This window comes from Rhopalosiphum maidis, chromosome 4 (assembly GCF_003676215.2).
Source record: "Rhopalosiphum maidis isolate BTI-1 chromosome 4, ASM367621v3, whole genome shotgun sequence".
Taxonomy (NCBI): domain Eukaryota; kingdom Metazoa; phylum Arthropoda; class Insecta; order Hemiptera; family Aphididae; genus Rhopalosiphum; species Rhopalosiphum maidis.
Genome location: NC_040880.1, coordinates 15,214,806 through 15,502,189, shown reverse-complemented (window position 1 = coordinate 15,502,189; position 287,384 = coordinate 15,214,806). Strand labels below are relative to the sequence as shown.

At 26.9% G+C, this 287,384-nt stretch overlaps 8 protein-coding genes across 13 annotated transcripts; 5 read left to right on the top strand and 3 right to left on the bottom strand.

The window, feature by feature from the left end:
* Positions 1–8,406: 8,406 nt before the first annotated feature.
* On the top strand, positions 8,407–15,314 carry LOC113549725 (sestrin homolog). Its single transcript, XM_026951171.1, has 7 exons — positions 8,407–8,823; positions 9,566–9,745; positions 9,937–10,119; positions 11,586–11,766; positions 11,931–12,190; positions 13,079–13,414; positions 14,921–15,314. Exons 2-7 carry the CDS (start codon positions 9,638–9,640, stop codon positions 15,005–15,007), a joined length of 1,155 nt encoding a protein of 384 aa, XP_026806972.1. The 5' UTR covers positions 8,407–8,823; positions 9,566–9,637; the 3' UTR covers positions 15,008–15,314.
* A 645-nt stretch (positions 15,315–15,959) lies between these two features.
* LOC113547959 (methionine aminopeptidase 1D, mitochondrial) lies at positions 15,960–17,348 on the bottom strand. Its single transcript, XM_026948557.1, has one exon. It carries the CDS (start codon positions 17,182–17,184, stop codon positions 16,192–16,194), a length of 993 nt encoding a protein of 330 aa, XP_026804358.1. The 5' UTR covers positions 17,185–17,348; the 3' UTR covers positions 15,960–16,191.
* A 1,109-nt stretch (positions 17,349–18,457) lies between these two features.
* Positions 18,458–28,808, bottom strand: LOC113549150 (ras GTPase-activating protein-binding protein 1). 2 transcript variants are annotated; one of them, XM_026950325.1, is made up of 10 exons: positions 28,390–28,808; positions 25,174–25,335; positions 24,627–24,927; positions 24,326–24,553; positions 22,033–22,237; positions 21,358–21,509; positions 21,127–21,292; positions 20,521–20,660; positions 20,309–20,452; positions 18,458–19,418 (listed from the first exon to the last, which is right to left on the bottom strand). In XM_026950325.1, the coding sequence occupies exons 2-10, from the start codon at positions 25,269–25,271 to the stop codon at positions 19,209–19,211; spliced, it is 1,644 nt and encodes a 547-aa protein (XP_026806126.1). In that variant the 5' UTR covers positions 25,272–25,335; positions 28,390–28,808; the 3' UTR covers positions 18,458–19,208. The 2 variants fall into 2 exon arrangements, with proteins under 2 accessions (XP_026806126.1, XP_026806125.1); XM_026950324.1 differs by having other exon boundaries at positions 24,311–24,553; positions 28,390–28,806.
* A 5,615-nt stretch (positions 28,809–34,423) lies between these two features.
* On the top strand, positions 34,424–45,802 carry LOC113549866 (SPARC). The gene is made up of 8 exons (XM_026951351.1): positions 34,424–34,578; positions 39,801–39,900; positions 40,844–40,994; positions 44,369–44,484; positions 44,549–44,695; positions 44,797–44,999; positions 45,418–45,565; positions 45,638–45,802. Exons 2-8 carry the CDS (start codon positions 39,817–39,819, stop codon positions 45,683–45,685), a joined length of 897 nt encoding a protein of 298 aa, XP_026807152.1. The 5' UTR covers positions 34,424–34,578; positions 39,801–39,816; the 3' UTR covers positions 45,686–45,802.
* LOC113549865 (NAD kinase 2, mitochondrial) lies at positions 42,266–44,460 on the bottom strand. Its single transcript, XM_026951350.1, has 3 exons — positions 44,084–44,460; positions 43,724–43,988; positions 42,266–42,968 (listed from the first exon to the last, which is right to left on the bottom strand). Exons 1-3 carry the CDS (start codon positions 44,363–44,365, stop codon positions 42,373–42,375), a joined length of 1,143 nt encoding a protein of 380 aa, XP_026807151.1. The 5' UTR covers positions 44,366–44,460; the 3' UTR covers positions 42,266–42,372.
* Positions 45,803–47,730: 1,928 nt separating the features above from the next.
* Positions 47,731–65,977, top strand: LOC113549864 (glutamine--fructose-6-phosphate aminotransferase [isomerizing] 2-like). 2 transcript variants are annotated; one of them, XM_026951348.1, is made up of 15 exons: positions 47,732–47,973; positions 54,684–54,924; positions 57,799–57,906; positions 59,208–59,297; positions 59,363–59,676; positions 59,748–59,889; positions 60,004–60,036; positions 61,962–62,128; positions 62,202–62,441; positions 62,626–62,824; positions 62,898–63,142; positions 63,861–64,016; positions 64,079–64,207; positions 64,272–64,406; positions 65,593–65,977. In XM_026951348.1, the coding sequence occupies exons 2-15, from the start codon at positions 54,918–54,920 to the stop codon at positions 65,701–65,703; spliced, it is 2,076 nt and encodes a 691-aa protein (XP_026807149.1). In that variant the 5' UTR covers positions 47,732–47,973; positions 54,684–54,917; the 3' UTR covers positions 65,704–65,977. The 2 variants fall into 2 exon arrangements, with proteins under 2 accessions (XP_026807150.1, XP_026807149.1); XM_026951349.1 differs by lacking the exon at positions 60,004–60,036 and having other exon boundaries at positions 47,731–47,973.
* Positions 65,978–75,228: 9,251 nt separating this feature from the next.
* LOC113548195 (phospholipid-transporting ATPase ID) lies at positions 75,229–90,044 on the top strand. 3 transcript variants are annotated; one of them, XM_026948943.1, is made up of 22 exons: positions 75,229–75,361; positions 80,355–80,413; positions 80,644–80,784; positions 82,302–82,507; positions 83,531–83,677; positions 83,916–84,090; positions 84,212–84,423; positions 84,513–84,675; positions 85,101–85,193; positions 85,300–85,413; positions 85,493–85,670; positions 86,050–86,351; positions 86,420–86,591; positions 86,672–86,776; positions 87,103–87,289; positions 88,085–88,212; positions 88,295–88,647; positions 88,711–88,936; positions 89,005–89,108; positions 89,190–89,321; positions 89,433–89,575; positions 89,655–90,044. In XM_026948943.1, the coding sequence occupies exons 1-22, from the start codon at positions 75,343–75,345 to the stop codon at positions 89,848–89,850; spliced, it is 3,555 nt and encodes a 1,184-aa protein (XP_026804744.1). In that variant the 5' UTR covers positions 75,229–75,342; the 3' UTR covers positions 89,851–90,044. The 3 variants fall into 3 exon arrangements, with proteins under 3 accessions (XP_026804744.1, XP_026804743.1, XP_026804746.1); XM_026948942.1 differs by having other exon boundaries at positions 75,230–75,361; positions 80,572–80,784; positions 89,655–90,043; XM_026948945.1 differs by lacking the exon at positions 85,300–85,413 and having other exon boundaries at positions 75,230–75,361; positions 80,572–80,784; positions 89,655–90,043.
* Positions 90,045–113,582: 23,538 nt separating this feature from the next.
* Positions 113,583–285,255, top strand: LOC113548677 (neuropeptide Y receptor type 2-like). Of its 2 annotated transcripts, XM_026949682.1 has the most exons (8): positions 113,583–113,806; positions 137,454–137,639; positions 167,613–168,294; positions 193,209–193,495; positions 220,568–220,743; positions 236,573–236,990; positions 260,446–260,588; positions 285,034–285,255. In XM_026949682.1, exons 3-7 carry the CDS (start codon positions 167,922–167,924, stop codon positions 260,575–260,577), a joined length of 1,386 nt encoding a protein of 461 aa, XP_026805483.1. In that variant the 5' UTR covers positions 113,583–113,806; positions 137,454–137,639; positions 167,613–167,921; the 3' UTR covers positions 260,578–260,588; positions 285,034–285,255. The 2 variants fall into 2 exon arrangements, with proteins under 2 accessions (XP_026805483.1, XP_026805484.1); XM_026949683.1 differs by lacking the exon at positions 137,454–137,639.
* The last annotated feature ends 2,129 nt before the right edge of the window (positions 285,256–287,384 follow it).

Here is a 287,384-nt window from a genome sequence, read left to right as displayed (position 1 = left end):
ATTTGTAAAAATTAAAATGAAGTTACGAATGAATCATTAATTTCGTCGTACCTTCAGGAATACTCTTGATATTTTAGCGAGTAGAGATGTAATTCAGATAATTTGGAAAAATTGTACTTATAGATTTTTTTTAAAGTTATTTATATGTAATTTAAAAATGTGTATGTATGTGTATATATATACATATGTCTGTGTGTGTGCATATAATTTTATGTGTATGTATTACATATATATATATATATATATAATTATTATTATTATATTTTATTTTTTTTTTGGCAAAACGCTAGTCATTTTTGCCAGATTTATTAACGTACAGAACCCACTTATAAACATTATTGTTTCAAATTTCAAATGAGACTGAAGACAGTTAAGATAATTTGATTTCAGATTTAAATTTTAATGTATATGTTTTAATACATGTGTTTTTTTTAAATTTATGTGCCAAATTTTCATAATTTTATTTTTTCGCCATAAAGTATATGATTTGTAAATGTTTTAATAATACAAAAATATTATGCACATTCCAAAATTGTCTACCATATAGAAATATCGTTAAGTTTTTTTTATTTTAATTTACTGTGAATTTAAAAAACAAATTGGGACTGTTACTGTTGCTAATATTATTTTGTAATATTTAATAACTATCTAGGTACATAAAATATATATATATACATTGTAATAAGTTATAATGTCTATAAATTGTTTTTATACTTAATTTTATTTAAAATGAAAAAAATGTGCAATTTGTTTTATATAATTTTATTTGTTTTCATGTCTTGAGTTTTATCCCTCCAAAAATGTTCATTTCAACAATTTTGTACATCTTTTTTTGTTGTTTTACCGTCTATTTTACTATAAGTGTTTTAGTAACTTGAACAAAATATTCTGTTGATTCTAATTTCCTCTGTAATATATAGATAAAAACATTTTATGTATAAACATGCATGTATTTTTTTAAATATTATCATTCCTTGTCAAATTAATTTCAAATCCCTTCTGATTGATAAAGATTTAATTTTTTTTTTTTTAAGAGGACTAATATTTTATTAGATAGTGTGATCTGCATGCTACAGGAGCTCCCAGTAATACACACTCCGAAAAAATTAGCATAAATAATAAATATCAATATTCATTTTAAATTTTAATAGCCCACACATAATTTTTATAGGAAATTCCCATTTTAACAAGTATGAATTTAGTGAATTTTATAATACACAAAATCTATTTTAAAATGATATATAATATACTTTTATATGAAAATAATATATTTTCAGTTATTTTAATATCAAATTAGTATTTATATTTTATAGAAAAATTACTTAACCCGTTATATACCATAATTTTATATAATAATGTATGTTATAATTTTTTGCATCCAAAACCAGCGTTTGCAAGTTGCTGAACTAATTGGTATATATTTTTAGTTGCTGTTTTCTTTAAAACCTCATAATTTTATTTTATTTTCAGCAGTTATTGCATATTAATTGCATAATACTGTTAGCTACGATCATCTCCAATTGAATATTGTATTCCAAAAAAAAAAAAAAATTCAAATTGTATTATCATATCACACGTCTTATAGAAAAATAATAAATATACTCTAATTGAATGAAAATCACATAATTGTAAGATTGCATAAATCAATTTAAATTAATATGCTTTAAGATTTTGGCGATTTAATGTTACAAAAGCATTTTATACCTCTAGTCTCTAGATTCTAGATAATGAATATTATTCAATCAATTTTTTTTCATGTGGAGGGGTGACTAAACACCATCTGAATGCTAACTATGTAATTGTTTATAATGAATGGTACATTTTATATTCAATTATTTGTATAATTTATCTATTGTGTTAAGAATAATTCATTAGGTAGGTACCAAGGGAATTTGAAACCATTGACATAATATATAAATATTCCTACTTATTATTATTGAGCGTTTGAAACTGATAAAATTTATCATTATCTTGAAATATTGGTATTAGCCATTAGGCATAGTAATAACACTAGTAAAGTAGTAATTAATAATAATATTATATTTGGTTAGGTGTCTTTCGACCAACAAAGTTGCATCAATAGCCATTAGTCAGTACCTCCTACATCAGTACATCACTATGGATGAGAACAATGTAAGTATTAATAAATATTATCTAATTTGAAATTTTTTTATTGTTTTAATAATATTCTACAGTTTTTATTCATGGTTTATTATTATTGGTATCTATCAGCTTAGGTTATAAAATCAATAAATACGTACCTACATTAAATAAATTTAAAGTATTAGATTTACCTTGAACGGCTTAAGCCTTTATAGTTATTATAAAATATATAGTTTAGTGGAACACTGGTAAGTTATACGAGTTATCATAGGTTACCTATAAATAAGAAGAAAGCCATTCCTGGAAAATTACATTTGTTTTATTTTTATAATTATTATACAGTATAATTTATGCTTATAATTTATAAATTTTAATATGCTTTTAACAAATTATATAATAAAACATACATCGTCTATTGCATTGCGTTTAATTTCATAAAAATTGTTAAAATGTGATTATTACAGCGTGTGTCTTTAACTCTTAACACACCAAGAAAAAAAAATCTTAAACAAATGTTTTAAAAACATGTATAAATATTATCAATAATCATTATTTTCGTTTGTATATATTAATCGAGTGTATACAACTAAATAAGTGTGTCAGAATATAAGTAAATCAGTTAACTATATTATTCAAAAATAGTACCAGACCTATTTATTTATACATTATATATATATATATATTATATACCTACCTAGTATTGATAATTAGTAATTACAATAAATACCTATAATATGTCTATGTATATTATAATTGATTAGTTTTAAGTTTAACTATTTAAGCGATGTAATATAGGTGGTACCTACTAAAATATTATATAATTCAATAGATATGAAATATCTAGAGTAATTATTATGTTGTATGTAGTTTTTGTTGCGCCTGTATATGTATTAATTTGTATAGGTACCTATTGGTTAAATGGCTATTACTTAATACTTAACTGTTGATAAAATCAAAAAATAAATTGAACTTCAGAGTAGACAAGTACCAACAATAATATATTTCCTATAATCATGTAATAATATAATATGATCTTTAATAGTGGGCTTTAAAAAGAAATAATATATAAAAAATGTTAGAAACTATCAAACCAATACGATTTATTCAGAATGTAATATAAATAATACTTTTTCTTAATAATTTCTTTTCAAGTATTTCAATACCTACCAGATACAAAAACGATGCAACTGTCTATAGGTACCTAATTATACCAATTCCACTTATATTACGACTATTTTTATTTTTGTTAAAAACAATTTAATAAATATATGAGATCTCGCACCGGTATACACCTATATCTAACGTGATAAACACTCTTACCCATTAATATTAATTATTATAATATAATTTGCTCTTTGCACATGAAAATAATATAATGCTACCGTGTATCCTAGTCAGATTTCAAATCAATCAGTTATTGATCTGATCAAAGATGCGAATTGCAATAAATTATAAAGCCGGGTTCACACAGAGACAACAAAATTAAAACAATACAGTGTTTGTATTTTTAAATACAATTTAGATAACCCGTTATCTATTCCCGTCTATGATGGGAAAGTTGAATTTTTATTTACTTATATTTTACTAAAACATACTGTGGACCCTGCAGTATTATATCGTATTTAATTTTTATAGGTACTAGCATTAGTATTTATAATCAATGGTACTAGATAGGCCGTACCTGTCAACGATAAAAACAATTATTTCTGATTCAAATCAACCAAAAATTGTGAACATAATATTGAATTGCATTCAAAATATAGTTAACTTTAAAATTAAATTGTTCTTATGTAAAAATGCTTGTCTTAATAATATAATGACACTTTTAATAATGACGTAATACCTTAAAAATACATTTTCTAAATTATTAATAGGTATACCTACCTACCTATATAATTATATAAATAAATAAGCAACTGTCTAACAACACAACGATTCGACCTTTAACAATAAACATGTATTATTATAATTTATTGAGATGATGTCAGCGCACTATTTGTTTACTCTCTCTGGCCCACGCGCCCAACACCGCAAATTTACTTTCAGCAGAACCAATCTTGGTTGTTATAGCTTTAGAATTTAAGTGAATTGACCTATAATCAAACTTCACGATAAGAATTTTATCTGTGTTTGCGTGTTGACTTTTTTATGATAATTCAATTTTTCTACAATACATAAGCATTTATAAATTGTAATGCTTTATATACTCGTAATAACTTGTATTATTATACTACTCTTATTACAATCATTAATCGCGTTATGTAAAAAATTGACAATTTATTTAAAATGTATTGCTTAATTTTTTGTTAGCCCGATTCAAATTTAACGGAATTAAAAAAAAAAAAATAAGAAATTTTCAAACAATTAAAAAACAAATTTCTTCAATCATAATATTTTACAGCTAATCTATAAATCAACTTTACGAGATCTAATGGTGTATACAAGGACAACAGGGTATATAATCTAGGAGATAAGACCCCTTCTTAAAGCACAAATCGTATATAAATTATTTTGTATTTATAAGTATCCCTATTTATTTTTAATAATATATTTAATTATTCATTAATAGCTATGGCTCGGAATTTTATGTATTTGCATGTTTCTTAGAAAGCTGCATATTAAAAATTTGATTCGATACAAATTCGTTTCATAATACATAGGTATAATTTAAATACAAAAATTAATGTTGCATATTTAAAGATTTTAAGCATATTAATACATATTATATTAGTAAATCAGTTAGAGAATTTTAAAATAAAGAACCGCTACACAACGTCGCATAGTCTATATTATAAATTATACCTAATATACATTATTGGCTGCAATTTATTGACTCGGTAAACAGGTTTGTTTTAACCAAAAACTGTGCATACGACAAACGGTTACAGGACTGTGAATAATTGAAAAATGTTGCAAGATCTACAAACCGAATAAAATAAAAATATTGAGAGTTAGAGCAAATAGTTCTCTGAATTGCCGAAATTAAAAAGACCCAGTATTAGGAGAATTTTTCATCCGCATGTGTTGTCTCCATCTTACAACATAGTAAAAACACTAAAAACTATTTTACCCGGACAAGAAGTCAAGAACCACTATATAAAACTTTAATTCAAATTAGGCAACTCAATTTTCACACTATAAAAAGAAAAACATTGGCTGTGCAACATAGTTTTTAATTTTTCGATGTCAGTGATATCACTAATACGAAGAAAGTTTCAAAATCCATTATTTTGTGTTTGCCAAATCTGAATAACGTTTTTTGTAGTTTTGATATTGAAAACATAAAATCAATGTTGCACAGTCCAAAACATCATCTTTCTAGTGTGAAAATATGGTTATTTAACTTCAAACTTTGGTTATAGCCTGCAGATTTGTCCTTGTCCACTGCCTGCGTGAAATTGTTTTAAGTTTAACTATGTTGTACATTTTTGTAAGATGGTGACAACACACGCGGGTGAAGCATCTTATTAAAGGCGGCCATTTACGCCGCGTATGGAACCTTAAGCGATTTAACATTTAAACATAACTTATAAGAAAAACATTTAGGCTCGAACGAAGCTGGCAACACTGTCAGAAATCGTCATATTTTTTAGCGAGATTCAAGCGAGTGTGGTATAAGTTATTACCTTAATTCATGATACAACGAAATACTAACTATCAAGTACTAATTACTAAGTATAGCCATTAAGGCATTAAAGATTCTGTAAATTATAATATATTATACATTTATACTATTATTATAGGCATAATAAATATCGTATATAATATTATTATTTATTTACTGTAGTTTAGGAATTGTGGCCATAAACCTGTAACCAGATGTGTTCACGGTGTAAACTATAAAAGATAACTTTTAGAAAAACTAAAACTAAAATTTTAACTAAAACTTTTAGAAGTGCTACCGTGCCTACCTACCGTATTCGGTGTTCCTTAGAAGAACATCTAGATCAGAGATCTATATAATACACAAAGTGATTTACCAAGCATGCTCACCCCCATTAGATACTTATTAGATAATGCAATTATTCAAATTCTGATTTTTGAATTTAAAAATATAATTAGTCTTCAAAATTAAATTTTTGAGATTTTCATACTACTGTTAGGAACCCTTGCACACACACTTAGATTAATAAGCATATTATACAATAATATAGTAGTGTAAGCAATATGATTATTTTTTTTTGCAAGCGACTGCGTCGCCAAGACAAAAACGTAGAATAAGTAAGAGTTAGTCGTGAATAAGTAGCCGATTCGTATAATACTGTGTTGTTAAAATATTCTTAATAATAAAATAATTAATAAAGTATTTTCTTAAAGTTAAACAGATTTTGTGTAGTGTTTTGAATACAACCCGTAAGTGAACGGACTCTTTTACAACATATAAATATATACCTTTGGGCCTTAACCGAAAGAGTATATAACACTACCTATGTACTTTAGGGGTCAAATGTCTTGCGGAGTTACAAACTTCTGTTTTTCAAATGAGAACTCTTCTTTTCCATCGTAAATTATTTAGAGGTTTATTTTTCTGAAATCATCGATGTATCAGAATTAAATTTTCAACGAGTAGTTTTTTAATTATTTAATTTTCTGTCCTGTAAAAAGTAAGAATATCAATAGATCCACGTTAATGGGCTTGGAGGGTATATAAGGAGCTATGATGATATTAAAACTGTATTGAAAATGTGTATTAATAATTTGTAAAAAATGGACCACGTATAATAATTAATCTAATTATAGATCCAATATTACATCTATTTTATATTTTTCCAAAACCATTTTTAAAAACTTTTTTCCTTAATGTAAACATTTTAATAACTAAGAAATTACTCTAATACTCGTTTGAATTTTGAATTTGGTACAAAAAAATTTTCAAAAAACTTATCCGCTAAATAATTTACATAGTAAAAATGGTGGTTAGGGGATTTTTATTCGAAAAACACAAGTTGGTATCGGCATTACACTATACACTACTTACCTAAGTAATACAAAAATTTCAAACATTTAAAAATATGGTCTAAATACATTCAAAAATATTAAAACTATGAATTCGAATAAATTTATTATTAGTTATTATATAATAAAAAATGGGTTCGAACTTACTTTAGGATTCACTCTGTATATATACAACTGTGCGTCTGTGCTAAAATATAATAAGGTAATGATTGTTGTTTTACTAAAAGCTTATTACAACTTTACAATATCTATACCACTTTTATAGAGATTCATATAAGGATCATTAGTCGTTAATTATAAATTTGACAAGCAAAATATGTTCTTTTTGCATTCAAAAACACTGCAATGATAAGGTAGACTTATTTTTATTATTATTCTTATTTTATACCCATATAATATATTATATTATGACGTTGGTACACGTGACACAGCTCAGACTTGAGTGACTAGACTAGTCAATAATCGTTATAGCCGTTATAGGTATACATTATTGTAAAGATTCATTACCTGTACGTAACAACAGAACTATGTAAGAGACTATAGTGCAACATCGGAAATTGCAATTTTTTTCAAGCGTTATTCTTATTAACTACTCTAGAGAGTTTAATACATAGATTATAGACTATAATATATAGGTATTTTATGATGCTATCGCCTCATGCAAAAGTTTAAACGCGTAGGTGGCCCCAGTAATTTTTAATAGGTATTTATATAATTTACGAAAAATGTATAGGTACACATGTATTGAGAAAATAGCTCTTGCTGCCTCTAATCGAGAGAAAAACAACAACATTAACATATTTTTTATTATTGTTTTTATGTCTTATTGCGCATATTATATTTAATACATTATGTACATTGTAAACCGCGACCGGTCATGAAGCTCGGTGGTACGCGGAGTTAAAACTCGTGTACGTATTACATAATATTGTTATTGTTAATCTCGTTGTTTTTTTAATATTTTATTTATTTTTTTTTTTTACTAACAAGTGAGATAGTCAACAGTTTTTGTCGTAAACACAGTCATTGCACCGAATACTAAAATAATCTAATATAAATTATATAGTACATTATGAATGATTAATATTAATATTTCAATATTTATCATACAAATCATAATATATTATTATTTAAAATTATCAAGTCGGCGGCTTTGTTATCATCGTTACATCGTCGTCGTCGTCGCCGCCGCCGACGGATCGTCATCGGTGGATTAATTATTATCACGTTATGCGCGCGCGCGCGCACCCGCACGTGACAACAACAACAACACACTGCCGTAGCGCCGAGCGCCGATGTACAAGTGGCAAGTAGCCCAACCTCCAACGCCGACACACCGTAAACACTGAACGCCGTCAGTCGTCGTCCGTAATCCACAGACGGTTAGTGGCCAGGCCGCATCAGTCGTCGCCCGCGCACCTCTCAACTCGCGCCTGCTCCCCACCCCTCCGGCCGAGTTCGAAGCCTGTGCCGTCTACGCGATCGACGGGCACGATTTCGTCAGCTGTTATCGTTACCGCGATCCGCGTTTTCCGGTGTGTTCCGCCGTGTCGTACCCACCGCGAGTAGCGACGACCGCTCGCGTTCTCTCCGTTTTCCCACCGTGTCGGTTGTTCTCTCGTCGCGAAAACGGAGGTCCCAAACAACAACGATGTTGACGGCCACGGCGAGACGGCCAACGGAACGACGGCGTCGCTCACGGACGACGGTCCCGCGCTGCCGCAGGACGCGACTGAAACGCTACGAGACCCGTTGGCGGAGGCGGTAAGCATCGCTGTGTACAACTTGGGTGTCGTCGGTTTTTACGTCGATCCGACGTTTTTCTGCCGTCCCTCCTTCCAAATTCTGATGGAACGGCCCCGACAAAAACGTGATCTGAACGTGAATTTTTCCAAACCGCGAATTTCGTCTCTACGATCTGCCCGTGGACGTATATCGTTGGCCGATCCGTAGGCAACCGTGTAACGCACAAAATAGGGGGGAAAAAACCGTTTAATGTCATTGATTAATAATTAGTGGACTGAATGAGTACCTCTTACTAAAAGAGTTCACTTATAATGAAATGTTTGTTTCACAGACACTTTTCATTTCTGTCTACCCTACGACCGTGTAGCTTTTCTGTTTATTTGTTTTATTCTCTTCAACAGAACTTGCAACAGCATTAGGCACTGCAAGTTGGAAAATGCTGGCAACGATTTGTTACCTCTAGTATTTTCTTCCACACCATTATTATGTAACACTCAAACTATAGAATTGTGTTTTATTTACTTATCATGTACTCAATGTGACTTCAATATTTATATTAGATGGTACCTAATGGTTAATATTGCAGTTTAAAATTAATTTTAATTTAATCTTAAAACCTATTTCTGTGGACAGTAAATCGTTTGTTATTGAAGTATCTTTGTTACTTCTCAATATTAACACATTATAAAACAAATTAGTAAATTAATTGTAATTTATATTTTTGAAACTTATAGTTAATACTTATTTTTTACATTTTTAGGCAGAAATTGTAGTGGATCATGTAATATCAAACGCTAACAAAGTTTATGGTTTGGATCATGTGACAAATATTATGAAATTTCACAGCGCATACCTTGAGACTTTTCTCAATTTGCAAGAATTTATAATTTATAAAGAAGGTCCATTGCCTATTCAATATCGACATTACATCGCAATCATGGTAAATAAATTACAATTTTTGTATCTAAGCTGAAAAATCAAATTCTTAAATCTCAATAATGTAAATTAAAAAAAAATAATTTTCTATTGATAATGTTTAATATTTGTTTTCTTGATTGTTAAATTAAAATTTTTTTTTATCAATATATTTTCTATTCTAACAAGTAGGTATTATTGTTTAATTTTTTATAGGCAGCTGGTCGGCACAAGTGCACATATCTAATAAATTTTCATAAAAAACAATTTTTGGAACATAATGGCGATCCAAGTTGGTTGCTTGGTCTCACACATGTGCCACGTAAACTTCGTAATTTATATGAAATCAACAAGATTTTAGCACATCGACCTTGGCTAGTAACAAAAGAAGATATCAAAGTATGTATTTAAATTAAATATAGGAATAAATTAGTAACTATTTGTTTTTATTGCTTCAATTGATGAAATAATTTTACTTTAAATTTCCTATCTATGTATTACTTATTTATATATCTACCGATTGAGACAAATATGTTGATGCGATGAAATGTATTATTTGTTTTTTTTTTTAATATCATGTAGAGTAAATGTAATCAACAACAATTGAATTTATGATACTACTACACATAACTTATCTGCAACAGTATGACTTATCTTTAGGTGGTTATAAACATACATTTTAAAATGTATCAGCATATTTTTAACATAAAAAAAAATACATCAATATGTGTTTAATATCTATATCAAGTGTGCATAGTAATAATTATAATCTGTTCAATACATTGTGATATATTGAAGTGGATGAAGGGTACCTCAATGATACATTTTTTTGTTATCAAAGTTTAGTTTAAAATATGAGATATATCCATTATAATTTGACCACCGACATTTGTTGTTAAAAATCAATTTATTTTACCTATCAATAAATATAGGTAGTCAACTATAAAACAATGTCTTTTTTTAAATAATTAATTTTCCAAAATCAGTTTTTGCACTGATCTTTAAGAAATCAGCTAGGGGATTATGATATTAGCTTGTAATTATATGAATTCCTGTAACCTTAATTAAAATAGTGATCAGTGCTCAAAATCTTGTTTGATATCTCATACGTAAATATATATATTTAATATCAACATTTTAATAAATGTCCATTGTGTATTATATAATATGGATTATATCTTCACATAATAATTAATAATTAGAGATCATTTTTAAATTATACTAATTTAAAAGTTAAATAATATCTTTTGACCTGTTGATATTTTGTAATGACTGTTTTTATGTCTTACAGTGTATGTTGACATCATTTTTCGTGTAAAAAAAGAATGCTGATAGTGAATTAAATGATTAAAGTTTCTATTTAAGTTTATACATCTCAATTTTATAATGTTTAATACCAATAATAAAAAAAAAACCATGGTAATTAACAATTTTTATACAAAGAGTATTAATGATTTTTTAATCTATCCCTTTGGATGGATACCATAATTATTGCTTATATTATGCAGTTTAATATATTATTGTGATATAAAACCTGTTACTTATTAACATAATTAAAGTATGTATGTAATAAACATAGATATTTTTATTTTGTATAAATTATTAATATCACATTAAATGTTTATTTTTTGTATTAGTTCATTTTTTATTGTTTGATATAAAAATGTATAATTTATTTTATTTGTCACTATTTCATATACATATAAATATATATTAATATACGAGTATGTTATGCCAGTTGAATGATACATAATTAAGTCATTAAATTATTAGTTTTATATATTTCATAATAATTAATTGTAAAGTAATGCTAGTTTTAGCATATAAGGAAAATTTTAATGTATTTCATTTTTTTTTTCTGATAGAAAGTCGTCAAAGGTCCAAACTCGTGGTCAATGTCAGATTTAGGACATGCTATCATACTACTTGTTCATTTTCATAGTTTGTGTAGTTTTGTGTTTGCTTGCAACTTAAATGACGAAATACCACGAGCTGTAAAAGTGTCTGGTGTTTATTTTAGACGTAGAAGCAAACCATGCTTAAGAGGTATGTTAATATATCAAGAATTTATAATTAATACTTATAATATTTTCAATGTATCATGAAAAATGAATTTAATTAAAATTAATAGTATCACTTTATAAACCAAAATAAACCTTTTACAATATTATTTATTAAATAGCTAATATTATAAAAAAATTAAATTCTAGGCTATGCTGATGAAAGCGTTATATCTGACGATGAAGGTCTTGAACCGATAGTGGAACGAATGAAAAAATTAAGCGAGCCAGCCACAGAACAAGAACGTATACAGAGATATGAACTTGTTCAGAGTCAATTATGTGACAGTGATACTTCTGCTGATAATGGTTTGGATCCAGATGTTAAACCATTTGTTGAAGATTCTGGATATTCTTACTTAGATTGCTCACGTCGACAATTTGCTCAACAATCTTCATTTATTTTGCAGGTATTTATATTTTATAATAATATTGACAATTAAAAGTAGTTTTTGATAGTTATATAGTAACTATATATAATCAATGCTAATATCTTAATTACATTAATGTGTTATCAGAGTATTTTTTAATTTAAAATGTTAAGAACTGTTTATACAAAAAAATTACCTCGATTCAACTTATAAAGCGTTTCAAGAAATAAAAATAATATTCTAAGGTATAGTTATTTATCTTTATATGTGTAATTTATCTATGCATCTATCGTGAGTCGTGACCATATAACTTTTGGTCAACTTGACAATTTTGAATAAATTTATATCGATAAATTCCTTGAGACTATAAGAGACACTACAGTGGCTTACACTTGTATTTATCTTTGGCTAATGAAAATCAAATATATTTTTATCTTAATCTTATGAAAACAATTACAATGATTACATTTATGATTTGCAATCTTTATTTGCTTACTTAATTCTGAAAATATTTTTGATGTAAATACCTAAAGATGAATATAAATTTGGTCTTTCAATTGATATTGGATTTACATTAAAAATGTGTCTAAAATTAAGAAGTGAGAAATCATAAAATTATTTATTGTAATTACAGTGTATATTATATATTTCAAATGAAGCAAAATCGAAAATTATTAATTTTAACCAAGACTAAGTCGAATAATGTTGTTTACTATTAATTAGTTTTTTTAATAGAATTTAACACTATAAAAATGAAATAAATATATTCCATCTAGCAAGAGAACACTCGATTATATGCATCTCCACTCAACACTCTGCCATCGAGACTGATTCCATTATGGCATTTATGAATTTTTTCATCCCCCCCCAAATTTTTTTCCTGCGTTTGTGTCTGATAATGATAATTCTTATTGTTTCTATTTTTAGGAATTTTCTTGGGATCATCACGGTTATTCGTTAATTAACCGTTTATTTAATGACATTGGATTAATATTGGATAAAAAGTTCCAAACCGCTTATAACATGACATATTATACAATGGGTGGTCGCCCTCATATTGATACTTCAAGGTTCCGTAGAGCAATTTGGAATTATATTTATTGTATTTATGGAATGAGAAACGATGATTATGATTATGAAGATGTTACACAGTTGCTTCGATCTCAATTGAGAGTATTTGTCAAGACTGCTGCTTGTTACCCAGAACGTTTGAACAAAACAACTACTGATAATACACTAAAACATTTTGAATTAAGCGAAAAGGTAACATAAAGAAAACAATCTATAATAAATTTATTTTAAATTTAACATAAAACAATCTTAATTATCTACTTATTTAAATCATAACTATGTATAAAAACCAGAATACATTTATGGAATGCTTTTAAATTTCCTAACGAGCCATAAAAATTAGATTGATACAATTCTTTTAATCTATTTATTCTACACGCCGACTGAAAAGTTTGCTCTACTTACATCATTGATCATTTTAATTGAAAATTTTCAATATAAATAATGATTTTAGTTAGGTATATTTTTGTAATCAATAAATATCATTAGTCACAATTGAAATTTTTGTCATTATATTATATTATTATTTTTTTTTTATATATTCGTAAATTTACAAAATATTTTATTTTAATTATATTTCTAACATAATTTACCACTTAACAGTGGACATTTAAGTCCTCTATTTTTCATATTGTTAGTTAATATCAAGGCTTGGATTTTATAGCACTAAAATTAAATGAAATAAGCACTATAATATGCCCTAAAAACATGTAAAATAGCAAAAATAATAATGTATTCTGTTAATAATTAAAAAAAAATTATATTTATTAAATAAAGATTATTTATGAATTAATAAGTAAATTTATAATTACTAAAATTACTTGAATTAAGCATGGTAACCTTTTCAAAATTATCTGGAAATAAGAATAAATTAAAATAAATTATTATTTATTAATTAAAATGTTATATTATGCAAATTAGCAAAAAATAGCACTAATAACCTATTATACTTCAAATATGAAAAAAAAATAGCATTATTAAATCTCATATTTAGAGTCCCTGGTTCATAAAACAAATTTATAGCTCACTGCTATTTTTATCTGTATCCTATAATAATCTATAATAATTAGCAAATGCTATAAAATTTGAGTCCTGGTTAATACAATAAAAATATATTATAGACAATTTATTTATAAATTAACATTTCTAATTGTTGTCCAACACACTTTAATTCCAACTAGTTATTTCCTAGACATAGGCTGATCCCTGATTATCCCGATTTATGGCTGAATTATAAAAAATGTAATTTTATTACTTGCTTAGTAAAATAATAACATATCTTATCCTCGACAATTGTGCTCATAACCATGTTTATCTTTTTAAAATCCTTGGAATTTACTTTGTTCCTTCATTAGGATTTGTCCATCACATTTTTATTGATAAAGATATTAATGTGTATTGGGTTTCATATTTATTAAGTATTATACTCAAATGTTTAATTCTGTCAACTGTTTATTTGTGTTTTATTTATTTGGTTGGCCAAAGACCAGCTGTGAATTGAACACATCCAAAACATTTTCATGTTATGTTGTAATGTATCATCAAATTCAAATAACCTCATCCATTATAGTGCCAATGATGTACATTTAAACCTACTTAGCAAAGCAAACTTCCCTTGTTTTTTTTTTTATTTATAAAATTTACTATAATGAAGGTTTTACTTGTAATGTATTGTATATTTTGTTCCAAATGTTTCAGATTCATATAAATTTAATGATTATGGAAGCACGAATGCAGTCTGAACTTTTATTTGTATTGCGCGCTGTCATGAATTATATGTTATGATATGCAGTAACCATTTATATATATATTTTTTATAACATGTTATACAATTTTTTTTTTTTTGTTATAATTTATCAACATGTATACAATTTTGGTTATACGATTTATACTTGAAGGGAAACCATGATTTGTTCTCATATTTTACTTTGCTTAACTTTTGTATTAGCTTAATTTAATCTATTTATTTCAATCCACAATATTTGACCGACATTTTCTATATTATCATTGTTTTTACAAATTTGTATTTTATATTAACTGAATATTCAATAATTTATAGTTATATTTTAATGTGATACTTTAATTTTATACCGACATTATACCATTTACAAATATATATATATATATCAACTAGTATTGGTTACTAATATAATTCATATTTTTATACAAATACTAAACAATGTTTACAGTTATAATTATTGAACTCAACATTGTTTTACAATTTATGTTTTGTTTTCATTTATACATGTTTGTTTGTATATTTTATTTTTATTCTTGAATATATATATATATATATTTTTTTTTTGGAATTAGTACAAATTTTAGAGATGTTAATCAAACTAATTGTTATCTACCTACAATTTAAAAACAATTTATACATTTAATAAAGTCAAGAACAAAAAAAGAGTTTAAACATTTGATTAGTTTCATCATTATTGATAATCAATTAATTAAAAATATATATTTTTTTATGTGTTTATTAAAATAGAATAATAACAAGTTAAGAGTTATTCATTTATTACCCATTTCAGTAATATATTTATATTTTTGAAATAATTAATAGTAACCATAACATCTGTGTGTTTTGACAAACTTACACAAATTAAATCCGTGAATAAAATTGTAATAATACAACCAGCTCTCCATAAGCATTAACGTTGGTCGAATACAAGGGTTAGGTTTTGTATACATTTAAACAAAACTAGTGTAGTGATCGATAGAGTTACGATGTAAAAAATTCCAAATTAAATTACATTATAATTTATAGCTGATGCAACATAATATTAATACATATTAATTCTCAAATAAATCACTAACGTAATGTGGCATAGTGCACGCCTGCAATAGAAAATGACGTACATTCTACCCAAATGTGATCATCTAAAAACATTGTACGAAATTGTTGTACTTTATCGTTTTGGCGATTCCGAGGGAATTATGAAACTAGCTCTGGAACTCTTATTGCCGGATCAAACTGTTAGAATATCGTAACCACTATCGGTGATCAGTATCGTATGTTCGAATTGAGCGCCTCTAGAATCGTCAGCCGTCACTATGGTCCACCCGTCTTCCAAAACCTCTACATCGCCGTCGCCTTGGCAAATCACTGGCTCAATGGTAAACACCATACCCGGTTTCATTACTCCCGGATAACTGTACATGGTAGAGTGGAAGATGGTGGGAGGCCCGTGGAAATATGTACCGATCCCGTGGCCGGTGATGCTGGACGCGACACTGTAACCGTGTTGACGGGCGAACAGCTCGATGGCCCTACCGATGTCCGTGAAGCTCTTGCCCGGGCCGCAGGCTTCGATGCCCTTGTACGTGCACTGTTCGGCCACGGTGATTAGTTTTCTGCCGCAGTCGTCCACTCCGCCCACGCAGTAGGTCGCGGCGCAGTCACCGTGGAAACCGTTCAGGTAGACAGACACGTCGATGGATACGATGTCGCCGTCGACCAGCGGCCGGTCGTCCGGCACTCCGTGACACACGACGTTGTTGATCGACGTGCACAGGGACTTCCTAAACCACCTGTAGTTCAACGGCGACGGGTACGCGTTGTTGTCGATGATCAAGTCGTGCACGAAGCGGTCCACGTCGTCCGTGGTGGCGCCCACTGTCAGCCGGTCCTTGGCGCTGTCCAACACGAACTTGGCCAACTTACAGCTCTGCCGGAGCATCTCGATCTGGCCCCTGTTCTGGATTTCCGGCGGACAGTTGTGGTCGGGCTCGTCGACCACCGCGCCGGTCTTCGCGTATGACGGCAACGTGACGTATTCCGGCACCGTCCTGTGATCGCTGACCGTGCCCAATTCCACCACGTCGTACACCCCGAAATTGTTGGTTTGGAATTTCTTCGTCCACAGGGATTTGGACAGCCGCCGAGGTGGTAGTGACAGTGACGGTGTCCCGCTGGTGACGAACCACCGGCTGCAAGCAGCCGCGGTCTTACAGATGTTCATGGCGACTGGCGGAGGAAACGCTGAAACGCCGACAGTTGTAACTGTACGTAATTTACCAACGAACGAGGTGTGAAACGCGTTTTATAAACTCTCGACAAAGTTCGACGGATTTGGTTCAAACATTGTACTCTGGCACACTACTGTAGGCTGACGAATGTTTGTGGTATTCGGCGATACCGCGTCGAGTGATAACAGCGCGAGACGAGTGATAACGACCCTGGTCGCCGTGATTACATTTATTATTATTTCAGCTTGAACAAATTATCATTGTTTTATTATTATGGTACATCGACAACATTGTCATCTAATCCAAGTACAGAAAATAGACAATACACAACTGTCTGAACTCTATAGTCAAATTAGTCATTATAATAGATTATAATGTTCCACGGTGATATTTTTTGTGTACGACTTTATAAATTTTATAAAATACCAATTTTTTCTATAAATCTTATATAACATACTACAAAGTTCAATGATTTGTAGGTAATCTATTATAATATGGAGTTTAAGTAAAAAACATGTGTTCACAACTAAATTTTTAAATAAATTAACCAATCTTGACTAAAATATTGATAGAAACTGTACAGTTTATCTGAAGTGTTTCGCATTGAAAATAACTTATAAAATATAAAAGTTCAGCGCCTAATATCCTTATACAGCACAGTTCAAGTTATAATATATAAAATAAAAATGCAAGTTACACTGTGTATCCCATTATTATATTTATAATTTCAAAGATATGACTGCTTATTTAACATTTAAGCCAATAACATTTTTATTAGATTATTCTCTTTCAATGTATATATTTTATAATATACCTTCTATTATAAAAGCTTTAATATTTAAATGTTAAATATTTCATACCTACTTCAATTGTAATTGTAAATAAACATTTTGATCCTAAATCTGATGTTGACATAAGGTGTATTATCAACTATACCATTGTAATAAGGTTATAACCTTCAAGATTAAAGTTGTTTCACATATGTAATTTTAATTGTTTTTATAGCTTATAATAGTAAAATAATCATTTTTCTTTAAAAAACACATTTGATAAAAAAATTGTACAACAGCATAGAATAAGGTTTAGTTTATAGCAAAAGGAAAAAAATAAAGTTTTAGAAGTAAAAAATACTTGTTTTTTTTATTAAATTTGTTTTACGTTAAAATGAACATATTATTTTCACAAAAAAAAAAAAAAAAAAAATAAGAATAGGAATAATTAAAAAAAATGGAGGGCGGTGGTATAAATCATAATATATTATACTGATATCATAAAATCTTCACTGTAATTCCTATAGTCAAGGAAGCCCTACTAAAAATCTGATAGCCTATTTTTAGTCTTATCAAAATTACATAAATGGGCATTGTACTTAAGCATTGTTGCTTGAATTCAGCACTTATGTACATCATATAAATACAACTAAATTACAAGGTTTAGCATTATTTGAAAAAAAAAATAATAATAATAAATTAAGGAGTTTAAAATAGTTTAGATTAGGTAGAAAATAACCTAATCTATATATTTGTAAAACAGAATGATTAAAAAAAATTATTTAAATTTGTATAAAAAATGTTTTTTTTATTTTAATCATCCTGTTTTAAAATATATACTTTTATAAAACAAATATAATGATTTTAATTTAGGTGAAGAATAAATGACATATTTTAAATTAAAACAATACTATAAGTATTTGTGAACTGAAAAAAAATTAAAACAATGTTGAAAAAATTTACTTGACTAGGTTTGTGATTCAATACACGACATATGATTTATATATTATGAACAAAGTCAATACTTTGAGGTATAATATTATTAAAGTGGATAAATAAGTAATAGGTAAAACGATTTGTAAATGCAAAAGAAATAAAATTTGAAGCTATCTAGAAAAAAATAACAGTATAAAATTGTAGTCTTTCTTAAATTCTGAACAGCGTCTTTATTAGGGATTTTTCTGGTCATCTTGAGTATTATTGAAGTTCTTTTTTTTAATTAATCTTAAAATTTATTATTATCATTATTAATTTTGACGCCTAAAGTTGTTGTTTCTAGGTCCATCGTTCTGGTTTCTGTTGAAACCTCCACGATTATTGCTCGTACGCATACCACCACGACCTAAACCACCACCACCACCACTGCCACCATCAGAATTCACCATTGAACTTCTAGACTTATTTTTCTTTTCTTCAACATTCAACTTGATGCCATTTTCACCCGGAAGCATAATAGGCTAAACAAAAAAATAAAAAATATTTGAAACCATTTTTATATTAATAATAATAATTATCCTTTTTCTTTTCACAATTAATATTTAAAGGAATTAACTAAGTTCATTTTATACAATAATTAAATACTAAAGTACAACGTAAAACTAAAAACAAATATAGTAGACACTTGTTAATTCAACAGTACAATAATCGGGTACATCTAGTAATCCTATATTTAATTTTTATTATTTTTGCTTAAACGACTTTAAGTCTTAAGAGCATCATTTTAAATTAAAAAAAAGATAACTTTTTTTAAACCTTTCCAATTAACACAATAATATATTGAATTGTATTATGTAACATTTATATGTTCTAATAAAATGAATTAAGGTTTTTCAATAAATGAAAATGAGTTTTTATGCGAACTTCCATTAATCTAGTAGTTATCTAACCTGATATTTATAGGATTACTAAGAGTTTACTGTAAAATTATTATTAATTTATATGAGAAATCATAATTTTCCCCATGCTATATACTACAATATGATAAAATTATAATGCTTTTGTCTAATTTTAAATATGAATTAACAATTGATATTTGTATATAAATTTAGATTGATTCTTTTATTAAAGAACTTTTTATTACTAATATAGCAAATATAACAACAAAAAATATAAAATAATTTTCATATTTTTAAGTATAAAAATATTACAAAAAAAAAGTTTATTAATTTAAAATATGATATGTAATTTGTAATACCTTTAACAACAATTTGTTTTATCAATGTGCTTTGAATATTATGATTTTATGACTATAGCAAGATATTACAATAATTATACTATATCTATAAGTAATTTAGTAATTATATTAATAAATTGAATAATTTTTTTATTTAACAAAATTTTAACTTACTCGACTCTTTAGTACTTTATGTGCCGTATCTATACTTTCAAAAATGACAAAACCGAAATTGCCATTCATAGATGGATCACCAGTTTTGCTGCCTCCTTTCATTATTCGTACATCCAATAAATTACCAAATTTTTCAAATAAGTTCTAAAATTATCATTATCATTAAAATATGATATTATATTAATAAATTATAATTAAGTAGATATCCATACCCGTAAGTCACTTTCTTGCACCTCTGGAGGGATTTTTCCAATAAACAATTGTTGTTCATCAGACTGGAACATGCCATTGTACGACCCAGATTGGTTACCTCTGTTGACCCTAAGGTCGTTGCCAGGTCCACTGTTATATCCTATATAAAATTAATAAAAATACAAATTTTAAGAGGTCGCTAAATCAATATATCTTACACATTTTACTAACACTATATAACATAGTAAAATCGGGTTCAGAAGATAGTTTTGTTTTTAGTTTTTAAATGAAAATTAATTTGACTTATTAACAAACTTAATCGTAAAAATATGATTTAGGGCACATCTAAGGCTTTAATTTATATTATCGTTTTTGAGTGATTAATAAGTTATAGAAATGTAAAATATTTTAATATTTAAATATCAATAAGCTTATGTGATGCTCTCGATAATATTAACCTTAAATTTAGTTATAGGTAAGTTTACTTCAATATTTAAGCTAATAATACAATATTGGTGAACCATGAATACAAATGAGCTATATTGTAAGATTTAGATAACTAAAACACTGATTGGTACCTTTAAATGATACATTCTAAAAAAATAACAAAAAATTAAAATACAAACCATTTTCACGATTGTTAAATGAATTTCTACTTGGCCTATCATTTAAATTTCTTCCACCAACTCCACCTCTACCATTATAGTTGTTCCTCATATTTCTATTAACATTGCCTCTTTGTTCATACTGATTATTAGGAAAGGCATTGCTTGGATAATCATTATTTCGAACCTAAATAGAAAAATTACATATTTAATAGTGAAAAAATAAATAATAATATAATAACAAAATCATACTGGTGAAGTCGCTTTAGGTAAAGAAGGGGATGAGTAATTTTGTGTCGGTGCAGAAACTGGTTGAGGGGCTTCAGTATGAGACTCTGTTGATCGTGCACCAGATTTAAAGAGCTGTGCATATAACGGTTTTGGTTGATCTCCAGGTGAAACAGCTAAAAATTAACAAGTTTTATATTTCTATAATATTTAACATATGTTAATACTAATAACTAATACTTAGGTACATATTATTAATTTGGAACTAAAACTATGAAAAGATCAATAGTCTATCAGTTACTTATCAAAAACCAATAAATAAGTAAATCAAATAGATCACTTGTGGACACACATTTTTACTTATTTAATATTTTATCTATTTAACTTATTGAATACAGAAAAAAAACTCAATTAAGTTGAATTTACATGGTATTACATCACTTATATCCATATAAATTTATATTAGTTTTAAATAATAGCTTTAATTTTTTAAATCTCGTACAAGATAATTAAATAACGAAATAAAAATTAATATCCTAACACTGAAACATAAAATTATTACTCGTACAAATCATATTAAAACAAAATAATAGCCAAAATGTATTTTTTGCGCACATTTTAAACACAATTTAGACTTTATAAACTTAATATATGTATTAATTTATAACTTTAATTTAGGTTGAGAATAAAATATTATACCTTCAGTAATCGGTATTTCCTTTTTAATAGGTTCTTGATTTTCTTTTATATCCACATTATGATTAGTAGGTTCTTCTTGATGTTGAACTTTAGGTTGTTCTGCCAATACTTGGTTTTGGTTGTAAGTAGGTTGGGTTCTGGATACATTATTACTGGGAGGCAGTACAGCAGGAGCCGAATTTTGTACCGGAGCAGTAACAGTCGGCTAAAAAGTATTATATACTTAGATTATTTTAATATTTTTAAATATACTAAATAACTAAATAAAAACCTATGAATTATTATAATTGACAAGGGGAGGGAAGCAGTTAATACCTTAAGTGCAGAAGCTCAGCTATTTTAGATTTCTGTTGTAATACATTTGAAACTTTTGACATTTTCTTATTTTATATATATATATATATTATTGAAATTCAAAAAGTAAAATTAGTTTTGGAGGAGAATTATCTGAGGAGTTTCCGGTAACGAATGGTCTCAGACAAGGTGACGATTTATCACCTGCACTGTTCAACATCGCTCTAGAATCAGTTATGGGAGCAATAATATCCCAAGCAAAGGTCATAGATATATATCTAACATCTAACAGCAGTTGTTTACGCTGATGAAATAGTCTTATTAGCCGAAACAGATAACGACCTAAAAAACACAACAGATATATTGCTGAAGGAGGGGAAAAAAATTGGCTTGAAAATTAATGAGACAAAGACAAAATACATGATAGTATCTAGACAAAATCACAGATCAGATTCCTTGAAAGTAAATGAGTACACATTTGAAAGGGTAGGAAATTTTAAATACTTAGGTGCAGATATTAATGAAGATGCTAATAGTCACAAAGAAGTGAAAAGACGGCTCATCACAGCAAACAGATGTTACTATGGACTATTACCATTGTTCAAGTCATAACTATTATCAAGAAAATCCAAAGTAACTTTATATAAAGTTCTAGTCAGACCAGTAGCTTTGTATGCAAGCAGTACTAGGGCAACGACAAAGTCAGATGAAAAAAAGTTAGAAGTGTTTTAGAGAAAGATATTTGGCCCAAAGAAAAACAATGAAGGAGAATACGAACTACGTAGCAATAAAAAATTAGAAGAATTATATAACAAAACCAATATTGTTAGGATCTTGAAAAGCGCACGAATAGGCTGGGCTGGACATGTAAGGAGATCAAAAGGACTAATCGGACAAATAACTGCATGGAAACCAAACGCAAAGAGACCCCGAGGACAACCTAGATAGAGATGGACAGATAGAATAAAAGAAGACCTGAAGATATTGGGAATAAGGAATGATGAAGAAACGGCACAAGATAGAGAAGATTGGAGACAATATGCTGTTGCGGCAATTGGCCTTAAAGGCCTATAAAAAGCCAAAGAAGAAGATATTATTAAAATTAGAAGTTTTATATAGGGTTTGCAAAAATATTTGGCAGTGTCTTAAAATTCAATATAGTGGCTTAATTATAGTCATAGTTAACTCATATACAGTAGAATCTTGGTAATCCGACAGATATCAGACCACGCTACTGCCAGATTAACAAAAACGGCGAATTAATGAGGGTTCATACAAATATATATATATATTTATTCATTATTAAAAAATGAATAACCTTATTGTATTTTAATGTTAACTGAATAAAAATAAAATATCTAATAAGTTTATTCGGATTTAATCTATTATTATACTTATTAGTTTCACCTAACGTTTTATCGTTTACGATAGTAATTTTACATACAAATGTCAAATACATATTGGTACATATAGGTTAATATAGCCAGATTACTGGATTATCGAGATTCTACTGTACTCTGTAATTTTTTTAATAAGTATAAGATTCATTTTTTCAATTAATATTTTTAAAAATGAAGCTGTATTAATAATTATATATTTATTAATATTTAAAGTTGTATTTTAACTGAAAATATGATTAAATATTAGTTTAAAATTAACTGTATCATTATTTATAAATTTGCAAATCTTTAAATTTGAATTTTTTTTCAACTACCACTAACAGACTTGAAATAATAAATGCAAAAACTTTAAATATATTGAAATCCTAAACTACATGGTAGGAATACCAATTAAATGTTAGATCTCTACAATAATCATGTATATAAAGAATTTTCAAATATTTATGCAATTTTGTGTACTTGATATATGCTTGTAAAACCCTAAATTAATTTATAAATATGATACAGTGTTATATAATATTTTCAGTTTTTTAAACGCATTATTTTAATATTAATTTATACTATATTATTCATTTGATATTTACAATATGTTGTTGAACCTGAACAGGAATTTGCTCAGGCAGCAACTGCTGTACTGGGACCGAAGCAGGTATCACGTTCAGAGCAACCCCATTAATATTCTGTCCTTGAGTTGTAGCATTATAGTAATTTACTTGATGCTGAGGTTGTTGAGTAACAGGAGCTTGTTCAACTTCTCCATTTTCTTCACCATCAGATTGTCCAGAATCTGCTTCATCATTTACATCGTCTTCATTCAACATCACATCCTATATACATATATATATCACAATATTTTATTAAGAATCACAATATACAAGGCTTAGTTGTATAATAAAATACCTGATAACGAAAAATGTCATTATGAACATAGTACTTCTTAGGGGACTGAGCTGCCAATACAAATGTTTGAGCAAAACGACGCATTGGTTGCCCACAGTTAGATAATTCACCAGTGACATGAACTACCACACCATTTCCAAGAGTGTTCTGTGAATCAACTTGTAAGATCTTAGCATGACAGTCCCGAAAATTCAATTCTTGCACACGTTTATGAATTTCTTTTTGACCAATACTGGGAGTCATGTCCCTGCTATATGGTTCCAAACCTCCATGTACAAAATATGAATCACTACTATAGAATCTACATAAACAAATATTACATTATTATTATTGTCAAATCCTTAACAAAGAAGTATAAAGACTTCAAATGCATTTACATATTTTTATTATCAATGGTAAAATAATAAAAATATATTGAGTTTTAAAGTGTACCTACATTAAATAATAATTATATTATTTTTTAATGAGTAACTATATATAATACCATATACAAAAACCTTTACTAAACACTCAATGTATAATTGAGATATTTTTTTTTTAAAATTACCTATGCATGTAATGAGGCGATTGATTCAACATAGTATAATATTGACGAACAAATTCACGTCCCACACTCTGTGGGTTCGGACAACTATCAGCAACCATTTTTATCAATTGATGTTCAGGTACTCAAAGGTAGTAGTTGAGCATCAAAACTTGACCAAGAAACCTAAATACATAAAATATTAAATACTTACAATTTGTAGTAAAATCAACAACTATAAATTAAAACATTTCTATCAATTTTTTTTTCTAATTATACAAGAAAAATCGTTATTTCAGATTGATGAATATAAACTTAATCATTAAAAATAGACCTACCATAAAATTATACCTCACAACTTTTTCTTATTCTTTATACATTATAAACAGTTTAAATATTATAAGAAAACTATATTACATCTCTTCATTTACCAATAGACTGATTCTATGTACATTATATTTTTCACAATAAAATAAAATATATTACCTATACTAGGTATTACTAATAGGTATCAAACAATCCATATTAGTAAGTATATTATTTAATCTGTAACAAAATAACCATGGTTTATGGAGTTATTAATTTATTTATTTTATGTGTGTACAGTGTAAAATATAATGCACGGGGATTAATAAAACAGTGGAATAAGATACATAATGTAGTTAATTTAATACAATGTATAGTATAAACATTAAATAAAAAAAGGAGTGAGTATAATATTTTTACATACTTATAACAGGCAAATACTAAAATTTCAATGTAACATGTTTAAAAATTACTAATTTGTTATTTTACATAAATTCCATATACAATACACAAATACATTTTAATATTGTGGGATATTTATACAATAATATTATTCACTATTTCTATGAATGGTATTGTAATAGATATTAAGTTCTGTCGATGGAAAAAAAAATTGAATATCGTAATAGTTACCTAGTATAGAATAAAATATATAGATTAACATTAATGTAATATTTAAATAATAATAATAAAAAAAGATGAGTAATACCTATTCAAAAAGATTTTCATTAACTAAATTTATGATTGTCGGTTAATTGTACTAAAAATAAATCATGAAATGAAAAAAGCAATAAATAAAACATTAGGTATTGATAAATATATTTTGTTACTTTTAGTTTTAAATTTTAAAATAGATTTAGTTAATGGAGGTCAATTTAAACCATTTTAAAGCTATTAGCAATATTTTAACAGAATGTGTAATAAAAATAAAGACATTTTTTTCAAAAATCATTAGGAATTCTTTAGTTTTTTTCTTTATAATTATCAATCAACATTTAAGAACTATAATTTATTATCAGTTTTTTTATCATTTTTCCTAAAATAAAGGTCATAAACTATTTATCATTTCTGTGGCCTGCCAAAGTTCAATAGTAGTAGGTAATTGAATAAAAATTACCTAAATAATTAAGGTAGGTAGTATCTAGGTATTTATTTTGAAAGTTTATTAGTAATTAATGTTAATTGTAAGTATACCTACTTACTTTGCAAACTTCATAGTCATTATTTTGGGAGACCAAGAACACAAAACGCCAACTACACTCATGAACCTCATTTAAGTCACTAAGAGGCAAATTCGAAAGAGTGTGAAGCTAGCATATATACATACACACACACTACATACCATAGTTATCTGACTATTAAGATCTCTCAACAAGAGAAACCCAGTCACGTGTACTAATAACTAATAAGTAATCATATTCTCTCAAGTATTATCTATATACTGAATAATCTTGTCTCATATCATAAATATTTAAAAGAATATCAGTGCATTATTTATTTTCTATTTCTGACCCATGCAAAATATGGTAAATCTGTGATTCAATAAAACCAACATCATGTTGTTAGCTTTAGTATTAGGGCTAATTGACCTTTTATCAAACTTACAGTTAGGAATATCATTCTGTGTATTAACTTTGGCTTTTTAACATTATTTTTTTACTTTATGCTAGTAATGAGTACATAAAATGTTAAAATTTAAAAACATTCATATCCAAGATCAAAATTTAAATATTATAATAAAAAATTAAATATATCAACATATACAATATTATTAACTTTTAATTTGATTATTTGATATTAGATCAATTCACTCTAAAACTAAAGCGACTAAAGCTAACATAAGAATGGTCCTGTTGAACACAAATTTGTTATGTTGCGACTATTAAAATTATTTTATATAAAGCCAATCTAGGTACATAATATAATAACCCCAATAAAAATATTCAATGATTATTGTCACAACATGCACTAGTAAAAAAAACAATAGTTTTATTTTTATTGTTTAACATTATCTATGGATATTTATTGATAGCCACAGCCACGGTATAACAAATAGTTTGTGGTCACTGAAATATCCATCATCTTTTTTAAAGGCTAATTCAAAATGATTATTTTAAAAATAAAATATCATAACAATAGGTATTAGCTTTAATCAAATAAATAATAAAACTAAGTAATTAATAAAATGTAATTCATTTATTAAACGTTTGGATACCTACTATGTTATTTATTTTCATTTTAAATGATTTTGATATTAATTTATAGGATTAGTTATATTAATAATTTAATATATTTAATAGCATTTTAATTATGGTTTGCACTATCCATTATTAATGAGTAGTCATTAAAATTGATTATCAAAATTTATAAGTAAAATTCCAAAATTCAAGGTACCTACACCGTGAATACAATTTTGTATCAATGTATTCAAAATCAATAGCTAAAGACAAATATGATAAATAATGCAATCATTGCAGATTTCGTATTGGGTAAACAAGATTTTGAGCATGTCTAACTAAAATTCAAAGTGAAGATAAATGGCCGAGTACGTTTGATAAGGTTTGGATAGCGGCAGATCAACAATAACGATTCATGTATCAAACAACAAGAAAACGTTTCGAGCAGCAATATTGTACGCGCTGCGACATCATCCAGCCGGATTGGTTAAGACTTTGTAAACTCAAAAGGAAACGCTTCTTGAACGCGGGACGCAGTGAGAGGGGACGGCGGCAGTCATTGAAGAACGAAATATTGGAAAAGCGTTGTCGGTTGTCGGTATGGAGAGACTGTAAACAGCGGCAGCGGCAAACATGCGGTCGTCGACGGACGGCGGGGCGAGTACCGAAGGTTCGCAGCGCACATGTGCCCACCGGACGACGATGCCAAAAAAAGCAATAACAACAATAAAAATAACGACGGAAAATATATACTTACGGTTTTTTTTTAAACGGATCCGACGGCGGCTTGTGATCGTTAACGTGCGCCAAACAAATCGAAATACGGGGAAAACTGTTGAGACGCAGACTTAAAGAAACTAGGCTGTCTTACGTTCGTAGACCGATGACTATGCGTCTATGCGAGAATTAGTGGAAACTATGGATTAAATTATTTTAGAGAGCGGCGTTTTGTTGTGTCAACAGTGCGAACGTGAAATGTGAATGATGGTCGGACTTGACAACCAGCGAGCGAACACGGATAATCGTGCTTGCTTATGCGGCGGGCGCAAAAGAAGAAAACAATCTGTCGATGAAAAGATAGCGACGGCGTTACGAGCTGCTAAGATTGGATTGGTGGCTCTTTCCCGTACAGAAATCAACACAAAAAGAAAAATAATAATAATAAGAGAATAGGAATCCCTTCGCGACGGCGCCGTCGTAAGTGGTCGGCTCAGGTCGCCGACACCGCCACCCGGCCATCACACAACACAGCGCACAGTGTTTCCAACACACTGGGCGGTTTCTGGTTAGTACCAACTCATTAGTCGTCATCGCGCGTACTACGCGATTTTTAAATTTCGTAAAATAAAATAAAATAAAATAAAGGTAATAAGTACAGTATTACATATAGTATTATTTAAGCTTAGTTTTTCTAAACTAGTACAACCATTGCAACAACACCTACCATTTTGCTGACTAAACATTTTTAATTTTTATCACGCCAACCCGCATACCACACAGGGAAAGGTAATATACTTAGAAATAGCAGGTATCAAAAATATTATTATTATATATTTAAAATAAGATGCAATACAGTATACAAAGTAACAATAGCTATTAAATGTCTATACTTTTATGAGGTCAAAAATAAATAATAACATAATATCGACATTCGACTAATCGAAATAGTGGATAGGTCTTATGTGATGCGTGTAAACGTGTAATGTGTAATATGTAACGTCTTGTCAATATACTCGATAGTCTAAAAATGTAATAATTTGCACATTATGTATGATGTCTCGCGTTGACATCACGCACGTATTATGCCAAGGTGTCTCCGAAAGAGGCGAAGAGATAACATTTCAATAAATGTATGTAGTATAGTGTTGTCTCAATATGTGGTTAAAATTATCTATATTCATAAATCATAATTCATAAGGTATGAGTTTATGACATAAGTTATAAACTTATAACTTAAAACGCATTTTATAACGTCCGGACGTCGTATCACTTATATCCGAAAAATCGGTTATCGCGACAATCGAAACAGTATCCAGTCGTATTTTATTTCTACCTATGCGCTTTACGCTTTACGCTATGTGCTATATTATGCATTGTTGTAATGTTGTGTAGAAGAATTAATGACTTCTTTAAAATGGTGTCGAAGACAATTCAATATTTGTGGCGATACTACTGTGGATTGGAATAATTATATGCGGAAAATATGTGTTTAAGCCACGATTATAAAGAACGTTCTTTATAATCGTGGTTTAAGCCTGAAAACTCGTGACGTGAAAATTGGCGACCCTGGCAAAATATTAGAAATCATTACATAAAAATAATGCTGGTAGTGTTTTATCTCAACAATTGATTTTGGGGGGCATTTGTCGAGAAACGACCGAGTTAAAGATGTGGGATTGCGTCTACACTTATATAAGTAATAAAAGACAAAATGTACCAAGGGTATAAATGCAGTTTAGTTCCAACTCGATTTTTTCAATTTTTTTTCTTCCCAAAAGGTGTGTTTTAAAACACTAATTACAAAAGTCTAATTAAAAAATTCTCGCAAATCATTATTTTGGAAGTTCTTTTTTTCCAAAGTTTACGATTTTATGCGCGAAACGCTGTATACTTTGCTTTCCTACGTTTTCGTGTTAATAATAATGATTATTAAAACATATTTTAGTTTTTACCCTGTGACCTACATGAGGTGGTTTTACATAACAAGTCGAGGTATATTTTCTATTTGCGGAGCGGAGCGCCGATACACACGTAGTAGTCACTGCCTAGGGATGTCCGATATTGTGATATTGTGTTAATTTGTTTTATTATTATGAAGGATTTATTTACGAAAATAAAACATTATTATTTATCGGTTTTATAGCCTTTTGAAATTCGTTTAGTATAATAATCTAAGTATAATCTAAATTTTTCATCAAAACTACTTAAAATAATATTATTATAACAAGAAAAATAAAATAATTAATAAGAGCCAAGAGGCGACTATCCAATACGAAAACGTTTCGCGCATGCATGCGTAAATGCATAAATTCGTAAACTTTTGAAAGTTATAACTTCCAAAATAATGATTTGCGAAAATTTTTGAATTAGTCTTTTGTATTCAGTGCTTTAAAACATACATTTTGGGAAGAAAAAAAATCGAAAAAATCATGTGGGAACTAAACTGCATTTGTTCCACATAAATTATTAAATTTGATTCTTGGATACCTAATTAGCCGTTTCAAAACATATAATTATATAGAATGACGAGATTAAGCCTGGGGGGGGGGTATAACATTTGGAGTTTATAAATCTGGACCGTAGGGTTCTGGACGTACATATCTGGACCGTAAAATGTGGATCATACAAATTTAAACTGTAGGGTTCTGGACCGTACAAACCTGGACCATACATTTCTGGACCACAGAACTGTATGGTCCAGGTTTGTACGCTCCATATATGTACGTTCCTGATATGTACAGTCCGGGTTTATACGGTCCAGATTTATAAATTCCAGGTTTATATGTGGATCCAAAACTGGGACTTATAGCCGGTTTAGTGAATTGCGGCCTAGGTTTACGAGTTGTGGTATAATATAATATTACATATATAGATAGATATGTAGTTGTAGTATATAGTTTTATCTTATATACACATCACAATATTTATGTATATTGAAAAAAGTATTTAAATTTTAAACTAATTTACTAAATTAATTATTAATACTATGTATTTTTCAATTAATTCGAATTTTGTAAATCTTTACTAACTCCGTGACGAACTATATTCAAATATGTATAATTTATTAAATTTATATAAACCTATACGAATAAAGATTGATTTCGGACTGAATATTGACAATTTTAATTTTGTTATTTGACATTATTACCTTATTATTATTTGATTATTATCGTAGCTAATGCAAGTTGTACGACAGATAATACGATAAAGATATAATTATCCACGTGTGTCGAAAATGTTTATCGTTTATAGCTATAAATATATAGCCACTACTGCATCTGCCATGTACATAGGTGTACATAGTCATTACTAATGATAATAAATTACTCGGGTCGTAACTCACCCACAGCCTCTTTTGTTAGCCCTAATTTTTAATAAACTATATTACGAGGAGATTAATTGTTTAATAAGTTATTAATAATATATTGGGTTTCAAAAGCAGCGGTGTGTTTTTTAGTAGTGAATTAAGTAAATTATTGGCCGGAAAATCTTTCAAAAGTGGAGAGGCACAACGGATAACCAAGACACTATACCCACTGCCCAGGTTAAGTAAGTTTATAAGTAATACACAATCTGTACTTAATTAGTATAATATAAGTATCTGGTAAGAATAGGACAAATAAAACAAACGAAAAACATGACAGAAGAAGCCTCCTAGAGTCCTAGTAGTGACATTACTTAGTAAAAATTAAAAACATAGGTATATGGTTTTGGATCAAAACACCCTAATCAGTATTTTAACTTGACTTATATTAATACATTGTCATGTCTACAGTTTCTATTTGTCTAATAATTTCTAAAAACTAAATAATACATATACATACTATATAATATCATTATTATGTAAAATTATACGTGTTTAATGATTAAAAGTATTTTACGACATTGATTTTTGATAATTAATACATAGGTAAATCTAAAAACCAAAACATTAATATGTGACTTATAGTGTCTAATCAATTTAAAAATATGAATGATTTTATGAAAATGTTAAAAACGCTTTAATCAGTAGGTAACTGACATATTTTGGGTTGAAAATTATACAACCTAGTCAATAAATTGCTAATCGATTAATAAAATATCTTTTAAATTGCATGTGAGAAAAATGGTAGGCAAAAAAAATTACCACGGAAATAAAAGTCCATGCAAGTGCCATATAACTTCTAGTTTCGTTTCAAGAAACAAATAAAATATTGCTCATCATATTATATTGTTATAATTATGTTTTTGGTAAATTTTTTTTCCACGGTCTTTTTTCCGGGATTCAATAAAAATAAGTTAAGTCAGAGTTTAATAGAATAGGTAAAACTTGCTATCTTAAACGATCTAAAACAAAATAAAAAAAATAGATAAGCATTATATTATCAAAGATATCAGTTCTAGGGTCTAGATCTTAGATAAAAGAAAACTTATATAAATATAAATGTATATGATAGTTAAAATAAATTATAATGATCCTTTATATTATTATTATTATGATGGTAGAAGACAATGAAAAAATGAAAAAATATATCCATTAGTTTCCAAAAAAAAAAAAAATATATAAGTGAGTAATACCAAGTATCTCTTATGAAGTTACGAACGTTTATTTAGTGAAGTTGGTCAAATTATTACCTAAATAGGTAATATTTTATAAGATAAAATCGGTTATCACCTTTTTTCGTTGACTCCAAAAACCGCAAACTTTTGATAAAATACAGGACAAAACCTCACATTTTGGTAGGTTAGAACCACACACAATTAATAGGTTAAAAATGCACAAATTTAAACATTTTCGTATCCAAAAACCGTACAGTAATGATTTCGACCCCAAAAAGGTCGATAAACAAAAATGCATATGTACATGTATAATTAATTATTTATTCTCATTAATCTCATAATTCATCGAAAAAAAAATTATATATTCAAAATTTTTAAATACTAATTTAAAAAAATTTAAAACATTCAAAGTTTGATTGGCTATAACCGACTGCCGACGTTATTTAAAAACTTTATACGACCTCTATCACGTGAAAATTCTTCCCAAAATTGAAACAAATACTCCTAAGAATAAATAGGCAACTTTAATGGCAACCACGAATTAAAATATTTTAAATCGTGGTGGCAACTAAAGACTTGATTATTGTATAGTGCTTATCTTATAATCTTATCTTTTCACTATTTTCACCAAAAATAGTGTGTGGTTTTAAGCCACTCTAAATGTGCTGTAATTTGTTATAAAATGACCGATAAGCTGTGCAGTTCTTGTCTATGGGCCTTTTTAGGGTCAAAATCAAAATTGTGCGGTTTTTTGACGCAACCCTTTTTTTAAATTCATATTTTAAAAAATATAGAAGGATTAGATAACGTAATAGTAAAAATTCAAAATGTTAAGTATAAAATATTTTTACGAATATTTTTCAAGAAGTAGTTGTACAGAACTCAGTTAAAGTTATTTGATAACTGAAAATGTAATAATGTTAAAAAAAAGTATTGGTGTATATTATTAGATAGGCAACTAAATCTGCTGTTGTGACTTATTCAGGTATCTATTCAAGTATCGATGTACAATAATTTAATATATAATATAACATAACTAATTAAAATAAAATTTCATACTTGGAGTCTTTGGTGCTAGTGCATAAAACAAATTTAAAGCTCACTAGATATGCTATTTTTATCTTATTCTATAATAATTAGCATATGTTATAAAATCCAAACTTAACCTAATCTATACTCTTTATTAAAATGTTATTATTATACAATATTTTGAATATATTATTTCGATCAACACACGTTTGAAATTCATTTAAATAAATATAATCATTGTTATTTGTTCTTTCCGTGTTTAAAGCCGAGTTGAATAAACAATCATTAAACATTTAATGAATTAATAGCAAGATAATGGTCTCTTAAACATAATTTAGTGATCCATGGTTGGTCCAATAAATTTTATTAAACTGTTAAATTAATTAAAAATAATATAAGTTTATTAAATCATTTAAACCACCGCAGTTTGTAATTAATGCTCAATAGAGAGAGCTAAAGTGCAACAGTGTATATGTATTATTATATTTCATATAATGCATCAATGTTTATAATATGCAAACGGATGGAAGATGGAAATGGAACACATATCCGTTTCTGACTATAGTTCATTGTGAATAGTGAGTATGGTATGTATTTCTGCGCTCATTGAAATAATTTGTTTGGTTGGATTGCAGTAATCAAAGTATAATACAGAAAAGTAAGTTAATATTTTTTTCTTATAATGTAGGTAATAAAATAAGATTATAAATTATTGATTTATTTTATTATTTTTGTTATTCGTAAACCATAAGTCCATAAATCATTATTATATTATATAATATTTTAATAAATACTTTTTTTATAATATGGGTAATAAAATAAGATTATAAATTATTGGTTTATTTTATTATTTGTGTTATTCGTAAACCGTAAGTTCATAAAATCATAAATATATCTATCTACATTAGTATATAATATTGTATTTAAACAGTCATATACAAGCATTCACGTATTTTATATGATGATAACTAAGTATTTACTATTTACCTGTATTGGCTAATAATATTTTAATAATATTATTTTATTACAAATAACGTACCTATTAATAAAATACTTGTATAGTTGTATTATTCGACTCCACTTGGGATAAAATTAATTAATTTATATTTTGTTTTCCGGTTTGCTACACTTGAAATATATAATACAATACATATGAAAACCTCGACAAAATCGATTCATCTGTTTCAAAACCTTTTCCGGACCAATAAACAGATAGCTAAACATCTGTGCGTATTTCATGCAATAAGTACTACATTTAATCGTGTAGGTTTAAAAATTACCGCGTTTATTTTTAATTACTCAATTTGAGTATTGAGTACTTTAAATTTGTGATCTTATTAAATAAAAAAAAAAATAAAAAAATAAGTTCTTTATTATGTTGTGGGTTATTTGTATAACTTGATTTTATACCTAATTAATACACACCTAAATAATTTATGAATATGGTTAGTAGCTGTAGTGGTGACTGTACTATTTTTTGTACGTAATCAGTGTTTTTAATTTGTACTTATATATATATATATATATATGTTTATTGTATTCTTTAGAGACATACATTTATAAAACAGGAAAAATGGTTATTGTTATGGTATTTTCACCACACAAAAAAGTGTTGAAAATATGTCTATTTAAGATTTATTACAATGTATACAATATCAGAAAGTAATGAAGTATAAGATATTATTTACCTATAGTCTATACATATAGGTACATATATTATTATTTAATTATACAGAAACTTTATTTTGATATGCATAATATAGTAGCAGTTGGTTGAATATTATTATATTCAACTAACAATTATAATAATAAGCATATATTCGAAAAAAAATACTTCAGATAACTTTTTCCTGTATGTAGGGTCACCTAGATAAGCACTATTATCCGACAGTTTTAAGATAAATATATTATTTTCCGGCGAAAACAGTAATCACTAATCAGTAATAATAATGAATTAAAAAAAAACATTTTATGTCCGGCAGATATAATAATAGGTAATATAAAGGACGAAAGGAAGTCATTTAGTCAATGTTATAAAATTGTTGTTTTAATTTCAATAATTTCATAACAAAAATAAAATCGATTATTACAATGTTATTAAATAATGGCAGGTTATAATATTTAAATAATAACATTTAAGTGAAGTCAATTATAAATATAAAAAAACATGTTTAAACTTTAAAACCTAATATATATATATATATATTTAAAAACATTTTATCGATAGGCTATCCGGGTACCTATAGGTGTGTTATGTAAAATAACTAGTACAATGATAAACATTAATAACTGGGTTTATTAAGTGCATGAATTTTACATAATAACAATAATATAATGATATTAATATAAATACATAATAATAAATGTCTAAAATATAGGTACTTTAAATATTATAAATTTTAACTTTTGATTTTTAAAATTGTAATATTTTGTGTACATTACAAAATAATGTATACGTATACTAAGTACTTTTTTAGATATTTATATGATGAGAAAAAGATCGACAGCTGTAACCTTATGAGTATAAATATAATATTTGTAAGATTTTTTTATTGGTATAACTACTATTATAGTTTTAATTGTTATACGGTTTTGTTAAATTTAATTTAATCTTATAGTGTTGTTTCTTAATATTAATAAATGTATTTAATATAGTTATTAGTAATAACTTATTACGATTAACCTAACATTTATAATAATATATTTATTATTTTATTACCTATATTTATATATATCATTAGGATGGCCCTTAAAATTTTTTTTTTATATTTTATCGTGGCACTCCCTTTTTGTTTTGAAAATACCCAATATATTATAACTGTTAATTTTTAAATTATTTGTTCGATTTTAAGCCGCGCTCCTGGGCTCTTGAAGTTAAGTAGTTTTGTCATATTTTACGAAAAAATCTAAACATTGGGCTATAACTTTTTTTTTCAATCAAAATACATCAAACAACAAACATCTAGTGGAAAATGTATGAAGATTTCAGAAATGTTATTTTTGACACTATGACATCGTTTTATACCGACATAGTTACAATTTTATGTAAAAATATTATATCAGAAAAGTCGAAAATATTGATTAAGTTTTCATTTAGTTTTGTTTAAATATAAACGAATCAGTATTTATAATATCGGCATTTGCTTTTTAATATGTATGTAAAAGTATATATTTCTGCATATTGTTGATAAGCTATTTACATAATATTATATTCGAGTACAATTTGTTTTGTATCACCCACAAATTATTGCTCAATTTAATAATATTCGATAACTTTTCTAGATGATAAATGGTAACACATCATCATATGTTTGCTACATTATGAGTAATAAGTTTATAACGTTTTAATAATTCTGATGACTTGGATTTTAATTAGATAGCATTATTAGTTGATGTTATTATTTTCATAAGGAAAAAAAATTATTGCAATATTAATCAACCCAATTAAATTTGACCACCATCACATATTATCTACAAACTATAATACTACATATATGTTTAATGTCAATAATAATAAACGCAAATTACTTTATGTTATTTAATTACGTTATTATTACATTTAGGGTCTTAATTAAGGCAATTGTGTTCATTTACACAAAATATTATATATATTTTTATTAGGAGTGTTTAAAAATTAAATGGTATACATTAGCAATAAAATAAACAATAAAGATTACCCATTTACGACTATATTATTTTACATAGGTGTACATTTCGTTGACATTTTTGGGAGAGGGGTTATTATTATCTAAACTTTAGAATCTAAAGCATTGTGGCCAACACCCCAAATAATATTACACGGTTCATGGATGCATATATACTTTAATTTAGGGGTGGAAAGAGCTAAACTAAGTCATTTGAAATTCGGAAGCTTACGTCCGTCACACAATGGCTGCCTTAACGACGTTATGCCGTTACCCATAAATATTAACAAACTCAATTTGAAAAATAATAGTAAATAATAATAATCAATAAACATTTTTAAATCAGAATAAAAAATTGAGTATTATTATTTTTACACGAAAGTACCATTGTTCATTACATTTTCAAGCCAAAAATTTAGGGGTAGCATCTGCTACCCTACAATATTCTATATAATGTGCGCAACTGTATCTATAGGTGGACGGGTTGAGCGATTGTAAACTCCGCCAAATTACCGGTTAAATAAAAATGTCTAATGTAAACTCCGCCAGTTTTATTTATGCTGAAGCTCCTCTATCTTTTTTTTATAATGTTATCTTGAGTTTATGGATACCTGTTACTATTAAAATAGCTGCATACGAATTGCGTCCCAAAATACAAAAATATACATCGCGATATCCGAGTTGCGTCCGCGATTTTTTCGCGACATGTACGAGTTGCGTCTTGATTAATAATATACAAATTTTTCTTCCCAATTTTACAGACTGAGGACTGTCATTTGTATAAATGGTGTGGTTAAAAATTGTAATTATATATCATAAATTATTTATTATTTTAAATGTATAAGGTTGAATTCAAATGCACCGATTAAAATCTAAATCAAGATAAAACAATTTGCTGGTGCTAATTTTAAAATTGGGGGGATAAACACACCCAAGCCCTTCTCAAATTGCGCCTACGTGAAGTCAAAAAAACTGAAAAATTAATACAAGGCTCCTAATGAATCGCGGTAAAAAAGTCCGGAGTAAAAAAGTCCGCTGTAGAAAAGTCCGGTATATATTAAATATGTATGTATATATAACAATATTTTTTACTAGGACTTTTTTACCTCGGACTTTTTGGTAGTATATCGTTCCTAATATATTGTGACAATGGTAGTACGATTTTTAAAATTAGAATTTTGATTTTTGATTAAATACGTAAAAAAATATTTTGAGTTAAGAATATGAGTCACAAACAATAAAAATACTATGCAGTAGTAGTGAAATTATTTTTACGGATGGGACATTTAAATCAGCACCTCAATTATTTACCCGAATTTATACATTGCACAGCTATGTGCCTATGTCATAGGAATAATGATACCATTGGTAATTATGATTATAAAAATAAACTAATAGGATATTTTAGTACATGATTATTTATTATAGAAAATTGATTTTAAAGTTTATGCATTGCTACTCAACAATTTTTTTTACTCACATTATGTCTCATTTAACATAGTTAAATGCTTAAATTATTTCATTTATTTTTATGGTTTCACGATTTTATTTGAATAAAAAAATATTTAAATTAATATTTGAACAAAACAAAATTCTATTTTATTATGCTTCGGCGAGATGGGATTCGGCGAGAAATAGGTCTAAATCGCGTCCGGACCGGCCTTTGCACTGCAAAGGTTGAGATCCTAAATTTTGGGCACACGAGTACTACCGGTGTCCAAGTACTCAAGTTTGTATTGTATATTTGTATGTACCTATAAGTTATTACGTAAATTATATATTGCTGTGATTCAAACTATAGTTCCTTACACTTATGTCTGGGGTCCGTGGGGTTCTATCAAACGGTTTTCGCTAAGATACTACATAACATGAGATATTTTGTAAAGAAAAAAATAGGTACCGATTCGAAATAAAATTTGTAAAGGGAAAGGGGGACCGAAATTTATGTCTTTTTTATCAGAGATCAGTGTTCTACCAAAGTTTAAGAACCGCCGTTGATATATTGAGTGAGAAATAATTTGTTTTTAAGTACGTAGGCAGAAATTATGTGTTATAGATAGCCGATAGGTAGGTATAGGTAACTACGCAGTATGCACTAATAATAAATTAAAACTTTTGTAGTTTTACATACCTAGTATATTCAGTGGTGTAGTCGTAAATACTTTTTTGGGTATACACCTATATTGAGAAATATTTAATACGTAAACATTAATAAAATAAATGTTTATTTTTTTAGGTACTAAGCTATCAAAATGGTTCAGTTCAAGGATTTTGTTGGTATTGCGTTGGTATTGTTTGTTATTTTCGATTGTTCTATGTCGATTGAAGAAAAACCTGTAATTATTGTTTTATTCTTATTTAATTAAAAAATTAAAAATGCATGCTTAATATATTTTTACATTTACTGTTTCCTGAACATTATTCATGTGAAAAATTTGGTTTTTTTGGAAATTCAGGTATAATGACTGTGAATATCATCAAATTGTCTATAGTTTAAACTTAATTATGACAGCTTACCTAAGTTATTATTGACTAAAAATATTAATCAATGACTACCAATTATTTTGCTAATAAACTGAAAATATAAATTAACGTTATTATAAAAAATTATATACATAGATATTTTTTCAAACATAATAATTTTTCATAGTAATTTCTAGCTAAAAATTTTACCATGTGATATTTCCATAATTGAAGTATTCATCAAATACCTACCTAATTGGTGACAAAATCAAGTCTGTTTTTTTTACCTATCGAGAATTTGAAAAATAACTTTTAACAACAATTAGGTATTTTTTTTCAAAAACTCTTTATTATATTTTGTGGTAATCAATGTTTATTGTTTAAAAAATTATCTTGTACTGCTTCATTGTTTCAGTACAGTATTCTTCTAAATTCAGTAGCACTAATAAGAATAATTTTCAGTAACTAGACTCTAGAGAAGGATCTAGATCATAATTTTTTTTTTTTTAAATATTAATCAATTAAATAGCTACCTATATTCTAATTGTATTTTTTGAGGGTTTTGCTTGCACAAGTATTTGCCTATTTATGTCACTATCTAGTGTCTATGCTAATGTTAGTGGTCATGTGACAAAAATTTATTTAATTGAGTTATAATATTTTTTCATTCATTAGATTAGTGAGTACCTATAGGTTTATTCTTGATCTCTTGTCCAATGATAATAATGGTCCACTTTTATCAAATTAGGTTAAATATTTTTTTTAACTAAATGGGTTAGGTAATAATATTTTATTTTATTTTTTAATTGTTGATAGAGGAAAACTAAAAAATGGATGAGGAACAAAATTGACAGTTTACCAAAAAATATAATGGAAGATGTTTTGGTTAAGACTTTGGAAGGCGAAAAGAAAGCTGAAGGTCCTCAGGCAAACATACTTCAACTTTTGGAAATTACTGATCAACAAAGTAATTATTTAAATTTATAATGTATTTAAAAATGAAAAATTAGTGACATTTATCAAATTAATTTGTGAATTTACAATTGTCCTTTTTTTTTATTATAAGCTGCTTACAGGGAATGTTGGCTATATTTAGAAATTAATTTCTTATTTGTATTTAATACCTATATATTATTATTTGCATTAAAATCATTATTATAGTTAAAACTTAACATATATTTAATATTGAAATGAAAACTGCTTAGCAGTAATTGTTTTTATTAGTGCTGATACAAAAATAATATTATAATTCCTAATCTAATATAAACAATTATATAAATATCTAAAATTTCTCACAGATGTAATAATCACTTTTAAGTGTAACATAATTATATATCATTCAAATTTAATGCCTTACTTTTCCGCATTTTTTAAAGTTATTAATAGATATTAAATTTGAATATCAACTTTAAATTAATTTTTATTTTTATTTTATGTAAAAATTTAACTTGAAATACTCATAAAAAATTAATTTTGTTTTTTGGTAGAACTTTTTCGTGTATAGGCTTAAAAACTTAATAACCTTTTATTCAATTTTAAAATCTTGGGGTATAAGAAAATTTTTTTTTATGAATTTCTTACTAAAAATAATTTATTAATAATCTTGATTTTTTATGAAGTTTGTCAAAATTCTAATTTTAAACACCTAAAAGTAAAATTAAAGAAATATTATGTCTAAACATTTTTGATACTTTCTAATTAAAAAATTAACAACTTAATATAAGTTTTGTATTTAATTTTTAAGAATTCCTACTTATCAAATAATTTTTAAGATAATGATAAAAAAAAAAGAAAATTTCTTTTGTCTATAAATAGCCAAAAAATAGTCAAAATGTTTGTAAATTTTATCATAGTTAAAAAAAGGTTATCTAAAAATTTGGTGAAAATTTAAAGATTAGAAAAAGTATCAACTAGATGAATTTGATTTTTCCAAAGTATAAAATAGATATCTGAAACCGTTCCCATTTTCAAAATTAAAGCATTTTATCTACTATATATTGTGTATTCTACAAAAAAAAAAACAAAACAATTCTTTATAAATCAATGCATACATCGCTCTGCTCAGAATTCAAAATAAAATTAGTCCATATTAATTATCTAAATATTTTTTTTGTATAATTTATAACATCTTAAATAAACATTAATTACGATAGGTATAAAACTCTATAGATAATTCATTTTTAACTTTCTTGGCCCTGATATTCTACTTATATAAAATATTTAAAAAAATTGGTACAATATTAATTAAAAAATATCATTTTTTTGTCACAACTAAATATTAGTTTTTAAAATTAAAATTGTATTAAAATATCACAATTTCAAGAGTAGTTATAAATGTATAAAATTTAATTATTCTTTTGATCAACATTAATCATAACTGACTTAATTGAATCTTCGGGTCTTGAGGTTAAAATAGCTTGTGCACCTTTAGGAAAAACATAAATCAAAAATCCATCTAGTATTATACATCCTTCTTCACAATGGGTTTCTACTTCGGCCTGTTTTATTTTATCAGACTTAATTAATTCATCATTTGATTGCCAAAGAGATCTTCCTGTTGGTTCTCTTATAGTGTATTGTAAATATTCCAAATCTGGTTTATAAACTAGATTTTTATTATATTCATTAGCTATTTTTATACATTCTTGTTCTGATACTTGACAAAATTTGTAATTTAAAATCTTCCGAACTTCATTAACACTTATTTTATTCAATGCATAACTCCATGCACTTGATCCAGTTCCAGTACTTATACATAGTCCAGATGATTTTATTTTTATGGGATTATTACCATCAAATTTACACTCCATTTCAGAAGTACGTCCTGGCATTTTATCACCAATAAATACTTCATTAAGTGCTAACATGTCATGTGATGAATGAGAATCTGGTCTAATTTTTACAAAATCTTGATACATATTTATTGGTGGTTCCATTTTTTCTAAAAATAATACATGATATTATTATTATAAAAGTGAAGTTATTACATTTACATTGTTTTTATACACATTAATATCTATTGCTAAATAAGCTTAAAATGTTATTATTAAGTTGTTAAATTAAACTATTTATATAATATTAGGCTTTATACATAGATATAAACAAAAATTTTAAAAGCTTAACATAATTTAACGGAAATTCACTTAATATTTATTTATTTTAATTATGGTTTTATACCAGCAGATACCATAAGGCTGAAACCCAACATATTCCATTCATTAAAGTACAATATTTAGTCGAAATTAAAAAAAAAAAATCAAGCTAGAAAATGATTATTAATTGTAATATACCATAAATTAATTATTGTAAAAATAAACTATGTGTTTGTAACTATTATTTATATTTAAAAAAAAAAATGTAAAATTGAGAGATGCCAGAAAAATGTGAGCAGCAATGTTCTAATTTATTTCAAGTACAGTGAACGTAACACCAATTATATCCATCAACGTTGAAAGAAAGTTCTCTAGATATATTAAGTATATTATGTTGTGAGAAAATAATTATTGGAAATTTAAAAATTCTCTTGTTCAGTGCATGAATGTAAGCATTTAGATAATTATTTTTATTTGCATATTTTAATATATTAGAAGGAATAATGCAATCAATATAATGTATTTTTAATATAGTGTCAATGCCCTAAATACTATTAAACAATTTATCAAAAAAAAAAAAAAAGAAAAAGAAATAGATTCTTACTCTTAGTATTTTTCATTGAAACTCGAATTCTTCTTCTGTCGATAAAAAAAAATTTTTGTTTTTCTAAAGTATCAAACGTGTTCTGTATATTTCGGGAACAGATTTCTGGTAAACATAAATAACCGAGTGATGAACTTGGATTGGAATTGATACCAACAACAGGTGTTTGGTTATTTTGAACATAACTGGACATAACTAGAAATGTTCCATCACCACCAATAGCAATCAGAACATCAGCCCAAGATACTGCTGCAGTATTAATATCCTTAGAAAAAATAAAAAGATTGTATGCGTTATCTAAAACATTCTATTGGAATGGTATTTATTTAAAAATACAATGTTTCATTATTCTATAATTACCTTCAAATTAATTATTTTTGATTCGACATCCAAACGACTTATGGCAGCTGTCACCTCTTTTACAATATTGTAGTGTTCATTATGTGATTCCAAAATTGTTTTCAAGTTAGCACCTTGATTACTTAATTGGTTCAATAGTTGTTTTTCTGTTACGTTAGGGTGTTCGAGTCTTTCACGTTCAACTCTAGTATACTTTGCTACCAATAAAACTTTTTTGCCTTTCCATAATTGCATATATCTGCGCCCACTACAAATCTGTTTAAATGTCTTTTTGATAATCATTAGGTCCTTGTCAAAAAAAACACTGTGGTGCTGGACGTGTATGCAAGTTGACAGAAGATGGTGAAGCAGAATGTGTTTGTATTACAGAATGTCCTATTGAAACAGAGGAAAGAAGAAAGGTAAGATTAATATAATAAAATATTGATATAATTTTTTTTTAATTTTATAATTTTTTTTTTTTAGGTTTGTTCAAACTATAATCAAACATGGGGTTCTGATTGTGAAATTCATAGAATGCGTTGTAACTGTGAAGAAAAATCAGAAAAATGCAGTAACCCAGAATTTAGTCACCTACATATAGAATATTATGGTGCTTGTAAGCAACTGTCGGTAAGTTATCATAGAACTATAAATTGATTTTATCGGATCAGTGATCATAGTAGCTAATAGAAAATCGAATCATTTATAATTAATATGCTATAAATCTTTAGAAATGTTCTGACTCAGAAATGGCAGATTTCCCAAGGAGAATGAGAGAATGGCTTTTTCACATAATGCAAGATTTGGCAGATAGAGAAGAATTAAGTCCTCATTTTAAAAATAAGATGAATGAAGCAGAAACTAATATGACAAAACTTTGGAGTAACGCGGCTGTTTGGAAGTGGTGCGATTTGGATGGTTATCCACATGATAAGTAAGATAACAAAAAGTATTAAAAAATTATAATCAAATAAATAGAAAAAAATGAGTTAATGTTATTATTGTAATAACTAATTATGTAAATTGGGAGGTATCAAGTATAATATTTATATACAGTTATTTTGATTTTTTTTATTATTCTGTATAATCTATAGTGAAGTTTATATTTTTAATTGTTAATAAAATCTATAAATACTGAATAATATGATGAAATATACTTGATATTTTTTTGGTTACAAACAAAAAGAATTTACTTTTATTTAACATTGTATTTATTTTTTTTTAATTTATTACTAATTTTCTTTAAATATAATTTTTTTAGAAATAGAATTAGTAATTTGAGTATTATAATACATTGAATGAATATTTTGTTAATATGTAACACATATTTGTATTAAAATTTAATGTTTTAGAGCTGTATCGAGACATGAGTTGTTTCCAATTAGAGCACCATTAATGTATTTAGAACATTGTATTGCTCCATTTTTAAACAAATGTGACGCAAATTCAGATCACATGGTGACACTTGAAGAATGGGGAAACTGTTTGGAAATACCTAAAGTGAGAAATATTAAATTACGATAGATATCATATAATTTCAGATTTCTAATAGCATTTTAATTGTTATTGCAGGAAACACTGGAAGACGAGTGTGATGATTTACGCCAAGAATTAAATTAAAATAAACATTTATTTAAAATTATTTTGAAACATATATTTTCATTGTGAATTATATTATATTTTTTTATAATAGCATGCATATTATGTATCTAATCAAATTATATAATTAATGATTAATGTATTGCAATATTTTATATTACCTGTGTGCAAAGTAAAATGTTATATGAGTTTAATTAAGTAATCTTATACTATCATTAATAGATGATTTTAGTTAAATATTTAAAAGCTTTTTTGTAGAGTTGTATTCTGAATAAGTTACCTAATCTTAATCAAAATATATTACATAACTATAGCTATTTGATAGTGCTCACTAGGTGAATATCAAGCCTATATACATTTTAGCGGAATCTATTCAGTGTTGTATTTAGGCATTAATTAGAGACCACTTAGGAAGAATGATTTTTTATCAATCAATTAAATTGTTTCATATAGTAAAAATTGGTACTAAATTGTAATTAATAAGTAGGTACTTCATAATTAATACTATACTAACATTAATTAACTTAAAATTATACAATAGCTGTCAACTAGTAGTAATTGTATGAAGTTTTGAGATAATACAAGTCATAATTTTCCAAAATATACACATAGCTTAAATAAAATTAAAAGTAAAATAATTATTAATTAGTAACAAATGAACATTTTTGCAAAATAATATCAAAGTTTTGAAAATCCAAGTTTAGAAGTAGGTACTCTTTTATAAATTATTCTTGCAAAACTACAAGATGCTTGAATATATCTATCTCTGAAATTATCTTAAGGACAAATGTAAAAAGCTGAACTCAAGACTTCACATACTAAGGCTACTTATTCATTCTAACATTACTTGTTAAACTTATATTATGTAAAGCTCTCTTACATTTTTTATGGGTGTAGTATGAGGTTGTTATTTGAGACTGTCAAGAACTCTAATAAGAGAACTATCTAAGCTTTTAAAAATATTTGTTGTAGCTTAATCACAGAAGCTCCATTTTTTTATTACAAATGTTTCCAAGCAAAACTCCAATTTAATTTCAATTAGCTTATCAGACATTTAGCCTCATTAATATTACCCAGGAATTTAACCAACCAACTAATACAGAACTGGTACTGCGATTTATAAAATGTACATTATAACAGTAAACTAATTTAAACTCATGTAAGATTTCTTAGCATGTTATGATTGTTATGTCATTCCTCATATTAATAATTTTATTTTATATAAGTATGGATGGTAATTTTTTTCAAAACAATTAATATTTATGTTATTTTAGAGGAGTTTTTTAAAGACCTTCCAGATATTTTTTTTTCAATGGAACTAAAATTAAAAATATGTAAAACCTTAGAAAAATATTATGACTTTATCTACATGTTTAAGTTACTACAAACACAATACACAAACCTATCAAATTATTAACAATTTCTCGAGAATAAAAAAAAAAAACATAAAAATGATAATAGTATCATGTAACATAAATATTAATTAGGTACCTATTTATTAAATGTAAGCGTGAAATGTCGTTGTTGTACGTCGGTTTTAGTTAAATAATCAACATCGATGAGATCAGCAAACAACTAATCAAAGTTCAATACTTCAGTCTTCAATGCAAAATAATTTAAATGATAACACGAATCGTTATATTATTTTAATGTCGGGTATGATATACATACAGTATTAATATGTTGAAATGTAATAACTACTACAATGAAAATACCAAAAAGTAATTGCGAAATGTTCGTAGTTCCCGCGTTTATAGATTACATTTGAGCTACCACCTAGTGATTAGTGACTACTTCGAGTAGAATTCTTGATATTCCGAAGCAAAATGCGAAGAAGTTTAGGGGAAAAACTCGAAAGTTTAACACGCGTTTGAGAGTTGAGACGTTCGAGTAGTGCCGGTTGCCGGCGATGACAGGGAGACAAAAAGCACGTCAAACCAAGGAACGGCGAACAGAGGGAAAATCTAAGTTGTCCGGTTGGGTGACACTGTTTTCCACGTCAAACTCTCCGCGGCCTGCGGGGATAGAGTTGTACATCAGCCGGCGAGACTGTGAGAGAAGTTTACAACTATGGTTAATATTTGATATTTAATCACGTTCACGTATTCACGTAGCATGTGTCGTCCGGCGGATTCAAAAAACCAGAAACCCGACCGGAAACGACAGCGTTAATGAGTGTGCACGCACGGCGTTTGTCTATCAACGCGTAGTGGAAGTAGTGAGGAGGAGAGGAGGGAGGTCCGAAGTCTACCGGGGACAAGACCGATAAACTTATGCACGTCATCGTAAGCGATAAGCAACCGTAATTCGTAAGTACCGGCATACCCTTAAACCCTACATAATAGGTATAAATAATGTCTGTGCTCGAAACACGTCGTAAAATAATGTTTTCGAAAGTAACAACAAACTGCTATTAATTATTGTTGATTGTGACCGCGATCGTAACCTCGGTAAAGTTCGTTGGTCTTGGCTCTAGAAATAGCGCGTTAAGTCGGCTCAATTCTTAAGGGTTTAGGGGAGAGTAGAAGGACGGCATGTACATTGATAAATAATAGTCGTGTAGTAGTCTCCGGTGTTTATTACATTCTTACTTTGAACGTGCGTGGGGCTCTTGCGTCTAGACGACGATATTTTTATTTTATATCGAAAGTCGTCGACCAGCCGCTGTCGTCACTTGTCGTCAGCTGTTATGCCGTGGTCGTGTTTTCGGTCGAACACCACACTTGCTAAGTAACGTCAATGTCGATTGTAGATTACGATAATACAACTATGACGGTGGTTAGCAAAACACGATATTTAATAATAATGATAATATTACGCTGTGGCGCGGACGCGTCGAGCCGTCGACTATACAACTGTACGACGGCTAAACAAATATTGTGAATAGTGAAAGTTGCGCACGCACACGCACCGAATACGGAATATGTGGTCGAGGAAGCCGCCGGTTCGTTTCGTTTGTGTCGTCGTTTCACGCTTGTTAGTTGTTACTTGTTATTGTTGTTTTTAAAAATAATACATATTATGACATACTGTGTTATCACAGTGGTTTGTAGTTGATAACAACTGGATTATTATTGTTGTTACGGTGTTTGGGGGGTCCTGGAGTACGAAGTGACGGACCGGACCGCTCTGCCCGCAGAGTTCATGTTGTAGCATGATCAGCTGTTGCTCTTATGCTGCGATTGTTCTTACAATCGTGAATCGGTCCCGAAGGCCCAATCGCCGGCGGCTCGTATCAGTCGTATCACTCGTATCGTATGTCCATAATATAATATGTCATTATATTTTGATTCGTGGCTGTATTATAATTAATCACCATGTCGTGTTTTCATTCACAAACATTATTTTATAAATTTAATTTTAAACCTAATCATGTATATTAATTATGCCTAGTATGTTTAGGTGTCAAATGTGAAATGTTGAAGAGGAAAAATGAGGGACTTTTTTTACCTACCTACAGAGTTTAAGGGCAATATGCGCGATCTAAGTATTCCAAAAATCTGTTTTACTTAGGTATTTGGCGACTAATTTTTAGGATTTAATTACCGATGTCAACTATTTAGAAAATATGCCAACGTTGTTTTTGATTTGTTTTTGTCTAGCGACTGTTCTGATTATTTGATTTTACATCTTTTGGGGCAGTGATGAGTTCAAAAAGATTAATGCTGCATCTTTGCATTAGATTGCATAATCAATTATACTTTAATAAGAAGCATGTTTTATGAATAATTTTGAATATTTATCTATCTGTAAAACCCGTTCATAATGCAATTTCATGATTTGGAGGACTTTTATAGTCCATAGGTTATTGACATAGGTACTTATTAGCACTGTCAGCATATAAAATAAGTAGTATTCATAAGCATTAAGTGTAGTATGTTGAAAAACAAAGTCAAAAATATGCCCACAAAAATAAAAATACCATCGTTAATTTTATAGTATAATATCACTTTTTACATTTCTCATGGTTGCTCTTTCATTTTGATCATTTTACGAATTTATACTACCTATAATATAAATCAAATATCGATTATATATGATGACATTTTAAGTTTATATATTTAAGACATTGTTGATAAAATAGACGTCAACAAAATAAAATGAAAGTTTCTTATTGTACTTCAATATTTCATAACTATTAGTTATGATATAAATAACATTCAAATATGTATACTATTGTTGGAGAGGGTAGAGACAGGTCGGTTACACGCCTTTAAGTATACGTATTTTGTGTATCAAATAATATATATAGTATTATGTAATTTCATAAACACATATGATAATATAATGTATATATATATATATATATATATATAATAATTATATTTTTAAATATTATAATATATAGTTATGTATAAATTACATAATGCAATATGCTATGTATAAATAACCTATTTTGTTAAGACGTTAAATGAAAATTTATCATTAATATTAAAAAAAACTCACTGAGTACTTGTGCTGTCACTGTGTCTATGTAACATGTAAGTATATAATTCTGTGGCACTTAAATTATGATTTTATTTTCAAATTATTGTGTATCATTAGACAAATATAATATTTCAGCAAGATGATTATACAAAATAAATTAGATAATCCGATAATCATAATGTAATATTTGTATGATTTCTACGTTTTATTTTACATAACAAAAAATGCTATTGAAAATAAATTTCAATTAAAAGAAGCTTATCACTTGTATAAGTTGAGTGCATTTTAACCAAGTAATTTGATGTATATTCTAAGCTTACATTTAAAATTAATCAATAGTGAATGTAATATTCTTATAAATTTAACCAAGTAGTAAGTATATAAAGCTGTTATTGATATATCTACTTAGTTTTTATATATTATTTTCCAATGAAGTATGTGGTTTTTTGCGTATGTATACATACTATACATGGTATATAAAATGTAATAAAAAAAAAACAAAATGCTTCAATTTTTAATAGGAAAATTAATCTAGTTGGGCCTTCAGGAGGTAAAATTTCTTAAAATCAAAAATTCTTAGTACTTTACCTATAATAATTAGGAAAAACATTGTTTTTGACAAAAATTAATTCAATCTATTGTATTACTAATAGGAAAATAAACTATTTTAATAGCAACATCATAAAACATATTTTGTAATATATGTTAACAGATTGTCTGCATTCGAAGTTTTTCGTATGAAATGATTTCTTAGCATTGAATTCAAATTTAAAAAATATATTGCAGTGACTTCTCAATGGCGAGGTACCTAAAATATATAAAATAATTACAATTAAAAATTTCAATTAGATATTTTTAAACTTGTTGGAGTTTAATTTTAATTACTGAATGCTTAATTTTGATACATGTAAAGAACATTCTAGACTTAAAAAATTGTACTCTGTATTTCTCGAAACATAAAATATTTCTTAGATATTTCTTATTTTCTTATTTTTTAAGAATTTTAAATTTGTACCTATTTGACCTTTTATTTTCACTTTATAATCAATACCTACCGACATAATATATTGTTGCTGATAGAACAATTGCTTTCGACAGGTACAATTTCAGCGATTGATCGGTTATCTAATATTCTAATATATACCGTACTTGCCTTTATTTATAATAATTAATAATACATGGATTATTTATTCATTTTATCTTTATGGTTTTTACCTGTTTACAATATGTAAAGTAGACTATTATTATTTATTTTGGATTAATTATATAATTATGTGTAACACAATATGAAAAACGGAAAAATGAAAATACCAATGCCTTTATTATACAAGGTGTCCCGTGAGAATTTACCCATTGCAATATCTTCTGAAATAATGGAGATACCATCATTTTGGTTTTTTAATAAGATTCACAAGGACAAGAACTACAAATATTTCATATTTTAATTTATTTTAATGTTTTGGTAAAAAAGTTAAAAAATATTTTTTTTTATTTAATTATTTTCAAAAATAATGAAGATAATCATTTTGTAGAGTTTATTTTTCTGAAAATATTGACGTTTCAACATTTTAATTTCTTTAGTTTCCTGATTTTTAATATTTTTTGTAGTTTAAAAAAAAACTGAATTATTAATACGATAGTGATATCATTGTATCAAACATGTTGCCTGCGTGCTCGTACGGCTGGCGAACGCTTTCAGTTAGGTTTGCAATAAACATATTTTCTCGAAACTAGGAAAAATATAAAAACCAGGAGATTAATTAAATTAAAATATTAAAACTTTAATATTTTCAGAAAAATAAACTTTAAAAATCTTCAATATTTTTGAAAATAATTAAATAAAAAAATTTATTTTTTAACTTTTTTAACAAAACAATAAAATAAATTAAAATATGAAATATTTGTATTTCGTGTCTCTGTGAATCTTATTAAAAAACCAGAATTATGATAGCTTCATTATTTCAGGAGATATCGCATTGGTAAATCCTTACGGGACACTCTGTATAAATAAACACTATAGGCTATATATGTTAGTTATGGTAATTATATCTATACAAATGAAATTGTATTGTATATATTATAGGAAAAAGAAATATTGAATGATAAGAGTAAAGAGATTAATCTCTTGATTGTTAATGATTATTTTGACTGAGTGGTGTGCTTGCTATATACTATATTTTATTTATTAATTTCCCATTCCTAGCCTATAACATGTATTATTTTATTTGCAGGTACAACTACTGATAACTAGTATGTGATATTATAAAACCACAAACAATCTGCCTTCATATCTTGTCTAAATAATGAAAATAAAATATACGTATCGTGTATTATATTGTTGAAAGATAATTTAGTATTTAACAAATTCTGAATTCATGACTATTTTTGTGTAAACTGAGCATTGTTTAAAACTAATTTCTGAATTTTATCATTAACGCAATAATTTTAAGTTTAAAATCCTCAGCAGTCCGCCCCAAAGCCAATTTCTTCACACTTTTGTATTTTATATAACATTACAATAAATCTTAATGTATAGCTTATATATAAAATATAATATTATATAATTCTGTAATACTTAAATTAAATCTATAAAATTATAATTTTGCTCTACTAAATATACCTTATTATAAATTAACGTATTGCGATGAATTAATTGTATTAAAAATAAATTAATGTCTATATAAGTCATATTTTTCCAATGCATAATATATTATTATTAATATCAATTGATTATTTATTCAACTACGTAAAAGTATTATTTCTCGTGTATTATGTAGTCGTATTGGAAGCTAACAAAAGAGAAAGTATTAGGTTTGTGTGATAGGTAGGTTCTACTATTTCCATACATTACCAGGGTATTGAGTATTGACATCTGAGTTGTATTAATTTGAAACCTTTGTATTCATTAAAATTAAAATAAATTTGTTGATACTTTTAATTTTTTAGTTTTACATTTATTTAAATTCGTAGGTATCTTATAAAAAGTGGTCAGTTATGAGAATTATAGCTTATTTATAGAATACATAAGTAAATAATATTAATCGTAGTTATTGATTTTTAATTAAAACGATTATAGTTGCATTCTGGAGAATTATCGTTATCTCGTAATATAACTTAAAAAAAATATATATATTTTTAAATGTGATGTGTGTATTGATATTATTTTTTAATTTTTACTTATATAATAAGTAATAATAGTAGTTAAGCTATCTATTATTTATTTCTGTTAGATGGATCTTTACTCTTTAATTACTTAAACTTTTAATTTACGAAAAACCTATATGTAAGCAATTTATGTATTATATAATTTGGCGTTTGGGTAATTTCGTTAAATGATTTACATGATATATTATGTTATATTGATTTAATAGATTATAATGATAATTATTCTTAAACTGTAGATTATGATAAATGAAGAATGTGTAAAGATACAGAGAATTATTTATAATTTATGCATTTTATGAACATTTAAAAAAAAAGCTAACAAGAATACAACATAATATGCTAATACTTTAATTTTAAATGCAATTGTTTTAATTTAATGTGTTGATTTTTTTATTAATCTTTAGAATTTATAACATTAGGTTAGCGTTATAGTATAGTGTAAGCACATTAGTGTACAAGGTGACTGAAGGTATTTAATTTTATTCAATACTATTATAGTGTTGAAAGCAGATTAATAGGCTCTTTAAAATCCACTTATTTGAAATACGCTCAAAATATTACATAGTATAAGAAGTAAAATATGACAAATATGTAGTTGTAAGATATACATACAGACATACGGTAGATATACATATACAACTATAGTAGTATTGATTATTGTATATCCGTTATATATTTTAACCGGAACATAAAAGATAAAACAATGTAATATCTTGATTTGTTATTGGTGTATATGTTTTAAAATAACAAGTGTATTATATTTATACAATTAAAATGAATATTATTGAAGTTAACTTAAATGTTTTAAAATTATTTTTAAGGACATGGTATAATTATTTTTATTTATTTTAAATGGTTATACCTAGCTAATATTTATCTAAATATTTTAAGCTAAATTAATTCGCTTTTTAATTTTACTATATTTTAGTATATTATGAAATCATAAAATTATAAAACATGTATTATAAATATATTTTAAATATAACATTCTTAAATCATCCTAATCTATTTTATTATTCTTACATTTTAGACATTGGTATACTATATTTAATATTATACATTTATATTTTTACATATAAAATTATGTTGTCACTGTAGAACCTTATGTAATTCCACTATATTTTCTGTATAAACTTTCCTTACAAATTCTCCGGTATCTGTTATGAGATAACTACGTATACTGCGTATATTCTTGCAGCAGTTTTTGTGGAGATAAAATTCGTTCAATATAATATTATAAATTCCATTATAAAAATCATGATGATAATTTTCTCGATTTCCATCGACCACAATTTCACTCGTTTTCCCGGAAAATTAATTTCTCCAATGCATGTTCGTGTGCGAGCGTACCTATATACTATATACATTATAATGATGTACAACAATAATAAGATGTCTGATATATTTTATCATTGTGTTTATATAGTTTCACGTGTTAGTTCGCGATTTGACTGGCAGAGCGTATCGCTCGGGGCACTACACCTAGCCACGTTGTACCGTCTGCGTGTGTAGTCGTCACGTACATGGTGCGTACAGCAACACATGCCCTGGTTGTGGTAGGGGTTTTGCCGCCGTCCCGCCAACACACAGTTTAAATACATTCAGACCATCCCCAGTTCACGTCAATCCGTAATCAGTACGCTGGAACTACGCTTTCAACATGTGCGGTGAGTACTTATATACTTATTTATATTATATTATATTATCATGGTATGCTACAATATATGATCATCTTTTAAATTTTACATATTGAAGTATTTTTTTTATATATTTTTGTGTACTAACAAAAGTCCACTTGTAGTTTATTTTTTTGTTATAATTATTGTTAAATAGATTTTTTAAACACAGAATTATTCACGTTTACGTTTGTGTATTTGCTAAAAAAAATTTAATTTTTAATCGACTTGCTTAACTTTCCCAACCGAATTAGAAAAATAATAAGTTTATGCTTTTATAGCAATAAAAATATGTATTATAATTTTATAATAACACATTATTGGATTAAATTTAATTATGGTCTATCTATGTTTCTCAATTATACGACGAATCCATATTTTTAAACGAAAATTGGTATTGTACTGTAATGATAATTTAAAAACTAAAAAATGTTTTTTAATGATCCTATGATCATGTAGACATGTAATATAGAATGAATTACTAAGCATTTTTAATTGTTTTTTAATAGTTTTTTATTGTCAAAAGTATTAAAATTACTTTAATGAATTCTATTTTTTTTTCTAAACGTTTGAGGAAAATATATGTGTTAACTGTCTTACATGGAACCTAGACTTATGTATTCAACTAATTATAAGAATATGTTTTGAAAGAATAATTAAAATTTTCATGCTCCTATAGTATTTAATGAGGGTTAAAGTAATTCCTAATTTGTTTTTAAATGAAAGGCGTCTCTAATATATTATGCAATTGTGTTATGTATGTAAGTTACGTGTCTTTCTCTGTTAAACTTCAAATAAATTATTCTCTAGGTGCAATGTGGTGCATTTGCCTTAGGATATATTACATTTGTCTAAATAAAAAAGATAAAGACTAATGCTAGGTAGATGGATCATGTAGAAGTGGTGTATGAACCGGTTGTTTTGCCATTCACTTTCATTGGTTGTTACAACATAAGAGGTTATAATAAACTTCATACTTGGATCATATCCAAAATGGTAATTTGTTTTTGAACAACTTTTTGCATTTGAACGTCACTAAAAAATAAATTTGGTAGAAAATTATACATTTTAACTTAAAAATATGACTATTTATTATTTTGAAATGTTATCCTATTATTTTCAACAAAGTATTAATAAATAAAAACATGCATCTAAAAATATAGAAATATTGTCATAGTTTTACGTTTTTTGATTTAATGACTTTTATTATTATTTATTCAAACATTATAAGTTTGTGTACCTATAACTGTAATATAGTTTAACAAATATAAATAATTATTTTTTGTAAAACAATTACGAGTTACGTTAAAATATTATCATGTAAATATTGCAGATATTAACATAAATATGAAAAACGTAATAAATGTAAATACAAGATGTGAAACGAATTGGCTGTCAAAATTATTTATTTTTCCGATTTGTAATTTGAAATGAATATTATATTGTTTTATAGACTACCAATGAGGTTCTATTTATTATAATTTTATTGTATAGGGTGGTATTGTTTAATAATTGTACAAAATCTTCATAATGTTGAAAGTCGTGGAATTTAGGTAAAAAAATATATTTTTATTTATTTGATAATTATTATAGTAATACAATCGGGAAATTGATATTTAGTATTTATAGATAAATATAATGATAAATTTATAACAGACTAATCTATTATAATTATGAATTTCAAATTATAACCACCCCGGGCTTAGATTCGGAGAAGGCTTAAAATTATATATACATATGTATATATTTAGATTTAATACATTTGAAAGTTGTTTAATAAACAGGAATATTAATATTAATATATGCATTATGCATAATAAGCCAACGTTTGAAAGCCGTTTCAGAAACGCCCTTTTAATTTTCTATACAGGAATTCATATTAAACATTTTCCGTAATTATGTTAACACTTTTATATCGTATTGTATGATGCAAAGGCGTTTTGCCTAGGTTAAATTTAAAAAAGAAAATTGTTTTAAGAAATTGTATAAAATAATGATTTTTATTATATAAGCTTAAATTTTGTTAATACAAAAAATATTTTAAACATATCACTGATATCATTAAGCTGGGTTCATACGATATTACTATGATAGAAGAACGCGACATTCTATCATTGCTCAATTTATGTTATAGCAATAGACGAATAGTTGGAAAAAATTAATAATTGAGTATTCAATTAACTTAATTATTTTATTATACGATTTCAAAATATAGTAAATTATAAATGTTTACATTTTATTAAAATTAGTTTAATTTACAAAGTACCTATTTATTTATTTATTTTTATTTTTTAATAGATGTACACAATCTGTTAATATTAAGTCTGTAGTCTTACATAAAGCGAATGTGTTAGCAGTTGATATAGATTTGACGTTAAATTGAGTTAAAAAAAATCTTTTAGCTGTGATACTTTTTCTGTAATTTATATGATAATTGATAATATATAATTTCATAAACGTGGGTGTAACTAGGTCTTTTAATTTGAGGAAGTACAGGGCTTAAGTTTCAATTATAATTAGTTTTTCATACACAAATGCCAGTGTTTTGGGTTTTTAAAATATATAAAAAACCTACTTTAAACTACCTCACAAAAATTATGTGTATGCCACTGATTATATGTGCGTATAGTAGTATTATAGTTGTATAGTTAAAATATAGTAATATATGTATTGTAATCGATTTTATATTAATATCTTAACTACGTAATTATTGCTTAATGTTATAGTATTTATTGTTTATTTTTTATTATATTGAATATTTATATTAAATAGATATTATTGTATAGATATTTGATATAATTTTAATAATTTTATATCATTGTTTTAATTATGTATTGAATAGCATATATTTTGTTTTATTTTTAGGAATTTTTGCTTATCTCAATCACTTAACACCTAAATCAAGGGAAGAGATTATAGTCCTTCTTGTAAATGGTCTAAAGAGATTAGAATACAGAGGTTATGATTCAGCTGGTAAGTAAAATGTTTTTATAATATTGTTTTATATAAGTGATACAGATATACCTAGTTATTAAATGTATTTTCTATAGTTATTTTAATATTTATTGTTACCATTTAAGTATACAATTACATAAAAATATAGTCGTATGGTAACCATTGCAATTTCATAACAGATTTAGGTATATCCTGTTTTTTTTTTTTGAACATAATGAATTATATGTTGTAATTACAGTATAATAATCAATATCTCAAAAAGAACAAACTTACGTAAAATTTCATTTAGTTTTAACTTTTAAGCGATGTAAATGTGTAATATACATATGCCAATTTAGATAGATGCTAATGACACGAAAAGTAAACATTAAAGTACCAATAAAACAATTTACAATAATGCCTAATTAAATAATTTGATATTATAGGACTTTTGTTTAATGATATAATAAACGGTTAATTTTGGATATTTATATATTATAAAATACAGCAGTTCCCAACATTTTTAGTCGGTAGTGCCCTTTTGTTGAATCAAATCTAACCACTTTAACCTTTGTGAATACGTATATTTTTCAGATTTATTATGCTTGCATTGAGATTAAACTTTATAGTTTCACAGAAGTATTAAAATAATACAATTTTAAATGTTTTTTTAAATTTTTTTAATAAAACATTTTGTTTTTACTAAAACCGATTAAATTTATAAGTTTACGATATCATAATATTATTGTGTGTCTATTATCTACTTATTTACATTGAATACTTTATTTTTTGGTATATATAACTAAAAATCAATATACTTATATATATATATATTCTATGAGAGGAAGACTATCCACTACCCTAAATAAATTATTAAATTACCCTTATAAGTATTTATTGCTGTGTTATTATTACTATTAAGTATTTTACTATAAGTACTCTACTACTTACATATATCAATTGTTTTAAAGATACATTTTTATCGTATTAATTAATATACACACTGTGATCTAAAATATAGTCTTATTTTTTTTACATAGAAAAAAAATGTAATGTGTAGGACGTAGGTAAAATATAGTTTTTAGTATTACAGTCGCTGTTATCTGTAATTACTAATCATTATGTAATAAACATGTGGAAAGATAGTTTATTATCTTTAGAATTTAAAACGAATAAAAGTTTTTCCTATAGTAATAAAGGTTTCAGACAATAATTATAGGTACATAGAAATTGTTTTTATTGAAAAGAATACTTATTAACATAATAAGTATTCTATATAAAACAATAAAATTAAAAAATGATTAACTTCTTTGTAAGATGTATGTATATGTTTTAAAAAGGTATTGCGTTCGACGGTCCCGACGGTAAGGATATAACTATTGTGAAGAAAGAGGGAAAAGTAGTTGCCCTTGAAGATGAATTACTTTCTTGTAAGTTTATTTTACTTGTGAATTGTTTTAGATTACCAATTGTCTTAAATTAATAATGTTTATAGTAAAAGATCGGCTTGATTTTGAAGAAATCCAAAATAGTCACGTTGGTATAGCACATACACGTTGGGCTACTCATGGTGTTCCAAGTTCTGTAAATTCGCATCCGCAACGTTCGGACAAAGATCAAGTTTTTTGTGTGGTGCATAATGGTATTGTAACAAACTATAAAGAAGTCAAAGCATTTTTGGAACGCAAAGGATATTTTTTTGAATCTGATACTGATACTGAAGCAATTGTGAAGTTAGTGCATCATATTTACACACAACATCCAAATTTATTATTCAGAGAACTCGTCGAACAAGCTGTACAACAATTAGTATGTTGATAATATACCTATGGTGTTGGGTTATATGCATCAAAGTAATGAATAATGATTAATTTCTACAGGAAGGCGCCTTTGCTTTGTGTTTTAAAAGCAAAGTGTTTCCCGACGAATGCGTAGCAACTCGAAGGGGAAGTCCACTTCTTGTTGGAATTAAGTCGGATACAAGGCTAGCCACCGATCACATTCCAATTCTTTACAGCAAAGGTATTAAAAAAGTTACAATATTTTTTATTTAATCTATTAGGATAAGTTTTTTTAGTCATATTGGCACATTGGTTGTATTTTTGTTTTTGTTCCGTTTGTGTGTGACCCGTGAAGATTCGATAGACGGAGAGTCTCTTTCATTAACAGGTACAAACCATTAGACAAATCCGTATATCTATAAAGATCGGAAGTTAATTAATGGGCTTAAGCGTTCAAATTTCAAAACAACCTAGATATTTCTAGAGTTGGCTTATTTGGTGGTGGTACTAATCATGATATCTAATATCTAAGTGTAATGCATCACTCCTGAAAATATTTGCAGTACTAAGTAAAATATCCATTTTAGAAATAAGTATGGATGAATTTTGAACATTTATGTTTGTTTTAAATAAATATAATTTAATATCTACCTATATACTCCCTCAAGTAACATATTGATAATAGTTTAAATTATTTTATTCATTTATTTTAAATACATGTATATGTACTTACTTCGTACATTACACATTTGCACATTTGTTTACGATCGCGAGTCATAAATAGTTGCAATTATAGACCTATTATACATTAAAGGTACATTTTATTAACTTTTCGTAAATATTTATATTAATAATTTAATACAAGTAAGATAAAAACTTCGGTTTAGTGAATAAAAATTGATTTGGAAACAATTGTTCGATAATAATTGTATTTTTAATTTTGATTATTATTGTCAATATACCAGAATTCAGTTTTACATAAAGCTGATGACGCGAAGTAGTATATACTACTAGTATAGTAGTATAGTAGGTAATAAATTTAGAATAATATAACAATGGTACTGTATTTTCAGGCAGTATAGTTAACTATAAAAAAAAACAAGTAAATTATAGAGTTCTACAAGTATATACATATGTATATATATATAGGTACTGGATAATATGTTTTTAGTAGGTTTATTTAGTGTGAACTGATTACAATTAGAGTAAACAGTAAACACAAAAGTTAACATTCAAACACTATAGTACATTCGTAATTTGTATTTAATTTTGAATCAATGATTTATCGGAGTGTATAAATTATATATTCCTATTTTATTGTAAAAACTGAATAAAAATAAATATTGGTTAACATGAATAGATGTCGTGTTTAATTGACTATGATCAATAATCACTGCAAATAATACTTTCGTATTATTTTTTTAGTGTCAAGTATTATGAAGCTTTGATAAGATGTATATACTTTATCTAGTCACATAATTCATAGGAAATAGCATAATTAATAATTATAGGCTTGTTTGTATAGAAAATACTATATATATTAAAAATAAATCAATAAATGTAATATGTTGCATTATCTTTAAAGTAAATAAGAAAACGTATTACTTTTATGATAGTATATGCATTATTTTAAATCTAAGTTAATAATTATTAAAGTACACGAATTCATTTTATAAATAGCTAACGAATTTCTTACTAAATTTCTCAGTGGAATAATACATAATACATTGGTTTATGGGAATTTTTACATCACAGGGGCCATAATTAGTTTTAATTTGTCTCGTTGGTTATCTTAGTTATTTATCTAACTATTATAATTTTAACAATAATCTCTGATTGTCGATTTAAATTAATTTAACCCTATTAGTTTTTTATTAGTGTAATAAGTAATAATATTATTATAATGGTTTTAAGAGAACGTCATATTTGTATTCATAAAATCCAATGATGTTTTGATATATTTATAGTATAATATAGCATTATAGCAACGAAAAAATATTTGTTAATTTATTTCTTATTTATATAATTTTATAATTACGATTCGGCGTATTAAAGTTTTATTAATATCAGTAAAGTTAATGTGGCGTTCTCTTAATATATTTTGTCTTGTTAATAATAAATTGAGAAAATTATTTTCATTATATATTTTGTATAAACATTTTAATATGTAAATATATTTTTATATATATAGTAGACTTATAAAAGGCTTTAACGCCTTTCTTATCAATCTAATATGCTACGAGGTTAGGGTGCATGTAGTCTGCGTTTGTTTCGAAAATTTATTGATTTAATACAAATTTGTGAAATATTTAGAACACCGTTATATCCGTGGTGATAAAATGTCCATTCCCATTCCATTGCCTCGCCAAGAAAGCACGTCAGAATTTCATGCACTAGGAGACAAAGAAGAAGTCGAGTACTTTTTTGCATCTGATGCTAGTGCTATAATTGAGCATACAAACCAAGTTATATATTTGGAGGTTTGTATTTAATTGTTCTAACCGTTTATGAAAGTGGTGGTTGGCGGGTTAATAATTTTGCGTATTGTATTAGGACGATGATGTTGCTGCAGTAAGAGAGGGACGATTGACCATTCACAGGATGCGCATGTCTACGGCTGATCCTCATGCCAGAGAAATCACTACGCTCAAGATGGAAATACAGCAGATTATGAAGGGCAATTTTAGTTCGTTCATGCAGAAAGAAATTTTCGAACAGCCGGAATCCGTGGTAACAACGATGAGAGGCAGAGTAAATTTTGAAAACCAGACAGTCGTACTCGGCGGTATTAAAGTAATTAAAGTACTATATTAGTAATCTATAATATTATATTAAACAGGTATTCACTATACAATACTATACAGGTGTTGGTAATTGATTTTATTTCATGGCGTATCACGTAGTTTTAATTTTGAAACCTGAGAAACAACAATAATAAGATTTATTTTTTATTAACCGTAATGTTCTATATTTTTAGGACTACATTCCAGAAATAAAACGATGCCGTCGACTAATGATGATAGGCTGTGGTACAAGTTTTCACAGTGCTTTGGCAACACGTCAGCTGATGGAAGAGCTCACTGAATTACCAGTTATGGTTGAATTGGCTTCAGATTTTTTGGATCGTAATACTCCAGTGTTTAGAGATGACGTATGTTTTTTCTTGTCACAATCTGGTATGTCTTTAAAATGTTTTTATTTTATGTATGTCTTGTGTATACCAGCGTTTAATATTCTTATTTATTTCAGGGGAGACTGCTGACTCTCTTTTGGCATTGAGATATTGTAAACAGCGAGGAGCTTTAATTGTCGGTGTCACAAACACCGTGGGTAGCTCTATTAGTCGTGAATCACATTGTGGTATTCATATAAACGCTGGACCAGAAATCGGTGTTGCCTCCACTAAAGCTTATACGTCACAATTTATTTCACTTGTAATGTTTGGCTTGATCATGTCCGAAGATAGAATATCATTGCAAGCCAGAAGAACTGAGGTAATGTTAAAAAAAAAATCTATTAAAATACTTTTATTGGTAAATCGAATATTTTTACCATCATGTGTCCATTGGCATTTACCCAAGAGTTTTTTTAACAATAAAAAAAAACAAAACAAAAAAATGTTTTATTATCATTAAATACTGTAATTATTGTTTTTGGTTGGTAATTAAATCAAGTTGTTTGGTGATAACCTTGGCTTTAAATAAAATAGTTGTAATATTGTGTTATTTTTTAATATTCGAAAAAAATGTAAATCGTTTGCTTGAAAAATTAATTTCAATTTAATTTCCTTATAGCTTTTGCTTCAAGTTGTCAATATTATTATGTTTTGGGACAAATTGCCGAGTATATAATTTAAATTTTTTTCCCATTAATATGTGATAAAATATTAATATTGGGTTGTATAAATAATCATTAAACCTTTAATAAATCAAAAGTGTGTAATAGTCCATTAAATTTTAGTGAAATATTAAATTAATAAATTTTTTATGTAACTTGGTAAAAGAAAATGGTAAAATTAATCATTTACAACCACTAAGCCTAAAAATATGCAAAATATTTTACTATTAGAATGGTAATAGCTTAAATCAAACTTGTATCTCACTTAATAAGAATTAAAAGTGATATTCATCAATATATAAAATAATTAATTTAACAGCTTTACATATATTTATATCTAAACAACTAAATCTATATGTTGATATTTTATTACAGATCATCAGGGGTTTGGAAAATATAACAGAACAAATTCGTGAAGTACTGGCCGCAGACAAAAAAGTGATGAAGTTGGCCGAATCTTTATATCAAAAGAAATCATTGTTGGTTATGGGAAGAGGCTACAACTATGCAACATGTTTGGAAGGAGCATTAGTTAGTTTTTAATTACATCATGGTCTAATGTTTAAATAATAAATATATAATTTTTTTTATAGAAAATCAAAGAGCTTACATACCTTCATAGTGAAGGCATTTTAGCTGGTGAATTAAAACATGGACCATTAGCTTTAATTGACAAACAGATGCCAATAATTATGATACTAACTAAAGATCCAGTTTATAAAGTATAATTCTATATACATTTATAGTATTAATTATTAAATTTTACTTAATATATTTTTGTTATAGAAATGTATCAATGCTTTGCAACAAGTTACTGCTCGTGAAGGCCGTCCAATCGTGATATGTGAAAAAGACGATGTAGAAACTAAAAGCTTGGCTTGGCAAACTATTGATGTACCACACACTGTTGATTGTTTACAGGTATTGAATTTTAATATTTTTTTTCACGTATTATCAGGTGTTAATATTTCCATAATACATCCATTTATAATGCTTATATAATTGATTGCAATGATAAAAATGTATTATTTAAAATTATTTTCATATTAAACTTACTATTTTAAACTAGATGATATTATAAAAAATTATAATATAGTCTAATCTCTTTAAGGGACCCCGCTACACCACTATTTGTTTTCTCTGTCTATCTCTCACATAATATAGGAACAAAGATACCCCGTATTTCCACGATTACGACTCTCTGGTTCAGTTTAAGGCAAAAGCACCCATTATATATTTTATAAAGGAGAGTATTTCCTGTGCATTGACCAGATAGATTTTTAATATTTACAATTTTAATTAAATTATTGATGGTTAAAAATAATCTAAATTATTTTAAATTAAAACATGCTTATATTTATAAAAAATGTAAATATTAAAAATCTATCTGGTCAATGCACAGAAAATCTTCTTTATAAAATATATAATAGGTGCTTTTGCCCTAAACTGAGCCAGAGATTCGTAATCGTGGAAATACAGAGTATCTTTGTTCCTATATTATGTGGGAGATGGGCAGAGAAAACAATTGCTGGTAGTGGCCCCTTAATCCAGCTATGCAATTATTTGGTACTTAAGTTATTTGGGTCTTTTTACATGGGCATTTTATTAAATTGTTGATACCAGTAATGAATCACATTGGTAATAACTACATAATACAACAAAATAAAAAAAGTATTCTTTGCTAAAAAAAAGTATAAATAACAACATTAATCAAATGATTAGGATTAAAGTTTTTAAATTTATAATTAATAAAAGTAATTTATAATTATGTAATACTTATGTATTTATATATAATTATTATTATGATATTAATAATCTTATATAAATAAATATTTCCAGTAGCCTGGATTTTTTAATAATCTGACACTGCTTTGTTCCATGTATATCAAATTAATGAGATTGTACTGTATTTAATTTGTTACAATAATTTTTATTTTTTGATATGCATATTATGTTGATTTATTCAAATAATATTTAAAATTTTCAATAATAATCAAACAGGTAATAAAAGGTAATAATTCAATAATGTTTTGATGTTAAATTCGTTGTTCCTACAAGTTAAATATTTTTTGTGAGAATTTGATTTTATGAATAAATATGATTTTAGGGATTGCTGACTGTAATACCGATGCAACTGCTATCTTATCATATAGCGGTAATGCGTGGCTGTAATGTTGATTGCCCAAGAAATTTGGCCAAATCTGTGACTGTTGAATAAAATAAATTTATTCCAATTTATGTTTACCATATTGATAAATATATCATTCACCTCAACATCAACAAATCCTACTTTTAATTTTAATTTGTAGGTCTAAAAAATGTATTAAAAAAAAGTTTAAAATTTCTTGAAACTATGACGATAGTGTCATACACAAAATTTAATATGTTAATAATTTTTTAAGCTCTGAAAAGGCTATAATATTAATAATTCCTTAAGAAATAAATATTTTACTACGTGCTATCAGTTTTTTTTTTTTTATCGAGCTTTTAAGTATTACTTTATTATGTGATGAATTTTGTTTAGATTTCAATTTCTCATTTAAGTTTTCTTTTTTAAATCCATTATTGTTTGTTATATTGTTTCATTCCTTTCAATTTATACATTTTTATATTATATAGATTCTTATATGAATGTATTTTATAATATTTTTTTTATTGATTTCAATTACATTTTTAATATTTTAATATTATCATGATTATTTTTGTCAATCCTTTTTTTAGTAGGTATAAAAAATAAAAATAAAATACCTACATTTAAATATTTAATGTATTCTTGTTTTATGTTTTAAACCTGTTCTTTTAATTTTATCCTATGATAAATGCATAAGTATTGGATAATATATTTATTTGGAATAACTGTTAGGTTGCATTATACCATTTATAAATAAATGAAAGTTCAATTTTATAAAAGATAAAATTAATAAAATAAAATCATATATTTTATATTATGTAAATTATTTGTCTTCAGTTTACGGATAATTTCTTTGACAATATTGTAAACCTCATTTATTGAGTATACATGATTAGGATAATTTTATTGAGAGCAATTATTACAATTTTAGAATCTGTGCAGGGATCTGATTTCTTTTACTATTTATTTATTTTTTTGAGATTTCAATCTTTATTGACAAACCTCCAATTGTTTGTCAATCTGATAGCAAAAATAACAACATCAACTGAAATTTCTCTTAAAAACAAAATAAATTGGCATAGAAGTTTGAAATAATGACACTTTATACTATGTCACTTAATCAATGGTAGACATTAATAAATAATTCTGAAAAGGAGCTTAATCTATCCATAAGAGTATTTTCAGTTCTTGTTAAAAACCTGTAAATTTCTTAAAAGCTTGTGTTTTAAGTGTAACTTTCAATAATTATTAGATTATTATTTACTTAAATTGTATTAGAATAAAATAAAATAATAAAGTCGCATATTTGTAGTGACGTAATATTCTTTAAATAATCTTCATCTATTTGTCAATTTAATAGGTTTAATTTGTTAATTTTGGGTCATATTATAAATAATAGGTATACATAATCTTGAAAAAAAAATTTAGTTGAACACTAATGTATTACATCTTCATGGCTTCGTTCCTGTCTATATAAATATTAAATTGGTACTTTCGATATAGAAAATTATATTTAAATATGTTTATAGGTACACCACATTATATGACAACGACATGGATACAATGCAATAAGTAGGTAGTAGGTACCTATATATTTTACCCGCAGAGTTGGAAATTCGCAGTAATAAATTGTAGTCTTAATCTATTTATAATATTATTAAAAAATGCATGCCATCGGCCTTCATTATCAATTCTTAACCTAACATTATTTATTATACACGAGACCTGATATAGCTGGTATACTTTTATTCTAAGATTAAAATATATTTAAATTTGTAAAGGAAGTTGATATTATTAGTTATTAGTGATTAAAAACGCATACGTATGGTTTATAGGTTCAACTTTATTGTGTATTAATAGTGAATTATGTTAAAGCTGTGTGTGTTGGATGATTTTGATAGCGAAATCATGGTTGACTGCTGTTGTATTATATTTCGTACATTATCGGTTATCGGCCTTCGATCACGCGAAATAAAATATGAAAATAATCGTTTCTCAACATTTGTCGACGGACTTTATTACGTTACATACTATATACGTATTCATTATAATAATATATCAACGAACTCACTCATTCCAATAACCGAATAACCGACACACGCACTCACGCACAAACACACACATTGTTTCAAATAATAGGGTTAGTCACTCCTCATGGATCAGCCACTACACGACAATACTGTAATATGCAAAATATTATATAATAATATCAGGGCTGTTAACAAGGCTAAAAATAAGAGTGCTCCCCATCGGGTTAAGAGCATAAGATTACCAACTTATTATTTTTTTTTTTTCATCAACTTGGTATAGTTGTATAATGTCATGGCAAAAGTGGTTTTGAATTCGTATTACATTTTCCTTGGTTAACAATTTATCATACTTTACAAATTTTTCATATTATTTCATTTTAAGTAATAATTTATACATTTTTTTTTTATTGTATAAGTACCTGAATATCCGATTTATAATCCTGATTTGTTACAAAGGTATGTATTCATAATGCACGAAAACTATACATAACAACGACAACAAATAAATATATATTTAGGTATTAAAGTATGATACCATGTTAAATATATTATAAATATACAAATATCTAGGTAGGTATGTACAAATCAACACTGCCATTGCTGAATACTTAAGTTATTTGTGGTATGTAAAAGCTCTGAATATTATTATTTCATTCATTCACAACAATTTAATTCTAATAAATATTAATGATAATTTAATCGTATGTAGGCTCATAATGAAAATACATTTTATTACTCTGTATATTTACTCTGTGGTTTTACTTCGTTTTCCTAAGTTTATATGCTTTAAATAATAATATTTTCATGTACATTATGTCCTAAATGCCGGGTTAAAAATGGCTTATCGACAAATCTCCGACATTATTAACTAGATATATACTAAAAATCTATGTGAATGAGGACTGAGGAGGTTATAAGCACCCCCTATGCCCTATATTTAAGGATGGCTCTAGTTAGTGTACATACATGATGCGTATGGCCCGTTCGGGTATGTTGTATATTTAAAAAAGTAAAAACTTAAGAAATAATAACTATAAAAATATAATCAAAAACATTAATAGATTTTGAGATAATAAGTGATGTTCGATAAAAGAATCACTCTGTATATAACGTACACTAAATACTTTCGAGAACTATATATTTATCCAGTGGACCGCAGGTTAGACACCACTATAGATATATAATATAATATAATATGGTTATATAGGTACTATGTACATATATTTTTGCATATGTATTAAAGTCAAAGAATACCTACTAGTAAATCTGTAGCTGTTGTTAACATAAATGTGACCTGCACACAGACAGGCAGTCTAGGTAGGGGATTGCCACAAAGCGCCATTACCGTCCCTGTTTTTTTGATCTTATCCTTGTTGGGATTTTATTTGCCGGAAGTGCTAATATAGTGCATGCTATTTTTTCCCAACTTTTCCTTCTGTAATTTTTTTTTAAGGACACTATATCTTATATTATAATAGGAAGATATGTGTAACCTTTTTCTTCATTTTCAAGATTTTTTACTGAGAATAAAATGTATTGTTCTATTAAAATGTATACTAGTACATTTAAGGTATCTAATAATTTTTTAATTAAAACAAAATATGTAAACCGATTTTGTCAATAACTAGTCTTGTGTAAATATTTTTGTTTTCAACTTTTAAAAAAAAAATTTTTTCAATTATATTATGGAAAGAATTTAGAATTTTGCTTTTTGATTTCTCAAAGTACTAATAGTCAATACTAGATTCAATTTTCTATCAATAACTACCCTTAAAGTTGAAGATTGACATTTTAAAGCATTTTATTGCTCCTAATGGTGACGTCAGACTAAATAAAAACTCACAACTGCTCTGAATCTAAGATCACAACTGTCGCATATAATTATTTTTGATTTATGTCAAAAAGCAATTTGGTTAATTCGGTGACAATAATTATAATATACAGGTGCAACGCCCCAATTAGTACTTATATATTCTAGATTTACATACAATCATATACAATATTCGTATATATATATTCTACTTAATATATGTTGTATATGTGTATACCGGTACAGTGAGACATAATGTCAGCATAAAAAGGGGTAGAAAAATCAATTAGGCATGTGGAAATTAATGTAAAAAACGGTTATTGACGAAAAAAACACAACATTTTTGAATTATTAAATAAGCGCTGCACTAGACCCTGCCGGTCGTCCCTTTTTTGGTAGGCCAAGGACGGACTGTCACCGTGTGCTATTTTATAAATTATTATTACACGTATAATATCGTTGGTCGGTTTTTCTGTGCTGGTTTCGTCGTTGTGCTGGACGTGACCTTTGAGTATAGACATTAGACAAATACACACGCTTTCCGTTCTATACATGGCCATGTTATACTATAATAATTTATGAATATAAAAATATAGATTATTGATACGTAACGTATATTGTGATAAATTATTTATATTTGCATATATCACGCGAGAACCGCGGTACTAGACTTTTCTGACAGCAATATCTGAAAACATATTTTATCCTGGGGGAGGCGAATCACGGCGGGTTGCATTTATGTGAATGTTACACTATTTTACCATTTTATTTTTACTTTTTTTTACTCTATTTTTACTTTTATCGTCATGATATTTTAAGCTTAGTTTCAAACAATTAGAAATTTGATTAAATTTGATTGATTTATCTACTAATTTAATTTTTATCTCATTTTTAAGTTATGAAGTTGTTATACTTATTGATGCTTATTTTTCATTTTTGAATTTGTTTAAGATTCCAAGCGGAACAGTTATATGAATTTATTGATTTTTTGTCTTTTTTAAGTGTTGATAAAAAAATTTAGAGACGGTTAAAAAATTTAAAATTTAATTAATTATGTCACTTTATTATTTGTTCTTATTGAAATTTAAAAATATTGAGAACATATTGATAAAATATTTTTCATTACCATTTGAAGTTTGACAAAATTAGTCATAATAACGAATAGGTTCAAATTATTTTGCATTTAAAAAATTATAAAATTTTTGGTTAATAATATATATATATATATATATATAAATTTATGATGAAATACTTTTAAAAATATAGACTGATAGTTACCAAGAAATATAAGGCACTGTACTGTATGTATTAAATTGAAATTTAATGACAAATTATTGCATATTAAATATAATACTGAGTGAAAACAATTTGTTTGACTATATAATTAAATAAGAATATAATTGTATGATATATTTAAATTTCTATTAAAGTAATATTTATTTAACTATTAGTAATTTACTTTTGCTCAAAACAATATATTTGGAAATATCATTGTGTGTACATAATATTATAAACGTATAATGTATATATATCAATATAAGTTAAAAGTTTCAAATACGCACGAATAATATTTTAAAATTTTAGAAAATTTCATTATAATATTTGATAAAATTTCTGAGTATTCCATTTTTTCAAATACTGGTTTTGTGTAAAAATTAATATTTTTTCTTAATTTTTTTTTATTTAGAAAACTACTTAGAATCTTTTACTTTTGACCTCCAAAGTACTAATTTCTCATTTACTACCAGAATTTATATTCAAATTTGAAAATCAAAGTAATATTATTGCTTCAAAATTTGATAATAGACACAAAAATAATTGTTTTATTACTGTTAAATTTGTCTAATACTTGTTATATTAGCAATATTTATAAATAAATTATGTAAATATAACTATGTAGCCACTAGCCATGTAGGTACCCGAAAATATAGATTAAGTAAAGCTAAGTGTACTTAGTTGAAAACAGTTTATATAAATTAACATTTTTATCAATAGACCATAGTTGGACAATTTATTAAGAGTTATATTCACTAAAATAGATATTTGAGTACTTATGTTAAGTTTAGTGTATAATAGGTATATCTACTTGGTGAAACAATAATTTGACATTGGAAATAAGACAATTTGTATATTTTCTGTTTTAAATATTTATTTAATGTTATTTAATTTATCATAAATATGGAAATCATAACTTCAAGTTAAGGTAATTAAAAATTATTTTATAATATTTATTTATACGTGATTAAGCATAGTGGATACTTCTTATAATTATAATATGGTGAACACTAAAATACTGTATTATAATATATTAATATGATATAGTACAGTTTTATGTCATTCGCGTGGATTTATACACATGGTGGTTTTTTCTGTGGTCTTATTTCCTACTACCGATGAAGCAACATAAAAGCTTTTGGAGCACTGAATTTACTAAAAAAAAAAAAAATGAACAAATAAAGTATTTTCTACTATATACCTAGTTCACATTGCTAAACAATTCGCAAAAGTCTTAACAAAAAATAAATACCTTTATAGTATAGTATATTACGTGGTTTAGTGGTTTATGTCTAAGAATTTTATCTTGAATTTGTGTGTATTTTTTTTTTAAATTTAATGAAAAATCTAGAAACTATACGATTTTTGAGTTATTTTAAACAAAAGTTAGACAATACTGCAAAAGATTGATATGTCCTAGATAATGACGTTTTACTCACTTGTGTTTACATATTTATAATATGATCATAACGTCGACGTTACCATTATGATAGGCGTTAGCATGTAAGTAGATAATAATGTTATGAGTGTTTGTTTTGTCACCTGCCGGATGCCCGGATGGTTCGGGAGACAAATCGCTAGAATTTCGCTCGGCAAATAAATAATCGCTTTCGTGGATTTTGACACTCTTGAGACTCGATCGTAATGGATTCACATTATGACGCATGTATGAAGTTTTATGTTCGGTGTGTAGCACTTATCACCTATGAAATTTTTTTCACACGCATCGTATTATATGTTATTATTATTGTACATATCGGATGACTATTTATACGTACGAAATATTACTCATATTAGATATATTATGTTTACACAGTAACACAGATGTTGCCGAAGTAAATAATTTTCTGCTTGTATAATTTACGGAGCTACTACGGTTTATATAATTGTAATGATATATATTGGCGCACATCCGCAATCGTTACCGATGATATCATTTGTTCCGATATTAATGATAATATATTGTCTTCTGCGGAAATAGATTGTTCAAACTTCACGTATACCTCTAAGTAATTACAACAGTATTTTCATATATTTACATACGTACGATGCATACCTATATTATGACGTGTCACATGCATGTCTATATTTTATCTTATGCCGTTTTATACGTGGTTTGTCGCGGAGTCGGTAGATTGCGTCCCCCAAAAAAGGTCATAGTCATATACTACGTAAATTGCAGCCCGTGTATATTTTATATATACGTAAATTGCGGCCTGGGATATTCCGATTTTCGGTCGGCTGTACAATTTAAAGATAAGTATTGATAATCTTTAATCGATGTAGATAATAATATGTTCACTAATATAATATTACTAGCAGCCAGTGTGCATTTGACCAACGATCTTACGCACGAGGTTTTACTTTTTGATCTTAAGTTAACATTTTTTTCAATTTATTAAAAATGGACGTTATGAAAAGTGAAAAGAATAAAACTTTAAAAGTAGTTGATGGTTTCAAATTTCGATTTCAAAAAATGCTGAAAAATGATATTCAACGTTGGTGTTGCACAGTTAGAACATGTAAGTGTTTGTTGAAATTTAATCATAATAATATGTGTATAGATAGTTATAAAAATAACAGTCATTTTAAAATTTCGGAACAAATCATAAATTGACAGAAACTTGGTAACAATTTAAAAAGAAAAGCCGTCGACGATATGTTTACCAGGCCATCTAAAATTATTCATTCTCAATTAAGAAATGCTGATGTCGAATCTTTAACTAATCAAAATGTAATATTGATCAAACGAAATTTACACAATGCTCGAGCTTCTATCCTTCTATTTCTGGTATTATATAAGTAGTATCAAAAATCGTGTGACAAAGAAACAAATTTCGATAAAAATAACAAATTTGAAGTATGATTCTTATTATTTTGGAACACCTAATTTTCTGTTGAGCATTTTAAATTTACATGAACTACATCTTTCCTTGAACTAAAGTTAATATTTTTAAAAACGTACCTACCTATCTTGATTTACGATCGTGTTCTTTTCCTAAATTATTTTTTATGGTTAAATTATAGATAAATTGTTATTCATTATTTCATTATTAGGAAAAATAAAAATACAAATAAACAGAAAAATTGGATAAAATCATAAATATACAACTATAACCATTGAGTATTTGAATGAAACTTGTAAACTTGTTATTGAAATTAATATACCTTTGAAAGGTAGATTTAATCTATTTCTTTTATTACAAAATCATTTATTTATTTATTAAACTTTTAGAATAAGTGTACAATAAGGTACATATATATATAGTAATAACTAGAGCTTGGATTTATAAATACGTAATAATATATGTATTATACTAGTGTAATTTATTTATTAATATTTAATTAGTAATTATGTATGGCCTTATGATGGGTTCTTAATGATATATATATATTAAATAATAAAAAAAAATGATTAATTATCTTGATTGCAATTATGACAATTATGTGTTTTTGAATATTTAAATTTTTAAATTTAAAGGATCGCCGATTTAGTAGTAAAATTACTTTATACGGACTGAAAAGATCTTTCAACTTCGGCTGATGTTATAGTTGGACAATATTCCATGTTTACTATGTCCGAAGAAGAAAGTGATTACTAATAAAACGAAATTGTGATTTAATTTCCAAGGTATTTAAAAAAAAAAATAATAACTCATTTAGACAAAGTTTTAAAAATTATTATTATAATTGGAAAGAACGCTGACTTGAATATGCATCAAATTGAGAGTTCAGTCGTACCTACATATTTGAAAACTATATAATATGTTATGTAAAAATAAAAATAAAATGTCGTTCAAAGTAATTAATATAGAAACAAGAGAATTATAATATTGAAAGAATTTTTCGTCTTACAAAAATTGAAAAACATCAGATATATATTTTATTAAATATACCCCTTGCACATGCATATTAATTAGTTTTAATTTTAATTTTTATGTTTACATATATTAATTTATTTTTCATTTTTAACCTTTCTTTTTTTTATCACTTTACGTTGTTGACCCCGTTTTACCCGAAATAATATATTATAATATGTATGCATAATAATATTATTTGTGTGAAACATGAATAAAGTAAAACATAATCGCCATATTTTAACGTCATATTCCGTCATAAAACGAAATTAAAAACCTGCGTACTTGTATGTAAAATATTCAATGAAGATTATCCAAAAATTTACAAAAAAGAATGAATGCGTTTAATTTACGTCGCGTGTGAAATTGTTTAATTTAGTTACCCGTCGATTGATTTTCATAACATATATATGTGATAAAATACGCGTGTTATATTTGAAAGTTTGTGACCAGCGTATAAAATATATTTATATTTGGCGAAAAAAATATTCATAACATGCGGAATTGTGTGTTTTTTTCATATTATTTATATTTCTGTAGCAGATATTAAAACAGTAATATGTGGTTATGACGGGGGTCTGTGTGGCGGGGTTGGGCGGGGTTGCGAGATGTAGGAACGGAAAGGGGTATTTTTTTTGTCAAACGCTCCCCCTCCTTCACGTGTGCTACGCTCGGGAGCGTGACAGTTCCTTGTCAGTGGGCCTCCAGTGAGTACGCGTGCTGTGGACGTAAAACACCTCAATGAGACTACGGAATGATCTCGAATGCTTCAGGTAAGTGATAATATCAATTTGTTAATAAAGATAACTTCATAATTGGTTTTCAAAGTTTTTAACTTCTACACACTTTTAGCCGTATTATCAACAAAATATATAACGTGGTCTAAGGTTATACCATTATGAGTAGGAGTTGACAATATATTTTATTGATGTTGAATAGTATGATTCAACTACAAATATTATTGATAATTTGTTTCTCGACGCGTTGTGATCGGTCAAATATAAATGTGTAATACTAACTATATTATATCTACTAACAAAATACTAAGCAGCTTTTGCGATCTAGTCGTTTTAAAATATTAATAATTTAGAATCCCAAAAATATTGTAAAAACTGTAGTATAAATTGTGTTATTTTTTCAAATAAAAATTCGGTTAGAAGGTATATTCACGTTAATTATGTTGGCAAAAACTCAATAATTATATACCATTTGATAAAGTATATTAGTCGTGTACCTTCATATATTGTGTCCATATGGTTATTATATTATACGTGGTTTTAATTTTTGAACACGATATCGGTAAATAATATATGTATCGGTAAGCAGTCTGTCATTATTAGATGGAAAATCGATTTGCCATAAATACAAAATATTAAAAAAAAAAGCTGCTTGTCTATTTATTTGTGAGTTTAGTTATTGCAAAAATGTACTATTTAAATGATCGCTGATTTGATGGAAAGCTATATTATTATATTAAGCCACGCGTTAATGTATGTCGAATCGACAATCGTTTATTTGAATAAATAAAAGCTGATATTATATTCTGCAATTATAGTGCCTTAGTGCCTTACCGTTAAGTACATTTAAGTGTACAAGAATTTAAATCTAATCTGAGTGCACCGTATAATACCGATTAATATATATATATATATAATAAAATATAACATGATATCCTAAAATAATCATGACGTAACAATAAATTAAGATCGTATACATTTTATCGTCTCTCTGGATTAGCTGATAGAGTCCTATAAAATCGTAGAATTGATATGTAATTATTTACACATAAAATCGAATAATTGAAAAACGAATCAGTTGTAGTCGTAATTAAGAAAAAAATATGCATAACAAATAATTATTTGTCAGACAGATAATTTGACAACTTTCATATACCTGTTATTTTAAATAATAATGTGCATTTATCGAGTACTTTATGTCCATATATATTGCAATTTGTAAAGCTTTATTTACAAGATTTAATGCAATGACACTATAACTGAATGTATTTTATATTAGGTTATATATTGAACTTTGATATAATAATCGTATGGTAAAGTCACTTGTGTTAGTCAAATTAGTCTGTATTTATTGTTCCGTCAATTGACATTTTAAATTGCACTATACAGTTTTTAATAATATATATTATTTATACGTAGGTAAATAGGGTGGTTACCTATACGTTTAGCATATGTATACACAACATATTATGTCTGTGTATAGTGTCTGGAACACTATTGTTTGCTGTAACAAAACTTTGACAAATTAGGTCTATAATACTTATTATTCATATTATTCCAAGTAGATTTATATTTATTTATTTATGATAACATACGTGTGTGTATAAATTTTAAGAGCTACTTATACACTATTATAAAAACTCAAGATAATATCAAAATATAGTCGTAATTTTTCTTTCTCGGAATTTTTGTCGTAATAAACCAGTAAGTGTATGGCGGGTTTTTCTTTTTTTCCTTAAACCCTTGCGTGTGTGTATTTTAAAGTAAGCATTTTCATAATAAATTCTATAAGGAATATCGTTCGGTTATATATAAAATAGGTAGGTATATAAACAATCGATTTTCCGATCGATTTGATTTTTAACCTTACGGGTTATCGACGTTTTGATTTTTTAATACTCACCCACATTGCATCACCTCTTCGATTCTATATTGTTTACCAAAACTAACCTAAATTCAAAATATACATAAAAAATATTATATTATTTGTGATATCGCAAAAAGCTTGTAAAATCGTAATTGTGATTTGTCAAGAGAATATACATATTATAATATTTTAAGATACTTAAAAAGAAACAGTAAAATCAATTTTGGTTGTCTAACCTAATAAAAAAAAACAACTTTTAAAAATTATATAATATTTGTTATATTTCTAAAAATATTTTTGAGATAATGTTTGTCTATTATAAAGGGTTATTGGAAAGAGTGGCGGCCGTTCATAATATTATACTGTTTATTCCGCCAAACGCTATTACGATATATTTCATGCTCGTATTGCTGACAATAATTCGTCGGTACTTAATATTTGTTATACAAAAATTATAAAAATAAATAAATAGGTGTTTTTTTTTATGCAAATATAGAAATAACAGGATTATTTTCTAAATCAGGATAAAGAACATCTCGTTTGATGTTTTCCGCGACAATTTAAATTCCATTAAATGTAAACTGCACAGATTTTTAATACGGTAACTGTGTTAAACCTAACCTAATCTAATTTAACTTAACTTTTGGGTTGTTTTAACCAAATATAAAGTAAAAATTATATTATTATATTATTGCGTTCAATTTTAATAATTATTTGATTTTATTTTAACCAGAGTCAATAATATTTATGTAAAAAATGACAGTTTTTCATGAGCAACAAATCGAGACAAGTCTATCTTTAAAATGCAAAATTTAAAAATGTTGGTTCGATGCGCATATTCTTGGATATAGTGACACATCACGATGATTTAAATTATCTTTGTGGTAGTCCAGTCCTGGCGTGGTGTTGTGAAAAATGAGTATAAACCACAACACAAATTCGTGGAAGTTCTTTTATTGAAATATTTAATTATTATAATGGAATTCTGCTAGTTGACAAAAATACTTGTTGGTAGTGGCGTCGAACTAATTTTTTTTAGGTGTGGCAATGGACTTTAATTTATACCCACCTATTTCTACACGGTATGAAACCTAAGCTGTGGGAGCAGAGCTCCCCACATTCTCTAGTCAATGTCGATTTTTTAAGCAACAAAATATTATTTTCACAAATAAATTGTATTATTTGTTGAATTTTTGTAGTATTTAACATTTTAATGTATATACAAGTATATAAGTACTTTGATTTTTGATTAGCATAGAAATTAATTATATAATCATCAGAAAAGAATATTGACAAAGAAATTGATTTATATTTTATATTTTTACTACTTAGATCATATTATTCATATTATTGGTAATTTATCGTAATTAAAATATAGTTATCTGTTTTTTCTAACACAATCATACGGTGACAAAGTGTACGCTACGACACTTTATAAATAGACCAGTTCGTGTTATTTGTCATTTTATGTTCACTGCTCCTTCTTACTTTAATAATAAAAAGGTACAATTTTTTATACCTAAAAACCACCAATACTAGAGGGTACCAATCCCAAAAATTAGATGTGGCGGCCGCCACACCTAACATATAGGTTTGACGCCACTGCAGTTGTTGGGTTTAAGAACAAAGAAATGATTTAAATGAACATCTGGCTTGCCCGTTGTCTATGGTTATTGTTTGACATTGAATAGTCTGTGTATCTGCTCGGTTGCATAAACGAAGAGAACTATCGGCCTTTGTTGCTGACAATACATCGTACGTGACGTGATCCCCCGTTTAAACTCATGTCGTAGATCAGTTTTGTTGTTGTCTTGTAGTAGTGATTGGAAATCGGTAAATCGGTCGTTTAGTGCTTATGTTTGCAAGTATTATAGGTATTTTGCAGGATTAACTATGCACCAAGTTTCAAAACCATCAGTGCGATAAACTTGCGAGTGGATCTCTTACACACACATAGACATTGCCTTTTATATTAATATAGATAAAAAAAAAAAAATGAATAAACAATAATAGACGCTATATTTTTGGTAAATAAATAAAACTATTTGGGTTCTGTATCACTGTTTTTTTTTTTGGCAAATAATAAAAACCGAAGCTAAAATAAAAAACAATGTTGTGCCTTTATGTATAATTTGAAAGATTTATTCAGTATCCAGTGATCCTCATATCCGCTTCTGTGTACCTAGATAGAAACAGTCTTAATAATATTCCCTTTAATAAGATCATTGCTAGGATAATCTACAGAAACTTGTTTCTTATAATACATACAGACTACACACTATATTATTTACAGGTCAATAAATATTAAATAGTTTATTATAAATTTATAAATTATTGATCCAGTAGATCATAAGACCGGAATTATTGTTTCATAGAAGTAGGTACTATACATAGCTTAATATTTGAATAGATATTTCAAAATATTTAACGTTTTTGGATATGATTTAGTTGACGCCAGCTAGTGAATATAAAATAAATATATATATATATGGGGTGATTCCGATTCACCCAAAGCATGCTTACCGTCATTTTCCCTTTAATAATACATTTATTTAAATTCTGGTTTTTGGAATTTTTAAACATATTTAAGGACCATATTTTAAAATTCTCAAGAATTTTGTATCACTTAAAGAATGTCCCGTAATGATAAAGTTGTATATTTTACAAATAAGAACTTCCTATTTACTGGGTAATTTGTAATAATTGTGATGTAGGTACCTGATTGAAAATTCCAAAAAAGTGGATGTAATATTGAATTTAGTATTTATTACATTCGAATCTATTTTACAAATTATAAATGTCGATAGATTAATTGCTAAAATTTTAAAATCATCATAGATTCATTACTTTCAAACTTATTGTCATGATAGTCCTTTAAACAGTAGAACAAGAACATTTTAAAGCTATGGATTTGAATAGATAACTGTATTATTGAAGAAATATAAGCGGGTGTTCATGCTTGACTAACAATTTTATGCAATTATGTATGTATATGCTACGATGCTCTGTTAGGCCTGTTTTAAGGTATTGTATTGGTTTTTTTGTCTGTGATGGGTTGGAAACCATGTATTTAGGTAATTCTTAATTCAATAATTCTTAATTATTATTTCACTCTTCACTGTTTTTGTTTTTATTTTCGTTAATCAATGTACTTTATTTTAGAAAAAGAACGCTTTATCAAAGCAAACGATTCAACTTACAACGCTCAGTTCAATTATGCGGTAAGTTTTTATGGACATACTTACTATTATTTTTACGTGTTATAACATTGCAATGGGTAATCCGTTATACCAATATAAGTGATATAAGTATATAACCGAGTATAATACACATAAAGCATCTTAGAGTAATAATTATTTATCTTTGGATATTTTCCTAGACAAATTACATAAAAACATCGAAGTACACTTTGTTGACGTTTCTGCCACTGAATTTATTCGAACAATTTCAGCGGTTAGCCAATTTCTACTTCCTATGTCTAATGATGCTGCAGATGATATCGATTATATCGTCATTGACACCTATCACCACTTCGATACCACTGATCGGCGTGCTAACAATCACTGCCATCAAAGACGCCTACGACGACTATGTACGTATATATGAACTTATAATACTAACGTATTGTAAATTTCATGGTATCATACATTTTCTATTATTTCATTTCTATTACACATATATATTATATTAATGAGACTGTTAATTTAACTCACTAGGGACTATGACAAAATGTTAAATACGAATGTGCATTTGAAGCGACTTCATATGCTATCGTGATTTCAGAAAAAAATATGCCTCTTTGATTTATTGAATCATGCAGTTGGGAGGTATATTTGGTAGGTTGTAGGTATACCGAATGTAGAATGCAACTCTATTCATGTATCAGTTGTCATTTTCCATTCAGTAATACTGAATATTTCAGTTAATCTATACGATTACTTGGAATCTCTTCAATATATTAAAAAAAATACCATACATTTTAAAATAATTTTATTTGGTCAGACATTACAGATTACTTTATCATGGATCATCTTCATGAAATAAATGTTTGAAAATATACATATAAATAAGGTCTTATTATTATTATTTTTTTAATACAATAATTGTTAAATATCAATGAAGAATTATGAGAAATATTTTAAATTTAATAAGACTCTTAACATGAAGATAACTAAGTATTAATCTTGCTTAAAACTCTTTTTACCAAAATCAAACTATATAATGACTAGGGCTCGGATTTATATGTATTTATGAAACCAAAATATATACATAAATATGTGCTAAAAAAATCAAAATATGTAGGTACTTTACTAATATGATTTATTTATTAATATTTAATTATATATATCCATATGAGTTTCTAATGAAACAAATTATATTTTAAATAGTAAAATTATTTAAAAAAAGGTGTTACAAATTATAAAATATAAATAAAAAGCTAATAAAAATAAAAATTTTAATTATCTCGATTAAAATTTTTAATAACAGCCATGTTTAAATTCAAAAGATCTTCGATTTGGTCGTAAAATTGCCTCATACCGACTAAATGATTCTTCGGCTTCCACTGATGTTATTGGATAGTATTGAATTTTGACTATGTCTGAAGGAGTACGTTATATATCTACCGTAGATTAAGTTCGAAAATTGGTATTATTTTGTTACTATTTTGTACTTTTGGAATTAGGGGAAATTGTCTTTATTGAAAAATACAATCGTATATAATTAATAATTATTAAAAAATCGTAAATGAACAAATTGTCAAAATATGTAGGAAAAAATGGAATTATTGAGAAATATGTAAAAACATGTACTTATGACAAAATATGTAAAACAAAATATAGTTAATTTCATTAGAAATCCTTTGAAACGAATTTATTACTCACCTAAATTAATTTATCAAGTCACAGTAAAAATATGTATTTACATATAAATCCGAGTTCTAATAATGACTTATATAAAATTCATATACACTAATAATAATAACGCGATTACCTTCTGTAACTAATGTTGTATGAAATCCAACTGACACAGGGAGATTGAGATTTCTCTCAAATTAAACCAAATACTTGACTAAGTTTGACAATTTTAAATTAATTGTGTTGTATGTAGCAAAGGCACGTCAGCGACGATCAGGTGAACAATCGCATATCAAAGACTGTCAGGAATGGTCATGTAGTGAATGTGAAATGGAAGGACGTGCACGTAGGAGATGTGATTTTAATGGAAGACGGGCAGTTCGTTGCCGCCGATGTGTTACTACTGTCTACCAGCGAACCAAGTGGCTTGTGTTTTATAGAAACCGCAGAATTGGACGGGTAGGTAAATTATAGCAATAAATATAAACCATCTATAAATATTAAGGTTAGGTTAATTATTAAATCTGTTACAATATAAATTATATGAAAAAAAAAAGTTGATTTAGGTAATACAAAATTATATAAGTTTTTATAAACGGGGAGCATATGACAACATGTAAGTTAAAATATTAGCCCCGCCCTTAATTGGTTTCTACCCATATAACAATATTATAAGTTATATATAACTGTTATATCCCTACGATTTATGTATACAATGATGACGGCTGTAAGACATTTGTACGGCCACACAGAAAAAATGAAAACCGCAGAAAGTTTGTACTAAATCATAAAAGAAAACAATTGTATACATTTTTTATAATTTATTGTTGCGCATTTAAATAGGCGAGTATTGGTAATCCAATAATTGTATAAGTTTCGTTATAGATTTCTTACAGAATTAATAAATAGTCATTAATATCATAAGTTAGTATGATAATATAAACATTATATAATATTTAATTATTTGTTTTAAAAAATGATGAGTTTGTGTAAACAATTGTAGCTATATGCAAAATTAAAAATGTAGTTCGTTGTGTTATAGTTTTATTTTCGGGCTATGTACAGGTTTTGTGAATTTTTGAAATATTTACCGCCAATTGTAAGTTATATATGAACTTTAAAATTAAATGTATGTTACGTTACTTATTTTAAGTTATTGTTTAATTTTAATATTTTGTACAGACTTTATGAATTAATTTTAGGATAGAATTTTGAACAATTTTATTTTATCTCATGTTGTAATATATTATATTTTATGGTTGATTTTTATCCTACAAATTTCGTAGGCTACAAATTATCGATTTTTACCAAAACTATTTTCAATATACAAAGTGTCTGTGGTATGCAAATCAAAAAATAGACAGTACAAAGTGACCGTTTACCAATGATGAGATGGCATAGTGTATTCAATTATTATTAATCATAACGCAAACAAAAAAGATCGTCATAATATTTTGTATTCACGTTTTATCTGTTGTCTAGTGAAACGAACCTCAAGTGTCGGCAGTGTTTGGCCGAAGTGGCGGATCTTGCGCACGAAGTGACCGATTTTGACGGCTTTATTCGGTGCGAAGCCCCAAACAATTTGCTCAATAAATTTCACGGCGTTTTACAGTGGAATGAAAAAGAGTGAGTTTCCATATAAAACATTGAAGTTGGATTTTATAAATACTAGTTTTTCACAAAACTAATGACGGGTTTTTAAATAAAAATAATAAATTTTAAGTTATATAGGACACACACGTATTTAAACTTATTAGTCACTGAGTTAAATATTTTTTACGTATAATATTATTATATTATTATTTGATTCCCATCGATATTTGGCGTAATAATGATAAAATACCGTCAAATTTTTATGTTTTAGATTGATTTTAAACAATGATCATATTATCTTAAGAGGTTGTGTACTAAGAAACACAGAATGGTGTTACGGGATAGTGATTTTTGCTGGGAGGGACACGAAACTCATGCAAAATTCGGGAAAGTCGAAATTCAAACGAACTAATATTGATCGGCTGCTCAACTTTCTTATCATTGGGGTAAAAAAAAAATGCATACACATCTATATAAATATATATTACGTATACATAATATATATATTATGTATAGTTTGTTTTGTTGTATAATTAAATATTGTTTGTTTTCGTCGTTTTCGCGCAGATCGTATTGTTCCTTTTTATACTCTGCCTGTCTTGTATGATCGGATCTGTCATCTGGGAATTCAAAACAGGTTGGTATTTCCAAACCTATTTACCTTGGGACTCATTGGTACCGTCCGACAGAATAGCCGGATCGATTACCATAGGGACTCTGGTGTTTTTTTCGTACGCTATCGTTCTCAATACATTAGTGCCAATATCTTTGTATGTAAGGTGTGTATGATTTACTTAAAACATTTTTTTTCGTTAAGTTTAATAAATGCAGTATTATAGTTATTTTGTCTTTCTTTTTTATTCGGCAGTGTCGAAGTAGTGCGTTTTGTGCAGAGTTTTTTTATAAACTGGGATGAAAAAATGTATGATAAGCAGTCCGGCACCTCAGCTAAAGCTCGAACTACGTCATTAAACGAAGAACTCGGACAGATTCAATATATATTTTCGGACAAGACTGGTACCATGACCAAGGTAATATTTGTTTTAAACGTAATATAAATAATAGATAGTTTGACGTTATTATAGATTCATATTAATACATTATAAAGTGAATATGTGTTTTTCTTCTATAAAAGTATTTTTTATTTTGAAATTAAGGAAATGATTGGAGATATCCTCCAATCGTATATGGGTATCAGTATTAAACATCGATTTATGTTAAGTACCTATTGGATTTTTTAGTAATTTATTAGATTTTGTTTTTCAAACAATGTTTAATCATTTAAAAATAAATGTTGTTATTAATTTTTTTTTTTTATACTTCATATCATAGTGTTATGATTTTATGAATATTTTTTGATGGTATTAGTTAGATTGAAAAACAACTATAAATTATAAAATGTATTAATATGATAATAAATCTTGCAATTCTATCTTAATAAAAAAAATTATTTTAGAACATCATGACGTTTAAAAAGTGTTCAATAAACGGTATTGTTTACGGCGATCAGAGCGAAATTCACTATGGAAAATCTGACGACGTAATCAAGGTAATTATTTGTCGTTAATTCTAATAAAAACTGTTTACATTAAGTATCGTCTACTGTTACTGTCCGAGCTTTCTGTGTTTGTTTATTATTTGTGTTCGTCCATTAGACGTACATGGATAAACAGACACCTTCCGCTGTCATCAGAAGTTACAATAATTCGCACTCCAACAAAATTGACCAAGGCGTCAGAAGAGTAACTATAAATTCTACGTTGCACTTGGTATTGATGTCACTACTTAGACTGTGGTAACAAAATTAATGGTTTATTGAAGTATTAAGTGAGCTAGTTTTTCAAACAGGTTGGACCACCTCCAGTAGATTTTTCGTGGAATCCTCAGTATGAATCTGACTTCTTGTGGTACGATCAAAGTTTAGTAGATGCTGTTCGACAACTGAACAACGAAACTGAAAATACAGTGGTTACATTTTTTGAAGTATTGGCTTTATGCCATACTGTTATGCCTAGCTGGAAAAACGGTGCGTTTTTTGAGTACAAGATATAATAGTGAAAATAAAAATAATAAAAATACAATTATCATTAAATTATTACACGTGTATAAATTAAGTTTATTATTAATATAATATAAACAAAGTTAAAACAATTCATTGAAAGTCATAATAATTATATATATTATATAATATATTAGAGATATTAGTATATTACACATAAATATTACCCGAATAATAATTTTATATTTGCTATTTTTATTTTCGCTATTTTTCAGAAATATAGTTTTTTGTTTTAAACTTTCATAATGATCAATTTTATGTTCACTAAGGAAATCGGTCAAACGTTTTCCATAACACTAAGGCTGCATTTTAGTATACACATTATGTTTATTTGACGGTTATATAGGGGTTTTAAAATATCAAGCTCAATCACCCGATGAGTCAGCACTTGTTTCGGCGGCTAGAAATTTCGGTATCGTCTTCATAGAGCGAACTCCGAACAGTGTGACGATCGAGATCATGGGCAAAATCAAAGTGTACGAACTTCTTTGTATTCTAGATTTCAACAATACCAGGCGCCGCATGTCCGTGGTGTTCAGGGAAAATAATAAAATACGGCTCTACTGCAAAGGGGCTGATAGTGTGATATTTAACCGCTTAGAACCGGGAAACGACGAATGCAAAGCTACGGCCTTGCAAAATTTGAATGTGAGTAGTATAACTGTAATACGATAGATTTTATAAACGTCGTCACGGCAACGACAGCGTGTTGGTAGGAATTTGCAGGTGACGGACTACGAACGCTTTGCTGCGCAGTCAGGGATATCGATGACGAGTTTTTTGATTCGTGGAAACATAAATACATGGATGCCGCTGCTGCTCGGACTAACCGGGAAGAAAAACTCGACAATGTGTATGACGAAATAGAAACCCATTTGAGATTAATTGGTAAGAATAAAAGATTTAAATATATATGTCGGTTGACCATCGTTTTAAATTATATTTAACCTATTCATCGTCATATGTAGGTATCACCGCTATCGAAGACAAATTACAGGATGCTGTCCCTAAGACTATATCTAATTTGCTCATGGCAGGAATATATATATGGATGCTCACTGGAGACAAACAAGGTGTGTAAACCAACACTTGATTAAAAAATATATAAATTTAATTTTAATTATAGTTAACAGTTTACTTTATTGGTTTATCTAGCTGTCGTAATAGTCTTAAGTTTAAAGTAGAGTGTCTAGTATGTTATTTTAATAGAATTTAACGAAAATTAAATTAGACGTAACTAAATTGTATCAATAATAATTATAATAATAAAAGGTTAATTAAATTAATCCATAGTATAATTAAAAACATGTATAATATACAAACAGTTATTAATATAAATAAATGAATTTAAATATTATTTGAATTTAACGGTTTGAAAATGATGTGGTATTGGTTTCAGAAACTGCCATAAATATTGGGTACTCTTGTCAACTATTAAACGACGAAATGGAATTATGGATAGTTGATGGCCATACTCAAGACCAAGTGGAATATCAGCTCGATCAGTGTAACAATTCTCTTTTGGGCATTTCCGAACACCGTCGTTCGGAAAGAAATAGTATGGCTACAAGTATCGTACGGTTTAGGTTTGTAAAATTATTTACAATAATATTATTTGTAGTACAGATTAATTTTTGCAATTTTAAAATAATAACGACGATGTGTTCATCGCTGAATTCGACGCGTGTTCAACGGCCAACCTGGTCGCCACTCTAGGCCGAATTGTTATTATAATAACTTAGCGCTGGGGATTTGTATTTTTTCAATTTTTCACATTTTTGTAAGCGATATCAAGGACCAAGGTTACTTAATAATAATATTTGAATGTTTTATGTAGCTCTTTTTTCCTTTTACTTGTTATAAAACGGCAATTGAAATAATAATAATAATAATAATAATACATGCATACAAAATTGCATCAATTTAATAATAATAATAAATATATATCACATGATAACCGTAGCTGATTCACGTTACGTAACGAGATTATAAATATTTATTAAATAAAATAATAATTAAGCACATGATTTGCCTGATCGGTAATAATACATATAATATTATAATATATTAACACCCTTCCGCGGTAGAGAAATCTATTTTGCTATTCCATAGCGGATAATGTACGCTGTTCATAAAACAAATTAGATAAGTATACTTCGATATAATTTGTTAAAAAATATGTGTCAACCGTATCCTCGTTGAGTGTTCCACACTAAACATTGTGTTATATCTGACTCTCTGTGGGTTCGACATTCTTGCAGTGATTACGCGTGATCGGGAGCCAATTAAAATTGCCGATTATTGATGCGCCTATAGTTATGTTATTGATGAGACTCTTTGGTGGTTAGTTTGTTATGTTACATAATATTTATCCATTATAGTGAACCCGGAGACATTCAAATGGAAGATGACGAAGAGCGTTTGTTCGCTTTAGTCATTAATGGCCATTCATTGGTTCACGCGTTGCATACCGAGCTCGAATATAAGTTTGTGGAATTGTGCACAAAATGTAAGTACTTAAAGAACGCATATTTTTTTTACCACCAAATGATAACCGGAAATGTAATTGTTTTGAAATACGTATTTCATAGGCAAAGCGGTAATTTGTTGCCGAGTAACGCCTCTTCAAAAAGCAATGGTGGTGCAGCTCATTAAAAAATACAAAAACGCTGTGACGTTGGCAATCGGCGATGGTGCTAATGACGTATCAATGATAAAAGAAGCTCACATAGGCGTCGGAATCACCGGCCAGGAAGGAAATCAAGCGACACTGGCATCAGATTATTCGCTTGGACAATTTCGGTTCTTGGAAAGGTTGCTTCTGGTCCACGGCAGATGGTCGTACTATAGAATGTGCAAATTCTTGCGTTATTTTTTCTACAAAAATGTGGCATTTACTCTTTGTCATATTTGGTTCGGATTCTTTTGCGGTTTCAGTGCTCAAGTATTTATAACGAAAAAAATGGTAATCTTCGAATGTTTGATATTATTTTTGTTTATTTTGCAGACGATTTTCGATCCATTTTACATATCTGTTTATAACATGTTTTACACCGCACTACCAGTATTAGCAATAGGAGCTCTGGACCAAGACGTTAACGATTCAAAAAGTATCATGTACCCAAAACTCTACACGCCAGGACTTAAAAACATGTTTTTCAATACTAAAGAGTTCTTTAAGTGTGCGGCTCTGGGAACGTATGCTTCGCTAGTGATATTTTTTGTGCCTTATGGTATTTACTTATCTTGTTATCAATGACTCATAGTAATTTCCTTACAAAAAAATGAAAAATTTTCTTAGGTGCATATTTGTATGGTATGACCTCAAGTGGATTAAACGTTTTAGATCATATGTACATGGCAGAAGTCGTTGCAATGATTCTGGTCACAGCCATGACCGTACAGGTAAATCGTCTTAACAATTTTAATTAAAACGATCGGTTGTATTTAATTACAAACAATAGTTTTTATAATGTTATTTAATAGGTAGCTTTTGATACGTCATACTGGACTATAATTAACCATATTGTGATCTGGGGATCATTGACATTATTCTTTGTTGCGGAATGGATTTATAACTATCTCATCGGAGGAGCTTACGTAGGATCATTGGCGATGGTATGCATGTATATAACTACATTTGATTTGCAGTTTATAATTATTTATTAAACATTTAATAATATTTAATATGACGCGTAAGTACTTAATTTTTTATATGTGCTATGACAGGCAATGAAACAACCAACGTTTTGGTTGGTGACATTACTCGTCGTGGTTGTAATTGTCAGCCCCGTGGTGGCTTGGCGTCTGTATTTTTTGGAAACGAGTCCTGTTCTTACTGATAAACTTCGTTTGAAGCAATTAAAGCAAACGTAAACAAAACTATAATCAAATATTAGTATAGATATTTTAACAGCTATACAAGTATCCATAAATGTGATATGTTTATAGGAGGCAAGTGTCGGGAACTGGTACGAGATTGCCGTCAGTAAAGCATAAACGACGTTCGATTAGGTCGGGGTATGCTTTTGCTCATCAAGAAGGATTTGGGCGACTGATTACAAGTGGAAAAATAATGAGAACGCCAAGGAATAGCGAAGGGTTTATTGATCGGACAAATTCGAATATATCTGATGCTACTGTATAACGTTAAAAATACAGTTAAATTGTTTTTTTTTCTACTTAATATTATATTTATAAATAGAAAAGTATTTATTTGATCGTTTTGTTACAATCATACAATTTTAAATGCAAATTATATGATTATCAAAACTTTGGTATATAAACTCTCTCAACCTATTCAACATTGAATTTTATACTAATAATTAAGAATAATTTGATATGATTAAAATTTTACTATAATATTATGTGATAAACATTTAAGATAATTTTTTTAGTTTTAAAATAAATATATACTTATACAGTTTGTGTCATTGTTACCAGAATGTTATTTTAAAAAAAATTACTATACTTACAATAAAAATGTACATTGTTGTTTAAACGTTATCCCAATTATTAAATCAAAAGATATTGTGGAAAATTGCCTTTTGGGAATTTACGATGACCATATAATGTCAATTGTATGATTTAAGATGTTTTTTTTTTTAGAAATATATAATGTTATTTGTGTTATTTTTATTAGTTATTATAGTGTCTACCGTTTTAGTACAATTATATTTAGTAGATTTTGTATTTTTATCTTATAAATTGATTAAAATTTGATCTGCGATCACATATGATGGACAAAATACATGTTTTTAACGATATACAAAATTCGAAATTATTTATTGATTGCATACATTTGGTAATTGACATATAGGACTATTAATAAAATAATTTTTATTAGATTGTAGTATAGAAAAAAGAAAATTATACTTAAAATTAGAAGGTATACTTCAAAACCATTTTTTTGCAATAATTCAGGGCAGTCAATATTTCCATTTAAGATTTTGTAGATAAAAGTAGAATCAAAAACTATACGTCAGGGCTTTAGTGACTTTAAATCTACAAAATTTGCAATCACATCCGTGTTTTGGTTAAATATATTGATTTTTTAGGCATAAAGTGTAAGTAATAAATATTAAATAATGATAATGAACTTTTTTTAAAATTGTTTTAATATATTATAACTATAATATAGTAAAATTAACTATAATATACTAGGCTCTTAGTACTTAATGTTAAATAATTTGAAAATTCGTATCAAATCATTCGAATCTGTATTTAAAAATATACTAAAAAAACAATACGATGAAAATTATATAATTATTTACCTAATGCATGTTTTAATATAATAGCGTTTACATAATCCACGTAGAGCTATTCAATGTAAATAATTACCACAGATTTCAATGAACTGGTAGACAAATATTAAAAATAGATAAGGAAAATTCATTTTTTGATTTTAATTTTAGGTAAGGTTTATTATTTTCCTTATTTTACTAATTTATTGTTCGACACATATTTTAATATACATAAAAAAAAATTAGAAATACAATATATATATATATATACCTATAAATTTTATATTTATTACTATTGAATTTAAATAAAAATATTTATGTATAATAAAATTAGTTTGTTTTATAATTTATAGTAAATGATGTGAAAAAGAATCTTCATCAGATTTTTATTTTTTTGTAAAAATGTAGATTGGAGAGAATATTATAATAATATGACGTACTCATCTACTGTAATTGAAATGTGTTAGAACTTCTAGAGATTGAAGTGAACCAAACTAATTTCTAGAAATGTAAATGTCAAGGATAATTGCATTAATATCTAGTGATTTTGGCTAGAGTGAATATGGCTGAGATATTTTAATGTTTGCCGGCTATAGATTTGTATTGTGGTGGCAGACACTTGATTACTGACATTTTGTTGATTTCCTACAGTAGAATATATTCACAACGATAAACAGAGGCCTTATTTGAAATTGGAAATTATGTTTGGATTATTAAACTATTCGAAATTTAAACCAAACAATATACTGTTGATTATTACAATACACATACACAATATTATTACATTTAAATCATATTTATAGTAATGTAATTAAAGTCAAAAAATTAATAATATGATATTTCAATTATATTTGGTTGGGTTACTAACTATCGCGTGATATTTTAGTTGTACGAATTAAACGATATAAAAATGATGATCCAAATGGATTTTTTTATATAGTTCGTAAAAAATGAATAAAATAGTTCTTTTTAAAAATACTATATTATGTAATATAGAAGAACGGACTGTCCGAATAGACATTGGTTAAAATAGAAAAATATTTATCTTTCTTAGTTCAAATACGTAATCGGTAAATCAATATGATATATGATATGTTGGAAAACATATGGATATCTGAATAATTAAAAAAAAGTTTTTGAATAATAAGTAACTGAGTTTAGATGTTTTAGTATATTTTAATTTTTAAATAAATGGGATAAGAGAACTTATATTATTTAAATATTTGGAGTATTTATGCGATTGAACATACATTGTAATTTAATGATGACAAATCATTTTTGAAAATCAGAAACTTCTTTCTATAGTATCCAAGGAAAACAAAATCGATAGAATTTAAATTTCAAACGAGCATATCTTATATAACAAAGTTTTTATCGTCTTAATTGCACAAAGAAAAAATAACAGAAGATGAAAACCATACAAATTCGACTAGAGGAGTTTTTAGCCTTTGTGATAAATATACAAAAAAAGTCTTAAAAGTCGTCGTTTATTTTTATTTTTACCGACTGAACTAACAAAACTTTATAATAATATAATGTGATATAATGCAATGCAAAGTAGATATAAAAATGGGGTTTTAAATAATTCGACGAAAATTAAATTTATTTATACAATCCAAATAAAAATTAAATATTATACATATATTATTTTTAGCATTACATTTATACTGCAATATTTAATATAATTAATTAATACATTATCAGTAAGGTATAAAATTATTTTCTTTTATTTAAAATAAAAAGTATTAAAACAATAATGTAAATATATTTTAAATTAATATTATCATATTCTCACTTTTTTGTTCCGAAGAAACTTAAAAATTAGAATTAAGATATATTTTAATAATTAATTATATTTTTAATATTAAATAAATTCTTCTATAAATCATTTATTGAGTTCAAAGTTGTTAATGTTTTAAAATATAATTTTTGGAAGAAGCGAGTTTGAAAGAAGTTAATTAAAAAATAAAACTGCCAAAAAAAAAAGTATGTTGAAATTTTATATAAACATTATTTATTATTTAAAGAGCTTTGGATAGATCATTGTTTAGAATGTGTGTATATTAATAAGTTAGAATAACTTGTTAAACTTGAAAGTGCAAACATTGTCGTTTAATTTAATTATAATCTAATACAATTAGATCTTGTTTCAGTCGTTTACTAACCAGTTTGAAATAACTTATAAATAAAATATGATTATACCTACATCATTAATAATTGTTCTATAACTCATTTTAGCCATTCTATGGTTTAAATATTTAAGTGATCACTAGTCTTTTAAAGTTTTAAATTATGATGGGGAATTTTATGAATTGAACATGGCGATGGCGCCATATGTAATATTATATCCGATTTACGGTCGATGTACCTATACATAAACTAACAATTTTGACCAATTAATCAATTCAAATATTTTGTAAAAAAAAACTTTATTTTATAATGTTTAAAATGATTAATATTATATTTATATATAGTTTAGTTTATTGAATATTTAATCATTACCTATCTCAAAGTTAAAAAGAAACTACGTAGCGCGCGAGGAATTAGGTTTTTGTGATTTTAGTGTAGAAGAGTTTAATTAAAAATAGTGTTAATCACAAAAAATCTATGTTAATACCTTAAAGTGCAATTAGAATACATTAATTTTTAAATAGATAGATGAGCTTCTTAGAATACTTGAAATGTTTACTAAAAAATAAAAACTTCAAGTAGTTGTATTGTTTTTTTCTTAACAAATTTTCAATATTTACCGTAACGCTTGTATTATAATTGATTGAAATCTAGTTGTTTGTTGATTTAAATCAATTTAAATGTATATATAAGGTGAATTACGTATAATTTAATATATTATATTGATTATACCACTTTCGAGACATTACTGAACAATAATAGAATCCAATTTATTTGCCAGTATCGTACGAAACATTCTTCCCAGGAGTTCTTTTTTTTTTAATTGAGAGCATTTATTTAGTTGTTTACACTACGATGTATTAATAGTTATAAAGTAAATATTTTTAACAATCTGAAATAAATTTGTATGTATTATTCAATTCAAAGACAACAAAAACAATATTGGAAAGTGTAATATTGCAACTTCCGAATACAAATTATAAAAAAAAAATAACTTAAATGTTGATGAGTCACTTAAAATGCGTTTATTTTCAATGGAACGAACATAAATTTTAATTACTTATTATTAGTTATTTATTAAAAACAATAAATATTGTTGAAAATGTTATTATTATTTTTTATACAACATTAAGTCTAATAATCAACTCAAATGAAGAAATCAACTGGTTTAGATTATGTGTATAGGGATAAATGGACGTAAAAAATGTTTATATGAATTAGTCAATGAAATAATATTAGTAAGTTATTTATATTATTTATATTTATAATAGTACGTCAAAAATGTATATAAAAATTATTTATTGTTAAAATTACCTAAAAAGTTGTTAAATGTCAAACGTAGTTATTTTTACTTATTATATTTGTTATAATATGTATAAAAATACCCAAAAAGTTTTTAATATCAAAAACAAAGTGTAATATATACGGCTGTAACAACTAATAAGTTATGTAGGTATACTGTTATTATAGGTACCTATTGCTAATATTATTATTATTATATTATTTGTAATATTCAATAATAAGCGATAGGGTTCCATATAATACGATACCATCAGTATATTGTGAAACATAATATCAATGGTTTCTATAAACCGGAAAAATTAATTTTTAATATTTTTAAATTTATATTTTAATATTGATCTATTATAATTATATTGTTATTTTAAATTTTACTGCAAATATTTTTATTGATTGATTTATACCATTATATATATATATATATATATTTACGTTCAATCTATTTTCCCCACGTTCATACAGCCATGTACAAACTGCTACGTTATTTTTTTCTAGATCGTTTAGAGTATGAGCGGAGCATTGAATCTATTGATTTTACAATGATGCATGTTTTTTTTTTTGTGTGTGTATGTCTATTAACACCTTTTTAGGGCAATAAATAAAATGCTCTGATTTTCAAATTTGGGGGTTATTAAATGCCAATAAAAATGTTTTCAATTGGTTTAAAAGCTTAAAAATGTAATTAAATGTTCTTCATAAGCTGTTTTAGCTCTAATGAAAAAAAAAATATCAAAGATATTTGATTACTTTTAATGTTTGATTTATTTTTACAAACATTTAAGTTAAAAATTTGACAAAATTAATCTAAATAACGAAAATGTGAAAATTATTTTATAGTTATATAAATTTTTAAAATGTTTTGTTTTTATAGAAAAGGGTTGGTAATAGAAATTTCCTCATAAGTAGTTTATGGTCTATACTATAACCAATAAATTTAAGAAATGTATAATCACAATTTTCTTTTATAACTATTTAAAATTCAAATTTAAACGAAATTAGATGTTTAAACGAATAATAATAATTTTTGATATCGTAAAATATTTTAGTTATTTTATTGTGATTCAAAAAATATTGTTGTTGGTCTTGAAATTGTTCGTTAATTTCTATATTACTATTTACTAATGACGTTTTACAAAATATTTTTTTATTAAATTTTTAATGTGTATGTGTATACTGTAAATTAAAAAAAAATATATACATTACTAATTAGTTAATAGATAATACCTATTTATATCATGAATTTATACACATGATTTTATGATTGAGTTATTATGGCGATGATTTAAATAGCGTATAACAATAATGCACTATAGTATAAATATTTATTACTAAAATAATTAAATATGAATAATATTCATAAATGCAATGTTTTCGACAACTATTAAATCAATCTATCATAATACTAATAGTAAAATAAAAAAATGTTAATAGCAATGTGAAAAAAAACATATTTAATATACTTACTTGTGATAGATACTCATTATATATATATATATATATATATATATATATTAATTGAAATAAAGTTTAATACATCCGTACAGTGATCCACTAGAGACAAGACACTTACTGTACACCTGAGCGGTACCCTAAACGACTTATTTTTTCTCTATTACCAGGGACTGGGGAAAGTTGTAGTCTATTTCTCATCCAATGATAAAACTCATTGTAATGCGTATTATATACTTGTATTTACAAGAACCCTTGTAGGGTCACCGAAATATTACTCCGAATATCACCGTAATACTGATGACGTAAGTAATTGGATTTTTGTGTATATAACAATAAATAATAATTCCATATTTGTACATTGGTCGTCTAGTCATCACCTGGATCGTGTACTTACTGTATCTTATGTTTAGAATTGTAGAGAGATATACCTATATTAATGTACAAAAAACACAAGCACCGGTTAAGCACGGACTTCAATAGACATATAGATAACATATTTTACAAATGTAATAAACAAACAACTATGGCTCTACATGACAGATTCTACTTCACTGCTTATGTTTGTGCACCATATTATTCATATTATATATTATCCGATTCTGACTTCAACTCATACCTGCGCGTTGGAAAGCGAAATAATAAACAACCAAGAACAGCGAACGGAGACACGGAGTTGAAACTTTCCATAAATATTTTAATGAAAAAACGTGTCTGTATAATCTATGTGCGCCAACGAGATAATTTCATTCGTCGTCTCATCGATGAACGGTGTGTTGATAACTGTGAAAGACGACTGTCGAGTAGTATTCGGCGAAGATGATAAATTTATTCCTAAAAAGTTTTCAAATTACAATTTTAGGCAATATAATGGTACGAATTTTGTAAAATGGACATAATAATGTTCCATTTTTATTTGGAAAATAATAGTACGACAGAAATGTAAGATATTTTTATCAGTATATTTATAATTATTTTACTTCAATTGTGATATTCATAATTTTTATCTATTATTAAATACTATCAATTAACCGATATTGTAATCTTATAATAGGTATTAATAATCTTTAACCTTATTTAATTTCGTATCTTTTGCAAAATATTAATAGCGACAACTGATAAAGGTTCATTGGCATCAATTTCGAAGTATAGAATATTATATTATCGTTCACGTAGTGAAAACCATTGTATGTGGTATAGCTTTGTCAGTAACACATTTATATAGGTATGATATAGTGTTTTAAAGTTAACTTTCTCGAAACGTATAGGTATATGGCATAGGGTATGCGTAAGATGAAAGATGAAAGACATATCGAAAAACTCAATTAAATGATACAATATACAGTAACACGGGATGTAATGCAATTATTACATATTTTTCATAAAAAAATCGCCAGAAAAAAATAATAACCCCCTCCTCCTTCGCGTACAAACTATAGTATCATAATAATACTGGCAGCTTGTATTTGTTCACACTAATGGAATTGGAGTGTCGTTACAAAAGTACAAAACGTTCAGAAATATTATACGTACCTATATAATATGAGAATAAACGAGATTTCACTCAGAGAGTGAACAAATAATTTTCTATCATTTTCTCACGAGGTTTTTTTTTATTTATACATTTTTTTTTTTTTTCGAAATTTCCAAAGGAGACGCGACATCATATAACCAATAACCATAATATTCAACCTTCACCAGAAGTAGTAGTATTGTTATATGCACTCACGATGAGGCGATAACTCACTTGCGCTTGCGGCGCATCGTTCTACATAATATATTATAATATTACACTGTAATAAGTAAGTATCTGTTGATTCGCCGCGTACAACAAGTAACGTGACGTGACTGAAATATGATTTATTTTCTTTACGAAACTTTTTCTAAAATACTTCAGCATACCTATATTCCATTATACCTATATATAATACAGCCGTTCGATTTTTGAGATTCAAGCAATAGCAGTGTGCATAATACAATATTCAATACCATCGATACATTGCGATATTTCTATTAAAACATATATGTAATATTATTCCTATTGTGGTTCACCACGTTTTTCCGTTTCCTCGACAAATAATACACATGAAAACTACCCTACATATGGGTGCATAAAAAGATAAAGTTTCACGCATGGTAAAACGTCGATTGCACTATTATAGAATAGGTAACGTCTAACAGAATTGTATATAGGTACCCGCAGTGTTACCCAACAAACGTCATAGTATATGTATGTGTGTGTGTGTGTGTGTGTGTGTGTGTGTGTGTGTATTATATGTAGTATATATGTCGTATATTGTACGTATGTAAATATATATATCACGCAAATATCACGTACGAGAAGTCAATCGGACCGTTTTATTACATACCCGCGCATTCTGTTGAGCTATATTTGTGTAAATTAATACAATTAATTAAGTTTGATTATTGTTTTTAATATTTTTCTTATTACTAACAAATATTTCCGTGCATAATATATATGATATTCGACTCGTACAAAAAATAAAACTTAATATCTTCACTGTTCATGGCATAATATGCATATGTATTATTTAGTCGTAAAACGAATGTGCAGCGATTGTACGGTCGACAACTTACTAATAACATTTTGATAAAAGCGTTTATCTTAACTACCCCCTCTCTCACCAATCGAAATACAGGTAAGAAACGGATCCATAGAATTCTTTTTAAAATAGTTTCTTGTCATATTCTACTTTCTAAATTTTAAATGTTTTTAGCTGTTGTAAAATGTACTTACATTGCGAATTGTTTCGTTAGTAGTCGAGGAGTTACCTTCCAAGTTCCAACGAACAGTCCCGAAGGAAACCAGCAGTGCAGTGCGGGTCTATGGTAGATAAAAGTTACCTCTGAAACAGGCTTTTGGCGAATAATATATAATTATATAATAATTATTTTAATACACATCATGTTTCTTCGGAGTTCGGGGAGGATAAATACGCAGCTGCCACGGCGACTTCTATAATATGCATCACCCCGTGTTCTCGTTCTTAATTAAAATCATGTGCGATTTCCCCTTGTCTTGTAGGTATTCGCGTACATAAACGCAATTGTTGTATATAGGTAATTATTAACGTTAACATACCTATACTGCTTAAGTTTATAATTTTGTGCTTGTCGTGAAACAGCAGAGGTAAGGACGTCGTCGCTATCATCGAGTAGGCTTTATATTCATAAATATAGTTTAAGTTTTATTGTATATAAGATATTCTGAGCTGAGTTGCTTGTGCAGATCCGCTCCTATTTTTAATACAAAAAAGACTATTAATAACACAGCGATCTTTAAATACACACACACATATATATAAATTTATATGTAATGGTGAAATGAGAAAGAAAAACATAGAAGACAATAAAGGCAAATATAAATATATGCATATTGCATATTATGTATATGAAGTAATTAGATCCGTTAACAATGGCTCCCGGGTGCCAACTTCATAGACGTTAAGCCACACAACATATTCAACATATTTCAATCACCTATTACATGTTTTTATAGCTATAATCACTAAACATCCGTTTTTAAATGATAATTTTTTTATTTTTTTAGTTTAATATGTTAACTTGATTGACGAATACGTTTTAAATAGAAATAAAATAACTTAATTAAATCTCATTAAATACATAGCAGTATGACTTTATTTATAATTATCTGCTCAATTTCCCAGGGGACAAGAGTTGGATTGGTAATTATAAATAGCCTATAACATTATCCTTAAGATTATTTAAATATTGGTTAAAACCCCATAAAAATCAATTTAGAAGTTTTCGAGAACATAAAAAAAAGCGCTGTCTTTTTATATAAAAGTATAGAAATATAGTATAATACAGTCTTTGTTTAGTTATTAAAACAAAACGGTATCATATGAGACGATCTTAATTTGAAAACTATAACTTATTTAACGCAACGTGTTTTTCGTATTTATTGTTTACTCATGTTTCTCCAAAACTATCGGATCGATCAATACGGTTGGTGTAGTGTGTTAAAAAATATTAGAACATAGTCTGATAAAAAATATGTCCTCATTTTTAGTATATAATATAATTTTTATATTTTAGGCTATCGTCTATCGCTGTGATTTGTTGTTTGATTGGAACGTATAATAAAAATGATCTTTTTCTTTTAATTTTTTCAATAGTGACCTTAAATTGGGACACAAAATATTGTAGGTTAGATTATCCACTACCAGGGTTTTCTTTTAGCGCGTTATATTTAATAGAACTGTGTAATGCGTACAGTGTATTACAGTGCACTAGCACTACAAAATACACGTCACTATGTGCCTTAGTTGTTAAACACAAAGAAAACTGATGACTAAAATATCAAATATTTGTTCATATATGCGCATATTAAACATATATGCACTTAGTTTTCAAGCACAAAGTGGAATCGTCTATTTTTATTTACTCAAAAATATCGGGTTATTTATACGTATTTATTCATTTATGAATTTATGAGTAAGAACAGAGATACTCACCTAAACTAACAAGCTATGATGTTTTCTTCAAATTTTAATATTTTACTGGTGAAAAGATTGTATGTTTACCCATACGCGTTTTATATGCAGTTAACAAATTAAAGCATTTATAGTATTACAATAAGGATGTAATTTCGCTCTATCAATTATATAATAATTTTTATGTGCACATAAATCGTAATATTGTTTACCTATTATATACCTATATAATATGGAAACACTATACAAATTCTTATTTCTTTTTTTATTTTGATAAAAGGGCGTTTAGTTATATTCATTCAGCCCTTCATCGAGCAGCGGTGGATTATGCCGGTGGGATATTGGGACTTTTCTCAGTGGATCGCAGCTGGAACCGAGCAGTGAGTTCATACATTGAATAATTATAGACATTCTTGCTTATGTCTGTAAAAAAAATATTTAGATCTCGAAGACATTATTGACATTTTTAAAATGTTAAGTGATTAATTAGATAAAAACAATTACGTATATATTTTATTTAATTCAATTATAAGCTTTGATTTTTAACTTTGATGGCGTTTTCTTGTAAAAAATTTTGATATAGTTCGAAATTTAAGCAAGTCAAAAGCAAAACATTTTCAATACTTTTCAATATAATCGGGAATCGTAGGAAAAAAAATTATGAAATAAAATATGAACATTTGTTAACATTTTAATATTATTATTAAAATAATTATTTGTCCACCTTGAACACTAAAAGGTTTGATCGTCTTAAAATTGTTTTTCATCAATTTAACACATTTTTTACGTTGACCTATTCAATAATGAGTTATATCTACTTGATACTTATGTTGCATAGTAAAGAGGTTATCTACTTTGCAGATTTTTTAATACTGCATTAAAATGTATTATTATTTAATTTTGACCTCCTCAAAGTATAAACTAAATTCAATTTTTACCTGAAATCTTCTTCAAAGTTAATGAATATAGTGTTGTTTTTACTACTTGACACACAAAAAAACACACCTACACACCCGCACATTATTTAATTTATATTATTATAATTTATTTAACGTTTAATAAATGAGTACAATTGAGTTCACTGCACATTTTTTTAAGAACCTTAATATAAACGATGCCGATCATAAATGTCCATCAGAATATTGACCCATTAACAAGGAAAAACAAGTTTTAAAATATAAAAATAAATAAATATCATTACACATGGTGATTCGTTATACATTTTTATTATTTTACAGTAAATTTAATACTTATATCTATTTTATTTTATTATACTTGTACAATTAGGATTATGGAAAGACGTAAAACGTAAATTCAATAGAATAATATTAAATTAAATTTATCAGATGTGACTTTTTTCGTATAGAAGACAACCAGTGATTCGAAATGATTCTGGTCTAGGTTTCTATAGTATATATAGATTTGACTTTATCTATGTGTAGAGCCAAAAACAAGCTAATAAACATTGTCTCGATTAGTCCATTAGAAAATATAGATATATTGTTATAAATTATAATATAGGAATATAAATCAATGTATAATGTAAAATTTAGGTGTAGGTCCCCCAATTTTTTTGTTTCTGACAGTGTCTACTTTTTAATATAATATACGAATAGCTTCACCATCTACCCTTTGACGAATATTATTACGCTAGTAGAGGACATAATCGCATCTCGTCTTAATGAACGCGGATTGTAACGTTGTATGTTCTTATTGAAGGCTTATCTCACTATGAAATTTAACAAAAAAAAAAAAAAAAAAATGTGATACTCAGTCGAAACGTTTTTGTCGTTGAATTTCGTATAATAGGGCTAAGATATGCACAGCTGATGACAAAAAACGGACCAGTCGCCGCGGCAGCTTGGATATTGTCCGGGTCTTGTTACATCGCATCAATCCTGGGCTGTTATTTAGAGACATGTTTTTTTCCCTATATTTTTGAGTACAAATTACCTGTGTATAATATATAATTATAATAATTATCTGGTCGAGCAGAATCACGGCAACGGGTTTGATTAAGACTTAATAACAATCGAAGCAGCCGATCATTAATATGATTATACTAATAAATTGGTTACGCGTATAAAGTTCTTAGTACGGTACGAGGCTTCTCGTACGTATTTTAGTTATTCGCTAGTTACTAATTTAATCGAATCTATCTTAAATGTGATTGAAGTGTATTGTAGTACCCATGATTAACTAACAGGTTAATCAAGGTATTACCTTTAATATAGGAAAGTTTTAAGCATATACAACATGCATGTTTGTTTGTTCTCTCCGTATTTGTTATTTTCAAAATAATATATTAATTGTTTCTATTGTGCAGTGTATTTCAATTATAATGATATTAGTTGATGCGTAGTAGTTTCCATAATTTTTTTAAGTTTGCAAAGTCGTTGTCGTCCATTACAAAAAGGTTAATATGATGTGATTTAATTTAATTTATAAAATATAATATACAGTGGACGCGGCTTATAAGACTAACGGATATAAGGTTCAGTCGCTTATTTGACTCAAAATCGTCTGGAACGGACCGGACGTATTCAAATACATTATAAAAAATTAGGTTAAGTTAGGTTAGGATAGGCTCATCACTTCGTTTATAATACTCAAATTTCATAAAAAACAAATGGTAAAAAATAAACATTTTTGGTTAAAATTTAGAAATAAATTGGTTTTAAAAAATTACATATTTGTTTGGGTTATTTCTGGTATTGATTCATGCTTTATAATGTGTGAATGTACAACAAATTTTATCGCGTTTTAGTTATTTTACATTTTTTGCAATTATCGTTATTTTAATATGACTCAAAACAAACCAAAGTTACAAAATTTTTTCATAAATAATAAATACATTATATTTATTAATGTATAATAATTTTAATTTTTTTATCAGGATTATTTAAATATATTCAATATTAAATATGTAATATTATGTAATATTATGTATTTAAGTATTTTAAAATCAAAGCAAAATATATAGTAAAATAAAATTCATAAATATGTAATTAAATTTTTTTCCCCACTTCGCCTATACTTTGTGCTGGTCCCAAAGTGAGTCTTATAAGTGGCGTCTACTCGTAATATTTCTTCTATATTTTGTACTAATTTCCATTGCATTATTGGTTATTACTTTATTAGTAATAATAATAAAAAGCATGGGCATATATACTGTTAATAACTTATTACTAATAATACGAACTATAGCAAATGTAATAAAATGTTCAATACCATCATATTCGCATACATAGTTAATTGTTTTTATAGATACATGATAAATTGATAGAGAAATGCTTTTTCAGGAAATTAATATTAAGCATTTTAAAATACGAAAAATCTACTATCTAGACGTGAGAAAATTAGTTACTTAACTAATAATCCAATTACCGTTCCCAAAAATTGCCAGTTAATGGTTACTGCTTAAAGACTAAGTTTCTAAACAAAATTAAGTATATTGAAATAATGTCTGTAGCTATATCAATAACAAAACAGATAATTAGTAATATGACAAATACGCAATATATAAACATAAACGAGTATATACTGAAAATAAATTATGTTTCTATGTAATATATTTTTCTTTATGGTTATGACGATTTCTATCACTTTAGGAATCAAATGATTATGTCTAATTTATTGCTGGTTTTTCTATATAATAGACAATCGGTGACTAATGATATTAGGTTTATATCATAGGAATAGGTACCTATATAAATTGTCATCAAATGAATAAAGTAAAAGATTCAAGAGTAGGTTTAAGAAGTTATTATACTAAGCATTATACCATAAGAATTATTTACGTTGCCGAAATAATTTAAGTCGATAACTTATGGATAACGGTAGTAAGTAGTAAGTACTTATAAATATCGATAATTGGTAAGCGGTTTTTAATCAGTTTATTTATCTAACGTTTAAGCTGGGCTTTCACAACACCATATCGTGTCATGTTTTACATTATATTTTATATGTAGGTAATGAAATATTGGTAACAAATTACCTGTAAGTTGATTATGTATATGTTCAACACGTATTGTGTTAAATATTTGATTCAGTTTTATATTAACGAAAAAATCATCACAGTAACCAGTAACTGACCATAGGGTATAAGATTTTGCATAAAATAATGGTAAGCGGTTAAAATGTCTAAAAAATTATGGAAATTATTGATTTTTGATAAAAACAGATTATCGATTTCAAGATAGCCACTAGCACTCAAATCTAAATAACGCTTTGTTAATCATGACAGTTTTTTTTAGAATTCTTTTTATAAACACGACAGTCAGGTTTCCACTATGACTAATTTTTTTTGCCTGTTTTATTTTTTTATTTATCCTGTTGATTTTCAATATTGCTAGTTTTTAAATATTTTGGTTTAATTGTTTTAAAAGATTTTTTTGCAGAAAACACGGTATCTGACAACGTACCTCCAATAATGCTGTCCTTGAGTTTACCTTGTTTTATCGAACATTCTAACATAAGTTGAGATGACAAATAAGACAACTTTTGTTTTCATTTGGTATCGGTTCCCATCATGCACTATAGAAACGTTTGTAGTTTTCTAGTGAAGTTCAATATTTTGGTCATAAGTATTATTGAATCGGACTTAGGTCCATCTAATTGATTTAGTTTTCTGATTAAATTTTTCCAATTTTAAAATATTACTCATCATGTTATTGTTTTAACCCAGTTCATAACCAAAACTTTTATTGTATCTTAATTTTACTTTTATCAGAATTCTACTAATATACTCTAAGAAACTTGTTAAACATGTCTGGCCATGTTACAATAAATTATAAATTTAGGTGGTTGCTAAATAACTATATATTTTCGAGTTTTATTGTTTAATTTTATCCCTGTTAAAAAATTAATACTATATCTTTTTTAAAATCATCTTCAGTTTTACCATTACTTAGTCTTAAAAGAGCAGGTTTATAGTTTTTGATTATATAGTAGCTCAGTTAAATATTTCCGCTGCAGTCATTGTAATTTTTATTTGGAAAATAACCACAGACGTTGAGATTTTAAATTGTTTCTGATAAGTAATTTAGTATAGACGAAGTGCGTGTAGTAAGTGCATCGATCATTTAAAATTAATTAGAAAAATTCTTTGTTTACGTGGTATTTTTTCTATAGTATTCTGCTAGTTTATTTATTTTTACAGATTCGATATCCATTAAAAATTGAAAGTAAAGTATAAAACTATACTTTACACTATCGATAGCGCTTACTATACAAACATACATCGTTTGAATTAAATTATTTACCACAGAAAATTGCAATTATTAATATCTTCATATGGGTCATAATCTGTTGAGTGAAAAGAGTTTAAAAGTGATTTGTGAGAAAATAATAATCAGTTAGCGAATAAAGGACACTAAAATTATGTATAATGACTTAGAGAAACATACGTCGATGGACTAACTAATTATATTATATAGAAGGTAAAATGCCTTGCTCATAATTTTTTAGAGTGCCATATAATCATATTGAATTTTACTATGATAATTTATTATTGTATTCCTATACTTAATTTATATAGTATGACAATTTTACTTATAAACTACATTGTATCAGACGTGTTGTTCAATATTTCAGTAGATGAGTTTGTTCATGATAAAATATCTGAACTCAGTAATTGAATACCCGTTTTGGCGAGCTATTTATAGTCTCTTGATTGATTCATTTAGAGTAACACAGCTACATAGAATCCTAATCTAGATAATATAGTTGTGTGTTTCATAAGTGCCACTATTGATAATAATAAATTATGCCTATCGCCTAGAGAGAAATAGATACAAAATAGAATAAAAGATTGGCAAAAGTAGCTTATGATAAAAGACTATGGCTGAGTAGGTATTATGGGTTCACCATCAAGGTAGCTACTAAAAACACTTAATAAAGAATAAACTATTATTATTTTCTAAAACGTACCGTTTTAGAATTCACACAAAACAGTAAACACCCAACTATTGTTGTTTTTTTATTTTTTATTTTAAATCCAAGGTTTAGTTTGTTTTATATATCGTATTAATTTCCATCACAAAAAAAAAAAAAATAATATGCATTTGTGAAATTTGAAAAGAAAATAAGTTCTTTGTACAGTGATATGTATCTTTTTAACTCATAAGAATAATAAGAATAAGAGGAAGAATAAAAATACGTTTAGATAAATTTTTTTTTTTAAATGGTGAAAACGTGTAGCTCACTGTGGAAACGTTTCATAAGTAATAGCCATGGTAAAATACTTGAATAAGCACACAGACATACTACAGGCTATTTTTTTTTGTGCATTTATTAAAAAGAAGTATAAACGTTAAAGCATAACAATTAAAAATATGAGAACAGATAAAAATGAAAACAATATAAATCATAATAAAAAGAAAAATAATTAACAATTAAATTAGGAAGCCATCTTTGATGATAAAATATGATAGGGAAAAGTTAAAGAAGGGAAGAGGCGAGGTTTGAAGCTGGATATGATTAGGTGAGATGTATCCAAAGGAGCTGAGATAAAATAGGAGTCTGGACTCAGGAGGGTAATTAAAATAACATCGGGAAATTAAAATTAAAGTCCAGCTTCACACCTCATCTATCTCTTTGAACTCAATATATTTGAAATCTTTTATTTTTTTAATAGTTTAATGTATAAAAAACTTCCAATATGATGGAGCAATTAGATTTTTAGAATCCTTATAATAAAATTTTTTTTAATTTAATTTTTTTGAACAGTTAAACAAAATATTAAAATTAATTGAGAATTGACAAAATTAGAGTGGGTTCAATTTGTAATATTTGCGAGAATTATAATCATAGGCGCAATTTGAGTTTTAAATTTGGGGGGGGATTAATTTTTATGCATGTACTGTGTGTATGCTCCCTGAGATATATGCAATTGGGGGGCTATGATTGATTTTGAGGGGGCTTAGTCGCCCAAGTCCCCTCAAATTGCTCTTATAATAATAAAATATAATAATTAATACGTATAATTATGTAAGACAGATAAAACATTATAATGCGGATAAATGTCTGTAGGCCTATACTTAATTTAAGACACTCATGTTGTACAAGTGTATAATAATTTAATACGCTACCTACATGAGTAAGAAACTAAGAAACAGTATCAACTATAGATGCAACGTGTTGTAAAAAACTACTCTTAATGTGTATGATTGAAACATTTTTACCGCTCAAAATGTGGTGATAGGCACATCATTGTAATATTAATAAACTGATCACTCCGCTCAGAATCTAAAACATAAATAATGAATAAGTTCTACAACACCAGCATAATGATGTTAATTGAGCGGAAATACATATATAATTATAATATAAGCTATAAATTAACTTGATATTCATAATTATTTTTAAATATTTTTATCCTTTTTTTTCTACATATTTATTTCGTAAATTCAGTCCCATAAATAGTACAACTGTGATGTTGATATCCATAAATAATAAGCATACATAATATACATACATAATAGATAATTTATCTACATCGTGAGAAAGAATCATGATTTAAGATATTGTATATTTTATGACTTACTACAAACATGGACAAAATAACGATAATATTTTTATTTTTCCATGAAACGTTATGAACATAATGGTAATGGTAGTTATAGATCTATTTGAATAGATGATTAATTTTCCGTATAAGCCGTGTATATCGATGACAATTTATTGTACTTGCGTCGATTGTAGATTCTTACATTCACATCCAAAATAATACATGCATCAGTGAGCGATGGTGTACTATTATATTTGAATAGTCAATAGTTTGTGAAACGATGATAAACACGAGTATTAAATTTAAGTGTGTATGTTTATTAGTTTACATCAGTTTAACGCGTTTATCACATATTTGAACAAAATGAACATTTCACTTGAAAATTAGAGTATGAATATACGTGTATATGATGGTAAGCAATTCCAATACAATATTATTACTATTTGTACATGTATAATAATATTATTATATTTATTCAAACCCTTTTTGTTTATAGTGTTTACATAAATATTATTATTTATTACATAAGCTTCGTTGTGTATAACTGTTCAACTAATTAATTGTTGTCCAATATTTGGTAGTTTTATAGTTATTTTTTTCTAAAATATTTCAGTTGCCCAACATTCTATCTATTATACACGTACTTAGTTATAAATGTATACTTAGTATTAAATATCTATGAATCTATGAAGAGATTGATTATTTTAACAACGAACACTCGTTAAATCGACAGATATTTGTGTTTTTCAAGTTTTTTATTGGTGAGTTCTGTTAGTAGGTAATTGAAATATATTAAATTAATAACTAAATAAGAAGTACAGTAAGAATAAAAATTGTAGTTTTCGTAAATTATAGGTAATACTACCAATATTTTTGAAAAACTAGTAAATATTAATTGTCTGCAACCTAACTTGGTGATATTTGAATTATTTTATTCACATACCTACCTGTATCTATTTTTATATTTACATTTTTTGCACAGTAATGATGAAATGTATTGGTCTTAGAACTTGTGGGATCTTTTTGGAATCAAATTAAATAAATAATATTATTTATAATCAATGATATTATTTATTGTTATCCTAAAATATTTGTTATTAATTTTAAAATAATTCAAAATATTATAAATATTTCATTGGGAAAAAGTGTCCTGTCCGACGATTAATATTTTTCAAATTATAACATATATTATGTTATAACTAGAATTGTTATTTCCGTTAAAAAATTCATTTTTCAATAATTAGAATTTCAAATACTCATACAAAATGTTTACGGTTATTGAAACCAAATAACGATTTGTCTTCACAAATTAAATTATTTTATTGTATCTAAAACTATTATTATTATACATATTACTATTTTCTATGAAGGTTTATCTGATTCATTAAATTTCCATGAAAAATATATGTATAAGAATGTTCATTATTTTATTTGAAACTTTAGACTCAATGCTTTATTATGATATCGTAATGTATAATAGTATGTAAATCTAAGAAATTATTTGTTACTAAATATGCTTTAAAACTTTATTTACTTTAAAACTGGAAATGTATTATACAGAGAAAATAAATCAGGACGTTTTTATTACACAGAAACTTAAAATCAAAGAAATAATTTTTTGTAAAAAAATATACGTGGAGAATTAAATAAGTATAGTGTCAACTTCATTGGCGTTATTTTAGACTTTTTTTTTATAGAGGGTTCAAGTCGAACAAATGAAATTACAATACTAAAAACTACTACTATATCTATAGGGTCTTTAAAAGATCAATATGATATTATTGTTGTTGTACGCATAAAGATCTTTGTAAATGTGTATCTATATAATAATATAAATACGTATGTATACGTACGTAGGTGTCCGTGACTTTCTATTTGACAAAAGAGTAAGATTGAACAATAATATCTTGCACTTAAAAATACATACAAAATAAGTATGTTCTTTCATACAACAAGCACATAAATACATTCATTAAGTACACATTTAGTAAATATACCTATTGCCCACACTTATACATTTTATTCTAACCAAAAAGCTTTAAGTATTAATTATTATTGTAAAAATAATTTTCCAGTACATTTGTGATATTACATTTCCTCAAAATGATAAAAACAATCATGTTTTACAGCAACAACTTGTCTATCAGGCTGTTTTTAAGATCAGATAGTTGTAAATATCTAACTTTTCCCCTTACCAAATGAAATACTGCTGTATAAAATTTATGTTAACATATTGAAAACTTTAGTTTTTGCGTAATATTTAGTTAATATTTTGTAGTATTTTAAAAGAATATTTTGAAATCATTACATTCCTAAAAAATATTTTACTTAATTTAGTTTCCTGAAATAGTTTGTCTTTCTGTTCCTCGCGGCTCGCACTAATATATTAAATTCTGAGTTGAACGATAAAATTATCTGGAAGTGAAATTGCTTCGATTTTCAACTTTTAAGGTGATCTCTGGTAGAAAAGTGGATCTAGTTGGTATTTTGGGATGTAAAAAATAAAGAATGTCCAATTCCAATAGTTTTCAATATAAACGGAAAACGGAAATTTTTAAGTAAAACCAGTATATTTGTTGACACATATATTGTTATATTGTTTCGTGAAACAAAAATTGTTTTATTGACAAATTTCTTCTTAAAACTGGGTTTGAAATTTTTATAATGCTAAGCTGTAAACATCTATCTACCAGATGAAATATGAATTACAAATATTAAATTATTATGGAAATATATTGGAATGTAATAACATCGAATGTACGTGTATAAATATTTTTTTGTATGTTTTTTGGCAGTTAATTTTGAATTTTTCCCATAAGTGTGTATAATAACATAGCAGTGTTTAATAATACTTCCCTAATGTTATATTATGTAATAAAATTTAAAAGCATCTTAGACGTTTCAAAAGATCGTAATGTAATGGATTTATAATAGGTTTATATGAATTATTTGTGTACATATTATGTTTTATGTGACCACATTTCAGAAAATGGACTATTAAAATGTTATAAGTCTACTTCTTAAATAAGGAATTGTATAATATAGTTATTTTTTCTATATTTTAGTGAGGTAATTTTTTAATGTTTGCTGCAGCAGATATTTTCTTCATATACATGTATAAAAACTCGACTTCTAAAAACGGATGAAATGTCTATATAATATCATTATCTATACAAATAAATTCAGTTTATGCTTCTTGTGATTTGAGTAAGAATAGTTAAATTCAGAAACTTATATAATATCTGCTTATCCTAAAATATTGTTCTTAATAGCTTATAATAAAATATGTGACACACAAATGTGCTGAATTGAGGAGTTGAGGTTTAAGTGCCTAAGACTTGTTTCCATATTCTGACCAAACGGTATTATTTGTAGTTTTTACAAGGTAAAACTGATATGCTTAACGATTGTAATATTTTACATGCGTAGTTTACCAATTTGACATATTATATTGTATATATAATTTTCACGTTCACGTAACCTAATATTATTGACAAACACTTAAAAACTTATTTACTACTACGGTCAACATGGGTATGTTAACAAACACCATGACTTGAAAGTTCGGAAGTTTTAAATTTGATTTGATCACCATTAACCTAGTAAAATAACCTTACTTAACCTTTACATTGAACTTTCGTTTGATTAAAAGTCCCATGTAATTAATGTTTATATTTTACAGGGTTATTTCTAGTTATAAATAAAGTTTTGTCTCAGTAAAATAGTATCTGAGTGTAAATATCTATACAAACATCTAGCTCATGGTTGGGATGAAATTATAAATTATTATTCATTACACTATATATATATATATATATATATTATATGTTAAACATGGAGATTCATCAAATATACTCACCTCCTGTTTTTTAAATTAATAATGCAATATTCAAAATCTAATTTTGAAATTCTTAAAAGTTTAAAATACTTAATTTTTTTGTTGTTGTACCATTTAAAATGTTTAGTGGATAGTGATATACATTTCTATTTTTAAATGAGTACTATCCTTTTACATTTTAATTATTCAAAAGATAATTGTTTTGAGTGTTTATGTATCTATTAATACAATTTTAACTGCGATAATAGTCAGGGCGTCCAGCTATAGTTATATATATATATACTATTTCTGTGTATAGATATAGAACATAAAATAAATGTTTAACTAATAGATTTATAAATTTCCAAAAAAATGATATTTTAAGGTTATAGGTACAATTTACATAAAAAGTGTGGTTAGGGTAGTTAAATTTAAAAATTATCACTTAAAAGTTAAGAGAAAAGCAAACTTTAGATCGTATAAAAAATCTCAAGTATTTAAACACCTAGTCTTTATACGTATACTTAAATATATACTGCATTATCAAAGAAAATAAAGGGGGGTAAGAATGCTTGCTGGTAAATTACTCTGTATATTTATATACAATATAAAGACAATGTGTACGTATATCAACACATTGTATATATTTATTACCTATAAATTCACTTATATACGTATACAGGGTGTAATAGATTGAACCAATTAATCGTATTAACTATTCAACACTTTTTTGTAAATATTGAGCTATTATAGTTGTGTATTAGTGGCTTTTCAATAATAATAAAAAAAAAAACTGTTTAAAACATTTTATTCTAATCAATATTTTTTTATTTTTTATAATATTTATAACAAAACCTAATTACATAGTTAGGGTATGGCACTCAATTTTTGAAGATGATTTCAAAATATATATATCATTATAGCTTGGTGAATATTAGGACTATGTATAAAAAGTTTTCACGGCGTCTATTCAGGTGGTATGTTTATAGATGATACTGTAAGACATCAGTCATTTATACCCATCTATGAATCTCAATGACTGGATGAATCATGAAGTAAATTATTAACTGATTCATATTATACAATAAAACTGCTACCGTATTATAATTAATAATAATTAAAGAATTAATTATGAATAATTAACTTGAAAACATACAACGATTATTAATAAATATTAAATTATTAATTTTTGCCGACTGTCCACGGTCCACGGCGCCTTTATAGTCAAATGTATAAGGTATAGATTAAAAAAATAAAATCTTTTAGAATTTGCACGATGGGCTTAAAACTTTCCATAACTACGACTAATTATACGTATGTATACGACATATGATGATATAAGTAAACAATAAAATGAAACGAGTTTTTGACTGATGAGCATAAGCCTTAAATACACTAGCGTTGAGTGTACATGTTGCAAAAAATAGAATATGAAGTACTTTACACATGATTACAATAAAATTTTTTTTTGTTTTTGAATTTTATTTTAATTGTTTATTAATTATTAATATTAATTGGTGGTTGAGGTAGCACCTACATTCAAATAGTATATTTAATTGTGTATAATAATAAATAAATATGCTTCAAGTACGAGTATCAATATTATTATTATTATTATTATTATATTTAATTTGAATAACTTAGCATGTATCTACATTCTACATTATATTTTATTATTATACAATTTAATCACATGCATTATCTACTAAATGGGATAGGTTAGGTTAGACAATCGTTATACGTTGTAACATATAGTTTTATTATTATTATTTTTTTTTAACTAGTAATCGCAATTGATAACAACACAATTAACGAGATAAATTTTAGCAGAAATTCGTATGACCGCTTTTTCAGTTGGAGAGGGCGATCATAGTTTGTGGAAGGGCCGCGGGGGCGCAGTCTCACCTGTTTAAATGTCGGCGCGCACGCGTCGATCAAGGCGGCGGCAGTGAAGACGAGTACAGCTAAAACTCACGTCGGCCGCTCTCCGCCGTCTCCGGCGCAAAACAGTTCGTACATGCCACTATCGTCTGTCGCACGCACTCACCATCGTCAGTTTCGTCAACACACACATCGTAAGCATACAATTACATCCTTACCACCGGGGTAGAGTGGACAACTACATAGGAATTCGGTCGACTATATAATACGTGCGCGTATGCAGTCACTATGTAAAGGTGAGTGATTGAAAGTTATTTATATTTTTCAATCGTACACTACGATTACAGTACAATATACTATAGACTCACCTGTAAGTGTGTATGTATGCGACGGTCGAACACGGTTTTCGGTGAAAAATCAACAGGTCGCGTAGCCTCTCTTCTACCGGCCAACCGTTTTTTTTTTTTAATTTTTACGCGGGGTTTTTTCAAAACGTTCATTCCACATTGTATTAACATTTTTCCATGTCATATTTTACATTTATATTATTAAAACGATTATTGGTTTCCGTATGAAATTTGTTTAATTGCCGAGTATAGTGCAAAGTTTGCGCGTGGAAAACCTTTATTACCCGACACTGTACTGCCGTCACAATCATTCGATTATCATAATACGAAACACGTTCGTTGGTGGGAATCGATACATGAGCGTAGATCACATAATTTTGCACGGCACCTTGTTATCACCATTATCATATTTTACGATGATAAAATACATCACATTTGAATATCGTAGTTTTTCTGTTTGATAAAATGAAAAATAACATTGTACAGATTTATGCAACAGCTAAAACAAAATAAATCTCTATTGAACGTTTAAGGGCTACATGATGAAATATTGTATTCTTGTGATGTAATAATATTTTATTTGTTTATAACATATGTTTTTAAAAGTTTACATTTTTTGATAGAGGACGCTCAGAGAGTTCTGGGATGAGGGTGTTCAAGCTTCTTTCCCTTTTTCCTCCTCATAATGATAATTGTCGAATAGGTACGGTTAAGTTTAATATTCCCGTGTGTGTTTATGACAGTCTAAATACATTTCTATAAATAGTTATTATAACCACTATTTAACTCTAAAGTCTAAATTAATAATGTGTCACTATGTCTTCATCGTTTTTATTTATAATAACATAATATTATTGTGATTGATTGGGAGAAATAAAATAATATTGTTACATACTTATATTATTATACTTGTATTATTATTACATCATATTATATATATATATATATTTATATATAAAATTGATATTAAATAAGTATGGTGCAGATGGTAGATTTTACACAATCGTCATCATGCCACCTGTAACCAATCGTAAATTTCAAGGAGTCATAAATGTATAACTATCGTAATATTTTGTCGCTACACAAATATATACTTGTATATTATATTATTACAATCTATTAATTGTGGAAAAATAATAACACTTATGTGATGAATTCACGGAAATCCGTGAGTAATGGTCTTGCAATTGACCGGCGGCCGAGGTCGTAAATAATTACTATTCTATTGTCCATAAAGTTAGATTTTCCGATAACTATATGATCTCCGGTCTTGAAAATTTCTACAGATATCCTACCAAAGTTTGACATGCTATTTTATCGTGGCCAGTCAAACAAGATCGTAAACACTCTTAATTGGGTCTGACTTTACTGTTTCTTTTTCGAGACTATCACATCATATAATAAAGTGATATACTATAATACTATATTATTATTGAATGACGTTTATAGCGAATATTATGCTTTTGGCTATTATCTTTGCTTTAATCATACACCACATTGGTTAATAATTCTGGACATCTTATTTATATTTTTCAAACTAAATTGAATTTTGGAAAACATATTAAAGAATCAATTATTTTGTCTGGTAGTGAAATAAAATTATTAACTACAGAATATTGAATAATATTATATTTTGAACCATTTTTTTTATAGATAAAAATAAATCGAAAAAAATGTGGAAAATGTATTGAATAAGTACTAAAAAATGTATAATATGTACACTTAAATTGTTTGATATTCCTCGTAAAAACTCAATAGTATTTAAGTTTAGATTAATTTAATAAAACATGAATAGTAATTAAAAGACAAAACAAGATACTCTTGGATTGATTTAACGAAGTTCACTAAATGTTTGAAAAAAAATAAAATACTTTGAGTGTAAATTATATTAGCAAAGTAAAATCAATAACAATTGTGTGTTTCTTTTAAGAAGATAAACCAATCATTTACAATATATACTTATATCTGAATTTATGGAATATACTTTGCACATATTTATATATAAGTATATATACACTACAGTGCGTGGCAATATAATTTAATGTCTATATAGTTATTATTATTTCATATTAGCGCAAATAGTATATTTTCAAACATTTATGACCTTTCGAAAGTATAATCTTTGGAACAGATGATCTTTCAAAATATTCTCGCTTTTTTTTAACTTGTATCATTCGAGCTCATGAAATCAATGACCCTTTTTACCAGGGCAGTGGAAAATGTGGCAGCAAAATAATAAATAAATAATGTATTTATACTATATGTGGACATTTTTTTAATACTGAGTGACATTTGGTATAAGAACACAGGTATATATATTGGTATATTTTTGGTATAATTATATGCATGATATTGATAAGTCATGAGAAGTTTAAATATAACGTGAAAATAGTTTTTCGGGATTGTCAGTTGGTTTTATTAGTTTACTTTGGTAATTTGTAAATGTTCAAATTGCCTTGCCTCTGGACACGAACTTGCTTTGGTTCACAATTCGTACAGTATCCATAATAATATGCTAGTATCTCACCAAAGGCACAACCGTAAACATACATTAAAGGTTTATGATCACAATTCATCCAGCGTCCGTAGTATGCTGGATAAAAACTTAGCTGCCAGTCCCCAGTACTAGTTTTCCAGCAGTATAATATAGTACTGACCAACAATAATGTTGTATGGTACTGATTATAAGATCAGTACTGTGCCGACAAGGACTAACTTAGCTATGTAGTTAACACAATTACAGTATTGCTTTCATTGTGAGTGCCAGCTTAATAGTCATAGATTTTTGATTACTCGTATAATTGCATGATGTTGACTAAACACGAATTGTGTATAATAGACTATAAGCACTGAAAGTAGAAAATCCATAAGCATTAAATAATCCTCTTACTATAAATGCATTAGTTTTTCTTATAAACTCATTATAATAGTACGATGCACTTTATAAAAGTGTTTATCTTTAAAGGTACCTACTATAATATAACACTTATTGGACAAAATAATAATTAATATAAGTCATGTTTATTTCATTCTGAATAAATTTAAAAAAGTAAAATATACACAAGAACTTGATATAGATTTATATATTTTTAACGAATAACTATACATTTTACAGGTTGGGTATGACAAATTATATTTTTAATATTATGTTTGTTTAAAAATTATAATGTACATAAATATTTTTTAACATAAGATTTTATTTAGGCGAGTATTTTATACTAAATGGTGTTGAATAATAAGGTTAATTGATAGATAAATAAATAATATTAAATACAATAATCACAAGATGTACAGAGCGAAAGACTCCCAGTGGAGGACTTTGTAATGAAGTAAAGTAGTTATACAAATTTTATTATTACTATTATTTACTATAAATAGGTATATTAAGTTAAGCAGGTCGTAACAATTCTGAATTTCCAATCTTCTTTCAGAGTTGTTTGGGATAGTTACTGATAAGATGTTCATATAAAATCACAATTAATTTAATTGTACCTAATATATGCTAAAAAAATATTCTAAATATTTTACTATTCGTCTAACTTTTATGATTCTATTAAAATAATTCCAAGCTAATAAAGCAAGTAAAAATAATAATATTTAAAACAAATTATTTATTTTAGTAATTCAAATATTTTGTTTTAAAACTTTTAATGAGAATGTCTTCAAAAGGTTTGTTATTGTTATAGGTATTCTAAACGTTTTATTTGTTTGATTAAAGTTCATAAATTCCACCAAGTTTTTCTTGACAGCTGCCATTTTTCTCTCTGAAACCTCTGAATATTATAACAAAATGGTGAAGTTTTATATTTTATCGATATTGCAGAATGTTAAAAATAGTGTTACGAACGTCAAAAACATCTTTTTTTTTATTGATTTATCAGTGTGGCCAAAAAATAACATTAAATTACTATAGTAGGTATATAATGGAACAATAAATGTTAATAATAAGGAGAAAAAATTTACTCTATTTTTCAGAATTTTCTTTCCCGACGAGCAAAGTACGGAGATTTTATTCGTTTCCCTCAACAGTTATTTCTCACTATAAACACAAACTCGGTGTGGTAGTGCTCAAATACACAAAAGAGAATTTGACAAACACGACTTGGAAAAGAATTAGTACCTATAAAGTTATAGGACAATAAGATTTTTTTCTCGAGTTGATACAAACAACTTCCAAGAAAAAATAATCTAGTACCCTAGAAGTGTTCAATTGCAGTTCCTAACAAACCATATTTCTATATAAACTATATTGTATTTAAATATGTATAATATATTGAATATGTATGTTTTGTTTCCCAAAACTGACGTATCGTAGTAGATACATATCAAGTTATAACAATCAGGGTGAGTGTTACAATGATCGTTGATATTTGACAATATTTATCTTACATTTTTTTTTTTTTTTACTCGTTATTATCAATAAATAGAGAGAATATTAGTTCTTTAAAATTTGATTGCAGCAGCCTACAGAAATAGAGATAACAAGCTATCTTAAAGTAACAACTATTTTAAAATCGTATATTATTGCTTCGCGTGAAAATTTTTTTTTGTTTTGATGCCAATTATAAATGCGAATATAGTGGACTTAATAATTACTGATATTCGCTTTTTTGGAATAATTCATCGTTTTTTGTGTCCATAATTGTTAATAATTGTGTAAAAAGCGTATAAGGATAAGACAGCTAGATTATAGATGGTACCTTATAGTTGTATAAATTGCTTTGCCAAGAAGCATGTAGCTAATTATATTATCATCGTTATCGGCGAATAGGGATTTTTTTTTTAAATCCCTTAAAAACTGGTTTTTAGTCGAAAAACTTGGCGTTGACGAATGGGAGTTGGCAAACTGAGAATAAACCAAATTAGGGAACTATACACAGGCTATGTACATATCCTTATTATCAAAATACAAATGTCACTAGAAAATAATAAATTTTTAGTTGTGTAAGTGGTTTAATGGGTAATGATGACGGTGCGTGTTATAGATAAATGTTTACGATGCATCCCTAATGTTGATATTTGATAGTTTTATATTTATAATAATATATGCTATATTTAGAATCGTTTTAACATGCTTATGCATGATAACAATAATTACACAGTGGAAATGTTAATTGCATTTCACTGCCATTGGCTGGGAAATAAAATAATTTCAGCTGCTGCGCGATGTTTGAAAAACTCAAAGAACATATTAGTCTCATATGCAGCTTAAGTATTATAGCAGTCGACTTGTATATCATATAAAAGTATTAAATAATTTGTTATATATTATATCAACAATTATGACGGTTTGAGACTTTTTGCTTTTATATATTTTTTATCCGTGGTCGTAAAATATTCGAGGATAGAAGATCTAAAACATAAATTTGTTTTATGAATTAGTGAAATTATATACGATGTTTTATTGTATATTTTTGCATAACCTTTTGTACTTTACAAAAAAGAAGTGTATTTAATACATTCTAGAATTTTTAAAGTTAGCTATTGATATCAGATATTCAGATTTTCATGTGTATAACATATTCCCCATAATTTTTTTCAGAACTTTTTTAAAGTATATTTTGGTAATTTTAAACGCATAATTGCATGCGTTTTTAAACATTTTTAGTGCTATAATAGCTCTGAATCTCACAGCTGTATAGATTATCCTCATTTATTATAGCTTATATGTGTTGTTATGATGATGTATACGTTTAGTGATTCCGATAAAATCATTTGCAGATGGCTTGTGATGCATAGTGAATTTGTGTCCCCGCATAATTACTATTAGAGACGTTACGTGGTAACTGGTGATCAAAAATGTTTTGATAAAGATCACTTGATCGTAAATTTTCTCTGGAAGTACAGCTCGACAAGTTAATAAAAATCGTATGAAGAATTTATAACATGCAAGATATTGTAGTCTATATTATTTATTTTTCAATATCATTATCGATATTGTTTTCTATTCGTTCCCGATTGACTATAGTTTTTCTTTATTTGACGAATTATTTTTCATTTATTATTTTTTTTATTATTTTCGTCTCATTATATTCATCGTTTGCCAGTTTCTGTAATCTGACGTCCATATGCCCATCTGCTCATAGTATTCACTTTAGTCTCAGGATATTTTTAGCAACTTATATTAAACGAATCGTAGTCATATTTTCTAACCAATATTATTGATGGTGACGTGGACGAGTCATTTCTTGTGTAACACTATTGACGTTACACCTCCATAGTGCAGTTTACTTTATATTACAAAAATAATAATTGGATTTTCATTTTACCAAATTGTATAATACAAATAAGGATAATTATGTCATATTATACATATGTATTTACAAATGCTGACAGCCTTCGTGATATCTCAGATTATAAGTATAGACGTGTGCAATGAGGAAGGAAATTGAGAAACAAAAACGTAATAATATAATAACCATATTTTGAAAAAGAAACAGTTTTACGGCGTGCTATATAATATGTAAAGATCGTTATGTGCATTTATAATAATTGTGTATTAAATTCCGAAAATAAATGTATGGTTCGCAACATAATAATACATGTTTTGTTCCTGGAAAATTCTTTTAAAATGGTCTTGCCACGTCTTTTACTTTAACACTGGAACATAATCGTATTTTAACGTATTGTATATAATATTTTGTATAGCTCATTAGTGTGTGGTGGTTATTTTAAACTTACTAAAAAATTTTCAGTATTTTTTGAGAAAACGTCGAAAAATAAAGACCTTATTCAATGATAAACACATTTTATAGTTTCATTGTTAAAATACTCCACAGCGTAAAATGTAGTCGTATACTCGTTCTGAGTAATTATCGTAATTACAGTTTTTCTATAAAAGTAGCACATACTTAATAATATTGAATGATATGTTTAATGAAATTGGATAATTGTACGCATAATTTTTTAGGAATCGCAAATAAATATATTTATTTTTAACTATCTTTGAATAATATTAATTGCAATAATTTTTATAAATTTAACTAATAAATCTATTTTAATGTTTATTTAAAAATAAAATTAATTTTTAAGATAGATATTTACACATATTAGTGTTTATTCAAATTACTTGAATAAAACTATTAATTAATTTACCGAGCTTATTTGTAACTCGTATTTAATAAAGAAATAAATCAAAATTGATGATTTAGTAAGTGCCTTTTAAAAAAGAAATAACTACCAGCATCCATTTAAAAAATGTTATCATTATTTAAAAAATTAAGTTTATTTTATTATTAGGACGATTGGCACTTACATATTTTTAAATTGTTTTTAAACAATTACTTGTCAAAATAAAATATAAATATATATAACGAGCTGGAAATATGCTTTTCTCAATCGTTATTCCACAAATCGTATCCAAATACCAGCCAGGTCCTGATTTAATCAGTAGTGAATTATACCAGAATTATCCAGAACCAAATTGTATTCAAATACAATATAGTAAGAGTATTATCAATCTGCTACAGACATATTGCAAACTAGGTTAGATTTGTACTGGCGATGACTGATAATAATAGATACCCAAACTCAGATTTCGAAAATACACTTTTCTAAATTTCGAAAAAAAACACCAGATATGTAACTGCGAGCATCAAGTTATCAGTGCAATTGCACTTTTTTATTTAATTTCAAAATTTTGGACTATCTACCGGGACTTATCTGATGTAGTATTACTTTATAATGCTTTTCAAATTTACTATGACCTATTAGTGGGTACACAAAATATTTTTGTGGTGGGTAAAAGTTAATGTTTTTAAACTCTATAAATTATAAACAATAAAGTATTATAAATCCTGAAAATTTTTCAAAATGTATCATATTGTTCCTAATATTATCAAATAAGCATAAAGTTTTTGGAACAATAATAGGTATTTTTGGCAAATTTTTATCCCATGATTATCACGATATGACGATTAGACATTCACGAAATAAAAATAAACTAGTTTTTTTTATCAACGTGTTTGACTAGAAAATTTGAACGGGTAGTTATGTGTTATAACGCATAGTATATAAAAATATATTATTATATAATATTTATTTGTTTATAATTACGAATACATTTTAGATAAGAGATATAATTAAATTGGAAATGTATGTATTATTTGTATTTGAATTGATTTAAAAATTAAAATACTTAAACTTTTTTAATTTAGTATCAGTTTATTGTATGTAATAACCAATTAGTGATTGTCTAAATAATAACTTATAAAGACTTAACAATTATTAATCTATATTAATTTTAGTATGAAAATAGTCGGCCATTATGTCTAGTATTATATAGACTATTATGTTTAGTACATTAAGTTTAATAAGTCAAAAAAAATATAACTTTGAATTAGATACATAAAAAAAAAAAACATTTACTAAATAATTTAAAGTAAAACAGGATAATTTTCATCTTAAAAAACTGTAGAAGTTTAAATCGCCACAGGACACTTCTTAAATGGTATAAAATGTATCAAAGTAAACGAAAGTATGTTTTTTAAGAATATTTAATGCATAACTGCATTAATAAAGAAAACAAGAAGGGGTGAGCATGCTTGCTGAATTACTATGTATGTTGTTAAGTATGGTATTCACGTCAAAATATGATTCGATATTACATATTATGTATATTTATGATAAATCATTAAGCGTTTTTTTTTTGTTCAAATTTTGAAAATATGATTAGGTTTCATTGATCAATGCATAGAATATGTGATGCGCTTAGTTATATTATAATTTATAATATGCGCATTGCACTCATGTCATGCATTATATTACATTATTATTTGTATACCCAAAGAAAAAGAATATTTTTTGTTTAACAATTATCTCAAATGGGTTGATTTCAATGGCATCCATGGACGCCAATATATATACAACAAATAAAAATAGTCAAATAATATATATCATACACATATTATGTTATTATTTACATTATGAAAGTATATTTTATTGTGATTGTATTCACTATATACAAGAATACAGAGCGTATATTATATGGCATGGTATTGAATTAAAATGAAACGGACTCTGTTTCTACTACAATAATATAAAATAATAATAATAATAATAATAATAATAATGGACGCCATGGGAACCGCATATCAGTCGTTGCGATTTTTTTCAAGTTTTTTGTGCCCCTGCGGGATTTTGTTTTCCATTTTTTTTTTTATTTTTATGTAGTTTCCGGGTAACTCAATCTCGGATTGTGCAATGCGTTTTGTTTGAGAATAGACAATCTCAATTATATATAACAATAAACAAGATACATTATGATATTAATTTACTATTTGATGCGTTCTGTGTAATATAAATATATAGTTATTTTTTCAATAATAATGTCATTATTTTACAATATAAATTATAAAGTATGATTCTTTTAAAGGTAAATGTATATTTCCTCAAAAATATTTTTTTTCAATAATTGTATTTATTTATTTTTATTTACTAGTGTACAGTTTTTTAAAAACTAAACATGACAAAATTTTCATGCCTATAATTAGCTCAAAAATAGTCGAAATATTTTTAAGATTTTTCTGTAAATAGATAATTATAATATAAACATTTCATAAAGATTTATAGTATCAAAAGTTTTTAAATTACACCAAAAAGATAAAATTGATTTTTTCAAAAATTGAATATATGTAAAAATGTATGTTTTTTCTTTTGAAATTTTGAACTATTAGTTATTTTTATGAATTAAAGGTTAGTATAAATAGTAGAATGGTATATCACAAATTCATATTGGGGTATTCCAAAAAATGTTGGAATACTAAAATGTTAATTGTTTCTTAATAAATCAGTAATTACTCTTGATTAATAAATTCGATTTGTACATATTAAACTTTTCAAAAAAATATTACGTATTGAATATAAAGTTAAAACTGTTTAAAAATTTCATTAACACTTGAGCAGAATTTGATAAACAATATTTTTGTAAAGTATTACAAAATCAAAAATAAATTGAGATGTTTTATAAATATACTTTTTTATTTAAATATATTTTATCTGTTTATAAAGTTAAAAATTATCAATATTTATGTAATTATATAGGTACCTATATTTGTATGTCACAGAACAATAATATAATCTTAATAGAAATCATTAAACTAATTGTAAGGCTTTACTTTGCTGGTTAAAAATGTTTGTATTAAGAATTAGCGGCATCGACATTTGAAAAAAATGCAATTACAATATTGGAACGCTATGTGCGTATTAGTAACATAGTTTGTAACATGGTTTGTAATTTTTTATGTTAGTTAAAATATATATGAAAGGCGAATTTGAAGTTTATTAGAGCGTGTACGCACAAAAAGTGTAGTATAAAATGGTTTTTTACGGGTACCAAAATATTTAATATGTATAGTATGGTTGTTGTTATTATTATTAAAACTACAACACAATACTACTAATGTCATCCTAATGCACTAATCGTGTTTCATACCAAAAGAGAAATAATCAAAACTCAAATTGTATGCATATAATGTGTACAAATATCATAATTAAATCGCTTATCTATCAGGCCTGTTGTCATAGTTTTTAAATTTGAAAATATTAATTTTAATTCATAATAATAATATACTATAAGCCTATAACACTATGGTCTATGACACTAACTATAATAGATACACTAATTGTATTTAATTAATTTTAGATTTTAAATGGAGCGATAATATATATCTATTGGTTTTATAATAGTTATTATATTTTTTTATGATGTCTTTTATCGCATTTGGGATCAAAAAACTATTACATTTTTAAATTTGAAAGCAATTTCTTGTAGAAAATGTGTTAGTATTACTTTTTAAAATAACTGGAAAAAACTTATTAAAAAATTGCAGAAAACGGTAATATTTACGCATTACAAATTGCTGACAAAACAATTTCGGTTTTTTGTTGTAATTTTTAAAGGAAAATTCGCAAGGACTTGAAATTATCATCAAATATTTATATTTGAATTTATTATACACGTGATATAATTTTTAAAATATTCCGGTCTTTTTGAGCTATCTATAAACATGTAAATATTTATATTTTTTTTATTTATGTTGATAAAATGTTTTATCTTAAATTTAAATTACAAGACTTGATATCAATCGAAAAAATATTGTAAAATCATTAATACACTATTTTTTTTTAGTAAATTTAAACACAATTAGATATACAATGAAAAATAATGATTTTTTCTTTAGTTATTTTGTTGTAATAAAGAAAATAAATCGTAGAAACTTGAAAAAATCTACAATTAGTTACTTACATAATCAGTTTTTATAAACAAGGAAATTTTTAAAATTCTATCTTAATTTTAAGCTATTTATACCATAAGTCGATTCATATAATTTTATAGAAGGTACGTATTAGGCTACGTTTATTATATAATATTTATTATGTATCTATGCAAGTGATCCACAACTACTCAAAGTTTTGAAATTTGGTCATATTTATCCAAAGATGAGCACAGAGAAGACTATTTTTGAATTTTCTATTTATTTATGGGCTCACATATGGATTAATTGAGCCACAAAAAACCAAAATTATTTTTTTTTTTTTTGTTTTTATTTTGGAATGGAACTCTATATTATATCAAACCACTTGCACCTTAACGAAAAATCCTCTAATTCGATTATGATACGATTATTTTTTTTCTATATAATGTGAATTCAAAAATAGTAATGATGCTGTTAAAAATATATACGGAATTTGTATTTAAATAATCTAACATTTGAAAATCAACTCATAAAAATCAGTAAGGTATGTTCGGTGACGCAAAACCATTAAAAATTCTGGAAATTTAAATTGGATGGTCAAATCATATAATATATTAATATACTAAATTATATAATAATAATTAGCCATGTATCAAGAAGACCGAATTTGTCACCGATTATATTAAGAACATTATCCAAATAGTCACACAAATACGATGGATGCGCTTCTCGTAGTGCTCAACAATAGTAGCCACTATATACATCCGCATATTGCCTTATTAACAATGTACGTCACACTTGTTTTAATACAATAATATATCAGCGCAACCTATGGAAAATACTGTAAGAAAACTCGTCAAAGCCCTTGGAAATTTTAAAAAAGTGCCTTTTTATCAATTTAAACAATTGACAAATGTACGCAATGTATACGCATTAATAACAATTATAAATGGAACAATTTGGGATTTTTCTTATGCTATTTTCATAACTTCATCATTAAATTCATATGTAGTGTGTATAAATAAACAAAATTATACACATTTTTTAAAATGTGACTTTAAAGGTAGAATAAAAGTACGTACTACTTTCAAAGCAGAATTTTTCACCCCTGGCGTAAGAATATTTTGAAATTATCTTGCTACGACATTACCCGTGCACTAAACATCACAGATTCACAAATTCACAATAGCATCAACTTTAGTCTAAACAATATCGCTTAGAACAATGTTAGATATGCTGAAATTTTTAAGATACAAGAATCAGTCCTGATAGACAAAGACTACCAAAATTATAAAAATGATTTGTTTAAAAGCAATATAATATATATTTTAACACAAGCTAATTTGTTGTTAACATTTTCAATCAATAAGTCGTTGTGAAATCGTTCAGTTACAAATAAAATTACTGAGATTTATATCTTGGACGGATAAAAATGAAGAATAATCTTTAAAATAAGTATTAAACACTCAAAACCAATCTCTAACAAAAACTTCCTGCTTAAGGACCCCAAGTTCGGTACATCGTATATAAAATTGGCCAAACAGGCCATCCAAACAAAACAAAGTAAAGCAGTAGAATATAGAAAACACCCAGTCACGTTTTCTAATTTGATTTGTATGCATAGCTGCGTATCATATAATAATATAATATTATATTATATAATTCCAAAAGAGTCCATTTCATGTTCATATAATATTATATTGATCTAAAGAATTTTGTACATTATTCGTATCTTTAAGCAGATTAAGTGCATTTTCCTCCGCAATGCATTAACATAAATAATAATACACTTATTATTGTTAATGAAATTCATATTAGTAGGTATAATACGAAGTCTTACTCTAATATTCGAATTTTCACATAAATCAGTTCAGTTGAATGTGATAATAAAGTAAATGATAAAAACATGGAATCAAAATGTTTTACCTGGGGAGATATATTCGTGAAATCCGGGACTGTATCAACATAATATTATACTTCATGCGATGACCAGTGGTCTAATGGTGTTTTTGTTATCACTCATTATATAAAGCTGGGTGTCTATGTATTATGTTTAATTTATCATTCAATGAGTTTTTAACGTAGTGTACAATTATAATAATATTATTCTATTTTTTTGTATTTGGTAGGTACATTTTATTTTTTATGTATATTTCTATACATTATATACATATCATACAACATATCCTATCTACCCTTTGTACGTCGAATTCCAATAAGCTCTAGGTGACCATCATGCCATTTTTTTGTTAGTTACTATAAATAAAATAGATTTTTTAATATAGCGTATACTATATAGTTAATATAACAAGATTATATAATTTAATCTTTTTACGGCACGTGCGTTAAACGTTTAATATAATAATACTCGTATTATATATTAGTTAAGTCGTAGCCCAATAACACGCTTACTGTGTATATAAGTATATATATATATATATATATATATATTTATCACAATATTCATGAAGCCGGCGATGATTAATAATATTTAAATGGATGCCTAGCACTTTATTCGTACACATGATTTACGACGCACACGTGTACATTTCACTCTACCCTTGAATCCCTGTACATATTATAGTAGACATGAGTAGTTTTGTAATAATTTAATAATATAACGTTAACTTAAATTATTGTTTATAACGCGTTAAGTTACTTTTGAAGGAATTGTATTTACACTATACAATCATGGTTTAAACTTTAAAGCATACCTAATAATTTATAATCGATAGTTCATTAATCATTCCATTGTTCTAGTATTATTTTAATTTCGGGTTTTGACCATATTAACATCTAATGACACAAGTAATTTATTTTCTAATAATATTAAATAAATCACACTAATATTATTTACGTACATTTTGCTGGATATAATACCTATACCATTATATTATGTTAAATTGTTAACGAATTGTGTACCTAATTCAATACTAACATCGGAATGCGATTACTTCTGTGTATAAAATACATTATTATTAGAATAACGTCTGTTTAGTACCACTTTTTTATTTCTTATATAACAGGATACAAATATAAACGATACTAAACACTAATAAAACCAAAACTAATTCAAATATTAAAACGTCTAACAAATGGTTAATACAATATCAAAAACAAAAATGTTTTGGTGGGAGGGGGGAAGAGACTTTGCTATAGTTTTTAGAGAAGTAAGAGAGGTAATGATAACGAAAAATTAACTATTGATAGGCAAAAATATCTATGAATTATTATGTATATAAAATAAGATAACCTAAAATTTTGAGAGGCTATTATCCATGTTGGAACAGGGCTAAGCCTCCAAAATCTCTATAAATACGTTTTTTACTCCTATAACTTAAAATTTAAATAGTAATAATATTAATAATCATTACAATAATGGTCGAATGAAATTTAAAAAAAAAAAAATGAGTTTTTAATAACATAACATACCACAGCTTTAATATTATGCATTTATTTATTTATTTATTTTCTATCATAAAAAATAAAAAGATTAAAAAATACGCGATAAAAAAATTTATGGACATAATAGTGATAAAACCACATGCATAATACATTTTACGATATCAATTTATAAATATAAGAAATCTCAATATTTACGTTGCAGTGCTGTTAACCTTCCAAGTCTTTCGTATTTATATATTATATATTTATAAAACGGCGATATGTACAAAAACTTGGTGGTGACCGATCAATCAAGGCATATATACTGAGTCGTTGTTCTCCCCTCGTTGTTGACTTTAATGACGTGGATTTACGATCGGATTTCCTCCTGTGAACTTTGAGGAGACTCGAGAAAAATATTGCTGTGATTTATTTACGGTTCCGATGTTGCTTTTAAGCATACTGAATAATTACGAAAATACTTTGAACGACAATCGTAGAAAATCCAATATGATGATCAAAAAGTATAATATTGAAAGTCTATGATATAAAAATCACCACGTACAGTATTTGTAAGGTTAGAGGGGGTGGATGAAGCAGAGCTCGCATGTGTAAACAAATGAAATGTACGAATCGAAATAATTAAAAGATTTCTGAATTACGGAAATACAGTATTATTTGGATATATATCATATTGCTGTTATGATTTTGGCCTTCTACATCGTGTGATATCTGACGGTAAACAATAATCGAACTACGTAATACTATATCGGTAGATACAAATACAAAACACATTTGTTTACATTTTATATTCGCAAAAATCTCGACATGTATGTACAGCGTCAGTGTATAACATCACGATTTTTTCGCCATTTTTTTTATACTTACTCAGAAAGTTGAATAAACAAGTTAATTTAAACAAGCTAGTTTACTGTATTTGCACTACATTTTTCTGTTAAAAAAAATGAGTCCGGTAGTATACGTATTTAACAATATTACATTAAAAACGTTATTAACGACAAATATTTGTAATATAACAAACGAATATTTATCAATTATATATATGTTAGATACGTTATATCCATATTATAGGCTAAGTTATTTCAATTAAGAGGGTTTACTGAATTTCTCACTGGTATTTCTGTTTACTGCAATAGTGCGATACCACAATGAAAAAAAAAGGTTAACTTAAATTTGATTATAAATACAATAAAATAATAATAACGTATATTATAATTAGGATATTATATTTTCACATTTCTTTAATATTGTCGTTGGTGAGAATGAATTTATTTGATTCCCCTTCTTTTTTTACCAAACAGTTACAGCGTGATGTGAAATTGTAAAATAATAAAATGGAAAAAATTGGTATTCTTACAATATAATAATTAGTATTATATTCTATACGCATACATTGATGCACTAAATAGGTGGTAGAAGCCAAATTTAGTGATAACCATTTTGCATTATCAAATCCTTATTACCGTAGCTATAGATAAGTTTTGTAGATTGCAGGTATTGACGGCATTATTAAATCGTTTATATTTTTAAACGTCCTCAGGGACGATGGAGTAGAAGATTTTTAGTCGTAAAAATATATTATATTTATATCGACAGTGCGGAAATTGATTTTCTGGGAAATAACACTTAATAAATTTGGCGTGCGGTATGAAAACGTTCATGTTCCAGAAATCGGTTTTATTACGAGGCTTTATCGTCTATGTGGGGATTTGCCAACTATTATTTTAGATGTTAATGTTTGATCGATTAAAAGAAAACTAAAACTTAATTTGATTTTCACTTATAATTAAACTGCCTATATGATATATTATAAATGATCAATAGATTCTTTTATCTAATTGAAAAACGCTATCAATTGACGGAAATATTAATAAACAGTGGAAAATTGACTATCATAGATTTTTTGATATTTCTAGTCACCTTCGACAATTTGCACGGATTCCCAATCAATTATGTTTCTAGGAATTTTTCAACTCTATTTAAAACCACAGCAAAGCTGCAAAATTCCTGGTTTTGAATTTTGAACAATGTCAACTCTAAAAATGTATTAGGCATATATATTATATTATTCGTTAAAATTGTAAAATGTTGTGTGCTATTAATTATGTATCTACCTATACAATAAAAATAATTATTTTTTAAAGTATATTAATCAGACTAACAGTTAATATTATTTAAAAAGTTTTACTAATTATTTAAAATTGAGTCCATCAGAAAGGGATAACGGTTTTTATCTATTTTTTGCACTATAGTTTTTGTTTTATCATCCAATCAAGTCTGAATAACTATATAATTAATGAACAATTAGTAGTTTACGGTATTGCATTGATATAGAAACATGTTATTCGATTAAAAGTATTTTGGAATTAAATAGTATTTATTTATGTGTTCTACATAAGGTATAGTTAAAGTTATCTTTCGCGATATTTATTGGCTCAGTTTGCGTTAAATAAGTGACTCCGCTTTATATAAAAATTGTATAATAATAATAATATGTATACGTAAATAGCACAAAGTCAATGGTTAGTATATGGTTAGGTCGGGTCCGGACTCGGGATATCATAAAATTTTACGATTTTGAAGTTTTTCCATAAAATGCATGACCAACGTTTCCCCACATAATATTATATGGTAATATAGTACGTGTACACTTACACTGATGCTCGCGCAACTGCGCCAAAGATAATCCGAAGTCGTCACTATAGTTCATACGCAATAACTTATAATACTTACCAACTAATAAAAACCGCAAGGTCGTGGGCGTCATTTCTCGTCGGCAACCAGTAGGTATTATCTAGTTCTAGTGTACAACGTGGTGTCGCGTCGCTAAATCGACGAGATAAGATGCGTTTCGATTCCTCTCGATATATATATATTTTTTTTTATATATCAATTTAATTTAATTTTACAATGCACTTTATACGTAATAATAGTGTACGTCACGTCTGGTGCGTGTAAGGTGTATATTTCGTAATTAACGACGCTACTGCAAAGTAGCGATTTTTTTTGGTTTTGCCATTACTCATATTATTATTAGTCATATATATATATTACTCGTATTGCATACGTCCATATTAATATCGATGTTATGATTAATATCTATATGCAAAGTGATTACGGACCACCACGATTACGAGTTACGATATAATATTAACTTATTATAAATCGAATTATCTACAGTATTTGTAAATATTATATAAGTACATCAAAGTTGGGCCCCAGTCCAAATTATAATAAAAATAAATAAATATTATGCTGTAAGAATGTAGATCGTTAAAATATTTATATGGCATTATATTGGTAAATGTATATTATAATAAGATCGTAAATACTTCAATATTTACATCATAATTTATTACTGTTATCGATAATAATATTATATAAACAAAATTAAGAATTTAAGTGTACTTTCATTTTGGCATGGCGCTTGTATACGAAAATAATTATTCTTAATAGGGTTTTTACTTTTTAATGTTAATTTATTATATTAATATTTTCATTATATATTATATTAAATAAAATATAATACACGATGCGTACCATCTGTAGTGACTGATGAAAACAAAAATTGGTTCAACACAGCGTCAATGACGCGTAGTTAATAGTAAAACTAAGTTTAATATTAAGATACTATATTATAATAGATACCTATAGGCTATATAGTAAAAATAAAACATACTGTTTTGCGCCTTATATTCTTGTATTCAATTATTTTTATAACAAATGATTAATTATTATTTGTATTTCACATACTTTTTTATCTCGTAATTATATTAACTTTGTATTTACATATTTATAATGATTAACAAATTTGTATCTCATTATTCGTTTCAAATCGTTATTTAATTTCTGTATGTTTTTTGATCGATCAAAAATCTATGGTATTTTTATAATATTATAATCCGAACAAACGAATGTTTGGATTTTAACTAGGTGCTCTTAAAATATAATAAGTTTTATAGGTATTTTTTTGGAATATACTTTATATGAATACATATCGATATTAATCGATCTTATTTTAATTTTTATTATCGTGCATACAAAATATTTGACTATTCTAAGCGGATTAATAAATAAATTGGTTTTAAAATAACGTATATTTTATGTTTTTAATTTATTTTTGTTTTTTATTAAGTTTTAAAATATTTTTAACATTGAGATTTGAAAATAGTTTGTGGTTGAGAATTTGATGTGTTTCACACTTTAGTAATAGTGAAATTCCAGTATATTTCTTAATGATTGGAAAAAAAACAATAAGTCCAAGAAAATATATCTTACTTAAGAGTTAAGACCAGTTTTTAAAAAATAAATTTTGTTGTTTTAATGTTATTTAGGAAGGATAGGTTAACCTAACCCATTTTGCCATATTTTAAGACGCCGAATTGAACTTTAGACTTTAGTGTTCGGATATTGGTGTTTGTCATTCTGTCTGCTGTCACTCATTTGTACAATGTATGTAAACCTTAAAGTAATGAATAACAAAAAATGTAATGTAAACAAAAAAGTTAAATACTGTTTTAATTAAAAATAAAGTTAAACGTTAATGTTTAACTCTGAATAACAATAAATGCAAACGTTATATTTATAGGTGTATACCTATGTAGGAATTAATTTATTTATAAATAACACAAAATATAATTATAATTTTTTTATTGTATGCAAATATGTACTCATTGCATTTGAAAAATGATTGAATTAAAATTTAATTCATCTATTACATACAAATTCATAATTATTATGAGGTACATTCCAAACTATATAGCAGAACATATTCCTTCATTGTTTTTATTTGTACAGAATAGTTTATTATGTATTTATCAGAATTATACTTTGTTTCTTAATCATTATTAATCGATAAAAATGTTAAGCCTAATTTTATTCGGGTCAGCATTTTTTCGGAGTGTTATCGAATCACGTCCGACGTACTAATAACTGTGCCATACCCGGCAATGGGCATTTAGTACGTATTATTTTATAATTATAATATACAGCTACAAAGTATATCATATTATAGGTATGAATTGTATAATATAAAATATAATACATACTCGTATATTTCACGTATCGCATTTAGGTATCTACTTTTTATTATGTATTACAAACTTTTGTATTGTTGTACTAAAAATGAGTATCTATTAGTTACTACCTATATTATAAAATATCTAATCAACGATGCGAATCAAGGGTTTATGTGAGAAAAATCAATATATAGTTTTATAAATAAATTTTAATCGCAAAAAAAAATATAAATGATTATTAAAGCTAAAAACAAAGTATTCACATTGCTATTTTCATCTGCCTCCTATGCACGCTGTAAACACAACTCTACACTTTTTTTTATTATAGCTTTTATACTTACATAACGGATTTGAAAGCTCGATGGCAATTATTAATATCCTACTTTGTATACAGATGTAAGATTCGTATAATTAGCTATATATTTCAGAATTATAAGAAGCACAAAATGTACATATTGTTATTTTTGTGTCCTTATTAGGATAATTAATGTATATTTCCATAAGCAGGTGCACTTTTTTTAATTAAAATATTATATTTAATATAATTTTATTGAGTAGGAATAGGTAAAAATATACATTATTATATTGCATTGATTTATTAAAAATTATTATTTAATTGTTAGGTCAATTAGATTAATAAAGCACCTACAAATTTGAACGAATAATCTAAAAATAATATACCTAATACTTAGACTAAAATGAGTATAATATTTTTCACGAGTTTCTCTAGAACCTATAGTTAATATTTCTTAAATTAAAATAAAATAACTGAAATTGTTATAAACTATACGAGTAATATAATATTTTCAATATTTTTAAATTTCTAAAAGAACAATTAATGAAAAATCTTTATATTTATGATTTTCATTGTTACATTTACAAACGTTTTCACTTCAGAAAAATAAATAAATTATATCGACATAAATTGAAAAAAGTAGAACAAATATCCATTTTAAATGGATTAAATAAAGCCGAAAGTAAACTGAAAATGTTATCATGTCTATAAATAGCTTATATAAATATTTGGTGTATGTTTCAAGTTCTTTAAATTACTATATACTAGTTTTACTGATTACCATACCAATATTTTGTAAAAAAAAAAAAAAGACAACACATCATTGTAAAACCAATACATCAATTCATCGCTCTTATTCTTAAATATTTAAAACTTTTTACTGTTAGGTATGAAATAAGCTGTTATTTTATTTTTTCTGCATGTTTATAAAATAATTTATCCCATTAAACGGTCTTATAATGTTTTGAAAACAAAAAAGAATTTGCGATTGTCACAACTACGAATGAAAAGTTAAGCTGTTTATTGTGTTTTATAAAAATACATTAGATAGTAAAAAAAAGATCAGGTCATAAGTTGTTTTCACAGAAATATAAAAATATAAAAATCACATATATATATATATATATTATACACAATTTTTGTCTATAAGCATTTGAAGTTTAAATAAAATTGAATATTTAAATGAAAATAATATTTTTTTCTTTCAAGGGTCTTAGTTATTTTGTCATAATTAAAAATAATATGTGTAATAATATATTTGTAAGGACTTCAAACGTTTCACCAATACGTATAACCGTATAAATATAATACTATTTACTAAAAAAATTATATTTTAAAAATATTTATATTAATTTTAAGATATTTATATCAACAACCAATTTATAACATTGTACAATATGTCAGTATTTACTTTAAACTGCATAACAATTATATATAATAATGAATGATATATTAACTGCGATGTTTTATATAAAAATTAATTCAATCTTCCGTTGTACTAAAATAAAAATAAATTACCAATAGTAATAGGTATAAACATCAAATTTTGACGTATTATACAATACCTTAGAAATAGTGATTGACTCACTAACCCGGCATGTGACATCTCCGCTCTAAGTCGTTTGTAAAGATATTATGAAATGATTTTCTATTGAATTCAAATCTGATACATCCATATAACAGAGACCTATTCAATAAGAAGATATATTCGACTTGTGCCGTTTTATGACGACAAATTTGGTTAACCGTTTAAAACCGTCTTTTTTCTTTATTAACTGGTCGCAGTTTCAAAATAATACCTATACAATACATTTTCCCAATTTATATTTGTTATTTGTAGACAGACTAAGATTCTGTAAACTAAGCATTGACAGAGAAATAATTTTTATTAAAACCAAAATTATTACAATTCATGATTAAACAATCCCAATGAGTTAGTTATCTATTGTACCCAAAGAATATTTATCTGCGATTGTAGCTAATTTAAACTGTGTTGATGATCCGAAGTATCAAATTATGCGGTGGTTTAAATACTTTGAAGATAAGATCCAAATCACAATTAACTTTCATTTGTGGAAGACTGCATTAATAATAGGCGCGCGCTGTAATCGATTTCGTGACAAACACGGTTTGCTTTTATGGCAAAATTAATCAATATACTTCGGACCTCTATTTACTTAATTTGGAATAATAATGCATGCATCGTAGTACATTGGATGTATTAATACATTTCAGCCGATAAATATATGGATTAGATATTTAGATGCATCAAAAATCGATGCCATTAAATGTTTAATAAACGATTAAATTAATATGATAATGCAAACGAAATGATAACATTGATAATTATTATAACATGCAATACCACATCCTCTTAACGCGAAAGTTTACTCGTATACCGTTGTCACAGGTACACACACCTAAATGTGGGTATATTATTATAATATTACATATACTTGGAACAGTCTACGTATAAAAGGGCTGTACAACGGTATTGTATATCAAGCAAATATGATAGCAGTGTTTAAATAATAATATATTACATTACAATTCAAAGTTCTATGTTCAAACCATATACGTTCGAATATCATTGAAATAATTTAAAATAATTAAAACGCAAACAGTTTAACATAATTTTGTGGAAATCTAATGTCAGAGGTTTTTTTTTTTGGCTGGCACTTTTAAAAATAATGACATTTAAGTTGGACGAAAAAACAATGCAATGCAAAACTTACGTTATATTTCGTTATTAAATTTGAAATTTATTGGAAAAGTTTTCTGGTTTTCGTATACCGGTCGTCACGTATAATATTACTATTTCGATAAACAATACAAACTCTAAACGTCTACGATAAACTGTATTATGTAACATTGCAGTATGGTCAAGTGACGCTTGTGCGTTTATTTATTTTTTATTATTAAGATCCGTATTTTTCATGTAAATGCATAATTTGATTGAATGATGGTATCTTTATTCTTATTAAAAATGACCAAGTTAAAACTTCTAAAATAATAAAAACGTATTTATTTATTTTTTTACATCTTATCATATTTTGAAGTAAATAATTATTTTTTATAGAATATGAAAAAAGGCAGAAATTGACGTTGAATCTATCAAATATTTGAAAGTCATTAGTGGCAGATTACATCATACGATAGAACCATTTTATTAAATTACCTATATTAAAATAATTTCGTTTCTCGTAATTATGTGTAGATGAATAGTTTATGTTTTAAATAATTGTATTGATCGTATAATCAACTGCGCGCATGACTAAGTCTGTACAAAATAAAATTTTACTAAAATTTTTTTCTTTACATAGTTTTTGTTTTTAGTGATCGATAAGAGTATACGTTAATAAAAATTAACTAACCTTGTAAATGTCAGATAGACAGAGAGAAAGAAATAGTTATAATAAGTGTGTAAAAAATACGATTAACTGTATGTTAAATTGCAGTGCCCACGATTATTTATTGGCAGCGAATCAATTCGGAATAATGTTTTTTTGCAGAATCGTAAAAACTTTATATTGTTGTTTGCCGGGTAAATGATTTCAGGCAGATTCACGCATACTCACACTGCACAAATATAAAAAAACATCAAGGATTTTGATATAATTTATAAAGATGTTGAACGTGTGTTATCGACACAAAATAACTTGTGTAATTTTCTATTTATATAGATGCGACGGACCGACTGATAATATGACATCAATAAATGTTCCAGTGTTTTTCATAGAAGTCACATAACACTGGGAAAATTCACATTTACAACTTGATATGCGTACAATATATTATTTAATCGATGCATGATATTCAGAAAGACGCTTCGTTGAATAAATGCGTAGACAACAGTCATATGTTCAATGGTAATCATTTGTTTTTATTTCTATGATAGTCTTAAATCTTAATATATTATATTATTATGCATTGTATACAAATATTGGATCACGGTGGACAGTACTCTTGAAATAGTTGAAATTGCCGTCCTTGTGAAAGTACTACGCTATCTTACAATTATTGGAAATATTAAATATATCATAAACTTTATGTTATTGTTTTGATGGCTTTTGTCTAGGTGCTCATTCAAGTAAGTGGCGTTCTTTAAGTACCTACTATATATACCTACTTAGCTGAGCCGTGAGTCTTACATAAACGAGTCGTGGGTGTTAGTGAGACTACCGGTCCGCCATATCATAACATATACATATTTCGTACGTTTGTCAGTATTATTCTATAAGAACACTGTGGAAGTTATCTGATTTGGGATTGCTGTGCACATAATAATTTATGTATTAGAAACTCGTATAAAGAGTTAAATATATTTTTTGTTAACTATTTACTTAAACTTAATAGTCTTAACGTTGGCTGCATTCGATTCAAATTGTTATTTTTTATTGATTTGTCTATTTCTCAAAAATAATGTTAGGCATTCTTAAAATAATACTTAATTTGTGTTAATTATTATTAAAATAATTCATACATACTAATTAATAACATGTCCATTTTTTTTTGTATTTCATCCATCTTTATGTTTATGTCATGTTAAAAGAATGTGGTTAATCATGCAAATGTCTGTCTTAAGATTTAAATTTTTGGACTTGAAAATATTTAAATATTTATATTACACTGTTACTGCGGGAACATGGCCAAACGTCTTGAAAAATAACTCACACAGTCCATGCGAAAGATTATCAAGATTATTGGTAAAATTTACACAACCGAGTACGTTGCCAGCAGAAAAACATACAAAACAAGAAAAATAATGATATAATAAAACAATCGTGTATTGTTGTAGAAGTTATGTTTGTGCTTCATTCCTTCCACACAGACGCCATTATTGTCGTCTACTCTGGCGTTTAATAATATAAACCCCGACTACAAATCATCTGGTGTGGAACCATAGTCATTTATAGATCGATGACTTCAGTCATACTTAACTTTGTTTGTTGTGTTTTGAATTTTTTAAGTCATTCTATGTCCATTTATATTTCAAAGCAGTAGATATTTGTTACCTAATTGTTTTTTATTTAGTTCATTATTTTATCTGTATACTTATGCAAACTTATTAAAAATTTACATAAAAACAATATTATTGTAATTATGTTAAGTATAATATATGTTAATCTGATTATATATCATCATAAGATTCTCGAAATATTAATTAAAAAACTTCTAGTTTGAACAGGTTTTTTTAAAATTTTGAGTTGATGTTATAAAAAGTTCATTTAATCTGTAGGATATTATCCGACCACTGCAGAAAAAATAAAACTACTGATGGTTTTCAACTAGTGTTGACTATTGCAATTCTGTTATTTGTGCTACAGTGGTGTAGGAATTTCATTATTGTATTTTTATTAGCAGTTTCCCTTACTTTTAAAAACGTTATAATCCCATCAAAAGTTTTTATTGCATGAAATATTTTTGTTTTAAAGCTGTAGTATTCACTATATTATATGTCTAGACAGACACAAGTGAAAAAACAAAATTATGAAGTTTTTCAAAAAATAAAAATGAAGTTACAATTAAATTCCCTAATTGAAATATAGAATATATATAAAATTCAAGATTCTCGAAAGAAGTTGATATATCTTATAAAATGTATGTATTTATATTTAATTTGTCTAGTTTGATAATATAGGTTTTTTCCAATGATTATATAAAATTATAGTTCAATATTTATCATTTATGTTGTATATATTATAATCAGTACGAAGATGGATTAAACTAAGGTAGATATGGTAGAAGAGAGATTTCCTCGGGTGAAAGTGAATGTTAAAGCCACAATCAGAGACAACGGTTTTACTGGTTAGGTAATACTATACTAACTAAATATTTAATCTTAAAATCAAGTCATATCAAGAAACCTAAAAGCTTTTAAACTGTATTGAATACGAAAGGATCCGATGATCTGCGAAGTGTCTCTGCAGCAGACGACGGCCTATTTTATTTATATTATGCTAGCAGGCATCAGAAATTTAGCCGGTGATCTCCGGCGACTACAGTGCACTGAGCCATTAACCGTTGCGACCGGTATCACATAGCCCGCCTACACTGTTCGACGGATTACCTGACCATAATCCTTTGGACCAACAACTTTCGGTATCAAAGCGGTGACCGACGACTATTAGCAGTAAAGCACAACTGACGGGGTAATTTTCACAACGGGTATCTTAGCGGCGCAATTCAAATGCTGACGCCATCATTGAAGAGTTCTCAGCAGAAAAGTGGTATTCATTTGGAAATTGACCGAACAGTTGTAATAAGATATTAATCGTGTCAGTCCATTTACCAACATTCCCCGTTATACGATGGCATTAGCTGGTTTAATTATCCTTGCTTGGTATAAATATCTTGGATTTGTCACTAAGTCCCAGGCTTTCATGACATGTGATTTTCTTATGTCATCTACTTGTAAATTGTAATAATATATTTCCTGTATGTACTAATATAGACCATGATCATCCAATCTGCTTAATTTTAGTATCGGTAGTTGGCACTCTTTTTCTACTTATAAGATGTACCTTAGTGAAATATAAGATCATAATAAATTATCTAATAAAACAAAGTATCGAAAACCACATAAATTGTCCTTATACTACAGTATACCACTTATCACTATCTAAGTATATCGTATCATAATATTATTATTATTATTATTATTATAACACCGAAATACCTTTAATCTATATGTATTTAGGCCACACTTTTCATCAGACCTTAAAGCCTATATGACAACGATTTCACATAATTTAGTCACGGCTTCGCCTAATTTAATGGCGAGTAATTGAATGATGTAAGTTAAAAAAGTTTTGACTATAGATAAAGATACAAAGATGATAAATAAATACATTTGCCCCTTAACATGTCTTACTATTTGAAGATTTTGAACATTCTAACATAAAAGATTTTTTTTTAATATTAATTCCATATTTAAAACACGGGGTATAAATTTGTTGACGATACAAATTATAAAATTATTTTTTTATTAACATGGATTAGTGAACGAGTAATGACTGGATATTCGTCCGTATCATTAGGTGACCGCGGTCATTTAGACATCTAAATAATAATATTATTTTATACATTTTAAAAATAATTTGTATTGATTACGATAAAATTTTGAATTCATAAGTTATTTACTCATGAGTGAATCTGAGATTCAAATTATTATTTTTATTTTTATATTACTTAAAAATAATTTGATAAATTTCCTATGGTTTCCAAATAAATTGGTTTTATTAGAGGGCTCTTGCTTCACAATTGAGTTTGACTACCAAATTCACCGTCCTATACACCTGTCGTTGTGTATGTTTATTATAAAATTACAAAATTGAAGAAACAATTTTTTTTTAAAACCAAAATATTAAAATATAATACTCTGATCACTATTAAACTTCTGCCGTTAGCTTAGGTATAATTTCTCGTTATATTTTTTTTTCGAAATGCTGTTCCTTTTTACGTTACTAATTTTAATACCACCTATAATTTATATAATCACTACCTAATGAAATATTTTTTTTAATAAATTGTAATATTATTTTATTATTTGAATTGTATTATTTTATTATTCTAGTATTGTCATGTTTTTTGTGAAATTAATTATTACACTGCATTTACTATTTAACAATTTATTGTTTTATCATTGCCATAATAGTATTTATACTTAGGTTTTTTTTATATATAAATATTTATTTTATTAAATTAAAGAAATCGTTACTGTAATGGGATGGTCGGATAGAATTTAAACTTCAAATTTATGCTATTTAATAAATGGTAAAATATAATATGTATTATTAATATTTTTTTTTAAATGTTGTACTTATTTTATTTCAGACACGGATAATTTTATTTATCTATGCTGTTCTTCTTTTCCACTGTCTATTATAGACTAATTATACACTTATTTAAAACATATATGTAAGGATTTAATTACAAATAATGTTTTAACATATATGATCGATTAATTAAAATGAATGATAATATCTGCATCACCGAAACTATTAATAATATATATCACAGGTAATAGTAGTAATTATTATAGCATTTTAAAATAATGAGGTTACGTATTTGTCCATAAATAATACGATATTACATAGATTTTGTGTACAAGATCTTTATGTGTAACCTTATTGATAGCGTAAAGCGTAATTTGTCTATGTACATCCTGGTCCTTCAGGGTATAAACTAACAATATTATGTTGGCTTTATATAACTTCTGGTTTGATCAGATTCATTTCCGAAACGAATTTCCGTGACGGTCAGCTATTTGTTAATGGTTTGACTTGAAAAACGAACTTTCTAAAATTATAAGTTAAAACTTAAAATTAAATTTGGTGCATTGAATAATATCAAGTAAATTCGTGGTCATTATACAGTATTAATGCAAACAAAAAACTTGGATTTTTGTATTCTGTTGGGTTGTGGAAACGCATGTCACACGTCGTATATAGTTCTAATAGAACACGTTATCATAAAAGTATATAACACGTCCTTTGCTATTTCCCTTAATACGGTTTTAATATTTAAAAAGTTCCTTTCATACATGCCACATTCGTTATTTTTATTTCCTATTCTATGAGTTAGGGAAAATACAAACGTTTATTGTCTTCTGGGGTCAAGGGTTTTCGTCTTGGTAAAATCGATTTTCATACTATAAAAGTAATGATAGTATTATACTAAAACGGACGTATCTATAATCATCGAATTACAAAAATACGTCATGTATGACCAAATAATAACAAAATTAACAGGAATATGTTATCAATGATTTCCATTTGCGGGAATAATACACATATAAACCATATATATTAGATATATAATACCATTGATTAATTATATCTAAATATTAAATGTACAAATTTAATGTCTGCTTTCATGCAGTGTACATAGATTATGGTAGTGCGACAAGGCAGTTCAATTTTTTTGCAAAATTGTAAATTTCAATGTTATAGGTTCACTTTGTGGTATCGATCAATAATATTATATGTTGTTTTATATTTAAATGGGTATTTCATTAACAAAAACTGTTTGTTTGATTAATGATTAAATTAATAATGGGACTATAATAATTAATTAGGCATTTTAGTGAACTTTCTACGATAATACGATCGATAAATTTTAAAACACAGCCATATAATACGAGGACAAAGCATTTGTTATAGCAATATTATATACTTACTGATAATCGAAAATTATTATTGGTCGGTCGGTTGGTCGAATACATGCAGCCAAAGTTTTGACATTGGTCGTGGTTCCGTCGTAATAATAATTAAGCCATGTTGGCCAACCATTGTTATATTATATCGGTGAATATTATATAGTCGAGATAATTGAAAGTTGAATAATAGCCACATCCTTTCAGAATAAAAAGTTTCTGAAGTCATACCAAAAACGGTCAAGGTTCAATTAAATTAGACCGCGTATTTGCTGAAACTTTTAGTATACAAGTAACCCAGTTTAACGTTATTAATATACATAAATATCTTTATTGGATTTTTTCGATTTTCATCCATACAATATTTTCTAAGTCAAAAAGTTTGGAAAATTTAATACAAACTTATACATTTTTTTATTAATTTTATTTAAAAATATCGAAACAAACATACTTTTTTTAAAGTGTTTGAATTTCAAATTGTTGATAAAATTAATTGAAATCACAAAAATTTGTAAATTATTATGAGGTTAAAAATTGAAAACATTTCCAATTTGTGTATGTAAACTGTAAAGCCTGAAAATGCATTACAAAGATTTTATAGATTTTTCTTATTGGAATTATAGAATATAAAAAAATACTTAACTTCATTATAATCGTTTGAAAATCAAATTTAAAACTGAATCATTCTGATATTACTTATAGCGCATAAGTTAAATTATTATCTATTAAATACGATATCAATTTCAATATACTTGGCCTAATTATAAGCTATTTACTTGGAATTTAAATCCTCAATTTCGTTTGTTCAAAATCGATTTTTTGAAAACTACAGTATATGATTTACTTCATGTTTTTCATTACAGTGACCTACTCAATTACGAGTACACTTGAAACTAAAAACCTAACATGCCTACAGCAGAAACGAGTTCCTCAAATTTTATTTTATGCCTTACGTGTGATGCTAACGACCACGGAGTGCATCGGGTGGATTCTACGTCAGTGTATATTATACATTTTTTATAAGATGTTAAACGAATAAATATGGTTTCAAAATGTGGAATCGCAGGACGAGAAAATTTGCAGAATCTAGTTCTATTGATTTTTAAGTACATTATAAAATCAATGCTATCACCGGTTCACATGCGAGAAAAATATAAATACAAAATACAAAATTATTCAGGCAGCGTTACCTATATCTATTCCGTAGAAGCAACAGCTGTGGTGACATATTTGCTTTATATATATTGTGTGTTTCAATAATCACAGAAGAACAAATTTTCTACGTGGGTGAAAGAGAAACAGGAAAAAGCAAATTGTAATCAGGAAAAAAAACTAATTTTCCGTATTTCATGTTGTTTGACAATAAAGTTTTTAAAAAATGCTAAACATTTAGAGTATATTCTTGTATCCTTGAAATTCGTTTGTGTACCATTATTATTATTTTTTTGTGTTTTGTTGTCTTCGACAAGCGCAATCTGTTGGATTTGGTTGAGAGATGTCATAAATTATTTATCGTCTACAGCTATAACTCTTAAAATATTTAAATACCTAATTTAATAATTTCTTATTTAAGAATTCAAGTATTTTAATTTATATAACTAATGGGTTTAATAACAATTTTTTTCATAGAATACAATAAAGTGATTACAACGCTAAGTTTCCTCCAATGTATATGATATATGATAATAAAAAAAAACTAATTGCCTAAATATGTAGGAAAAATGGAATTATTGAGAAATATGGTAAAAATATGTATTTATGACAGAATATGTAAAAATATGTAAAATGAAATATAGTTCATTTTATTGAAAATCATTTGAAACGAATTTATTACTTACCGTCTTACCTAAATTAATTTATCAAGTAACAGCAAAAATATGTATTTACATATAAATCCGAGCCCTATTTATCACTATTTCGATTTTTATAACTTTTAGGATTTTTAGCTTTCTTTGGCCTGGTTTGGTATATATTCGCGTAGCTAATGAAGTTTATAAGCCATAGCCCGTAGGTACCTATGTGGTTTCTACGCGGTCCTTGGTGGTCGGTCACAATAAATTGCGTTTAGATATAACGCTGCTAACCGTCCAGCCATCGGATGATTTTTTTCATTTTTGTCGATACGTATTGTATTTTTATACACAGTTTGTTCCCAAATCGCGTAATAAATGTTGTTTAAAAGTCGCATGTTTGCCGTTTGTACATGAAATCGATTCGCAGCAGTTAATCGAAATCGCGTTAGGTTGGGAAATAAACCATAAAATATTATCATTTTAAATTATTAATTAAATATTTTCAACAAATTAAAATTAGAATATTAAAAATCCAACCAACTAAAAATATTTTGTTTGTTAATTGGTTGCAATAACTAGGTACGTCCAAAAACAAAATTGGACGTATCCGGTTATTGCAACCATTGAAAATGTAAATATCATAATTTTTTAGTTTTTTATAAATATATTTATACTATAGTATTATGAATATAAAATTCAAACCAAAGAGAATCTGTTTAAGTGATGTATCTTATTTTGGAAAAAAAATAACATTACGTTTTTAATTTTTTGTTTATTTACTAATTATTTGATATAGTTTTTTTTTTATGTTTCCTGAATATTTTGAAAAATGAAAATAACCTGTTATTGCACCGGCGCCTTCAATCGGTTCCCAATAGTTAAGGATTTTTAATATAATCCGTGAATTACAATCAGTTTTAAATTTTATTTTTCTAAAAAAAAAATTCGAAATGCAACGTTAAGTATAATTTAGTTAGAATTTAGTTTATATTAATATTTTCCATAACTTACAGATGTACAGAAAATAGTTACATATTTATTCTTAACACTGCATTTTTAGGGGAGAATTATATGCTGATAATGCGTTAAATATAAGTGCAAAAAAATTATTTAGATTGTTGTATTGGGCTACGCTGTCACAACGTCTATCACAATTGTAAAGTGGTTTCCCGATAAACTGACAGATAACTTTATTGTATGAATCGTGATACACAATGTTTGTATATATAAATTTATACGATTGTCATTCATACTCATTGGTTTTTATAATAGGTACTTTTTACTAGAAAGTTAAACTTATATACATATTATAAAATATATATTATTCATGGTTTATTGACTGACATCTGTATTTATGTTTCTGGTATTATTATATTCATGATTTGTTTAAAAATACAATGATCGCTTTAAAATCCATTAGTTATACTTAATACATTTAAAAACATGTAGCTTTACATAAATTTATAAGAGTATCTATATTTAATTTATCAAACTCCAAAATTACTATGTTTCTAAATAACGTCGTACAGTAAGTTTGTTAAAAAACTAAAGGTAATATAATTATACGGATTTTGTTATATTAGAGTTTACAATGAAAAAATAAGAAAATTTACAACATACGTGGACCATTTAAAAAATATACCGACATTATATGATGCAATATATTAATATTTTAGCTGTTGAATATTTCAAACAAAACTATTATAAGATTTGAAAAAAAATTTACTTAAAAATAAGTAATAACAATATTAATGTTTATAGTCGTATTATTTATGATATGGTTTAAAATTATAACATATCGTTTGTATATTTTTTCTGCAATTGCCAATACAGTTTTTTTTTTGGTAAATTATATTATATCTTAGTAGTATAGTAATAATAAAATAAACTTTATTGATTGAGATAATGAGATGATGCAGTATCTATTCAGTTATTGAAAGATGATCGATGAGCGGGTATTAAGTGAATTGGTGCATTTTTTTGGGGGGAGGGAGAGGCTTGGGAGTGAATGGCAGGATGGCACCGTCATAATTTATGCCATTTGTGGACTAACTGTAAAAATAAGGCACTTCAGCGCCCCCAGTTTTTAATTGAAACTGCACCACTAGGTATGCGGATTATATGGATGGATCGATGATAATTAAAAATTCATTGCTAGGTCGACTGGATGTGAAGTCTGATTAACTGGAAAGTTCGTCGCAAACAATTGTTGAATAAATACTGAAAAACAGATAAAATATTTTGAAGTAAAAATCGAATCTTTGAACACGGATGTTCGGTTGCGATTTTAGAATATATTATATAAATATATACACACGATTACGGTACGGTTTGAGTGTTTGACGGACGATAAAATATGATAAAATAAATGCGATAACACATGTGTCGGTATTTTAAAAGCAGTAAAAATTATTATTACTTCAGATGGTTGTCAGCGACGCCTATCTTCATCAGATGTGCAGATGTGCGGTTTTGAGATACGGTTCGAACGTCATAATAATTATGTTATCGATCGTTAATGTAAGATAATGATATGAATAAATAGTACCTACACAGAGTACATAATAATATGATGTGCGAGCGGTTTAACACGTCATCTCGTATTTACAAACGTTAAGACTGTGCCTGTAGCGGAGTTAACGTATAAAAGACTACCGCCGAACGATTGAAAGAACAATATACAAAGGAAAAGAAAACATCCAACTGTCATGTGTGTATTATTGGCGTCTTAGGCCGCTGATTTTATTTCAAAATAATGTATAACGTATCTCGGGCTTTCAACGAGCTCGGCGACGGCATCATAAATCTAATTAATAACGATAAAATATTAGTGTTATACTGTTATGCTGCTGCTGTACGCGTATACGATACGCTGCACGATAGGAGTTAAGTGTAAAATCAATAACTACGCCTTCTGTGAGTGGATACCAAACTTCGTTATATTATCCACCTACAATCTACATGCATATTTGTATACCTATGTTTTATGTCATTATAATAATAATTATAAACGCGAAGCCGTGTGATATAAGTATTAAGTGCCAATCAATAATATCACGTTCAAAATTCGAGGACAATCATTATTATGAGGTGCTCGCAAAACTTATACAACCCACAATGCATCATCGTGTCATAGGATTTAAATTATCGTATCTGTGCACGACGATATCGTGTAGCGCAATGTGAATAATGTGAGTACGATTCTTTAAAAAAAAAAAAAAAAAATAACATAATATTCATGATAGATTTTACCTTAAGATTACGTGTTAACTTCTGAAAAAGTATGTGTGACGTTGAACGTCACAAAAAACTTCTTTCGGTATGTCAACTGATAATCCTCAACAGACCACTGGGACTAAGTGGACGTTAAAGTCGGTATATTGAATCGATGTCAAAAACAAACATTAGAGTTCCTTTATTACTATCGTTCGTGATGTAAGTTTTTTCTCTGTGATTTAATTTTACTAAATATAACATTGGATCATGCGTTTTTTTAATTGAATTGTGATCTAAAATGATCTATTTAAAACAGAATAGTACATTTATAATTTTTCCAACACCACATTTGAAAATAATCATCAAATTTGTAAAAACACTATTACAATAAAAGATCCAACAACATGAAAGCACAATTTCATGATATTTTAAAATATATAATAAGCTGGTATAGTGAAATACTGTGAATGAAATATCCGTTTAAAATATTATTTATAATATCAATTTAAATAGACATAGGTATTTCACGAGTGTATAAAACCCTGGGTAAATGTTTTTGCAATCTCAATAATTTCTACCTGACGTCCACTTAACTAAACATTTAATTTTTATAATATGAATTATTATTTCTATATTACTTTACATATAGTGTAATTATTCATAATAAACTACTAAATTCGAAAATCTTATTCATTTTTAACAAAAAAATAATGTATTATATCTTCAAGAGTTCTAGTAACTTACTAATATTTTTATCAATAGCTATCTAAAAAAAAAAACTTATAAAAACTAAGAAATTTCAAATGTCACTCATTATATTGCATTATTCTACAAATCGTTAATTTTTGTAGAGATAAATAATAGTAGCTAAACGTTTTAGGGAAATTGCCAAAATTAATTAAGTCAATCAAAATAAAACATCAATAGTAAAAATCCATAGCAAAAACAATATTATTATACCGAATAATCACCACATAGTGCGTATAATCTCCTTAAAATAGCCCATTAGCTTTTATAATAAATACACATGTTAACATGCAATTTCCACGAAATATTAAGCAGTCAAATTCCTAAAATGATTAATTAAATGATTATTTGCCTGTATTTCACGAGACCAGCATTGACCCAAATTAAATTGGCAAGAATAGAATTTCTACAGTTTGAAACAATAAAAATAAATTAATAATTTATTACCAATAGCGAACAATATGGAGAATTTTTTCAAAATCTAAGTTTATTTTTCATAATTGTTAGTTCTACATTTATTATTATTTTTCAAAACTATATACTGATTTGATGATATATAATGATGTTATTTGAACAATAGACTAAAACAGCGTTTCTCAACCTATGGTACGTGAAGAAAACTTATTTCATAATATCTTATTTGTGTTGTGTGTAAATATACGATTAATTGGCATTTGGGGGTACGTAAAGCAGTGGTGAGAGGTCAAGAGGTACGTAAATGAAAAAAGGTTGAGAAACGCTAGACTAAAAGAATGTTTGTAAAAATATTTATGAGAAATGTTGAATTAAGGTTTCGAGTTTTATTTTACTCATAAATAAAAATTGTATCATAGATAAGTCAGAAAAATTTTAAAAAAAATGAACATTTTAAATTTTTATAGTTTTTAAAATATGCAAATTTTTAATTCAACGGTAATTCAGTTAATTCGGTTATTCATTGTTTAGTAAAAAAAAAAATTAATTTGATCAAAAATAGATGTTTAATAAAATAAATAATTGCGTTTTCAATAATTAATTTTCCCAATTATTTTGAAAAATACTAGGAGTTTTTTACAAGCTAGACGTGATTTGCTATCAGAAGCTTAGAAATTATCTTTTATCGAAGATTGAAGCATTTTTTTTTACTAAAAAATTATTAACAAACAAAAAACACACCACGATGTGTCATTAAAAAAAATATATATATATTAATAAATTCATATTTCCGTTTTGTATCTAAAGTTCTTTTGAAAACAAAATATTATTTAGATTGATTTTAATGGCAGAATACATTAATTATTTTACGCTTGCTTGAAATAGGAAAGCTCTCTAACTAGTATAAACTTTATTGACTCAGACATATTATGGCATGTCGACCTTCAATTTATTTAAAAGTTAAATATTTCACAGGAATTTAAAAAAAAAAAACAAAACTATCCGCGACAATACGGAGAATTTTTTTAATAACACGCTATAGCTTACCTATAGATATATTTTTATCTTTTTATATTGATGTCCTGTTTCTGTTACTGTATCGTAATAATATTAATGTATATTAAAATGTACAACAATAATATTTCATCGTTTCGTATACACTATGTATGTTGAAAACGATATAAAGTTTAAACTTGCGACAGAATCTATCTGAACTGGCAACTAATTAGTTTATCTAAGCAAACAATCGTCACATAACAATATAACATTTATAATATATAATATAATAATATAGTCACACATAAGCACAGCGTGTGTTTGTATAATTTATTATTTTATTAGGTATACGTGTTTATCTGAACATCGCAAATTCGTTATATTATGTTTTTACCCTCAATAACCTTCTACGTCATAGACTTATAGATAATATAAAAACGCGTTAAAAAAAATAAATAACATAGGTACGTATAACAAAATGTATTATATTAAATTACGGCGTTCGATCTAAAATGTAAATATTTTCAATAGCTGCGTGTTATAAATATTATGAGTGATTCATTCTAGGTTGGACATATTAAATTATAAAGTTTTGTTTTTGAGCATTAAAACTTTTTTAGAATACTGGAATCGGAACCTCATTGGCACCTTAATTTAAATAAATACTTGTTTAAACAACTAAAACTGAAACTGTTTTTTTTTTTTTAAGAATAACAATGGCTTTTTTTCTTGTTGCGAAAATTTTTTTGTTCTTTTCGATTTTATAAATATATTTATACATTACTTAAACAGTAATAAATAATTCAAACATATTTAAGCATTATGTATATGCTTGTATCAATTTCACTTTTATAAACTTTTATTTATATACAATTATGACATTAGATTCATTTTTTACACTGATGTAGGTACGAGTACTTGTACTTATGACTTAAATAATGCCAGATAATTAGGGTTATTTAGTACTTAAAGGATACTTGTTCACAAAATGTCATACTGCGTACTCAGTTCCTGTACAGTTCAGTTATATATTTCATTTATATTATAGCTACTCGTATAGTCCGAAAGTCCGATATTATTTTTATAATAGATTTTTTTTTTATGTACAGTAAATTCCTAAACCCTAAATCTACTCTAACTTAAATTAAAGAAAAACATATTGTATGACTTGATGATGTATAAATAATAATTGTCTATTATTTTAAATACTTGATTTAATTATGCTGTGATATCATAGTATATTAGTAACACAAACACTATATTTATGGTCTACTGTAAGTTTTCAGAAATATAAAATAAATAGATCAGAAATATACATCTGCAATATATTATATGTTGATAAATTATAACACGAAATTTAATTAATTTTAATTCAACAAGATATATACAGAAGTGGATAAAGCTATTCTCCTAATGATTAGAAAGCCATTCCATCATAAGTACTGCATATAAGTTTACAATTTAAAATTCTTATTTATATTTATCAAAAAAAAAAACATATTTTATTATATTTTAGTGTAATCATTGGGATAGGGAATAATAATTACGAAAAAAAAATTAGAAATGAATTGGTACGTGACTATCAATTTACATTAATTTATGGTCTTTAGCTTAAAATATAGAATATATTATGTACTACGAACAATACAATTTTCGAAATAAAGTCAAGCGTTTTAATTCATTTCTTCAAAATAATTATAATAAAAAAAAATAATGTCAGTAAAAATGTATAAAAATACTAATAATATTATTGTTTCTTTTTCATTGAACAGTATTGCAATGACACATCAGAGACTTGAAAAAAATAATAATAATTGAAAATGTCTCTGAAATAAAAACTTTTGGCGAGCTAAACGTATTACACAGTACTGTTTAATATAATATGTCTAGTGTAATTATTATGAATTCGTGATTTTGATTGAATACGTCACAACACTACTCTAGACGTTATATTATTGTATTTTCGATTAATTTCTTAAACGCTTAGCCGCAGGGCGACGGAAAATATGATGTAATTAAATTAAGGTTTTTTTTTCTTTATTATTTCAGAGCATTTAGATCGAAAAAACTATTATATAATTATTTTGTAAGTGTTGTGGGTGTATTGTTTGTACAATTTTGTTAAAATTAAAACGATGGTCCCATCTCAAGACATAATTATTTAATTATTAGCGATGCGTAAAATATCTTAGACATAACAGCACTATCACAAACAAAGTTTTATCATTTAAAAGTGAACAATTTTTCTCATAATCGAAAATAAAAATAACATATTACATTAAGACGACCAACTATTCAATAGCTCTGGGAAGTGTTATTTTTTATAATACCACTATTTCGCGATTTCCGACGACGTACAGCTTATTGATGTTATACCAGAAGATATTCAACGATAATCATTGTAAATTGCAATCATAACGGTTTTTTTTTAATTTCTTAACCGGTACTCTTATACGCGCCCATTCGTCGTTTTTCGGTAAACGAGCACGTACAATACAATTCAATTACATCGATATATCGTCTTCAAGAGTGAAAACCCTAACTCGACATATATTCTAAAATATATAAGTAATAGGTTTGAATGGTTTGATTATAATAATATTTTTTATATAGCGCGTATTTATGCTGGAGACAGATTTTCCACGATTAAAAAGGTTCGATTCTGAGCCACTTGACCGTATTTCATAACATGGAACGAAGATTAATCAAGTCCATTATTATATAAATATTCTATAGATGTTGGAAAATACTGAATAATAGTTTTAATAATGCAGGTGTAATACGCGTGGCGTGGTGTAATGATATATAATATTATGATATTATTGTCAATGTTCAAACACAAAAATGAGAAAATTAAATTACTACTTGACGACGAAAAATCGTTTACCCACTTAATTTTCTAGCACGACGACTAAATATATTGTATATAATATGTATGTACATAATGTATGGTATAATATGTATACACCCTCTCAACGGATATTACGCGACTTGATTATTTTTTCACAACATTTTACACTTGTCTCGTTGTTGTTGGTTTATTTCACGCGCACACTCGTTATAATATATGTGAATTTGTTTTTTAAAACGTTTTACACCGGTGTTGAAATCACACCCCAACGTATAATAGTTTTCTAAACGACATTTTGCAGTGTACGGAAATCACATGAAAATGTAGAAATTTGAAATACTTCCGTGTTTTCGTGAAAAACATAATAATAATATATATATTTATTTTATATCATTATTAATTTACAACAAATTTTAAACATGTGCAATTATAATTATACAATTGTTATCAATATTGTTTTCTCTCAACTAAACAGCTTTAAAGTTTGGTAACCCCTTTTTATTTTAAATAATTTTCAACTGATACAACTGTCATATTTTCTTTTTGACTTAATGATCTTTATAAAGCACTGAACAATATTTTAGAAATTTTTTATAATTTTATTTAGTCTATGTTCGAAGAGGTAATCGTTTTAGTTCATGATGATATGATGATGACTTGTATGTACATATACAGTAATCAATATTACTTAAATAAGAGATAATAAATAATAATAATAAAGAAAAACAAAAATAGGTTTTACTCTTATATACATCATATACATAGTTGTTTATTATAATAAATAAAAAAAAATAATGCATATATAATATCAATACAAACCACCTGATCAAGTTAGCAGTCACTTAAAATAAAAATAATTTGTTATGTAATTTAGAATAAACTTAACAATATAACTCATCGTTGATGCATATGCAGCCTCGATAATTTATTAAACAGAGTTTACAGTCATTAAGAATATACATGGGAATATAGTTACGTGTATGGTACCTATACATATACTATGTGTATAATATACTTAATAGATACATATCGCATCTAATCTAAATAGTCGCAGTTAAATCGTGATTTTGGGCGTGCATGCGAATTATCTTATTGTAACATTAATGTTTAATACTTACAATTTGCACCACAGCATAAGTGGTGTTGATGGCTTATCATTAATTCTCTTTGCATGGTAAATACTATCGTTACCAGTGAACTCTCTCTATAATTAATACAAAACTGATTTCCACATCAACTGTTATAATATTGTTTGGCATATATCTAGTGTAAATATTAAAGTGTTAGAGAGATGTTATTGGTGACTTGCTCAATAATTTTTATCTACGTTTAACTTTTATTAAATTGGATTTAACCAGGTCACGGTAGGTCTCTTCTTTTAAAGCGACTTGCCCGGATAAAGAAACTGCCACCCTCATCGGAATGACAATAACCCGTATTGTGCCCTTAAAATTTAGGTGAATGTAATTTCCCACACGGGATATAACAGGTGAAAACCCTCCATGGGTATGTAATGAAGGTATACGTAAGTTCTTGCGTGAAAAATTTTGCGTGTAAGTTTCTGTATAAAAATAATTACAACGAATACAAATTCATTTCATTTATTATTCCGACTTAGGACGGACAACTTAAAATTTAAATGGTATTGTTATAAATTTGTTTGTTTCTATGTTATAAAACCAAATAGTAATTTTCAATTTTTAATTAAATCCAGTCCGTTTATATCATATAATATACGATTAGACGGATAATACACATATTTTACGTTAATGAAACATTAAAACAGTAATATAATACTAATAGTAAAAATTAAATTTTATGTAGACTATTTTGAAAGCTTAAATACTTCACATAGCTATACTGTGTTATTATTTTTAAGTTTTAAACTGATATTTTGTTAATTGTAATTGAAATAGTTTTGTTTTTTGTCTTTGAGGTCTTTTGCAATCTGATATTTTTATTTTTATTTATGTAATTTAGTGAAACATTTTTTAAACTTTCATTTATTGTGAAATTAGTATGATGATTATAAAAATTGAGTTTGATTTAGGGTGGAATTTTTACAAGTACTTTTAATAAGACTTAGCTAGCACTGGTCTAAATACTATGGAGAGGGTACATTATCTTGTAAGTAATTAGTCATTGAATAATCACAACATTCGTTAGTTTTATTATTTTCTTAGTTTTTAGCCATGTAACTTTACACTTTATGGAACTGCTTACCTGCTATCCTTTATGTGGGAACATATAAACATTCTGCCGCCAGTCGACCAAACTATCTATAAGGAAAAATAAGACTACTCCATGTCAACATCAACACACACAAAAAAAAAAAATTAAATTATCCTTATTACTTGTTTTACTAAATAAAAGAACAGATTATTTTTAATTATAATAATAAATCATAATAATATATATAAAAATATTTGAGTAACAGATTATATTGTAGAAAGGTTCTATTAGCCGAATACTGTTAATAGGTATTGTATGCGAAATAATTAAATCTTTACATTTTATAATTTACAAAAGTGCTTAAAAATATTATTAAACATTAAAATTATCCTGTAAAACCAATTTTTAATAATTTTGTGTAAAAGTTTTTTTTTTTAAATTTATATATTTATGGATATACATAGTTCTATAGAATGTAGATGTCGAATGGCAGTTCAAGAACGCGCGTATTTCAACTCTATGAACATACTTATAGCTTTAGATCCATTCTTCGCGTTTCTCTTGTTTTCCTGCAGATTTCATACGAATTTACGGACTGTATTGTACCTACATAATACGCGTACAAAAGGTTTGTCAGAGGCTTGAGTAAATTCTATAAATATCTTCCTATAAATACTTTTCATAAACTCGAAGTATTTGCCTTAATCGACAAACGTACGTATAAAACATATACGTACATATGCAGTATGTGGTGGTCGGTGGATGTGCATTATTATGTTTGATCGATATGTGCGACGTAAATAATCAGTGCTTGAAATGGAAAAATAATAGAAAGGGGACATGAAAGTGTATGAAAAAAGAGCGTGTCTAAAAATTTAAATGTCTTATTGATTCGCGAATAATTAGATGGGGCACGCTAAAATATATTTTTTTCAAATAAGAGGCTTTCTGTTCCCTCGCGCCCCCCTTTATTCAAGCACTATGCTGACAATGATATCGATCCTGTCGGGAACACTCGTGGCGTTCTTTTTTTTCTATTTCCCTCAAACCGTTTCGTTCCGGTTAGCGTTGTGGCTCATTGAAAGTCTCGGCCAAAAGAGCAAAATACTCGAGTCATCGGTCTGTGACGACTAGCCCCTGTTCCGGACTTTCAGCTTTTATTTTGTTGTATATATATATATATTTAAAAAATATTGGACGTCGCGTAGGATATTCGCTCGACCTCGATACATATATTATACGAGTATTATATTATATACTCACGATATTACACAGGCTTCTATGAAGTTTTGCTCGAGCGTTAAAAGTAAACAAATATATCTATACACTTGACGATATATAATATTATACATAGGTACACATTATTATTTACGTATAGAAATCCTCGACGTGTGTGTATTATTTATTATACCTATGTATATTAAAGGCGCCGACCCTCGACCGTTCTCGCTCGACCGTTTCGACAAAGCCGACGAAATCCTCTTAACTCTTCCGGTCCCTATGCGTTTATATATTTGATGGTTTTCAAAAAAAAAAAAAAAAAAATCAACCCAAACAGCGTTCATATTTCCGACACCATAGCCCGGCCGTACGCGCATATACGTGCGATTTATGTATACTCGAACAACTATATTATATTATTATTATTATTATTATTATTCTGTATACAGAGACGTGTCGTCTGGAGCTATTTTATGTTCGTCATCGCCGTCGTCGGTCAACGCGGATGACGATGACACGGGATATGTGAATTTTTCTTCTATAGTATTTGTGATGTTCGTCACGTCCGTCTTGATAATATGTATAACGTAATGTTCGTACACTCCGTTTGAAATGCTGAAAAGCAGCGTTTAGAAATCTACATGTTTATTTATTTATTTGGCAAAACTGCAGCCAAACGCGATAACCGACGACACCCGAATAAAATTGAAACCTTGAGTCAGAATAGTCAGATCGTTAAGCGCATTATTATTTATAATAATATTTGTATATATACCTATTATAATATAGAAATTAGTGTAGCCGAGTAAAAATATAAATAAAGATACATTTCTCTTTGTCAGTGAGTACCAAATGGTCCAAACCCGAATTTCCACCGATTTAACTGCACGGCGGTCCGTTAACACACGATTGCGAATTATGCAGCCACGGCCTCCTACGTGTGATGATATTCATATGTCCGTAATAATACGAGATTGAACACTATTATTACTTAATAGCTCACCATAATATAATTTAATAATGATAGAACGTCTGTCGCGTATTTTTTTGTTTTTGTACAGTTCTAACCTAATGTTATTATATTTATACATCATCATGATTGTAGTAGCAAAGTGTTTTGAATTATGCAGATATGGATCTTATGCACGGGTGATTTTAACGGTAGGATTAAATTATTGAAGTTTCCTGTATTGCACAGACTGCGAAAATTGTTTTTATAATCGTGCGATTTTTCAATCAAATGTTCAATCGAAAAGAGGCAATGGCATGATACGGTATGGTTGATCCTCGAATAAATATGTCCGATATTCATCATAATATATAATTAAAGTTATATATATATAAAAAAAAATAGTTTGTTTTGGTTTTGATGAATTACTCCCTGGCGTACATAGCTCATATGTGTGTTATGATTTGTTTTTAAAAATATACAGTTAAAAATGAGGTCATTCTGAGTTATCCATAACAATATAATATTCTCTCAAACTTCATATCGCTGTGTGCCCGCATTAATAATATATTTAGTTGATGTGGTGTATCGTGTTGCGTCGGCAGATATATTTTAAACAATAAAAAAACTCGACCGTATTCGTGCATCGGTTCAAAATGTTTAAAAAACCACTGGTTTCCGCTGTATTCTTTATAACATAAGATGTGTGGCCACGTTAATAAAATAATATATTTTAACGTCTAGTTTACCATTTGTAATCAGACACTGGATAGATAAGTGGTTTGCGACGGAAATTTACATAAAGGACCTTCTTATATATTATTGTATAAATGTACATAGTAATAGTATGCGGTGGCAGCTGTATTCGAGTTAATTAAAAACGACCGAGGGTTAGATATTTTAATATAATAATATCATCGAGACGTATAAAATGATATGGTACCGTTGTAGTATTTTAATTAGGTGTACTTATCCGGCGGTCGTGTGGTGATGGAGAAGATCCCTTTGAACAGAAACTCACGTAGGTATATGCTATTACTGTCATACCATATAAAATGTATAATATAATAGCGTAAAGGCACACACAAACGCAACGCACACACACACACACACACACACACTCGTGCACGGCAAACAGGCGCTAATGCACAATAACTAGGTTCATTTCGTTGCCAAAAAGTAACAGTACCGGAATTGAAAATCGTCTCAAAGTCTCACAACGGTCCCTACAGCAGGCTCTGTGACTACATAGCGCCACGTCTTCATAGAATTTCGCACAGGGTTTAATGTATATTTAATGCATTTTATTATACTTATATATTTACTATAGATACACTCTAACCAAACTATGCGTCAGTGCCAAAAATACGGTTTTAATAGCTCTTTTATAAAAAGGTTTAATAATTTACACGACCGTAAATTACCGCTGCTTATATATATATTATAGATTTTAATCCATAAATCGTAATCGTGTGATTTATTTTATTGAAATTTATAAGTGCATATGAAGTAACAGGGATGATAGAACACAGGCATACAGTCGTCATAAAATATAAGTTTGTTTATCAAAACGTGTATGTATGCTATAGATACGTAATAAATATTATATATTTTATACATGATTATTTATTGCAAATAAAGTATTGGCTCATAATGATTATATATACTAACGACAAACACGGTTTTTTTTTTTTTTTTTTTTTTTAATAAGATTTACTCAAAGCACAAGTTCACGTTAAAATTGTAAAATTACATCTTTAGAATTTATTAAAAATATTTATTTCGTTCAAGTATGACTTTCAATGAAAAGGACTGATTACTTTTAAGAAAAAAAATTATAATACTATTGAAATTACTTTTTTTTAATTAATTGTGTACATATTTTTTTAAAGATATTTTATTTTCTAAAGCTAATAAATAAAATATTAACACATACAAATAATATTTTTTTTTAAAGGGTATAAGTCTCATTGTACTTATAGGTACTCAAGTTTATGTTATTAAAAAATATAATCTAATAAGAAAATATAATTTGACTGCCAAATCGCTGTTGACTTTGATAGACATTTATATAATTATTAAAAAATCGTTTTCTAGAAAGTTAAAATTTATGGATTCTACTAAGGACATTTTTACATTATCTGATTGGACTATACATAGAATTAATCTTTTATCAAAGACTAGGAAATAATATGGAAAAATAAGGCATTTCAAAATTATTTTTCTTTTCCTATTAAGACATTATATTTCATATTTTTCTTTGATGATTATCAGTAAATTTTGTCCTTGAAATAAAAATAAAAATAAATATTATGTTTTCTATTCTATCTGGGAATAAATATTTACTCTATTTAGCATTACTATATTATAAGATTTCTGTATATTTCGATTCTCTGATTGATCTGAAGCCATTTTCCACTTTTCTTTTTAACTTGGATTATTTTTAATTTTTTCATATAAATTACATGCATGGTCTATCGGTGCTTGATATTCTTTGCTTCATATTCTAATATTAGTATTCTTTTATGTGTTTAAAATTAATTCAAATCATCTGTCATAAAATCAGCCGATGTGTTCATGATTTTAAAAACAATATTGAACATATTCTCAATTTAGAGCGCATACAAAATAATTTATTGATTTAAATATTATTATTTTATTACACATCCATTATTGTATTCCATTAAAATATTATTGACCGTCGGAGATAGAATAATATACAGAATCATTTCGATGTTGGTTAGTTGTAAAATTCTATAATTTATTACGCATGAAATTTTAGTGATTTTCGTGTAAAATTCAGTGTATAATATATAATATATAATATAAAGTCATATCATATTATTATCATGCTATGTCAAAATATCAATATATTTTATATATTTTTTTAGTTTGCTCACGATCGGAACTAGGAGAATAGGGGAGTTATGTAGAGATACAAACACTATAATCTATGATGTGTACATTTTGAGTGATAAGAAATTTAATGTCGGTGGATAGTAGTCAGGGGTTATGAATGAGTTTCTGATTCAGTCAATGATTCCGGTAGTTTGAAGTTTTGATGTTCTGATTGTTTGTCGGTGAAAATTTGTTTGATCTTGACACGGAATCCGCAATATATGTATATTGTGACGTTCTCTTTGGTCATTAAGAAACTCTGTAATATATTTCTGTGTGACCGATTCTGTATCTTATGATAATTATATCTAATAATCTGGAAAACTCACGAAGGATGTACTAGCGGCCAATGATTTATATCATAAATTAAGTCATTAAGTCATAGAGTATATTTTTGTGTTTAAAAATTTGACAACTGATAATAATTTTATAGTGATTTTTTATGTCTTCATAGGAAATTGGATATTATGTTGAGGGTAGAGGGTATCTCTCTAGCTATAATTATCCGTTATTTTTTAAGAAACCTTGATTTTAATATTTTTTACTGGAATTTGTTTTAAATTATTTCTTTCGAGTGCGAGTTTGTAATCGAAAAGCTCTGTATATTTCGATTATATTTCTTGTTATTGATTACTTAATTATTATTTGCACGAAACGTTATTTTTAATTTTTGGGATATTAAATGAAGTGTTATCGGACTATTAATTGGATGCATACATTTTTTTTTTTATTGTTTATTAATGGACCAGTATTATAGAATGTAATATCGTGTTTATAGTTACTCATTTTGTTATTAAAGCGTATTAGTTTATTTACCGAGAACTGTTGGGAGTGTCAACTATTTTTTAAAATGAAATTTTAGTAAATAAAATAAAAATGAAATAAATAATTAATAAAATATTGGACCTTTATATTATAATCAGATCACGTATATTAACATAAAATCGGAAGTGCGCGAGGTATAATACGATAAGTGTACTACCTACTCTGTCGAGGTATTAGACGTAACTGACAGTATAAATTATTATTACTTAATATCGGCATCTTTCATGCCACAACTTTATAAACTGCTCGTAAAATTGGTCATTGGACAAACCACAGAATTGGCCTTGATTTTATTCCAATATTATATCCCACTCATTGTACTCCCAGGTTGTGTATAAAGTGTTGAAATTTTACCTTCCAAAACCCTAGATTATGTTTGAAAACAAAAATATCTTTTAAAACCACGTGTTTTTGTCTTGACGTTTAATTATACTTTGTATATAATATTATAACGATTAGTGAATTATGTGTACATGCACAACGCACATATAATTATAATTAAAAATGTATTATTATACAATTGTTGAGAAAATAATAGGTATACCTACCCTCTATTTATACTTGAAACCACAGTTTGCTTGCGCTGCGTAGCGTTGTGGGCTAAATTACCGAGATAAAAAACGCGGTTGTTGACGATCGAAAAGGTCGATTTTTTTTTTTAATTGAATTCCCGCATGGATTCAGAAAACCTGACGAAGCTTTTTCATCTGATTGTAACTTACTGGCGGAAGCGTAGTGGCTTTTTTTATTATACTATATATAAGTTTAACGACTACACCATATTATATTAATAGAAGAACTCTTTGAAAAAAAAAGAAACAAAAAAAAAAACATAGACCAAAAGTACGTTAAAAACGATTTATTAAGACGACTGTACAGCAAAAAGCCTCGAATAGCTCCCAACAAGTTAGATTAGCGCGTACCGTTTCAGCTGACCACGTCAAAAGTATTATTCTGAGTTTAACTCACATGTGATAAAATTATAGATTTTCAATCGAAAGCTATGAGTGTGTCATGATTAAAACGATTATATACATATATTATAATGTAGAAAGATACTTATAATTTTACAATACAACATGATTAGGCATTTTTACCTGTTTACTATTTAAAACACATGCACTTATACACAAGACACTTGATATCCTTTAAAAGATTCCACGTTTGAGCATTAAAATTATTAAAAAAGCACATCGTTTTTCTTAATAAGCGTATATAATTTATGTATAATATCATGTTTTATTATACTTCAAGAGGAACTAATAATATTTATAATAATTAAAATATACGAAAAATGCGAAAAATGCGTTAAACAAATACAATGTCAAACGTTTTTCCTTAATATTGAATTTCCGTTATTTTTAAATATTGAATTAATTTTATGTCACTTTTTTTAGAAGCATTCATATAACAATTATATATTTGGTATTATAAGTATAGGCTATTCTCTAATGTAATTTAAATTGATTTTTTTTTACACTATTTAATTTTAATGCAATTCTACCTGAATATTGATTAAAACATTTAAAACGACAACTTGGGTGTGATTGATCAAATTTTGTATTAAGTAATATGTTTATAAAATGCTTCGGGTCCGTTGGTTGACTTTAAGTTATTTTTTGGTGTTTATGTCTTAATATTTTGTAGACATCTGAATTCTTCATTAATCTAGTTTTCTAAAATAAAATCAGCAAATGTATCGAACTATCAGCTATAGTTGCTATACTAGCTCTATATAATATAAATTGGATTAACAACCTCATTAAGGAACATACTCATATGGCAAGAAACCTGAACAAAAAATGTATTGTAGCTTTAGCCCTATTTCTGTATTATATCATTTAATCGAGTAAAAGATTATTTTACTGCATTTTATGATACCATATCTGCCTCACAATAAATTACCACGGGAATAATCTATACAGTTGGAATCCATTTTTCCATCGCAATAGAATAGGAATTTTTGTTCAAAATCTAAATTTATAAGTTACATAAAAAAAGCTATCTACAACTTAATGTAACTGTTGCATTTATTATGGACTATAGTACCTAAACGTATCACGTTTTGGAATAAAATGTCCAAATGTGTTATAATAAATTCATTTTTAAACTCCAAAATATGTCAACGATAATATTATACAAATGGACGGAAAGACGAAATATTATATAGTGAAATAATATGAACTCGGTAAATATACGTAAATTGTAGCGTTTCTAAATCCGTTCTCATAGATGAAAATTAATATTACTTACTACTAAATAATAGAGGCATGTATAACTTATCTCCAATCGGCCTAAAGTTTATTACGTACAAATTCAGAATTTGTATACGTTGTTTATAATATATATATTTATTATTCTTCAAGAAGATAATGGGTCCCACTGAACATGTTCGTGTGGGTAAACCATAAAGGTATATATAGGTATATATAATGTTTTATTATACATTCATAAATATAGTCTATTGAATATCTGACTGCGATGCGCATCGTACAAATATGTATTATATAATAATGTATAATATGTGTATTCACATATTATATTTAATGGTCGGAAATTATTTGCCGCTCACCAAGAATCCAGAAATTAGAAATTCTTTCGAAAAACCAGCCGACCAGATGACTTATTAACTACTACGTATAAATATATTGTATATATAGAGGCACTAGAGTTGTGCAATACTATTCCGTACGTCATTTATATTAGAAACTTCCGGATAAAGGTATAGCCACCTAGACCTTAAGAGAACCATTGATGGCGGTCCGTCGTGGTTGAGCTTAACAAATGTTTTTCTACGTACGTATTTATTTATCGGGCATTTTTTCCGGGGAAATATTTTACGTAGCCTGTTTATATAAATACACTGCGAAACACGCACGTGTTTGTGACAGAAAGAAACCGTTTAGGTAATGTATTATAATAACTACTATATGTAATATATTTGCTGCCAACAAATACAAGTACACACATAATACTAGTGATATGTGAACTAAAATTGGTTAAATTTTAACCAAAACAAACGTTTAATAAGTTTGATTCGAATTTCTATCTATGGTCCAATTTAGTTGTATTATATTTAAAATTTTTAGATAAATTAATATACAATTTGTCTGGTAAATATAGTTATGTTAAAGAAATAAAAATTGAAAACTATCTATATTAAATAAATAAATATAATTCATAATAAATTCCATAATAGTTGTTGTTATTTAGAAATTTAAAAATATTTAAAATATTTAAGCGTGATTATTTTTTTAAGTGTTTAAAGTTTGAATTTTATAACTTGTCAAAATCACGTAAATTTGTAAATTATTTTATGGTTGTAAATTTATAATATTATTATGTTCAGCATTCATAATTAAGGCTTGAAATTCTTTTATAAGATAAGTTGTTCTTACTGAAACCAAAAATCTAAACATATTTTTGTTACAATTTTTTATTTGAAGTTAAAATGTTAACAAAATTGAATAATATTTAAAATATGCAATAAAAACTTTAGTAATTTTGTAAGAATTTGAATATACTCATAGAGACTAAATATTTAATATCAAGGTTAGTTAAAATTTCTTATTTTTTTTCCTGATTTGTGAATTACTTTTAAAAACTATGACATTTATGTAAACACATTTTTACCCAAAAATGGAAATAGAAGAAATCATTCAAATAAATAAACAATAAATATATTAATTTAAAAGGAATTAATAACTCCAAATATTACTTTGACGATATCTATAAATACCTTTTTTTTTTTGTGTTGATAGCAATCGCTAAAAATTTATATTATGTTATCTTTTAACTATCCGTAAAATGCGTCTATTTTTGTGTCAATTATCTTCGAACCTTTCGGCTTTCAGCACCATGTGCTTTTTTTTAATTGCTATCTTACTTATACTGGGAGTGAATAACTCACAAGTAATACCAATTTAACTATGATAAACAATGTCTGTTTTTTAATTTACTATAATATTACACAGATATTGTATACGCTTTAAGTCCAATTTTAGCTTTTTATAAGCCTTTTGCTTAATCTACCATTCAAAATTCAAATAATCTCTTCGACATCCATGTTAAGGTCTTCTTATACAAACTTAGGTCTGTTATTTCTTAAACTATCATCATTTCTCGAAAGGTTTAACGCTTTAATTATTCATATTTTAACCAGCATTACTAATAGAAATATTAATATATTATATACAAAACTGTTTAACTTGAAGTTCATATATTCTTCATCCAGTGTTTATCCATACCATAGAAAGCCTTGTAATACAATGATTTATACAACAAATGAACGAACTAAAAACTATTTTTATCTAAAAAAATATTGAAATAATTCTGAATGCGAATGCAGCAACACGTCATACTCTACTTTTCGGTAAACAAATAATTTAACGGTTAAATTTTTACCTATACCATTGTGATCATCCAGATGGATGTGTTCCGATATTATACACGTTGTTTCACTAAAGTTTATCAAACATTAAATGTATTATTGTGTATAAGTATTTGTTTAGGCAGAATTTAGGTAGAGTAGTACACTATTACTTAATGTATATATCATTAGTACATTAGTTATAGTACCTATATATACAATTTAATTGGATAAATTATAAATGTTATTATTTCGGTTAAGTAAAGGCATTTTTATTTGTCATCGCGCTGTTTACGTTGTTCTATATGTTAGTATATTAGTACATGTAAGTATGAACAACAAAGAAAAGTTGATTTTAGGTATTTATTATTTCTTGTGCTGCGTGTTATATGGTTATTACTTATTATATTGTGTTACACGTGCTTAAAAATAAATACGACCGATTTTTTTTTTGTACGTAGGTGTGTTTACCACGTATATTATTAGTTTTGTCACGTGATGATTCTGTGGTATGATATATAGATATTTATAATAGATAAACGTATTCTTTCGGCATGAATACAATATGATATAATATAATAATACGGAGTGGGTTGTATATTATATTCTTCTTATTCTTTTCCTTGAAACTTTGTTAAAAGCCGTTATAGAAAATAATATATTTGGTAATGTCGATAAAGTTCGTGCACGGAGTGTAACGGATCTGACTTCATAGAAAAAATAACGTATAAGTCGTAGGAGACCCGTTCAAAAATATGTAAGGCACCCGTATTACGGGTAAAATTATTTATATATAAGTATATAACCACCTATTGGTTATATACTTTGTTAAAAAAAATTGCTATGTGTTTTAATATTTTACAAATAATAATATTAAAATCTCTTTATTATATTATATAAAAAAATTGTATATTTTATTTTTAAATGTAATACATTTTAAAATGCAAATACAGACGATCAAGAGTATTTTTTTATAATAAATTGTATTTCTAATAGATTTATAAAGTTTATACAAAATACAACACGTGAATAAAATAAATTCAAAAAATTATAACTGACTAAATTTATGCCGTAAAACTAAATAAAACTAGTCTGCAGTTTGCACTATGCAGATTACAAACAAAAACTTTGGACAAATCGACTCGAGTGACTCTGAGCCGCTACAAATGCTTACTTATTATGATTACGAAATGTGGAAAAAGAAAACGAAGAGATAAAAACTGTAAATAAAATGATATCACGAACTGTGACCATCCGACTATGAAACAATTTTAATTATTTTATTTTATGTAGGAAAAAATAACTATAGGTATACATTGTATATTTATACATTATAAATTATAGTCACCAGAGGCTATTTTCGAGTGCCGTGAATCGTTGATTCAGGTGAAACAAAATTAACGCATTATTTGCAACGATTTTCATCCCCTAGTATAGTTCTACTAATCACCATTTTTTCTGGATAAATCCACGGTTGTTGATTTTATTATTCCTATTCGCCACACGACCATTGCTCTTAGTGATTTAAAACGATATAATTTAGAATATTATTATATTATTGTATTCCTACGTCGCCGTTGATAAATATTCGTTAGTATAGACCTTTTGTGTTCAAACTATCTAAGCAGATTAGACCTGCTGCTGTTGCTGCTGCTGCAGGAAATAAATTATAGAATTTCATCCAAGATAATATTTTGAATAATATAAGTACAGTCCTCAACTGGGTGACGACATCAATACATAAATTAATTTGATAATATTATATAGTCAAAAGTAAATATTATACTACTTATGTATTATTGACAATATTGACAATTGAATAATTTCACAAAGTTCGACCAGTGTCCACGTGGGGAAAAATATATATTTAGTAGTTCGGCGGTGGTAGGTAAAGTAATAATAACTATAATACATATTATTAGCCGTTATATTATATTAGCCATATATTATAATATTATAATACCGTTATATTGTTCTGAAAAAAAAACCCATTTCGGCACGTCAATTACGCGACGAACTGCGCGAAAATACTTGCTTTTTTTCTATTTCATTGTCAAGTGGTAAAGTGGCTTTTGTGCACCTCAAATTAATGTTTTCCGTTTTATTATAAAAAAAAAAAAAGATTATGTTGTCCACTGAATTCCTGAAACATTCATTGCATGTAATTTATATATATATATATATATATACGCGTAGAGAAAAAAGAGATAATGTCGTAATCATATTGTTTACAGGATGACGGATCGACCGGCCGGAGACGTATATACGCGTGAGACAGATTTGTCGTCGGGATGATTGACGAAACGGTCGTGACGGCAAACGGGCGCGCAGAAGAAACGGCCGGAAATCGGCGGCGGTAGAAGAAAAAAAACCTCTAACCGGCGGCGTCGGGTTTGGCGGGAATCGCCGAGCATATACAGTTTCGCAGACCGAGAAAGAGAGAGGGAGTGAACAAATACACATTATCTACCGTCTCTCGTCGGGATCTGTGCGGAAAAACTAAAGAGTCAAAAAAAAAACGGTCGACTGCTGACACGGCCGAAATGGCCAACGGCAGTGGTGGCGGCGGCGGCGGCGGTGGCGGCGGGTTCGAAGCGCTGCAAAACGTCGCCCCGAACGTGTTTCCGCCCATTTACATACCGGCCGGACACGGGTCGAACGGCACGAACGCCGTGAACTTCAGCGAGGCCATCGAACGGGAATACGTGGAGGACTACGTGTTTCAGTCGGCTTTCTCGTTCGTCTATCTGCTCATATTCACACTGGGCGTGTTCGGCAACGTGCTCGTCGTGTACGTCGTGTGGGCCAACAAGCACATGCGCACCGTCACCAACATATTCATCGTCAACCTGGCCGTGTCCGACATCATGCTCTGTGGGCTGGCCGTGCCGTTTACGCCGCTCTACACGTTCACCGGTGAGTAAACGCGAACGGACGGCGACGTTTTATTTATTTATATTTTTTAAATTAAGAGTAGGCCTAACGTATACCTACATATTTTTCCACTCGACGATTAATTAGGACGTTATATACGCCGTACCGTTTCGCATTGTCGCCGACGTGTACTCGGCACTCGTATACTTGGCTTCGTTTTCCCGGGGCTAAACGCGACGTGTTTATATGTCATGGGCTAATCCTGCAATCGGCTAATGTCGATTTTGGCGGCTAGCGCGGGACCAGTATAGTTAAGACCGGTTAAGAGTATAAGACTATAACCGTGGATTATGGCTACATATTTTTTAATACGAGATTGTTTTTAATCGACTTCGCGATGAAGTGAAAACACGTCAGTTCGTGGCTTATGTTCAATATTGTACATGTTGTATATTCCAAGTGCCAAGACTAGAACAATAATTAATATATAATTAAATCTTGGGCAAAGCGATAATAATGGCACAAAAATGGTATATTTTTTTTTTTATCGTCGCTGTCGCTACTTCGCGAAGCAGTATAAAAATTCTTCAGTCTTAAAATTTGAAAGTGGTTTCTGTTAGAAAATCAGGTCTATAGTTAGTAAAATCCTAGTTTAGACGATATCGGTGATAGAGAGTAAGCAATTCATGTATTTTCAAAATTATTGGAAAAACTGTTAAATTAACGAAAAAACTGGGTTATTTAGTTTTAGTTCAAAAATTAATGAATTCAGTTACTTAAAGTTTTGACAAAATGTTTATATTTTCATTTACTATAGATTAACATAGCTTCAAAATATTATGGCACTTGTTGTGATATGTATAGACATTTTAAATATTTTCATAGGCTTTTTTAATTTAATTTCTTGATTTATGTATGATAAAATTATTGTTTATGATAGATAATGATAGCTATTTATTAAGTAGTTTACTGTAATGGCGGTGTTAAACTTGAATTTAAAGATAAAATATTGCGTACGAAAAACAATTTTAAACGAAATAGTTTTTTAGGCTATATTGCTTAGTATAATGTATTATATATGATTAGATTGCTACTATTAATTTTTCTATTAATAATGCAAACATTGCAAACAGTAGTTTGAATTCGTTTTTGCTAAAAAACATTACATTTAATATAACTTAAAATTAATTCGTATATTTTGAAAACACCATTGTGTATATAATAACATATAATAAACGTATACGCAAACGATTCAAATTCCCACGAATAATATTTTTGAATTAAAATAGAATAATAAAAATTATTCATTTTCGTTTAAATATTTAACTTTTACAAACATTTTAATTTCAAATATTTAAAAAAAAAAATGTTTTTTTATATGCATGTATATTGTGTATAAACATACGGGTTTCAAAATTCTTTAATTGTTTTATTAATATTCAAGCAATTTTAATCGTAGAAATTCAAAACAGTTTACTTTTATTTAATTGGACATTGTATTTACAATAGGTATGTTTAAAATATTACAATTTAAATCTTTACTATGACTAAAAATTTAAAAATTTAATACAAAAATATTTATAAATTATAATTTTATAAAGCAATTGAAAATATTAAAAATATACAATCACTTATATTTATAAGCGTTTATGATTTATATTTTGATAAAATTCAATAAAACTTTGAATATTTGAAAATTATTTTGCAGTTAAAAATTCATAGTATCCAATTGTTATAGCTATGCTTGAAAAATTAACACAAAGTTATTCAAAAGTTGTTCTTACAGAAACCTATTAATAATAATGATAATAATAATAATAATTATTATTATTATATTGTTTGCATCGTTTGAGATTATATTGTGGTGTAGTCATTATTCCTTACGAATATTATAATATTCATTGTCACTTTTAAAACAATTTATACGCGTATTTATTTTCCAAAACGATCTCTTGACAATATAATAATAAGCTTGTATGAATTATTGTTAAATACGAGAGTTAAACGGAGCTTAATAAGTACTCTAACATTATTATAACGAGTCAAATCATTAAACTTTGTTTTTTTTTGTAATGATGATATGGATATTTATACAAATTTTATGTTTAAAAATAAACAATCCTTGTTGAATATTTGTTTTGTAAATTTTTATGAATTATTACATATTTTATATCATTAAATTTATGCTGTGACTCGTCAAATATTTATTTCGTTTATAGTATAGAACAATCCATCGGAATCTAAAATCAATTAAGCTCATTATAGTAGTTAATATGATAATATTACAAAACTCGTTTATTAATTTAAAATTTCAATGTTGTAATCCAAATAGTTAGGTGATGGAAAAAATTTCTCATGATTAATCTAGAACCGGTAGGTATGAAATAATAAATACATTTTAAAATTGTAATTAATATGTGTAATAATATTACATAATTACATATTATGTTTATTGTTTATAATAAAATCTATTAAATTATATTAAATTGTACGCTAAATAAACAAAGTATAATACTATTAAAAATTAGCATACTATTTCTTAGGATTAAACGAGATCTGTCTATTTAAAAGTGTTTTTGTAATGAAAAAATAAATAATACATAAAATGTAAAATTCGTAATAATTCCTAATTAAATATACAAAAATATTCAACACGGAAAAATTAGAAAAAATAATAATGTAACATTATTAAAAAACAAAATAATATTATAATTTATTGAAAAATATGCAAAGATTTTCACTACCGAGATTCCTCATTAGCTTGATTATAGTACTAAATTCAGCATAACATGGTACTAAATTTATGAGAGTAATGAGGAACGCTAATTTAAGTCGAATGTGATGGACCATAAGCATTTAATCCCAAAAGTAATAACTGAGGAGAATGACGGTGATCCTTAAGTTTCTGTAAAAATTGAAAGTTATTCTGAATCCTGCGATCAAAGAGTCTTCCTTAGATCTTAACGATTAGAGACAGGAATACAATCATGATTTTATTATTCTACATTGAGGATACATTTAGTAAAACCGAAAAACGTACGTATCATTATTTCTATTTGACCAAATCGTCCGCAGTACATGGTCATTGGTCAGTGATAGACGGAATCCACAATGCTTGTCAATACAAATAGAATTTACCTTAGATTGGATACAATATAAAACGAAAACATTTCGAAAGAAAATAACTTTTATTTTGTTTATAAAAGTTCTCATGTACAATCCCATATACAGAGTACCTATAATATATATTACTATAATCTTGTGGATAATGTAGGAAATCTTACATTGGACAGCACGCCTAATTGTATAGAGATCAAGGTATAGGAAAAAGTCTATAATGTCTGGACATTTTGTACAATGATCAAATATTAGTGGTCAAAGTAGGGACAATTTTAAAATTAAAAAAATAAGATTAAACAGAATAGTATTTGGTTTCAATAAATGAAATAAATTTAATAAATGTTTTGGTATTAATAAGTAATATTATTTTTTATACAAACTACTATTTACATTATTTAAATGCGCAATAAACTTAAAATATTATATTATTTATATTACAATAATGACTAATATAGCCTGTTTTATTAGTTCTTAAACAAATCAATACTATGGCAATTTGAATTGTAAAGTTGTCAAGAACTTTTATAACTACACTAATGCGTGTAACTTTTACATAAAGTCTTACGTGTACAGAAATTATATTATCCCTTTTCCACAATAATTGGTTAATTTCAACGGTGTTTTTATTAATATAATAATGTCATTTTCATTTAATAACTATTTTATAGTTAAATTAAATTACATTGTCCACAGGATTTTGACAGTCAATTTTCCCTCGAAATGTACTTATACTGTTTCCGGGAATATTGTAGAAAATATTTTAGTTTTGAAACTATCATTTCACATTGCCAAAATTGGTCGAACATTGTGATTAGTGTCCAAGCATTGTTTACAATTCCTACAAAACCCACAAAATGTATAATATTTACATTATATATGTTATATTATATTGTACATAACAATAATATAATAACTTATACGATGGAACAGTTTTAATTCTGAAAAAATATGTCATATTTTTGTCTGTACTTTTGTTATGGTTAAAAACAGTTATATTTTATTTTAATCACAACCGAATAAGACCGGCTGATAAATCATCTCGGTACAAGAATTTGTCGCATAAGCATTAAAAAAAATACGTTTTTTATGAGTTGATTTAAATATCACTATGGGCAGTATCAGTATTATACCTACGGGGGATATCAATTATAATATTAATTATACGAGTTTCTGTGAAACAGATGTTAATGCTTATGTCACCGTACTATAATACGAGTAGTTAGCCTATGTAGATAAAAAGGAAATACAAGCTATTTATTGCTATTTTGCGAAACGCGTTTCAATGTTCAAAAGGGTCCAGTTTAATTTACCGTTTCGAATTTTGCTGCGTCAATCCTATAATAATAGGGTAATTAATTTTCGTGGATATATTGTTGTGTGTATTTGGACAATCTACAAAGGTTAGGTTATAGTTTCGTATATAAATTGTGTATTCTACTTGTGCGCGTGTGTGTCTGCCTGTGAAATGTACATATAGGCACACAAAGGGACAGACATTAGGAAGTGCTAGAATTAGGTGTTATTAATTCTCTGCTGTGAATTGTGCGGGTAGATTCGTTACATCGCATAATAGTTTCCATAAAATTAATTTCCACATAAATAGGTGAAGTAAAATAAAATACTCGTCATTGAATCACAATAACAATGAAGTCGAGTGTAATAATGAAGTACACTAACACATTTTAAAAATTTTACTATAATTTATTTTACTAATATTGATAATATCTAAATTATCTGTGTATTTGTGTAAGTAATAAATAAATCTCCTAAATTACACTCAGTTACAATAATTTCGAAAATTTAATACTATAATTTTGCCTATAAAAAAAATTATAAAAATTTATCTATTTTTATTGGTTATGTCTTACTAATAGCATTTTTGATTTAGAGCGGTGCGATAAATCTATGAGTATTACAATGACGACTATTATTTTATTTATCTTGTTTATTTTTTTACAGTCTGTTATCATGTTTTTGAGCAATAAAATTCTTCTACTTTAAAGAAAGTTTCTAGTTGTTGGTACAATGAGGGTCCATAATCTCAAAATAAGAAATGTTTTAGCAATACCAATTTTTAGAAAAATCATTTTTGCTGTAGTTCAAAACCTAATAACCTTAGATACTTGAGATTTTCAGTATAACTATTCAAATTTATACCATCATTACAGTGACTTACTCGGCGAAGAGATTAACTCGAAACCTAATAATATACAAGTATACAATTTAGAGACTTCCCCGTTTGTTTTTATGGTTCTGTCGCTGACCCGTACTACACTGCCACGTATACTATCATTAAACAACTAATTATATTATATTCCAGGTACAATTAGCTCATTTTTTTTTTTTTTTTTTTAATAGAAAAAAAAAGATTTGTCAATTTTCAATGTTTTTTTTTTTTTTTGCTGACTTGATGGATATGTTGGTGTTGGGTTATATTGGCAGGTGTTGCAATGGGTTTGTACGTGCGGGAGACAGCAGTGACTCTTCTATATAATCTCATACCTAATAGTCATCAATCGAGTGTCTTCTTGTTCTTCCTTCGGACAGGAGAGTGTCATTCAAGTGAATGATGATAGCGAGTGCACTTCTGCCATTTCCTTTGAATGATTTTCAAATCCCGTGTATCGACGACGGTGACGAAAGGATTTCATCTTTTTTTTTTTATTGATATTTCAGTAAGTTGTACGCTTTGAAACGACATTGATTATTTTTTGTACAGTTACATTTCTATTCAAATCACGAAATGTCAACGTGGATTTTCAAAATATTTTTAGGTATAAAATATTCGCAATTCAAAATAAACAAACAAAAATAAAATAAAATAGTAATTATATGTATTTTGACATTTATTAAACTGAATTAAAATTAAACGTGTTATTTTACTAGTGTTTGGTGCAATAGCGTATTTCGATAAATTAGTCACTACCTTTGTTGATCATAATTTGTATTCATCATCATCAAGTAGGTACTCATAGAATATTTCGATTTCTATTGTATATTATGTAGTTATTAATTATTATATTGTACTTAACAAAAACAAGTATCCACGTCCGGAGTGGTCTTAATCCTGTCCACATAGTTATCATAGTTATAGATTATAATTTAAGTAAACAAATCAGGATTTTTTTTTAGAATATTTAAAATTTATAATTATGTATGTTTGCAACTTCTATCAAACGACAAATACAACGGAAATTTCGTTATTATATATCAGCATATTTAATTATTATTTTACTAAGCGATTTTGGTTTAAAACAATATATAGACCGGAATTTGATAAATTAGGTAAAAATAGGTTTGAAAAATATTTTTAATAAACAATGATATCATATTATTAAAATCGATTTTAGTCTGTGATTGTATGTGTATGATATTATACCATAAATATTATAATTGATTATAGTACTGAGAATAACGCAAAAACTATTCTTGGAAATATACACGACTACACGATCAAACAGTTCGTTATTTACAATGTATACGTATAATAGCTATACAGACTTACTGTGTACCTTCATAACAATATATTTATATGTATATATTACACGATTACGCGTACTTAAAGCTTGTTAGTTTTGTTCGGTCAGTCAAAAAATGTTTACCAGGTGAATATTGTTTTAGCCGATTGCAAATGGAAGGAAAAAAGGATGTCCGCAACCCTGTTTGTTGATCACTATATTTTTTTCCTAGTCGTACATACTGACCCTATGTATAACTCATACATATATCTATTTTATATGTTCATTTATGCAATATAGGGTCAATTCAAATAAAACATTACGACTTAATTATCGATCGTATCTTTAGTCTCCTTCACAAAGTTAAATATTCACGGACAAGGGTTTCTAATAAATGCTCTCATTTTAGGGAGGGAGAAGATACCGAAATAATAAAACAATATAATATATAATAACCATCATCAAATAAAATGCGCAAATATAAATACAATTTTACTAAACTACTACAAGTGCTTTTTTGATTGTGAAACTAAGTACGATAAATTTATTATAGTTTTATGTATTTATGTATTATACTATTATACATAATATTATCGTCTAGCAACGATAGCGGGGTTTCATTATTTTTTTTTTTACATTTTTTGTTATACAAACAAACGTGACAATTTTCACAAAACATCCTATAAATATAAACATGGACATAAATATAGGTAATGATACTAATAATAACAGTTTTTGATAAAACTGCTAGAAATATAAAATCACTACAGATAAATACACACTTGGAAACGATACTTCAACGATGCAAATTTCGAGTCATTTCTCATCCATATCAAGTTTTTTTTTTATAATTAGATTTTAAAATTAAAATGTGTTTTCAATTTTGCTTTTTGAGCATCATACCCACTATATTGGCATTATATGTGCAACCGTCCAAAAAACATGTTATTTTTTACGATTAGAATCGAATTCGAAATGAAAACAAATTATGTATATCGATCACAGTACTTTACGTGTATGTTATATTATGTATATATTGGTATCTAGATGTGGCGCAATGGTTTACCCTAAGTTGGGTTCTGCTCACTGCCGTTGCACGTGATACGTCCTTAATACATCACATTCTCCCTCACGACCTCTTCGTATACGTAGGTAGATTATAATATAACATTTTTTGTTTTTTTATTTACTGAGAATTGTCGAACGTGATTCAATTAAAAAATATATATGATACATAGTACTTTACCACAATAGATAGAACTACTGGATTGGTTCAGCTGCCACTCTTCCAAAATGCAATTGTTGTTTTGAAATCGAGAAAGACGGTAACGCGTGCAAATATTATATATAGGTATCGTATTCATAGTATAAAGTGCTTATACACTCGCGAGTACGCGCACGCGAATTCTCCATAATAATGTATAATACAATCATGGGTACCTATTATAGAAGATAAAATTATATCTGAATTGCTTCATTTATATTGTTATAATATTATACCAGAAGAGTGTACGCGTACTCGAATCGCAGTAGAGCGGTAAACTTTTGGCCGTGTGATCGGCGGAATTGCGTTCACGTGCATATAATCGTCCCTTATCCTCTGATCCATAATATTAAAACACTTTTTGTTTGGAAGTTTATAATGAGGTATCAGCGTTTAACAATTCCCATACATTTTTATGATATGTTGGGCAAAGAACGACTTGCCTAATCTCGACGCTGTAACAACTGCAGCCACGCGTCATACGGAATGCGCTCATCGAGTGTAGGTCGACCATAAATAACTTTGTGAAATTCATGAAACTACTTTTATATAATTGTATACAGCGCCTCTACCCATATTATATTAAGAATGATGATTTTCCAATTATTCTCATCCCTCTTTTGCCCTTTAATTACGACTTATTTAATTTATGATTTTTAGAATTTTGAAGTAAACTTTAGACTTAAGAACCATATTTTTAGGATTTGTATACCATTTAAGAAGTATGCTCTAACGATACGACCGACTTTTTTTAAGTTGTTAAGTAGATAATTAATATATAAAGTATTGTTCTCGTTTAAAAATAAAGAAGCTTGTCTCTTCACGGGACACTTCTCAAATAGTATACAAATCCAAGACGTATATGTATTAAAACTAGGTCTTAAAATATTAATTAATACTACGATTATACTATACAAGAATAGCATATTTTATTTTATTAACTATCAGATTGAAGTGAAATGAAATTAAAGTTAATATTAATATCAAACAAAGCAATTAAATATATATATATATTTGCCTGCATTATCATGCATCTATAGAATTTTAAAATCATGTACTCGTATGTAAACATTATTAACACTTATCAATAACTCCACAAGAGCGTATAACTATAGTATTATTATTAATAATCTACTTTAAAATATATCATTAGGCTAATTTAATTCAAATATAAGGTTTAGTTAAACGTTTCTTCAGATAAGCCAACGTTTTATTTAGACTGCAGCAGTGCAGTTCATATATTATGTAGTTAAAATTAACTCGGATATAACAGCAGTCCACGAACAAGCATGTTGAATATATTCAAAAATTATAAACGAATTGTGTGTATTTGTTAGGGAAGTTGCACAAACTGTCTAAAAATTCTTAAAGTTTTATAATTTGCTGTATTTTTGAAATTATGAATTGCTTTCTCTTCCATGCAAAATGTAATCAATTTTAAAATTGTTGTTGTTTTTTTTTTTTTACATTTTTACGTTTATAAACCACCTGAACTAACCTATGGCTGCTGACTTTCCAATTAGTATCAACATATGTATTATTCTGTAAGTACTTAATACTCATCGTACACGTAATTTTATATAGTTCTTTCAATTTGTATAAAACAATAAAAAAACGACTAGCAGTTTACACGGGAAAAAATCTTCCCGTATGTAAACACAACATCCGTCAAGGTATATGTATATAGTATAATATTATTTTAATCTAACGACGACGTTCAACGCATATGTTTCGTTAAAGAATAATAGTAATCGTGTGGTTTTGATATGACTACCAACCTACCTACGTCACATATAATATATATAATATATAAATATACTTTATTATAATGTTAGAATAATACAAATCTAGACGAAATATTAAATTATAATAATATGTATATGGCGTTGGACGTTTAAATTTATATATCTATATGTATTATACTGTATGGTGTATAATATTATACTCGCCTGGCGTAGTAAATGTCCGCTGGTAGCTGTCGCGTGCACTCGTAGGAGTTGAAAGTAAAATAAAAAAAAAATCAATCTTGCATGCACGGAACGTGTATTATAATAATATATTATTCTACATAATACCGTCACATTATAATATTACCAAATATGCGAGTATAACAGAAAATTTCGCGTTTATAGTAACTGCACATATACACATAATATCATATGATTCACGCGTATATGCGTGTGCAACCGTGCAGGTCAGACGATAATTTTACCTTATCTGTAAATGACAAGGCATCGTGATGTATTATGTGTATACGCGTGTAGTTGTGGTAGGTAGTGTATTAGTGAATTTTTTATTATTATTATTATTATTATTATTATTACTACTATTGTTGATCAGAATATAAGTTCAGTTTCATATAGACTACCTATTCTCTTTTTTTAATTTTAATTTTTATTATATTTTGTTTATTTATTTTTATTTACACGATAGAACTATTTAGTTTTTTAAGAATATATTAAAATATTTTGAAAATGGTTTATGAAAGGTGTTTTAGATATTTTAGATTTGCTAAGTTTTTTCGTATACCGTCGAAATTATGTTTTTGTTTATCCGTTCGGATAACTCTTCTGTACGGGCTTCGTTATCTATTGATACCCGTTGATGGTTCATTTTTTGTGATAAGAAAACTAAGTATTATTGTGGTGCACTAACTGCATTTGCATCAATTTTATGCGACTATTACTTGTTCAAATATTTTATTAATAGAAGATATTTGATTATGAATTTTTATGTGGATACCATAAAATACAATTTTGTCTCTGAAAACATTAATAATAAAATATAAATTATAATGATTAAAGATTATGAGTTTATAAGGATAATGGTTTTATTTTTTGTTTGTACTAATTTAACTTCATAAATACACACGTGTTTTGAATTGTCTTTATGGATATATTCGGCATTATAAAAAAAGTTTATAAAGTTTATTTTCAACAAATCAACCTTCGTTGATAATTTCTCAAAATCTTTTACAATGCATTTCCATAAATATTTTATATTTATAATACCTATACCCGTTTTAAATGTCCTACCACATTCTTAGAAGTTTCCTAATATCATGAAAAGTATGTTCGTTGTGTCGGTCATGTATACACATTTATACATAACATGTATGAACAGACGGTCTGTTAATACATGTCATCCAATTTATACACAAAATGAATATCTAGTACCCACTGTTAGAAATTATAATCACTACAACTTAACAAAAGGCCGTTCGCCAAATTTCTAAAATTAACTTTTACAATTAATAAGTAGCTAAATGGAATATATACAATTCATACATATGTATGAGTACCTACTACATACATATAATCTCTGTAGACTAAACATATTTATGTATTATTTAATTTGTTAAAATTAGAACATATTTGTATGTATACATAATATATGTTATATTTACTTAATACGAGCAGTCCACAGTAGACCCAGGCTTATAAAATGTGCAATGCGCATAATAAGTATAATAATAGTAATTTCGGACTAAAAATAAAATAGGTTAAATCCACGTATCATATTTAATTTCTGTCCGATTAATTTATATAAACATTTAATATTATATTTTCTTCGTGATAGACGAATACCGATTTATCGGGTCACACACCATAATGGTAATACAGGTTTCATGATGTATAATATAATAAACGCGTGTATTATATATTTTCTTGTATTTTTTTTTTTTGTTTATACACATACCTGTATAATTAACCAATTTACCGTTCAACTTAGGAACTGCGTTGTACAACTTGTTTATAAATAAGTCTCTGTCTACATGCAATATATTATTATAAATATGTATAATAGTATACACTTATAATATAACGCTTCCACCTTAACTTACGAAAATCTTTCCGGTCCCGTACTCTATGAAATCTTCGGTGTTATCCTCTAATACGGGTATTATTCTGATCAAACGAATCTTCATTGTTAGCTCACCGTGTTAAGCATGTAAACTTCGCAAGCGTTTCCGTAGGTTTAAGAGAAATTCTATTTAATCCATATTATTCTAAATAATATATTATAAGTACCTAATATGTTGTATCGTATAAAATACGGAAAATTTATCAATGAAAAATTGTCGTAATAGAGATCACGTTAGGATTTTCAAAAATTATTACCTATGCACTTGATGTACTAAGTAATCCGATTTAAAATTTTTGTTATTATGCATTATTCAAAATGTAAATACCGGTCTATAAAGATATCTACAATTTAAATTTGCGTTATCAACACTAAATTATTTATTCATACTAAAGTTATGCCATCCCAAAGTTGTTAAATATATAATTTGAAATAGGTATATCTTAATTTAAAACATATGTCGTGTGTATTCGACGAATATATTTACTACAAAATAATCATGTTTTGACATATGAGACAATTGTCTAAATTGTCTAAGATATTACACATCAACAATAACATCAATTTTTTAGTTGAAAAACATATGATAATACTTTGTAAAATTATACTTTATGTAATATTAATATATATATATATATTTTTCTGAAATTATATTTATGATTATTTTTTTAACAAACAATAATATATCAATAAAAGTATTTATTTTTTACGGAAAAATAATATACGGGTAAAAGGTTGTTTACAAATTATGTTTCGGAAAAATGGACAGACGCATTTCAGTTGTTTGTTTTTGGATATGAGTGAGAAAATAAAAATATTTTTTATTATTATTGAAATGTAGATATTTAAATATAGATAATAGATAATATATCATAATATTATTAAGTCAGAAAAATGAATTGAAAAAAATGGAGTAGCTAAATTGCCTATTCAAACTGCCGTGTAATCATCGTTTTATTATTGGAATTCATTATATTAATGAATTATTATTATGATTATAATTATTAAGTCAATTTAGATCTATTAGTCTATAAATTGTTTAAAAATATTATCTTAAAAAAAAAAAGAATACATGGTTTTTAATTTGTGATCTGTACTACATAATATATATAATACATTTGAATATATAGTATTTACGTACCATTTTAAATGTGTATTGCACAGTGATGTGTGATATGATGATTTATTAGTAATATACACAAACACATGACCTAAAATCAAGTTTACCTGCGTTGTATAACTGGTTGATTTTTAAGTTTCCGTGAAAGTTTCTCATTTAATCAAAAAAATAAAAATAAAATAATAATAATAGCATAAAATATAATTTTTTTTTACTGACACGTAGCGGTGGGTACGTACTAATTTTATTCTTGTTGTTGCACGTCCTCTATGGAAAAAAAACAAAATTTCGTCCTTTTGGACGTGAAGAGAAAGCCCAATTAAAAGTTTAAATTAATTTTTTTTTGGACCCTCTTCTGACAGTGTACTCTAACCCGTCAACACCTTTGCGGTGGTTTTATTTCGAAGTTAACAAAGTTCACTCATCTGCAGTTAAAGTTATAAATACAATTTGAGCTTTTAATTGATACTATTTAAATAAAATATATTTTTTTTTAATCATCACGATAAAATCTTATAATATTTATTTAATGTTTTTTAAATTGTTAGAATGTATATTTATTTATTTTAACATGGTTTATACTGATATCTGAAGCTGAAAAAATGCATATCGTATTAGTATAATATCCTTATAATAATTTTTCTGTTTTCGACCAGTGCCTTTAATTGATAGATTTATAATCTACACACTAAATTTAATATTAATTTTATAAATATACTATTATGTAGTTCCTTTTCATAAATAATTTGATATTTTGTACTTTATGCTGCGGTTCGTATTAAAATAAAATAAAATAAATAAAAACTAATGATGATCGAAGAGTTTTAAATATTAAAGGATTTTAATATAAAAATATAAATTTCAAAGAACTGGAAATTATACGTGTTTAAATCGCACGTGTATTTTAACATTTAAATTTCATTCCGTATTATATCTAATTTGTGTATGATAATAAATTTTCCACTGTAGATCATTAAAAATATTGACAATATTGCATACCATTCTTATATTTTCATAATACTTTTAAAGTGTACCTATTATTTAACAAAATATATACTTATTATTATTTTAATATATGAATTTATTTTGTTTTCATTATTGAAATGATAATACTAATAATATACTTTGTATATTTAAAGCTAAAATACATTTGAACGTGCACTTTACTGTCTTTACTGATAAGTTAAACTGATTATACTATAGAAAAACCGCTTCAACTACTAAATCTTGCATATAAGCATAATGAAAATGAATCTTCAAAAGGTATTTTATAATTTAAATAAAGATTAATAATATTGTTTTTATTTTTTTTTTTTTAATTAAGATAGAAAAATGTACAATTTATAGTATAATAAAAGAAGAAATAGGAAAATACAATAGAAAAATAGATAATGGAGAATGCTAACAAACTGGCATGGTATGTGGAGGGAAGCTGTCCAATGACATAACACTCAAGTGTTGTATTTAGAAAAATAATACAAACTAAATGACGCTATAGTCACTAACTTAAACGCTAATAACATAGGATACCTGTATTTATACAATATATAAATAAATACGAGTACTATAATATATTTTAAATAAGACGAAGTAATGGAAAAATTGATAAAATATTACGGAAAACGGAATAAAAATTCAGAAAATTCGTTAAAAATTTTAATGAGCCTAAACTAAATCATTAAATGAAATATAACTATTTTTTAAAACCATTTTAATGGGTATTTTCATTTTTTAAAACTCATTGTAGAAAAAATGCTTGCATAATTTATTTATTCCCAAAACACGTCAATCTCAGTAGTAAATATGAACTTGAAAAGGACGAGTTATTCATTTTACCTTTTTTTTTTACTCTTTAAATTGATTTAAATAATTATTTTCCCAAACATTTTAATTTTAAAACATATTTTTTGCCTTTAATATTTTACAGTTGTATACAGTTACAGTACTGTAACATACTTTTGTATGTAATAGTATGATATCTTTAAACTGCACGTAAAATTAAATTTGTCAAAAAAAAAAAAAACAATATAATATTACAATATTGTACTTTAATATGTATGAATATTTTTTCATTGTAAAAGGATTTTATTGTAATTATTATTTAAGTTTTATTTTCAGTTTTTCAATAACAGTACTTAAATTGTACTTCTTAATCGAAAGCATACAATTATTCAAGTACATAGTAAAATAAATCGCTTTATTCAAAATGTTTTGTAATTAAAATACATTTGTTAGTTAATTTCTGTAATGTTTCCTGCATCAATATTTAGCACATATTAGTACGTCTGGCTCCTAAATTATTCTTATCGTGTTGAACGAGATCTAAAGATAATATGTGAGGTTTAGAAAAAATGTTGCTATAAAAGTATAAACAGAAAGAGATATTGTTTATATTCGAGCAAACACTCTTGGATTATTTGCTAAATATTAGAACTGGACAATATTTTAAAAGAAAAATGTTCGATATTAAGGGGGCCTTGGGAAACATTTTAAGCCCTGAACTCGATTGCACGTTGTCTATAACTATAAATAATATCACATTCACTGGTTATAGTAATATTTCGTATTTCAACTAATTCATGAACGAAGAACATTTATAGGTTTTTATAACCATAAAGTAGGTATAAATAGGGTTTTTGTATTACGGTATCCTTTTGCACTCTTCCTGTATTCTTTTCCGCACAATTATGTAATCGTGTGTTACATACTATAAATGTAACGCGGTACTTGTTTTCTAGTTTTTATAAAAATCCTAGTATTGTATGTACCAAAATGTTATCTTAGGTTAGATTTAATATCAAAAATGAAACATTTATTGGAAAATCGTAATCTCCGCAATATCGGAGATTATGTTTCTGTATAACTGTAATTATTCTCTCACTAAAAATAACGTTGACCGGATCTAAAATGCACATGAACCATAATTATAGCAAAAAAAAAAAAAAAAAATAGACTCCCGTGATATTTTATCATTACATGAATAGAGGTTGTGCAAATACTAAACATAAAAAATAACCAAACACCCTTCCGGTTCTCTGATGTCAGTGGATACCCGTCCTAAATTTATAGCAAAAGTATGTAGTAAATATACTTTATTTTCATTATGTATTCAAATAGCTATGATAATTTCAAATGTAAAGCAGGAAGTTAGTAGGGATATGTATAATAACAATAGCAGGCAGGCAGTGTGTGTGAGGAAAATTACAGACATTATATTATGTATATTGCTTGAATAGCAATTGCCGTATTGAACCGGTAGAAATAAATAGATAAGCGAGGGAAGCAGATATTTTGGGTTTTACGATTATTTTGAGTGAGTAATTAAAATTTGAATTGAATATGAACATTTAAATTATGAAGATTTAAATACTTTGTTACAAACAATATGATTATCTCAACATAAGAGATAAACATAAAAATGTATAATAAAAATATCTAATAATTTTAATAAATTCTTGTACACGAAGAATAGAAAAAAAAACTACAGATTTTTGATTTTACGGTTCGAGTTCTATTTTTAGAACTACGAAATCGAAAATATACCATTAACGATCATTTAAAATAATAATTATTCCGTTATGATAGCAGTATAGTTAAAAAAGAAATAAAAATATGTTATACTTATATGGTTGGAATAATAATAATAATAGTAAGACCAGTCAGTAAATTATTTATATTAACAAAAATATCATTAAAAATGTACTGTAAAATTATTTTATTTTGTTCTGTTTATTATTTATAGCATAATAAAATATGTAGATACAAGATTAACATAAAATGAAAAACTATTATGATTATAGTAGTGCTTTCAAATTATGATTTTATGAACTTAGTTGCGCGTTTTAAACGTCAAAAATATTATGATCGGTGTCTATTATTAATGTGGTGCCATTTATTTTAACAACTTCATTGTTTTCATATTTTTCTTCTTTTTTTTTTTATAATATATTAATTATTTTAAAGTATTTTTTTTTTTTTTTTATCGAATTATTTAAAACTATTCTAAAATATGCATTCATGTTTATGGAGTATTTAATAAACTAATCTAATTTAGTTGTTAAAGTTTTTATTAAAAATCGCTATGTGTTATGTCATTGTGTTATTTTGATTGTTACCCAATTTGATTAGGTATCTTTTCTCACTTGTTTGGTTTCGGTTTACTTACAATAAAAATAATATAATGCTTTTTTATTTCATAAATTCTTAGTAATCTACATTAAGAATAATGCATGGTTAATCAATATAATATTATGTGTTTAATAGTACTTGTACAGACAATATACCATCTATCTCATACTATATATAAAAAATTATTAAAACATATTATACTGTCATACGATAATCAAAATTAAACCAAACGAACAAAATAATAACAATGACAATAACCATCACCAATTGTTTATTATAATTTTTACCAATTCTAAATCTATATTTGAAATCAGCAATAGTTAGATTATCATTATAATATATAAACGTGTATAAAGACAATTAGGATCATATTGGTTTAACAAAATGTTTACAGCTTAAAATATTTTTTGTTCTATAAAAATATCTTGTTGTTAATTATAAAATTAATGATAACGGCAAGGATGTATATTAACTATTAAGAAGAATTGCAATTATCATCATCTTAGTCACATAGAATAGTATATTTATTTTGGTTTTTAAATATCTTTTATCATTGTAAGCAGATAGTGCAATTGTATTCAGTTTGACTGTAGAAATGTAATTTTAAATCTTTTAAGACGAATTTATTCACTTTGTTATCTCTAATTTCGTTATTAAGTACCAAAACATTTTTTTCGTACTTTTTAAATCTAATTTCTCGAGGTAACATTTTAAAAATGTTTTTTTCTTTTTATTAAATGTATCATATACAATATTAAAATATACATTTTAGAATTTATTATATTTTATTGGACTGTACTAACTCCTAATAAATGTTAATCTTTAAAAATCGGGACCTTTTTTTTTATATATACAGATGTATTAAAATCACCTTTATTTTATTTCTTGCATTTATGTAAATCGTCTGTTTTAATATGTATGGTAAAAAATAATATCTTTTGGCTTATAATATTAATAATTTTGAGAAATCTGAAACAACAATTTCGGCATGTATACTTATGTTTATTTAGTTTTTTTATACACTTATGATATTTGTATAAAATAAAAGTATCTTTAACAATAAGTGTTTATATTCCCATATTGTTTTTTTTCTTATGATAAGCATAAAATTAATTTATAAGTTTAACATTATAAATTTGCCTAAAATTTTCCGAAAAAATTATTAATTAGTTTAAAGAAATCTACAGATAGTAAAGCAGAATTTTCTAAGTAAAAGGTTACTGTTGGAAATGAAGACAAGTAATAGAAGAATTAATATGTATGTATTTCATACAGATAATAATGTGACTACGATTATGCAACACAGTAATATTATAATAATTAATAATTATAATGTTATATTATAAATAGCATTAAGCGTGATATAAAACTGTTGTAATTTCCCACAGCTTCTACTGTTAAAAATTGTCAAATGATTCCTATTTGCCTATTGGTAAAAATATTTCGCTATAATATCTATCAGTTATCTAAAAACAATTTTTAATGAAAAGCCTTGTTTGAAATATGTATAAATTACGGGGAATTCAAAAACTTCAACGCTATTTTATTTGAAAGTAACTCGTCTAATGCCAAAGTTTCATTTTTAATTAAATGATACCATTTTTTCATTCGTCATAGGAATGTCTACAAATATTCGCATAGAGTCCGATTAGCGTCTCTACGAATACTAATGGCTCCATATAATTGGCAATAAACGATTAAACACTGTATTCGGTCAAGTGGTTAAATGTATTAATGTTGCAAAATACCACATTATACTATTATAGTCGTCGATTAATACTTCATTGTTGATTTGATTTTCATGTTCGTTAATCTAAAAGATTTAAAATACATAATAATAAAATAATACAGCATGGTATACAAAATATACTACATTTTATTGCCCTTTTTGTTTATATTTTATGTAGAAACATTTATATGCAGTTATCATAACTACAATAATGTATAACCATATATTATTATATTATAGGTTTTATTTTCTCTGAGATATCTTTACATACAAATTTATCCTTTATTCAAATTATTTTTTTTTTTAGTTATACTCTCTGATCTTTGAAACGATTTAATTTTTTTTTGTAAATATATAATTTTTTCTTATTTTTATATTGTTTTTACCTGCTTTGATTGCATTGAATATAATGTTTTTACAATCATTCTTTTTAATTTTTTACTCTACTTTTTACTTTTTTAAATTCACACTTTGTCACACGCTTTTAATATTTTTTTTTAACACTTGTTTTATTATAATGAACAAGTATTATTTTATTTTTAGTATTGTACTATGGATAAATACAGCTATCACTTTTGATCTTAAGTCATCAATCGTAACTTTAGAACTTAATGTTCTACTCATAAAATATTTTTCTGGTGAGTAATTTAACTCTACCACTGCTCTATTCTTACAGTTTGATTTAAACAACTCAACATTTATATTATTAACACTTTTTAAGAATATTTTTAATCATACAAACTCTCTGTTTAACGAATCATTAATTTTTCGATAATTTGATGATATTGATTAAATTGTATACCTAGTTATATTCTTTTGAAAGGTGACTACACTCCTGCGTGTTATAGGACGTGATATTATTTCTAGTATATTTTAAATATTAAATTATGTGTTAATAGAATTCCGATGAAGTCCTGTTGCTTAATACTGTCACTTTCTACATGTTTAGAAAAAAAGTCTACCAACATTTAAAATCAGTTATTAAATAATAATATAGTTGTGACAATGTCTATTTTGATTAAACACTTAATCTAGAATTTTGTTATTATCAATCTTTTTAAATTGTCTATAGACAAAAATGTGTTTCATAATAATCAGCTACTATATCACTATTAATAAATACAAGAAGTATTTCATATGTCTGCTATAATTTAATATATGATGTTTTAAAATGTCCTCTGCGATGATAACCTCCATATATTTTGCTTATCAAAATGTTGTTATCATATATTCTTGTTTAAATATGCATTATATGCCATTCGTTTCAATTGGTATGTGTTCATAATTTTTATATTTTATTTTATTTTGTTAAATTTTTATGGTAACTCTATGATAGACAATATTAGAAATTAGTAATCACAGATATTAATATTATATTAAAATATTCAAGGCTGTAACTCTGAAGAATTTTTAGTTTTATTATTTACAAATAAAATATGTACATTGTTAAAATAATTTATGGTTGATATTTAAAAACATCTTCTATTACAACTAGTATAACTGTTTGTAAAAAGTAATCGTATTTTACAAAAATTCATCATTGTGACGTAATACTACGAATTATCATCACAGAGAGATATTTGATTTTACGATGAGTACGTTTACAAGAGTTTATAACATTTGATCATGGAAAATAAGACGTTGTCTCGCGAAAACGGTACAACGGTGTCCTATAATTCAATATATTGTACATTATTTATTATTGTAATCAGATTTTCTGTCGATGCACTGTCGTATCGTATTATTATAAGAAGTGTTACCGTGAGTGGTTGTATCAATGTGTCATGTATGTGGCGTAGCTTCGTCACACAATATATTTGTACTATCCCTATATACACACGAATGAAACTGTGTAAGCAGTCTTCATCACGTTGATACGATAAAAGATACTGAAATGATTTATTATACTTTTTTTCTTTTTGTAAGAGTTTTACTACATTTTTCACTGGGTCGTGAAAACCCCACCAGCAGGCTTGTATAAAGTACGTTTTATACACAAATGTCAAGTACCATTCGATGTAATATTATTTTGTTCGGTGCTAGTAGTAATAACGATTTGTTTTATTCTCTGCGTTATTCTTTTGACGAAAAACATTCGTACAATTTTTGACCAGATTCATTTCGTGTGGTAATATTATATAATAATAATATCGTATGTTTGTCACGCCGTGCACGATGCATCGCTTAAATACATTATTGCGCTAGACCGATTGCGGAATATTTATCGATGATTTATCGAAGCAAAAATTTATCTAGGATAAACTTTTTGTGATTGAATATTATATATATTTTGTCGAGATCGTAGCTGTACCAGCTGAAAGTCGGTGACAGTGATCGAACTGTGAGGACAAACCTCGTACTAGTGGAACACGATTGCAAGTTGTTTTTTTTTTTTGCATGGAAAACGTGTAGTTGTATAGAAACTCAGGTTGTAAAAATTTGTTTTTTTTTTTGCTCATCTACATTTTAAACAATATATGTTTCAAACGCATCGACCACAGTCGAAAAACTATATAATATATATAGAAACGATAACGCTCAAGAGAAATAAAACTGGCGATCTTTTTGATTTTTTCATTATCGTCTTACGCGTTCAAAGCTATTACGGTTTGACACTGCATTAAATAAATAAAAACACTTTGGTCAGCCGAAACATACAACTCCGTGTGATTTTGTGTTGCCTTGAATTGCTTGAAGTAACGAGCTACTATTCGGATGGTGACAAAAATAATATCACTCCGACGAAAATGAAAAGTTTTTCCTACAGACAAATTATTTTCCAAACGTGTTCATGCAGCTGAGATTTGATTTAAAATAATAATATGATATAATTGAAAGCGTAATTTTCTTTGTTTTATTTGGCTTTTCCTTAATATTATTACTTTTTTTTTTAATTCATAACGGTTATAAACATTTGTATTGTTAGCAGAAAACATTTCATTTCTAATAATTCAGCATAAATTCTCCGATTTTTGTAATTGCCTTTGAACTTCAGATTGCAAGTCTAACTAACTTAAAGTTAAGCAGGGACGTTAAGAAAACAATTGAAATCCTCGTAAATAACTATAAAGAATCCATAAAAATTAAAATTGAAGTCCTCATTTCATTTTAACAAATTCAAATATGCCATAATGTTTATTTTTATATTTATATCTCATGAAATATAACCAATTACGCTATCGATAATCTTTCCACGATTGAAAAATATATCTTTACTTCCAATTCTTGAATAAATACACATAAATAATTTAAGTTGTATTAATTTCCATTGTATTATAAGCTTTTTGCGTTAATAAAAGTCGTTAAACAAAAATAATGAATGTGTAACAATTATAATAACATGATGATCGTGTATAGTTAAGTAGTTTTGTTAAAGGTCTTAAAGGTTTGTAGCTATCAACAAAAATAACATATCGCTGCTCAGTACACGATTGTAATTTAATTTTGAGAATAAAGTGCGCGGAAACGTATAAAATGTGATAAACGTATTTCACTTCTCTCCGTCAAAATAATAATAATAATAAATACCGTGAAATAAATATCATGCATTTGTATTGTACGTGTGCGAAATAAAACGGAGACGATTTACTCAAAACCTTATGAGTTTTATTATTTATCGCATCCTGTAACTTTTTAGTCAATTCCTCATTTTAATCGTCTGCTGTTACTATGTATTACTATCATCATATCATGGCGACTAAATTAATTATATTATTGTTATGATGGTCAGCGTGAAACACGGTGTATGCGGAACGCACGTTATATTATTCGAAAAGATTAATTGGTTACCATAGAATTTTGTGACTGTGGTGAATGGTGTAGAGGTGAAAAATACAAAATCTTAGTGACAAATTTGTGATTTTTACAAGATATTAATACACAGCGAATAAAGTAAAAATAGTGTACGCGTACAATCGTGATGACACATAGATGATTTTTTCGAAAAATATGCACTCTTCAAGTCATCACCACTATTTTTCCACGTATTATATTAATTGAGAATTGAAAGATGCGGGTCGTGGTACTCTTGGACCAAGATCAAATATTAGAAGCATATGCGTGGGGGGCATTGATCCGTACATTGATAAGTTATAAATTTGTTTTTCGGGAATCAAAATAATTTTTGGAATAACGAAAATTACGAGAATAGATTCAAATTGTCTACACAAAAGAAATCGAATTGAAAATATATGGAATAAAATTAATACATAATTTAGGTGAAATTAAAATTACAATGTGAAAATCAATTGAACATAATGTTGTATATATATAAAATAGATTTGAAGTTTTTGAATAAAAATAATAACTCTACTCGGAAATTGTATTAAAGAAATAAATTTGTTTTGGCCACGATGATAATATATTAAACTTTCTTTTTCATCTGTGGGCGAATATCGTTCGTTGAAGTCGACATTGGTTATTTTGGGGCAATGCAATAATATTTTATACATATATATATATATCATACCTATGTATTTTAAAATAATATGAGTAATGACAGTAATCAATATACTATTTAATGTATTAAATAATATACGGTACACAATACATTCTGTTCTATATATGACGTATATACTCTATAAATCATTGTACATGTGTATATATATAAATATTATATCGTGGCTTTCAAGCGTATAGTAATGTTTATATTTTTTTTGCGACGAAATCGTGAGGGGGCGATTAAAAGAAAAAACGCTCCTACTTTTTGACATATTACCGCGAAATTTATTACACGACCCTTTTGTGTTTCACTATTGTTTTGTACGTATACTGACACACGCATATCTGTATGCTTTACGCACACATATTTGTTCTATATATATATATACATTTTACATGTACAGTATACGCCATACCCGAGGCATCTTCTTTGTCGAATGGAAAATTAAGTTGAATGGCTTCCAAGGGAGTGCTCGCAGAAAGTTGGTGTGTTTGCGTGTACGCACGACGTGGTGCCTATTTGGTTATACGTATTATTGTGATGTAGACGAATCCTTTTTCGCCATATACCCTTGAAAACGTCCGTGGAGACTTATCCTTCAGAATTAATTTCAACAACTGAAAAGAACGTAATCGAACTGTTGCTGACTGGCCTATGTGTGGCGTATACTAGTCTAAACTATACCTATTAAATGTCATTACCTAGTTTAGAATTAAAAATACTGTGGAGGCAGTAGTGTTATTTCACATTTGGAAAAAATGTATTTATTCACTTACTCAAATCGTTCGGTTTATTTTTTAGAAACCTAAACGTGTATAAATATGATGATACTAAAAAATAGTTTTCGGTTCTTTAAAAATATGGTATTTGCATAGTAAATATTATTTTTATCTTTTTCAAAAATTAATGATTTTCGAAAACTGTTATAGAACCACCTTTTTTAGGTCTGAAATAAATCGACAAATTTCAGAGGTTGTAAAACTAAATTATTATGCCTCTTCACGTTGCTTGCTACTTATTATTAGAAACCTGTATAGCAATATAATATATTAATAGGTTAGGTTAATAGAAAATAAAATATAAATTGTACCAAAATCGATTAAAATTAAATAATATACTAAGGCGTGAGTGTACTTATATTAAATAATAATAAAAAGTCACTTGAGCTGCGTATACCTATCAACTGGTATAAAGTGTAAACGTCGTGCAAGACACCGGGTGATTTTATTTTGATACCTATATAAAACCTTTCTTCGTATTATGGTTATAGTTATACCATACTCAAAGCCCTTGTCACGAGCTGTCACCTAACGGTCTCTTCGAGAACTCGTTTGGAAAAAAAGATAGTAGCGCATCTGCATCATGTCACCCTACGTTATCTATTTGTAATAAATCATTATATATATATTTTTTTTAAGATTAAACACGTAAAATAGTGTAAAGTGGCCGAATGTTACGAATGTACAAATGTGTACAAATAAAAATAATTACTTAATCTCCAATTAAAATATCGGTTGTATTGGAATAAATACGTAACAGGTTTAAAGATGAATTTCTGAAAGACTGCACTGTCATAAAAGGTTACAACTTGTACAGGTCTGTTTGATTTTATTTATACACTTTTTACACATTCCGTGGTTATATTGATGATACTAAAATAAATTTACTTTTGCAAGACATTAGTATTAATATAAAGTACACCTACTGTACCTAAGTATACCACCACTATACCTTACCGTATGTTTTTAAGTGTTTGGTATTGAAGTAATATTATTTTCTGTGTAATGTAATGTAACTAATAACCTTTGTGTTTTTTTTTCACCATTTCACAGGCCATTGGATGTTTGGTGAGATATTTTGCCACATAGTTCCTTACGCTCAGGGCACCAGCGTGTACACTTCCACGTTGACGCTGACGTCTATTGCCATCGATCGGTTCTTCGTCATCATTTACCCGTTCCAACCAAGGATGACCATATGGACCACGGCACAAATAATCGCCACCATATGGATATTTTCTTTGGTAGCCACACTACCATACGGCATTTATATGGCCAACAAGGAGATGTACGGGAAAGATTTTTGCGAGGAGACGTGGCCGCAAGAGACGTTCAGAAAGGTAACTATTAACTGCAATAACAAAAATATAGTATGTAAATACGTAAACCAAATTAAGCGTTTCAATCATAATGAGCTATTAGATTTATTTCAATCCGAATAACTGCATGATATATTGAAGAAAGAAATACATAGTTGATTTAACTAAATGTATAGTTAGTTAATTATCATTTATAGTAGCATAGTATAGGAAGACATCTATATATTTTTTATTATTTGAAAAAAAAAATGTAGTTATATTTTAATACATTTGTATCTAAAATTGCAAATAATTACCTATAGTAAAAGTTTTTTTTACCCATCACTACTAAGATTTTTACCAATATACAATAAATTTTAAGTGCATTTTACTAATTTTTATCAGCTAATATAATTCGCTATATATGGCATTTTAATTTAATATTTGATAAGTTTAACTATTAACTATGGACTTCGGTAAAATTAACTTATAATTGAACTATTAAATTCTTCTCATAATAATTTATATTATAATATAACATATGTATAGTTCGATAAATAATTGGTTTGTTTGTTAGGGCTTTAAAACAATTGTATTATACATAGATATAATATTATGTAGGTAGTAAATATCGTTAAGCAAAGTTGTATTTGACGTGGTATTGGCTAGCGCCTACGAAGAGAGAAAAATAATTTGATAAAATATTAGTGTATATTAATATTATTTTTTTATTTTTTTATTCGTATAACATGAAATGTGCGTAACTTTGTAAACTGTCTTAAATCAAAAACATTATTATATCTTCTTCGTTTGAAATAACTAAGTTTTAAAAAACTTATGTTAATAATTACAAATTTCACCGAAGAACGGTTTTTTTTATATATATATCAAAAACAATATAACCCAGTTTATCTTTTTCTCAATAAACTGCAGTTACGTAGAAATACAATATCGTTAAATTTTGGATATAAATTATTCTTACAATAAAATATTCATACGATTGAGTTAGAACTCAGATAAACTAGGAAATTGAAAACAAATATTTAAATATCTACATCGTCACAATAATTTTCAGTAATATTTCCTTGTTCAAACCTTAATATTTATAGATATTGCATTTTTATCATTTTAATATAGTCAACGGTCGTTCAGAAAACAATATTGTTTCATTTTAAAATGTATATAGAATTGTCTGTATGATAATATAAGAAATAATTTTATTAAAACAATAGAACGAAAGCAAAATGTGCTTATATTTTGTTCTTTTATTTTTCGTTATCATTGTAGTTGGGTAAGAAACTATAATAAAATGACTTGAGTGGTGAATATTTTTATTTACATGAGTAAACGATGAAATTAAAATATAAACTCTTTTTAAGTTATAAAATATATATACATATATCTTTTTACATGTAACACAATATCGTAATGTATATTATATTATATAGAATACATAACATCAATATGTATTATAATTTAACCAGCACATAACGTCTTCCAACATAAAAAAAGATATAATTATTTATTACCCAATAAAAAATGTATACAATATTATTATACGTATAATGATTTTTCGATAGACTTAAAACTCAAACTTTAACACGGACGAATTATCATGAAATGAAATATGTTTAAAAATATAAATACAAGTTTGACGTTTGAAATAAATAAATGCTCATAAATAAAAAATGTATATAAATATCTAAATACCCGCTCAATTAAACGCAATATAGTGTATTTTAAATTGAAATTGAAATTACATAGGTATACATAAAAAATGTCCAATATTATTCTTAGGGTATACGTATTTTAAGTTTAATTTAACCTACTTCCGCACAATAGGTGCGTTAAATAATTTTATCATTTGATTATAATATAAAAATATGGATTAAAATGAGTTACTCTGATTCACGGAGGACTCATATTGATCGGAACCAATGCTAAAATACAATTTAATATAAACGGATCTGTATTTGCTAATTTATAAATAATTTGAGCCATACATATATATATTGAATGGTAAATAGCGAATAGATGTCGTAGGATTATGCAAATCTCCTTATGAACTTATGGCGGTATTTTTTTTATATATATAAAATTGTCAACAGATATTGGGTAAAAGAGTTTCATAAGGATTATAACATAATAAATTGTCTGAAATACGGGATGAATATAATAATAATAAGATAATTTAATAGTGTAGGTTTATAGCGCTCGATTTGCATTCCTGATTTGTACTGCGTCGTATTAAATGTTACCGAAAAGTATAGAATTAGTTATTTTATAATTTAGCAGACGACTTTGATTAACATATTTACATTAAAATTAAATTCATTTAAAATTTAGAATTTCTATAGAATAACTAGCTTTGTTACATAATAGTCGAAGTATATATATATATATTTTTTTTTTTTTGAAAATATTTAGTTAAATAGTGGATATAAAATTATTATTTCGATTTTAAAAAATATTGATTACATTCAGAAATATATTTTATAATTAAAGTATTTTTACATAAATGTAGACAAAATTGAAATCTAAACTAAAAAAAAAATGCGTAACAATTTGACAATTATTTCAATATGAATACATTAAAATATAAACAATATATGAAATACCTAAATAAATTTCTACACTATATAATTTATTTATATTATAAAAAAAAATTATATTTACTAGATGGAATAATGCTTACTATGTATTATTTAAAAATTGATTTTGATGATATTTTGAGTTACACAATACACAGGTATTTTAAATACATCGAACACTATTTGGTCGTATATATCATAATGATAATTATTATTTAATTTATTAAATCGTACTTTTTATCGATAGTGAAAATGATACCACTTAGTTCAAATGTTTCAAATATATCATTTTTATCCTAACTATTTTCAATGCATACAATATAACTGAACGACCACAGGGAATTTATAAAATGTCTAGTTTAATTATACGGTTTATCGCCTTTATTTGGTCAGCGTATTAAGTATTTAGATATCTTACGAAATAACATAATTTCATACTTAAACATTAAAATTAACATATACATGCGTGACAAATCAGTGTAATTAATGGGATAGGATCGGTACATATGCCAACGCTGATGTACATGAGACGAAAGTTTTACTTACGATTTATGTATTTCGCTCGAGGGTCCAAGCCTTTAGCAATGGAAAACTTAAAGAAACTTTTGTTCGATCCTAAATTTGATATTTTTTTCGCTCTCTTAGATAAAATTGGATAAATTACAAAATAAAAATAATAAGCCCTCGGCGAATAATAATATTTCAAAATACATTTCAATAAGCCACTTTTATAATCGTTGTGCAAATAAAATCACCACGACGGCCAAATGATCATAATATACTCAGTTATCGTTTAGCGTGCGTATTATAGTAGTAGCCTACTATATTATACGCTCAAAATCTTCATCTGCGGCTACTAAGTCAGTCTAGAAAAGTTTTCGCGATTCCGTAACACTGTTGTTGCATATTTTATGTTTTGTTTCCGAATTTTCGAACATGCTATACATATACACTTCAATAATATTAATATAATCCCCACCTACAATAATATTCCATAATATATTATTACGTACCGATGCGTATGGTCCGAGGGCAATAAATCCGGATCTCCATACCAAAATCCGTTTGGTAAGTTTAATCCCAGCCACAGATCGAGATCCGCATACCAGCTCTACATCGTAAACCACAAAATCCGTCCCTCCACGTATAAATAATTATTATTTTAACATTATTTCGAATTACGCATGAATAAAATATAATATACTCGCTCTATACCCGGGGCCCAATCGTTGACATCCAATTGATTTATAACGGTGTTGGGCACACATACCCTCCCCTTTTTAATAGAGAACTTAATGTTTGCGAGATGATTTGTCCGAACGATGTAACAAAAAATTAATAATAATATAACTATTAATAAGTAGGAGGGATAGTTATCTATGCAGGTGTTCAACACAATTATTCGTTTTTTTTTTGCTTCGTTGTCGAATTAAGTTTTCATATAAAAATATATGCTCTCAAAATTTTACATTGCTTAGGTATTTCAATTGTAAGAACTTAAGCATAATTATATAACTTTATGATATTACATTAAACGACTCGGCTGATTTAAATATTACTTTTAGCATTGTAGATTTGCATCCAAGGCCAAAAAAACGGTACTTTAATTTATTATTTATATAAATTATAGAAACATACATGATATTTATCCTTCGACCTTCGTAACATACACGTCATATTTTAACTACGATATATTATTTTAATATGTATAGTATAGGTAAAAACATGTAATATGCAATCCTGCACAATTTCCCGAGGAATTGGAGATAGATTCTCGCGATACGCATGTACTCTGATCGATTCGATTAATATATAAACAAATATTTCAATTTAATATTTGTGTCACGTTATTCGATCGAAATTAGTGCGCAGTCGTTTAGAGGTACCTATGCAAAGAACGTATAATAAATACCTGCATAAACGCAATCGGTTTGTATAATTAGATAGCACATAATCGCATATTTCAGGATTGTCAGACTAATAAGATTGTCCATAAATATATTACCAATGATGTATTTAGTGCGAAATTCTTGACAGTTTCTCGCGCACAGCCCCGGACTTGACTTAATTCGTACCGCATTATAAATCGTTGTTTGTAGTCGTCGAAACAAGACTCTCGCAAGTCACGTGAACGTGATTTTTGACGACGGATAAAGATATCAAATGTAGAACAACAACCGCCGCGTTGTGGTGCGTTTAGTTATCTGCAGTATTATAGACGTCACGTATATAATTATATATTATTATTATCGTCACTGTGTATATATCCGGTGACGATATAATTAACGACTCGTACGATCTGTGTACATATATATATATATATAGTATTCGAGTCGTTCCGCATAATAGTATGCACGTATTGTGCGTATTAGAAAGTGTAGTACAAGTGTACACAATAACATAATATATTATAATATATTATTATTATTATATGTTATCAGGCGGTGCCGAAGACGAGTTAACCGATTTCGGTGCTGTACACCGTATTATCCGCCCACCCGACAGTGCGTCGGCCAACTATAATGATGTGTGCACAACAATATTATTATTATACTATTATTATGCATAATTAATCGAATCGCTAAACACGTGCACGTCGATAAGCTCCGCGGGCATATATAATAAACACGGTGCATAGGTCAGCCCGTAAACGGGGGCAGTGAAACGTAAGATTAACGATCGAACGTGGATTAATTTATAATCCACGAGCCCGAATAGTGCGATAATTATCATTGCCGCGCATAATTCGAAACATTAACATCGCCGGCTATACGTCGCGTCTTATAATTTCGTCTATATACAGTATATATTGGTGTATAGGTATTATACCCACTAGCTGTCATCATATTAAATCGCATTCAACTTGAAACGTTTCAATCGAATATATACCGTTTTTTGTCGACAATAATACGGAGTGGGTGAAGAGAAAAAAAAATAATATTGTTCACCTTCAAAACTAGCTGTCACCGTACCGCGAGTAAAGAGACGCATACAATAGTTGGTTTCGAATTGCCAAATTGGTGTTCACAGGTAGTGTATACATATATTAGGTATGTAACGCATAAAAATTAGTTATTGAACTTTCGTTGCAATAACAAAACCAAGTCGAAATGAAATTTCACGACTAAAATTGAACAATTATTGTATATTAAACCGAAAACGATTTTACAGATTGACTACACCTATTATCGAATATAATACACACAATAATCGCTAAGAACTAATAATAATAAAGCAGTCGCGTATAATAACCCAATATAGAATAACTAATAAGTCGATGTTTATTAAAATAAATAATAGTAATATAAAATCAATACGGTATACATTTACAACGTACAAATTGGAAACTCGAGATTTGGCAGTCATCCGATTTTTCATTTATTTTGTTTATCAAGTGACTTTTCCTTTTTTCTCGACTTAAAGTGTGTTTCTTTGTTTTAGATATATACTTCTCATTGGATCTCTTCTTTGACGAATAAAAAAAAAATGTCTGCGAGGGTAGAATACAATTCTGATTTAAATTTTCTGTCATACAATATCGTGTAGGTATCGTTCGTTGTGAAGTAAATGAAAATTCTGCACGCATACACACACACTGTCGGAGAAAACTCCCAGTATTTATACTATGTAAAACGATTGGAACGTTGGAAAAAGTGATTTTTATTGGGACCGAATTAAAACGCGTTAGTTGGACCTGCCGAGTAACCAACGCGTATAATCTATTCCCCGTAATAATAATATTGTGCATTAAATATTACAATAGGTGAGATTAGACGGAAGTTGTTATAGTTAAACGCACAACACACAGCATCCGAATACTAGGAATACTTGGTTAATATTAATGGTTGTTTATCGTGTGGTAATCCATATATTATTATTATATAGTACTAGAAATTAATATTTGCTTCGCACAAGATCTAACGGGCAGCTCGTCGTAAGCGAGTGCTATGTATATAATTGTTTGACGACAAATATTAAACATTTCAACGGAATTCCGAACTGGCACAGCATTATTATGTGTATAATAATAATAATAATAATAGGAAAGTTACTGTCATATATATTATAATATTATGCTGCGCGGCACAGTGACGTATATCTTATTATTATAATATACGCATTATGTATGGACGTACAGTGCATTGGCGCCTCATCGTTCGATCGCGAACCGGTGTGGTATATATAGCACTATACCAGGGATGGGCAACTGAAAGTTATTAGAGAGCCAATTTTTTAGAAAATTAAAATTTAGCGGGCCAGAGTAAAGAAAGTAAAAAAAGGTCATTCAAAATATACATTTTAATTTAGCATAGACGTAGTATAGAGTATAAACGATTGACTTTGAGATTGTATGATGTAATTAGAAAATATAGTACTGGCCAGATAAAAAAGGTTCGCGGGCCGCCAGTTGCCCACCTCTGGTATATACGATTATCGTGTATAATAACGTCATAATGCCTGTATTGTACGATATAAAGTATAATTTTATTTGTTAAATAATAATATTCTATTATCGTTTATCGCAGCGTATACTTCGAATGGGTTTTGTATATGGATGGTATTGTACAGCTGTAAAAAAAAAATTACCACATTAACCGCCGCTCATTGTAAATATATATAATTATTGAAATAAAACGTGAACTATGAATATAACGTGCGTACTACGTGCAAAAAAAAAAACAAGTAATAAAATAGAGTGCCTAATATAATAATACGTTGGACGTAGGTATTATCGTATTTTATTGAAAGCGGACGCCCGATAAGCAACATTTTTAATAATTTTGCATTAAAGGTTCAAAATATAGATAGAACGGAGAATATTCGACGTATCCATACAAAATTATTATTGATAAGTATTTCTCTTCGTTGATTAAAAACAGATATTTAATATATATATATACATTATGTATAAATAAAACATAAAAAAATAAAACTTCATTAAAACCATCGGATTTTGGATGATAATCCAATTCGACACTGGCGTAGACGGTTATACATTATATGCGTTAGACAATGGAGTTCAGTAAAGGGGCGGTTGATTGTGTCTCGAGAGAAAACGATATAGGTATGATGCAAATATTATAATATATGCATTGTGACGATTACGTATAAATTTCACGTTTACGCGTCGAAAAACTTTTTTGAGCATCCATCACTTTACCACGAGTATCTTCAATATATTTTATAAAATTGGACAAGATATTATATGGGGTATATATTTTGACGAATAATACTCGACCACCGTGCAAAGTTTAATACGCTTTCTTATTCAACTTTCAGCTTCTATACGTGTTCCCATGTACTTTGTGCCCGGCCGATTGTAAACTCTCCCGGTTTTAATAACCTGCGCCCTGTCTCGATGGTGAATTCTCCAGTGTTTACTGTAGTATTACCCGCTGTAGTCCATATTTATTCTAAGCCTGTAAAACATTCGTTTGTACATAATAATTTTATTTTTATAATATGAAAAATAAACATTTAAAAAAAAAGTTAAGTGTAATAAAAAAAAATAATTATACGAATCAATTCGTTTAGCAGTAGACTATTTCTAAAATTATAGTCAAGATTATATGACTATTATAATAGTAAAATTAAATTAAAAAATTGTTAGTTAAATTTAATTTGTATAATAATATAGGTATACACATTTTAAAAAGTGATTACTTTCAACTTTAAATTTTGATTATAATATATGGTACATAAAACTGTGGTATACTGACGGGGGATAGCCCCCCCCCTGAAATGTTTAGGAAGAACTAGTTTTTTATGAGATATATATTATTGATCATACAAATTGTTTATTTAACAATTAAACCCCCTCTTCCCCAAATTTAGGTCTAAGTACACCACTGTGATACAATATATACTTCTGGAAAATAATATAATGTTGATTTAAGAAAGTAGGTCAATCTGGAGATTTTTACTAATCTTAAAAATCTGGAGAGTTTGCTATCGCCTTTTTGTTTGACAAAAAAAGCGTCGTAACCGTATTATATTTCGCTTAATTATTGCACAAGCGATAAATGGATTGGTTATCAACCGAGTAGCCAAATGTAAATAACATACCTAAATAATGTTACTCATATAATATATATTCAAGTGCACGCAATATAATCTCTCTTCGTGTATACTTTGCGTGATCTCTGTGATTCAAATTATACGTTATTTGGTCACAGTGGACCAAAAGTCTAAACCTTTATCAAATGCATATACATTTTACTCGGTATCAACTGGCCTTTCTTCAATGTGTTAACACTGAAAACGGATGCATATGAATATAGTCTAGCTATAGTCTGTACCTTACATTATAAAAAATCATAAAATATTTACACAAATAAGTAATAATACATATTATGTTACGCATATATACAATACTCTCATTTAGGAATTGTATTATATCTAATGATTTACGTTTGTAATCTATACATAATATACATGGCGGTCGCGTGAACATTATTGACTAATGTCGTCAGTATAGAAATTAACTCATTAGGTAAGAACATTTTGTTAATAAATGTATTTTGTACTAACATTTTCAACTTTGGTAAGTCAATAACATCAATTTATAAAGTTGATAATGATACCGAGTGATGATATAAATAATAATTACTCAATAATTAGTAACAGTTTTTTGTGTGTTTTATTTTTTAAATCTTTTACTTCTTTATTGATATTTTTTTGCATTGAAGTAAAATTAATAATATTGTGTACGATGGTTGTCATATAGAAGATCGTTGGCATTTTCAAGACATCAATCTATAGTGATTATACGATTTCAAATAAGTACTAGTCATAGTAATCAACAACCAAATCTTCAAAAACGTTTAGTATAAAACCGATTTCGTAAGAATTTGATAAAAAAAAGAATAGTTATAATTTGAAAATACAAAAAAATATATTATATATTTTTATAAGATATTTATATATGGTTATAATTAAAGAACTGTCGTTGTCGATGAAGTATTATTGCAATATTATATATATAATTGTATAGTTCCATTTGATAGAAGATAAATATCGAATGTTTCCCACTGGATTCAAAGTGGGTGGTATGTACTAGACAGTACAGATAATCACACCGATTCTGTTATTTATTGAGAATCGCGTTTTATATTGACACAATTTAGACTATTTCCATCTTAGGACTTACGAACTGTCGATAAAGAAGAATTTATAATCATATGTACTTACAAATATAACTAGGATTTGGGAATTCTTAAATTTTAAAGTATCTTTGTGGTGGTCGATGTTTGTTCGAGGAAAGATATAAAAATATGTATTTCATGAAATGAGGAAATAAATAAAAAAAAAATTAAAAATATGATAACCAAAATTGTTAACACTTATAGTTTGCTCTCACGGTGGTGCCGATATCACAATCAGGTAATTAATTTATATCGTTATCTTTCTATAATTTAACAACTTGCTGTTTTTATCAAAATTGCATGATCAAATTTTTGGAATTTTTTCAAGTATTATCAGATGTTTCATACGATTTGAGTGTCCTTAAACAGCTTTGATATATTTCAATTAATTCTAGGTTTTACCATCAGTAAAATGAAGCAACGAACTCGAGACATTTTTCACTTAAAAGAAATTCGATAATATAAAATTGTGCTGCAGGAAGCACAAACTTAAAAAATCATTACTAGCGAAAATAAAGTCCAATAAAATGTGGTAGTTTTCCATTAATATTTAACAAAAAAACCTCAACATTTTTAACTCAGAAAAAATTCATAAACATAAAGTTATGGTGTTACAGTATAGTTGACAATGCAAAACTTTAGAAGGTATACTGTTAAAAAAAACGTATAACAAAATCGGAGATTGATCTTAAAATAGTTATCAAGTTGATAAAAAATGTATTGGATAAATTTCATATATTTACTACTTTAAATTTATAAGAACGAATCATATCTATCATCGCTACAGGAAAAATAAATAAATTTTTAATTTTTAAAATTAATTTAAGACTCATATTTAAAAAGATATTGTAAGTGCTAATGACTTGCGCTTGTATAATTCAAGAACAATGCGGTGATCACGTTCTCAATAAGTTATTTAAACAAATATGTTGCATGTTACATTGCAGTTGTATGCAAAACTACATGCAAATACTTATAATTGCAAAAAATATGCTCATGTTAACTTGATATACGTTATTTTTTGATTTAAAAATCACTAATTATTGCAATGTAAAATAAATATTAACCAAAATAAAATTATAATAATAATACGTAGAACTCGCACGTATGAATTGTAATGATCCAATCTCCGAATTATAAAGCGTTTTTTCTGTTCTTCTAAGTATATAATTTATCTTCAAAGGGATTTAATAGAACTATATGAAGATTTCATTTATTTTTAAAATATGTACAAATTGGTTGAGTTCGTTGGCTTAGCTTGGTAAGTTTAAGCGCCTAGAACCATGCACTTAAGTAAGAACGTTGCAAACTAAAGGATTTTCATTACAAACGCAAAAATACCTGTAAGGATGAGGGATTAAATTTAATTAGTTATTTCTTGAGGTTATTTTTAAATTTACTTTATAAAATTGCGTGGGTTAGCTAAAAAATATGCTAACGATACAATATTTTCGATCCACGTGGTAATTTAAAACTATAAATTATATTTTCTGTGTATGAACACATTTTAATTTATATTTTACATAACAGCCATTTTAATAAGATGGAATTGAAAAAAAAACATTTGCAACCGATTGTAAAATCACACTATAATATTAACATTATAACTGTAATTCTTGTTTCTTAGAATGGCACTTCAAAATATTTCTTTGTTAGTACATTTGCTACAACACCTCACTTAACTATTACCGTTCAATTGTTTCGATTTCCTTATAAATCCTAATGTTTAATTTATTATTTTTTATAAATTTAATCGAAAATTATATTAACCTAAACCTTCATATTATATGCAATCGTTAAGATTTGCAGGTACAATTTGCTATTAACATGCATAGTGCATATTTTAAATTTAAATACAATACGTTGATAGAAACTTTTAAAGTAGTTGGTCTTTAAAATATTATACTCGCAACACGTGTCACGAAAAACGTAGAACAAACTTTTTAAGTATAAATATTGATCTTGGAAGGTCGAGAATCAAATATCTATGAATAGCGTAAACCATTGACGAGTATATAGAATATACTATAAATAATAATATTATAAACGGAAAAAATAACAAAAAAATAACAAATGTATAATAGAAAAAAAAAATATCATAAATAAAATAATTTATAAATCATTAACTTATAAATTAATTATAATGCAATTAAAAAAAATTATAGAAATTTCAAAATATTACAATTCTTGAAAATCCAAATTGAATAAAATAACAATAATATACCGTAATGAAATATTCTTATTTTTATTAAAGTCATTATAATTATTAATTACATTGTTTTGTTACTAATTATTTCGACAAAGAGCAATCAATAAAAAATAATTTCAATGGTCTATGGTAATCGAGAATATTATATTGGGGGAATAACTTTGCTCTAGGTAGGTCATCAAAAATTTCAAATGCCTTTATAATATCTTAAGATATTATTCTAAATATTTTGTAATATCATTGTTCCAAATGTAAATTTAAGTAACATTGGAATATTTTAAATTTTTACGATTATAAGTTTTTGAATAATAATAAAAATCGTTTGTGGATAAATTATTATTTAACATTTAATAATTCAATGTTATAAATATTTGAATTACAGATTTTAAAAATATGTATCTGGATTTATGTTAAACTTTTGCTAAATATTCCTACTGTAGAAGACAAGTGTCAGCAGTCACAAAAAAATACATCATTGTATTATTACATTTATCGCTCAACTTATAGAGCATTATTATTAAATCGGTATTGAAACATACATCTTCCGTTTGGTGATCAACCTACAATCTAAATGAGTAAACTGTGATGAGTCTACAAATGTGTTAATATTCCTCAATTATTGTATATTAAAATGGAACGAATTCGTTTCAATACAACGTGCACTAAAACTATAATGTTGAAAATTTAAAATAACATATATATTTATATATATAACCATCTTGTATCCATTAATAACAAAGTTACAACAAGTATCTAGATAAAAGTTACTTCGAAAAAAACGTGACTAGATACAAGCCGCAACAGTAACAGATGACGTTACACAGCTATATGTATCTCAGTTAAGTCCCAACACTGCTCAAAATTGATCTCGACCAACCGTGAAACAGAAACTGACAGAACGTATCCCGTCGCGTCCGGTGTCCGAATTTATATATCTTGACTGTCCGAACCAAATTTAACGGGTAATCTGACCGGGGGCGAGTTAATGATCCATCAATAACAACCACCACGCCGAGACAAAAGTGAAGTGGATTCTGTGGTGGTAGCGTCAGTCATTTTATTATGACGCAGAGTGAATTATTATTGTGAAACTCCCGTGGCGACCAACCAAATTTGATATATATCGTAATAAAATACACAGTCTCACACTGCTATATCGTCTCATAACATGATTTGATATCGATTCAAAATCCTTACCAGGCCGATTAAATTGAATATTGTATATCATAATATATATAAAAATTATACGGACTTAAATTATCGGTACGATTCGAATAATTTTAATATTTTAACATTGAATGCTTTGCGATTCGTGCGAGTTTATCAACTGGAAAAACTATTACAATAATTACTATCAAATTTTTACAAAAACTGTTATTCCGATGTTTTAAACTAAAAATTATTATCGTTTGTTCGTATTCACTAAGAACGTTATGTCTTTTTCTACGATAAAAGGTATAAAAATTAATTACAACCGTCCCTAAAATGACATGAATAATATTATCATGAAGCTTTTAATATACGTAAATACAACATGGCTAAATCCTAAATGGCTTATATACTTGAGGTATTAATGTAATATCCATATAAATGTCCCGAATCAGAAGCTCCAAAATAATTTTCCTTTCAATCTGATAATAATAAAATTTGAAAAGTTACTCTACCTGACCTACAATTATGTCATTTCGAGTAAAAAAATTGGATGATAAATGGATATTTATTTATTTTTTTATAGACATTTTTTTATTTAGTTCTGGGAAAAAAACGTAATTTCATGTACATAAAAAAAATATTTTCAGGTTTTACACAACACATGCATAAACTAAATACATATTTTTTCAGCATTATTTGACAATAAGAAAATGTCATGGATAATATAAATTCAAATGTATAGTCCATCAATAATAACGTGACATTATATAAATATACCTAACAATTAGTACGCTTATTGTCTATATTTTACCTCGTAAAATACGATATTATAATATTATCGCAGGCAATATAATTATTGAACATTATTGTAATTTGTAATTATACTAATAATAATGTTATGTGAAGTTTGACGTTTATTCGTTCATTATACTCGAATTTATCCGGAAAAATATAATAAATGTCAATCAAGTCGTTTGTAAGTACGCATCGACCAAATATGAACTTGAGCATTATATTGAGAAACATAATATAAAGCAATATATTTTCATGTGCGAAAAAGGTCACTTGCTTGACGTCGTCAAGTCTTCATTCATTATTTACATTTCTCGTAACCTATGAAAATAGATAATAATGCAGTTTAACGATAACACTTTAGTATAATATATACAAAGGTATTATAATTTATAAGTATACAAAAGTTTCTCTGATTACTAATTATTTTAAATTTATTCACTGATAATTATTTAGATACAAACAATAATTTGCGAACCGATAAATACAAAAAATTTGATAATATATCAATATATTACGTAGATTTAATCCTGTTTTACCAGCCGGCTAGTGTCTACCTACGGGTTGTGACAAAGTGGTTTTAATAAGTAAGTATTCAACGCGATTTCTTTCCCACCGTCGACAAAATTTAACCATTAAGAACTTTCATTAAAATACAGTATTTTATATTATATTATAAAATAACATGTAAGATAAATAAACGGTATTTTTTTAATTTTTTTATTTTTACCGGAAACGATCTATGCAAAATATTGCTATTATTTTGGGTTGGAAATTCTTTTATTTACTTTTTAATCTAAATGTTTACTATCGATTATTACTTAACGTTTTGGTTACATTCACATGAACTAGACGTGAAGTAGTATGACTTCACAGTTGACAATAATAATATATTGAGTAACTATAAATTAAAAATTGTATTATTTACTCAATAAAGTGTATTGCGAGCTGTTGTAGAAAGCAAAGCTAACGTCTTATCTGACTCGTTTTAGCTTGGTAACTGGTAAGTCATTTCAATCTTAATGTCAGTGTACAATATTTATGATGTATTATGTATTATATAGTGTTCAAACGTTTCCGCAGAACATCTGAACCCCGATAAAATAATTAATTGATATGGGTTCATTCTCTCGTTCATGAAATAAAAAAAAAACGATAATATATAATATATATATAGATATACATACAGGCATTTGCCTTTATATGCAATGTCCCAATAAAGACTAATCATGTGGCCCTATATCAACTCAATTTGTCATAAAAGGGTGGAATTTTCTCATCACTATCGTCGTAGCCTAAATGAAGAATTTATATTGATGAACCGCAAAGATCTAACCCTCTCAAAAAGAATGTACCTAATTAAAACGTAATACTATTGGTCGACGCAAACAATGTGGTATGTAAACATAAGCCAAAGATTTCAATTATTATCATTATGACTTCATACGTCCATTTAGTATGAACGTAAGTGTATATTTTTATTAACTAGTGTAGATAGTCATAGTCTATACTCTATAACAGGGGTGGCCAAACTTTTATTGATCACAATCTACTAAAAATATAAGATATACTTTACCTTTGAGGATCGACTTTCATAGACATTTTTTTAATTATTGAATAAGTATAGTTATTAAGAAACATACTCGCATAAAGTATATATAAAAATACAACAAGTATTATAAACTAATTAATAATTACTAAAAATAATATAATAATAAATAATAATTTCTAAAATCTAATTACTTAAGTCTAATTAACATATTATTTTGTTGAAGTGTGACATCGCATGATTTACTTTAAAATTGTCCGCGATCGACTGTTTGACCGCCCCTACTCTATAGGGTTGGATTTGAATTTGTTTTGTTCGTACAAAGTAATTTTCAAATTTTCAAACGTGTATGATATCTTACAAAGTTATTTTTATCGTTGTATTATTTCAGTGTTTGTTTAAAAATTACCATATAAATGATACACAATACCAGCATCAATGTAATATGATATAGGAAAATACAATTTTGAAAAGTAGAAAATTCAAGCAGAAATACATACTTGAGGTTAAATATTATTGTTTTAATTCCGAAATAAATGTATGGTAAACGTTTTTACTTGTCTACTAAAATTGCATTTAATTTACGAGAGTACCTTTCATGCATGCATTCATTATGGGCACGTGGATATTAAAAAATGTTTCTTTGTCGAGGGGTAATTTGTTGGGGTAGAAAAAAATGTATTTTTAATGACTAAGAAGAATGAATATTTCTACTACAGACCATATAAGCCGACTAAAACAAAAATGTACAAATTACTTGAAATTAGTTTTGTCAATCTGGCTTGAAACAGAAATTAAAGTTATTTTTCAAAAGCGTAAACAACACGTATGTATTTACATACTGTGGCATGTAATTTTATAGCCAAACAACGCGCACTGCAAGCTCGCATGTTGGTAATAAGTGTTTTACTATCCTTTCGTTTGTTTTACGAGTTTAAAATATTAGCGGCACGAATCGATTCCCTTTTTTCCCCACCAACACCATTAAAAGCCTCTAGATACAGTTTTTAAATTTGGAAAAATGTTTTACTATGGTTTACCTACAATAATTTAAGTTAAATAATTATAGTGCGTAGATAAAAAGTTGTGATAATTTTTTGTAATTGCGATATAATATTTACATTTTAATTAAATTAAAAATCGAAAATATATAAAATAATAAGCACAAATACAGGTGTTTTTCATTACTCGTTATATTATAATATTAAAAATGATTAAGTAATTCGCTTACCTTTTGTGTGTGATTACATTTAAAATAATGCATTACAAAACTATTTTTGTATCAGTATAGTGACTCTATAGTTTATAACAATATAATTGTATGCAAAATATGTTTTTTTGAATTAATTATTCATGGGAATTTTTAATTTAATTATTTAATTACTTAATATCAAAATATAATAAAACTTTATTGATTTCATAAATAGGCATCCTTTTCGTGTATTATATGTAAAATACATGAATTTGTGCAACATTTTTGAGAGATAATCAAACAAAAACTTTGCCATAATTTAAATCAGTTAATTAACAAATGAATGTGATGTCCAAATTGAAACGAATCATTGAACTTTATTCTTGAATATTTATTAAATTATAAAACTTAAATAAATAAATTCTCAAAATCATTTCATGAAAGTTTTGAGTACTTACTTTTATTAAATTATTTGGTTTTCATAATATTTTCTCTCGCTGTGAATAGCTGAAATTCCCTTAAATTACTTATTATTTTTTGTTTCTTAGTTTTATGGTTTTTAGTTACAAAAACATAAGCTCTTATCTCCGGAACAATGTTAATTACTCGTATTAATTATATTACATTTTTATATAGTATACAGGAATATTGGCATAATATTGTTTTATATCGGTGATTTTATTTTTAAATAATAGAAGAACAATGGACGCTTAATATAATAATATCGCATGTAAAATCAAATAATTTATTTCTCTATTTAATAATTTATTGAAAGAAAAACTGATTTATTCATTTCATAAATAAATAACACAATCATATAGTTCTTAAATCATTTATTTTATAATTAAAATAATAATAACAACGATTTCACAGAACTCATCTATACGTAAAAATAGTTACAAAACATAATAAACATAAGAATCTAAGATCACGTTGTATAAAAGAGTGAAGCGACATAATAGAAGTACATAAGAAAATGTTCTCAGATTTAAATCTCCACTTTAAAAAAATTCTTAAGGAGCACATAAGTCTATTTACCATTTTATTTTTTTTAATTATTCACATTAATAAATAACTGTCAGCATACCTGCAATATCGTATCTTATTGGACGACTGTATACAGCTACTGCTGTCTCAGCCGCGTGATAGCTGATACCTTTAACGAGTCGTAATTAGCTCTATAAAATGAATGATGCAACCTACGGCGTCACTCCAATTACATTTATCAACAAACAACCTGACCAAAACATTACCAACGTGTATTACATAACCAAACACAAAACCCCGTTGCCTCCATTTTTTATTGACCCCAAACCATCATTAATTATTAGTGACGTTTTTTATTAAATTAAATGTGCTATACGAAGATAAAAATCGAGCCCTCGGTGAATGAACTGCCAGAATTACGGACAAACAAAAAACTAAAGCAATAGTAATCCACGCCATGAAAGTTGTAATGATCTACACTCTTTTGTTTCTTATCCAAAATCGAAATCTACCAGTAAAATTCATCCTCCGCCATAATTAATAATTTGTAATTGTTACAATGAATATCCATTATTCAAAAATATTTAACTTAAAAAAATAATAATAATTTCTTCAACTGAAAAGTGTAAGCCAAAATGAAATGCAACAACAAATCTAAACTCTGTTTAAAAATTAAATATTCTTACGGTTGCCTAAAATATATATTTCCTAACCCGTCACAAATTTAGCATACTCTCAAATCGCTGAAATTTAAGCCAATTTACCGATTCAGATAATACTAACCGAGCCATACCATCTTAAAAATTACATAGTATATTAAAATTAAAAACCAGTTAAATAACAATTAAATTATTATTATTAATTTAAAATGTGCATATTATTCAAATATGTATAAAAAAAATTTGGATGCCGTTCATGCACAGCAGCTCTCTAACCGTGTTTCTCATGTTATTGTATAATATTTATAATTTTATAAAATTCTATGCGTGTTAAAAAAAAAGATTGAAATATGTATTTAAATAATAATAAAAAAAATGAATTAAACGTAAAGTAATATTGAAAATTATAACCGGAAATTATCAATTGTGTGCGTAAAAAAAAAAAATTGTAAAAATAATATTATTTAGGTATTTTAAAATCTATGTTAAATTCAACTCTATTAAAATATTCTGTCAATCGTCAATATTTTTTGTTTAGTATTTTTCTTCGTGTAAAATATTGTCAAAAGAATTTTAGTAAAAAAGTTTTTTCAACAAAATTAGAGACATATTGTACATAATGTTAAAATCGCAAGTGTCATACATTTTCAAAAAAATAAAATTTAAAGAAAGTTTACATTATATTTTGAAACAACAGATATTTATTATTAAAATAACAACTCCGTATTATACACGTATTTCATAAATATAATTTACGTATATTTTATAAATAATATACAACAGAATAGCATAAAAAAATATGTCAACGTTTTTCTTACACTTTTTACAACTTTTAAACTTAAAATTATCGCATGCCTAAATTTTAATATATTACATTATACAACGCTGAAACGTAAATATAGCTGATTACGAATTTATGTAAACAAGATTATTATTAGTTTATAAGTAATACCCCAACCGATAAAATATTATTGAATATGGTATAAATTAGGTAATTCCAATAATGCCATCGCATTAAATGTTCAAATCGTATTCTGATATGGCGTGATGTGATTCGAATAGAATATAAAATAATTGTAAAAATATTTAATATTTAAATAAAAAAATTTGTCGTAAAATATAAAACATGATGAGATTCTATATATATATATATATGTACCTATATCAGTAACTGGTGTTCGACAGATTGGTCGCATTTGATCTAAGTGTACATTTAAATAGTGTTTGAGAACGATGTCAAATCATATAAAATCCGTTTTATTTCGTGATATTTCGTCACAGTATAACAATATAATATTATATATTGTAATATATTGTATTCATGTAGACAGCACAAAAGTTAAGCTGGTATGTTATTTCCAATGCGTGCAATTAACAAACAAAATATACTTCTTCCTCTGCGCTGTTTTTTTACGGTTTTTCTATTAATAAATATTGTATAGTTCAGAGCATAATAATGATTTTTGTTGGATTTTCAATCCATTAAATTGTATTATACGGAGTGCGAGTGCCGCGCACAATTTGTTACCTGCCGAAAAGAATTTAATCGGCAAAAAGCCATAGCAGGCGTCATTGTAAAGCCCACAGACCACAATATAATGGTTCCCTGCTATCGTTCGGTTCACAGTCTAAAAAGTAAAAATCGCTTCGCCAAATTGCACTAACCATAATAAATAATAATTCCTCCGTAAAGTATTCGCTCATTCCATTTTTATCGCGTCGTTGCTCGTTATAAAATAATAATATTAATAATAATAATATAATATTATTATTGAGACATATTATTATACTATGCTACTCGTTCAACTTCAACTCGAATGGATGTAACGGACGTTATTTAATGTTCCACATTATGGCGGTATAAGAACACGAGTATAATATTATAAAGTATAAATTATTATTTATCAAATATTTATGATACTGGAAAAATGTTCAAGTCGTTTATTATATGTTTCGACGATTTAATTTTACAATAATACAATAATATGTAAGTACTATATGCGGTTGGTGATGCACTGCCTGCGTTTAAAACTCCACATTATTCGGTAACTAATCAAAAATGAAATCTCTTTCGATATCCCTTCATATTATATAATTTATAATACACATAATATTAACGTATACATCTAACAACCTACGCCACTATATTATATTATGCTTTGTTTATTATTTTCTTGTTAAGTAGAGACGTTTTAAGCAAAAATAAATCTCTTTCATAGTATGTGACATCGGATTTCGAAAATTTGTAGTTGAAACAGAGTCGATTTATAAACTAAAACCGCACTTAATGTATATTTATGTGTGTGTGTGTAATACTATTAAATCTCGTCTAGATTGACTAAACTGTAAACTTTCTTGTTTACCTTAAAACACAGTAAACTTGATAGCACTGATAAAGCGTCGATATTTCGTTTTAAGAATCGTAGTACCTACACACGCATGCACACAAACGTATAAACAAAACCATCATATTATATCCAAAACACGCAGTAAGTTAAAATATCATTTACAATAAAATTATAAAATATTAATAATTTAAATTTATCGTATCCAAACACACAATAATCGTTATTGTCTTATTTTTTTTTTAATTCGATGTTGGAAAACTCAGTTTTTTTGTAATTTCATACAAAAAAAACAATTTACAATCATATCGTATTATTAATTATACTTTTGCTCATTTTAATAGCGCAAAACAAATAGAACGGATAAAGAATACCAGAATAAATAAAACTTTTTCATTAATCATTATTTATTATATTTTTTACTGCGAGTTTACCAAAGCAGTAATTAATTAAAATTGTATATAAAAAACAAAAAAAATATTGTAATATTAATCCAATATAATATGAAACATGCATAATACCATAAATATACTATTTTAGCAACAAAAATAAATATCCAAATGAGCAAAGATAATTATAAAATTAAATTAATTTTGTTCTGCCCATATATTACCCAGTTTTTACTTTGAAATTAATGACCACGAGCGTATCGTTCAAAAATAAAAATGTAAATTATTATTTTTTTTAGTTTTTGATTGTTTTTAGAAATAATATGGTTTACTATTATTCTTACTAATAATCTAATTAATATAGTTATAAAATACAAGTTGATACCTATACATTTTTAAACTAAAACAATATAGACCATTAAAATGGCATATTGTATAAACTTAATATTTTGAAAAATATATACTTATGTTCGCAGTGTATGTATTTGATATTGAAAAGTTTTCCTTTGATTTGCACAGATTTCTTAGTATTTATATTATTTATTAAGCGGGTATAGATTTGTTTAATATTTCCTTAGCTGTTCAAAATGTTAGCCATTCGTGTAACATATTTAGCCAAAGTTACAATGGAAGTTCCTAAACTTCCAAGTTTCTGTGACATTTTTGTGAGTCAAACACAGCATGTTATATAATTATAATAATTAATATTCCAAATTATTATTAAACATATTAAGAAACGAGTATTTTTAATTTTAAAGTTTCGTTTATACTTTATACTATCGTTTAAGTAAATAATTTATAAATGTTATACTTTGAGTGTATGCGTATTTTAGTGTTTAGAAAGTGATTAGCTTTGCACTGAATTCAATGGAAATAAAATCAGTATGATATGCATAATATTTTATTATGACATTTTTTTTTAAATTATATGATCTGTACTCGTAGTATCTCCACTGGGAGGCTTCTACAGTCTGTCTAATCTGCCTTTTTATTCTAACTTATTTACCATCGATTGTTCTTATTGTTCTCTTTTGTCACAAATTGTATAATAAGACTTATGAATCAAAAGAAAAAAAATATGATCTGTATACTTAGATCAGTGTCTATTATATAAAAGTAAGTGTATATGTAAATATTGAAATTTACACAATATTGCTAGTTGCTTGTAAAATACATTAAGATTTTTATTGTCTTAATTTTCAACTTATAATAAATACGTTGATCACATTTCAGCGGTAGGTATTGTTATTATAACCATGAGTTTGATTATATTTAATTTTTTTGTTATAATTTTAAATTTTAATGCCATTCTTCTGTATGAGAATAATAATAAAGATTTGCATAAAAGGATTTTATATTTTATTTAGTATATATTGTTATTTAAAATTAACCATTTGATAGTCATGTGGGGTGCATTTCTAGAAACTTTAGGTTTCTATTATTAAAATATTTATAATGGTCTCCCAACGTTCATGTTTCTGTCTAGATGTGCACAAAGTTATTTATCATCATTTTTGGGTTAGGTCTTTTTACATAATATAAGTCATCTGCTATATATTTAACTCTACGTGACTAATAATACACATAATCAGAGTATTTATTTAGAAATGAAGTAATATAAATATATATATTGTATCAATCAATATCATATCTGAAAAGTTATTTTATCATATTACAATTTTTTTAATATCTATATAGGTTTTTAACATAATAATTTTTTCTATAATATTGATTACCACCTATTGACCTATTTCAATATATTCTATTAATGTATTATATCATATTACAGCGTACCCACTTTCCGTCTCTTAAATTCGTGGATTCAAAATAAAAGCTTAAGTCAATTTTAATTTAAAATAGTTTGTTTATTTAATTTAACTCAAATTTAACAGTTGTATGTAAAAGTATAAAGCGAGAAAGTGATATGGGTTCAATGACTCTGGTGCATCACAACAGAGTGAATTTGGTATGTGAAAATTTCAATTAATTTACTTTTAAGTGCCTTTTTTTTGTATCACACATATTATATAGGAGCTCAAGGTAGTTATAGAGAATTAAGGAAGTAGCAACTGGATAATTATGAAGTATGAAATAATAATATAAACTTGTCATTCATAAACGTAGCAACTGATGTGTTTGGAGAGGTATATTTGTCAAAAGCGTTTATACTGTATATTAATTAAGAGAGGACGCCACTCTGTGTAACTCTAGAACTAATATTTGCTATGCCTAAAAAAGATAAACCAAATATGACATTTTAGGTAGAGAGATGAAAACCTTCAATAAGATTTGTTAAGTAGGATTGAAAACCATTTCAAGAGATCCTTTGACCAACCCCTTTATAATATATACCTTCCATCTAGAGAATGGTGGCTATACAAACAGTTCTATAACGTTTTTAAGTTAATACTTATTATTCAGTGCATTCTATATTTATACCTATGTTCACTGTCAGTACGTGTGATATAGGCTTAATGAGTAAATTTGTGATGTGTAACATTTATTACAAAATTATTTTATCGTAGACATAGCAAACATAATATTACGTAAAAATACGAATAATAATATGCACGTGTATAATATTTAACAATAATAAAGTTCTCCGTAAGTTTGGGAATTGATAATTTTTAAATTAATTTTAAATTTCAAAATAAATACGGCTCACGTCCAAACAATAAAGTACAAACGATTACGCCCAAATAGCTATTACACAACCAACGGACTATCAGTATTCAAGTCCATTCATTGAAGAAATACGAAGACTTCCCGTAATGGCTTACCAAATCTCAGTATACCATCCAACACTCTCGTATCTGTCCATAGTATAATTGTTCATTTGTCTTAATGTGTTGAATCAGTGCGTATTGTGCGAGCATTTTAACTCGCCGGGACATATAGTTCGATGGTGAACATTTGAGGTTATTAAAGGCCAAACATCATATTAGTGTCCATCCCATAACAGAATTTGTAAAAAAAAAAATTATCTGTTAAATAAGTTCAAATATATTATGTTTGTATTTGATGATGTAATAAAAGAAACAACGAAATAAACCAATACTAAAGATTTAATTATTTTATGAGACAATACTTTGAAACGTTATGTCTCACTTCCATTTTCGGCATTGTACCTGCTTACAATTATTTTGAATGCCTAAATAGTCAGTATATAGTTTTGAATAACTTCCGGAAATTATTGTTGGAATATCATAATCACTATCTATGTCGATCAGCTTAATAATGCTTGAGCAAATACCAGAGGAGTTAATAATGTCACTTGCAATTATAGGTAGAATGGAAGTACCTATTATTTTGCCTCACTGTCTATACACTCAACAATATAATTGTTTATTTAAGACAGCTTCGTCATGTGCATGTACTTCGGAACGATTTAAAAAAAAAAATATTTTTGATTTTTACTGATGTAACTGAATTTGTTCGAAAGTACTAGAAAACATTTTTTTTTTTTGTACAATTTGATAGGGCAAGAGTCCTTACAACAGATATAGGGCTACTCAAATTTGCAGTGATAAATGAAAAGACTGAATCATTGCTGTTTGAAGTAGTTAAAGTTTTGTTTAGTTTTCAAATTTCTGGAATCTTTATTAATGTTATTTTTGAAAGTTTACCCGGATTTAATTTTTGCAGACGTAGATTGGGGTTTAATTACTGCTATATGAGCAAAGTTCACTGCCACTGGACGCGCTATGCTAAAACGAGATACACAATGTTATGGCGTAGGTTAATGACAAAATTATGGTAACAGAATTGTTTTAAAAATTATAATTTACATTTAAGCCAAAAACAAAAACTGTGCTTTTGAATTAAATACAAATTTTATTTTTATTTCAAGTAAGGCAGACGTTATAATGGTTTGTTTTAAGGATAAATGCTGACATATTCAGAGCGTAACATACCGGTAGTATGCACATGTTGGATGCTACAGTAATGAACTGTGATTAAAAAATGTATTTTATAAATTAATATCCATTACTATTATTCTTAATATTTATGCTATTATACTATCATTTGAAAATGTATTTTATATTTTATATTCCGAAAGCAAATCGAAATTACTTTCTTCGTCCAAGACATAGTACCTACAATAAAAATAAAGGGATGCATGTATGAATTAATAACACAACTCAACAGAAAAACAATCTGATCAATATTGGTTTGCGCTGCGAAATATTGAAGCAGATAAAAGTACGTGGTTTTATCGACACACAATAGAACTATTTTACCTATGTACCAAGTTGAAATAATGTATAGCTGCACCGTACGCCGCAATAGGAAACACAATTTTCCAAAGCGTTTAACATTAATAACATTTATGCTATTCCGTTGTGATATAAAATATACGTTTAATGACATTATCGTATACAATTAATGTTGTTTACATTGCATTAATATGGCAATGAGCCACTATAATAATTATAATGATAGAGTCAAGCATTTAGGTAGGAAAAATATGTTTTACTATTGCCTAATATCCACGTTCGAAAATTTATATTTCTTTTCTTGCATTGTAATATTATTATTACTATTATTATTATATCGCTTCACTAAAAACCATTTGTATAATATGAACCAAAACACTATGTAACAACAATATAATATCGTAGTTTGTTTATTATGCTGTGCTACATCTAAAATTAAAATGTGTTTATGAGTTTTACTCTATAATATAATACAATATATTATATGTGTACGTTGGTATAATAATAATAATATATAACACATTTATTTAGGAATTTTAAGGATGTTTTAGTTTCTTTAAACAAACTGGCTATTCGCTCGAGATCGTGTGCTGTGAAAAATCTTTTATTTTGTAGGTCTTGCAAGTATTTTTTGTACGTCATATTACGATCTAAGCTATCATGTTGTGTACACTTTCATGAACGGATCTGCTGCATTTTTATTCATTTATTTACTGATCGTTTAACCTTCAACACAGCAAAGTCATGTCTTGCGGTATTCAACGTCTTTAACAATTTTATTTTTTTTTTTTTTTTAGAAAAGAAAAAAAAATAACAAAAAAATACGTATATTAAACATATCAGGTTATGAAAGAGAATTTTTAACATACAATAATAAATGCGATTAGTTAGGTATAAACAGTATGCGCTATATACAGTGTATTCTTCGTAATTTCTGACATGTAAGCTTTAAAAAATAAATCACTTAATCAAAATAAAAATGTCTACATATATTTGTTGTTATACAAGTATATATATAATACCCACTGATAGCTTATAAACATCTATTATATCAATGTGCTTCCATAAATTGAATTGTAATACTATACAAAAAAATCTTAAAAAATATAACAATATTATAATTATCACAGAAAATCGTTTTAAGATTTCTAAAACTAAAATTACATTTAAAATATAATAAATAATAGTTATCATATAAATAACAAGTCTTAAAATGTTCTACTTAACACTTTAACAGACACCTAATTTTATCGAGGACAATTGATAAATAAAATTAAATATAGAATATTTTAAAAATGTTTTAATATATTGCGTGTTAAATTTAATTTTGATTATTTGAACTGAGTTTGCTATAAAACAGAAATTAATTAGTTTAATACCTTATTTATTAATACCTATATTAATAGTTTTGAATATTTCCTACATTTTGTAAACAATTTAAAATGAGTTGCAATTATTTACAGCATTTCTTCCATAGTAAAATATAAAGTCATATCTAATATATATTTTTTTTTCTAATACAATATCAATATATTTGGATATTATTTCAAGATCTTTCTTCATACTATTTCTCTCAAAGTCTCAAACATAAAAAATTACAAATTATTTATTTTTTTAGTGACAAAATTAATAAGGCCGAACCTAACATATTTTTTCACTAAAAAAATTAATGAAAAATATGACGGGTTTAGAGTAGAATTCACAATAATTTAACTAAAAAGAGTAAAAAATAGAGGTTATACTTACAATATTAATAATAAAATAAATATATTTACCTATTATAGTGATAAATTATAATTATTATTATATATACATATAGAATATATATATATACGCAATACGTATAAGTAAATAACTATATTAATTTATTTTTTACGATTTCCTTAGATTTTTGGTGCCATTACTGCGATTCTACAGTTTGTTCTGCCATTCCTGATCATAGCGTTTTGCTATGTCCGAGTTTGGTTAAAACTTAACGACCGGGCCAGATGTAAGCCGGGTACGTCGACGAAGAACGCAAGGCGGGAAGAAGTGGAGCGCGAAAGAAAGAGCCGGACTAACAGGTATATTACGAGTATAATATAATATATGCAAGTGCTTATACATTATAGAGATACTTTGAATAATTATTAATAATATAATATGGTTGTATATAGAACTATTCGTTAAGATATACCATCATACTATTTTTTCTTTAATAATGCAGTTTTTCATAATCTAATAATTGAAACTTTTAAATATACTACAAGTCTATATGCTTTTCAAGTACTTAAGTTATTTTATAACACTTAAAGAATACTGCGTAGTGTAACAAACTTTTGTTTTTCAGAAAACCCCTTTTTTAATTTAAGTTATTCAGTAGATATATATTTTTTTAATTTTAATATATCTTAATCAAAATTCAAACGGTTAATTTTTGAGTAATTAAAATGTGTATAATATGGATAATAGTCTTTAAAAATGGTTCTACAAAAACTCCTTTGTATATAATATAATGCTTAAAAAATCAGGATCCGCTCACAATTTTGATATAGGTATATCAAAAATAAAACAAATATTAATTTATATATATATTATGTATCTCTGCTGAATAATTTGCGGTGAAAAACGACCTGAGGTTCTCATTTTAAAAACATAAGTTTCATGTTCTTGGTATCATCGTTACACGATATCCTTTGAAAATACGTTACAAAATATATTAAATATTCAAAAATATGTTTAAATGTTCAAAATAGGGTTTACTTAAAACTTTTAAAAATCAAATTCGGAATGATTTAACTGTTAAAGAAAACAGGATGGTCGCGTTTTAGCAAATCATCACTACAATCATAATATATTAATATATATATAGAAGTACAACAGTCAACATATACGAAAGTAGTGCTGTTTTAGTATTCTAGTAAATACGTGTAAGTATAGGTATATATCACGCGTAGAAAATATAGAAATACGTTTTTACTAGATCCGAAGTCCAAACACACGACGTATTAATGTGTTGCAGTATACGTCTTTAGTATCAAATTCAAACTCCCGTCATTAAATTACAATATTATGTTATTATAACGTGATATTGTATTGTTCCGCGGGGAACGGGTGGTAAGTGGACGCGGGAAAAAAAATCCACGCAATTTGTAAGTTCTTGCGTATCGTTATAACAATAATAACAATAATAATAATATCTGGCAATTCTGGCTGCGTATTGACGTATATAATATTATAAATAATATTGTATTTCATACAAACGCCGCGGGCTCATGGCGTAAAATTACCTCTAGAATTATTTTTGTATCGATCTCCGTCGTCACCGCGGCGTATTGTTAAACGGAATAGCGAGATGTTTTTATTTCAGTCCATTAGGTTTAGAGTTTAGCAACAACATGGAAAAAAAATCTCGCTGTAACATCTTGGATGATTTCCCATCGGACTGCTAATGCCGCCACCGCCATTGTACTACACAAGCGGCGCCTATATAGAAATGCATAATATTTTTCGCCGTCTACCCACCGCCGGTCGTGCTGCGCAATGTTTACCAGTCACTTAAGTTAAAAGCAAATAATACATAAACAAAATAACTCGAATTTTCCGATACATATATATGTGTTCCTGTATAGTTTTATCCCCTAAGCTCCGTCATATTAGTTTTTATATTATAACATGTACTGTAGTATAGTACAGATCTCCGCGCGCCACTCTCTCGAAACCAAGTGGTTATTATAACGTGCCTTATTCGGACCTGAGTTACGCGGCCGCCACGTTGATATAAAAATATTACACTTTCATTTGTAAGTCCAAGAGGGAATTTGAAGGGAGAAAAGTTTTCGTGCAAAATGCAATAAATTCAAACCGAGAAATACAATTATTTCGTAAAAAAAAAAAATAGACCTTTAGTAATATAAATGACTGCGTACACGTTTTGTATACATAATCAGTGGTGTAATTTGGGGGATGAAAATTTTGTACACGGATATTATCCAAATCACGTTTTTGTAGCCATTACAAGCAAATCTTAATACGATTATTGTAATCTTTTACGCATATGTATAAAATAATATACATGATAATATATGCACACAGAATATGGCAAAATACGTGATAATTAAATATGACATTGAAATGATTTGATAGAAGAAGGTGGCCATTTGTAAAACATCTTATAATTTTGTTGATAGGTTGTTTACTTAACTATAACTTGGCTATAATCTATAAATTCCTACAACATTATACTGTTATATAATGCGCACATTTATGTATTATAATAATATTATTTACAACATTAGAACACTATTATGCAGTATGCACCATGTGGACATTATTTTTGTAGGTACTTATTGAAAAAAACCTATTATAAAGTACCTATGTAATATCTTATTATAACTTTTTTTTTAATTTGTGTATTTAGCCACAGTAACGATGTAAATTGTAGAAAAACTGTATTTAAAATAAATTATTAAATTTTGCTTTTTTTTAAATAGCATAATATTACTTGTTTACTTAAAAGTTTCTATTAAAATTCAGTTATCTTATCTTTATTTGTTATTTATATAAATTATAACGCTAGGTGTAGTAGTTTTTGGTTAATTTTGTTTGGTATTATTTAAAATTATATATAATATAATAAATAATTGTTGTTATTATAAAATTATTTTTGTATGCAAAATCATATTTATTCAAGAAAAACTATTATGTACATTATTTACTTATATTACTGTTAAAACTATTTTCGTATATTAATGGCTTACACTTTTACCATAAAATACCAAATAAATCAGTTTCGTAAAACAATCTTCGATTAGTTTATAGGCACAATAATGATAATCAAAATATATTATTATATTCATATTCATATAATCTTAATAATTTTATTTCGAAAAGAACAATTTCTAGGAACATTTATTGTAATTATTTCATTGAAAATATTTTTATATAATTCTTTTAACACAAAACAATAAATATTTATTGGTATTGTATTTATTGTATTTATATTATATATAAAAATACAATACCAAAATGTATTGCTTGTTGATCGTTATGTTTTCTGATTAATCTCAAATACATTTTAAATGAAAACAACATTAAGCTACTGCAGAGACAAGAACGAAGTGATCACCTTTTGCCCCTTTGAGTTCATATATATATATATACATGAACTCAATAATATTATTATCGTTAGTTTTAGTAATGTAACTGAAAACATACATAGCATAGTGTCTTTCGAAATTGGTTTTTTATGATGATTTCTATAGCTATGATTATCGCACTCGATGTAATTTCAACACGAAATTGATACAACCACAACACCGTTTGACCCCAATCATTTTCTGTAAATTGTGACTGAAGTTGTGTACCTACCTGTACAGTGGCATCTACTCAAGTTTTTGATAATAAAAAAAAGCTAATAGAATCTGTCAAAACGTAAGCCAAAAACTTTCCATACTGATTCATTTTCTGTAGATACAACCGAAAGAAACGAAAATCGTATTATATACTATATTATAGTTTAGATGTAACATAATTTCATATAAGTTATAATGCCTATTATTATTATTATTATTATTATAACTTTGATTATTGTTCTTATTCATATTATACCGTGGACAATAATATGGTTGTCCGGTACATTTCCGCCATGTAAATAGCTATCGTTACGACTGTCGACTAAACACCACCCTACTTGCACAACACGCCTGTAATTTATACTACAATATTTTAATATTAAATCCAGTCGATATTCATCACAGTGTCACACTTTAACCACCACGCACTATAATATGGCAATCGTTAGTAATTAATCAACGTACTAGGGTGAGGGAAAAAGAACAATTCGGACGGTTTTAGAAGGGAGCATATTTTGCGACGGAGAGATACATTAATTTATGCGATCAACACCAAAATATAACGATATATATATGTATATAATATGTATATAATAATACGTATTAATATATACATTATACGAACATAATTATTGTTCGAGTATAAAGGGATTAACGATATTATCACCACAAGTCGCACACGTGTTCGCAAATTAATGTAATCAAGGATTTCATGGATGTACAAATGCGATTTCAGTATAATTGTAATATGTATTCACACAAAAGTTGACACGTTGCACAAAACAGTGTTTCGGATTTTACACCAGTTTAATCTGTAATAGTATGTATGAATTCATCGATGTCTTGTAAAACTGAATTAATTATCGGGATAATGTTATATTTCAAATTACAATGCGAATATTTTTTTTTTATTATTATTTATATAAACGATTATAATCTGTACATTGGACTTATTTTTTTCTCATGACATCACATATACTGTAAATTATAAATACATTTGTCTATCGATATTTTATATACATATCGATAATTTCAAACATCATTAAATTATTCAAAAATATCCAAAATATTGTTAAATTATAATATAATGGCTAATAGCTATTTATTTATCGTTATATAATTTCTATATTCATTACGTAAACATTTTGCATTAAATGTAAACTGCACATTGTGAATGTTTGCATAAAGATCTTGAACGTCCCCACTCGAAATCTATATATGTATATATATATATATATCATACGTATATATTATAACTGTACTACTTAATTTTGGATGTAATTATTATTAATTTATTCAGTTGTTTTTTTTTTTTTTTTTTATCATAAGAATAGACTATAATGAAGTTTCTACAGTTTTTATCATACGGGAACCACGTAAAATTCTTCTAATAAATGTTGAATATTTTAGAATTGTTTTATTATAATACTTCTATTTTATACGTTTAAAAATGGTATTATACTCGTTGGACTAAGTGGTCACGTATTTTACAAAACTTTAAAAGTATCTATATATTATATATACATATTTATGCGAGAATGGGAAAATTTATTATTTATAAAAAGCTCCGTTGGATTAAAGTCCATGTATAGTTATTTATTTTACTTAAATAAAGCACATTATAAATATATGATACATAAATATTATAAAAATGTTCAGACCTTTGATTTTTAATATTTTATTTTTCAATTTTTTTTTTTTTGTAAGTTTCAATAATGTATTTTAAGTTAAAAAAGTTCAACTTGTAAAAGTCTTCCTTTTAAAAAAAAATGTAAACATAAAAAAGCTTTATATATGACTACGCATCTGATAGTTCCTTTATGATTAATATTAAAAAGTATTTGGAATTTATAACGAAAAGAGGCTCCATTAGGTGTATTTTCTGTGCGGCATACAAAACCCGAAAGCGAAAAAACAAACCATACATCTCATGTGGTTCTAAAAGCTTATAGTCTAAGAATAGTGTTTTACGGAAGAAAAAGAATACTATAGTATTCAGTCTTCAGTATACTGACCACAAATCCGACGTCTTCGTGCTAAAGTCTAAACGGAAATGGTGTTCCGCCCTTTTCTAACACACGTTATATGCTTAAATATATTATACATATGTATGTCTTTGTAGTTTGTGTATGTGAAATGTGTAGACGAAGAATAAACGTTTTAGATATTGTATACACGCAATATCATAGATACCAGTGGCACCGTTTCGTTTTTAAATCAAATATTTATTGAACACGATTTTAAGTCTTAGACAGTCAGGTTGATGAATGCAATCCATAAGAATTAGTTAGAAAAGTCAAGACATACAATTGATTAAGTAGTAATCGTACAAAACGTTAAGCTATAAGTCAATAGTTCATAAACACTATAATATTTAACTAAACTTTTAAGCGGTAAGTTAAAATTATAACGAATTTATTAAAACGAACAATTTTTTCACGGTAATTGTATTTATTTTTCAATTGCTCACACTGTCTGGTAATATATGGCTTATAAAAATATAAAATATAAAATAAGACTTTAAATAATTCAAACTATACATAAGCTATAGTTAAATTTTTACCTATTCGTGGGTTATTACTTACTTTACTTATTTTTTTTACTTTAGACATTTAATTATTTATAGTTTAGTACAACATGTTTTGTTCTTGAAGATTTTTAAAAAGATACTAACAAGAAAATGAGCATACTTGGTAAATATCATGTGGAAGTAAATAATATTAATGACCGATAGAAGTAAATCCGGACTAAACAATTTTTACCGGGTTCAAGACTATGTATCATTAAAAATCGTTAAAAAAAAATCTCTGTCAAAACTTACAAAGTACACTTTGATAGTCCGTCATACTAGTAATTTAGAAAACTACTTTCTAAGTGTATTGGTTTATTTAGAACCCCATAGATCGTGAACATGGGGAATGGTTATGGATTCGTACTGAGTCACGATAATTTATCATTTTTTTTTTCTCTTTTTTACCAACGATTAGAGTTATGTGGCATGCGTGTGCTTTTAAAAATATATAAAGATCTAACGCTCCGAACTCCACAATCCCATTGATCTATTAGACGATGTTATTGATTAATCATTACGCGTGCAAAGCAAAGTATAAATATAACAATATTATATTCCGATCGTTCGGAATCGGAACTATGTATATGTAAACCATAATAAACTCATATAAATTATTATAATAATACGATAATACTAGTAAGTACTCGCATGTACTCTGCCAGCAGCAACGGTAAGGCCCGCATATATTACTATAATAGGTGTACTTACTTTGGCCGATGACGTGACGCGGATGACCAATGTGAACGATGATACACCACGTCGTGCACCAGACGCAGCTAGGGAGTTCAATGTAGCAGTAGGCATTATACAACTAATAGATACGCACACAAACGCAAACAAAACATACGAACGCACACACTTACACTTCTCATCACTATAATATTATCTTTAATCAATGTATCGTACGTACGTGTACGCAATAATCATTATGTGTTCCATAGAAGCAACAGTCCAATGCGCTTTCAATGCGTGCGTCGCGCGTCGATAGTATTGCTCAGGCGAGCGGATATCGTTCGTATACGTAAATGCATAGCAATAATATTGTAATACACTTACAATAGTGGTGTGTACGATATTATGTGTGTATTAATATTACGTGTGTGTGCGCGCGTTACCGTTATACAGTTCTCGGAAGACTGAAACAGGACGAAGGATGAAAACAATGAGAACAAATACAGTAAGTTCTTCGTGAGAAACGGAAAAGGAAAAAAAAATGCACGCAAATTGGAAAATAAACTCATATTTCACCCGCATCGCATCTGCATTTTTCCATTCGATCGTTTCGCCGACCGAGTGCGGAGACGACGCATAGTTATATCAATTTTGGGGCACCCGCGTTTTGTTTAACTATTCCTGCTCTTCTTATTTTCTCGGCGTGTCTTTAGTCTCGACCTGTTTCCTCGGAATACTTTACGACCGGCGCAGCGACAACAAAGTGTACACTATTGTACGTTACGATGTTGTCTTGAAGGATTTCTCATAAAATATAAATATACTTTTTTCCTGTTAGAGAAACGTAAATATCAATAATCAATATGCACCCATGCCGTAGCTATTCCCGTGTGGACATAAAATCTGTTATTGTTTTCGCGATAGTAAAAAGTAAAAAAAAAAAAAATAAAAAATGGAAATCCGATAAAAAAATATAATTTAAATCCCGTTTCGCGATGTGTGTTTGTTTTACATAAATCGCACTTCTGTCGACCACTATACCTACATTGCGTATAAAACGGATACCTCTGTTGCGTAAAATGTCGTAAAAACGTGGTAAAATACGTGTACGTTTATATTATACAAAAAACAAACTCTTTCAGTCGTATTTTAATAATATATCATGTCACTGACGTTATTAAGAATTTATTCTCGAGTGGTGAATGATCAGTAGTTCTCTTTTTATGCATAGTCAAAAGAAAAGAAAAAAAAAACAATAATTTAAAAAAGACGAAATTCCAACGAAAAAAATAATGTAACAAACGATAAATTTAAAGCTGATATCTATCCGACTGAATTGTTATGTAATAGTAAAAAATAAAGAATATGTATTGCAATTTAAAACTATATAGTCGTATATTCCTCACTAAATAACTAAACGCTTGTGCAGTATACTGTAGTAACTACTGCGATATTTTAAGAGAACGTTTCTCACAGTCTGTCACACTCGCACTCGCAATGTACAATATAAAGTTCCAAACTTTATATAGAATTATACAGTACAGTTGAAGTTTAATACTTTTTGGTACAGCTTACTTAAAATATTTTTATGCAGAATATCTCCTGCGCTTTTGCTTTTAACTTTTTTTTTTTTTTCAATCAATGTCACCATTTACATTTTACACCAATGACACCGTAAACGCACACGAACACGCAGATTACGCGTTATACTCGTTTGAAAATCACTTGTGCACTGTAAAATCAATGTTATATTACATAATATTATTGTTGTACACACATACGCACATCAAACCGTAATTGATAAGAACGTTTATTATATATCAGCTGTTAACTGCATACGGCATACCCGTCGTAGTCACGTCTCATTGTTGGCGATGTTCGTATACGCGTTTTAAAATAATGAACAGTTGTGCTCTCATCGCCCAGATAACTACTCCCCGATGACCACAGATGCTATACGTCTGCACGGTATCTGCGTGCGTGTGCACGTGTGTTAATATTGAAATGGTTCTATTAAACATTGTTCATGCGTCTGGCGTCTGCTCGCTCGTTGTTGACACAGCCCAATTATAAATTCAGACGTACCAAGGCATAATTCCGTTCGTCGTTAGACCATTATCATTATGCATAATATATATATTTTAAGTACATATTATAATATATACGCACATTTTAGTTTAAAGATGTATATCCACTCATCCGATCGCACACCGTGTGCAGGCGAATCTTTTCGGGTCACTTGCACGTACCTGCGTATACGGTTATAAAAGGTTCAGACATTTTACCGTTTCTTTTTTTTTTTCGTTTCTTATATAATGCATAGTTTAACTTCTCGAAGAATTATTAATACGCGAGTACGTCAACTGCAAGCGCGTTCCAAACTTCTTACCGACAACTGAGTGCCCGTGACAATGTATTACTGCGCAGCAGAACGAATGTTATTTTTATTTGAAAAAAAGCCTAAAACAACAATCAGTCCACAGTCTAAACAACAAATACAAAATAAATACAATTAGAGCAATTAATCAATCCAAATAGTCCACTGTAAACACAATTATTACGGTTGTGTGTTTTGTCTTCGAAGCAACAACACTACACGTATTGCTTGTATATTCTGTACAAGAATCGCCTGCAGTTGTAAAAAAATATAGCTGTAATTGTTTAATATTATATTACTAAAAATGTTTGGTAGCTACGTGATTTTCATTTATCGGGCACCTGTGTCAAAAATATAAGGAGATAGGCGTAACACAACAGCACATATTATTTATTTCCAAACTAATTTTAAACTTTTAGAAGACTAATAATTACTAACTTGACTCAATTTACTATCTACATTACTATTTGCTGTACTTGATTATCCTTTGAATCTACGAGCACTCTCCTTAACTATAACTCCTGCCCGGTCCCCCGTATTAAACTATTTCATTAATTACTGCGTCGTCATTACATTATTCCGCTGCCTTAGCTATTAAACACAATGCACTTGTGTACTTGTGTGAGCGACCCGCGCTCCAACATAAGACACATAACAAACTGTTAATGTGCCTATAGCGTTATTATCTAATCTATAGTGTTTTTTAAATGTAGATTCTCAAATTTAGTGGAATGAAGACTATAGTGGTTATATTGGTATGCCATGTGTAATATTTGCTCTATCCCATTATAAACAATTTAACTGTATTCAAGTCTCCTCAAACTAGAACTTTTTTAAATTCAACATCACTAACTAAAATTATTATTTTTATTATATGATTAAAAATTAATCAGATAATTTTTTCAGACATAAAGTTCATAAATTAATCCAAATATTTCTGTCGACAAGAAATCGCCAATAGTTATTTAAATATAAATTTGCTTATATTTAATCTATTTTTAGGTGGATACCATATAATTAAATCTCAGTAGGAAATCTTTATTTAATAACGACAACAGTGATTAATACTTATTTTCATACGTCTTAAATGAATACATTTGTACGAATCGGGAACGGAAAAATCATAAAATACATGTTATAGATAGTGCGTTTGATATATTTCGCTTGTAATACTATTCATCGACCAACCGATGTATTAGATATATAAACTTAGCCAAAGGAAACGGACGGAATAGCTGTGCAGAACCAGTGATCATTAGTGTGAGGTGATTTTGTAAGTGCGTATATCATAGACGAAGATTAGGGCCTCCAATAGCTACCTCCCTCTAAAAAAAAAAAAAGATTGAAAGCCCCCCCCCCAAAAAATTATTGAACATTTTTAAAAGTCATATGTGGACGGCCAGACGTCGGACTTATTTTCCAATAATTGGCAATTGCCAAAATCTTGAAACTTTACAAAATAGGTTTTCTTTTTAGTTGTTAATTATTAGTTGGTAATTTAGTAGTTAATTCGTATTGGAGGAAATACTGTGGACGCCGTTTATAAGACTCACTTTGAGACTAGCACAAAGTGAGTTTTATAATCGAATAAATCATATAGGTGAAGTGGAAAAAAAATTGAATTACATATTTATGAATTTTATTTTACTATATATTTTGCTTTAATTTTAATTTACTTTAATACATATAATATTACATATAAAATATCTATTATTTAAAAATTTAAAAATTCTGATAAAAAAATTAAAATTATAATACATATTATACATATTATAAAAATTATTATATATTAATAAAAAATTATAAAAGATGTATGATGTATTTATTATTTATGAAAAATATTTGTAATTTTAGTTTGTTTTGAGTATGAATATTTCGAAAGTATATTTCTCGTACTCATATTACAATAACGATAATTGCAAAAAATGTGAAATGCAATAAAATTTGTCGTAAATACACACATAAAAAATCATGAATTGAAACTAGAAATGACCCAAAAAATATGTAATTTTTAAAAACCAATTTATATCTAAATTTTAACTAAAAATGTTTATTTTTTTACGAAATATGAATGTTATAAGCGGAGTGGTGAGTCTTATGAACGAATTTTTTATAATCTATTTGGATACGTCCGGATCTTTCCAGACGATTTTGAGTCTAATAAGCGACTGAATCTTGTATCTGTGAGTCTTATAAACGGCGTCCTCTGTATATATTGATATTAGTGAGGGGATGTGGGGGCAAAGCCCCCATGGCTTATTTTGTAAAGAAAGATTTAAACCCCCCTAAAATTCAATCAAATCTCCGCCTAGGCGTATATATGTATAGAAATGTTAGTATAATATGTACACCTACAGCTATAGATAAATTAAGAGAGATAACATGATGTAAACGCTAATACTATGTTGCTTTATACTATTTACATTTTAAATACTATACATAATATGAAATAATTCAGAGCACGAAAAGTAAAAAATATAGTATAATTATTAGATATTTCGTATTTACAGAAATAACTATAATAAACAATATTGTTGGATACTGCAAAATTCAATTAGCAATAATTATTATAAGAAAAATGACGCCCCTTGACCAACAAAATAATAAAAATTGGTTACTCATCTGAATTTTAGTTCAACGAGGTTATAAGAACCAGATTTATTATTAATGCAAGTATAAATAAATTATATAGCGATCTTATTCTATGATTCAACAAGTATTATAAAAAATGGTATGATAAGCGACGATAGAATATAATTCTTCACTACGGTATGCACGGTTATTAACACGAAATGATAAATAAATATAATTTTGATATTACATTTCGTTCGTCAAGAGAACGCAAGTCGACCGTGCATTCAAATAATGGATTTTCCTCACCATTTTACTGTTGCCATATTACTGATGGTGAGTGATTTACACACCACGGCGTATTTTGGTCGCCGTCCAGTTGCGTTCTCTTGATTAACGGGGTATATAGAAAATTAATAGAATATGATAAGCTATTATTAAGTTGTCAATAATATATATGTATATATATTTAACAACTTCCATATAAATATTAGAGCTATTAAATAAAAAAATGTCAAAAAGTAATTATAAAATCAAAATTTCAATTACTATAATAATATATATATATATTTTTTTTAAATTTATATGAATATAAAATAAAATAGTGGTCACTATTTGTGAATAAAATGCCCCCTCCCTACTACTTTAAATAAAATATTTGTATAGTAACCAAACAAAATATGCAAAAAAAAAACGGAAATAATTTTAAGTAGTTGAGAAAAATTCAAAAGGTCCATACATAATCACTTTGTATTTTTATGTGCACCATCAAGCATTACAATCATTAATATGAGGCAAAATTTAAATTGAAGCAATCCAAATAAAAATATTCAAGCAAAAATATATACACTGAATAAATCTATATTTATTGAGCACAATATTATAATGCATTAATGCTGTTGCAAAAATTATACTGAAATTTGTGTTTATGAAACTAAAAATGTTTGTTAATTGCTAATAATTATTTATAAATTCTCAACTACTTAAAATTATACTCGATCATTAAAGACAAAATTATTCCACACAAATTATTTCACCTCATGAATATAATATTGTACTTATTAGTTTTAATTTTGACGATATATAATAGTGTATAGTAAAATTTAATGCTTTCTGCTATAATTGTGCGATTCTTGTAGTATTAAATTGAAAAATGTCTTCGACAGTGATGTACATTATACATATTTTGCCTATACAAGACGCCGTGTTATAATTTAATTTTTAAGATATAATTTATTTAAAAATTAAAAAGAACCATAAAAATGAAAAATGACAATGTATTTTATCCAGAGACGCGAATGTTTATTGATTATATTTCTAGTTTTTAATTTTTATCTCGCCGTTAGTGTTATTGGGTGGGAATACAAACAAAACAATTTCTAAGTTATACTCCATAGGGGACTAGCTATTCTAAGGTATAGTGCTGTCAGAAAGAAGAAACTATAATCGTTAATATAAAATAATTTTTATTCGATAGATATTTTTATTTCCTTACTAAAATAATCGTTTAATCACTCGAACTGACACTATCAAAGTTATCTTATTTTTTCTCAATGCGTTTATAAATTAACGAAATTATACAGTGAAATGGACGAACTGAAACTGTAAAATATTTTATTATTACCGTTCTTATAATTATAACGTTCATTAAACAAACTTTTAACAATGCAAATTGTATTTGTTTGTAACAAGACGAATTGTTTGTTGATTTTTATAAAATCAAAAAACTTTCTTTAATCAATAAGTTAAAATATGTTATTATTTTTGCATTTCTAACTAAATAATTATAATTTATTAGACACAATGACGGATAACATATGATTTTAAATTGTTTAAAAAAAATACTCGATCATACAATGACACCAAAATATTATTATGAATAATATTTTAATATTCGATTATTGACGTATATTTTAAATAATGTATATTAATCCAACTAAAGATGAGGTATAAAGGTTTTTAATATTTTTTAATATCTTATAAAAGAAAGAAATATCTATTATTCAAACGAAATTATATTATGTTATATATTGTGACAACGCAGTTTTATAAAAGCATATTATATTTTTTTAAATGTTATTTAAATAAAAGGAAATTCTTTTAATACAATTTTTATGAATAATTTCTAAAACCACAGTATAAAAGCAGTGATTTTTAGATATTATCAAAGTCTTGCAATATTATTACTCGCGAACATCGTGAATTTATGTTTGTTTTTAAAACGAAGAATATAATTTTTATTGTGTTATGTTCAAATACCGGACACTTTCAGCCACTTAAATTTTGTTCACTTTTCAGAGGTTTCTACTATTTACAGGGTTTAGTTTTTGGACAGGTAGTAGTTTGTTCCCGAAATAAACTTTCACCATTTTAAGGCGTCCGCTGTTTGGAAGTGTCCTTTAAGGGAGGAACTATGGAATCGAATATTGAACTCTGTATTATTACAATACGCTTATGCAGTCAAACTTATGTCGAATGTATTGTGATTTCTCTGAAACTATTTTATTATTATAATTCGTATATTTTATTCGTCGGATTTGTCTAGAAGTTATAGTCACCCACATCGTTGAAACGTGTAAACAATTTTACGGTCAACGAGTTTCGGACATGACATTGTACTCGGCGTACTCTAAAAAGGATAACCCTCCATTAATATTTGCGTATATATTAGTTTTATACACAGAACTATGCACAATGCACATGTTGTATATATATGTGTGGTATATGTGTGTATGTGTGTGAGGATGTTTGTTATAATATTATGTTAATTTATATAGTTATCGTGACCAGAAAAAAATGCATACTATAAAAATATTATTAAGTACCGGCCGATCAAAATAACCCAACCCGAAGAGATGGGACCTACTTAATACTTATACATTGCCGATCATCATTAATGCACACCATCTGCTTACATGTACGACTGCATCAAACTATCATGCATCGTTTTCGCATTAGCATATCAAACCATATTATATAAGGGTATAAAAAATAGTTAACTTCATATAATAAAAGGACTTTTTAGTTGTGATACAAAATTCTGGTTGAACTTGAAAATGTAATAATTTATCGCTATAATTCACATATAATATAAGTACGTACATAAAATTAGAAGAAACTGGCTTATTCAATTACATTATAAATTATAATCATACATTTTATGTATTATGTAATAAAAATTTATTACCTAATCGTGGTTACGACTTACGAATCATTCGTGTCTCGTATTCTAGAGTTGCTTAAACTTGTCGAGATATATACATTTTAAAATATACAAATACCTATATAATGTTTGAAAATTTAATATTTAAATATTTAAGCTGAAAAGCTGAAAATTAGTTAATAACTTACACTTTCTGGTACCTCTAATCTCTTTTCTCAGTTCTAATGCATTTACACAAATGGTATACTGTAAAGATTATAATCTTTCATAAGGTAAACGGATAATGCACAAACAACGTCTAACAAATAAATCAAACAATGTGGAACTGTCTTACCCAAAATTCTTAAATAAACTATCATAGTTATACACAAACAATGTGTGGCCATCAAAATGTATAACCTTAAAAACCATCAGTTTCTAAAAAATGACTCAGATAGTTGAAAATAATATAAATCGGTCTACCAATTCATGATCCCAATAAGATAAATACTTGTACGGTGCACAGGTGCAGATCGCCTTGTCAGGGGTGTATCTATATAATATTAATTTAGTAGCAATTATAGATTAAAGGAATAAGTTTTACTCCATAAACGTTACCGAGGACCCAAAACAACAATTACTCAGAATAGAGAAACTTTTTCATTTTTTTTTTTAATATTAAAGATTGGAGATTTAATTATAATAAAAAAATGAAAATAAAAAAAAAAAATTCAAAAGAAAACTACGAATTAATTAGATACCTCTCCATAAAAACATTGTATTTAAATAAATTTATTTTAAGTGAAATATTTATAACTATTGAAATATCGGACTCTTGGAAAAAATTAAACAAGGATAAATTAAAAATGTCATAAATACTACTAGGTCTTAAAGCTTTTCCTTGATTTTAGTTCTAGACGTTATTGATGAAAGTGATCTGTTATTTTTAATATATATTTCAACCTTACACGATAATAACATATAGATACTTATAGATTGGTTATATTCAAGTACACGCTTGAGATGTAGTAATTAATTATTATTACAGTCACAGCAGACATGACAGACACATTATTATTAATTCTAGAATAAATTATTATATGCGATTTTAATCGTAAAATGTGAATAGTTAAAAAAAAATCTTGTGGCTTACCCAGTACACAAATGTAAATATTACTTTTGCTGGACGAGGTATTTTGGTTTGATGGATTTTTTTTTTCTACAGGATGTTGATAGCCATGGTGACTATATTCGGCGTGTCTTGGCTTCCGCTGACCGCCATCAATCTGTTAAACGATTTCTACCTGCAGACGGCCACGTGGAAACATTACTACCTGTTCTTCTTCTCTGCTCATGCCGTGGCCATGAGTTCCACGTGCTATAATCCGTTCCTATACGCTTGGTTGAACGAGAACTTCCGGAAAGAGTTCAAACAGGTGTTGCCTTGCTGGCGCAACGGTTCCGGGTACGGTACAACCAGGTCTGACGAGGAAAAGAAGCGCCGAGAACGCGTTGATGGTTACAGGTCCGAACGGACGTGCAACGGCAACGACACGTGCCAGGAAACGTTGTTGCCAACGTCCATTGTTCTGCCGTCTGGTCGAACCACCGCCACCACAGATTGCACCGGACTCGATCTCGTGGTAAGTCGTATCTATTATTATAGTGAATTTCATACGATATACTATCTTACATAATATGACAACAATCCGTAATGTTTACGTGATGAGGTTGCCACACACACGAACAACCGTTGTATGATAAGTAGTCACTTGGCTTTTAAACAAGGTGAACACAAAAGCAGTTATAGGTAATAATTATTTATTAAAATAGTCAAAATATGTTTTAAGTGTTTCTATTAAGCAAAATATCACACCTGCCAGTTATAACGCTACGGTATACGGATGTTATTCATGCCCAAATTCCTCTGCTCTATGTCCTATGACGGTAATGTGGTAATGACGTAAGTCGTGTTTTTAAGAGCTAATATTTAATATGTGATATGGTTCACGTATTGCAATATTATTGCGTCGTCACACACGTCTGCTCTATTATAGTTGCATGTCCCCACATAGAATATTTACTCGTGGCATATATAATCACAATTCTATTAATGTTTAATTTGGTTTACGGTGTACATTCCGTTCTAATTATAATATAGTCATTACGATTAAAACCAAAAGTCAATATCAATATTAGGTTAGTCGAGAAATATAGGGCTTATTAAAACGTGAACATATTATAATCTCCAAACTAAGAAATAATTATACATACCCACAAATATATTTATGAAAGTATGATATTTTAATGTAAAAAGTAAATTTTTATAAAAGGTTTTAAATCTATTTTTCCACAGTACAGGTTGATACATAATAATTTAATTATTTTATGCATACCTTTCATTCATTGATATCTTTAAATGCATGCACATCATAGCTGTGACTATTTCTTTTTGAAATTATTTTTTCATTATTTAAAATATTTCTGAAGATTTCGATTTTTAATGATTATTTCTCAACTGACGAATGCATATATCATACACTCAATAACATAATATAGTGATTTGAATTCATAAACCTATACTTAATGCATAATAATGACAGTCTTTGTTAACCGTCTAAAACCATATTATTATAAATCTCCAATGATTAACGTTTACATTATACCTACCTATACAGTAGGTGGTATTCATATTAGTATATTACATACAGATATTCCAAATCACAAGATTTAAATAATATATGATTAAAATATGCTCCATACTTATTTAATACGATTATTAAAAAAAATTGTATTATAATATATAATATTATCCAGAATCTAATGTTTGATTTTTTAGTCTTATAATCTATAGACAATAAGTAATTAAAATAATATAATAGTTAAGAAAATGCATAGTAATATGGGTTAAAAATAAATTCTATACTAAGATTTAAAATAAAAGTATTTTTAAATTTTATTTTAATTGTCATGCCTATAAATAACTTAAAACAAGTTAAGCAACTCATGAAATAAAAATAATAATATAAATATTGTATAATCTACTGTTGGTGTTTATTTTGAAATACAACAAAATAATATCAAAAATTATTTGAAGTTTTATTTTATGGGTGAATATCAAATGTTGTAACAATTTGAACTAGAATTGCTCATAAAAAATTAATTTAGCTTTCGGGTAATTTTTTTTTTATTTATGGGTTGTACAGTTTGTAATGAATATTATATTAAATTTTCAAATCTCGTTATAAAAATAAAAGGTTTTAATATTTTTTCACATCAAAGTGATTTTTATGAATTTTGTAAAAATTTCTAAATTTAAATGCTTATCAATAAATATTGTGATTATTGAGATTCAATTTTTCCATATCCCTAAAAATGATAGACTGTGCATAAAAAGAGTTTTTCAGGCCGTACTTAGATATTTGAGAGAGAGAGAGAGAGAGAGAGATAGTGCAAAGTTTCACGAAATTATATTATCATCATAGTTTATTAAAATATATTACAAATTTATATTAAAAAAAATAAAACGAGATTTAAATTTCCTGAATTTGTATAATTATAGTTGTGTTCATGTTTCTAATATTATTATTTAGTTGGTACATAAACTGTAATTTAATTTAATTAAATTAGCTATAGGTATGATATTAATATTTACGGATTTGTACACGTTCTGTGAAAAACTATCTTACTCGTTTATTTATTTAATTTGAAGTTTTAGTCATATTTTATGATTATGATGAACTCTTATAATTACAAAATTGTGTATAATGAGTTTCAATAAATGTTTATTTCATAGAAACTGGTCCATAAAAAAACTAAATATATTTACAAAACAATGGTTCAAATTTATCTTCTAGACAGTTTTTACTGTCAACTTGTCTATAGCCATGTTATTAAACTGTGGCCCATTTACTAGTAGGAAATTTTCACCAGAGCTTTACAACATATTGACTGGCCATCGTAAGACCACCACTGTTTTTTTTTACTAATGACGATCAATTTATTTCATTTCGTTGACACCTAGTTTATTAGCACATATTACACATTGAATTGACTTTAAAATACCTCTTACAATAAATTCAACAAAGCGATTGAATATAATCACATCTTTTATGTATCTATCTATTATTTTCGTAAACATATAAAAGTTCTTGAGTTTTTCTTCATCAGTAAAAATGTTAATACATTTAACGATCCAACGTTTAATAAAACAGAAATATGCCATTATTGTCTTGTAATTTTTTAATTTTTGTTTAAGTAAGCACTTGAAAAATTAGTTATTGTTTCATTATTTGCAGCCCTTATTAGATGTATGATTTAAATTTTTAATAATTTTTTAAGCTATTTCAAAGCTGAAATATTTTTTAGTAAATTAAAAATTTGATTAACACTTGTATCAAAAAAGTCATACAACGCACATTTTTAAATATGACTAATATATACAAATACTTTATTAGTTATATTCATAATATTAAAGATCGAAAAAATTATAAATTGTATTTGCTACCTTAATAAACACAATTAAGAAAAAAAATAACAACATGATTATTTTATTCGTGTAATCTAATAGATGATTTATTACCAAATACTAATCGAGGAGCTTTTGATCGATCTGAGGAAAATTTAAACAACCCTAATGAAATGTTTTATTTTTTTTTTTATTAATGGCCGACATCAAGCAATTAAAACTAATGAATAGATAATAAATCTTTTATTATTATTATTAATATCATTTTTAAAAGTCCGTACACACACTTATGACAATATACTGATCAGACTAACACAATGTTTATTCCTTAGTAAATAAAAAAAATGTCTTTACGCGATTCCAATAAATCATCACTTCCAATCCTCATAAACAACATACTTGTTAATATAATATTCAAATTAAAACCTACGTAAAAAGCTAAAAATAACATTGATGTAAAATATTCAATTTCTTTAATCTAAATCTTAGTGAAAACGTCAACATATTATGCGTTTTCGCAAAGTTCTAACCAAAAAGTATTTGTTGTAAAATGATGCTAAAATTACATCAACCACAAATTTATATTAAAATGTTGCGACCGACTTTGTGATGTTGATCGTTTTAATCTAAGATCAAAACTTTTTCATTTATAGTTATAACCAAAATAAATTGATTTCGAGTAAAAACTAAAAAAACGCCATCATGTGAAAGAGACAAGGTTTTTTTTTTACCCTGTATGTGTACACGTCTGGAAAAAAAGGTCAAACGCACATTGACATTTATATATTATTAGTATTATTACATACTCTACAGTCTACACAGCTACAGCGTAGCAGAAGTCACAGCAAAAGACACTCGTTTCCAAAAAAAACTTGTAGGTATATATATATATATAATTACTAGCTCGGTATTTTTGTTTTCATTTCTTTGGAATCACATTAAATCCATGTCGCGCCTTGTCAGTTTCAATGACATGACACGTATTAACTTTTTTTATACACACAGCACATTATAAAACTCTCAACTCTGTGGCTACCTTGACGTGTATAATATTATATATATACATATTACTTAATTTATACGTTTTATTCGTTATACGCCAATTTCTATATTATATTTGGACACGAGAGCTCATGAATACGAAACCCATAATAACCATGTCACACTGAAAAACGAAAATAATATATTATTTACATTACCAAATATCTGTCTTTTATATTATTATACTTTGGCATCTGTAGGTACAATGATATTATGTTTTTACATGTCGCTCTCGTTATAAATATTTAGTTGATTTTATTTCATGAAATTTCTAACGGCTCTACAATATATAATATTTCCCCGCTAACGTAAAACTGATATAACAATTTATGACGCAAAAGCTTTAAATAGAATTTCTGTTCAAATATTAAATTTCTTCTTTTGCAACTATATATTTTATACATTTGATCCTAGGACCATTTTATTTTATATATGTAAAAAAAAACTCCTGTATCCATTGAAGTATTTTAAGTTGTAGCGATACGACTCGGAACAAATTTATTCCACAGCGATTTTTCTCGTCTTCTGGGAATTTATTACTCTACTATGTGTAAACCTCAAAGGAGCTATTCATTTTTCTCGAGTAAATCATATTTTTGAGATAACTAAATCATAATAAAATGTAATTTTTATACTTGTATTTGGAGAGCAGGAGCTATACGTATACATTAAATATATTTTTTATAAGTCATCTAAATGTAAACATATTTTCAGAAGTTACATTTTTTTCACAGTATTTCCTAATTATTTATGTAGTTTACCAAATTAATATACGTACGAAGGACCTTTTTTTGTTAATACCATTATTTTTTAATTTATATTTCTATAGTCGTAAGAACGATACGCATTTGTTTATAATATTTACTATTTGGTAACGTCTAACGATAGTGACTCTTCTGAATACATATATTAATAATTTATAATTATTTGCAAATAATGTATAATCTATTTGAGCGTAAACCCCATTATATGAATAATTTTTTATATATTTTTATAATTGCTTGGTATATAAATTATATAAAATAATTTCAATAGGAACCCAATTAGCATAGTACAGGAAGAATTAACATAGTTATTATAGTTTATATGCATATATATATATGTGTATAAACTATATCATATCGTTTTTAGTTTTTTTTTTTACCAAATTAAATCACTTGTTACTGTATTTTTTCAGTAAAAAATTAAACAATACAAAATCGCGAAAAATTGCAATGCGTGATGGATAATCGTGATAAAACATTATTTATGAAGGAATAATAAATAATTCATCTTAATCTCATAAAAAATATAAATTTATCATCGTAATACAAATGCAAGTAAGAAGAGCTTACGAACGGCAAACCGTGAATTATTGCTAAACCGCCAAGAAGGTAAAAAAGGATGGTATATAAATGCATAGGCACTCTTAAATTCTCAAGCACGATTAAAAAAATAAAAAATAAATTAGATAGATTAAAAAACAACAATAAACTTGCAGATTACAAGCGAATAAAAAATGTGTGGTTAGAAGTTATAGTAGGTAGTTAATTAAAAAGTAATGTATGATTGGTTACGAAGTTGAAAACCATAATGCGCGCTCTACTATATATCTACCGGATCATCGCAGTATGGTAAAATAAAAATAAATAAAATAACAATATTTGTAAACTAACTGAATTTTAATACTGTTTTTTATGAGCATAATTTTCTGAAGTATCTATACGGCTGTACGGTACGGTCGTTCTTTACACCGGAAAATGGACTTTATCATACACTGACCCGTTATATTTGTCACACAATAGTTTTAATTGCATTATTATTATAATGAATATTACAAGATAGACAAGTTAATACGGATAAGACGTTTCGTTAATAATATTTTTTGTACAATTTAGTTATGTTAATTTTGCAAAATATTTTACTGCTGTACAATATACATATTGCATACATACTAAGATATTATGTGCTAGCTTTATTGACTGATAGTAAAACACGATAACCCTCTTTATACATTATTGTTACACGAATTAGATACTATTTCAATAATATGTATAATTTGTATAAGAGGAGGGCCAAGTCAGTTTTGATAGGTCGTGTTAAACCCTACATTATTTTCAGCTGACCTTCGAAGAAATAGGTTTATATTTTATTCATCACTATATTTCGTTAGTGTAAAAATGTAAATATTTCATAAAAAACAAATATAGATTACTAAATAAATATTAAAGTACTATTCGGCAAAGACATAACTTTCAACAGCTCGCTGATGAACACATATTTTATTGTCCCAAATATTAATATTAAATATTTATTCGTAAAATCGATGTATCATATCTGTACGTACTTTGTATTATATTTCAAAAACATAATTTGTACAGCGAACATTGGAAAAAATCAGTACTATCATAATTACAACGTCATAAACTTATAATAACGCTGCCAGTTTTATTATGGCAGTACGCTAATTTATTTTTACTACACTTCACGATGTCGAGTAATATATTTTTGAAATTAATGAAAAAAATCTAAAATCCTGCAGACCATTTTATTATAGGTATTTATAATTTTACGTTTGCCACCGTCACCATCGACCATCCTAATACGTCAGTGCTTTCGATGTCGAGAAAAAAAATACGTTTAATAAGCATCACTTAAATGTTATTATTTTCGTATATATTAAGTATCTCTCCCCAATTGTCGTTCTTTCGACACGCTCCATACAGAAAACTATAATAAAATAGTGTACAATGTGTCTGTCGTCGAAAAAGTGTATTACATTAGCGAGGATCAAATATCGTGCACTGACTGAAAGGGACAATATCACATTATCAAACACGGCGAAGATGCGCATAATATGATATTAATTTAATTAATCGTCTCGCGCATTATCATATACTAATAATATGTGATCCTTACTACGGATCAAGGATTTTCAAATTTTCTAGACACACCGTATATATAATGTATACCGTATGCCCTATGATAATTATTATTTATAAGTTATAACACCTAAACACGACAAACGTGCACGATTTTCACGTATAACTTATACGAAAACTTTCCACGCCACGTGTGGTCGCGCGTATAGTTGTCGATCGTCACCCACGTTTTGTTGCTTTAAATTTCAAACATAGTTTAGATCCCATAAATGAAATCGGTAAAATGTTAAAATGTTCAGTTAAATAGCCCCGCCTTGATAGATCACCTGCACAATACTCAACAATATTCAGTATTACTACAAATGGTTTCCGTTGGTCTGAGCCAAGTGAAAATAAACATTTTGTTGAACGATCGTATTGAATTTTATAGCTAAATACATTACACAAAAAAAACGAACGTGTGGCCGAAATGAAAAAAAAAATTATATGAATTTTAAAAAGCTTAACAATTCTAAACCGAAAGAAAAATTTACGAGCCTTTAAAAAGTAATCTGCTTCGTTTTTATGTAAAATAACGCTAAAAGGTTTTTGTTTTATGTTTTTGATTTGATCTTTATGGTAGGATCGCTTTTTAACGTGCCTATAAAACTTTCTAAATATTTTATATAAAAATCACCTACGGGTCATTAAAATAAACTTCTCGCCAAAAATAATAATTTTGTATTATCTTTAGATCGTTCATTTTTTTTTTTTTTAGAAAATTATAAAATGTAAGTTAATTTTATATTTACTCGTATAACAGTATCAAATCAAATATTTAAGTAAATGAAATTAACAAAAATTGTATAAGTTTAAATTTATTTAAATGTATTTATTAATTAATGAAAAGTCTAGTGTTATTTTTTGGTTCTTGTTTTACGGTACAATATAAAACGTCAAATAAAATTCTATTAACCAAAAAACACTTCAATCGTCATTGTTATTTAAATAAAAAAAAAAGCAAAATTACTATACATCAACGAGAAAAGTTAATTATTATTCGTAGTTACTTTTACATTTTTTGCCCACTAAACAAGATGGACTGAAAAATATAAACGATAATCTTTTTTTTTCAGTACAGAAGGTATTTCAATATTTGCTTTTAATATTGATTGTAAATTATATTAATTTTGTTGATATATTTATCCAAATCACGACTGTACAAACACTTTTTCAAAGATATTTTTTCGATAAAAAGTATACGATGAAATCAGCGTTTTTATATTATTATTTTTATGAATAAATATGTCGTGCTCTTTTAAAATTACCATTTGCCATACGATAATAACAATAATAATAATAATAATCTTTAAAATACCGGAAATCGTATTTATTTAACTGAAATTAAACTTTTGATAAATATAAAAATGTATTTTAAACATCATAATAATATTTTACGTATTTAAACATAAATTATTATTACTAATTCTAAATTTATGTTGATTATCAAATAATCCATAGGCTATCGAACTCAATAGACTTAATGGCTGTTTCATGAACATGAGTATTGATTATTAATAAGAGGTGTTAATATTGTTTTTTTTTTTTACAAATTCCAATTGTTAAATTACGTCATTATACAGAAATAAAAATATAAAAATGTACCTCTTTTTATATCTATTTCCTCGTTATTTATATATAAATTATTTTTTTTTTAATCGCGCACTAAAGTCAACTAAAAATTTTTAATTCAATATGGTCCTTGTACAAGCTTAATTTACGAGATAGCTGAACTTTGGAATATCCGAAGACAATAGAAAAAAAGTTTTCTTTTTTAAGAAGGGATGGCTGTTTGATTGATCTCGGTCCGGGGTTAGGTCGATGATCCGATGGGGTTGGATTGACAAATCTCTGGAGCCACGAAGGGGTCATTTCAGGTACTTAAAAATATGTTCTGATATACACGTATAAACACACTACATTATGTTGACGCCCTATTGCCTTCGACCGGTAGCATTTATATATTATATGTATATGTTATATATATATGTGTATATTTTTCTTCTTTTTTTTTTTTGAAATTCCAACGCGGAGTACTATACTTACCTACTAATTACAAATGACTAATACATGCTCAGGTACTCCAGTAATTTACAAACACGCAAATCGCGAATAAAGTGCGTATTTTAGCGCCGTGCAAGGTGATTAACTGCTGCTCACGGTTAAACGACATAATATATTATACAATAAAGAAGTACCGTGGATGGTACTATAAAATCGATGAGGCTTTAGATGAGTAGCTACAGTGTGGGCATTCGAGTATGTACATTATCACTGAACTCAGGGGCGGACCCAGACCAAGATAACAGGGGGGGATTTTTAAAGGGCACACATTAATTTTGATAAAGTATTTATTTAGGTACATACATATGTTACTTTCCACAGTCTCGTACAGAACAAAAAAAAATATTTTTAATAGTAGATAATTGTAATAAAAAAATATATATCACTATAATTTTGTTGCCCTTGAAGTATAATTATGTCAAAAACTAAAATCAGGGAATTTAAACTATTTTTTTTTTTTTTGAGAGAACGGAGGGGGAGCGATCGCCCCAATCGCCCCCTTCTGGATCCGCCACTGACTGAACTGAGAGTGTGGACATTTGTTTTGTCGACGAGTTTTGTTTGTGGCAGAATGCTTTTAACACGTAACGCCTGTTCGATCTCCTCGAATTTTCTTGTGTATAAACCAAAGTATTATAGTATTTGTAGTTGAAGTACCGTACGCGGAAGTGCACATATAGTCGTATACGTACATATTATAGTGGTAGATATCCGTGCAAAACGTCCAAGTTGGATTTGTAGCAGAAATCGGAATGACCGATGGTTTTTCAAATTATTATCAAAGTGTAAAAGTAATTTCTTATTATTCAATTTATTACAATATTATACACTACTTAAAATATAATATATGTATCACGTGGATTAGTCATTTATACAGAACGTCCCATATACGTTTGAATCGCCTATTGTTTTTTTTATTTATTTGGGAATCATTTTTTTTTTTTTTATCATTTTCGATAACTGCAATTGCTATTTCAACTAGATATTAAACAGTTAATTTTTTCAACGAAGTGTTTGTATTTTTTGTTCACTAATTTTATTGCACATATTTTTCTATAAACTCCTCAGTTCAAAAAATTGAATAACGCAATCAAATTTTGAATAAATATAATTTTGATTTGCTTCCACCGAATAAAATCGACGAGGTGAGGTCTCATGATCTTGTAGACTTTTATCGATCACCACTTTAAATGGAGATAATTCTTTTTGAAAACCATAAGTTATCAGTTAATCACGTTCAACAACACATCTTCCTTGGTAGTGAGCCGGAGCAACTCATGTTTACATAATATCGTATAAACAAAAAATACAAATAAAGGGTGAAGTTTGGAGTAAAGTGGAAAAGTGGTGAAAGTAAAGAGTCTTACTATAACTAACTAATACATATTTTATTATTTTATTATTATAATAGTAACTCAAAGAAAATAAATGCAAATAAGTATACTCGTTAGTTATACTAAAAATAAATAATTCAATATACGTAGAATATTATTCTAATTCGATCATGGCAACCGTTAGTTCTCATTGTGCGCATATAAATTCTACCAATTTTTAAGTAGTTGATTTTAGGGTAAGGTTTATAACATATAAATACTTTTGAAAAAAAACCATACATTTGAAATTCTTTTATACATAATAATATATTATTGATAATGTACAAAAACATGTAAATACATTTTTCAACTGTGATTCTGTAGTTGGAAAAATATAGTATTGCACTTCATACGCTTCACTGGAACGGAACGTTATTCTTACAATTTGCATTACGATAATAATCCACACGATATAGTAACAAAAAATCAAACATTTGAGCTATAAAAAATAAAAATGATAATCCGTAATAATGAATGTGTAAATAATTATGTCTTTAATGTGAGTAGAAAAATATGTCAATTTAAAATCATATTTAGTCTTAAATAAACATATGGAAACTATTATCAAATCGGTCAAACATAATATGGTAGAGTGAAAGTTTGTTTTTAATAATTAAAAATAAGTACAAGAAGGATTCACACATTTTTTACATAGCTAATCATCGTTTTAGAATTTTCATTTGACCACATACCTACACGAATTTGAATACTTAAACTGCCCAAAAATGTATAAAAAAATAAATGAATAAACCGTTTTACGAGAATGTGATCGCATATACCACATTGTATAAAAATGGACTTTCGTTTTATCGATCCTAATATATCTGTATATAATATTATGTGTTTTTTATTACACCAGTTATGCTAGTTATATACAATTTACTATTGCGGGTATTTGTTTAATTTTTTTACTACACTGTAAATGTAAGTATAGAAATGGTGTAATATATATATAAAAATAAAAAAAATCGTATATGATACGTAAAATAAAAATAAGCGTTTTTAATAAAAATATTATGTTATAATATAGGAACTGAAAAAGTTACACATATAATATGACTCTAATGATTTTCTAGATTCAATTTACATCACATAGTCTGAATTCATGAATTGAAATTTATTTAAATTTTGTCGAAAACTACTATTCAAACTACTAAGTAATAAGTATTCTAAGTATCCGCAGGTTGTCAAACCAAATCGCCTAAAATAATATCTTAACTTAAAAAAGTCAACTATTACGTCTTACTTAAGAATTACAAAATCGAAAAATTTTGATCACGTAATACTGAACACACAATCAACAAATATACTTCGCGAATTGAATAATCACGTCCAATGGGTACTCAATACAACATATCCATATCATATGTATCATATTTTGTGTCTTGGTAATTATGTGAATAACTTCAATCAGTTTGTTTCATACGTCTAAATATATATACATATTATTATATTAAGTATCTATACACATTATAAAATAGAATTCAATCTTTAATTTTTTTGACAATAGGTAATTTAGATGATTTCATTTAAAAGAGCGCGATGACACTACTTACTTGATTATTTATATATATATATATAAATATACATATTCTTCTTCAAAGTGGCTAACTATATGGCATTGTGATTCGAATAATTTACTTGTATGTGGTTAACGAAATTTAAGATCAATTGTATTTCAAACCACTACAACTTTGAGATTTTAATATATATATAACGTTCATAATAATATAAACTAAGAAAAAAATGCGTTGTAATTTAATTTAATTAGAATTGACTACAATATTATTTGCGTTAAATTTAAACTAGCATATTTTGAAAGATATTGGTATAAAAATTAATAATACTAATAACAATAATGCACTTTACTAATTCAATACTATTTTGAAATAATCAGCAGTTTATATTTTAATAAGTTTTCTTTTAATTTTCCGACTAGTCGATAAGGCCAATAATATACGCAACACGGTGAAAAATAATTACAGACAAATTTTACACCTCTATATTATATTATGACTCATGAAAATATTATAAAATTCTGCACCGTTTGTATATTAAATTTCTTCAAATTAATGGTCAAAATAATCATACAAATAATTTATTTATTATTTCATTATATTTTGACATAAATGTAAAGTAGCATTTGTTTCCATTGACGTAGCTATGTAATACTATATTAATGTATTTGTAAGTATATTATCTTCAGTCAGATATTAATCATTAATCATTGTAATACTCTTGGTAGTAAAATTATTATAATATTTAGAACGATACTAAAATATTAATAAGATAATAAAATTATAATTTATAGAGTATTTGTAATTTTAATAATCAGATTATGTTATTAAAATATAATATGTTCTAGTTGAAATTTATAAAATATTAAAAATACTCCTGTAATATAAATACGAACTAATGTTTTAATCCTAAAGTTTATAATATAACTTTAAGTTATCGAAACCAAACAATAAAAATAAAATAATTGAAACAAGAATCTCCGGTATTTTTTTACGATTGGGTTGATTTTATGAGTTGTCGTATTGTCATAATCGACACCGCAATATTCTAAGAGTCGAAAATATCAATTTCTTGGAAAATCTGATTTAAATTTATCGAAAATATTGGTGATTAATTTAACTTGTACAACAGTCACAAATTCGTACTATCGTGTATACACAATATTGTTAGGCTCATGCTGATAAATTACAAAGAGCTTAGGAAATAATTTATAATTTACATATTACTATTTTATTCACAATATTATGCGATTTACCGTACATTTTTGTAATCAATAAATACCATAACCCTTCCAAACAATGCCGTTGACGATTTACTCGTATAATAATAACAATATCATCGTTTACAAACGCGCTTAAATATCAATTAGTTGATTTATATTACACTATACTATACATTATAATATACCGGTATCATTATATAATGCGCGTATTAATGGAATCGATATTTACTTTTTTTTTTTTGATTCCCGGTACCTACGTGACCGACAAACTGCAATATTATTAGTAGTCTAAACAAAACATGCTACGAGCCCGATGCTAAACCCCGACTCATGACGGATGATTCGTTCCAATAAAACATAATTTAATATAATTGAATATACATGTATAGACATAATACGAATTTTCGAGTTGTGTGTAGACACATATTATCCCGTCGACCGTGTTCAAGTGCGTCGGCACTCGCCAGGAATAAATAGAAAGAGAACTAACCCTCGAGAAACTAACTAAATTAAATTATTAAACGCCAATGAGGTGTCTGCGCATTGAATACAACAGTTACGTAATATTGTTATAATACAGTTTCGGTGTATTCCGAGAAATCATCGGATGTTTGAAACAATCGCACTTTCCTGATCTACATGGAGTTAGTCCGCTCCACATTGTCTTAAACGAAGAATGTATTTGTTTTTGAATGGCATTTATTTTCTTTTATTCTTGCTGTTTTACCAACTGTTTGGGACGTTTGAGTATGAGGAGTGTTAGGACGTAGCGTGGCGCCAATAAAGAAGACGTTCAATTGTCTAGATAGGGGGGTTCTTTAGAAAGGTCATATTTCGATTGTCTCAATACCTCATTAATGTGCAGCAAACAAATAAAATAATAATTGCCAACCGTAACAAATGTTTGAGCAAACGAGGTTTTTAAACGTCAGCAAGTTTTTGTTGTCGGAGCTCTACTCATTTATTTTTATTTTTATATATACCTCGTATATAGGTAGGTATACTACACCTTGTGTAAAACCAATAAAATTCATGATTACATTCAAAATCTAAAGTATGTCCTAAATATCTCATCATAACATTTTAAAGCACATTACAAATTTCGATTTATTTCATAAACATTTTTTTTTATTTTTCAACAACTTAATATACAACTGATTACATAATAAATATCCTCCTCTAGTTATTACTTATCAATAATTTGCAATAAATGCACTTCTTACCACGATTTTTCGAAGTAACAAACGTGATGGCCAAAGTTGCATAATATTAATTAAATTGAGCAACATAAATTTGTATATATTTGAATATTTATAGTTATTACATTACTATTTATTATAAAATTAGCACTAAAAATCAGGAAACATATTATTTATTATTATTATTTTTTATTTTTTTTTTTGGGGGGGGGGTTAGGTATGTTTCTATTTACCCACTATAGTGTGTTGCAATAGGATAAAAGGATTAACATTTTGATTGGCTTCTCCTGTTATGAAGCTCCAGTCATACCTCTATATTTTAAATATTAATTAATAGAGTTTTAATTAGATGCGATATTGAAATAGATTATCAAAACCCAAAACTTTACTATCGAGAAACCATAAAAATAGCGCGGTATTCTTTTATTTCACAAGGCACATTAAATAATTTTGGTGCTGTTGTTTGTAATTTAAACAGTTTGTACAATAATAACCAACCATGAAGTTGTTCAAATGGTACACAAATGTACTTCATTGGTCCATTTTGTGTGTTAACAGAAATGTGCAACCGACGGTTTATAAGATGTTATAACATAAAACGTTTCGTTATTTCAGTTTGTATAATAATATAAAAATGTATTATAAAAAGTACTTTTTTTTTAATTCTGTTTGAAATGACTTTGAATACATAATTATTTTTCATGCAGTAAATTATAGTTTTGTTTTAATAAGTCTAATTTTAGATCGTATTCGATAATACAGTATATATATATACGCGAGAGAATGAAATCGTAAAAAAATTAATTACTATTTTTGTTTTTTACAACATCGCATATTATAGGACTATATGTATGCGTATATGTATAAATTAATATTTAATAAATAAAATACTTCCTGAATTAAAAATTAATTTTAAAATAATATTATAACCAGAAAAAAGTTTGACTGTAAAATACTCACATAAATTGGTATATTCGTATGATATAATATGCATATATTACTGCAATTTCGGATTATAAATTATATATATTATGTATAAACTATAGAAAATGGTAGCTAATAAATTTTGTACAACATGTTTTTATAAAATGTAAAATAAAAATTTAATTATTCGATCATGAATAGACGGGTTTTGTGGTCCTTAGAAGTTTCATTACTAACGTGGATTGTCTTGATAAGTTTCAATATAAAGTATAATATAGTGAAGTAGAAATTTCGACTACATTTCCCCAAATAAATTAATCCAAAAACCATTAACTCGTCCAGCCAACCGATTGGCATACATTTTATTGTGTCTCTAAAAACATAAGCTGAACTTCGACAGCTGTAATGCCGTTTGGATGATTTCTGTTCATTCTTATGCTAAGTGTTTTCCTCTATGTTTCCCTTTATCTCTTTCTCTTCCTGTTTATCTTCAATTTATGATAAACATTCTATGTCTAAAGATTTTCTATTTATATGCATATTATATTTCTTGGAGGATTTATCTATTACTGAAAACTGTTTACTTAAATATTAAAATTCCTAAACGTTTGACGAAATCGAATATTTAAATAAAAGTTGTTTTATTTTAATTATGAAAAATATTTAAGCTAATAATGAAAATGTAAAAATAAACTCGATTAAAATTTTGTATACATTATTGTTAAACTGTTTTATTAGAACATCAAGTTAATTTTTTTTATTACCTTATACTTATTACATCATACAGTACTTATACGAGTTATTTTGTTATGTTTGTAAATTTACTTTAATTGGAGAACGTAAACTGTTATAAGTATATTTATAAATAACCGTTTAAAGATTTTAACTTACTCAAACTTAACTTTTACGATATGTGTGTACCTGAACACGCACTTGCATATGTAAGATACATTAAAACCTATTTGTATAGCTAATACATTCTATGATAGATCTATCCATACTAATTTTGGTTGAATACTATTGTAAGATATAAAGCTCAAATTAATAATATAATGTGTTTTTAAAAAAATCATCTATGAAATTAAAACCATAAATGGAACTATAGTATAACTGCAGGTTGTGTTGATAAACCGATATTAGTATTAGAATACTGTAGAACGAATCGATATAATTGTATTTAAATATCTTATTTTTTTCTCTATTTCTTTTGATAACTTAGTGTTTTGGTATTTTTAAAAAGACAACACAATGAGAAAATTCACAGTTATATTATAATGACAATTATTAATTATCATGCTAATATATTTTTCATTATGATTTTTCAGTAATTCTATTTCAATTAATAATTCAGTATTTTTAAATAATCAAAAAATATACCGATGGTGATATAGTTGGTGGTTTTTTAGCTAAATAGTATTACATTAAACAAATATACCGCCAGCCACGATGACAAGAGGTGAAATATAGGAAATTATTGCTTTAAAAAAATATACTTATTGGAGAATATTTTATTATAAAAACGGAGAATACATATCACATCATCGCGTGTACGCGTAGATAAATTTGTGTACTTCTTGCAGCTATATTTAGCGCACTTTAATATAGTATAAGCCTTTGAAGCATACCTATATTTTATAATATAATAGGTATATTCGGTAATTGTGAGCTTGCGTGTATTGAATGCTATAGCAGTGCGATAGAACAAACTCAACTCGTATAATATATAGTATTGTAATGTGTATTTAGGTGTATCTATATATATATCATATCGATTGTGCAAGTACCTCGTTAAATTTCCAAATGGCGAAATCCCAAGACGCCCGAGGTGTTTACCCCATGGCTCATATACGACAGGAAACGATGTTCCTCATTAGCGATTGTTCGAATATGATTAGCAATAGTTCAAATAAATAATAATTATCATATATATATATATACAAAGAAACAAAAATTGACAATAAAATAAAATATTTATATATATATACGAGTTATATGGTTTATATCAACAAATACATAATATAGTATGATATTTTTCATCATATACACGTGTATATCTCAAGAATGGTAAAATTATACAAAGGTTAAATGTATACCTATGTTTTTCTAGTTCAATTTAAAATAAATACCCCATAAACAGTATTTAGTAAACCATGTGACGTTTACAGAACCGTTTTATATTTTTTGAAATCATTCATATTTCAGCGTGTTTCCCATAAATTTCAAAGGTTTAAATATTATTACGTACGAGTACCTTATATTTAATTCATGGATGTCCACGATAAATAATACTTATATAGTATATGAAATATAAATGTATGTATAATATTATAAGTATTTAATATGGTGAAAAACTAAAACAAAAAAAGACCATTTTATCTTTGGATTGGGCGAATTACATTTTCATGATTCTTTTCGTAAAATATGTACAGGTCTGTGTTTGTGAAAAACGGAATCGTTTAGCCTGACATAATACCTTTTTAGTTATGCATCTATGCACCTATTTATACTGGAAATAACCTCGTAAACAGTCTAAAGCCATAAGTATAATGGTGTATAAGTGTTGGATATTTATTATTTTGATTGGTGGTTACGTACTCGCGCACAGCATATAACATATAGTACCTATACATATTGTACGGCGGTGAATAAAGACGATTATAAACACTCACTAGTTCATTATAACGACCGCAGGATAATCGTGGTTGAGCCCAGTGCATATAATATTATGTCTTCGTATCTCTTATATGGCATTATAGCCTCATAAACGGTTCATAAAAACGTTAACAGTGTTAGCCCAAAACGCGTGTTAATAGTTTTGGGGTTCCCAAGATAATAATAAGTTCATTACGGATTTTCGGTTGCCGACAAACGTCTCTAGTGGTTTCGTTGCTGTGCACACGGTTTCCTATGAAATCAATTTACACCAGTAAAAACTTTTCAAAAATACAACAAACTCGAAAAAAAAGAACACTGTGCGACTATGAGGTTCGTTTCTTGCATGGGCGTAACTATGTATTTCAGTACACAATATGAGCACAACATTTTATCAAGGAAATACCGAATCAAACAAGCTCGTGGCATTCGATTTATATTCGTTTGTTTATCGCTATTGTACGAAATATTTACATGTAAGGTATTTTTTTCCAGTGTGAAACGTGCAAACCTTAACTAAGATTCATTTTTTAGATTACGTCATGTGTAAGATACGCTTGAAATATATCATGTTTGATTTAAACCTCAAATCATATTTCACCTTTCACCCGTAACGTAATATTTGATTTGAATAAAAATAAAAAATGAAAAATATAAATTAAACGATACTGTACACATACAGTTGTATGTATTTGGAAAAATTAAATAATTAATACATAGTATCGTGTAACTTTATAATATGGTATAATATACATAGTGATAGCATAAAATCCTATTTTCAAACGATTGTTAACATTACTGCTGTTTTACCTGCTGAGTGCGTTTTGGGTTAAAATCTTTAATCGTTTAAACCAATTGTTTAATTATTTTTGGAGATTATTATATAAATAACTCAAATTTTGTACCACGTAACATGCTATATTATGATATTATATTAAACACAAAACTATTTCGCTTTGACCGCATTATTATTCGATCGTTATAAACGTACAAGTATGATAGTATAACAGAATAACATTCACAGAGCTATATTATAGTTTAAAAATTATTTCGTGCATTATATGTTAAACAATGGCGTGCGTATTTCTAAAAACCCACGATGCACCATAAGAACTGATTAAAATATGTTCGAAAACGGCTGTTGTTTTGAAAAATCTCCTGTTATACACTCTTATAGATATATGGCCTTGTATATTATGCGTACTATTTTCTGCCATACCGAGAGACTAATATAGTAAAAGCCGCACATTATTCTAATAAAGCTCATATGTATTTCTATTTTCTATACGCTTATAATACAAGTATACCTATATATGCAATATTTAAGCCAATGCTATTTGTATAATGCTTGGTTTTTAAGGAGACAAATAAATTTGCACTTGAAATTCATTTATGGTATGAAACATAGTCAGGTACCGTATATAATTTTGACGAATATGTCAGGTTATTAAATGTCTATGTAAACTGCACTCTTTATGAAATATATTTACCAATGCCGAGTCCCGAGGCAGGAAAACTCTGCTTTATCGCATGTTTACAGTTGTGAGGGCAGTGTTTTACGACACTCGTCGTAATATATTTCTTATTATATTATATTATACATAAAAAATATTTAAAAAACGCCATTAGTTAAAAAAAATAAAACCGTAAACAATAGCTGGTACTCATTGATAACGATTACTTTGGACAAATTGCCTAGTGTTTTATGCCAAGTATCTATGCAATGTTACTATAATACAAATAAGAATGAATATCTATCGTTAGACTTGTAGCAATAACTTACTCGACTAGAATTTGTTCAACACTAAAATATACTATGATAAATATTAAATAATTTTGTCGGACAATTTATACAGTTGAGTCTCGTGATTCGTGTAGGTATTATTATTATTTTTTACTAGTTAAGTTCCAGATTATGAACTATTTTTGTCTCTGTAAATTAACATAATATAGTGTTTTCCTTTTAATTTTAACAAGCTGCTTTGAATAATTAATAACTATGTTTTTATTTGGTATAGTTATTGATATGATAGTTGTTGTTTAACTTTGTTGTTGGAGAAAATGATTACTAAATTTAAATATGAATGTATATCGCTTAAGTTTTTTGGTTAAAGGGGCCTTGTAGAATATCGAGCTATATAAATATGTATACAAATATCAGAGTTAAATTGTGACCTGTCAGGGTTTGTGCGTCACCTTTCATAAAATGTTTGAATAATATTATACATTTTTTTCACAGGTTTTGTTTTGCGCTTTTATTTTAACGTCATTGCTCATTTTTTGTCTATTTAAAATTTTAAGTTTAAGTTGTTCGTCGTACTGATTATATGGAATAACCGTACTAAATAACAAGATAAGCACATTAAACGTTAAATATGAACTTTGGAATAAATCGAATTCCATGTGTTAATATGTCGATTAAAAAAGAATTGTATCTATAATTACACTTTTGTTAAATTATATTATTATATTTACAATTGTATACATATAGTCTGATTCAATTCTAGTATGAAATTAGGAATTCAATTGTAATTACGCAGTCCTCACGCATACGTGGTTATGCATAGCGTACAATATCGTATAAAGTAAAACAAATTATAACTAAATGCCGAAAACACGTAACCATTATAAAATATCATAACAAAATATCCATTCACGTGTACAGGTGCGTGGACCGATTTTTAATCTATCGTAAATATTTTGGAGCTTAAAAAAAATTAAATCAATATAATTGATTAACAAACAGCAATCCAATCTATATGTACATTTAAAATTTTAATAACTGTAAATAATGGCAAAGCTGACGATGTACTTCTTGATCAAAAAATAAAACACTAATAAATACACTTACATACAGAAATTCAGCTTTTCAACGGGTAAAATATAAATGAAAAATGGTTGCCAAAATAAATTGACATTTCCTGTATTAATGATAAAAATACACAACATTTATATATGATTAAAATGTTAAATACTTTAAACCAAAACGGCAGCGATAAATACCGTGATTATGTATTATTTTGTACAGTTGAAACTTTTCAGTATTCGTTTAATTGAATGACAAAAAGTTATCCTAATATTAAAATAATTAACAAAGCAATCGTATTATGGATGTAAAACAATTTTTAAACAAAACAACATTAAGTAATAATAGTATATTTTTTTCTCAACTAAAGAATGAATACGTTGCGTAAAAAGGTTCAATCAAATCTAAAAATAAAAATAAAAATAGATAGGTATCACTAAATAAGAATCACCACTATATGTTTATTTTAGATTAACGATTGAATCCTTACAAAACGTTAAAATAATCAAATCATATATTTTTAAAAACAATTATTATACATAATATTATCGCACGACGAAGTCACAGTTTTTCCAAATAGTGTCAGTGTACTATTGTAGTGCGTAGGTCGCATATCTCAGCGATAGTGTTAAACTCTAAATCACGATGCTCTTGTGACTGAAATACCCTCATCACTCTCACCATCTCTCTCATTTATGTATTTTATTCTTGTTATATTTGTACACTGTATTTAATCATACAACAATTATATAGGTACAATACAACGCACATACGCGAAATGACCGCCGGACCGATAGGCGTAATACGTATTTTCCTTGTGGGCCTTCACCGTTAGTTTCATGGAAACCCGAAGAGGACACTATTTTTTTTTTCCTTGGAAAATAAAATTTAGTCGATAGAAAAAGTTTTCCATCACTCAGTTTGGTAAATTTTCTAATCTCTTCTAAACGCTCTAAACAATATTATTTTTCACACTGTAATAAATAGATTTCCTTCTCAATCTGGCGAAGAACATCTCCGTGAAATAATACTATTCTAGCGATCATGTCTAGTTTTTTAGACAAGGTAATAGGAAAAAATAATAATAAATTTTAGGTATTTTGCTTGAGGTTCACGAACGGCTTTTCGTTATGATGTGGCGTTTGTGTAATTTTTCACGTGTGGCCTTTTAGACATTTTCCTTGCGACAAAAAAAGTGCCACTGCTACTTGACTGCACACACAGGAACGATCATACTATATATAGCAAACACAATTAGGATTTGCGATAAAAACAATGACGAGAGTCATCTCATTGATTCCAGCAGCTGCTTGCTGTATACAATAGATTAACGTTTCACAATTGAAGACTAAACCTAAATCCTAATTACCTTAATAAATAATCAATGATTTTTTTTTTTTTGTATTATTATTATTGTTATTATTGTTATTATTATAAAGTATCGAACATTAGGGATTACCGATTCGTCATCGCGCCGTTGACGGATTGGTTTCGTTATTTATTATTACACTAATATTACACGATTACACTTATACCCACGAAACGGTCGCTGTTCATAATATTATAATACAAAATAATAAATACGCGCGTTTAGTTTAATTATTCGTACCAAATCGGCTCGCTTCATTTCAATAGAGCGCGTCCCGGAAATTAAGGTCGTCATCGGATACACTAGAGTTTATATAGATTTGTGCAGCGAAGTGTACCTAAGTATATTATTATACGTGTATCTATATAATATGTTTAATGCTTTCCTCTCATTCGTCGCACGTTAATTTCCGATCTGAGTTTGGAAATAACATTTTTATTATTTTTGTTTATTTTTTACGCCCTATTTATATTTTAAAAATATTATAACACACCTTATAAAGGGTAAAATTAAGATGATTTATTTCATCAATGATGCCACCGATTAAATGCTGTCCAATCCATTAATTATACCTGTCGTTGTTAAAGTACTTTATACTCATTAAACTCGTAATAAAATTATATCATAAATATACTTCAAAAATACTTCAAAATGTCCATTTTAAATAATTACAAGAAAAATTTACCATTACTATGTATTATTGATATAATATTTTAATTTCGGTAAAGACAACTTTTACAAATTCTTCAACAGCAAATAAACATTTATCATACAAATTAAAATATATTATGTTATGGAGGACACAATTCTATTATTACTATTTTACCTAACTAAAATAATATTAAGTGTAGATTGCTGATTTTTTTTTTTTTATTCTTGTCATAGACCAGTTCTATTAATAAAATGAATGGAACTCGACCTAACAAATGTATCCTTTTTACCATGTGATTTCGGATATAAATAATATGTCAAAAAAGGTTAGGATATTTACCAACGAGAAAAAACACATACTGAAAATGGTAGTAAATTTTTCAAATTGAATTACTTTATCCCGGAAAACCCCATTATAGTTAATATAAATTTTGCATATTTGTTTCAAAGTATATATTTATATTTTTCTATTTTAATTTTGTACGAAAATGTAAATATAATTGTATAACAGTGAATATTTTTAACGTATAAAACATGATATTTTAGTTTTTAGTTTTGTAAATTATTTATTTAAAAGCTAATTATGAATATTCAATTGCAGTGAATTCAAACACCATGTGCTGTATTAAATACTTTCAACAAAAGTTATAATTTACCGAATTAAATTATATTCTATTTGTCGATTGTCGTACAATTTATAATGTATCAGTTTTAAAATATTAAATGCCAATCTCAACACTGCGTGATAATTTAAAGTTCGATGAAAAAATATATTATGTATAATAAAATATTGTAACATTTTCGTAAATATTATAGATACTTATACAATAAAACTTGATAAATGTCAACAGTTGTAAAATTGAATCGTTGATAAAATAATGTATTTACATATTTTATTTGTTTTTACTTAGGATGGATTGATGATGGGCGATCAAGAGGACAATCAGGATGCAGTTGAAGTTATGTTAGTTGCGTACACACGCGAGGACGGTATTTCTGGTCGTTCTAATTTACAGCAGAACTCCATTAAAACCCAAGTATAAATAACTCAATGGTAAGTTACAGACTTCCCCTATAAATTACCTTCATACTGTACCACATAATATGAATTACAAAGATGTTATAGTTTTGTATAATTAATTTTATATTCAATACAAAACCACAATATTATAATATTTTTTCCAAGTATAGTTTAATACTATTCTAATGATATTAAATTTGAACAACTACTACTAACTACGTATAATGAATAAATGGTTAGAAACGGAATATACAGAAACAGATGATTTTGCTCAATAATTATAATATATACCATAGAAATAACTTTAATTGAATGTGTTAAATTTGAAACACATTCAAATATACATTATTATCGTCAAAATATACGTCTTACAGCACGAGGCACATACATGAATATTAATGACATATCGAAATCCTTAATAATTAAATCTAAAGAAAACATGAATACATTTTAACTAAATACTAAAATTTTACCTGCTTGGTATTTTTATTATTTGAGCATACTGCGTAAACACTTAAATTAATGAGTCATACTTATAATTATACAGCCATAACAATAATTGCGTTGACGTTTTTCATTTTAATTCTTTAGGGTTGTAACAATGGCACTCGTATGGTTACCTCTGTTGTACATGCCACGACTGTTTGGCTATGATAATTTATTAACAGGATTAAAAAATAACATCATAAAAAATATTATTATTCAAGTTGAAACAACTAAACGCAAAATAAATTATGAACTATTGTGACATAATTTAAAAACAAAAAAAAATCATTTATAATTTTACTTAATTAGAAAATATTATAACGTTGGAATGGTAAATAAACTGACTGAAACAAATAAATCAAATAATTAATAATGATAAAAAAGTACTTCCAAATTCCCCTTAAAAGTGTCACACGTTGCGCATGAATAATTTGTACATATAACACAAATTTAAATTAAATTAATCGATACTCAATTCAAAACTTTTATGGTTAAACTGTATTATTACTCTAATATATTTTAATAGTTATTTTTTCAGAAATAATGATAACAATTTTATTTTGGCCATATAATATGTGTTATTCATTCTAAGTTGTATATTTCGTTAATGATAATTCATCTTTAACAACTATTGTGATTATACTCGGGTCACGTTAAGAAACGGATAATTAATTTCTATTAAGTCTTTCTTTTTTCCCCCTATTGTTTGAGTTTTCTGAGAGTTATTACGGGTCTAAGAAACCTTGGATGTCCTGTCATAACCAGTATTGCTTGAAAAATGGTTTCCGTAGCTATTATTCTTTGCGATCCAAATCCTTGGATCAAACCTTAACTGTTAAAATTCAACGTATTCCTTTAATAATACCAAACGCATTCTTAATAATAAACCGTGTTTATATTTATCTTATATTATTACTTCCATCAACGTTTGGTGTACACCACATTTAAATTAACCGAAAAAGCATACACATGATATAGTATATCTTTATTTTGTTTATTATTTTATTTTTATTTTACATACATATAGTACAGGTAGCTGTATATCATTATGTCTATCTTACGCTCAACATCAATCTAAATGTTAAGATAAACACATTATTTCACGTAAAATCCTAATAAAAACGAAATATTACATTTTTTTTTTTTTAATAAAAAATATTCAAGTGTGCCTATTTATTTTATTTTATACAAAAAAATAACTCCATCACTAAAATTGATTACTATAATAATATATTATATATACAGTAAAACTTCCATATAACTAACTTCTATTTAACGAAATTTTCTGTTTCACTAATTATGTTTGAGAATCATGACATTTATTGTTAACAATGCGTAAATTTATCTCTATATAAAGAATCTGATGTTTCTAACGAATATACTTTTTGATAACAATTCCATTTTTGTAAACGAAATCGAGATATTTTATTAAAAAAAAAATCCTATTTATAAAAACAAAATAATTAACAGACGAAACTCACTAATTATTTCTCAATAATAAATTACCTAAATATGATAAATATGTAGTAAAATAATAAGATTTATAATTTTTATTTATTTATGATATGTATTTGATATTTATTTTTTAATACAATATAAAATTTGAAATACTTATGTAATCCCCATATGACTTCATAATATTATGGATGTTTCACTGTATATAATTTAAGAGTTAAAACAAAGAGACCGTCTAAAATATTTATATTTTATATACACCTACCGTTTTTAGACTAAATTGTATTCTTTATTTTTCACACTTATTTAAAACTATCTAACATTTCACCAGTATACAAAAATATTATTTTCACACAACTTATAAAAGTAATTTCATATTACCTTTTCGTAGTGTTAACATTTTTTGTTGAATGTCTTAATTTAAGATTTAAAATTTAAATAGACCAATAGTATTTTCAACTAAAAAATAAAATCGTATACGACAAAAAAATTGTTCAATATAACATGTTCATAATTTAATATTAAGCTTACATGTTGTTATATAGTATTATATGTTTTCGTCTTAAATTCAAAGTATAAATAATGATTTTCAACGCATTTTAATATATGTATTTCAGGATCATGAGCGAAAAAACACATAATATATTGAAACGCATAATAAATTATTCATATCATAAATTATATTTTAATGGATATATATACAACAATTTTTGAGTATCATTGTTGTAAAACGCAGCTTTAGAAAATTTAATAGATATACAATGAAGTTTCAGTATCTAAGACGCATATTAATCTTAACATTTTATTTTTATACGTATATTAAATCGATTGAGAACGAAAATACATTTTACTTGCTTATTTAGCAAAAAATCTTATATTTTATTAGGAACCTAATTATTTTAACAATATCTTGATTTTTTTCATAACTTACTTGAGTATAAAATATTAACTTCTGGAGCTGACATGTAATAACAATAATAATAATAATAAAATATAATATTATATAATTATAAAAGTTGCAAATATTAAAATTGTACATTCTAAAAAATATATTGAAAGAATTTCAGTCAATCATACAACACGACATAGTGTTGTAAGCGTTAATTTAATTTTGATTACTCTTAACGTTAAAATAATACCAGTATATTATATTATGTATTCAACATAAACACGATCTATTTTATAGATAATTCCCGCGGAAAAAAAATATAACATTCACTGAAATGATTTTTTGTGCGTGTTGATAAATTATAACTTACATGGAAAAATATTCTTTTCAAACTCACATAAATGTAGGTGGTCTTTTTCTCATGTAATATTATAGTGTACCGAATATGTCATTAAACTAGTAATCACGGAAAATCATTTTAAATTGAATACAGTGGTATATTTATATATTAGATACTTGATTCAGCATTCGAACAAAATTACTTATTATAATAATTCATATGTGGACGAAGTTCTATATTTTGTATAATACGTATAACGGGACAACCCCACTACTAACACACCAAATCCATTCCCTACTAGACCGCACCGCAATAGGCAACAACCAATACTACGTAATACGTGCGGATGATTAACCACATACCTGGGAAAACCCTAGTGCTGAATCCCGGTACGCTTCGTGGGAAAGGCATTTGTGGTATAAGAGATTAGCAGACCGTACATAATCTAAGGTTCGTGTTGCATTTGCCAGAAAAACAATGTAATTGTGTACAAACAAAAATCAGTGGTTCATTTGACCAACAGACATCGATAATTCGCTTATCCGGCACGCGATTAATTTTATATATTATACATAATGTAAATATGTGTAATGTGTGTATGCATATTTCGACTAACACTACACTCTTCTACATTTACCATTGATTTGATGATCGTTTTAAACCCTTAAAAAAATAAAGAAAAAAGTTCAGTATACCATCGATCTGACCATCGAATATCAGCGAACATTCCAAATATTTCCCGGATCGACTTGCATCACCAGACCCTTTGATAGCTAGATAGTTTTACCCGGAACTATGGCTGTGTTTAACTACACGCGTCGATGGTTACCCGGTGAACCATATTTTAGCGGTGTCCCCCCTCCCCTCCATCCTATGACCGTGGAAACTTAATGTTTAAATAATTCAAAATTGAACCGTGCGTTTTCTAAAAAAGAAAAAATTGGTGATACTACACGTTAAGTTATTTAATTTACGGCTCAAGTAAATCATTATAGTCATTAATTAATACAATTTAATATAACTACGTTTAGCATTTTTTTTTTTTTTTATTTGTAACCATGATTTTTTTTCATATTCATATATTTAAATACACATACTGTTTTATTGTATTACATACATACTTTTTAGAGTCCAACATACACGTATATGCAATCAAAGTATAACGTAAGTTTTTACGTTTAGAAAACAATAGTTTTTATTCTTTTTATTATTTATACAATAACCGGCGGCGTGGTGTATAGGCAATTTCACTACATCAGTGTATAGGTGTGTAACAAACGATAAATCTCAATGTTTAAAGATAATAAAGTTTTCAAAATATAATATCATATGCTTAAACATAATATTAATCGGCTGTAATAATATTTAAGATTCATGATGCGAAAATTCATTTCGTTCCAAATGCAAATGTTTGATTTTCTTATGGCTTAATATTATTATCGTGGAAAATAACCTTATTTTTAGTATACTCGGAACTTATCAGACGACACAATCAAAAATCAAATCTCCTGTAATCATAAGTTTGATAACACGTACCCATCGTACATATATTATGCATGGATATTTTAATATCCGTTGTTTGCAGGTGCGATGGAAAATCCAGAATAATATCCAAGCTAAAAAAATCAAAAAAAAAACACTACCATACTGTTACTATTATCGTTATAATATAACCATTACATACAAATTCGCCACACATTATTCCTTCGGGCTATTACCCGTCGCTGTAATAAAAAAATCGGTACGCGAGCAACGTGTGAAGATATGCATAAATCTCGAACAATATTATACATACTATCACACTATTATAGCATCACGCGAGCTTTTGGCACAAAAGGCGACCACAGGGACTACTTTTATACTCGATCGAATGAAAGAACAGATAAATAATAAATATACCTTTTGGAAATTATTTTCCTGCTAAATGAAACGTACACGGTATTTGCATTAAAGAAAGGTACAACTATATGCATTCTTATCGACTATATTATTAGTAAATCAATTAGTTTGATCAAATCGTATTCCGGTATGCCATTTCTGTATTTTAAATCTCAACATCTCAATATGACACTGTAATGGTATTCCATCGCAATTTTAATGGCAATCAATACATATTATGATAATAATGTATCCGATCCGCGATAAATAATATAATGGTGGTCATACATTACTACGATCATTAAAGTACTTAATTATATTGTTATTTACAATTTATATAATAATATGGTATTCTTAATATTATATAATATTATTGATAATGACTATATTCAAACAAACGCTAATATGATATATTAGTAAATTTAACTTGTTAAAAATTCTTAATAATATAATATAATATAATCACGATATTATTATTATGTATTATTGATCTAACCTTTTAATGTTAAATCGCACTAGTACCTAATAATTATTAATTTATGATTGTTCCGATCAGGTATTTTTTTTATTGAACCCACTATTTTAGGCTATTTACTTCGTTAATTATTTTTAGAATATAATACATATTGACAATTCCAATAGTTTGTGAATATTTTATAATGTATTAGCGCATGTACCTAAACGGATATAATTATTTTTGATTTTATATAAGTAGACGGACGCCTATTTCATAAAATAAAATAATAATGCAGACACCTAGAAAGTAATGAAATTTTTTTAATTTGAAATTAAAATATAATTTATTTTATTCTGTACTTCCGTGTCTGACACGTAAACACGTTGTACTATTCGTTCCACTATTTTACCATACCGTATTTTAGAAAAGCAAAATTAAAAAAGCACGTTATAATAATATAATAATATTAATATACAAACATTTCCGTCTATTGTTTTCCTTTGTAAAATAAATCAACAATGAATATCATTCCAAATCTTTCATACGAAAAATTGCTTTGTCACTAAAAAAAAAATTAAAAGCCTATATTATTTAATGACTAACAAAATGATAATCGATTAACCTAAAAACACCCTTTTTGATAAAATGATAACATATTTGTATATTCAAAGTGAATAGAATTATAACAAAGAATAACATTTTTACAACAACGTCGAAGACAGGAAATTAGTTTTATACATCACACAACAAAATATAATATATTATAAAATATCAATATTTGCTCGATTCATATTTAACGATAGAACCGTTGCTATTAAATTGTATTAAATTAAAAATTTCTCTCAGAATTACGTATTTGAAAAAAAAAAAAATCTATAGTCATAGTTGTCGATTAGACGCGTTTAATATGGATAAACAAAGTGTATTTTGACGGTTACTAGTTAATTAATTGTGTACAGATAATTATGACAATAGACGCAATGTGATGAAAACATTATTATAATAGCATTTCCATAGCATAATAGAATATTACAGTGTGCATACGACCAGCAAAACTCACGTGGGATGAACAGCGATTAAAAATCACACAATCAAGAGTGCATTTATGTTGGTCCGCTAAGTTAACAATGTTAACATACATAATCCTAACGTCATAAAATATAATCTAATAATGTAATTCGATCAATCAATTTTCTGACGTACACGTCACACACAAAATAATATCACAAATCTATTGAATTCACATGTATTACCTTGTGACGACCGATGTGTGCAAGGTTTTGGGCAATGATAGTTTGAAGCGCATTATTCTGATATTTTAATATAATATATAGTTCATTAATTCAAGCAGTTATAATATCGTGTTAAAATAAAACGGCTCCTAACCAACCAAAGTATTTGTAACGGTTTACGAGTATACAGGGAGCTTCAATGTTATCGTGAACCAGCCAATACGCCGGAAAACACGAGCAGATTTTCCACTATTTTCATTTTCGATGTTAATCAATAACATACCTACATACTGTAACAATGGTTTCCTATCCATTGTCAGAACCAATGCGATAGGAAGAAAAACTCGAGATCACTCGTGCCTTCTAAGATTTTGCATGGTCCATTATAAAACAATCGCCCCGTATACGTTTTAATGCGTAGATATATAAATTGTGTGTGTGTGTGTGCGTGTGTGTGTAAGAATAATATAATAGCAGTGCGGTGCGACGAGTAACCGCTAGTGCGCCTACACCATTAGACGACTACTACAGTGTTAAATCGTATAGCACTCGGCTCGGCAACCGCGGTGAACCGAATACCTGTTACCTGTCTCCGCCGACGTAAGCCGCCCCGTGTTCAAACGAAACAAATGACTCGGTGGTTCGCTTTACCACTTAATTAGGCTATCTCAGTGGCGAACAAAAGCTATATAATCTTTCCGCCAGGTCGGTGCCGCCGAAGAGGACGTGAAAATACGACGAGTGTGCATTCGAACTTGCAGACATATTTTCATTTCGATGTAAGAAGAAAAAAAACGCGACTGCCGTTTATAATAATAGATGTGGGTTTATGCGCCACAGCCGCCACAATTGTTATTTCGTAATAATATTATACGATCGCGTCCCGAACAGCTGACTATTTCGTTTATCTATCCAATAGTACGTGCGTCGTGTACCAACGTATAGCTCATCGGTCATAGACCGATTTAATTGTTATTATTAAACTTTTAACGCGACCGAGAAATTTAAATCCATCGCAGTCGATTATTACTGCGCTGCGATACGTTACGTGTATTATCAATTGAACATTAAACGCATTATTTGTTTAACAAGCGGTTCACGCAGTACATCACATTTATCGGATATTAGTTGTTTAAACCGTTGGCCAACAGCATAATAACTAAGTGGGTGTCGTTGCCGTCGCTAAAATGTATTTACAGCGGAGTACGGACGAATATTATATATCGTTATGCGATTCGAAATCTGTCGATATAAAAACGTACGTCGTCTTGTACAAAGCGGGTAATAACAAGCGACTCTCTTAATATTGCTCCTCCCACCTTCCACCCCGACAACTCCTCATAAATGTATTCTTCGTCGTGATGTACCTAATAAAAAATAAAAAAAAAAAGGTTTTAGTACATCGTTTAAATTCTATACTCTGCATATATATGTCACAGTTACGATATTCTCCGTGTTTTATAATATATTATTATGCACGACGTGCGAGAGAGTTCACACGTTTGTATAATATGTTATTCGTCTAGCAAAAGTTTCGAAAACATTGTTCAGATGTCATTCTATTGACATATTATAATATTATAAAGCGTCGTATTGAATATTTGTATACCGAGTATTTGTTTTTAGCGTTTGACATTAATTGGTGCCACTCAAAATAATTAAAAATATTTAAGTAATCATACTAACAGTCAATGGCAATCAAATAACAAAAAAAAAAAAACATAAATAAATAAATGTTAGAACACTTGTACATTATTTATTTTGATAAACAAGACAGCGTTTCATGAATTAATATTGTTATCAGAGAACAGAAATAATTAATACAATTTAGTAAATAAAAATAATAACGATGCGATACCAACTGTAATAATTTATTCATTTCATAGTGATAATCACATACTCAACTATTGTTTTGTTATAATACATACTCAATTAAAATTATGAAATGCAAATAATTTTTAACTGTTAGTAAACATATACACACAAAGCATTATCGTCTAACCGTAAGACTCTAATGCACATTATATTGTTTTATACAAATAATATTTTTGTTTGCATGTTCTTCAAAACACGCACAATTACTCAAATGCATTAACTACGAATACCTACTAAAACACATAATTTTATTAAATGTAATATTATTATCTTTGATATAATTAATCAATATATATTCTAATAAATTCACACAGTGAAAATATTATTGCACGTATTACACTAGATTTATTCATTACGTCTTTCAATTGAATGTTACAATCAATTATAATATCGCTGGTTATGTTTGGTTTCAGTCAGTACATTTCAAAGTTATCGACTTTTTACAAAAACACGACTTATTCAAAAACTAAAATATAATCATCCATTTAAGTACTACTTTCAAAGATTCTTTAAGTATACACTATTGTCATACGGTATTATATTTATATAAACTTAGATAACGAATTGTTAAAATGTGATTAACTTCTGCTAATGAGAAGTTGACCTAACATAGATCAAAGCAAAACTTCTATGCAGTTTATCATTAATGATTTCATTGAAAAGTAAACGTCTATAACTAATTTTGTTTACTCTGATTAGTTACTAGAGTCCATACAAATTATAAACTAAACTGTGATATATTGTTTGATATAATACAGTTACGGGTAGGAAATAAAATTAACAAGTAATTTCTAAATACTGTTCAATGTTCAGAATAATTTCTTCTCTCATCTATTCTTCTCCAGAGTCTTTTAACATCGACATACCTAAACATTTCGTTAAAAGTTTCTCTAGATTAAGGATGGAACGTAGTTTAATCCGTTAATGAATATATGTAGCTATAAATTAGACTTTAACGATTATCAACTTATGATTCACGTATTCACCAATGATTGAATTGATAATTTTTTTTTTTTTATGTTTCCACTTATCTAACTTAAGAAATAATTTAGAGGTTCATAGTAGCTATATCATATAAATTCGTTGTTTTATTATTTTTCGTGAAAGACTATAGACTGCAGTGAGTCTTTGATAAATAAATTAGAATGTATTCGTGGTATTTCATGTAGTACAGTATAGTGATTTTTTTCGAAGAAATCAAGTAGTAATTTATAACCTTTTAACAAAAATTACTTCTTTGTATTTATTCATTATAAATTCAGATTTTTAATATTAAAATTATTAATAAGAGTATTTTAAGATTTTGAACAGAGCAATGAATGTTGATTTTAAGATTATGTGTGTATTTTTTTCTTGTGAAAGTTAACACGGCCTTAAGGTGACAAAATATTTTGATTTTAAACTTTATATATGGTTTCTGATAGAAATAATAAGTAATAACCTATAGTTTATACATTTAAAAGGACAGAAAATATGTCTAATATTTTTCAAGATAATCGGGGAAAAAAAATGTAAGACCAGTTTTTGATCAAAATAAAAAAATACTAATTATGTGTGTTGGCGTAACTCAAAAAAAAAAATAATAATAATAATAAGCTGTAGGTGCTTGAAACGTTGTATGTTATAAACTAAATATGTGTAGGTATTTCAAGTACCTAATATATTTTTTTAGGCATGATAATGTGGTGAGATGTTTTGAATTGTGTATAGACATTTTATTTTTTGATTTTTTAGTTATTTTGTTATAACTCATTATTAGTAATTATTAATTTATTATAAAGCTATTAAAAATATAAAAGATATTAATCACAATTTTTTATAAGCATTCTAAATTCAAACTGTTTAGTGGTCGAGAGTGCTTAAGATAAATAATTTGATGCAAGATTTTTTTATAAGTATTCCATACTTTCATACTTTAATTAAAAAATCTTAGCAATAAATTAACATGATTTTGTTATTATAGACATTCTAAGTTCAAATTTGCATGAATTCAATATTTCAATAAATAACAACGATTCTATTATTATTTTGTTACTATTCAAAAATATTTTTCTTGAGGATTTTAAACTTATATGTATATTATTATAATCGTTACATTTAAATTAATTTTTGCTTTTACCTATTTATGATTTACATTTTATACAGTATTGTTATATTTAGTCGTTATACAAATTGAAAACGTAGTAAACGTAATTTTGTTACTTGAAAGTCTTTATATGCAAATAATGCATCGTAAATACACTATAACAGTCATACATTTATAATACAATACCAAAACTTATTAGTAGAGCTTATATTTTTCAGTCATGCTACTTTTTAATGGAGTGTGATAAAAAGATAATTCTTATAATATATTACAAATATGTTTTGAATTGTTTTGTATTTAATGAAGTATACTTATTATTTTTGATTTTTATCACATAATTTTGTTTTTTTTTTCCATTTTGTTGTTTTTTTTTTATTTTTTTCTTACATAATTTTCATGAATAATTAACATGTTCCTATGTATATTACACTTTTCTTATGTATTAGTATTGCCATAAATTATAAAATCATTGAAAAAACCAGTAATAAACGAAGACATGACATAATAACTATTACTGCACTAAACATTTATGTGAAATAGTACGATCTAAATGATTTAGTAATAAGTTATTACCAGAAATTAAAAATTCCCCACACTACTTTCTCAAATTAATTTCGATATCTCTCATCTTCAGAAAAACATCTCTGTTCCATTTTCTATTCCTTTTTCTTATCGACCTAACCTCTTAAGTACTTTATGCGAGTGTAGTATTGATTTTTAGTTTTAATTAATTATTTTTAAAGGATTTCAAATCTACTTACTTTCTTTCTGACCCACGCCCCGCCCAACATAGCGAAATTTTATTTAACAGAATCAATCTTACTATATTACCTATATATTAGAATGAATTGACCATTAATCCAACTCAAAGTTGAGGACATAATCTATGTTTGTATGATGTTTTTTTTTATAAAATTTTAAATATTTTTTGAGATATAACAAATGAGCATTTTTAAAATAAAACATTTGAATTATTCTTAACTTGAAAATTGAAATATCGTAAAAAACACACTAACAAAAATGATGCTATGAACTATAATTTTAATAGTTATCAAATCACTATAATATAAAAGTTAACAATACTAAAATGGTTCTAATAAATATAATTGTATGATATTTCACTTCGATCAGGGAGAGAAGAGAAACGATTTGTTAGTTTACATCTATAATAAATAATATTATTATTTGTTATTCTATTTTTTTCATACAAAACAGGTCAAGGTTCAAAAATAAAAGAAAAATATAATGAACAAATTGATAATCATAGTTATAATTTATAATTATAATAAGAATTAGATTAAAAGATTTAAAATTATAAAAATTATAGCATTTCAGTTATAAAAAATAAAATATGATTAAATAATTGCCAATTAGCATTTTATAGAGATAAAGAAAAAAAAGTGCAATTAAAACTCACAAGTAGTATTATCATTGGCTAAACTAATGAAACAGGATAAAGAAGCGTTGAATAAGTAGTTATAGATAAAGAAAATTGAACAAAAAAATGGAGAAGATGTTGTACAACGTAGAAGGAATAAGCAAAATTTTTAATATATCCATAAAATGTGCTCTTGTATCGTTAGACTTTGGCCCTTGTATAGTTCTTAATAAATAAAAATAAATAAATAATTTAAGAATAAGATAATCTTCTATAAGTTCAAAAGAATTAAATATGAATACATAATATCAAAGTCTTACTCGATGACCTTAATAATAAAGATTTTTTACTATGTATTAACTAACGATAACAAATTTAATTAGAGATATACACCAATTTAAACACTCCAACTCATTTTGGACTTGCATTTTATATTTTTACTCAAACTAATACACTATTTCATGATTAATACTATTAACTTTAAAAATACCATTTTTATTAAATTATTCAAAATCCTTTAATCTATAATGTTTTCAAAAGCTTATACTACACACATGTAATATGAAATATAAATTGTAGATAGTAATTAAAGGCTTAATAACAGACTTTTAATCACTACAAATGTAATCTAATAACAATAATAAACAATGAGTATGATAAATTTTAATAATTTTAAAAAAAAGAGTTGTTAAAGACTAAATTTTAATAAAAATAAACATCCAACGAGACAAAGCAATGGCTCGAAAAGAATTAATCTGAAAGTGGTATTCATATTTTTTTTCTGTTTTAAATAATTAATTTAAACAAAAGCGATCTTTTAATAAAAACGAAACAATACCTCACTAACGGTAAATAAATATTTATACTAGAAATGTACTCAACTTAATTTAACTTAATTAACTGATAAATTTAATTGCAAGCGGTACTAAGTAATAAGTATTTTAAAATTAATGAAAATATACCGTAATTATATTTATAGTTTTTCAAGTTTTTTACATTATTACTGTTTACACGTATAAATAGTAATAAATAAAATACTATTCCTGTTGAACTATCTATGTTATAAAGCAAATTTATCTTCAAAGAATGCTCATATTTTCGAACAACAACAAAAATAAAAAACATGAAATTTTTTCAAAATAACTTTATTTAATAGTTTGACAAAATTAACAGCTTTAAAATAAATAAACAAGATTTTTGAAAAAATAAAATATATGATCACAAAAAAGTAAGTTAATATAGTGAAAAAAAAAAAAATTAATTAATTAATATATCGATTTATGATTTATGTAATATTTAATTGCGTGTTTAGTTATTTTACCTGTTGTGCTATGCGTGATCAACGGTAAAGTTAGTAAACTATCGATATCTTTAGACCATATTTATGGTTTCTGATTCAATGAATTATATTATTATATATACTAGGGTTAAGTTCGGTCAGCCAACTGTAAAACAAGTTTACAATGTTTTAATATTTTTGCGGATTACGCCGATGACCCCTGAAATATCCTACAAATATGTTTAGGTGAAAAAAAACTTACTAACAGCACTACACGTATATTATATGAATTATGAGACTACAATATATTATTTGTATAATTATTATTGTATACTATTCAAAATGTTTTCGTGGCAAATTGCATTTATTTGAAAAAACGATTTCTACTTTATTAATTAAATTTTTTCTATTCATCTGAGTAGTGATAATATTAACTTATTAATAAAACATTAAAACACTAAAATACATTATATTATAATAATTAATACACAAATAGTAGCTGAAATAATTATTATAAGTAACATAAAAAATATATACATATAATAACCACAATAATATGAATAACAGTTATATAATAACCAAATTAAAAATGGTATTTAAAAATGCATAAATAAATTATAATAAATTATTAAAAATATTACTTTTAATGAATTCATTTTACAATTAACTTGTATATTTGAACTAAAAAGAGTTAACTAAAGGTAACAGAAATAGAAACTAATCATAAAGTCATAATGTAAATTAGAACTCCTCCTGTTTATTGACTTGTCATAGTTTCATTAAACAGAATCAAACTTACAAACTGAACTAATCAATGTACAAAAAATAGTATGCATATCTAATTACATTAGTAAAATGTGAAGACTCCGATCGCATAAAGCCTACAATAATCGCATTTACACGAATATATTTTGTATTTATATATAGTATGTATATGCACTCTATTCCCAAACCTATATTAAATCAAATCGTTAAAATTAATAAATCAGCAACTATAAAACAAATCTATCAACTTAATTCAAAAATATATAATTAATTTTCTGCGAGAATAATAATATGCTGTTTAACATATAAAACACATGAAAATTATATTTAATAAATAGTTCACACCCATACGTGACACTGTGACAGTAATATTCATATTAATCATATAAACATAACCCATTAGGTACATTAATTATTGATCATTGTATATTAATTTATTTGTGTATTTCCATTTTACAGCGATTAACATGTTGTCTTTTTTCCAAATCCAATTACATTATAGTATTATGTTTCCGACGGTGCAATATAGTTTTATAATTATTAAAACAAACTTTTAGGCATTTAAAAGATAATAATAATATCAATTATTTTTCTTGAAAGCAATTTTCCTACCCGTAAAAAATCTATTTTCATAATAGATACTCAAAGAAATGTAATTTTTCGTAAATTATGAACAAAATTTATTTATTTATCCATACGTTTATCAATTATCTATTATGTATTAGAAAAATAATACTATTATAATCTAATCAACTATTTCTCACAAAATTTCCTAAAACGTGGTCGAATATGTTTGCGTTAAAATCATACATAGCAATAGTACTAAACGAACGTTTGATATAACTGATATTTAATTTATGTAATTAAATTAATGGCTTTCCATAACAACATATCGTGATATATAATTTGTTCAGAAATACGTACCAATACTATTTCTATTTATGGTTCATTTCACACTGCATTAAAATATAAACAAATTACATGCTTTTTCAAAACGTTTTTCTAACTGATATAGCTACTTACTTTATAAGGACGTGTACTCATACCGTATTGATTTGCTTGTTAAATATTAATTAACAAAATAAAATTGTCATAATATTGAATAAATAAATAATGATAATAACTAAATATCATACATCATAAAGTATTTCGTTATGAGTGTTGTCATTTTTCTTTCCGGAGGTCTCGTGTGTAAATTATAAATCAAAAAGTTCTATGAAAAATAACTACTTTCATTCCACTTTCTGAGAACCTATTACTTTGGAATAGTTCATCATTTTTTTGTAATATTTAGTATGATATATTTTTAAACTAAAACGACAATACATTTAAACCGTTTGAGATTCACCAATAAATAAAACTGACTCGTGAAATTTCATTTTTTTTTTTTTTTTTTTTTAATAAATGTATATGATTAATGTTATAAGTAAACACTGCGAGGGACTGCTGACTGCTATTTATTGATGCGTGTATATAGTATTCAATATATCAATATCATATGCAATTCAATATTATATAGTTTACTAAATAAAATATATAAATAATGTATTGAGTAGTTAAACAAAATATATTAACAGAAGTGCTGGTTCAAAAACCAAAAAAAAAGAATAATTCTTGAAGCATGATAGATTGCGTGTATTTTCTTTTAGTACGAAAAATTTACAATCAATAGCGTTTATGTATACTGCTAAAATGTTGAATGTATATGCGATAATATTAAAATAAACAATAGCCGAAAATAATGATTTCATAAGTTCAATACACAGTTACATTATTTTTTTTATTTCTTTAAAAAGGTACACAACTATACTAAAAATCAGAATAAGCATCTTCAATGTTATGTATTTTATTTTTGTTTGGTAATCAAAATGTATTGTTATTATTATTCTGCAATTCAAATACAATGTGTACACATTACTACATTACACCGTTTTTAAAATTTCGCTTGACAAAAAACGATATTTTACAATATTGTCATAAAAATAGTCAATATATGTCATACATTACGTCCTCTGTGGGTTGGGTGAATTCGAAGTTGAATCGGTAAAGATTTTTTTCAATAATTTAAACACAAGTCACGATTGAGAAAATACTGCTGGAACAACGTATGCATACACATACGGTCGCACGTACGCTTTTACTCGAAAATACATACGTCAGACATTGTTTTATGGTCAAGACACTCTGGCCTGTGGCCTCTGTTTTTATTTGAAATAAGCTACAGGCTATTGAAACTCTTGTATAGGTACTAGGATTCACATACAAGTCGCACTTGAAGACTTATTAATTAATTTTACATTGAAGTCTGTGTTTATTTTGACAGTTACTGCGGAGAATCTAGGGAGGATGTGAGATAACCTCGTTTGATTTCTCGTGTTCAAAAAGAAAAAATATTGGAGAAACACGGAAAAGCTCACATCTCCGCGAAAATTTAATGCATGTATACTTATATCGATTTTTCGACCCGACACGCAAACCTTCCGAAATACAATTTTCTCCATTAACAACGGCTACATAATATATACGTATACTTTAAAGAACATCCAAAACATGAAAGACACATTTGTTTGAGAAAGGAAATAACAGTTCTGCTATAGTAAACAATGGTAGGTGTAAATAAAAATTCCTATCGTATGCTTTTACCTTGCTAAAACACTTCAAAGACAGGCTGACTAATTATTATAATACCTTATAAATTGTACTACAAAACAAAATATCAAACAACATACTCCTATTTTTTGTGTCATTACCAAAAATATTATAATATTATAAAAGAACTCTGAGTAAATTATTAAAAAAATAAAACCCATATGGGTTTTGTTAATTTTCTAAGCTGGCGCTTTGTGTAGGCAACTTAATAGCATAAGTGAGTAGGTATTGTTTAATATTAATATCTATCACAGTATTATGGTATTACTAAACCGAACTACTACGACATCAATATTGTCACGCTATAAAGATAATTTTAAAACAAAAAAATGCCTATAAGCATTTTCTCAATTGCAATACTTTATTCCAGTAATCTATTAGAATAAATGTTGAACAACACAAATATATTAAATATAAAATAAGCTATGATATGACATTTTAAATTTTAAAAATTATAATTAACGATTGAAAGTTACAAATACAATTAGTAAAACGCCGTGTACACTGAGTTAAATCTATGAAATAAATTATACATTCATAAAATATATACAATACTTAAAACGCATCGATTGATATTATTTAAATCTATACTCTGTACTTATAATTTTAATTAAATTGGAAATAAACACTGTTATAATGATTCTTTATTGTTAAATTAAAATGCAACACTGCAAAAATTATTGAAATATAGTACTTGTATTGTGGGTATAATAATAATATGTACAATAAAGTGTTTCATAATAATAACTACTCACAGTTTTTAAATATTATAATAATATATAAATAGGTCCTATATAATCGTTTTGAAATAACAAAAGAATATATTTTATGCAAACAATAATTCAATTATCTGGTCAGAAAAATATGTTATAGCCTATAGATATAAGTATTATGCTAACATTGCTAACAAATATTAATTAATATAATTTAAATCTAAATTGTTTCTTACATTTTATATAAATATTATGTCAAGTTATAATAAAATAAAATTATCACTTTTAACTATGTACATGCTTTTATTTTATTTATTTTGTATATTTTAAAAAACTATTTCTATAACAGTCGTAAAAAATTAAAACCTAATGAAAAATTCAAAAATTTCTAGTTAGGTAGATAATATATTGACTTTTAATTTGTATTAAACTTTAAAAATACAATGACACATATCCTGTAAGAGATTATTATTATATGCCTATAATAATTCTCGAGTTTAATTTTGAAGTATAATATTAAGTATTTTAATTATTTTAAAGTAATAAACTTCATATGACGACAACGACGCAGCTGTAAATGAAAGTTCTCTGTAGGATAAATTATATAAAAAAGTTCAATTATTGCTGTTAAATATGCTTCAAAAGTAAATTCGATTCTTAATTTTTTTTAATTATATGAATGTTTAATGATAGTAAATTTCTGATTATACAATCATCCTAATAGTATGTTCTAAATAACGTACATTGATGCTTAATTTGAATGATCATTATAATTAAAAACAAATTATTAAATAAAATGATTCATTATATATATTATTTAAATATAATACAACTGCATTTATACTACTAATTTGGTGTTATTTTTTTTAAAATTTGGATATTCCTCGTTATATCACATTTATGTTATTATTTCAAAAACAAATATTCTTTAAAAATGATTCATTTACCTATATATCAAACGTTAAATTAGTAATTTATTAGACAATGGTTACTCCTATTTATTTATATATTTTATTACTTTCATTAATAATAATTTTCTTGACTATAACACTATTGTATATATTATGATGCTTATAGTATAATAAACGATCTATCATTTGAATTTGAAATACAATTAAGAGCAAAAACTATAGAAAAAAAAATAATGGCGTCATTAGTATCTATTAAAACTTCTATATAATTACTTAAAATATTTACTGAGTATTTTAATAATTATTTTAAGTCAAGTTTAAGGATAAGTAAAATATAATGTGAGCATTGAAACAAAAAAAAAAAAATACTGAAATTAACTTTTTAATAAATCGTATAATGTATTGTAATATTTACACATAATTGTTTATGGATTGTAGGAAAATATAATTGTGCTACGTTATTTTCTTATTATATTTGTTTTCTTGTGCATCCATATGATAGTCGAACGTGCAATAATAAAATTGTTAATACTTTTTCTTGTTTTTAAACTCATATTCGTAAATAAACGTGATACTTATACACGTAAATGCTTTTTACTTTATTTTAATAACTACTGAATTTTCCGTAATATAATAAAAAACAAAGCAAACAAAAATCGTATTCGATAAACTAAAGAAGAAACGCGACACGCATTACAAAATAAGGGAAAACACAGACAGCAGCATCGGTGTACCGGATGCTAAAACTCGGGGCGTTGGCGGCGACGACGTTGGCGTCACTATTTTATACTTGTATGCATATATATTATAGACATGCGTTCGACAATAAAAAGCGATTCTCGAGTCGCACACGTCTTAATAAAATCACTATAATATACCTCGTCGTTACACCCTCCGCGCGAGTCGAAAATTGATATTTGTTTGCCGCGTGTTCATATAATATCTTGTATATTATAAAACAAATAAAATATAATAATATATTAAATATTGCGTTCTGTACATAAATGTCTCTCGCGGTCCCTACTCATCCGACGGTTTGCGCACTACGAACGAAACGGTATTATTACACCGGCGTTATACCGGTAAGGTTATACGACTATGTTCGGTTTACAGAAATAATATATATAATACTAGCTGTGCCCGTGCACTTCGTCGCCCGTACAAAATGCACCAGCGTTAAGTTTGGTTGCCTATAACTGTCCCGCCTATATAGAGTTGCATTTTTTCAATCGATTAACCGATAATGTATCATTTGTTAAAAATAATATATCATTCGAATAATCCATTAAATAATCGCACAGCCCTAAACATGATAAAGAGGTAATATATTGAGGTCATTAAACGGGATAAAAACTATCCTATCTAGTATCTTACGACGGAGATAAAATTACACACATTGATCATAATTTCAACAAAATCGGTTCAGTACTTTCGGAATGCATCGAGAACGTGTATATGTATATGCATGGGTGTAAAATTGCCTTGTTAGAAGGGGGGGGATTAAATTATAAACATAGAACAATTTTATTGTATCATTTATTATATTATAAGATATTAAGATGTAGGTATTTAAAAACTTCAAAATTATTTACTTAACGGTGTATAAATGCATAATACATAACTTTGTATCGCTGTCGTTATTAAATATTAACGTATACCTCAATCATTTTAATTGTATTTTAAATTTACAATACAAAATTCATACATGAAGCTTAAATGTTAGCAAACATAACACATGTACACATATAACTATCATATATTCTGATAAGGAATTACGTTTTACATTTTATAATTTTTTTCTAATAAATAACCTTAAGTTTCTTGAAAAACTTTAAAATATGCAGTGGCTAAGCTCCCATAAGTCCCCCCCAATTTACGCCTATGTGTATATGTACTCGTATATTTATAGGTATACGATTTATACAATTAACACGTTAATAATACACGTTTATTTTACTAGATAACTCAGAGGTTTTTTAATTTAGACAAATGCTATTGCGATAGAAACCTTAATTCGTTAAAAAAAAAAAAATCAAGAAAATTCATAACATAATTAATATATTATTAGTTGTATTGAGTAATTTTAGTTTATAATTATTTATAGTTTCGGGGTTCATCCCGAGTAAATATTGTGACACATGATTTCTATATACAAGATTATGTTATGGAGATAGAAGGTATTATATAGATAGATTGTCGAGTTTTACTTCTCGGATCAATTCATACCTACACGCTGCTGACGACAAAACACACACAAAAGAAAAAAGGTCAAGTTACAGGTAGCTGGAAATACACCATGCAAATAAGCATGTAAATTTAAATTTAACATTAAAAAATTAGTTTCGAACATTTTCATATTCTCTCACCTTTTAAACCTTCTCTGGACTTCCACAAACAATTTAAGACCAAAATTAGCTAAATCGGTACAGCCGTTCTCGAGTTTTAGTGAGACTAACAAACAGCATTAGATATGTATACATATAGATGATGTATTATGATATAATTGGGAGTTGAAATCGATTTAACCGAAAAACCCGGCGGGGAAGCAAACTTTGCAATCGTCGCGGTCGTCGTTATAGCGTGTCGTCGCCTGCAAGACCTATGGCTATAACGAACAAAGCCCAGGGGTCCAAAAGTGACCGATATCGTTCAGTTATAGCAAAATCTACGGGATTACAGTAACCCGTATACTTTATGTTTACATATTACTCTGTTGTTTTCCGTATACAACCTAGTATTTTGCATAATATCGATTGTCGTGAAATCTGTGTATCGGGTACCTGTACAATTCGGACGACGAGCACAGAACATAATAATAATACGATATAGTAGTACAATATATTATATACAAACTTTTACCGCCGATCAGACGATCGTTTTGTTATAGAAACACGAGTCCCGTACATTAACTCAATTTTTTTTTTTTTTTTTGTTCATTTAGTGATAACTTATATTTTTTATTCGTAATATTTTCCATTTTTAAACACATATATTATGTTTTTGAGTCGATACAATTTTCTTGCTGACCATTACAACAGTTGTCATAGCAACCAAACACAATAACAAATGCATCTGTATGCAGTAATATCAAATGATCGGTATTGATTTATGCAATGAAAATGACCACCAAAAACATACTATATATTATAATTATTAGAGATGGGGCGAACTCGAGAATATGTCCTCGAACGAACTCGAACCGAACCCATAGCAAACATTTCGTTTAATATCGAAATGATTTTGTACCGGGCTAATTAGGTAAATTTTAGGTACTAGATTAATTTGTAATATTTTAGACATTATAATAGAAACTTTTGTTGAAAGATTTCTCAGTAAAATATTTTTATAATTACATTGGTTATTTTAAATTAATATTAATTATTTTTTTTTTGACAACTTGCTTGAACAAATGTTAACATTCATCAAGTAATAAGTATCGTATTGTTCTATAGCCGTGTAGGATAACAACTAACGACCAACCGAACCAACGTTATTAACGATTTATCGTGAAAAATGATTAATATCGACTATAATTTTAATATTTTCCAGCAAATTATAGCAACGTTGATTTTGTAAATAATACAAAACCAAAATAATTTTATTTATGGGCCATTTTCTACGAATTTCTTTTAGTTAACAACTTGCTATTGAATAATTCGATCTACTTAATTCTTTCTTCGTCCATTCTCCGAATATAGATTTAAAATAAAATCTAAACATAAATATTATGACATAAATACCAAAATAGTTATATATGCCTATTTTAAACAACTATTACAATGTACAAACAAAAGTTGTCCAAAATATTATATTGTCGTATTCGTTATAAATAAGTGTAGATAAGGAAATAGTAAAAACAACATGTTCATTAAAGTTCTATACTCGAAAATGAAATAATAGGAAAAATGATGGTGTATATATTGTACATTTATTGGTATTACGATATTTTCAGTAGGTAAAATGTATGTTATAATTAAATATCGATATATACTACGATTTTTGGTACAACATTCGGAACACGGTTCGTTTTAGATATATTTCTAAGTATAATTGTATAAGGTACCTTACTGCGTTAAAAATGGCGCTCATTCTAAACGAAAAAAGAAAATACAAATTTTTGGTCTCCAGTGTGTTAAAAATAATAATTAAGCATAAAAGATGGGTGTATTTTTTGTTAACAAAATAGGCATAGGTAAAATAAAAATAATCACCAATATAATATTTTTTTTTGCGATGTTTGACGTTTTAAATTAATAATATAATTTCTAAATTGGTTTTTGAGTTCGGTTTGGTTTGATTTTTTAAAAACCATAGGTTCAAATTTCAAACTCAAATCGAACACCTAAACTCAATTTTATTTTTTGAACTTTGAATATTTTGACCCACCTCTAATATTACGATCCTATATTTTTCATTGAATCAGAGAAAATTTTTTTTTTTTATATCAAAATTATCTAAGTTATTGAATAAAACTAATGTTAGGTACATTTTTAATTACTAATTTCAGAAACTTGTTTAATGCCGTATAAATGATAAAAAAAATTGTAGTACATTAACATAGCATCTGGTAACTGGTAACACACGTGGTTGTTGTATCGTAGATAAAAAAAAATGTAATTTAATGTAAAACAATAAATTATCCAAATAAAAGCGCAGTTGTATAAATTTAGATTTTAAATTATATATATAAAAAAAAAGGTGAATCTTATTTATATTGACCCTTGAGAGTTGTTTATTATTATCATTATATTATTATAATACGTACAAACGGTTGTATATTTGCATTATTATGTTATAAAACCGTACGGGGACGACAATATAAATTTGCAACGTCTAAAATTTTAATGTTAATAATATAATATTATGTATAAGTGATATTTTATTTCAAATAAAATTTGTTTATTCACGCGTGGAAACGTACATTCAGACCTTCGGCTTGTGTCGAGTAAAAAATATAATCCTGTGTGTATTATTCGCGGGTGCTTAGGCTCGCAATCCAAACAAAAGGATTGCACCACAATGATAATAAAATATAAACACAAATGTTGTAACAAATTACGTTCTCGTTGCTATTAGCTGCGAGCTATGGGACCAACCATGAACAACGCTTACTTCACCCCTGCCTCCTACCACATCATCATAACAATAGCACCCAACTACTCCAACAGTGGCTATTATTCAAAGAAAATCCATTCCAGGCCAACACTATAAATATAAAAAAATTAGAAAGATTTCCGAACAAACAATAGAATCGCATTAAAAAAAAAAAAAATAATAAATAATATCAAATTATACTTGTCCGAGCGTCTTAAGTACACTCTTCCCAGCGATTATTCGGTTTTTATTGCAGTAAAGAATGGATTAATTGGTTCGAAAAAACGTCCAACTTATTTTGAATCCATAAATCATCTTTAATTTTTATTTAAAAAGACAAAATTTGCCTTTTCACAAAAAAATTAGTAAAATTGAATGAACGAAACGATAATACGATTAATGCACGTTTAATTCAACAAAACTTTAGGTCTAAACAAATCATAATATATTATTGATAAATAATTTACGTGTATGACCGATATACCATTCCGTTTGTTTCGCGTTTGATGATATTAAATTTATAATATATAAAATGAACAAGTTTTCATTTAAAATTTTTTTCAATTATTATTGGTAAACAGAAGTTTATAGTACTAATTGATATAATTTAAAAAAAAGTAAATTGATTATTAGATTTTTTTAAATTATAAGTTAATTTATAGACTTTTTAATTTATTGATTTAACACTTATCAAACCTAACACTATATCTTAAAATCCACAAGTAAAATATATAAAGTATATTATTAAACTCATATAATTTACAATTAAATTTATTCGACATCTATTACAGAAATCCTATTAAATTAATATTTTATTGAAGTACATAATAATAAAGTTCAAAGTATCTCGTTATATCAATCAATACGTCTTTTAGACAAGAACGTGGAACTTTTAAAATATAAACGTGATACAAAATTATAACCAAATGGAAAAAAGTCTTAGTACTCACTAAAGTTATTTTCAAGTTTATTGTGTTATTTTTTTTTCCAGAACATATATCAAGACACTAATGAAGGTTCAATACGATTGCAATTTCCGCCACAAACTACTTTACGCCTAGCCCAAAAATATAAGACTAATAGTTGCCTAAGAAACATTATATAGATGTAATTAAAATGTTAATACTAAATTTATTATTCATTATTCTTATTAATTATTATATTAATTGTAATAAGTATAGCGTTTTAATCAATTAACTGTTCGTGTGTTATGTATAAATGGAAATATATTTCTAATAAAAAATTACCTATTTCTGTCAATATATAATACTGTTGTGTATACATATTATAAACATATGTATATATGTAATGTATATATATATATATATATATATATAATACATATAATATAACTATTATTCTTCCTACATAATAATGTGTTTAATAAATTAAAATGTTAATAACTTTAGTATAATCATGTGCTTTTAAAATATTCATAGTTGTAGTGTTAAGATCTAATTATATTGTTCAAGTGTATTTGTACGAATATAATGTATAATATTACAATAATATTAAATGCCTATAGTATAATAAGAGAAAAAAATTATTAACTAAATAATTTTAACTATGTGTTTAAATTTAAAAATAATTTTAAGCAAAAAATTCATTGTTTTAGTATAATGTGATTGAACTTTTGTTTTATATTTAATAATTTTTGTTACCTAATATGTTTGTACCACGCAATTCATGTAATGAGCCCACATGTTTTGTGTCGTACAAACTATTGTTGATTAATATAATTTATAATTATCCTCCGCCTTTTTTTTTTTCAAGCACGGCAATGTAACCTTGTTTTTTATATATATAAAATAAAATGTTGTTTTCAATTCACCAAATTGTGTGTACTCTTCACTGTAAAGAACTACATAATTATTACAGCGAGTCTTTCGACAACGAAAAACGGTGTATTTTTAAAATATTCTCAGAAATGATACAACCTGGAGACATATTTGATTAATAGTGAAAAAAAGTTGTTTATTAATTTAATTTACTTCAAACATTTTTTTTTTTTTTTTTTTTATCAATGTAATTAGCGATAAAAACATTATCCATGAAGTTTAAATTATGATAAGTACTTATGACCTATATTCGGGTTATTCCCGACTAAATTTGGGTTTTCTCAAATCCACCTATGTATTCACTATTACTTGATTGGCATATTACATTTCTGTTTTCTACAATGAGTTGTTTGTTTACATTCGAATGGCATAGTATATATTTTACTACGATAGAGTACATTATTTAATATCATTAAAATATGTAGGTTTATCATTAAGAATATATTAAAATTAATTAACTGCATAACATACGCACATATTACTTAGAAATAATGGGTTCTCGTAGGCCAATTTCATCATTTAAACAAAAGACAGGGTAATTGAACAAATGCATAGTAGTTGCTTTACAGAAACACGCAACGGGAAAAGTTCATAGAAACTAAATGCCAAAAATCAAGGCAGGAACATCAACTTTGTCATTAATAAGTCCCGATAAGGTTAAAAGTTTTTATAAACATTTAATTTTTTAATTATATTATTCGTAATACAAAAAGAAAATAAGCAAACAAAATAAAAATAGTTTTGGATTTATTAGCCTAATATTTATTTCAATATTAATTTCTATAACGTTATAATATATATCATATAAAAATTAATAGTCTCGATTTCAGTATTATAAATAAAATCATCATCCACGGAATGCATTCATCCCTACATTAATCGGTATTATTATAATTGTTTTTAGTACTAAAACAAAACAAGTTTAAAGCGCCAACAATCTTCCAAAAATTACTATAAAATGTAGATATGCAAGATTGATTGCATAGTTTTTTACAAAGAATGAGTAAAAAAATTAATTAAATTGAGTCGTAACCGGTTATTCATTACTGATGACTAATGATTATGAATTTAATAATGAATAAATGAGATGCACAACCAACATTAAAATCCCATCAAAATGATTTATGTAAGTATATAATATACCATAATTTAGGTACGTATATTATATAATATTCGTTGAAAAAGAATCTAAAAAAAAGTAATTAAAATAATATTTTACGGAAGAGTATACATATAAAATGTATATTATTAAATAAAAACCCGGAGCAAAAATAACCATCGGTTTTCATAACATGAAAATTAACTAAATTCTAAAATGCGTATAGATATTTACATTATTAAATTATATTTCACAATAAATAAAAATACAATGAGTGTTTCACTATTATATTATATTACAATTAATTTTGAAGATTGACTTGTTTGTTAACAAGAGATTTTGATAAACATTCTGGGAGTACTTTGACAATTGTAAAAATGTATGGTATTCAGTCATTATATGTTT

Bases quoted from the DNA above. Each gene is read 5' to 3' on its own strand.
- LOC113549725 (XM_026951171.1), top strand. From the start codon at position 9,638: ATGAAATTTCACAGCGCATACCTTGAGACTTTTCTCAATTTGCAAGAA. The intron at 11,767-11,930 runs GTATGTTAATAT...ATTAAATTCTAG, and splicing joins AAGCAAACCATGCTTAAGAG to GCTATGCTGATGAAAGCGTT. The intron at 13,415-14,920 runs GTAACATAAAGA...CAAATGTTTCAG, and splicing joins ATTTTGAATTAAGCGAAAAG to ATTCATATAAATTTAATGAT.
- LOC113547959 (XM_026948557.1), bottom strand. From the start codon at position 17,184: ATGAACATCTGTAAGACCGCGGCTGCTTGCAGCCGGTGGTTCGTCACC.
- LOC113549150 (XM_026950324.1), bottom strand. From the start codon at position 25,271: ATGGTTGCTGATAGTTGTCCGAACCCACAGAGTGTGGGACGTGAATTT. The intron at 22,238-24,310 runs GTAAATATCAAA...AATACTTTTTAG, and splicing joins TTCAGGTTCAACAACATATT to CCGACTGTTACTGCTCCGGT. The intron at 20,453-20,520 runs GTATGGATATCT...TGATAATTTTAG, and splicing joins TGCAAGAAAGTGACTTACGG to AACTTATTTGAAAAATTTGG.
- LOC113549866 (XM_026951351.1), top strand. From the start codon at position 39,817: ATGGTTCAGTTCAAGGATTTTGTTGGTATTGCGTTGGTATTGTTTGTT. The intron at 44,485-44,548 runs GTAAGATTAATA...TTTTTTTTTTAG, and splicing joins AAACAGAGGAAAGAAGAAAG to GTTTGTTCAAACTATAATCA. The intron at 44,696-44,796 runs GTAAGTTATCAT...ATAAATCTTTAG, and splicing joins GTGCTTGTAAGCAACTGTCG to AAATGTTCTGACTCAGAAAT.
- LOC113549865 (XM_026951350.1), bottom strand. From the start codon at position 44,365: ATGATTATCAAAAAGACATTTAAACAGATTTGTAGTGGGCGCAGATAT. The intron at 43,989-44,083 runs GTAATTATAGAA...ATTTTTTCTAAG, and splicing joins CAAAAATAATTAATTTGAAG to GATATTAATACTGCAGCAGT. The intron at 42,969-43,723 runs GTAAGAATCTAT...TATTATTTTTAG, and splicing joins TTCAATGAAAAATACTAAGA to AAAAAATGGAACCACCAATA.
- LOC113549864 (XM_026951348.1), top strand. The intron at 59,298-59,362 runs GTAAGTTTATTT...TAATGTTTATAG, and splicing joins TGAAGATGAATTACTTTCTT to TAAAAGATCGGCTTGATTTT. The intron at 63,143-63,860 runs GTAATGTTAAAA...ATTTTATTACAG, and splicing joins TGCAAGCCAGAAGAACTGAG to ATCATCAGGGGTTTGGAAAA.
- LOC113548195 (XM_026948942.1), top strand. The intron at 80,414-80,571 runs GTAAGTTTTTAT...ATATTTTCCTAG, and splicing joins ACGCTCAGTTCAATTATGCG to ACAAATTACATAAAAACATC. The intron at 88,648-88,710 runs GTATTTATAACG...TTTATTTTGCAG, and splicing joins TTTGCGGTTTCAGTGCTCAA to ACGATTTTCGATCCATTTTA.
- LOC113548677 (XM_026949683.1), top strand. From the start codon at position 167,922: ATGGCCAACGGCAGTGGTGGCGGCGGCGGCGGCGGTGGCGGCGGGTTC. The intron at 193,496-220,567 runs GTAACTATTAAC...CGATTTCCTTAG, and splicing joins CGCAAGAGACGTTCAGAAAG to ATTTTTGGTGCCATTACTGC. The intron at 236,991-260,445 runs GTAAGTCGTATC...GTTTTTACTTAG, and splicing joins GCACCGGACTCGATCTCGTG to GATGGATTGATGATGGGCGA.